The 254,459-nt window shown below is 36.7% G+C and overlaps 2 protein-coding genes across 2 annotated transcripts in view; both read right to left on the bottom strand.

Annotated features, from left to right (window-relative positions):
- The window catches only part of MINAR2 (membrane integral NOTCH2 associated receptor 2), a 9,251-nt gene extending 3,516 nt beyond the window's left edge, over positions 1 to 5,735 (bottom strand). The window contains exon 1 of the mRNA XM_054289412.1: positions 5,571 to 5,735. Coding sequence (XP_054145387.1) covers positions 5,571 to 5,735 — 165 coding nt within the window. The remainder of the gene's footprint in view (positions 1 to 5,570) is intronic.
- Positions 5,736 to 11,079: 5,344 nt separating this feature from the next.
- Positions 11,080 to 142,292, bottom strand: ADAMTS19 (ADAM metallopeptidase with thrombospondin type 1 motif 19). Its single transcript, XM_054285548.1, has 23 exons — positions 142,173 to 142,292; positions 140,593 to 141,203; positions 116,998 to 117,163; positions 110,184 to 110,356; positions 109,154 to 109,237; positions 108,161 to 108,318; positions 97,780 to 97,823; positions 75,253 to 75,358; positions 63,196 to 63,336; positions 62,460 to 62,610; positions 55,269 to 55,370; positions 52,420 to 52,550; positions 50,703 to 50,872; positions 47,620 to 47,747; positions 46,827 to 46,947; positions 44,812 to 44,892; positions 39,234 to 39,391; positions 38,371 to 38,524; positions 35,477 to 35,612; positions 32,988 to 33,192; positions 30,871 to 31,023; positions 14,761 to 14,938; positions 11,080 to 12,227 (listed from the first exon to the last, which is right to left on the bottom strand). The coding sequence occupies exons 1-23, from the start codon at positions 142,255 to 142,257 to the stop codon at positions 12,076 to 12,078; spliced, it is 3,588 nt and encodes a 1,195-aa protein (XP_054141523.1). The 5' UTR covers positions 142,258 to 142,292; the 3' UTR covers positions 11,080 to 12,075.
- Between the last annotated feature and the right edge of the window lie 112,167 nt (positions 142,293 to 254,459).

Raw genomic sequence — 254,459 nt, 5'->3', positions numbered from 1 at the left:
CAACCAGGTTTTATCATGAAAGCTGGACCAGAATTTGGGGTAAGATATAGTTGGCAGAAATTTTAAAGAACAGACATTGAAGTGACAAGCTAATTGGGAGAATGTACTTGAGTACAGCAGATGTTTGATTGCAAAATTTCTGTGGTAGATATGTACTATAGACTAGTTAGGGAAAAGTAAGGACAGAAGCTGGAATCGCACACAAACCCCAAAACTTTTAAGACTAAGATATCATACAAAGAAATATTCATTAATATTCTTATTAAACATTATGCATTCTAGAAATGCATATGTTTAATATGCATTAAACATATGCATTTCTAGAAGCAGAGAAACATAAGATTAGATAAATATGCTTGCTAGTATTAATTGTTGCAAAAGCTACCTTTTTACATTTTCTTTTAAGATTCAAAACACTTCCCAACCTTTGTCACAGACTCTGACTCATGCAGCAAATGTTCAAAGAAAGAGAAAAAAATAGTAAATTTAGGTATCAATATCCAATACAGAATTCATGCTACATACACTGAATATAGGAAGACAGTGTGAATGAGGTTGGACAGAACAAATCAAAGGCAATTTATCTTATTACTTACTAAATTGATGGAATGGATAGTGAATACTCAAAGAAGAAGTAGTTATGGAGAACACTGAAAATTGTAGGTGAAATAAGTTTGTGAAATACTTACTTAACAAGATGAAAAGCGCTCAACTCTGCAAACACATAACTGTGTTTGATCTACGTATAGCTCATGAGCAAGAACACTGTTATAAGTGGTTAATAACTCATTTTTCATTGAGAAGAGTATGTTCCTCTTTGACAGACCCAGAAAGCTGTCACATGCAAGTACTAGTACTCTGTGAAAAGCCCAGAGATCTATAGAGGGTTGATGTTAGTGCCATTACTGAGTCAACATGTGCCTACCCCATGTTTTTTTCTTGCTGATTATTTTATGCATACCTTACAATACACATAACTGAAATTATAATTTAGTCTTTATTACTAGGAAATAATTTTATTTCATTTTTATCTTGACTTTATCCTTCTGTTTCCACTTCTATTGTTGTTAATAGCACTGAACAACCCAAGAGCCAAACCATTATTTTCTCAGCCTGTGATATAAGGTATCACCCACAAAACCCAGGACATCAACAGTTAAGGCTAGACCTCGGTTTAAAGCCCATCCACCTGAAAGAAGACAACAAAGAGACAGAGAAAAAATCAAGGAAATATACTTCCTGGAACTCAAGCTTTTCTTTCCCTCCAGACAGAACCAGTTCCTCTGTTCCCATGGTCAGCCCCAGTTTCCACTTGATGTTGGCAATGATGCTCAGGGGAAGTGAGAAATGCTGTTGATGGGCTGCTACAACTAGAAGTTTTAACCAAGGCAGTCCTACAGAAACTTACAGCCACCAAATAGTACAGGATTTGTTTCATAACAGCCTTCTCAATCCTAATGACAAGGACTAGAAGGGTGGTCATTATATTTGACAGTAGTTTGTTTAATAATATAATCCTCTGCTGTGCAAAAACCTTGTAAGAGATTGTGGAGGACCCTCCCTGCATTCATAAGGACGTTTTTCTGATGTATAGATATATTTTGAAGGCAAACAACTTCTAGGGTGTAGCTAAGAATCCCTCTGGCAGGTGTATCAACTGTACAGGTATTGCTAGACATTTGGAAAATTACAAGCTCTTTCATTATGAAGAATATTAGCACTTGAGAGCTTTGTTCAACAAATCACATATCGTAGGAAATGCAATGGAAAAGCAGTTGGGAAGGTAAGGATTAACTAAAGCGGCATAAGGAGATAAGAAAGACAGTAGGGCAGACAGTCACATCAAGGGCTCCTAAGCCTGAGAAGATTCAGACGAGGCTGCAATGATCAGAGACTTGAAGCACCTCTCCTATTTGTGCAAGTTGGGGTTGTTCAGCCTGAGGAAGAGAAGGCTACAGACAGACCATGTAGCACCCTTCTACACCCATACAGATGTCTGACAAGAAAGCTGGAGAGAGAATTTTTACAGAAATAGGACAAGAGAAATGGCTTTAAACTGGAAGAAGACCGGTTTAGATTAGCTATAAGGATGACACATTCTTTGTGAGGATGGTGAGACACTTGAACAGGTTGCGCAGAGAAGTTGTGAATGCCCCATCCCTGAGTGTGTTCAAAGACAGCCTGACTGGGGCTTTGGAGACACCTGCTCAAGGGGAAGACGTCTCTCCATATGGCAGTGCAGTTGGCACCAGATGACCTGTGAGGTCCCTTCCAACTCAAATCTTTCTGTGATTCTAGATATGAAACTTTTCTCAAGGAAGGAAATAAAGGGGATCTGGATTCCTTGTCAGAGACATTAAGGCAGCCTCAGGTACTGCAGAACTGAAAAGCCACCAGACATGGGCAGGAAAGAGAGCAGTAGATGGTTACAAACACTTCGGCCAAAGTGACAGGAATATTTAGACAAAAGTGAATATTCATATGGACTATTTAAATTGTGCATTATTGAGACTACTACTTCTAAAGAATTGTTTAGTTTAAAAAGAGGTTTTATCTCTCATTGGCAATGCAGCTCTGCAGGGCTGTGAGAGCATTATATAAAAACTTTTGTACAGACCAAAGCTCCTGCAAACCATGCAGCTGGCTCTTATTGTGGCCAGTTGCAGATGTCTAGGGAAGAATAAGAGAGAGAGTGGAAATATGTAATGCACGTATGAGCCAGGGGACAAAGAAGTGATTCTAACCCGGCACCTAACTTACAGATTTTTAAAAACTCTCTTGTCCTTGTATACTGAGAAACAAGCAAGGACAGGACACAGGCATTAACTCATATGTAAGGCCAAAAACCATCATGCCAAGAAGTAACATGCTGCTAAGACTGAATGCTCTCTGTTGTCTTCCAAAAATAGGGGGGAGAAATGGGAAATATGAACAAGAAAGAGAAGTCAGAGAATTGCAGAAAACTACCAGGTTGACTACTGGAAGACATGCATGAGAAACAGATATGGAGGATTAATCATCTGGTGTGTGCTGGGCATTAAAACATATTGTGGGGCAGAGAGTCCAGCAGGACTGGAAATTGTCAGGATGAGCAGAATGCGGTCAGCAGTGATACATTTGCTGGAGAAAGTCTGTGCTTTTTATGCTGCTTTTCACAAGGAAGGGCCAAAATTCCAGGACTGCTTTATGGTTTGTTTTAGTCAAAGTAGATGATGAAAGTACATGCTAAATGGAGAAGCTGTTCAGTTTGCCTGATACCAAAGAGGAAAGTGAGGAGAAAGACCAGCAGTTTTCTGTCATTACATGAAGCTGCTTTTTATAATGGAAACAAATTTTAAAACCTAAAGGTGGAGAAAACACATAAGCACTTCAGTGCTTTTGAATTTAAGTGATGTCATAATAAACGTTTGGAAGAGACCACAAACGTACCACCGTGCAGTCCCTTTGCATAGGGAGACCTGAGTAGCATTCGTTTCTTTAGAGAATATTAACTTCCAAAGAGGGAATTTAGGCTACTCTCAAGGTTTAATGACTTCAGGAATCTTTAGATCATGCACATATTCTGAAATGAATTCTCTCTCTCCTCCTCCCATCCCCCCTTTTTCCATTTCTGAATTAACTAACCCTTAACCCTATTGTCTTTCTCATCTTAAAGTGAAATATGTTATTCCTGCACCATTAGTTCTCCACTGTGCCATCGTGTTTCTTCTAATGTCTGGAACTCATCAGTACTTTTTCCTTTATTTGATTGTCAGCAAAAGGAGAAAAAGAAGGCAAGCTCGTAAGGGAGAGAGAATGGCACAATTAATTTTATCGGAACAGTTTGAATTCTCTAATGACTACACTAAAAAGTTTAGATTGTATCCTAGGTTTAACACTTATAAAATAATACCACTTTGCAAACTCCATTTTTGGAGTCATGGTGAGTACAGACGTTTCCTTTGTAACAGCCATCCCGGGCTGGGACACAGAGTTCCAGGAAAACCTTCTCGCTGGTGGCAAAAAAGCAGAGCGCAAGTCAAAAAGCACGGGGCTCCCGACACATTTTTAATCCTCCCGCAGCTCTGCAGCCCTGGCTCGGTGACAGCGCGTCCTGATTGACAACAATGGGGAGAAGGATCCCTGCTGCTGCGGAGGCTCTGTGTGTGGCTGCCTCCCTCCTGCATAAAAGAGGGGCTTGGACGGGGGGAGGGGGTGAGGCCAGCATTGCACCATCCCCTATAGTTCGGGATCCTTCAGGCTCCGTCCCTCGGTCCGGGCTGTTTGCGTGGGACACTGCGGGCGGCCGCGCGTTCCCCGCCCCAGCTCTCCTTGGGGAGCCGCCAGCAGAGATTATACAACACGAACAGAGCGGCTGGAGGCGGTGGAGTAGGCACAGGGAAGGGTGTCTGGGGCAGGGGAGAAGCTAGGGGGAGTAAGGAGGGAGCATGGAAGTGGATATAATGGGGGGAGGATGGAAGCAGGTATCACGGGGGGAGGACTTTCGCAGTTGGAAGAAGACTGGAATGGACTCTGAGAGGGAGCAAAGGGGGTTTAGAGAGGTGATGGGGAGAAATGTCTGAAAAGGGAGAAGCGCAACAAGAAGTAGCTGTGGGAGACTTTCAGCATCGCTCTCCTCCCTTCCCCCAGGTTCAAGCTTTTTTGGCTCTTAGTCCTCATTTCCCTGGGGAATCAGATCCCCACACTAAGGATCCTGAGAATGTAGACCCTTCTGCATCACTCCCCTCACCCCCAACCACTTCTGTATGTCTCCATCCCTTGACAAGAACCAGACCTTGGAGCTTTTGCTCATGCTAGGGGTGGGGAAAGGCGAGGGGCTCCCTGGGCAGCAGGGAAGGAGCGCTCTGGAGCAGCAAGTGGGGCCCAGAGGGGTGTGAGCTGATGCAGCTGTACTGCTGCTGATCCAGACATGAACTTCTCCTCCGCCAGCTCCAGGGCCTCTGCTAGGCAGTGCACATTTACATTTTTACCCAGAAACTGCTGCTACCACTATATAATAACCTGGATTAATGCAGTCAGCATGTTTCCCACTTTCAACAGTTGTCTTTCAGTATACCAGGAAGGCAAAGTTCAATGAGGGGAAAAAAAATAAGGAAAATAAAAAGGAAGTTATTGTGAGCTATGTAGATATATACATTTGTAGCAAGTATCTCTAATGTCCCTGTAATGTGCCTTTTCATCAAGTTTAAGGGATATAACTTCACTTTCAGTTTTAATTCTGGGGCTTTTCTCACTTCGGAGAGCATATTTCACACACAACTTCAGTACAATTAAGTGGTATTTGACTTCAGTAGACTTTCTGGAAAATGCAATGAAAATGTTACAAAGAGCAGTAGAAATCCTAATACAGTGAAAAATGTCAGTGGACCCCCACTGAAGAAAGTTACCCTTCTCATGGAGCCTGATCCTTGCTGATGTCCACGGGAAAATACACAGGAATATTAACCATGGGGATTAAGAGATGCAGGAAGCTGAACTACAGCTGAACTGTCACCATCATGTAATTTTTCTCCTGCTCCTTAAAACAAGGTAGAAAAATCAGGAACATGTCAGCCTCTTTTAGACCTTACCTGTAAATAGATCCTGTTGTGCCACCGCTGCACTCCAGGTAAAGCTGCTTCTGGGAATTTTCCCCAGTTGGCTGGTAAAAAGGCAGAGTTTTTCACTAAAGATTTAACCTCCAGTTGCAGGAATTTATCAGGATGGTTGTTGTTTGGCAAAACGGAGAGGTCCATGTTTCTGTGCTGTAGACTAATAATGAAAACAGCCCCAGCTTCTGCTTCCTGGCTGTGCATGCTCTTTCTATTATTAATGACGTGAAGAAGGATACGACAGTTTCCTGAAACTGTATCTGACCCCTGCTTGGTATCAGGCTCACTTATATATCATCTACCAATGATAAAAGATTGTTTAGAAGTGGCAGAGAAGACAGGATAAGTTTGTCTTGCCTGGCTTAAGTATTTGGGTTCAAGGTCTATTTTGATAGACATATATGTGCTCATTAAAACTAACTGAGTACCAGTGAGTAGATGCATAAGACACTTAAATGCATACCAGCACTTCCTCAAGTTATCTGCCAAAAATGTCAAGCTTACAATACTTCAAAGTAACATTTTTTCCCCTGAGAAAATTAGAAGCAGCTTCCTGTCAAAGCAAGTCTTCCTTTTCTGCAGCAGTACCAAGAGGCTCCATTGTGGTGTGTGGGTTGGTACCATTTACCACAACAGCTATAACATGCACTTTTTTTAGGGTCAAGGATTTCTTTCACAGTAAATTCTTCTTGACCCTGGGAAATACTAGATTGTTTCAAGTAATTGATAACAGAAGTTTTCAGGGAATTGATTCTGCTCCCATTCAAATGCATGGAAAAATTTACCGTAACTGACTTGAATGGTGTGGCCTCAGTCCCATCACTTTTATTATTTTATTCTGAGATTTGATATTTTCATCATCATTTTAAGAGTCTTAAGTCCTTTCGACTTTCAGCTAATGAAATTCCCCTTCTCATTATGGCCTCTATGTATGACTAGCAAAAGTAGCCTCCTCATTCTTATTTTAACCTTTTCTTAAAATATGTATGTTTTTCCAGGATATGTTTCATTTGGATGAAATTGCTACAGAGGATAAGGTCATTGCTTGAAATCCAGGAAAACCTTTTTTGAATCAAATTTGTGCTGAGAACTAGGGCATCACAAAAAATTTACCTTTGCACTTAGACCACAGAATCAAAAAAATCCATTTACCACACAAAAAATAGCTGAAATATAGAAACAAAATAAAAATAGGAAAACATTTTTTAAATACTAAAGTAAAAATTTATAGTTGGATATACATGTAAGCAAAACCTGTTATTTACTTTAAAAGCTCATGATGTTTCCTTGCATGTAATTATTGGAGATTATTTTAAAGCATATCTGTTTAAAATTATTAATAGGGCACCTTTCAAGTAGGTGCTCAAATAAGTATCTGTGAGCAGCCACAAAAGAGACAGTAGTGACTGTGTTTCTGAGTGGATGTGCATGCTTTTGGGGAACCTGGTGCTACCTTTACAACTATGTCTCCCCAGTTTAATGAACCCCTGAAACACTAATACAGGTTTCCAGTGTACCCTAGGTATTACCATGAAGCTGCTGTTTTGGACTTACCATGGCACATAGTTCTCACTTTTTCCCTGTGCAGTAATAACAAAGAGAGTAATAATTTGTGTTCTAAAATACATGGGTATATGCAAGCAAGACTTTTAAAACATAGACTTTCCAACATCTCCAGAAACACAGGGCTTGTCTGTGCTACTGTTGCATAAGATGTGTGCGTCTGTGTGAGTTTACATACCAACAGTAATCCATTTGACATAAGAACATAAAGGTATCTTATTAAGTCAGACCTCTCCAATCCCAGGATCTATCACTTTTTTTGAAAAGGACAAGAACAAGATGCTGTTTAGGGGGTCAGTGTACACCCTGCTACTTTCTGCAGTTCATTCTTTTACTCCCTCAGAAACCACACTTTTTTTTTTTTTTGTGCTGAAGTACCTCTTTTCCAGGCTTTTTATTATCTATTTATAAAGTGTCAATAAAACTGCCTGGTTTTCAATTCTTCTGAGAGTACCTCCACCAGAAGCAAGATTCAGAACCTCATGACCATCTGCCTAAACTGCTTACTTTTATGTCTTTTAAATTAATTTCCATATTAGCCATATCAAGGACGCCCTTCTTGTAGTACTGCAGAGTTTTAAGAAGAACTCCCCATACAGCTTATGCATCACCTTCAGGATTGTTTAAACTATAGTTATTTCAGTCTCTTTCTTTTCAATCTGAATTATCAACATTTTAAATCTCATCTTGTAAGCCACCTAGTCTATCTCCTTGCGAATTTATTTCCAATGTGTTGCATTGTAATTCCACTACATTGTTCATTAGAGTACAGCAACCATAAATGAATACAATGCTCATGTTCTGGTTACATCAGCTCCAAAAATGGGAAAAATTATATCTTTCTTTCTGAAAACATCCATCAGTTACTGGTGCTTTTTTTCCCACTATTCTCATAGCAGTAGTAACTCTCACAGGGCTAGTAACTTCACTTCTGTGACTGCCAGTTGCAAATTCAGTGTCTCATAGGAATGGTTCAGGCTATTTTTATAGCTATAATACTTGACATATACCTATATCAAATTTTTTCAGTTTATGTCGTGACCAATCACTCAGTTTTTTGTTTCTTTACAACTGAGGCAGGAGTTAACCAGAAGAGCTTTATGGCACCTGCCTAGACAGAGAACTCAATTTTTACTCTTCCACATGCCACTGATGAAAATGTCAACACCCCTAACTCCTTAGGGAACCATACTGCTGACTTCTCTCCATCCTGAAAGATGATCATTTTGCTTCCAATCCTTTAATCACCTTTCAATCCGTAAAGATTGCTCCTTGCAACTTTTCATCTGGAAAAGTCAACACAAGTAACTCACTGAACTTCTCTTTCGCCACTTTATCACTCCTGAGTGTCCCTTTCACAGTTGTGTTATCAGATGGTCCCACTGTCTCCTTTTTCAGCTTCCTGCTTTGGATGTATTTCAAGTTCCCTTTCTATTGGCTTGCACATCTTTTTTACAAAATCTTTAAATTCTTTCTGAGTGCTTTCAATTTTCTTTTTATAATTGATCTGTTAGGTTTTTTAGGGCCTCTCTTGGTCTTATGACGCAGGCAAGCTTTCTATTTTTAGTGTATTTTTTGAATATACAAATGGCTGGTTTTCTGTCACTAAAGAAGATAATGAAAACTGAATGGAAAAAACCTGAAACAACCCAAAATGTAACCCACTTCCTCCAGAACAAAGCAGCAATTTCCTTCAGAATAAATGACAATGCTATTAAAATTCAGGTATTTCTTTAGGAGAGTTATGAGAAGTGGTAGCTGTTGTAACTTTTGGTCACTACTCTAGCTGACAAGTGGGAGCAGGAAGTAAACCTGCTGTGCACCAGACTAGCACAATCCCTATGTACCACTTAAGTCCCACTTAATCCGACAAAGTGGGGTTTAAGTGGTAATTAATTAGCAGAGAGGCCTGCTCTAGCCCTTAGGAGCCAAGAGTGAATTTCACCTTTACATGCCAGCTGAACTTGATTGATTTGACACTCATTTGTTGAAATGTTACATATTCATCAGGCTGGAAGGAAAACATATTGATGCAGAGGGATTGTCCTCGAAGAAGAAAGAACGAATCCAAAATAAAACAGAAAAGAGTAAACTCTGGACTGTCTATGTCTGCATAAGTCGATAAGGCTATGGCTTGCCTGAACACAGCTGGAAAGGGCTGCCTGCTGCCACCCAGGTCTATGGAAAACTGGCACATGCCTGCCCTCCCCATGGCATGCTGTGGCTCAAGCCATAGCCTGGGCACATTTTCAGAACATTCTTATAATTTTCTGACCAAAAGAGTATTTCAGTCTGTACTGCTCCTCTGAATGTTGATAGGATCTAAAGCAATAAAATGAACTTGCAGTAAAATGAACTTGCTTTCAAATTCAGAGGTATATTTGCTATTTAGACACAAAACTGCTTCAAAATGATTCACACACATTTAACTAGTATTTTTGTACTACAGTTGCTAAAGGAATCAGAACCAGACTTATCAGCACTATAACATCTTGATTTCACTATAACATCCTGATCAGAGTATAACATCTAATAATATCTGATCTTAATTTCACTCATTACATTTTTTTAAAAAAGTCATTTTAAACCACAACTTTCCATCCCTGCCTCTCAATGAAAAGTACTTCCTTTTTATGATCTTCTTATAGAGGTGATGGGAGGATGATTTCAGCAGAAGTCACTGATTTGTTTTTGACAGATAGAGCCAGAGTCAAAACACACTTCTTAAATTTTGTGATTAAGATGACAGTCTTGTTAATGAAATATTCAAAATCAGCAGAGGATAAACATTTAGAATTGTGAAGATGATACCACTGGCTGATAAAAATTTTCCTCTGGCTCCTAGTCTGGAGGCATCTTTTCTTTTGCTTGATTTTCAATTGTGATTCAAGTGAGTGCAGGAGTATTACCAAGATCTGTTGCTAAGTATGAGGAAAACTTAAAATAAAAATTGCTTCTTTTGCCTGCCAACTACAATAATTCTATTAGACTTTCAAATGCGCTTCTGTGACTTCAAGGAATTATGCCCCAAAGCAACTGAATTTTCTATGCATTGAAACTTTTTTGTTATACAAAATATAACATTCCATGATGTCAACATTATTTTTCTTTCTTTTTTTACTTTTCTAAACCAGAAGGTATTTTATTTAAAATCATACACTAGCACCTCATTAGAGTTGGAGTTTTCAAGTGCTGAGCAGTAAGATGCCAAACTAAAGATTTTGATAGTACAGCTATTTGAAACACAGATGTTGATTTCAATGGTAGCTAAGACTGCGTCTAAGTATTCTTCCTGGAGAGAATCACAGTCCTGACTGGGGGCCTCAGTTTATTGTCTGTGGGTATCTGTGGTTATCCATCTGTGGAAACTGTGTATCACATCTACACACCAGACTGTTTGCAGAGAAGGAAAAGCAACATTCACTTAAATAAAGCTGCATTTACTTTTTGCTTTGAGTAGAAAATATACCTTTTTGGCTTATTTCTCTGGGTGTCTTGCCTTCAGGACTTGCTCTCCTACATATTTTAAGAACATACATAAACACTTCCATCACAAAATGAGGGCAGAAGACCCACTGCTGTGCACTTGCCAAGTTCAGCAGTTGCAGGACTCACCTGAGATAAATACCTGCCTCTCCACAGAATGTTACCTTGTTATTCTCAACTTTCCACGGATATATGTTGAGGCTCACAGAGTGCCATGTCTGTCTGCAGCTGCAGAGTGGTGCCTAAGCCAAGAGGCAGAAGGCACTCGTACTGTAGCTGTACCTGCTGCGATGCGGGGCTCGATGGACTAATCTACCAGACCCAGACACACAAAAAAAGAAAAATTCAAATAGCAAAAGGAGCTTTACTTTTTATTGAAAATGTAAAAATCATGTGAATCATGTACAGTATTTTCTCATAAGGAAAATCTTAGCTGTTTCATAATGTTTTACAAAACTGTAAAACATTTAATTTTTATAAAGACTTTTTCATTAGTCAAAGATAAAAACTAAAGTAGTATTACAAAGCTATTTTCTAAATTATCAACAGAGAACTGAGAATGTTTAACAGATTAATCCATACAAGTGGCAGGAGAAAGGACTCTTCCATTTGTAAATCTGCAAAAGGACACACAAAGGTATAGAGGGACATGGGTATTTTGTTTCAAAACTTTAAAAAATTAAGTGACATGTTAAAACACTACAGACGTGGATTCATAGGATGGTACAAGTTCTAGGACTGCATTTCTCTACACTACCTCAAACAGTGCAACAGTGATTCAGTGTAAATCTCTACAGTGTTTCATTGATTTAATACTTGTGTTCAAGTATGTGTCCATGAGAATGATCAAAATCTCTACTTAGCTATTTTAATTTTCTTGTTTATAATATAAGTTACAGTAGAATATCCCCTTCAGTATGTTTCTAAATCAAATGAACTAATTTCACAATACATTCTGTAATAACCTGTTTAATAATGTTAGCTTGTTCACTTTGACATCTGTTGCAAAAAACACAAGCTCATTCTGACTTCAAATGCCAAAAATATAATAAAATTTAAAAGAACTTTATTTCCATATACAGCAAAACTATTCAGCTAAATTAAAATAAATTCAAGATAGCATGACTTTTTTTTTGCAACAGATGATCTTACTGAAAATAAACATTTAAAATACTAGTTACTATTTTTTAAAAATTCTGATAAATGTATCCAAAAGTGTTCATATAAAAATTAATTATGAAAATGTCAGAAGATAAAACATGTTGGCTGTTTAACCAAAACCATTAAGGATGACTGGCAGGCAAAAATAAATTAATTTGATTAAGTTATATGCCATCTGATAATTTTGGTCTGAAAAAGCCTGTGTGGGAGTGTGTGTGTGTGTTTATAAATAATAAGATTGCAAAGAGCTGAGAGCCAGCCAGCCTGACAGAGGTCAGCTCTTTTGTTGCATTTTTTGCGCATAAAAGTCCCTGCACGTCTCACAGCATCGCTGATACCACCTCATGTCTTGACAGAGGTTCTTCTCTCTTATCACTCTGCAGTACACAGGCCACTGGTCTCCTAGGCATTTGAATGTCAAAGCAGCTGAAAAAAAAGTGAAACAACAACAGCAAAATCAAATATACATTACTGTTGCCTTTACTAGTGAAGAATCGCATACCAAAAGAGACAAGGACATAAGTGTGTCTGGGGAAGAGATAGGGTTATAGATGTAGATATTTAACAAAAGAAGGAATTCCCCTTGTCCTCCTATTGTCAATATATTCAACATCAAAAAATTTTAAGGCCAGCTTTATTTACACATCGGATTAAGTTGCATTGAACTTAATTAATTTAATGTCATGCAACTACTTTCTCATGACTAAGTGGAGCTCATCTTTCTGCCTTGCTTCACTTATGAAAGCCTCCTTACACAGCTTATCACAGAAGGACCGTGTTACTGAAGTTGGAACTCTTCACATTTAGTTACATATATCAAGTACTTGCACATGTAGTATGTAGTACATACATGGAATTAAAATGGGAACCCAGTGAAAAATAGGGCTCAAGAATAAGATATTGTCCAAAACACATCACAAACACTGAATAAAGAACTAAATCTCAGATTTGAGTTAATCTCCTCTGCTAAAAGAAGATAAATTTGTAAAAGCTCTGGTGGCACAATCCCCATCAGCTTTCACTAGCCCTACCCCCCAGTTCTCTACTGCATGATATGAATGGAACTGGAGGCCAAAATTATCAGTATATTGAAGAGAAGAATTGCATTATGTATTTCAGAGATGTTAAGGTTTCTACTGGATTGGATTCTGACTCCATGCTGGATGACATTGACTTGTAGATTACTAGTATCAATCCTAAATAATCCATGCCATGAGGACAGTGTGGCCAGCAGGCCCATGGAGGTCATTCTTCCCCTGTACTTGTGAGGCCACATCCTGACTGCTGTGAAGGGCCCTCAGTTTGGGAAGGATGTTGAGATGCTTGAGCACATCCAGAGGAGGCAATGAGGCTGGTGAGGGGCTGGGAACACAAGGCCTGTGAGGAATGGCTGAGGGGGCTGGGGCTGTTTAGCCTGGAGAAAAGGAGACTCAGGGTGACCTTATCACTCTCTACAACTCCCTGAAAGGTGGCTGTGGTCAGGTGGGGGTCGGTCTCTTTCTCCAGGCAGCAGCTGACAGAACCAGAGGACACAGTCTCAAGCTGCATCAAGGGAAATATAGGTTGGGTATTAGGAAGAAATTTTGTACAGAAAGAGTGATAAATTACTGGAATGGCCTGCCTGGGGAGGTGGTAGAATGACCATCCCTGGATGTCTTCAAAAAAAGACTGAATATGGCACTTGGTGCCATGGTTTAGTTATGGTGTTTAGGGCATGGGTTGGACTTGATCATCTTGAAGGTCTCTTCCAACCTAGTCTTTCTGTGATTTTGTGTGACAACATAGCCCTTTTTATTTCACTTCACATTAAGTCAAATTTTAATTGACACTGTATTTTTTGTGTGACTCCGATTCACTTGACTCTGTGACACAAAGTTGCTTACATAACTTCATCAGAGGAAAATCATCAATGGTGGGGAGATAGCATCTAAATTCTGAGACACCAGCTGAACAAAGAAAGATAAAGTACAAAGGGGAGGAACATTCAAACAGTGAAATAGCAAGGAGAGGACCATAAGCAACATAACATTGCAACAATGACTACTGTGCAGAAATGTTCGAAGGTTAAAAACCTCAAAGAGAAATACACTTCACTGTCTTAAAAGAAGTATTGCGCACAGTCTGAAATGCCAGTCTTGTTTTCCATGCAGGAGAAATCTACTGGACAGGAGGCTTTATCTTAATAAGGGCTCTGGAAAATCAGCTGGAGAGGGTGTGCTGTCTTAAAGCAAGCTTTTGAATATTCCCATCATGTTCAAGATGCAGACAAATGATTAGGGGAACTAATGGTAATCATCATCAATGATGCACTAGGAAACAAAAACTACCAGAATTAACAGTTCTGTAGTTATATAATAACATAATTTTCTTAAGAACAGAAGATACCTAAGTTCTGCCAGGTACAGCAAATCTCTTCACTCAAAGTAATATTCCTTCATACATCCTAATACATTGGGCATAGATGTAGATTTGAACTAAAGACAAGCGGAAAGAGCTGTTTGTATTTAAGGGGCAAATAAGGGCCTCCTTGATCTCACAAATACCAAGAGATCATAGTTTGCAACATTTTTTAACAGAAAATAAGGTATTTTCTTACTTTAGAAAGATTTGATAACATTGAGTAAATATATAAATAATATCTATATTGAATATATACATACATATATGTATAAAAGCATATATGTTTAGAGTGTCTCTAATATAAATATATTTTCATAGGGGACATTTTGTTCCCTTAATATCAGAGTCTCATAATAAGGTCCTTCCATGGATAACAAAACTCTTCACCATTCTTAGTTACAGTCTCTGATGTACACACTCAAAACCTGAAGGAAGATCAGTGTCTGCGTAGAATTTAAATCTCCTGAATACCTCCTGACTTCTGTTTCTAAACTGGGATCATCATTAACTGTATGGAGAGAAAGATCTGAAAAGAGATTTGTCATCTTTGACTGCTTACCTAACCGGGGTGATGTTATTGTATTAACATTAATTTTCTCATTGCAGGGATGGAGATGACAGGGTCTGTAGGCTGCAGGCTTTTCTGAAGAAAAGCATTCATTGCCATGCCTTCCCGTGATCTTGTGCATGCACTGGATGACTCGAGACTGCATTCCTTTGCCACAGGTGACAGAGCACTGGAACACACAGGAGACACATTCATTGGAAAGGTATTTAGGCAGAAATCATGAAAAGAAATGCCAGTCCACGTGAAGTGAGTGGCTGCTTCTTCGGATGTCAGCATTCCAAGACTTCTGAACTGTATTCCATTAGCTAAATGAAAATCAATTTTAAAAGCACATATTAATTAACAGTATTAATTGAAGGACTCACTTCAGCATCCTATTGCTGTCCAAGTTTATTTTGTAGAGCCTGTGATGAAACTCAAATACAGCAATGTGCCTGGAGAAGCAAATATTACTGTCTTGTATCTACATACAAATTTACTCTTATTAGAGGTTAAAGTGATGGTAAAACCATTCACAGATACTAGCAGAGAGAAGAATTTTTAATAAAGCTAGTTAATTAACCACAGCAAAAGTGTTCTTTCTGTTGAGCATAGTTTATGCCTCCTCTCTTTGTATCACATCTTCATGTTTTCACGTGTCTCACAAATAGAACACGCAGAGTGAGACATGATGCCTGGCCTTTAATTAATTTTGACATCTTGCTGCCACAGAGAATGAGGTAAGAAAATAAAACAACTGAGCTCTTTAACAATGGTAAAATTTTAATTCTATCACAGTAACATAAGAGTAAAAACTTGGACAGGGCTGCACAGATGCTTACAAAACCTATTCCAAACAAACCAAAAAAAAACCTAAACCAAAATATGCTTTCATCTTTTCTGACTTTTTGTGAACAAAATTTCATAGGACATGAATTACTTTTCTGTCCATTTGACTCACATGCTATTGCTTTAACTACAAATCTATTAAAAATTACATATTGGAATTTTATCCTAGCCTTTAATGGTTTCTCAATGGTTTCTCTAATGGTAACTCAAGTACCCAGAAATTTCAAGTTTTACAGAAATTTTATGTATAGAACATCTTCAAATACTAATCAGTTTCTTGTAATGAATAATGTTAGAGCTCAGGCTACAATCCTGAAAATGTTTTTCTAAATAATTTTTATTACATAAATATTCAAAATATATTTCCTTGAGAGGCTTCAAAAAGCAGCTGAACAAAAAAAAAACGGAAATAAGAAAGACAAGAAAAAGATGTATAACAAAAAATATTTCCCAGCCATCCTGTCTCAAGATGGAGAAGTGTAGTTTTCTTCAAAGGATGAATAAACTTTGACTATATGAAACACTAAATAAGTTTTTACCTGTTGGTTTTGATACCTATGTGCGTTTAAGGGACAATTTAAACACTTATCCGGAAGAAAGATTGACATGTGCTAAATGGAAAATAGATATGTGTATCAAGAGAAGGGAGACGCCTGTCTTTTGGACTCATAAGACTCCAACAGAGGTACGAAAGACTAGGATATACACTAGGATGTTTTCACAAGGGACTGAACTTGTAACCACATGAAATCAAACAGTGACATTTTATAGAGGCAGCAAATGGACTTGATTTTGCTCCTGTCCTCAGTGAGCCAATACAGAACTGTATCTTGCTGAGTTAAACAGTTACAGCCTCCATGAATCAAGGCATGTAAAGACATTAAATTATGACTACACAGTTGTCTATTCAGTATCAACCACAGTTTAACACATGAACAAATATATGGTTTACAGAAGGGAAATCAGTTAGTACTGATTTATTTTCAAAGTATGCTAGCAAATCTAGTATACTGCTGTAAAATTGCATGAGAAAAGTCTCCCAACAGAACTCCCCTTCTTGAATTCTCTGCTTTTTCTCTGTGCAGCTAAAAATAATCTGAGTTCCTATAACAGCCAACATTATGCACATGGTCAACATGTAAAACCACATATACACACTGGCACAAATTTTATCCCCAATAGCAGATGGAACATACGTTTTAATTTTGCCCAAATTCTGACCGCTCCTTAAATTCCTCTCATCATAGTTTCAGAGATATTTATTTTTGGAATATTTTAATCAAATTAAAAGTGAGACAATGGAAAAGCAAAATTAAAAAAGGTGTAAAGAAAGACAAAACTAAGACTACAACACAAGGAGAAAACAAATGTGAGAGTAAAAGGAAAATGAAGGTGATATAATGAAGCCAATATGTTGAAGATCTCTAATAAGGAAAGATAATCTTTAAATGTTATCATGGTGATCTTAATTTAGAGTAATATTACAGTATTGCATTTTTTCCTTCAAAGATTAGTATGTTTATTAACCAAAGTTAGAGTATGTGTGAATGTGTGGTACTCCTTCAGTCAGCTGCAGAGGAGAAGGATATGGGCAGGTTGACGTGGTACATAAGATCACAAAAAATATTTTCTCTGCCCTTAGGTCATCCTAGAGTGAGTAGATGCAATCCAGCCACATGGAATACTGGAGGGGAGAATGGGATTTGAAAAACACTATTCTTTTGCTAACAAAATGGGTTCCAATGGTTTATCTGTTAATTGGCAATGCCAAACAATTCACGTGGGCAGGTGACTTAGTGAAGAGTGCTCTGGCAGCAGCAGATCTTCTCTACATCAAATGAGCTCTGGCTTGAAAGTTTGTTGTGACTGCAACTGACACAGCAAGCAACAAACAGACAAATCTCTCAGTTAATCAGTGTTTAAGTCTGAATTTCTATGCAGAATCTGGCAAGATTTTGGCATTAAAATCTCAACTGCTGAATTAATATCCTTTAAATAACTGAGCCTGCACTGGCCTTGGTGAGATGTAGTTTTCCATCCCGAGATGCAGAGATCTTGCAAACAGTTAGTCTTGTTTGACCTACTTATTAAAATCACAATTTTTGAAACTGTCATCAAAGGGTGATTAAATGAAATGTTTCAGTTCATATAGGAAATACGTGGCAAAGCAGGAAATAGAGAAATTTGTGATCTATGCTCTTTTACTTTCACAGAAATGTACTAAATTTTAACAGTGCATTTATTTTTATTTTTTTAAAAATGGGAACTTATTAAGTCTTGTAAGATGCTAGTGGAATATTGAGAAAAAGCAGGGCTACCCCAGTGATTTGCAATCCAAAATTTTTAAATCCAACCTAGTCAACATGCAAGTAAAGCAAGATTTTCCCAAACACCCCGGGTTTTAAAATCAGTGAGGGATCTGATAAGCATGCTGTGCTCTTCTATGTTCACATGGCAGTAGCAGGAGCAGCGGTGGTGTCTGACTTGGAAATTACGAATTCTATTGACTGGAAGCCAGAAAAAAAGTCTATTTACCATAAAAGCTGATATTAGCTATTAGCTATATTAGCTTATATTTAAAATAGTATGAAATAGGGAAAGCATCAGGCATTTAGCAGTGCACTTGCTAGCCACACAGACAAACCGTGAAGTTTCTGTGTTCATGATGTCCATGTCTTAACTGTGAGTTTGTCTTACAAACACACCAGCCAACTGCTGCTTTAACTGAGAGCAGACACTGAATATTAGAGAATAAAAGTAACTTGTATTTTTCTTCTTTATCCTGAAAAGATACAGACTTGTTCTGACTTCACTTGGAGACAACTCAACTTCTGCAGATCAGTTAGATGCCCCTTCAGAGCAACATCTCTGACCCTCATTTTGACACTCATTTTACTGTATATACATGTGTACATTCAAGCTGAAGCAGACTCTTCCAAAACTGCCTCCCAAACTTGCTTCACCTTTGGATTTCTCCCACTGCAAATATTCAATCTGAGGTAAATACGTTTCACTGCATATGCAGCTGTCACATTTTAGGTAGTGCTTATGGTACGTAGTTGAAGCTGTATAGGTTCTGTATATTTCTGGACTTAAAAGGTTTAAAACTCTAACAAAGTTTTTAATTTCAAAGAAATAAAAAATATTTTCGTTTTTACACATTAATCAGTGAATGTAATAAAAAATAAATTTAACTGTCAAAACTGTTTGTATTTTTTGTATGTTTGTGTGTGTATATATATATTTATACATATGATTTGCAGAAAATGCCCACTCCCAACCAATATATAGCATTTTCATTAATTCAGCAGGTTCAGGTTAATTTAAACCCACAGCTTCTATTATTGGTGAATGAAGAATACATTTCTATAGTTCTTCCCACCCACTCTATCTCCCCACATGTCAGTCTTGCACATGCAATACTTTATTTTTGTGGAGGTTAATTACATTTTACTCCTCACTATTCACATGACCTACAATTTGAGGCCATGCAGCTGATTAGCAAAAAATTCCTGTAGGAGAACCATATTTGTAGGTTTAGACTAAATGTTCTAGTACACAGCCAGAGGGTTTTTTTAATGTGGCTGTTAATCTGTGCATCTTGGACACAGTCCTAAAGGTACTGTAAAACCATTCAAGCAGCAAGACATGTAAAACATTCTTGTTAAAGATTACAAAAAATTCCTGTGTAAAGATAGGTAACAGCTATTTTTTAAAAATTCTTTCTTTCTTTAAAAAAAATCTTACCACCCTGTTTGAATTTGGTCCAACTTTTGAACTTCTTTTCGATATAATTTCAAGGACAGAAATCTAGGTGTTAAATATAACAATTCTTACACTTGGCATGCACACCCGCTACCCAAGATTCCTTCTTTCTGTTCCCTGCCAAAGATTTATATTCTGGAGAGAATACATATTCCCAAGGCCAACAGCTGAGGAAGTTGCTGTAATGTGTTAGCTGCTTCCAGCTGGCCTTCATGAGAAGTAGGAATTCCTAAATTAAGGGAAAAATTGTCACTGGCAGACAGTAACGGTCAAACTGTGTCTTTCTGCCAAGACAACAGGCAATCACTGAAGAGGCTGATACAATCCACAATGAAAAAGCCAATCTGTGACAGTATTAACAGAATTGACTTGGACAATTTATTTTTGAGAATAGGTGGACTGCTCAATAAAAGGTTTTACAAGTCTAAGTAGCATTCAAAGCAGGCTGACGTGCCTCTAAGGAAACTCAGTGATGAGCTTTACTGGAAATTATTAGCAGAGCATTCCTAATCATTTATGTATAGGTTCATCAGTTCCAGCTTTAAGCAGTTTCAACCTTTTCATGAAGTGAGTGTGAAACAAGAATAGCAAGCAATCAGACTTTAGCAGCAGGATTCGTATTTGCTAACACGCTTGCAAAATCTTCTGCTTTGTCTTTTATGAAGCCTGCATTTGAAGGCAGGTAGTAGATAATGTGGTGCATTTTTTTTTCAGCAAAGGCTTCATACTAAGTTTGGCAATATTCCTAAAGATTACCTAAATCAAGCAAATAATCTGAAGTTTATTTAAACCTTTTTTTTTTTTTTCTTTTTTTGTTACAAAGGCATTTCTGAATAGTGTAGCAAAAAGAGGGATTGACGGATACAAGCATAAGATGGAGTCTGAGTTCTCACATGCATCATTTCCAGGAAAGTCGTTCTGCCTCTCATTTCTGACACACCCAACACCTCAGTATGCCAAATTTAAAATTCAGAACTTGTGCTAAGTTTAGCTAAAATGTATCTGCTGTTGGTCTCTTCTAAGTTTAGCAAGTTTGAGTTGTGCCTATTTATTTTATAGCCTTCTTTTTCTTCTTCTTCTGCCCACTGCCCCTCCATTTTTTTCTTTATAGCTCTTCTTTCTAGGGTAAGAAGATATAAGATTCAAAAACAGATAAGATTTTAAATTAAGACAGAGAGAACTCCAGTTCCCTTGATAACCCTAGAGATAGGGTTCCCATGGAGGAAATCCTCATCACCTCATCTCAAGAATTTGAACCTTTCTTTTCTCTTTTTTTTTTTTTTCTTTTTTTTTTTTTCCCCTGAATCCTTTTTAAGGCCCCATGCAGAACAATCTGGTTGTTTGGCAGAGGAGGCAAAACTGCCTTTGGTATCAAGACAAGAAGCAACAGAAAGTTCAGAAGCTGATCACAAAAAGAAATTTATTTTTTCTAGGTCAGTATATATGTATCTTTTCTTCATTGCCTAACTACTCTGAATCAATAGTGGGGTTGGATAGGCTTAAATCTGAATGGGCTCTCCGGACTCAGCTTGGAAGTGGAAAATTCTTTGTCTCCATGTGAAACCCAGATTCCATTGCCCAATTTCTTTCTTGGGTGAATTAATGAAACACAATCATCCATTTAACAGTTTAAAAACTGGGATTATTCCAATGACACAAGTTTGTTCTATTAGAGACAACCTGGAGTCCAAATCCATAAAAAACCTGAGACTCAATTACAGCCTATCACTTCTCCCTGATATCAAAGAAGGTATCAGCATTTTTCTCTCATCATTAATGACCTATATCAAAGCATGGACAAATCCTGTAATACTGTAACAGATCCAGAAAGCCAAGTTCCTCTATGTGCTCCAGATGTACATACACACCATTTTAAATTTTGTAGTTATACTTTCTATAAATCTATATATAATAAAAACATATTCAACTTTTAAGGCAATTTACCTATACCTGAAATAGTTATTTATTCTTATTTAGGACTTTAGATACACTGCTAAATAGTATTTGACATCATAATACTGGTAGATTTTACAAATTTTAGCCTTGCTTGTGCACCTCTGCCTGGGCACTGCTGTAGGGATCCTCTGTTAGCAAGGAAGCAGAAATAAATTTTAGCTGTGGATTTGTGGTTGTCCCATATGCCTGCTTGTGCTGACTCACACATGGATACATTACTGCCACTAGTGCTTAGCAATGAGCAAGACATTATTACATTTCAAACTTTCATATCTGAGATATCATTGCCTGGTATTTTGGCAGGAGATGACCATCCATTCATTAGGGCTATCACACATCCAAACAAGAATCTGGAAACAGTTAGATTTCATGACATAATTACCTTTATCCTTCTGATTAAATTAGTTGAGTATGCTATTCTGGAATGATGAAAGCAAATTCTCAAAATTAACTTAAAATATTAGCCTTTGACTATATAATTATATTACCATACATGACAATGCTAGCCTGATGCTCAGTTGAAAACCTTGCACCGAAAAGCATTAGAACAGCACAAAGAAGTAATTAAAGGATTACAGTATTTCTAATGAAAAGACATGTCACAAAACCCACTAAAGACACAAAGGAAATTTCAAATCAGGGAAAATGAAACCTCCAAGAAAATCCTTTCTTTTAAAAATTTCTATTTTATCTATTTACTTTTCAGAAATCAAAGAAACATATGTCAAAAAGCTCTTCTGTTCAACATAGAATTAAGCACTGTCCTTTAAATATCATCACACCATGTACCACTTTAAAGTTTTTCCAGTAGGTTGAATAAATGAAAGAGTTCTTTTCTGATAATGACTTTACTTCCAATCACTCTATCTACCATATTTTAAATAATGAAGATCTGAAATAGCAGATCTATGGCTATGAAAGATATTAAAAAACCATAACATAAAAAACCCTATGAGTTTACAAGGAAACTGAACTCCTAGGACTTTTATTTAGCTGAAATACAAGAACAAAATCATAGAAGCAGTTAAACTGGAAAAGGTCTTTAAGATCATTGAGGCAAACCATTAACTCAGCACTGCCAAGTTCACTACTAAACCATGTCCCTAAGTAATTCAACTACATGGCAACTCCACTATTTGCCTGGGCAGTCTGTTCTAATGCTTGATAACCCTTTTGCTGAGGAACTTTTCCCAAATATCCAATCTGAGCCTCTGCTGGCTCATCTTGAGGCCATTTCTTCTCATTCCCTCACTTGTTACCTGGGAGAGGTGAAATTCATCTCACTACAAACGCAGAGGGAATTGTAGAGGGAGAAAAGGTCTACCCTGTGCCCCCTTTCCTCCGAGCCAAACAGCCCCAGCTCCCTCAGCCACCCTTCACAGGACTTGTACTCCAGACCCTTCACCTCTGTTGCCCTTCTCTAGACATACTCCAACACTTCAATATCTTTCTTACAGTGAAGGTCTCAAATCTCAACAGCCTCACCAGTTCCAAGTACAGAGGGGCAATCACTGCCCTGGCCCTGCTGGCCACACTATTGCTGCCAGAGGCCAGGATGCCATTGGCCTTCTTGGCCACCTGGGCACGGCTTGCTCATGTTTAGTCACTGCTGACCAGCACCCCCAGACTGCTTTTTTTTTTTTTTTTCCAGCCAGACTGCTTTCCAGTCACTCTGCCCGTGCCTGGAGCAGTGCCTGGGGTTCTTGTGATCCAAGTAAATGATCCACCACTTGGCCTTGTGGAAACTCTTACCACTGGCCTCAGCCCACAAATTCAGCATGTCCTGATCACTTTGCACAGCTTTTCTACCTTCAGCAAGTCAACATTCCTATGCAAACTGGTGCTGTCTGTGAACTTACTGAGGGTACACTTGATCCCCCTGCCCAAATCACCAATAAAGATGTCAAACAGGACTGGCCCAACATCCCAACATTAAGCCCCAGGGAGCACCTCTTAGTGGCCAATTGCCAACTGAATGTGACTGCATTCACCACTCCTCTCTGGGTCCAGCCATACGGATAGTTGTTAACTCAGCAAGGAGAGCACCTGTCTGAGCGATGGACTGCCAGCTTTTCCAGGAGAATGCTGTGGGAGACAATGTCAAAGGCTTAGGCCCAGGTAAACAACATCCACAGCTTCTTCATCATCCACTAGGTGGATAACCCTGTCTTAGAAGGAGATCAGGTTAGTCAAGGACTGCCTTTCATAAACCATATGCTGACTGGGCCTGATCAGGCAGGTTCAGCACATGCCACATGATGTCGCTCAGGATGACCAGCTCCTGACCTTCCCCAGCACTGAGGTCAAGCTGACAGGCCTGTAGCTCCCTGGATCCTTCTTCCAGCTTCCTCACTATACTCGTGTGGATCCCATCCACCTTCACAGAGCTGTCTGTTTCTAAGTGATAGACAAGGACCATTTTTCCTTTCCATTATGAGGGTTTGATTTTATTTCCCATCCCTGTCTTTCAGCTCAGGGGGCTGGGCACCTGCAGAACAACTGAACTTAATACTAAAGATTGAGGTAAAGAACATACAAAGCACCTCAGCTTTTTATTCATCCTTTGTCACTATGTTTTCTTTTGCATCCAATAAAGGATGGAGATTCTCCTTAGTCCTCCTTTTTCATTGGACATAATGCATTTTTTGTTGTCTTTTATGGCAGTAGGATGATTAAATTCTAGCTGGGCCTTGACCCTTCTAATTTTCTTCCCGCATAACCTCACAACATCCTTGTAGAGCTCCCAAATTATCTGCCCCTTCTTCCAAAGGCCATAAACCCTTTTTTTCCACCCAAGTTACAACCAAAGCGCTCTGTTCAAGCAAGGGAGTCAGCTCATCTTTCAGCACGAGGGGACAGGCAACTCTTGCACTTTTAAGATTTCTTTCTTGAAGAATGACTAGCCTTCCTGGACTTGTTTGTCATTCAGGACCGCATCTCAAAGGATTCAGTCAATCAGTCTTCTAAACAGGCCAAAGTCTGTCCTCTGGAAGTACAATGTGGCAGTTCTGTTGCCCCCTCTCCTTACTGCTTTGAAAACTGAAAACACTGTTGTTTCATGGTTGCTGTGCTCAAGACAGCCCCTGAAACAATTATTTCAAAAGAATTTTTCAAGATTCAGTTATCTCTTACATTTTTAAAGTATTTTCATCTTTTGCCTTATTATAAACTATCAGAAAACAGCAAAAAAGTGACAACTCCATAGAGTAGAACAAAATAATGGAAACCAAACAATAAATATTTTGAGATAAAATAAGAATTTCATAGAATAACAAGTTTATCACAAGAATAAATACAAGACGCAGTATGTTATTTAGCTGCATGAAATACAGGATAACAGCAACATGAAATAATAAAAAAATCCAACAAAAATGAGCTAGATCCCACAAGAAAAAATGGATTACATAAATTTTAACAGAATCCAAGTGAATCAGCTGTAAGAGTTATGCCTTTGCAGATGACAGAGTCAGAGATACTGAGGAAAAAATTAGAAAGAGAGAGATGGCCTTAGATATGGAGATACACCAGGCAAAAGAATGCCTAATTCACCAAGTCTGAGCACGAGACCATTTATTTATCTGCTGAAAATACACATCAGCCTTCCAGAAGATCCACTGTTCAAAGATCCCAGTGTCCTCAAAAAAAACCTGGCTGGCACTTCTAGGAAAAGTCATAGAATATAAAGGACTTCTCTTCAGCTTTTCCCAAGAATGGCTTCCTTCAATCTTGCTATATGCATATGTACGCATATGTAAATCCCCTGCAGCAGTAATGTGTGGCCTAGCACTGTAAAACTCAAAAGCAAAAATGTCAAAAACTCAAAAGCAAAAAAGGAAATTTGTATCTGCTTGGGTATAGACTGTACTACAATGACTTGGAAGACATTAGCAGTAAATAAGGTGATGAAAAGCTGCGAATGCTATTCTCCCTAACTTCTGCGTTTGTGGAATATTATATGTGGTGCATGACACAGATTTTCTCCTTCACCTGGCCTTCCAAGGGATCACTACACTCAGTCAATCATACTTATCAATTTCAAAGAGTGCCAATTCTGGTACAAGAGAGACCAGCTCCACTGTTTTGCTGATAGCAAAGATTTCAGTCTGTTGGTAGAACCACAGAATATTTGGCAGGAATCAGCATGCAGAAAATTTATAGAGCTGCCTAAAGATGCGAAGTCAATGACTGCATACTAATAGCAATAATACTTCATTCTGAAATACTGCTGGGCATAAGTAAACAAAAACAAAACTTATTTATAATGTTATTAATAATCCATTTTAGGAGCATTTTTATCATTTTACTTCTGCTATCAGGGAGTAAAAACCCTAGCTTTTTCAGGGATATTTCAGATCTCATTTATTTTGGAATTTCCTACACTTCCTCTAACTGTTCAGGTTTATGAAGGTGACTCAGAAGTCAATCTTTTCACTACAGATTTGTGTCTCTACAGAAGACATCTCAACCTGCTTCCCTGGAAACCACTTTTTAAAATCTTCAGAGTCCAAAACAATTTATTCAGTTGCTGAATGCATCAGTGTTACCCTTTTCTTTCTCTGTCCGGCAGTGTCAGAGACACAAGTGTGTCTCCCCAACAGAGGTTGTGTAAGTGAATCTCCTTCTTTCCCACACTGCTCCTTCAGGTGAGCACATTGTACATTGTGTGACAATTCTGTGGTTGTACAGACACATTTAAACACGGGTCTGCATTTGGCTCCACTACACACTGCCATCTTCCAGGCATCCTCTTCTAGCTATGAGGGTTGGTTTTCTGCACATGCACCCTTCTTTCTGCGCTATACCATCTTTTGTAATCCACGCTGAGGTCATTTTGGGAACAAACTAGCTCACCCTTGATGGAAATATAAAAGAAAATGTATAGTGGTGGTAACTTCTGCTTAAGACCCTCTCCTAGGATACATAAGGAAAAACAGAGTATGTATTATGAGGTGGATTTCTTTCTTTCTTTCTTTCTTTTTCTTTTCATTATTTATTTGATTATATAGTTCTCCCACTACCATGTCACTTATCAAGTATGGCAGCAAGCATCTTTCAGCAGGAGCTGTCCTCTTATTTTGTTCTTGTTCATTTGTGCTTTGTTTTCCTCTGAGCCTAGGAAGGTTCAGTCCTGATGGGAACTATTAAGATGTACCAAAACTTAATTGTTTTCTAATATAACCACACTTACAGATACTGCAACTTGAGAGACAACACTTGTAATTACATTTTGATTCCCCCAAACTTCTTACATTAAAGATGCTTGAAGCAGAAAACCAACAAAGATATCTTAGTAGATCTAAGTGTGAAACAGATACTAGAATTTCCCATTTACGAGTGATTTTCTCTGTGTGCAAAATAGGTGATATCTACTTTTAAAATCATTTCCAGTCTTATTAGTGGATTCTTCTGTTATGAAAGGTGGTCCCATTCTGTTTTTCAGGAAACTGACATGACATTATGTTTATTCCAGTCAAAATTCTGCAGTATATTGATCTAAAAAACCCTTTATATGAAAAAAAAGATGTTAATATTGTTAATATTATAGGACTGGTTAGAAACGCATAAAATCTCCCAATGCCACTTCCTTACATTGACAACTTCCACATTATCTGATCATGCTTCATTTCTGAAACAAAGACATACATCATTTGCTGCAAATTAACTACATTTAAGTCAATATGAAAGTTATTTACTTGATTACATAATTAATTTAACTTCTATTATTTCACATTGCATAATTGCTTTGTCCCTATATCTACTGATAGTGCAATATTACACTACTGCTACTGATAGTGTAATTTTGACTCATGGCCAGCACTATTCCATTCCAAGAATCTAAAAGAGATTAATAATTTTGGATGGGGATCTGAGGAAAAAAAACAAGGTGAATTCCCTTGTCAGTAAAATCATAACATTAATATCATCCTTTTTTTTTAATTGGAGGAGATCAGTTGAGTTTGTTTGCTGTGGAAATTTAGAGTCTGTTTAAATGCTGTGTTAAGCACACAAAATAAAGGCTGAACATCCTGTGCTCTTGAATAGTTAGTAAAAAAAGTTTGTGGGCATTTACCTCTCTCCATTTACATGTGTTGTTTGACTGGGGAAAAAGGCAAACAATCCTTATCACTGACATCAGCATTCTGTACCCCTCGGGAGATCTCTCTGTGAATCGGCCTCCTTAACAGCTGGAGACTTGACTTCTTCTGACTACACACACACACACATACACACACACTTTCTAGGGAGCACTGAAATACTCTCTGAACTAAATAATTTGGAATAGGACATGAATTCTGGGATTCATTGTTGTAAAAACTAAGCAGTTGGCTCAGATGCCCTTCCAGACTCAATGGAAAAATAGTAGGAGATTAACCTTTGCTTCATGTTTTTGCTTATTCAGGCTATAGACAAAGGGAACTGCATGCCCACCGTTGGGACCACTACCTCAGATGTCATATTTGACTCCTCAGCATCTCTGGTCTGACACATAGATACTATTTAGAAATTTTGCTGCTGCTCCATCTTTAGTTTCTACAGAATGCATCCTTTTACCAATCTTTATGCCACATTATCTTCTCTGATCTCCTATAGACATATACTGCATATCTCTTCATCTTACAAATTGCTGCTTCTAAATTCTAGTTTGTTGTCCAAACCTTTGTTTCTATTTTTCCTTGCTGAATGATATAATATTATATCAAAGTTTTAAATTACCATTTTCAATATCCCCTTTCCAAATTATTCTTTGTTCCAAAATTCATTCTGGTTCTCATGCTTCATTTATTCTGACAATGGTCTGAAAAGTGTGATAGTAGCAGACAAAAATATACACATTTTCCTACACAAAGTACTGTAGACATGCCCTTTGAGCACCGTATGTTGCTGAAATTTAAGTGGTTTTTTGGAGAATGACTTCTACAATGATGTGTTCTTTTGTATGTTTTGCAGATGTGTAAACATGCCGTTCACATGAATTTAATTTTACCTCTCCTCAGCCTAATTGTTTACACTTAGCTGATGAATGCCTCTGAGCATGATCCTGTCCTTGTATGGCTTTGAAATGGGTAGCCAGCGGGCAGCTTAGCAAGGGACACTGTTGCTAACAACACCTTGCCCTAGCTCGTGCTAGAATAGCTATGGTCTCTAAGCATTCCTCATTTGAAGGTAACTCGCACATTGTTAGGTAGGGTATGCCATGGATGGCATATGCTGGGAAAATACAATGTCATTGGCAATGCTGCTAGGTGCTGGCTCCAGAAGTTCAGTTTGAGCTTTTATTCTTTCCTTTCTCATCATACCTATATTCCTCACAAAGGTGCCACAGAGCCTAAGTGATGTTATGAACAGCAAGTTTTAGCATATTGACCCACTCTACTAACTTAAACACCATTACAGAGTTAAAGATTGCACACAGGCTGGGTTGTACAGACTTCTTTTAGACTGAGTTTTAGAAGGACTACTATCTCCATATTTGATGTATTGGAACTTTGAATTTTGGTCAAATTTTATTTGATCTTGGTATTGTTAAAACATAGAGGTCAAAAACTATTTGATCTTTACGTGACTATACCAATAAAACAAACAAATTATGTTACAGCGCTCCATAATTATTAATCATGTTATCTTTTCAGTAATAGTGCAATTTAAGCTTAATTAAAAATTCTGTCTTAGGAGTTCAAAGGAAGCAGTAAAGCAAGTAAAGATATTAGGCCTCTTGTTTCAATGTGTGAGAAGCATCATCTAAATTTTCAAGCCAAGTCTTGGCATTAGCTAGAGGGAACTTGGCTCTGCTCAAAGGAACAGACTTCTGTCAATGTCAAGAACAATCCTAGAGTAAAAACTGAACACAGAAGGCTGCATTGAACCACTGGATAAGAAACAAACAGAGCAAAGATTAACATTTACCCGAGCTTTTCATTTGTTCTCACCATTGCAGACATATCAACATGTAGACCATGACTTCATGTTGCTATGTAGTCCTTGAATGGAACAGAAGATTTACAGAGAAAAGAAATTCACATCCAAATATATTTTAAATTGAACTTGTGTCCCTGTAGAGAAATCAAGGTATCTATTTTTTAGTATAAATCTTGGAAAATCTCTGCTGCACAAGTCATAGTCAGACTGTATGTTAACTGTTCAAAAGATTTTGCCAACTCCATAATTCCTTGTGTCCTAATTTTAAAGTTCAAAGTGCAGTATGGGTGAGAGTATTACAGCTTTGACTCAAAAAGGAGAGCAGGAAATACAAAATTGCCAGTAAATTTTAAACAAGAAGATATAAGTTTTTGTACACTCATCTGTGACAAGGTTGTTTGTGAAAGGCACAGAGAGGATAAAGTTCTTCACTCCAGAGGGCACTGGGAACATGGTGTATCTGTCTCAGCATACCCACATAGCCTCAGCAACCCCAATTTGAATGGTTGCTTCAATTAAGAAAGCAGATGGTCATTTCTCCATGGTTTACTTCCTACTGGTGCTAGTGCTAAATGAGGCAGGTTTTCACTGTGGTTATGTAGTAGAGAAATGGAAATACTAAATATTATTGCCAAACATATCTTCTTGTAAAAGTAATATTGCTACTGAAAGTTAGTTGCTTCTGTTGTTTAAAAAAAATAATGGTTATACTATGTGCTTTTGAAGTAGCTAGTTACTCACAGAGTACTTGCAGCTAATTCTTGGAAGGCTGGCTAGCCATACACTGCTGGCTTTAGTCCTTGTTTCCAGCTCCTACATCACATGAAAGACAACTAAAAATACATTAAATACTTCTCCATACAAGCAAGTTTAAAAAATGCTGCAATAATGTTAGGTGCTGAAAGTAAAAGTGTGCGCAAAGTTATGAAGAGAAACAAAGGAAATAAAAAGAGATTACAATCTTTCTGCTGAAGTGTGGTCTGTGATACAGCAAGAGAAAACCTTGACAAGGTTCGATTTCAGAATTTCAGCATGTTTTGGGTTTTACAAAACTGTATCAGATATTGAAGGCTAATCACAGATCTAATATTGTTTGTTACTGTTTGGCCAATGCGTATCCACCTCTCAGAACACATATGCCAAGGAAATAGTGTAATGACAGTTATGTTGAGTGTCCATAATAATAAAAAAATAATAAAAGAAAAACAGTAATAGATGCTTCCCACATGCTAAATGGTTTATGTGGAAATTTAATAAGCTAAAGGTGCTAGTGTATAAGACTGGAGAGTGTACTTTACTGGAATCACAAATAAAATGTGGAAACACAAATTAACAAAATATGTGAATGGTAAGGTTGGAGCTGGCTGCAGTTTCTGAAGCTGTTTGCCTGCCTGACACAATAAGATAATACAAATTTGCATTATATTCTAGATTTATGTCACATTTACTTTATATTCCTGATTTTTATTTATACTGTAGGCTCACTGCGACTACCAGTTTAGGTGTTTTTTGTTTATAGCCTTATTGTTCCCTCAGCTGGGACATCTGTACACTTTTGATAAGAGTAATTCTTATTAAGAACTCAACTTGCAAAATGTGTGATGCTGGGAGGTACTAGTATCAAGGATTACTCACCTTAGACCAGTCTCCCATTCTCCAGACATAGCATTTGGAATAGTCCTCACAGTCCTCTGCTTCTTTAGGTCTTGTGGACAAAACACATTTCTTGCGTGGATTGGTGCACCTCACAGTCCGATGCCGTACTCCCTTACCACACTTCACAGAGCACTGTTGGAAAAAATGCTTTTCCAGATTTCTACAAAATTCACTTACCCCATTTCATCCCCTTCTATATGACTTCTGCCAGGTCAGCATAAATATTTCACAGCTTCAGTGATCTCCTAACTTCCAACCTTCAACAGCACAATACTAGATTTATTAAAAAAGAAAAACTGAACAAAAATTCTTTAGGGGACAAAATGATAATTGATTCATTTTTACCTAAAATTAGATAAAAAATTACTTGCTTAAGGACAAAATAGTGTTTGGAATAAGAAATGATCCAAGAAGTCATGATTAAATGAATGCAAAATTTTACACTAAAAACATAAGGCAATCTTTCTTCTTCCAATGAAATGAAATATAATGAAAGAAAATCAAAATAACATTGATAGGAATAAGATATGAAGCAACTTATATCTTGCTAACAGAGATATCTACTAACAGAGATATCTACTAACAGGGGAAAGCTCTGTTGGTGTCCAACAGCCTTTTTTGGGAGGAGGAAAAAAACGCAGAATGGAAAAGTAAATATTCCAAAATGATGCAAGAATCCAGACTGAACATGAAAATTCAAAGTCACTATATAGTCAGCATGTGAAAGCTCTTTTCAAGTTGCTTAGAAGGTCCTAATCTATGGGGTTTTTTCACCATTCCCCCTTACATAGCCAAAAATGATGCCATTTCCTTCTCAAAACATTATCACTGCTTTTGATCATCCCACTGCTTGCAGTTCAAAACTCTCCTGTGCCAAGCTGATTATCACCACAGGAAGCAGTAACGGCTAGCTTCCTACATAATGGTGATAGTAGGAATGGCAACGGGAAATACCTCTCTCCTCAAAAAATATTTATTGCTTCCAGCAAAAACATGCTCTCTCATTTCTCATCTCTCAAGTAAAATAAACTGACTGAACAATCTGTGATTCTGATTTCTTTTACTCATCTCTGTAAATGGATGCCTTTCTTCTCACAACCAGCTCTTGCATCATAAAACTGTGTACCTCACCAAAAACTGGTGTTACTTATATCTCCAATCTCTACCTTAGCATGTGCTTTCCATCTTTGAAAACATTCCCTATTTGTTAGCTCTTTCTTGCTTGGGGATCAAGGAGTTCTGCTGAGTAGAGCAATTGAAAGAAGGGACTGCACCCACATTCAGAAGCTGCTATTCATGTTTTGATCACAGAGGTATTCATCGCACAGCTTCTAGTCTGGGAGGCAATCAGAATTGCCTTTACTCTTTCAATGAAAGGAGAAGTTCCAAATAACCCTTTCATCTTGTCCAGACGGCAGTGAGAACAATACTCTTCTTCCTCCAGTTAATTTTAGAAGAAATCAAAGATGAAGAAAGCCAAATAGACAAGCACATTTAAAGACCTTAAATTAATAAAGCTTTTTGAACAATGATTATATTTTACAGCAATACTTCAGGATGCAGCATAAGTGAAATTGTGTTATTTACAAGCTCATTTGTCTATTGCTGTTGGTTTGGAAAAGAGCAGAAAAGAAAGAGGAAGGGAAGAAAATGTCCTTTTTTTGCCAAAGGCTCCCCTCAAAGCCCCCCTGAAGCAGGATGGCATCACTCATCTGCTGACCAACATCCCTTGGTACAAAAGTACATCCCAGATGTTTCCACTCTGAACCCAAGGTCCTGTAGCTGATAAGTGGCGCCTTAATTCTATTTCCCCCAAGTTACCCACTACTGCACACAGGACATACTTGATTATACGTGCTTGAGAACTGGCCAGAAGAGATCTGCACAACATTAACTAGGTAAGATGCAGTAGCTCTACACAGCTGGTTTTCCTAGCCCCTGAACCCTTTGCCAAAACACTGCGCAAGGACCATGAAAATCATTAGGCTGAGCTGTGCCACTTGATGCTGAAAAAAACCTTGTTTCCAAAAAATATCAAAGCACAAATAACGACTGTGGAGTATTTGGAGAATATGGAGTATAAATAAATGCATCACCTCAGACCAGACTCCTGCCTCCCACACTGTCATGCAGTCCTGGCCTTCACAGCGCTGTGCAGAAGCAGGCTTTGGTCCCAGACAATCCCTCTCCCTAGCTCTGATCAGGGTCCCATTTCTGAGCTGCTGTGTGCAAGCTACTTGTCTGTTCTGGGTTCCTTTTCCACATGTCCTTGAACATGGTGTCCATTCTGTCATCATCCATCTGCAAAAAAACACAGGCAGTGTACTAATACAAAATCAGGAGGGAAAAAATGCCTTCACATCTTATTCACTTATTCTAAGTGCATACACCCAAGACACACTTGCATCTTTTCAGCCTCCTTTTACTGTCATTTTGCTAATGGAGTATTTATGAATCCAACATATATTACATTTCATATGGTATTAATTAAACCCTAGCCTTTCCCCAGACCACTACCCCTATGTTTTCAAATTACTTTCCTCTAATTATAATCCCAATTAGAAAATGTCCAAAATATATATACATAAAGATGACAGATCCCTGATCAGCCTGCCTGCTATTCTCTGTATGTCTATCTATCTCAAGCATCTAAAGCCCAGCATTCCTTGAAAACACTGTGTTGCAAGAATCACTCAAGTGTGAAAGACTCATTGCCCTCGAAAAAGCACAAAATTCCAAAACTCTTCATGTTCTTCAGAGTAAAGCCTAACAGGTAGCATGGCTTAAATCACAATCGCAGGGAAGGCTGATGCAGTTTGGCACAGACCACATACCTAGAGAGCAATTGTTCTAGAACATAATTTTCCCCAGATGTTCTGTAGATCCAGATTATGGCCATGTGCCTTTAAAAAATTAAACAGCTCTGCCCCTGATGTTCTGTCTCCTGAAAACACAAAAGTTTTCAAGGAGACTTAGTTTGCAAGGAAAGTTTTTAGGAAACTGATATTTAATAACATTTTTTCAATCTTCTGTCATGCATTTGTCGCAAAAAAATGAAACATTTAACTGAGGAGTTTTTTTGTTATCTGTCTAGATATATAATTTACAAATCTTGACCTGTCAAGATGACGAAATACACTTCAAGATATTTCTTCATAGGCCCATAGCAAATAAGTATTTATGCAAGTGTATGCTTTGGTAACATTTCTGCCTGAAAGGTAATAAAATTTTGTAATCATCATTTAAAATGTTTAAAAAATTGGATTATTAAATCTTTCTTCATTTCTCAGAACAGCATCTCTGAGTATCAATTAGCAAAGTTTTTAAATTGTCACTTAAGCTGGAAAAAACACAGAATACTGAAAATTTATGGTAGACAATGCCTCAGAAAAAGATCAGATTATTCCATTTCTATCCATTAAGTGAACAGTGGTGCTAATAAAACAAAATAAACGTCTTCTCAAATATGCATACAATGAAGTTTAAATAATCCCTCCAAAGGGTAATGCCCTATTTTGTGGAAGACCAAATGTCAGTTGTTTTGTCTTACTTAAAATGTATCATACTTCATATTTTATCAATTTCAGTACTCATCCTTTCCAAGAAAGCTATGCCTCCTCGTTCACTTTACATACTTTCTTCAACAGTATTTGCATTTAATTTATTTTGCATTATTTTGTTTAAAAATGCCATCTACCTGTCCTCCAGATGACTGCAGCAGACTGATCCTAGTGCTTACTCCTGGGGATGCTAGCCAGCTCTTGCTAGCTGCTTTCCCCTCCCTTGAAAGGTGTGGACTTCCTCTAATTTGCTTTTAAAAAGTACACGCAATTCAGGAGGACCTCCTTAACAAATAATTTTTAGCTGCCAAGTGGTACGACTCTGAAATGGGCCCCTGTGCTGACCTGGTCAGCCAGGGCAAGGAGCAGGCTGCCAGCTCAGCTGCAGGAACACCAGTGGGTGGTGGGTGGGATTTGCTTGGCACAGGCTGCACACGGAGCTGCCTCCTGCCTCCTGCAATGCTCAACCACCAGAGTCCAGTTCAGTCTGTTTGTTGATCCACATACAAGGACTTCCCTCTCCTGGGGTGAGAGGAAAGACTGGAGTGAGGGGCAGGCTTGCTACACTTCAAGCTGCATTAACACAAAAAAAAGTGATAAACAGGGATTTATTTATTTATTTACTATTTAGGGTACCCAGGGTTTATCCAGAGCTTTAAAGACATGAAGCCTTGCTTAAAAAAAAAAATCCCACTGAAACATATCATTAATTAGGAATATGGGATTAAATCCCATATATGTCTTTATATAAACAGCATTTAAGTTTTGTAGCACAGATCAGTCTGTGAGAATACTTCCTGAGGAAAGGGATTAACTGCTTTACTGGATAAGAATTTATTCAGGCATGGTGCTTACGGACTCTCTTTCATTAAAACTCAGGAGAAACAATTTCCAGCATTTCTGTTTCCCTTTATTTTGCATTATAATATTTTGAATGAATGTATTTGCTGCCCATTCATTGCGAGAAGTAGTCCACTGCTTTTACATCTAGATATTATAGTTGAATTTAACCAAATCACTATTACCTTGTCTGGCAGGGTTGTTCATTGCACTTGCGGATCTGTGGCTCAGGTTTTGTTAAATATTTGCACTTCTTGTTGTCAACAAGACTGATATTCTTGTTCATAATCTTTGTGCAAGAGACTGTTGTCTTTCTTTCACCTAGAAAAAAAAAAGAAGCAGGGTTTTGAGAAAATCCAGAATATGCAAGTTAAGGACACAGATACAGCTATTTCATACACAGTTTGGCTAAAAGAACTGAAAAACCAGTGTAAGAAATTCAAAACTAGCAGGGAATCTGAAAGAAATCCTACAGTTTGTAGGGAACATTGTGAGTTTCTAATTTAGCCTTTGCACACCAGCATCAACAGTCTTTCTGCTTTACTCCTGCAACTAGTTATAGGCCAAACCCCCACTCTTACTGGAATAATCTTCTTTCTCAACCACTGCAACTCCATCACTGAGCAATGCTTGAAGAAAATTACAAATATGAGGAAAGAAATGACAAATTGTGGCTGGCATTCAGATAAAGGCAATCAGCACACGCGTCCTTCAGCTGGGAGCCTGCACTATTTCCCATGAACTAGAGGCCAGATGACCTGATCTGCAGGGTCAGAAAATCATTTAGGAAGCGGGGTACTGCTGCAGAGATTGAGTGCAGGCTGTGTACACAATCCTTGTCCAGATGGTGGCCTGGAGCCTGGTGCCTCTTGAACATGGAAACATTAGAAATTAGAATTTATTGTAATACTGATCACAAGCAGTAACTTGCAATTAGACTGGAGCCTTAATTTTAGAAAACTAGCAATCCTTGAATTCAGGATTTCAGTTAGAACCATTTTTTCTTGCAGTTACTTTTACTCTGTCAGGAAGTTTACTGGCAAAGGGGCTGTGTGGGAGCAGGGCAGGCTTAAGGATGAACATTCACCAGAGGTGAAAAATGAGCCCGTGGATGAAGCAGTTATGTTATAAATGCACACTATGTGCATGACCACTGCTGACATTTTTACATAGGGCTTGTGTACGTGAGAGCACAAGCAACTCATCTGTCATATCACAGGGTTTGAAATGTTTGATAATTCTTTCTGCACTTATATATACATCTATGTATTCAAATTCTCTCCCATGCAAAGAAAGCTTTTCTGCAACACAGGAGGTCACAGACCAGTTGCATGTGCAAATATACACAAAACCATATGTCTTCATCAATAGTTTTATCCTCACACATGCTTTGAGCAATTAAGCAAAACTATTGATAATTGTATTATTATTTATTCAGATTAATCAAAACATTGATGTCAAATTTTAATCAAAAATACTTAAAGAGGGTAAGAGCTGGTATTTTGATTTCATTGCTGCTTGATATTTAAGCCAGACAGTAAAAGAAAAAGGAAAATAGTTTTGTCCAGAGTAAGAAAAATATTTCAGTAGTATTTCAGAATATTTACCTTCTAGGGAACTTTGTAATAACTTAGCTATTTTAGACAATAACATAAAATGAAGACCAGTTACAACACAAAAAAAAAATATAAACATTAGAGTAAAACATTTAAATATTTATTTAAGCATTAATATAGAATAAATTACTGACATACTGCATTTTGAGATTTCTGCAGATGACAGAAATATTTAGAAATATCTGGGGCAATAATGACAGATTGTAGTAGCATTAAAATTATTCTAAAAATACATCAGGAAATTGTAAAAAGTGTGAATTCACAAGTAAACTGGGACGCACTATTAAGAATCAGAGGATGCTACTAGCACCATGAACAAAATGCCTTCTAGGGAAGAAGCTTTCCTACCAAACCACAAAAAGCATGTTTATGGAAACTAAGCAATCTTTCATGACACCAGGATTGTTCACACAGTCAGAGGAGCTAGAACACTGTGTTCTTTATGCTGATGTTATGAGAAGGAAAAGCATTTCCAGGCTTTCCTATTCAATCACAAGGTGCATGGCAGTTTTCAGAACTGTTGATGAGAGCAACCACGACCGTCAAAGCTGTCGGCATGAAAGACAGCTATCAAATACTACCCACTGACTAACTGCACAAAGTACAAACACATCACTGTACATGGCATTTATTTGAAAAAAATGCAATGTACAGAAATACACTGTACATGGCATTTATTTAAAAAAAAACCCTATCTGAAGTGGTTTGTAAGTGTAAGTAAGTATCGTTTTAAATAACATCTTCTAGAAAACAGTTTGAAAGACTTTTGTTACATCAATACTGCTCATATTCCAATATTTGTTTTCAGAATCATATTTTGTTCTTCCAAAATCACTTTTTTATGTTTAATAAACTCAGGAAAAATATCGTATCAGTACACTAATATCTGCTGTTGCAATATTTGTTCCATATGTTTTTGGATCATCCTCAACTCATGTTACTAACTGGACTTATTTGATCTGAGACTGGGATTCAGCTTTTCTGTGGTTTGAAATGTCTCTTACAGATCATTTATCTTCAGGAGTTCCAAATGCAGAGTGGAATGCACTTTCTATTCTTGTTCTAGCTCTTGCACTTGTATTTCTTCCTGGCAATTGTGTCCTGGATTTGCTTGTTAGTCTAGATTTTGCTCCATCATTACCATCTTTTGCTACTTTTTATATTTAGTTTTAATCTCATCCTAGAGCTATCACAGTATTTTTAATGCAGTCAGAAAGCATAAGACTGACATACGTCTACATTGTATGGAAACATACAAACCACAATGAGGATATTAATATAAAATATACAACACTGACCATCAGAATCCTAATTACGTATAAACATACAGTGTTTATACATATAGGTGTGTATTGCACACACACATTTGCAATACATATATACATGCATATTGCATGCACATAGTCGTTTTTCATGTGTGTGTGTGTGTTTCTGTGTGTTTGTACATTTTCCTTTTATTTTACCTCCTCCACATACAGCATCACAGTCTTCCCAGGTAGAATGCGTCCACATGAAAAGGGGCTCTGGTACTTTAGAGCTCTGATTTTCAGGGAGAGGATCCAATGGGATTGTGTATTCATAGTGTAAACCATAGCTCTGGTCGTGGAAGAGCAGCACCTGCAAGATACAAAGAACAAAAGCCTTCCTACATACAGTCACTATGGAAGACAAGCTCCAAGCTGCAAGTAGATCACCTTGAAAAGCACAACAGAATGACTTGATGCACTATTGCCTTTCAGCCCTCCTAATGGATTTGCTAGAATAAATTAATTAGAGCATCCAGATCAAGCCAATGGAAGAAAATATTTTGCTTTATTAAGAAAATTCCTTTAATTTAAAGGATTTGAATTTTATGAAGTCCTTTGCTGTCACCTCTTCCTTTTTCTTTATGGTGGCTATTAACTTTTCCTCTCCTATACCGAAATGCATCGAAATTCCACTTTTTTCACAGAGAATTTGGTGATTGCAATTCTGAAATGGTGATGCTGTGCTATAGTCTGCAAGAGGTTTCAGAAAAACACCTGAAAATAATTTGAATTTCTCTCCTTATTTGGCACATCAGCTTTTTATGACATTTGTAGGAATGCTGAGACCTTCAATGCTGCCTCAACAACATAAAGATTGCTCTTGGATTTAAATGCATTTTTTTACAACAAGGCTGACAGACCTCTCTCTCCTCACCCCCTCCTTCCCACATTCATAGATATATATGAAAACACAAAATCAGGTATATCTTACACAGATCTCATTCTCTTGAGGAGTCTTGAAAAAATATTAGTTACTATCCTATATCATAGAACCAAGTAAAAAAACTGAATTGTCATACCAGTAAATGTAAGGGTGATGTTGTGGGACCTTTGGCTGATATTTTCTCCCAGAGACCTCTCCGAACATAATGGACTGTGGTCCCAGCAATATTGAATGTTCCAGAATGTTCTATCTTCCAATCACTATTGATTGACTGTTTTCCAGCATCCCTAAGAGCTGCAAAACACATGCAAAAAACCCAATATAAAAGGTTCCTGTTCAGTAGTGATTTTCTTTTCCTCTCACTTTCTGTCCAGATAATTTAAAAAGTAGGTGAAATTCACCTAACTCTGATTGCAAAGATATTTATGGATCCTACTTATGTGTATTTAACATTACTTCAAATTAATACTTCAAATCAGCATTTTAATGCCTGAGAAGACGGACAGACTCTAGCATAACTCACAATTTAAACACTGAATTACTTTAAGGCAAAGGGAACTATATTTTCTGTTCCCAGGGGGGCCATTTCTATAATCCATAAAAGCACAGGAAACACAATTTTCACAAGGGATTCTTCAAGATTTGACCTAAGCTAAAACTTAAAAAAAAAAAAAATTCCAGTTCAAAATTCTTTTCTCTCTAATAACTACACTTGCCTTTTCTGCACCTTAGAATTTGATAAGGCTTTATACACTTTCACCATGTAATTGCATGCATCTAATTAATAGGAAAAGCTTCTTGTTTTTGGCTGAATCATTCTCACATTGATCTAATTTATATTTAAAAATATGATCAAACCAGACAATATATATTCCATACACTGAAAACAAAGAATTCTACATTAATAAAATTGACATTTTCTATAGTAAATGAAATAAATTCTTCAGTAAATTATTTGTAATTTTATTTTATTTTGGTCCATTTTATTTTGGTATAATATTTTATTTTGGTCTAATTTGTTTTGAATAATCATGTGAAGTAGACTTGAAGAAATCTTCTGTACAAGAAGTTTCACATGTCTGACTTCATTGAAATTGCATGTTTGGCATCAGATTGTTGTAAGAGAACGTCCACATGTTCCAAAATTTCCCTTTTTAAAGTTGTAAGTTAATGTGAGTCATTCCTGTAATCATGTCCTCTCCTATTCATATTTATACTGTTATGTTTTGTTTCTATGGGAAACAATGGCAACAGGCCTATGGGCTGGCAGGAATCCAATTGAATAAGACACCACTGAAGTGTACAACTGCAGCACTGTGTAATAGATGTTAAGACTACAAAATCCATTAACACTGTATAACAGTCTTGTACTAAAAAGAACCAGTGACTCTACAAGATTTAAAAACCAGTATTTTAAGTTAAAGCATTCAATTATTAACGGTAATTAAGTTCTATTCAGTGTTCAAACTGTTGGGGCTAATCCTCTTCTCAGTGGAGAAATTAAAGAAATACACTCAAACATGCCAAGGTCCAGCCGGGTCATGCTGCTCAGATGGAGCAGCATCCTCTCCCCAGAGAGCAACAGAAATCATTCTGTCTGGTCTTTAAAGTGAATGCGTGTGCCATAGCATGCAGACATGTGCAGGAAGCTGGAATCCCAGCTCAGAATACAGAAATATGCCAGATCTTGCATCTTCTGCTTTCAGATTCCTCATATGAGTCACTGGTCTTAGAAAAAGCCAGAAAGTGTGTCCTCAAGCCTTAAATGTGGATTTGGATTCAGACAGTGCAGCTTCTGTTCTTGACTCTGTAACACCCCATTTTGCAAGCAAGTTCACTGAGTTTTATTCCATACTGCACATATATTCCTATTCTACTTAACTTCTGACAGAGGAGTTTACTCTGTATAGGGTAACCCAAAATAGGAAGAACATTCAGAACACAAGATATCCTCTCTCAGGTAATTCAAGCAATAAACCTACACCTGAAAAGACCACCAAAGAACTCTTGGACTGGGAAAGCCTACCACAACTTTAATAATGTAACCACAACCACAATTTCAGTGCTAAACCAAGGGGACTAATTACAGCTGTATCTCTGTTGAGCATAAAACAGCCATCACAACAATGGCATTTAAGTGATGGTGATAAGTGCAATGTATTTTTTAATTACTGTGCCAAGACTATACACCTGTCTAATTTTAATGAGGTGTGAGAGGATACAAAGCCAGACAGATGCAACAAATCAGTCCATCTACTGTTTTCCCATTTCTCAGTGGGGAGAAGCAGTACCCTGGTTCTGGTCCTCTACTTGGTAAATCAGTACCTACTAATAATTTGGTTTTCTTTAATATGGACAAATCACTCTACTGTATTAACTTAATGAATCTTGTTTTCTGCTTTGTCCAAAATATATTCATATTTCAAGAAAAGTGTCAAAATGATGTCATTTTGACTGACCCTCACTTTTCTATAGAAAATGTAGAAATCATCTGAAATTCCATTCCAAATGAAAGTACAGTCACTGATATTTTTTGTCAATGAAGTAATTCCTTCACTTCCATTCAGGTTATCCGGTGCCCCTTCAATACATATTAAGAACATTAAGACTTGAAATTTAAGTAATTTTTGGAAATAGTAGGGCTAAGGCTGACTGACTGCTAGTTGCCAGTGTCCTCTTCATTATCCTATTCTCTTCAAAAATAATGCAATAGCCCTTGTTTTCAGCCAGTGGGCACTACAGCAGGCTGCCATGATTTTTCAAATATACTTGAGAGTGGCTTGATAACTACATTAGCCAGCACCCTCAGGACCATGGGATGCATCTCATTAGATCCCATATATTTGTGTATGTTCAGGTTCCTTGGGTGGTCTTCAAACTGATCCAGGATGCGAGGAACTTCATTCCACCATTCCCTGCCCTAGTATGGAGGGACTTGAAAGATGTGGAAAAAGCGTTTACCACCGAAGCTGAGGCAAAAAAACTGTGAAGCGCTGCAGCCTTCTCCACGCCCATCATCATTAGTTTTTCTTGTCGTATTTTTCAGTGTGTGTTGTGGGTGTGTTTTCTTTACTATCCCCTTTCTGACTAAAAAACCTGTAGAAACCCTTATGAATCTCCTCACTCCTTGCCAAAATCAGCACTATCTGTGCCCTAGTTTTCCTGAATGCATCCCCACATATATGAGCATCATCTCTATATAGTTCCCAGGATATATGTTCCTGGTTCCACTGCCTGTGCATTCCATTCTTACACTTTGTTTTTACCAGGAGGTCCATTCTCACCCATGCTATTCTCCTGTCTTCCTTGCTTGATTTCTTATATGTTGGCATGGTCAAGAGCTTTTGCAATCTAGGAAAAATTATTATCCTTAATTGTGCCTAAAAACTATTATCCTAAATCTTTAACAAGCTGCTATCCTAAATCTTTAATGAGCTCTGCTTTGCCCTGGTAGACCCAAGGGCAGTTTCCCAGGTGCTACCATCTACCAATTCCTTAGACAACTGAAAGTTTGCTCTCATAAAATCCTGGCTATAGTCTTCACCTGGCCCATATCCCTAAAAATCATGAGTTCCAGCAGGGCATGATCATTGCAGTCTAGGCTGCCACCAACTCTCGAAATAGTTCATCTGGGTGGGGAAGAAATCAACAAGGTCCAGGAACACCATTACTTGGGTCTATAGTTTTGATTAAAAAATTATCCTCAGTAGACTCCAAGAGTCTCCTGGACTGTTCACAGGTTGGTGTGCTGTTTTTCCAGCAGATATCAGGTTACTGAAATTGCTAAGCCAGATCAAAGACTGCAAGCATGATGATTCCTGTAGATGAAGTAAGAGCAATTCATCAACAGACTTCGCTTGGTTAGGCAGCCTGTTGTAACCTACCAACAAAGAAGTTTCCTTTCTTGGGCTGGTCTTTATTTTTTACCCCTAGGCTCTTAACCATTTCCTGATTTCCTCTATAAAGGAAAGTTTGAGACCAAACAGAAATCGTATTGGCCTGTATTGACTAATTTCAAGTACAGAACCAAGTATGGTGCCACATAAAATTAGCATAAAGAACTGTAAAATAGAAAACCAATCAGAAACATGAAAGACTTTAATATATTTTACCTTTCAAATTTTTAACCACAGCATTGTGAAGAATCTCGTTTCTAAGATTAAAGACTTAAGTTCTCACCCCAAAACTTTCATTATGCTATGCCTATTCAAAAACTATTCCTCTGCAATTCAAATTCTGATGCTTTCAAAATTAATTAAAAATGAAGAAAGATTAGATACCTTGTGCTAGCCAAAAAAAAAAAAAGGTGCAACAATACAAGTTTTAATTCAAGATATGGCAATTGACCTGTTACTGGGTCCCCAAAAAGGCTTAAAAAAAAATAAGGTGTAAGCTCAACAAAAGATATTGCACAGAAGTACTGGCAGAGCCTCATTCAGATATAAACTAGTAAAATTAGTGAAAACAAAATTAAAGTAACAAGAAAATAGAAGCTAACTGGCAACTTTCACAAACGAGCATAATGAGTGATATCATTTCATGGACATAAAAAAAAATTTCATTCTTTTTGCCTTTTGTGGGGCAAGGGTAAAACCAGTTTGCTGCTCATGAAGAAGGAATAAATTTCCCTAAACAAAATGCCAGCATTTATTTATTTATTTTTACATTATTCAAAAAATAGAAAATAATAGTATTTCTATTCCCCACATATGTAAATAGAAAGACAAACTTCAGTTATTGTTTTAACACTCTTACATATCCATGTCTGTGGTTCATTGGGGAACAATTAAATATTCCAGATCTCTAAATGTCCTGGGAAGGTGCAGGCCTCAAGGCAAACCAGCAGTCAACCACTGATAACCTAAACTATCATAATTAAGATTCACCATCTTCAACATTCTCTCAGTTGAAGTACTGACAATACTCACACACTTCATAAAATGTAAATATTTCTTATGAACATAACTAAGAACAGTGACCAAGCCAGGGAATTTTTCATATCATTGTCCTACTTCTCATTCTATGTCTCTCTCAATTTAAATTTAAGCACTGCACAAAACAATACCAATTATGAAATCTCATATTTTTGCTTAAACCCTGTAATAATAACGATAATAGAGCGTATTCTCTTACACAACTTCTTTAGACCTCATTAAAAGAGAAATACTTTTTTTAATCAATGAAAGACAATTTCACTTAAATGAAAAAGCTAAAAGAAAAAAATCACTGTGATTAAGTTTGTCTATTCGAAGATTCAGACAATTCAAAATAGTGAAAGAAATACTTTTCTGCTTTTTCAGTCCAACTTTAGAACTTCTGTTTGACTTTGTTAGTGAACTTCTTTATGATGCCCAGTGTCTTCTTTTCTGAGTACAAATTATTTTATGTTTGAGCACAAAATTCTTTTCAGTAGTTTTAACATACTTTCCATATAAAAAATTGAAAATGTGCAAAGATACATATATATACACATACTTTTTTTACATAATCTAAATACAGTGTTTGTAATATTCTCTAAAAAAGATGAGACAAAAGTCCAAAAGAAGAGGTATATGAAAAATGGTTCTGTAAAAATTTCTTCAGTTCCTTAGACAAGTTCTTCACAGATCTACTTTTCTATTCAGAGCTTTGTTGAATGACAAAGGCATGTTTAGCTTGCACTTTTCAGTGTTGAGCAAAACAGGACATTAACACTAAACATATATAACATTTACCTAAATAACTGTGAGCTGGTTTTTCTTCCACAACTTTGATTCTTCTTGCTCCTGCAGGTATCACCAAAGCTTCCACATAACCTAAACATGAGACCAGATGTCCCAAGTTAAGTAGAAAAACAGAAAAGCATAGAAAAGTACATCTTGTATGCTTTCTCATTTCTTCTCCCTAATTTTGCTCCCTAAGTGTAGCAAGTTATAACTTATATAGCAATACTTTGAAGATTCTTGCAAAATTGAAGAAAAGCTATGGAACTGTGTATTATATGTAACATATATATAATGCTACATAATTAAAAGAGTACGGCAGAGTAAAACATAACAAGAACTAGTGAGGCTTGGAGATTTGGGCTGGAGCCAGAGTACCTATTTCTAGATAAGTGGTTCAGTGTCATCATGACCACCAGATGACTGTAAAATAATTCCAACTTCACTCAGCATGTAAAGACAAATGGCACGATGCTAAAATCTAAGCATCCTCCCACTACCTGGTTTTTAGTTTGTTTTGTGTATCTCCTCTCCTTCTTCATTTAACATATTCAAGCCCTGTTATGATAGACTTTGATTTTGAAATCTACTTATTTGCTTCAAAATGAGATTGTCTCTTGCTAGTGTGGGACTAAGAGAGGACGTTGAACATTTTACTTCAAGTAAAACTCAGTGAAAAGGCAACAAAGGTGGAAACCACTACAGGCAGGAATGTCATTAATAAAAAAATCCCATATTTTAGATTATCCAGGTACATTTCACAAAGGGAAAAAATATTTTATCTTTTATTATGTGTAGCTATGTGATATCCTACAACAAAATACTTAACATTTACAATACTTTTTCAATAATCCTGAAACGTGAAAGTTAAAGCAGCATCTTTCACTTCTGTAAGAGATAATAACACTTTCTAAATATTGCTTACAGCTTCCTGAGAAGCAAAATAACTTACACAAGGGTTAAGATGGCAATACCACAATACTGAGGATTGACACAAACAAACTTGAAAGTGTGTGGACATTCACATTAGCCATTGAAGAGAGCTGACATAATGTGATTTTATTAGCATAAACTGTCTTTGCTGGTTTTTTATATCTTGTAGTCCTCCAGACTCATCTGGGGTTTGGGATGCTTGATTTGCCTTACATTCTGCTTCAGAGGGCCAGACATAAACATTTGAAGACTATGCGTAACTTTCCCCTTTTGCCTAAAGTACTATACTTGAGTCTAAAATCCACTGAAGTCCTTTATTTTTCTAAGATATGCTGTCTGCTTATAATTACAGTATTTTTGTTGTGATTTACTTGCCACCTCTAAATTCTATATATTTTTTACTCAGGAAACTGAAAGTGTAATGGTAAACAAATGATGATAGTTGGTCAAATGCTGTTTCAAAGAAAAGACTTGTATACACAGCCCAAGATGCACATTATTAGGATTTCAATTCTCTACTCTGTCCCCATTATTGTGCTGGAGCCAGTAAGCTATTCCCATTAACAGGACAGATCACAGCAGCATTTGGATATCTGATGTTCATTTTGCATTAGAAAATCTATTGGCTTGTTATGATACATTATTATCAAAATAAAATAATGAGTAATGAAGAGGTATTAGACTTCTTCATACATTTGGCTTTATGATTTTTCACTGCCTGGCTTAGTTTGGTAACATTGCTCTAAATAAAAAATCATAATTTGGATTTTTTCTTTGAAGAACACTAAATGAAGCTAAACATTAAAAGAATTTACAACACTCTATTTGCTAAAAGTATAAACCCAATTTCTCATACCCCTTAAAAATTTCCTTCATTTTGCAATTTAAATAATGTGAAATAACTTTGCAACAAATTTGAAAATACTTATGCACTCTTATCCTCAATGTCTTAGCATCTTTAAAAAGCTAGATCTAAAGTTCTTATGAGGAGCTGCATAATTTTAAGAAATATAGCTTTTTTAATTTCCCAATGCTCCAAGTAATCAAAAAGCCATTTGTTTCTTTAGAATTTGAAATAAACAAACAGACATTACCTGCTCCTCTGGTATGGTTAAAATCACCTTTAATAACTTTGCATGACTTTCCATTACCATTGCATATACCACAATGATCTTCACGAGCCAGAGACCCTAATATACCATCACAGCCAAATTTCTGTGGGAGAAGAAAATAAAAGCTATTGAGACACAGGCCAAGTTTTTCATAAAGTTGCTTTTAGTATCAGGTACCTCACCCTTCCTTAAGATGCCTAGCCAGCATGACCCAGCCTTGCTGAGAGTGAGGGTTGCACTAGCTCATGGCAGAGATCTGTCCCATAGAAAATTCCCCTGTGACTTTATGTAGAGCGCTGCATTCACTCTTCCTATGTGGTTGGCTAACTCTACCAGGTGCCCTCCAGGAGAAACTTGCAGAAACAACTGCAGCCTTATCTCCTGGTGGGACCTGTGGCACATCAGACCACACCGCACAGGCCTTACCACTAAGAGAACACAGTGTGCCTCTCCTGCTTTCTACTCAAAATTTGGATGGTTCTTTGCTATGCCCACAATGGTAAAGTGCCATTAATGTCAGGACTTATTCTGAACAGGGCATAAGCAGGTCTAGAATATGTAAATATAAATTATACCCACGTTTTGATCAAAAGCATTCAGTTTAACACAAATTAAGTTTGCTCAAGCATCTCCACATTACTGTTAGATACATTTCTATGAATTAATGTCAGGGGTAGCTTGACAACAGCCTAATATAAAGATGTCCTAAAGTCTTAACATATGTGTATGCTTGGTGTGTGCCTGTGTACCCAGGTTCAAAACAATTAACTCATACCTGGCATCTACCATCTGCACAGACATCTAGCCCATGCTGGCCACAGGACGTCCCATCCATCACCTTTTCTGTTAGAAGAACGGGTTGATCCTTTCCAGCGGGTGAACAGAATAAAGCACACGGCTTTTCTGTAGCAACAATGGGTGGAAAAACGTGCATTATTAGAAAAAGGGAACTTTAGAAATACAGAATTATCATCAATACGCTTGTTAAAACTGATAATTGCTTATGCATGGCATGCAGCTACATTAGCATAAGAAGTTATCTTACACACAGGGAAAACAAAAAAGATTTTGATCAATTTCTTAGCTGTTTAAAAAAACTTGGGGTTTTTTCTTCCTAGAGCATGCTGTTGCTATAAACTTGGCCTACACAGTACTCATGTCATGCTCATTGTTGCAATTAAGAATATACACATTACAGCTGTTGCAATATTTTGGTTGTAATCTATACTTTTATTCTCCTATATTTTTGTCAGATCATAAATATTGGTTAAAAAAGAAAGTTAACACTTTCCAGACTTCCTAACTCTGCAGGTCAAGGAGAAAAAAATGAAATAACTGACACACCATTGGAAGAAAAAGATATGAAGTTCACATTAAAAAAACAACAAAAAAATCCCCACAAAACCCCTGGAAACATCATTCCTAACATTTTTATGAAGTTCAAGCAATTTTCCAATAAATGCCTAAAACATTCTGTAAATAATTTCTAATTATGAAAGAGCATAAAAATGTAGTAATATCCTATGTATCCATGTATTCCTAATGGCCACATCATGAACAATGAAGTTTGTCTCACCATTGTGAAAGTAACAGCAAATAAAAGAAACTAAGTCTCTCCTCAGTGGTCAACCAAGTACAAAATGACAGGATTTTTTCATATCTTTGTTAGCAAATGTACTTACTCAGAACTTCTTCCTAAATCTGTTGCAGATTTTTAAAAGGATAAAAGTCAGTCCTGAGCCTGAAACTGATTTCACTTGGACACAATCTATGCCACTGTGACTTCATACTGACTTCTAGATTCCTGGAGTGCATTTTTATTAGTAAATTAAACAGTTCCAGGAAACATTCAGGGGCACTGGAATTCTACTGTCTATACAGCTGAACTGTAAAACAGTCTATGCCACATTTTTTTGCATTTGCTAACTAGCACCAGCTCAGTCTAGACTGGAAATTGCCATGTGCAAAGGACTGTTTTCAAAAAAAGTAGTTTTAGCATGCAAAGGAGCAGAAAAGTACAGACAGAGGAGTTTTGTGCCAGCTGACTTACACAACACAGAGTGGTCTGGGCACTTTTAAATTAGTAAAATTGACAGAGCCTCAGGGTATCACTAGAGGACCAGTACAAACAGATGTGATCTCTTCTGCCAACATGTGAAGCTAGTCAGACACAAGCCGTCTCCAGCTGAAAAGCAGCCTGAGTTTGTGCCCTCTGCATTCCAGTTATCCTCCTTAAACAGTAAACTCAAAGTTCCCTGGGGGCTTTAAGCAGGTATCAGCATTTTTTAAAGGAATACAAGATTGATGACCCAAACATTATTTTAAAGACACTGAACTCAAAGAGACAGCAACTAAACAGCACCAGACAACTTCAGCAGACTACAGGAGATCACATACAGCAACTATTTTGGACATGGTGCACAGTTAGTGTTAACTAAGAGAGCAAACAATTAAGGGTTTGAGAATAATGTAAACCGGGATACAGGCATTCTCTGGCTGGTCCACTTTTGTTTCTCCTGAGGGACACCTCAAGATAACAGGATCACTCAGAAAACAATTAGATCTGTACTCATTAACATGGCACACGACAGTGTCAAGATTTTTTCATTTGAATTAAATCATATTATTCAAAGCCAGATAAACATTTAGATCCTTTGGGATATAAAAAATGTGTTCCTGTGCTAAAACAAAATTTAGTAAAACAAACCAAATGAATTGACTTGATAAGCACCTTTGTAACTATTGGAGAGAGTTCTTTTTACAATGAAATGAGCTAACATACAAGCCTAATGAAAATAGTATCTAAAGTTTTCCTTTGGCACCTTGAGAGAAGGCTTAGAAGAAAAGAAAAACACTTCTTGAGTTAGACATATAATATGTTGATAGCAAAAACAGTTTTCAATGTTTTCTAATGTTTTCTGATAAATTGTTTCAAGAGTAAAAATAATTTACATAATGAACTCCTTAAAATTTGGTAACACACGCTTATAGTACTGCTGTGTCATTCTTGGGTTTTCTTTATTACAGCTTGTTATGATTTTGTGAAGTTCTCAAGTCAACTGTTTTCATAACTGAGGTGTTTTTGTTGTGCTTTTTTCTTTGTTTGCTTTTAATTTCAATAATTTAAAACACAAGAATTTACAGAAAATTCAGATGGGTGGAAATTACTGTTCAGTGTTCTAGTAAGAAGGAATTTCTTTTCTTAGTCACTGATGTTTTACACCAACATTATTGTTGCAGATAATGTAAGTCTGACCTCACTATACTCTCACCTCAGCATTTTCCTAATGATACAGTATTTAAGCAAGTCTGTTGCACAGAAGCATGCATACAGTATGCCAGGACTTCGTATAGGTACTAGGATTTATAGAAATCTAACCAAAGTTTACAGCATACATTATCTACACACTGCTGCCAAATACTCCCAATTTTAAGTTTTCTCCTTCCCCAAAAACAAAGGCTCACAACATCAACATTGTCTCTTTGGCTTTGTAGATAAAAAATACAACTGATATAGCCATGTTTAATAATGGAGCATTACTCCAGAAAGCTGTATTTCTGAGTCACTTCATACTACAATTCTAACTAAAAAGGAAAAAGTTGACTGGATTTTCATTTAAATGTAGTTATTACCTATTAAGCAGGACAAATTCAATGGGAATAAAAGATAAAATATTCTAGAGCATACAAAAGTATCGTGAGATCTTGTCTGTGAAATTAAAATAACTTACCAAAAATACTGTATTTGAGGTTTGTTTGTTTTAGTTTTAACTATATCTTTCTTGATTAACCACAATATCAACAAGCTGGAAGCCATTTAAACAGATTATAAGAACAAGGGAGATAGTTTACACTTACCATCATCAATGACAGCTTGCCACTGGTGCACATGCTTCTGATATGAAGATCTGACACTGAAAGCTTGGCACTGCCAGTCCCTAAAGGCAGGCACTCCAGCAGGACAAGAAGGATTTTCACATACCCTATACTGCATTGTGGGCCCATGACACTGTCCTTCAAGGCCTGAACTAGAAAAGATGGCATAAATACAACCCTTTACTGTTGGCAATATTTTGTCAAACTTACAGTATAGTTTACTTATGGTAGACACAAATTAATAATAGCAGGGTTTTTTGTTGACACTTAGCATTCAGAAATCACCCATGAAAAACTGAAGTCACAGAACAAAACATGTTTGCCTTCTATTTGTACTGGTTACATTGCATATAAGGAGTGACGGGTGCTAAGCCACAATTTACATTTAGCTGCAAGAAAGCATGAGGACTAGCAGGAGTTCAGTCAGGAGAGGCTAAGATACAGTTTTGATATAATTGAGATTTTTCAATATCTGGGCTGAGCCAAAGGGTCTACTGAAAGGAAGCAACACCTGCAGATTTGCTACCTCTCCTTTTCCTACAAGTGTGGTGTTACAGGGTTCAGACAAATGCTTTGTTTCTCTTTGGTCATCCAGCTGCGCTTGCAGGTGCGAATGAACAAATGCACAAGAGAAAACTGCAGAAACTGGAGCTCATTATGTGGAACCTCACCTGGAAAAATGAATTAATGAGCATGAAATTAAGACATCCAAAAATTCTAGAAAGAGCTTTAAGGTATACAGCTGAAAGTGGTGTTTAAATGGCATGAACTATGAAAGAATCCTGCATATCAAAATTTCTGTTAAATCCTCATGCTTTTGTATAGCCATATACAACTTTTCCTCAAAAATTTTTATGCAAATGTATCCTTTTTAAACCCCCTGCCTATTTTACACCAAAATCTGCTACACAGTTTTCCATATTTCATCATTTTTCCCCTTGTTTTATTCTTTTTTTTAAACAGTTGATTCGAGCCTTATCCACTCTGGACTAGTTTTCCCTATACTTGCCTTCATTACTCCACTCTGTTCCCACTCCTATGCCTATATTTTCTTTTCTTTTTCACTTGGTGCATAAATGACACCAAAAAAAATCAAACTGGTACCGAGCAATTAAAAGGAAAAGACCTTTTAGCTGGTCACTGTGATATAGTGAAACAAATTTCATTCAAGTGAAAAGTAAAAGCCCCCAAAGGTGGAAGGTTTTCATTTTCACATGATAAGGAATCTAAATTCTGTTTCCAGATAATCTATCTAAATGTCTGAGAAATGTCTATCCAAATGTCTGAGGGTAGAAAGATCTCTTCACCAAACTTTCAGTTCCTTGGTTTTGCAGATGAGAAGCAGAAGTCAATCTTCTCTAGTTGAAAAATTTAAAGACTGGGATTACACACTAACAATCTGCAAGTCAGAAATTTTAAATTTAAGTTTCTGTTGCTTCTTCAGGTGAAGCTTACAAAGAAAGTTTTATTCTTCTGTTAATATTATCCAGGGTCTTGACACAAGCAGAAAAGATGAAAAATAGCGTTGCCATGCAATAAAACACCTGAAATACACACACTCTTCTAAGTGTTTTTCAGTATTCATAAAGTATTAATTGCTTAGAAAAAGGCCAACTATATCTTCATGGGGTCCTGTTCTGATGTAAATTTTGTTCAGAAATTCTGATGAACAGCAATGGAAACCTGAACTTGTTTTTACCCAGGGCATTTGCGTTGTCGACTGCTGATTCCAGTGTTGCAAGTGCGGCTACAAGTGCTCCATGCGCTCCACTCCCCCTCCATGTGCTCCGTGAAAGAGGTCCGATTGATACAGTCTCCAGCCTTGCACCACTAGGTAAAAAAATCAGCTCTTAGGTTAATAAATCAAGGCGTATGCAAAACAATTCACTTCTCCACGAGCCCACAGGAAGCACAACACAAACATTTGGTTCAATACATCGTTTTCAGATATTTTCAGATGTATTTGAGTCAGATATATTTTTGCCTAGTACTCTCCAAAGCTTTTTTACCTGTCCTAGTTAATGCAACAGTCAGAGACCTTTCTCTGTTTCAGTGGCCAAGGAGCAGGTTCACTTCTTGTCCACAACCTCAAAAGTAAGTTCATTTCCAATGAAGGATACCTCCTTCATTGGAGGTGTCCATAATATGCTGTCTCCCTTCATTTTAGATTGGGCATTGCCTAAGAAAGCATTTTAGGGTCCAGCCCAAACCTGCTGCAGGGATCACTGTCCAGTTGAACTGTGCAGATGATCACAGCACAGTGTCCAGGGCCGTTTCAGGACTTGCTCGGCTCAGCATGACAGTTCCCACCAGCAGGAACTTCATCGTCTCTCATTATCCAGTGACAATTTCAACAGAAAGACATATTAGAAGTAATAGAGGAAATGAGATTTTATTCACCATTTGTATTCAAAAGATAAATCAGAAGCTTCCAAAAGCTGATGTTGAGAAAGTCTAGAGAATTTCTGGTGTTCATTAAAATAGTAATAAAAAAATCAATGATCTTGCATGCATATATAATTCTCTAGGAAAACTGCAATTTCTCACTCAAAAATTTTCCAGTCACTATTGTTATGCTTTGTAACCTATGTCCCTATCTCATACAAATCACCATAAACTCTGCAAAAATTAGTGCTTTATCAAATTATACCAACTTAATATCTGTCCCATGTATTAGGAAATAGAGGAATTCTCCAGCCTTAGAAATTTTATGATTCAATGATTCAGCAATTACAAAGCAAACAATCATCACTTAATGACATTAACATCAGTAATTTAACTAATTTCTTTTTACCTTCTGAACTCTTGGTAAACCACTGTTACCAATGGATAACAAACTTCCCAAACAAGCCTTGTATTTGTAGCAAAAGAAAAGATGTCACTAATGCAATCAAGAGACTTCTGTTTCTTTTAGAACACACTTCTGGTAAGTTTTAATGTCTATACTGAATCTTTACCTGGTAGCCTTTTCACCTACAGTTTGAGACTGGTCTTTACTGATCAACTGATGTTAATTTTCTCTCTCTAATCATCACATTACAATGAAGGCATAATTATTCCACTTTTAAAAAGTCTTCATGTAGGCGGTCTCAATCTTTATATTAGATTTACAACCAGAAAATATAAATTTTGTAATGCTCTTGGATGTTTTAAACCAGAAATGCTCATATACATTTAAAGTTATTGCTTCAGATAAAATACAAATTTTTCTATTGAGATAGCATCTGCTCTCTGTGCAACCTAAGGGATTTTTTTAAATTCTTGACTTAAACCCCAACCAAGTAGGACAAGCTATGCAAATGACATTTCCATCACTTTCTAAGACCTAAGAGGAGCACAAGACAACAATACTTATCTCCACAAGACCCATAAAAAAACCCCAAAGCCAGTGACCTGCGTAACCTAAACCTCATCCTGCGCAGATAATAAAGCAAATAAGAAGAATAGTTCTTATCCCCTGGCATGTTTTGGTGATGAATGCATTATTTTCTGCTGCTATACATAAATAAGTTATCTCCTTAGCCTGGCTCAATAAGCTGTTTTAATTACAATCAGTAATTGTGTGTAATTATCATAAGAGGTTCTGCTTTCTTATTCCATAGCATGGGCAGGCCAGTCTCAATATAAAAATTGTGATATCAAACAAAACTCATTTCTCTTACTTTCCAGGTATGGACTTCAGACAGTATCAACTACGAACTTTATCAGAATTAAAATATTGAAGCAATTGTCATTATTTTAGAGATATGAACAGAAACACAATCTGGTTTTCCTTTAGCATGCTATCTGAACATTTGATATTAATTGATTGATTTGATTTTAGGAGAATGATGAGAGTCTTGGTGAATGTAATATGACTCAAAGAGTAAATCACTCCTGTGGGAAATGGCTGTCAGCACAATATCTTGAAAATCCCAAGACATATGTATGCTCTTTCTCTGTTTTCTGTTTGAAGTTATTTATATTCATTTACAGATATATACAAAGATTACAAATAATTTTAACTGGAAAGCTCTTGAAGGACAATTCATCTAAGTCTGATTTAATGTGTCTCTGATGGCATGTTTTTAATAGAATTTGTGATTACACTCTTTTACACCATATTTCTTGATAACACTTATCCTGAAAGGTTTTAACAACTATCTATCCATTCCTTCAAAGAGACTACTTCTAAATCTTAAATCATAGCTCAGAACTCTATATCTTTGAAAGCTTAAGTTTTTATTTATAGTTGGAAGAGCAACAATTGCATTCTATTCATAAATATGACAAAAAATGTGAAAGAAGTTGAAATAAAACAGCGTAAATATTAAAACATCTGTCTCTTTGGCGAACCTTTGTTTAATTCACTGGTTTTAGGGAAATGTTCTTTTTTCATCTCTTTATTATAAAATATATCATATCTAGTACATTCAACTGTATATAGCTTATTTTTATGATAATTGAGGTAAGCAGGAACTTTAAAGAACAGCAAAGAACTATTCTGCTTGTTTCCTTGAATGCTAGATGTTTGGTATAATTAATATTGCTTTTCCACCAGAGGCATACCTTTCCAGTGTCACAGTCTGTCCCGTCCATTGGTGGATCCAGTTTAGTTTTGCATTCCTTCTCACTCTCCACCTTACACCACAACCCAGTGCAAATGACATGCTGAAAACCAAACAAAGAGCAAGCACAAAATTACTTTCTGCATGCAGTCCACTAATGTTGTCTAAATTTACTAGTTTGATGGTATTGAAATACATTTGAAGACATATTAAACATTAAAAAAAAACAAGTGGGGAGAGTCTGCTTAGACTTTCATTAAATGAGCTTCTCTAGGACTTCCAGATCCCTCTTGTTTATTCTGCCTCAATGACTGCCGCTGTCATGCTCTTCAATAATTCATAATTCCTCTAGAATTCACTTATCACTGTAGAAAAAAATTCCAAAAGCCATCAAACTTGATCTCCACAAAGAAGACAAAAGCTACCTGACAAATGAAATATTTTTGCTGGAAAGTAGAGAAGGGAGATGAGAGGGGTGCAAGTCAGCAATGAATTTTAGAGATGGAAAGAAAAGCCCTCTGAAGTATCAGAACAAAATACTTTTTACTTTACTCAAAAGAAAGCCAAGCCTTGCAGGGCGCTGGCTCACATTTCCCAAATTTCCCTGGCAGCTTTCCCTATTTCTTCCCTGAAAAGTCTTCCCTCTCCCATGGTTTTCAGTCAGGACTGCATTCTCCCTGCTGTCTGTTCCCCCTTAATAGTAAACCATGTGGAAGTGAAGAGAGGTCCTGTGAGGCTGAACTGTGTCCTGAGTATTACTGCACATGCACAGCGATCCTCCACAATGGATACTGCCCAAAGCGGGGCAAGAATGATCAGGAGAGGGGGAGGCGATGCAAGCAGGATAAAAGATAAAGAACAGCTGGGTTTTTTTAAAACAGGGCTGCCAGAAGACCTGCTTTTTCTGAGTGAAATGATTTGTTATATTGGTACACCCAGTAAGAGTCTCTTTGCCTTTTTACACTATGCATGAAAAACTTGTCATAAATCTTATGCTACCTTGAAAAAAGACTAAGAGCAGACAAAACACAATTCAACAAAGATTGTGTTTGAACCAAGGAACAGGGCAGTTCCATTGGGAGTCTTACATGTAAAAATGTCTGTAAAATCAGTTATCAAAAAAAGAAAAAAAATCAAATATTGTAGAGGTCTGAAGCATTTCACGGAAACAAGAGACAGGATAGCAGCGGTCGGACTCACTCTTGATTCACTCTGTAGCAGTTTTTTGCTGAAGCTGAGCTAACAACACAACAACCAGCTTATGTATGTCTCCGAAACACAGCTACAGAAGTCCTATCCTGCTCCCGGGTAATTTTAGCAAGCATTTTTCAAGTAACAAACTCTAATTTCTGTTCTTCTTCATTGTTTTTTAAACAATGTAGATGATACAATAGCAGATCAGATACAGTATCAGATGCTCATGACAAAGTAGGAAATGAAAGACATATCGTTGATAGCACTCCACAAAAATATATGTTAATTTAATTGTCCTAATTAATTTTTTCTATAAATATCTTTAAATCTTCAGTTATGAGCAAATACAATTGTAGAACAGCCATCCAGATTTATCCAAGTTTTCAAAAAATACAGTCAAATTTTCTCTTGTGACATCACATTTTTAAGTATATTTTTTTCCCCTAAACACTTTAAATGTATGCTTAATTTCACTTGAATATGATTGCAGAATGGCTTACAACAAACACTTCTTTACAAATCTAGAAATAATTCTTCTAAATATAGAGAGGCATTAAGTCAGATTTACAGGGTTTGGGGTATTTTGAGTACCTAAACACAGAGACATACTTGAACCATGTAAACTAAATCAAGAAAATCAAATCAACACTCTTTGCTTGCTAATGTACATTTTATACATCTCATATTTCTACAAATACTTGTAAACCACCTCCCTTTGAGCCATGACCTAACTTCCCCAAATAGAAACTACTTTGGGCTTTAAGTGAACTGCATTCTAAAACCACTCGCTTCTGCTAAAATAAGCACTCAGTATTAGACTTTAATATTCCCCAAACCCAGGAAAAAGGAGGTATGGAATTACTAAAATTGGTAGTTTACTTGCAAGTTGGTTTGCTTTTTTTTCCCCTAGGCTTTTCATTCCAGTCAAATCACAAATAGACTCTCTAGTTACTGTTCAGACTCTATTTCTGTTGCAGCGGTATGAGATATGGAGATTATTGTCAGTATCTCTATTTTGACATTTAAGGATTTCTGCATAAGGCCAGGGAAAGACTGTAACACACAATATGGGTTTTTCATTAGCAACCTGCAATGAAGCAGATCCAGACTGATTTGAAAGCAAACAGAAATATGGAGGAGACTTGTGAACTTTACAGCTACTTCAAAATCAGGGCACAGACTTCTACACTAGGATTTTACTCCTCTTAAAAGAAACTTTCTTCAGGCAAAATACAGATAGCTAAGGTAATATTCACAAAGGTTTACCAGTTATCTATGATAAGTATTGTTTAGCAGCCATCACAGCTTTCTAGTGAGCCAAGGGAAGGAACAGACATTGGAGATTAAAAACTTATAATTGTGACATTAGTCTATTCACAATCTGTAAGATATTTTTTGTGTGTACACTGGAAAACAAAATGTTGCCAAGCACACACAAAGGATTATTTTTTTCTTTTGAAAGAATGTGTTAGACATGAGTTTTTAACAGCAAAATCTTGTAAAACAGAACATGGAAGTCACAATGCATTACAGAGGTCACTTCAGTTTTGGAGTTTTGTGGAGGTTTTGTGTTTGTTTCTGTCTATTTAATTAAATTAGTAAGGCAAGTCTATGTGAATCAGAAGAATACATTTCCAATCATGTAAGCATATGGAAAGAAATTTCAGTTGAAAGGAATGACCAGAGACAAAAAGGGAATTTTAGAACAGTATTTGTGCAAAGTCAATATTGTTTAAAATGTGGTGGTTGAGATGAGGACAGATATTTCACCAGGACCATAGTATTTCCATTACTTTTCTACTTCTCATGTGATCTTTCCCTGAAATGCCTTAAAAACCCCCATGAAATATAACCAGTCTCCTACTTCTTTGCAAAGATCACAGCTGTGTTATGACAAGAACTGTTTTACTGGAACTGACCAGATAGCATTCACATCCTGGACTTTAATCTTAAAAGCCACTATTTAATAGTTCAACAATTGCATTAAATTGTCAAGTTTTACAATCCTGTTTAATCATCAAGAACTACTTCTGGACCATGATCTCACTATCCGCTACATGAAACAATGTTAGGATCTAATTGATTCTTGCATGAGACATCATGGGCATAAAAGCAAACTTGGCTCCCTTACAAGGTAAGCATGGAGACACAGTATAAATCTTGAACCTGAAGATCCACTCATTCTTTTCTAGGGTCTAAAAATTTTACCTAGGATATGAAAAAAAAATGTCTTTGAAATGAAAATGAAAAGAAAAAAATAAAGTCACCATTTATGAAAGGGGAGTAGGAGGGCCTCACTTAGGAAAATGCAGGAGTAGGACTGAGTAGCTCCTTCAGTTCTTTGTTTCATTCATTAAATTAAATAATAAAGAGGAATTCTTGATAGCAAGGGAACATCACTGGCACCAGCAGCATTTCTCAGAGGCTGCCATGTAATGCAACTGTGAAGTGCAGTCCTTAAGTACTACTTAGTAATAACTACTGTAGAAAATTGTATCTCAGCAGAAATGCACTATTGATTGTACCACTGATATTTGTAGAATAAAGATTATTTTTCATCAGTACTCAATTGTTTTCTTAGTTAAATAGCTGTTATATGTTTCTTAATGTAGAAGACTGTATGGGACTCTGTTCATTAAATAACAGCCTCAAAAAACTCAAGATTGTGACATAGTTCATAATTTATCTTTTACACGGTTTTACTGAAGTGCATGAACTGTTCAGCAAGTAGAACATGCCCAAAAAATCCTGGGCTATAAATTGTTGGATTTACTGACATTTAAATGAACCTTAGAGGAGTGTGTTTCTCTCATTTCCTGGCTTGCGGACAACAACTATAACCATAATAAACTTCCAGTTACTGGCAGAGTAGGACAGACTGTACAGAGATTAAAGGAAGTAGTCTGGATATCATGGAATATTCAGTGATTACCTATGCATAATTAAATAATTATTGTAATAAATTAATACAGTTCTTATGTAATATGTAATGAAATACTGCATTCAACTTAGAAAGATATTCTAAATATTGATTTCTCCAATGGCAGCCACAATAACTTGTACAGTCAATACAGTGAAATTTGAGTCATCTTCATATTAAGTAAAATGCAATTAATATTGCAAGGTTAGACTCAACATATTTGTTACTTATATCTAACATGCTTTTATTTCTGAAGAAGACAAAATTAGCAACCAAGTAACTGTGCTTCACCAATAGATGATGTTGGTGTTGCACAGTCCATGTGCTAGAACTCATGAAAGATTTCTGGGAAGTTTAAATGGTCTGCTTCTACCTAAATTCCAACAGTAACTTTTTTTTTCTTTTCACACATATGAAAAAACCATGTAGAAGAAGGACAACTTTCTTATCCTCTGGGCTGTACTCTATCCATTGGTCTGAGTTTCCCCTTCACCACAGAAATGTTATTTCTATTATTTAGAAATTCTGTGTCTAACTGGAGCAGCAGTAAACTTCCCTAATAGAAGAGATAAATTAAAGACCAACAGTAGGGAACAAAAGAAGAAGATTTGAATATAGTGCCTAAGCTTTCTGCAGTAGCTCTTCATGTCTAGAAACTAAGCCTCAAGTTTCTTGGACTTTTTTTTTTGTTGGGAGGAAGTTAGGAGTGTAAATTTTGCTTAGATAGAAGAATACAGAAGAAAATCAACAAGGTGACTTTACCGAGGTCGGGAAGGAAGGTTTAGAAAAATTCTTTTCTACTCTCACCACGTTTTCTCAATTTTGTCCTTAGTGTCACTTATTCATTTCTAATAGATCCACGGTTCTTAAAAATTCATTACAGTAATTTCTTACTTCAATATTTCAATATACAATTTTCAGTTTAGGGTTACCAGTTTTGTAGAAGATTTTGGGAAAACTGCAGAAGATTCTTCCCATTGCTGTCTTCTCCGCAGTTGATACTGAGCTCTCTTTTTCTAACTGTTAAGACCATAAGGTCATCAGGTAACAAACACATTTGGTTTTATTATGAGAGCTAAAATTAAATTGCAGCTATCAGGAAAAAAGCATAGTTGAAAAAACATAGGCCTTTTGTATTGTCTTACATCATTACTATATTCTTTCTTCACAGCAAACTTGGATATAAATTACAGTGTGTCATTTAATACAAATATTTAATAATATTAAACAGTATATTAATACTAATATTTAATATTACAGTAAAATTGTCAGAAAGTTCTGTTGATTTTACTATAAATATAAATATTCAATATAAATATAAAGCAATGATCCCATAAGTAGGAAAAAGCAGACATATTTACTTAGCTGAAAATAATTTTTTTAGCTGAAAGGCATCTTATATGCAGAATGTCAGAAGAGGGGAATATGACTGAAGATGACTAGAAATGGACAGTTAGCTATGAGCACCTAGAACTTAAATAATCTCCGTGCAAACAGCTGAACTCTACCCTGGTAATATTCACTGAATTTAATTTCCTAATATTTCTAAAACAATAATGTAAACCAAAGAAGCCTCAGAGTTAGGATATTGAAGGGCGAATATTTACTGAATCAAACACAACAAGCATAGGACAACTTGACTATCTGAATTTAAATATATGAATAAGAACAAAACATAAAGGTAACAGGAAGGGAATTTATCCAGACAAATGAAAAGCATATAAAGATTTCTGTGATCCAACAGAAAATCTTGACGTTTCTCTCTTTCTTCAATTACTTTTGAGAATCTTTAACTGTTAAAGAAGATCCACAAGAAATACTAAAGACACTACCATTTCCTTGTTCAAAATAGGCTTCTAGAGAATGAAAACCAGAAATTACATCCTTCCATTGAAAGCAATGTACTGAAAATCAAGACACAGGTTGAAATTCATAAAAAAGCACTTGGAAGTAATGAAGAATATCTGCAGAATTGTGACATTGAGATTTACTGCTCATATCCAGAGGGAAAATGTTTTCAATAAGACAGCTAGAAAAAAATCCATTAAACTATGACTGCTTTTTCCTTTTCTCTTCAACTATACCACTCTCAGCATGCCTTAGAAGTACATGCACTGCAATGTTTCCTTTGAGAATCTTTTAGATAAAGATTAGTTTAAGTGAAAGTCTCTGAAAAAACAGTACTATGTCCAAACTGAAAATGGGAAGAGAACTGAAGAACTAAAGGAGAAAGGAATTGTGTTTTCCTGTTTAGGAAACCTTTCCTAACCTTTTCAGGCTATCTGCCCACTGAATCCTTATGAAATTTTATTTCACAGTTCCTCTAGTGTTTGCTTTATCAATCCATACTCCATGCTCTTTACATATTTGTATATTGTCTTCCCATCTTGTCTTGGCCAGTGTCTTAAGGGCATCAAGTATGTTTAGTCTCTCCTGTTGATGCTAAAAAAAGTTGACTTTTCTCTGTAAAAATTATTTTTAAACTGCTTCTTCAATCAGATGAAGCTCATAAAATTATGAAGACCTGTTCAATTTTGCTGACCTGTCTTTTTAAGGCTAATACAGTGACACTGCTTCACACTGGCATGAAGCAAGGTCAGCAAACGGACTCACGTACTGGAACTCCTCTTGTCATGGCACTGTACAGCTCTGCCTGAGCTCAGAGGTGCAGAGAGCCCAGTTAACATCACTGTTATGCTCCCAATTTGCACAGGCACAGCATAATCTTCTGAAGGTCAGAAATGGATGTCTAGTATCCAAGCCATAATAAAATGGAACCCAAATAATAAATTGCAAATATTCCACTTGCTGCAACAAGGTATCTTAACACTACGACATCTTATGTTTCTAATGTACAAGGGAAGTATCAGTAAAACATGCTTCAAGATATTCAGAAACCTAAAGCAAGATTTACAAGATAAACCAATGAATATGTGCATATTAATTTTTGGGAAGGCAGTGTAAAATTCTAACTTCAAAGATATCATATTCTCTTTCTATCAAACACATGCACAAAAGCTACTCTCACACAAATATTAGATGGTAGATGCATTTTCTGAAGTGCAGACACAGCCTTACCTGCATTTCTTGGCAAAAGGAAGCAGTTGGTCCAAAAAGAATCTGACACTGCTCATCTGCAGTGTACGTCATTCCTGGGAGCTTAGAGGGAATAATCACAGAATTGAGGCTCTGAGGATTCGTCTGTACCAGACAGTTACTGGCCTTTGACCTGGTGATATGCAGAGATTCATACGCTGAGAAATCCGAGGGTCTGACTGCCATGCCAACTTAAACTTGCATACAACATTCAAAATACATGGACAATTATAATTTTAATTATAATAGTCAGCACTGGACTACTGCTCGTGTTTAAAATTACATGGCCTGTTTGTTATAAGTTAATCTGTTCCGTTATTCTACATTTGCAGAAAGACAATATAAATGATCAACATTTCAGAAAAGTGCTGGACAACATTTTAGCATAAAACTTACTTAATGGGTAAAGGTTTTCGTGGCCAAACATTTCAGTACACAGCATATTAATATATAGCAAACACAGTGACACATAAAAAATTTTTATATAAGTATATAAAATTATAATCATACCCCTGAAAATATAAAAATCCATGCCATTGTTGAAAACAGATATTAGTAAATCTAATATTAGATTGTGATGATTTAAAATATTTTGACAAATTTTGTAAAACAAATCTCCCAGAGGAGTAAAAAACATTGAAAACTAATTATTTCAGTATATTTATTGCATCTATTTCTAAATGACATACAGCAAGAGTTCTTTTCTTGAATTATATACCTGAGAAATCTTTCCAGATCTTCTCTGCTGCACTGAGACCATGAAACATCCCCAAGATTCTGTCCTTTAATCCATTCTCCAGACATGATATGAACACCATCTGCACAGGATGGGTGGTCATTGTCGTGGTTTATCCCCATGCTGAATTTTGAAGTTATTAAAAATAAAACAAAGTGAAACAAAGTAACAGGTTGTTTTCACAACTTTTTAAAGTTAAAACTCTTGCAAAGGGCTGAAAATAGCTCATATATATTACATGTAGGAAACCACTTTTGATTATTTTTTCCATGGTATCTTTCATAGAAGTGCACGTAATCATGTATAGACGACTATTTTATAATTAAAGATGGAAGTGGAGCTGCATTTATTTGATGAGAAATATTGCATTCTAATCAGTTCAATACATATTTTGGATAACTTTTTGAATTTTCAGAACTGCACAATTGCAAATTTAATGAATACTATTTCTCTTTTAAATGGGCAACATACTCTTATTTTTTAAGATCAGTGAATATTTTGGCAGTCATTCTACCTTCAATCTGTATGGAACAGATTGGTTGAAATTTTATGGAATATTAAAATGATCACTACTTTGATGGGCAATTATTGTGTCCAAAGATAAAAACACCTAAATGATTTTTCGATCTCTTGTTAACAATAACACTTATGAAGAAATTAAATTGATTTTGATTATAAAGACACATCCCAGAGAGTTCTCACATTCAATGCATTGCAATGAAAAATTTCACTGAATATCTGCATGAAACTCCTGTTTTAACTGAAGACTCACTGTCATTCTCATTCAGAATTAGCAAACAGAGAGGAAGAAGAGGCACCTAAATAAAACTAAGATTTTCAGAATTAGCTAAGTGGATCATGCTTGACTAATATTACAAGAAATAAATACACTCTACTGTCTTTGGAGATTTACAAAAGGGTGTGAGACTACACTCCAGAGTATTGGATTTAAAATAGTGCTGGAATTTTGCAGCATTACTATGCCCTGCAGAAAAGCAAAACTTCAGGTTTAACAAAACTCTATGCCTTGTATTGATTCTTTCACTTACAGACTGCAAAGACAGAGTAAATTTTCTGTGTCTACAAAAACTGGAGTACATTGTGGTTCTCCTTATTTCACCACCCCACAGTGGCAAATGGCAAAAAAGACCTGTCTCCCTACACTTTTCTTCTCCACTCTATCCCAAAATCCATTCATGACTCAAACCATACATAAATTTGCAATTTGCTTTACCTTTTGTTTACTAATGAAATTAATGGAAATATCATGTAGGACTTTACCTTGCCTATAGAAGTGCTCTATCTCTTACACTGATGTGTACACCCCACACTCTGAAGTACTGGAACAGTGCTTTCTGCAAAAATTAGATAATTTTGCTATCTCTAAACCATGTAACAGAACTGAGGCAAGCAAATGCGTCTAACTCTGATCTTAGCCTCTGTCTTTTCCTGACCTGCCTGAATGGCACAAAACAACTATGCAGAAGTGCCTCTGCACTTGCCTTACATTCTTACTGCATGCCTCACATGCAGAATTTGAGACGTGTCTATCCCCAGAATTATTTACACCCATTGGAACTGGGCAGGAAGACACAGGAAAGCTGGGGATATGTAACCTAGTGGACTACATAAGAAAAAATTTTGCTCATAGCTCTTTGCGTTTTATGCTTCCTTAATGCAAAAGTAGTAATTTAAAAATACTCATTTGTCAGCATCAGATACACTGTAGGATTTTAACTAAAACATTTACAACACAAAATCTTGACCAAATGTATTATAAAATTCATGGCTCCAATTTATGCAGAGTGGAATTAACACATTTATATGTTATTTAAAATACTTTTAAGGTGAAAATTACAAAACCCCTGTAATTTCTAATTATGATCAATTCCCTTCACTCCGAAAAACAATTCTTGAAGCTTGACTTTGTCACAAAATATTCTGTATAGTCAGCCAAAGAAATTTGTGCTGAGCTGAACCATTATCTTGATTATTTCAAAAAACACAAGCCACCATTACAAAAATATATAAGCGCATCCCCCTTTTTCCAATCTACTATTACAGAAGCATTTTATGAAGTTTATTAGCACAAGAATTCCCAGGAAAACATTGTATTTTAAAACAGGAAGTGGTTAAAACTGTTGTAATTATAACAGCTGTGAAAATTACCTACATTAAGCACTAATAAAAAACCTAATTCCAATAATCTTCCAGTACTTCAGCTGTCCATACTTTCATAACACTTCTATCCTGCTTTGACATTCAATTGTAGTTCAAAATAGCTGTACTAAGCCAATGGAATTCATCCCTCAATTCTCTTCCCCCTCCAAATTAAGTACATGTAAAAAATCCAGAAAACAAGAAACACAAGTACTGAACCCTTTGCCTACCTGAACGAATAGGCATTCAAAAATGCCTATTCAAAAGACAAATACACATTTTAAGTTAACATCAATTAACTAAATTTCAGGACAATATCTCAGAAGTAAGCTAAATAAGCAGCAGTTTTCTTCAGTGAGTGTTTTTGATTCCTTCTGTAGCACGTTAACGGCTGCATATTTTTATCTGACCTTGTATCAATTACAAGACCAAATAAAAGTCAGTGTGCAGCAGGACTGATTTCTGATTTCATTCCTCACATCACATTGTTTGTGGTGAAAAAAAGAAGCTGAACAGTCATTGCTTCTTTTTCAACACGAGAGTAATTGGTGTAAGCATGTATACCTACTCCTCCATTAACAATCAAGAACATAATATTACTCAGCTTGCAATGGTGGTTGTGATATTTTCTAGCCCCTCTTGCTACACATGAAAGACATAACTACATCCTTTCACTGATACAAAGGCACCACATAAACTGCGCCTGTGTAAGGTGCTGCTCTGTCTCTTCCTATAGAATGAGTGCATTATGGTAGCACTCAGCACAGTGCTCCCAATCCTCTCTCCCACAGCTGTGGTCATCCAACCTCATACAGGAGTAAAGCAACACTATGTGCACGTGGGAGGAAGACAAAGGAATGTGGGATTATAAAATAACTCTGTAACAGCCTCAAAAAACCACAATTAACAAAGAAGACAGTGTAGTACTTTAATAAGTAGTACTACATGTCTATATACAGAAACAAATTATATTTTTAAGAAAAGAAATGGTATTTTTTCTGTGTTGCATAAAAATGTTTTACCGATTCTGGTTAAAGGCTACATAGAGCAGATAAAATATGCAAGTGGGAAGTATTCGATAAAATGCCTTCCCTAAATAAAATATTAGCAATATTTAAATTCACACTACGCAAATTAACTATATTTTAATAATCTCAGTTTTAAAATATTTTGACAAACAGATTTAGTCCAATAAACTCCACTAACAGATAATTCAAGTCAACTGAAAAAAAAGGTTTTATCTAAAAACCCTCTAAAACTTTTTTAAAGGAGTTTTTATTTGATACCATGTATAAAAGTGGAATCATTTTTGCTAAATCTTTAATATGCAAGTAGAAATAATACAAAGAAACAACATCACTAAATTCTGTGTATTTAGAATTAATAATATTAGCTCAATATTTCAGTAAAAAGGCAATTCTTTTACAATTAACTACAGCTGCAATTATACGTGTACAGCTGGAATAAAAAAGGCAATAGCATCTCTCCTGTCACTTTAGAGAACAGCTTATATTCTTGCATTCAAAATGTATTCCAGTGTCAACATACTGAACAAGCACCAATTAGTACTATTTTACTTCACCTAATCACAGTGGAGTATTACAAAATCAAAGCTCTTTTAAGCCTCAAAAGAGGATCCTCAGACATTATTCTATATTTAAATATGCTACATAAGGTTATGCACACACCTTGAAATAATTAGGTCTGCACTATTTTAAATTACTTCTTACCATAGGACATCAAAATTCTTTGACATGTGCTACTTTCATGACAATATGCATTTGCTCAGTGACCCCACATGCTTCCAGATAAAAGCTTTTTATTATTTATTCATTATTTTGTTTGTGTTTTGCAAATGGTAGATGATTGTTGTCACCACTCTATCACACTTAAAATGCAAACAGCGCACCTGAACAAGAATGATGTTGTTAAACCAGAAACAGGCAGAGAAGGGACAAAGATTAAATAGTATCAAAAAATTATTATATGAGCAATTAATTGGGTTAGTTCAGATAGATGTGGAGAATTACTTTAAGCTTATCTGTAAACAAAAACTGAGAAATTAAAAAAAAATTAAAGGGAACAACTAAAGCTCAGATTTTCATAGTCATTAACAGTGAGACAGATTAGGAATAAGAGGTAGATTAAGAAAAGTGCAAGAGCAAGTGCTGGATCAAGGAACCAGCGGTGTTCAGTACAATAAACAGAATGTTCAATATGATAAATAGATTCCCAAATAAAGGACCTATTTATTCCAAGTGATATATAGAACAAAAGAACAATGAGTGCAAACTGCAGATCAAGTATAATACTACTAGTATGAGCTCAGGAAAGACTGAAAATTACTAGAAAACTTTCCCCTTGTGAAGGAGAAAATAAATCTCTGAATGCAGTTGCCAGTTTATACCTGTGATGTATGATGGGATCACATTCCATTTGATTTGTTTAAAATTCATATTGGTATAAGTGATTACTATACAGTATTTGTAAATTCTCTGCAACCATTATCCTAGATAATTTTATATTTTGTGAAATAAATCACTAATATAATAAATTCTGTACCTTAAAAATAAAAATAACTTTAAAAAGTATTATTAATAATGAAGTATTATCTTCCTTATTATTTCCATTGCTTTTGTTATTTTATCATTTTGTGCAATAGTACAGTAGAATGATGGAAACGTTTTAAACTATGGACCCCAAATTTACAAGGCTTAACAGCTTATATGCAGTTTTATAGCACAATGATTTACATACCAGTTTGTCTGATCTCCAATTCTGCAGTATCATGAGGATGTATTTGATAAGTGAATATAATACCCCTTATGTGATTATCACAGACAGAAAGACAGCAGCTACACTACCTTCTTAGTACTTTTATTGCACTTTTTCAACAAAATTATTTATCACACTGCTATCTTTATAGAGAAATATATATAAAAAAGGCCAGACTAGTAGAAGGATTTTATAAGCTCTTTTATGTTGGCTTGTTGGTTATTTTTATGTCCTAGTTAGTGAAGTATTAAGTGCTGTATGATTTTTATATGTCCTTTAAAACAAATGAGATGATTTCTCAGATGATTGAATAAATGGAGTAAGAAATCTTTCAACCGGTAAATTAATTATTTAGCTAAAAGTGAAAGGCGGTTGACCAACTACAGAAAAATTATGATGGTAAAAGGTAAAACATGATTTCTTTTGAAAAGAATTTATATTCAAAGGAAAATCTACCAAACAAGGAAATCTCCATCTTCTTGTTAAAAATTATATGATCAGAAAAAGTAAAAATCAATAACTCTATGCAACTGTTATTTCCCTTTTGTAAATCATTGCTCATTCTCCACAATGCTGGAAATTCAGATTGCATTTTCAGTCTTAAAACAACTGGGTAAAAGTAAAACATGCACATTAGTATAGGGATTTTAACATATGCTGGATGCTGCTGTCTAGCTGACTTGGCAGCTTTTGCAGAACAGCTTTCTTGTCTAACTCCAGTACTTCCACCACCATGCTTCCTGCTGCTGGATCCAGACAAACTACTGAGCCACAGTCCTTTGACTGAAGTATACAAATAATTTAAAGGTTTTCTGTGACAGGTATATTTAGCATCATAACATTAAAATATACATTGCTCTTCCTGAAGGCTTTTTTACAGAAATGATATAATACCGAAGAAATATTGGCTTCTGGTAAATATGACACCCCTGCCACATTGCTGAGCTATCACAAAATCAGTGAACAGCTATAAAAAAACAGGTTTTGTATTAACAAAAACATTGACATTGTTATGATCTTTTGCCAGTTTTTTCACATGTATTCTAAATGTATCAGATTATCAATTAAGCTTTTGCATCCTGTAGGATGTTTTTCAGTTACTAATTGTTTTTTTTACAAATGTTATCCTAAGGAAAATTTAAGATAAATCCATCCAGGAACAGTATAGCCTGGCAGAAACACAACCCTTAACACCTTCTAGAGAGAGAATTGAATAATCTTAACTTCATGTAAAAAAATCATATCTTTTCATGTTACTAAAATGCTGATGCAGTGCTTCTTCCCTGTCTCTGTGCTTCATTTCTTCCTGAGCTGTTTCTTCAACTGTCTTGCCACTAGCAAAAGGTTGGATTATTTCTGCCTGGTATTGCAGCGATGTGATGCATGAACGTGATTAGAACTGGACCAACAAAACTAATTTTTTTCATGGTTTTTAATACCAGAAACATTTTGAGTACAAGTAAACATAAATGTGAAGTATGTTAACAGACTTCATTATTTTCTGTCATCTGTAATCTTAAATGTGTTTTGTTGTACAATTTTCAGGCCACTGAAGTTTGGAAATATACACCCATGTGCCCAGTAAGATCCTAAGCTGATTTAAGTCAGCAAAAGTATATGACTGTGGAACAAAGATGTCGACTTTGATGTGGATGCAGGCAAAAAAGAGACTATCAATTTTTAAAGAACTTACCCACTAAAGCATGAAAATGAATGTAAGGTAATCTCAAGGACTTGCATAGTTGAACATCTAATATATATATACTTCTAACTTCATTAAAGTAGTTTTAAAAAAAGAAAAGAAAATCCTTTCAAGACCATTCAGTGCAGTGTTAGTTTAACTGCAAGAGTTTAGAATAGTTATCTTATGAATACTTTTCCTGACCTATCAGGGAAAAAAAGTGATGAAACTACTAGGGTGGTTTTGTACAAATCATGTTTGAAATAGAGAATATGTAATGCTGAAATGCAATACAAAGCTAAAGTCTCCTGCTAATTTTTATCAACTAAATAAGTTTCAAGGAAAAAGGAAAGCACATTACCTTTCTTTTTAAGAGTAATTTTAAAAAGCAGTTTCTTATTAAACAAGTACTATGCTTTATAGATAAATACTCCTATAAAGTTTCCAATTTTTAAACAAGAAGGATAGAAAATTTCACAGACAGTAAAAAATACAAAAATAATATAAAAATAAGAGAACCATATAATCATATAATGGTTTGGGTTGGAAGGGACATTTAAGATCATCTAGTTCCAAACCCACTGCCACAGACAGGGCAACTTCCACTAGACCAGGTTGTGGTCAAAATTCCACCCTGTCTGGTCTTGATCAACTCAACATGGGGAGTGCACAACCACTATGGACAACCTGTTCAGTGCCTCACCACCCTCACAGCAAAAAATCCTAATATCGAATCCAAACCTACTCTCATTCAGTTTAAAGCCATTCCCCCTTGTCCTGATACCATGTGCCTTTGTAAAAGCTCTCCAGGCTCTACTGCAGGTCTCCTTTAGGTCTGAAAGGTGCCATGGGCTTCCCCCAGAGCCTCCTCTTCTCCAGGCATGTCCACATTGTATGCAGCTATGCACAAAAAGAAGGGAATTATAACAATTTCTGTGTAAATCTGTAATGACACAAATATGTGTATGGGAAAGATGATTGCCTATAGCTGTTGTGCATGTATTTTAAAAATCACTACAAAGCTCAATTTTCCAAACAGTAGCTGTACTTTTCAAACTATTTTACTCAAATTAGGCTCCTGTCTCTACACTTCAGTTGACTTTGATTTGAACAGAAAACTCAGTGGTGATGAAAACCAGCCAAAACAGTCAAAGTTCAACATCTCTGATAGTACCCACAGATAAATTAATATCCTTATCTCTTGGATATTTCCTTCTTGGTCTGGAAAACCCAGCTTTAGACCATTAGCCAAAAAGAACAGAAAAAATTAAGAAAGAAACAACTAGAGGGAAATTAAAGACTTTGCAGTTGGAATAAAGCCACAATGACATGAATTTTCCCTATCCAATACCCTAATAGCCCATGGTGTTGTATGGGAGAGAGACAGAAGCAAGATTATTTGGGGACAGCTTATCAGCACATTCTCCACCGACACTGTGGGACCCTTGATAAACTGAGTGAGGATTTCATACAACTTTTTAATACATTCACAAAGAATATATGCTTTCTGCTTATTAACTACTAAATAGGTGATTCAGAAATTCCACAGACTCCCTGTTCATCACTAAAAAATATGTGGCAGAATATCCTGAATTTTAGTAACAGTTACCTCTCATATTCCAAAAATGCTTGTCAGAAAAAGAATGCAGAGGTATAAAATTAATTCTGAAGAATTACACCAGTTTCTCTTTTAAGTGGCTAAAACAACTTCTAAACTACACTTAGAGCACTTAATAATTGTAAATTAACATATTTTGAGATGCAGAAATTTACATCCGTTCTGTATTTCTCCATCCTTCAAAAGGAATCCTAGCCCTTAGAGGGCCATCATTCAAGTAAAATCACATGTAGCTTGTTAACCTCAACACCAGCAATTGTCACTCTTATCTCTGTCCTCCACACAATGTCTTTTAATTAACTGTTATTAGTTTTTACTTTGTAATGTGACCTCATTATGTAATTACCTAATTGCTTAGTAAATTTATTTTAAAAATTAGAATATGTTTAATAAAACCAAGTCCATTAATGTGATACAGTTTTTAATGACCAATTACACACAATTCAAAAATCAACTGTTGACTTACATAATTTCTCAATGTCATTAAAATCTCTACATCCAGATACACAAGGCTAGAACAAAGACATTTCACATTGCAAAGGAAGGTTTAGCCTGCTATTGTATTTCATTGAGAATATTTCTCTTCCAATTGGAAAAACAAAAGTAAACCAACACCACAACGCTTAATAAACATCCATGTATCAGAATGTATTTAATATAAGGGCGTCTTCTTCCATACAACTGGCTACAGGACAAGGACATGGCCTCAAGCTGTGCCAGGGGACGTTCAGTTTGGATATCAGGAAAAATTTCTTCAATGAAAGGAACGCATTAGAACTTTATATTTGTCAATACAATGACAACTGGTAATGTCTTTGTCTGTATATGCTCTCAGGAAATGAAAATCAACAGCATCTATATTGCTTAAGTTTTGAATCTATTTGTACAATAATTTATGAGCAAGAATATCTGTTGTACAAAACGGAAAAAAATTGTTTCTCCTTTATCCTTCAAGAAGCAAAGTCTTTGAGAAAGCTTTTGGTTCTACGCTGCTGAACTAGAGTCTTCACAAGAGCGACTAGAATGGCTAAAGATATTACATACAAAAAAGCCAAGGTAGTAGTTAAATGACCTCAAGACTCAGAAAAAGTTAGTGAAAATTTTCTAGAAAAGATGATGTATTGTAGGAGCCATTTATGACTAGTCTGTATGGTGAGCATTTAATCTCTGCTTCTGAGGCAGTTAAGAACAAGCAAGACAAATCTCTGTAAGAGATACTCTAGATATATTTGAAGCTGCTCAAGTCCTTTCCAATAGGATCTACATTCAAATGTTTGTCTTCAAACATTTTTATATTGTCTCTTCACAAAGCTTCAACTACTTCTAGCATCTTCGTTGCAATTGCAAGGGCCTGGCTGGCAGAGACACCCATGCAGAAAAAACCAAATCTCTCTAAAATGTCACCCTACACTCCTCGGTGCAAGACTGCTGTGTTTCAGATTGTGACAGCTAAGGACTCTGAATCCATCATGAAGCAGGAATCTCTCCTCTACACCTCTTCATCTTTGGCACTGGGGGGTGCTCTTTTTTTTTCTTTTCTTTTTTTTTTTTTCTTTTCTATACACTATGTGGTCTGTTATAAACCTTCATTAGTTTGGACTTCTTGAAGAAATGTCTGGTTCAATCAACATCTTGTCCTTTAGATTAACACAAGATTTTATTTATTCTTTATTTCCACTTTCTAAAAGTATCTTTATTACATCACCCACAGAGAATTGTCAGGATATCTCCAACAACACCCAAATGCAATTACAATCATTACCAGTGAGAATATGATGGCTGGGATACCATCATGATTTGTTTTTCCACATTCATTTGAATTAGTATGAAAGGATTTGAAAGCTCTAAAATTTCATATGTAGCCTTGTAACACTTTTATTTCCCTGGGATTTATATATCAGCAATATAAGTTTTATGTTCCTGTAGGAAGACTGTGTAAATTCCTTCTTTTTCACAGTCCAACTGCAATGCAAATCCATGAAGATATTCCAAGTTCACAAAAAAATGTAAGGTAGGTTATAGAGTCTGACCTGTGCTGCAGTCTTGGAAGAACTGCTAGCAGCAAGAGTGAGCTTTTCTGTCTACCTTGTTTTATGTACGGACTGCTGTTAGGAGGCGTTAGGAAGTCAAAGATAGGTTTGATTGTCTTCTGCAAGACAAAAACCTTACCAGTATGTAAGCATATAAACTTCTTAAGATCCATATCCCACATTCGGAAATTTGCTATTGCACAACCAACACACCACCCGTAACTTTGCAAGAACATTACCTATCACCATTTTTCAGTGAGCATATGATGTTGTACTTTTTGTTGATTGAGATGTCTCTTTTTTCAAATACAGTAATTTTTCAGCAGAGGCTTTTATTCTCTAAAAACACTTTTATTGTGTTGGTCATAAAGCAGTGTATCTGTTATTATCATACTTGCAGTAAACAATTATCTAATTTACTCTACCAGTGAACTTATCTGCAGATCATAATCAGTGATTGTTTAATTCCCCTTATTTTTAGTTTACTGCCATCAGAATAAGTTTACAGAAAATAAATCTTCTTCTACCCATTCCCTCTTCCAATGCCAGCAAACACTACAGCAAAAAATAGAAATAGAATGATGTTTAGCTACAAAACATGAATACATATTTCTTTTTAGGTCTTTCCTTATCACAACTATCATGCAAGCAGGCTGGCTTACATTAACCAGGAGATTTTTTTCTGCAGTTATGAAAATACAAAAAAAAAAGAAAAGAAAGAAACATAAAATGTCAATTTCATGCAGCAACTCATACTTCTGTCAATCTTTAAATAATTGCTCTGTATTTGCTTATTTTGTATCCAGAAAAAAAATCAATACAAATATTTTAATTTCCAGTGTCTTCTTATAATTAACTTCATTTTTCAACATTAGATGTTAGGATCTCCATTCTCAGGAAGCTTGACCAAATTTAAACCAAGTCACTTTCAATTCAAAGTATTTGTCCTAAGATACCTAACTACACACCTAGCAAAACATCCCTCTCTGTCGTCACTCTGAAACTGACATTATAATACAAATACACAAATACCTGGCACAGACACTGCATAAAAAAATGATAGAGTAATACATACTCCCTTTTTATTTCAGTTTAAATTAAGACATTTTTTATTTCCTTTTTTTTTTCAAGTAATGAAGGCAAGAATGAAGTTGAAATCTTATTAACAGATTTTATTATTGCAAAATATTAATTTTTCACTTTGGGCTAAAATATTTGACACTGAATGAGTAAAAGCATCCAGCCCAGCTGTGAAGGACAGCTAACTTCACCTTCATTTTGCCATCCTTTTCTTCTTCTAAGACGAAAAACATTAATGTTGCAATGACCAATGACTGTTCTACACTATAACAGGATCTATCCTGAGAAAGCCAAATTAAATAAGGGCTCTTCCAACTTATGATCTCATTAAAATGCTTGCTGGCAGCAATTGTTAGAGTTGGACCTGTTACACAATACCACAGTCAGCACAGAACAAACATCTTGGGGCACCTGATTTTCCCCAGACAATAGCAGTCTTTCCAGTTAATTTATTTATTTTGTAGCTATAAAGATTTTTGTATTACTTCAAGTCATAAACAATTTGTTAAGCTACATACCATATATTGATACATATTATTAATATTATTATTAACAGAAACACTATTTTCTGAATTTTTCATTTAAATCCCCTCCTTAGAGAAAGAAAGGAAAAACTGAAGTACACAATCAAATTAGACAAATCGCAGTAGTATTACATGCAAGTGAATAAAAGGCTTTAACATTCACATACTTACTTGTGACCCATTTCATGGGCAATTGTAAAAGCCAGATTCAGACCATTGTCCTCTGCAATAATACATTTTCGTTTTTCACTGCACATTCCACTCAGGTATGCTATACCTAGGAAACACAACCACCACAGTCAAATATTTTGTGTTATTACTAATTTTATAAATTACAGCTTAATTAGACCCAAACAAGACTGAAACCTTGTTGTGGTCAGAACCATCCAAGTATATAAACAGGTACCTGACAACGGTTTACTTACTCAATTTGCAACCAGTGGTAAAATTACCTCACAGTAATGATTACACGGACTGCAATGTACAGAAAATGCATCCTTTAAAAGCATTACTCGGTACCTTAATGAATTGTGATAGAACATGCGTATGAATGTCAATACGGCTGTAAAGGAAAATAAATGTCTACAGCAATAGGACACAAGTTTGAACAGGTATTTCCTCTGACAGAAGAATCAAGTGCACAGAGTTGTCCCTCTACATTTATCACTACTAATTATTCATAAAGCGTTCAGCATGTTAGTGGTTTTAAAAACATTTAGAAGAGTCAGATGTGCCAGAAGAGTTCATAGGAGACTGCAGCCTGTCAAACATATTTAGTGTAGAAGCTATAATGCCTTTACTACATAATACCTTAGTTTTCAAAAAACGCAACGAAGCCTTAATGGTGGGGGTTTGAGTTCAAGCTCAGCTTCTTAAAAGTAGAGCGTCTGTAACTGTAAAAGCTTGAGGAACATGAAACTTAATTTGGGTAATGGTAAATTTTTCAGACCACAAACACATTTAGTGGGGATGATTGTCGTCGTTCCTTGTTTGAAAATCTGGAGTAAGCAATCAAAACACTGTTTCAAGCGTTTGGCCTTCTTCCCAGGAACTTCCTTTCAATGGAATGGTGCCCTCCAGTTCAGCATGTTTGCTGGATTATTTGCATGTAAAGGTCAAGTTTGAAATGGTTGACAGTATTTGAAATTCAGTCATAATTATCATTCCAATTTAATAAGATAAGCCTTTCTTCTTACAGTCCAAATATCTGTCAGTCTGTGAGCACAACACTTCGCCCACAAGTAGTAGTAAGCCCATCACTATTCTGCCAACTCTTGAGTATTGCCCTCAAAAGAACTGGCTGAAAGCTTTTGGACACAGAACTTTTGACAAAAAATGGTGTCCAGGACTGAACAAAACAATGACAAATAAAATTTGAATAAGGCAGAGTATTTAGACTTTTACTATTTGTTTCCAAAATAGGGAATAGCCATCTGGGATACGAAAGAAAAAGCAAAATCTCATCAGGAAAAACAAATTTAGTCTTTCAAATGAGACCTCATTGATATCTAAACATAGATATCACTCATACTAACTTCAATAAAAAACAGAGAAGAAATGCTCTGAAATGCAATGTTTTATTTCAAAAATGTTTTGTTGTAATGCCTCAACTATAACCAAGAATATTTCTAAAATTTTGTGCCTTGTAGTTCCACAAATATATGCATCCTCTTTTACAATTTGATCACCAAACTGAAAAAGACAGAAAGACTTTTAATGCTGGAGCTTGAAGTAGTACAGCTGGTAACAGTACCAGAAGAAGCAATCAGGGTCCTGATTTTAGCCATCATCAGTGAACTTAAAAACTGGTCCAATAAAATAGAAAAATCACTCTTGCCATAGACAAAACCCAGTACTGCATTTTGAAGTACTGGGAGTGATCCTTTATTATAAGGCAAAACATTTAGAAATACTTTTCTTGCTCGTTTTGGCTGTGATAGAGGTAATTACACAGTAGCTGGTAAGGACCTATGTTTTGGGTTTGTGTTAGAAAAGTGAGGGTAACACAGGGAGGTGCTACTTGTTGCTGAGCAGTGGTTACCCAGATTGAAGGCCTCTCCTCCTCCTCCTCCTCGCACCACTTGGGCAGACACTGGCAGGGGGTGGCAGGGGGCACAGGCAGCACAGATGGCCCCAGCTGAGCAGGATATCCCACACCCTGTAGGGCTGTGCTCAGCAAAAAGAGGAGGCCGGAGGCTGCCAAGGGGCTGAGGCTCAGGGACTATCCAGCCTTCGGTTGGTTGGTGGTAAGCGGTTGTTTTCAGCTGCATCATCTTGCTTGGCATTTACTTATCTCTGTTATTTTCCTTCTCATTATTGCTATCATTCTTACTGTTATTTTTACTTCAATTAGGAAACTATTTTTATCTGAACCCATTGCTTTTTTCACTCTTACCCTTGCAATTCTCTCTTCCCATTTCACTGTGTGGGGAAAGAGCAAGCAGCTCTGTGGTGTTTAGTTGCCATCTGGAGCTCAGTCATGACAGTGTTGATGGCTATTCTCAGTTGGATAAAACTTAATTGCTGGGATCTACAGAAAGAGAATTCCCAAACCTCCCTCTTCCTGATGATGCTCAGTACTAACAGAAAACTGTAGGATAATCTCTAGCTTTCTCAAGGGAAAAGGAATCCCCTAACCTTCTTCTAACCTCTAAAATGAAAAAACAAACAAACAAAAAACCACACCAAAAAAATCAAAACCAAACCATTAAGTATCAATGTCATGCAGCAATTTATACTTGTGTCCCTCTAAAATGGCAGGTTTTCCCTCTAAACCTCTAAACTGGCAGGTTTTCCATACAACAACATGAGTACTACCAGTTGCTGTCCACTATTCTGACTGCCCCCTCCATTTACTCGCAAAGAATTACAAATGTTTCCATTTCATACCTATTCTGCAAAAGAAGCAGTCAGCATTATTAAGAATTTTCAATAATACTCATATATTGATCATATAATATTCATAATAATACTCAAGTAATGCTCATATATATCCTCACATACGACCAAAAATGTTTTCATACTTGGAATTCTTTGAAGAAAATTGATTATGTTTGAATTTTATAAGTTTGGCAGACAAAACATAAGATTTAAATTTCACTGAGATTAAATTAGATTGCTGATTCTAGAAATGTCTGAAAGCATCAAAAGCAATTAATGCTTTATGACTTCTCCCCTATTAACTAAATTCAACCTCCTATGTGCAAGCCAGATTCAATAGCAACTGCTGAGTGTATATCAGCCAACTACCAGCTGTGAACTAGTTTCATGTCTTGTTTTTGATTATGAATTTCACATGTAGTGAAAAAGAAACTGACTTCAGTAAGCAGCTGCTCTTGCTTAGTTGTCTATGTATTAGGTAAGAGACCAAATTTTTTATAATATATTTATGTTGAGTGAAGCTTCCTGAAGTTTATTAACACAGCTGGAACTGCTCCAAGGTTAAATCCACACTTAAAAAAAAAAAAACAAAAACCAAAAGAATAAAAGGTCAATGAACAATTGCTCCCTTGTTATGATTAAGATATTCCTAGTGAAACCCATTAGCCTCAACACACTGTTTCAAATTAAAACACTTAGTATCTGAAAAGCTAGAAATCTTTAACTTTATCTCACTGACAATATAAGGAAGGATCTGATTATTTATCTATAAAAAGCTATGGCTTGAAACAAAAAAAAAAAACTTGATTGAATACATGAATCAAATGTAATATATTCTAATTACTTCTCTCTGTGGATAACTTTTCCTCAAGTTAATTCAGAAGAAAATACATGTCACATCAATTAGAAGAGTAAAGCTGTAGCTTTGTGCCTAAGAAGAAGCACATAGGGACTACATTTTCTTATCAAACACGTAAATATCCAAATGAAATAAATGCTGCTTCAAAAAAGTGGAACTTTTCCCCAAGTCATAGCAGTAGTTTATTACTCCTGTTATTAGTGCTACCCTTAGACGCCGGTATTTCATTCTACAAACTATGACAAATTTTCTTGTTTGTTAATGAACATATTCATCAAATCACCAACATACTTATTCTTTGAAATTAGGTGCACATCTACACCACTTCTGTTGAAAAGTGCTAATTCATCTGACAGGGATGTTACACTTAACACCTCACCAGCTAAAGTATCTGAACAAGTCTGTTAGCTTTACCTATTCATTCAGGGCCAGCTGCCTGTAACATAAATCCCCTACCTATGTTAAAAAGGCAATTGTCAGCATTGCCCCCAGGAACAAAAACTCCATAGTAAACAAACCCCAAACAGAATCACAGCAAGAGACAAGCAATCAAGCTTACAAACACTGTCTTCCTTACAGTGACCACAAACCATGTAGGTATGACTGCATTACTGCATTCTAAAAGGCTAGAAAATGGTTCTTTTCCTTTTACAGTGAGCACTGTAAAAATAGTTAATATTCTGGAACTCGAACCACCCAAATTACTTACTCATCCCACTTACATTTCTTTTCCTCTGAACTTCCTTGGTTTCACAAGATATTAAAGATTTTTTTGTCATGGTATTAGCCATGCATTTATTCAGAACTTCCAACAGCATGATCTTCATTTGAATTATCAGTGGTGCACAAAACTCACAAGCCACTACAACAGAAGCATAATTTAAAGTCCAAGTACATCTGGCTTTTGATTCACAAAAAAATATGTCACAGTAAAATATTTAAAATATATTTTAAATGAACTGGAAAATCAATGGGCTTTTAAGCATAAAAATCATTATTTAACTGCACTTGATTACTAATCTAACAAATTATTTTTTTAGCAGACCTGCTAAAAAAGCAGACCTTTTTTTTAAAAAAGCAGGAAAAAAAAGTTTTCCACCAAGAGGACACTTCAAAGTCTAATTAGCACAAGCTGTTCTGAAGAGAGTCACAGATGACTTCCAGGAAAAACAAGTTTTGTCAGTTGTCTGTGAATCAGCAGCTCTTAACCATAGCAGTAATCAAAACAAGACAGTTAACAACCAGAAGTCTCAAATACAAAATCCAAAGCCCAGGAACATTTAATTTTTGTCTTTTTAAGTGAGCGATATAACAGCGAGGGCAAATATATCTATACGTGTGTGTGGGGTATCTTCACAAACACACATCACAGCAAGACATCAGAAAAAATAATGGGATACAATCAAATCAGCTTCTGTTGCATTATTCAAAAATGCAATTTAATTTTTATTCATGTTTTTTGTTATTTTATGATTTATGTACATCTTGGAAGATCCATGCTTTCAGCAGAACATCAATAACTACACTAATTTATATGTACTAATATGTGTGAGATTTTATGTTTCAGAATAGACTATTAAGCTTACTCCTGCACCTTGAAAGAAACTGATGCACTTTAATCCTTATTTTCCCCTGAGCAGGGGAAACGACTAAAAATGGAGAGCATGCATGCATGCCATAATTGCAAAAATAAATTTTGAATGTGTATTTACACAGTTTTAGGTTTTTAGTTCTTGCAACATCTGAAGGGTCCACAGGCCTCCAAGATACTGTTAGAGGGAGGGGATGGGATGGCAAAAGTGCTGAAAGATAGTAATTTTCTTCTAACGTGCTGCGCACATGAAAACATTTCTGCCAAGATGAATACACAGAGGAGACAATAGGTAAATCTTCCCCACTGCCCATTCCTGGCCTTTGCTGACAAGGGACGTAGGGATGCCCTGAGCTAAAGGCTGGCTGCATCGGTACAGTCAACTTTTACAGCCAGCAAAGTACTTATTCTCTGAATTTGGGTATTCTTTTTACATGCATCTACCTGGGTCTATAACTTGTCATGGCAAATAACTCTAGAGTGTAGTTGCTTCAACAGTACATATTTCTCCTTTTATGAAGACTGCAGAGAGGGTGTTCTAATTCAAATACAAAGCTCTATTCATCTATTAAAAGTAATTTATGCCCTCCTATACCTCTGTCAGCAACTGCAGTGATCAACTGAGAAGATCTAGTGAATTTAGCAACTCCTCTGGCAGAGGCCATTTACGTGTATTTGACATCTTATGTCCCACTGCATACCTTACTTACTCTTGTACTACTACAGTCTTTCAGACAAAAGTGGTTATAGTTAAAATGACTATTTTACCATGGGATAATAGAAGACCAACATAATGATTTTTCTGTGCTTTTCTATTCTTTCCTGCTCAGTCCTAACATTCAGTTTACTCAGCTGATCATGAGGACCAATGGTATCCTGGGCACACTGGGAAGAGCACTGCAGCAGGCTGAGTGAGGTAATCCTGCCCTCTACTCAGCTCAAGCGAGGCCACACCTGAGTGCCATGTGCAGTTCTGGGCCCGAGACCAAGAGCTACTGCAGAGGGTCCAGTGGAGGAAACAGAGGTGATCTGTGATCTGGAGCACCTCTCTTCTGAGGAGAGACTGCAGGAGCTGGGCCTGTTTAGTCCAGAGAAGAGAAAACTGAGAGGGGATCTTACTAGCGAATATAAATATGCCAAAGGCAGGTGCCAAGAGGATGGTGCCAGACTCTTTTCCATGGTGCCCATGACAGGACAAGTAGCAATGGCCATAACCAAAACACAAGAAATTCCACCTCAACATGAGGAAAAATTTCTTTACATTGAGGAAGTCAGAGCACAGGAACAGGCTGCCCAGGGAGGTCATGGAGTCTCTCTCTTGCAAGACATTCAAACCTACCTGGACATTTCTTTTTTTCACCAGCTCTAGGTGAACTTGCTTTTGCAGGGGGATTGGACTGGATGATCTCCAGAAGTCCCTTGCAACTCTAACAATTCTGAAATTTTCAGAGAACCGGCCCTTACCATTCTCTGATCTCTTTCTTCAGTGGCAGCAATGCCCATGACTTCACACATACAGGCTGAAGACTAGTACTTTTCTTAATATGCATTACCATGTCTATACTTCATCTTCTTTTTCACTTCCTTTTCAGTATCTTGATGTCTATAAACAATTCTTTTTGTCAGTTTTTTTAACTGAACTATCCAGAATGCTTCAAACCATATAAAAGCATATGCAGGTTACCATTTCCAAACAGTTTATGAAGCAAAGCATCTCTGAACTCAAGGATACTTTCTTCTAGTGTAAAAACTGACAAGTAATTCCCATGTCATCTTTTTTTTTAATGTATAAGCCACATATAAAAATTTCTTAAAAATTTAAAGGAAAATATTTAACGCCATAACACACTGTCACTGAGTACAGTCAGTGACAGTGTGTTATGGCGTTAAATTTTACGCCATAAATTTTTATTTTAATACTTTTAAAATATTTTAATTGCCTCCCCCCCTTTTTTTTAAAGGCAACATCATCAAGTGGAAAACTTGTCCATGAAAGTATGCATGAACAGGAAAAGACACAGATGGAAAAGAAAACTGCATAGTGTTAAAAGAAAAGCTGAAAGTCATAAATTTGAGAAAGTCACAACTTCCTTATCTCGTCGTTTCACCTTCTTTCTGTAATTTAGAAAGAGAAAAAACCCCAACTTGAATAGATTGTATATAATTAGTATTAAAGAGGTCCTAAATGATTCTACTCAGAAGAAAATATGAAAAATTGGATATGAAGTTTTATGCAATAAAAATTTTCTTTGCTTCTTATTTTGTCATACTATGAACATGAAAGAAAAACCAAATGTAACCTTTCTAAGAAGTAACTCAATCTTCTAAGAAATTGAAACAGTTTACTTTAACTTTCTCATTGCATAATTTTCATGAGCAACTTCTCTAGGTGTTTGTTTTACATGGCATAGAAAATTAATAAGAATCTTGATCTAAATTTATAAATTAAGCATTTGGACAGAAGTAGAAATGTCTATTTTAGAACTTACACAATAAAGACTTTCAGTTCCTAAAGTACCGGGGTAAATTATAAGAGCGCCTTATGAAACCTTCATGGAATTGCTGTATACAATCAAATAAGATGTGACTTTGAAGACACCCCACTTAATTTGGCAACAAAACTGAATGAGGCTCACCTAGTAAAGGGAAAGTTTGTTACTTAAAGAGCCAGCAACAGGTTGCAAGCTTAGCACAAGAACAGCTCTCACCAAACACATGCATAAATAAATTAATCTTGAGGATATGGTTGTCACTGATGCATTGGATAGGGATGACAGATACACAGCTTACTTTGAATGATTATCACATGCCCCAGATAATGAGTTTGGGCCTGCTTCCTACCATAAAACTGTTTATGTACACCGACAAAAGCCTTTGTTACTCTGCGAAATGGTGAGATGGATGACAGTGAACACTGCAGTATACCACAGGAAGTAATTTTAACAATTCAAACTTGCTTTCTGTTTTACAACTTGTTCTACAATTACATCTTCTTTAAAGGTGGGCAACGTGACAGTGTTGCTTGGCAGTCTTTCAGGCTTTCCCACACAGACCCTAAGGAAAGACTGCTATAAACGGACCACCATGACCAGGAAATACACAAACCAAATAATACACTTCCTTTTTCTTCTTTACCTTTGTGACTGCATGCACCACTAATCCAGACCGACACCTACACTTGTGTAGTGCTACAAGATGCACATGCTGTGAAGGCTGTATCTTATTCATTTGACCATCTCTAAGCTTCTGAGCACATACATATATTCACTTTTCTTTTTCTTCTCTTTTGGTCTTTATTTAGTTTATCTTTCATTTTTCTTTTTCAAAACTGTTTTTCTTGAATAAACCTGTTTATTAAAAAAATAAAATTACCTTTTGATTTCTGGTCAGGAAACCACTAAAAGAGGTGTGGTGGCAAGGGTGATGTACTTACGAAGCTGAGCAAAGAATGCAGGGAATGACTGATCACAGCTGCTGCAAAGAAAACTGAACCCAAGAGGGACTGGAGAACTAGTTTTAGATAAATGCCTATATCAGTTCAGTGGATTAACTGTTTGTGAAAATGTTTACGCCTGAGTTAATCAAAAGAGTGTGAATGGCTTCTTGAGTTAGCCAGCCCAGCAAGGGGTAAGTGCATGTGTAGCTCAGCTCAAAAGAGAGTATAAAAACTGAATAACTGACAAAATGAACTTTGAACAGAGCAGTGGGCTTGAGCAGGCTTTTATACACATATTCCTTCCCAGCCCCAGAGGATGCTCAGCATCATGACAGTGAGCATATGAGGGCCAATAGTGAGAATGAGATTTGTACTGTGATCCCACAGTACAATGGCTTGCATTGATTTCAGTATACTGCCATATCATTTTCTGCTAAATCAAAATCCTAAACAATATCAAATGTCTTCAGGTAAGTACATTTAGTTTTAAACATTAAACCCTCCTCATGTGGAATATCTAATGGAACCTGGTCATAGAATTCTGACCCTCATGATTTCAGGATACCCACAGAGGGTATTCTTTCAAAGATAAAAGAAAAATTAATACTGTTCTATACAGCATCCATACAGAACTAGCCTTTTCTAAAACATATTCTCTTCCTTGCTGTTTTCAGCTTGAGTCACGTTCTGTTCAGTTGCTGGAAACTAATCTTAGAGCATGTAGTAGCTCTTGAAACTATCAGAAAGCAAGTGGAACCACTGTGAACATCTGGAATATGTAAGTGCCTATCTGTGTTTAATAGTGCCACACAGAAACTTGATAGAGGAGGTCTTGAAAGTGAAAATTCTCTCTGAAGATCTTTTAAGAGACAAATTATTCCTCAGATCATTTAAAAATAAATTTCCCATGTTAAAAACAGATAACAGAAAAAAAGTATTACGAAACCCACATTTTTCTTTCTAGAACACTTTTTTACAAATAAAACACCTAATACACAGGAGCAAATCCTTCATTCTTAAACAGCCTGATTAGTGTTGGATGATTAATATTTGGTATTTGTCCATTCAAAAATAGAAGGCACATATTTACTTGGACAAGTATTTAAAAAGAGTTAACTTAAAGAAAAAGAGAGAACAAGTTCATTTTCTAGCCCAGCATAATTGTACTTTGGAGTACAATTATAGTCCAATATTTTGGAGGCTTGTAAACTGAAGTTTCTCCCAGGATATGACTGTAAAAGGGGAAGTAGGAACAAAAGTTTCTAGCGTGAATTCAAAGGAACATAACTGTGCCAAAAAGACAAGTGAAATTTTTGTCTACATTATCACAGTATAGGAAATCACAGTATGAATACCTGCTACTAGTAAGAAAGAGAAACAGATCTCATTTGATGAAGACAACTCTTCCTAATAATTTGTTACAGCTTTTGTCTCAGATGCTTTCTTGCTGCTGCCAGTTTTTAAGTTACCTTTTTTTTTTAATTTAATCACTATTTAAACATATTTTTTATAAAAATAACACACAGGAAGGCTTGGTCAATTAAAAAATATATTAAATGTCTGGAATACATGAAAACACCCCAACATTTTCTTTTAAAATATATTTTTTTAAGGCCTTATCATTTGATGTCATGGGCCCTGGCTTAAGGAAATAAGAAGCACAGCACACAGAAACAGCGTGTTGATTAAATGCTGATGTAAGTGTAAGTTTTAGAATTCCAGGGAAGAATGCAGGGGCTTTAAAAGCTACCCTAGTTTCCAAGATCAGTTCTGAGGCAGGCTTTATTTTTCATTTGACATAATTTCTGCAACCTTAAAAGAATTGTGCTGGCCTTAAAACTTGAGTGCATATGTCATTTCAAGATTCAATGTCCTCTTTTATTTGTAAATAGGAAAAAAAAAGGCAGAAAATACTTATTGCATTATTATTTTAATGAAAATGCTGTATGTTTACAACTCTCTCTTATCTCTGATTCTGCATCTGAAAAAATTTGCCTCTTCCTGTAAAAAATGTGATGATTAAATGTATTCCTGGAACACCAGATGGTACAATTAGTTTTCAGAACTGCTTCCACTGCTGTGCAGTGTGAGTTCACTTTAACATATTTTAGACCATTATGAGTCTACAAGTTGATACACTTGGGTCAAATTATATCAGCATCACAGAGTAAAATGCATACTGGAATAAATTAAGAATTATGTCACTCTATCAAAGTAGTGAAAATATTCACCCAAGCGATTATCTCTCCTCTTGTCTTCCTGATATCTGGATTTCAGTTCTGAGATTCATAAAGTGTGCAGCTGCTAAAGCTGCCCCCACGTTCTGTACTCTACACACAATGCAACACCTTTGAATTCACCTCCTGTCTCATTCCATCAAATATTTTTTTCTCCTGAATATGTTCCCCAGGCTTCTGTAATATCAATACCCCATACCAGCTTGATCTACTCAAATATATCACTGATCTTTTTCCTGGTCATAAAGGAATTATAGCCTTGATACCCTATTTAGCTGACTCTCCTGTAACTTATTTTTGGGTGCCTTCTTCCTGGAAGTTGGCTGGTACCACCCACTATGCAACAGACCAGTGAGAAATTGCTCACATAATTTTCACCCTATAATACATTATTTAGATTTATTTTTGTTCCTGCAACAAACTAAGGGAAATGAGACTGTCTTGCTTTCTTTTGTAATTTATTTTATTATACCAATGTTATGAAAATGACCTCTGTTACAGAAATATAAAATTATTCCTTGACACAGAGGGCTTTAGCACAGTAAAACATTTCCTCATTTTCTGCAACCAGAGTCATTCCTATAAAACACTTCTCATGTTTTTAGGATACACTCAACTTAGGTGATACAAAGTGATTCTTTTTCTGTTACTGAGATCACACTTAAAGAAAATAGTCAGGATTTTTGTTCCCATTTTTAATGGGGTGCTCTCTTTTATGTGAGACAAGGGGCAGCTAGTGGGATTGAAAAAGGTATTAGTCTGGTTTTTCTTTGACTTTTAGTATAATGTACTATTCTATGGCCAAAGCTTTTGCAGTTTATGCTATTTAAGACTTTTGTGTGAAACTGTACTTTGTTTCACTGAGAGATGCACTATAAGAAAGTGACTGCTCTTGGGGCTGTTTATAGCATAAAGTACTAGCATATATTCTAGAAAATATGAATTGAATAGCCAATTGTTCCTTTATAAAGAAAACAAGGACCAGATATATATGCATAGCTTAGTTAGTACCTTTAGTTCAATGAGAACAAAGGAAAAGCTACCTTGAGAAGGGTCTTCCACCACACCTCTTTTCAGCTAAAATAATTTGATTTAAAATTACTATTGTTATCTGCAGATATTCAACCAGTATTTTGTCTACACTGATATAACTAATGCTATGTTGTTTCATGCTGTACTATCACACATGATGACAGCATTTATGCTGCCCCAGTAAGAATCAATGTTAACTGATTGATGGCACGATCTGATCAGTTTCTTCAAGTCCACGTCTCAATGCTCTTGCAAACTGTTTTCACTTCATAAATTCCTGGCGTTTGTTGGGATGATTCTCAGAAAGTTTGATTTCAATGAAAGCAAGCTGAGTAGACTGAGTGTCTACCCAGGTCATTCTTCTCCCAGGGTACCCATTATAAACCAAAATAACCTTTGCAAAGTCTGCAACATGCAAGGTAATTGAGAACTAGAATGCAGCATTAGCCCCTGCTTGAGCAATCAGAGTAAAAGGAAGACTTACTTGATGTTTTATTCAGTGTAGGGTAAAATCACCCTGGTAAAAATCTTCAGTATAGACTAAAAAACTTCAGTATAGACTCCTCAAAACAAGCTACAAAAACAAAACAAAACAAAACCAAAAAAATAACCAAAAAACTTGTTGCCACTTAAATGCTACAAAAGGGAGCTATGAAACAGATTCAAACTGAAAGTCTTCCCAAAGACATTCAAATGAGGAGAGAGACTCGGCCGCTTCCCTCTGTTCTATTCTGCTGACGTTTGTGGAGCACTTTTCCTTGTGTTTTGACAAGCTAGATGCAGTTGAATAGATCATCTGCAGTACTCTCCACAAATATGGAGCTCTTTTTGTCTCCTCCTCAGTTAAAGGACTCATGTACCACTGACTTCCAATCTCACTCTTCAAACAGATGTGGTTTTTACAATCTAACTCCATTACATTGCTTTTTTCCTCACCATTATACAGTTACAGGATGCAGAAACTGATGCATTAGTTGCAAGGAGTTACTTGCCACTCTGAAAACACTGTTCTGAAAACATTTCCACTAAAAAACACTGGGATTCCCTAGTGCACAACACTATATAAAGCTCACTATTCATGCATTACTTTGCAAATGCTTCTTTTAAAGGGATAAAGAAACTATACACAAGCATATCTATGGAGAGCTGAACACAAAACTAATATGAGCAAAATGGATGCTAGCTGGAAAACAACTATATATTTTACAACCATAGATTCTGAATCCCTTTAATTTGTAATGTGTGACAGAACATTTCATTTTTTTTATTTTTTTAATTTAATTGTATGCATGATACATTAAGTGAAGAACTGTTCTTTATAAAGACTAATACAGAGTATATACTGGTATTATAGCATACAGAGTAACTTATTATTGATGCACAATTGTTTACAGCTCCATCCACATGATTTTATAATTTTCATATTAAAAAAAGCCCATAAAAGATGAGTAGTGAAGCTGTAAAGTTCAGGAGACAATGAAAGATATTTTTAAGTGCTCACAGCTGCTTGGACCTGATTCAGTTTTTCAACAATTTCAGAGAATAGAGTGACACAAAATATAATTCACTCTTTAATGCATTGAGAGGGTCTCTAAATCATGCATGTTTTTATCTTTTGCAATCTGATTAGCAAAAAATGGTAAATTTTCTCCTGGTGAAAGAATTGTGTAATCCTAAGTAAGCCATGCCCACTTCTGTCCTCTCCTTTGTGTCTCACTGCCCATGCCCCTTGGCATGAGCATCTCTTGTGTACCACGGCAGTATTGCTCAGAGGGTCCACTCATTTTTCACTTCTGCATCTGGCACACCTCAGGAAGGATCCCCACATGAAATTAGAAAGTACACACTGTTCAGAAGACAGACACAAATTACTGTGATAATTACCTTGAAATTTCCTTCTCTTTTCTTTAACACATAGTAAATATCCACCATATAATCCATGGGATTCCTTTGTCCTTACTTTGCAGTGCCATTTTCTGATGGACACAGGAATTTTGTCTATGGACAAAATTCTGAACTGAAGTTCCAGGTTGAAACATAAATATTTTGAATCCTATTTAGTGTAATGTTAAAATTCTTACATATAGTACATCTCTCTATATTTCAAGTTCCTTTGAAAAAGGATTTTACATACCTCAGACAAATTGAAACTAAACAGAAAACAAAATAAAATAAAAAATCATACCTAGAGATGAACTAGCATAATCTGTAGAAAATGAAAAAGTTTTAATGCATTTTCACAGAAAGAATATGAAACTACAAAGGCCTATGGATGGTACTGAGGCATACTACACCACTCCTTACTCCAGAGCCAAATTCAGAGCTTGATCTAGCTAAATCCACTCAGATTTAAATATATGTGAAGAACAATGATCCCATGTTAACTAAATGAGAAAGAGCACAACTAAATCTGAACTGGAATGTGCAACAGGAATTACATATAGGTCTAACGTAATAGTTATTATTTCAATATAGGAAAAAAAATCATGTCTAACCTCAGAGATATTTCAAGACAGACACTATCGGGAAAAGTTTATTTCTTTAGTGACTGAGGAATGATTGCACCTTTAATACTATCTTAACAACAGTGCATTTATTTTTTATTTAGAACTATTACACAAATAAACAGCTATTATACAAATAAATAGTACCAAAGGCAACCATCCACACCAACACTATCAACAAATACACAATTTTATCCTGCACATCAAATGAACAACACGTTTAAGCCTCAACTACACCTTTAAATAGAACATCCAGAGGCTAATGGAAGTTCCATACAGAATGTCATAGATTTTCTCAGCTCTAACATTTAAACAGACTTCATTTTAAAGATCTGAAACTATTTGTAGAGATGAAAATTAACCTTCCCATCCTCCTAAACACACTCAAAGGCCCTACTGCTTCCTAAGCCAGACTGTTAACACATACTTAGCAAGAAAGCAGTAAGTGACCTCTGTACTATAATCTGAAAAGCAAAACAGAAAATACCTTTTTCCTATTACTTTCAGCTCTCTAAATACATTGGTTAACTGCTTCAAAGTAAAATAACATAAGAGAAAGAAAACAAAGGAGTTGCCTGCATCAAGTCCTTGATCAATCGTTTAATGAAGAAAAGACTTTTTTTTAAGTACTGTAAGGGTCACCAATTAAAAGCTCAGTGATTATGAAATTGCAATCAAGAGTCCATTCAGACAGATTCATTCTCTGTCACCCTACTGCTGTTGAGATTAATTAAGCTTTAAACACTTTAAATAAAGCACTGGAAAATGAAACAAGCTGATGTGCTGTAACCCAGTAATTTTGTGTCTGAAGTTACAACATTGCTTGAAAACAAAAGTTTTCATATCCTTAAGTGAAAACCCATCTCTCTGGTCTCACTGGAGTCTTGTCATATTCTGACTCAGTAAGACAAAAGGCAAGGTAAGATAGAACAAGCATCTAAAGAGTTTTGCTGAAAACATGAAGTTTAATAATTTTTAGAACTGAATTTAATATAAAAAGAATGAAGTTGAGGATTGTAACAGCAACGTCTGGATATAATGACTGAGCACATGTATATATGCATGCACCAAGCATGATGCATAATTCATTTGATGTTTTATGACATATGAGGTAAATTCTATCTACTTATTTTGCTTCGATTTTTCACATTCTTTATTGGAATTCAGAATAAATTAGACCTGTTTTTCCATACTTACAGACATGTAACTCACCAACAAAACCAAATTTTATTCTGTAGGCTGTAGAAGTCAATTATTTTTTTAAAATCTTGTGTATTAAAGGTACTTATATACTAGATACACTGGACTATCGTATGGATATTGCTTCCTAGGGAACTTATGCATTTCTACAGAAGAAAATCAGTGTTCAGAAGTCACATGTGAATAATGAAGCTACTGAGGCATCTGCAGGTACTGACTACACATCTGAGCTATGGTGCTTTTCTTTTAGAAGAAACAGAAGTCCAGGAATTAAAATTGAGTGAGATCTCTTCGTCTAGCTTTTCTATAAAAGCACTTATAAGATGCCCCTGCTCTCACTATATGAGGTGCTCCTCTCTATGTAAATATGTGAGCTATTATTATCATGATTTTGCTAGAAAAGAGAATGCTGCATGAATGCAAAACCGTATGCATTGTAAAGGTTATGTGAACCTTAAGATTAGATTAGACATTGGAAATCTCTACAGGAAATCTTCTGCAGATTAAATTGTGAGCCCAGTTCTCTGAATGTCAGCTATCTTACTGAAAAAAAAACCTTTCCTTTACATAAGATACATTCTTAGAGTATCTATTGTTCAGTGGGACAAATCAATTTGAAGAGCAAAACTCAGAGCTTAAAATGCTTTTGCTGTTTTTGCAAATTTTGTCTAGCATCAAAGAGATATGTCAGAGAACATTTAAGACCTAGGAAATTTAACAGACTGCAGTTATGCCTTTGCTGGGAGAAACTTGCTGTAATTGTTTCTCATCATCCAATCTGTCATTCAACTGCCCTCCTCCCACTCTGAATTCCCCATGGCACCACGAACAGTAACAAGCATAACAAAACCAAGCAAATTAATTACACTGGTGATGAATATCTGAAAAAACTGCTGGTGTACATCTCTATGTACAGGTAACCTTAGTCAACAGAATTTTAAAATGGTATATACTCATAGAATATTCAGTTACTTAAAACGTAACACCTTTCACAAGTATCCAACTAGACTGTGAGCAACGCTGAAATGTTAAAAAACCTAGATGTTGCAAAAATATTACAAGCCTCGTTTTTCTATCCTTAACTGATTTCATCCTCTAAACATTCTTCCTGCACTTCTATCTGCAAGACTGACTGTACTCTGCTATGTACAGAACAGTACCTATACATACGTTCTATATTACATCCTACATGGTAGTACTCGTGGCCCACATCCCAGTCTCAGCATTACCTGTCTTGTGGAAACATCTGTTTCCAAAAATGCACATCAACTTTAGGACATACCATAAATGGGAGGCCCTGGGATTTTTGGATTCCTATTTGCCTTGACTGATTAGAAACCTTCCTATACACCACAAGTGACAACACCTGAATAACCCACAATATTGCTTTGGAACTGCTGCCAGAGTGTTTCCTCGATAACTGACTCAACAAAAGAGAAGTAACAAGCAAAAAACAAAGAGTAACAAAGACTAACCTTGCAAGCATGGTTTATGTCACAAGGGCTCCTATTCTGCAGCCCACAGGTACTTGAACTAGGTCTGAATTAGCAGCATTGAGTGCCCAGGGGAGTCCAGCACACAGCTCAGCATGAGGAGGTTCACTGCAATTCCCAACAAACTGCTACCAGCTAGTTAGGCTGAGGGCAGCTGCGCCAGACTATAACAGAGCAGAAGTCTGGATAAGAGGAGGGAAGCCAGATGAATGGATTCAGATGAGGAAGTACAGGGAAACAGACTTCTTCAGTTTACTTCGGCTGGGCTGCTGCCTGTGTTCTCTGCAACTTCTTTGGCTGCTCGTTCATTGGTAACCAGCCCTACGCATTCATCTTCAGTATTTCCAGCATTAACCACTGGACATTGATAGTCTGCCCAATTCCCTATTTCTATCATATCTCTTAATGCATAGGGCTGGTCTAAACCTTTGTCCCTAGGGTAAAAGTTTGGAGGAAAACTCCAAGCTCTTCATATTAAAGATCGATAGCTTTCATATTAGGAAAGAAAAGTAAATAAATCTATCTTTGGTACTTTTCTAAGTTGGATGGAAAATATGTTCTTTCACTTCATTTTGGTTTAGGTCTTTATTGTGTAGATGTTTGTCTGATTCCTTATCAATTATGATTTGTACCCACACCATTGAGTTCCTCTGCTCCAGAACAAAAACCTGATGGTGCCTTAATTTTCTGCCTTTTTTTTTAATCTACAATACTACATGTTACCAAACTTACAAAATTTTAATATGTTGTATTTATGCCCAAAAACAATCTGACAAGTTTTTAGAGGAACGCTGTTTAGAGATTACATTTTATTGGAAAAATCCTTTTTAACAAACAGTTTAGATAGAATCACATTTTTATAGCTGTTGCTTTAACTGAAAATGTCTAAAAAAATAAATGATCAAAAATGAAGAAATCACTGCCTGAGTTTCAGCAGATTAACAGGGCCCCAAACTGATGCCAATACAAGACAAGCATCATTTTAGAGTATTTCCATGCCTGTGACACTGCATTCAAAGAACATTCTAGTACAGTGTTTCCACAGAAGACATTAGGTAGCAGCAAACAACAAATCTAATCCAAAAGAAATATGACTCACAGAGTCACTGTCTTGGTTGCTGAAGTGGAAATGTAGACAAGAGGAAGGGAAATTAAAATGTGCTTACACTTGCTTCAAGAAATAGTCTTTCTGTGTTTACTTGTAAGCCTACTTGTTGAGAAAACATCTGTTGAGATATCTGTTTTCAGTGAGAAAATATCCCTTTACTTTCCTCTTAAAGGGAGGAAATACCACTTTATTTTCCTCTCTTTTGCAATATCCCAATAACAATTTTCCCAATGAATAATTGCTCATCTGAATTACTTCAATAAGGTAATACCAGAAGTGTCACACACAAGAACAGTATAGCATGTGCAATCTCCAGTTTGCATTCTGTGCTGATTCTATTGCAATGCACTTCTCTGGAAACCAACAATTAAATTACCTAAAATTTTTTAGAAATTCACTGGGATGTCTACACTAATAATTTTACCTGTCATCAGCCCAAGAAAAAGAACAACATTCCAAATCACCAGAAATTCAAAAGGTAGCTTCCTCTAACTAAGTTAACAAAACTTGCTTGTAGGAGAAACATGCTATGATCCCAAACCCCAGTTGTCTTCTGGGGGAAAAGAACCTTGGACAATCACATATCTAACACAATCTTTTCATTAGCTAAATTTAATTTCATTTTTATAAAAACATCTTGATATTTTCCACCCTCAGAGAAATCCTCTGTTGTAATCATAGGATGCTCCTGGTGATCATACTGAAAAATAAGGTCAGAAACCTCTCTTTAAACTATAGAAAAATTGTGAGAATCAAGGGAGCAGTATGATATGAACACCTCTGTGCAGGAATAAGGGAGAGAAACGAACCAGAGATAAGGGAGACAAATGAGCAGAACAGGAGGGGCAAAAAAAATAAAAAATGCTGCAGCCAACCAACCAATCAGAGGAAACCCAAAAACACTTGGATCTGGTCAATTTTCAGCCTAAAACAATTGCTTTGTGGTTCTCCACCCAGAATGAATTTCACAGTGGCTGCAACAATTGGCAGTGCTGAAATCCGAATAGCTTTGCAGAAATCAATTGACCTGGGCTGACTGATACCACATGAGAGTCTAGCTTAATGTTACACAGAAACATGGGAGTAGGTAAGGACGGCAATTATCTCAGTTACTCTGGATTTACACTACGAAGTAAGAAAGTAGATCCTCAACTTCCTGGCTACAGCAGAGACTTCCAAACATTTCTAGCAATAGGGAAATACTTAATATTGAAATAAATACATTCTACTTCCTAAATTTCAAGACACTTCAGGGAAATCAAATTCCTGAAATCATTCCTCTCTTTCTGTCTACTTTGCAAAACTATAAAATATGAAGTATTAATGAGTTTTGGAATCATAAAATGGTTGAACAGGACCTTAGAGATCATCTAGTTCCACTGCCCCTGCCGTGAGCAGGGAAACCTTTCACTAGATCAAGTTGTTCAGGGGTGCATCCAACCTGGCCTTGAACTCCCACAACTTCTCTGGGCAACGTATTCCAGGGCTTCACCACCCTCTGAGTAAAGAATTTCTTACATATACCTAATTCACACCTGACTTCTTTCAGTTTAAAACCATTTCCCCTTGTCCTGACACTATCTGTCTGCATAAAAAACCCTTCTTCCTTCTTTTTATAAGTCCCCTTCAGGCACTGGAGGGCCACAATGAGGTCTCCCCAAAGCCTTCTCTCCTCCATGATGCTTGGTCTGCAACATAGACAGATTTCTTTTCCCTAAGAATGCAATATTTTGACAACCAATGCAAATAATGTTTTTCATTTCTATTATCTATAGAAAAAAAATCTTGTATTTTTCCACTTAAAATGGTTTTATGAAGGAATATTTAGAAGATTATCACCACACATTTTATTCAAAATCATTAATGAAATATATTTCAGTTTATTTCTAGGGAGGTCATATGGTTTTGATTATGAGTAAACATTTTTTTCTGTTTAACAGAAAAATTATATCTTTAAACCATAAATCTTCACATAAATCACTGTTTATGATGATGACAGAGACAATGAAAAAGTACTTTTTGAAGAGTACATAAGTTCTTTACTTTCTGTAGAACAAGACCAGAAGTATAAAAAAGTGCGCTATTTGCCACCTGAATACATAAGAATTCTGTCTATATAACAGAATACTGGTCTTTTCCCTCTCTGGCCTAAGAGGATACTCATGTCCAGTCTGAAAACTCCGAGTCTAGGCATGAAGCGACTAAACAATTAATCCAGTATTTGTCCGCTTAGAGATCACTGCAAAGAACTATTATCCAACATGACGTCCCTTTCCAATAGTGAGGTCTGTCCTGCACATGCTCCCTTCTCACAACTTTCACTTCTGAATTGCCTAATGTGCAATCAAGATCACAAAAGATCACCTACAAAGATCACCTTGATTGCCTCACATTCCTGTGAGGAATATTGTATTAATATTTCAGAGATAATTGCTTTATTCGTCTTTTTATGGTAAAGAAGAGCCTGTAGTGTGCATTCTTCTGAACTTCTTGAGAGGGGGGAAGGTGAGGCAAGGTCTCATTGGGAAATTGTATAGCACATTAGCATTTCTCATTTACTGTCTTTAGCAAATTCTGTAATTTACAGCATGTGATACATCCCTGGAATGTATTATCTCTTTTTGCCTATAAACTGTCTCTTTTTGTCTATAAACTGAATATAGGAAGATCAAACTGCCCTTCAATTCCTTTCAACAAACACTTTTACTCATTATACAATCTAAAATCTTCTGGTTTTCCTAGGGGAAGAAAAAAGTCAGGGTAGATACCAAAATGAAACAACCTTCCACATGTACTTTCAAAAATTTGGCACTATAACCCTGTTAGCCTTAAAATAATTTACGTAATATATCCCTGGCATTAACTTTAAAAATTCTCTTCAAGAGGAATGTGCAAAGTTTTTCAACCCTCTTCCTTAGATGAGCTCCAGAATGATGGTAGACAAGACCCTCAGAAAATTATCTTCTAAACAGTGAGCATGAACCCACAGTACTGTAACTGTTTATGGAAGAAATGAAGCCCTACATTTATGGCAAGGCACTATATTCATCAGGGGAAATAATGACTGAAATTTAAAAAATAAATGATGAAACATAGGGAAAACAATTACCTTTGCTTTTGCTGCACAATTGTACCTATATGGAAAGGACTATACATACAAACTGTGGTTCAGTTCCTGAAGAAACCACCAAACAATAACCCAGAGAATGGGACATTCCACAATAGCCAATCCACAATATGCCAGATCATTCAGTCAACATCTACTTCATTTTGTTTATCAATATTAAGACAATATTTAGTTAAAATTCTTTACTTCCTGTGCTCTTAACAATTAATAGACTGCCACATTTTCAAGTTTCATCCCAGCTTGTTCACCACAGACCTGTCAATTACTGATACTTGAGTGAGTTTAATTTTATCCAATTTAAAATTCTATGGACAAATTCAGAGACAAATAGCTCTCCTACTACCTCCAAGCTTCAGCCAAAGAAAAAACATTGTTCAGGAAAAATCCTTGAATATATTCACTTCAATTCTGAAATTCAGGAAGCAGCCTATCCTGATTTAGATACACTGGAAGTACTCCAGATTTAAATTTCAGTTAAAATCAACATAAAATGATGAAGACTTCTTGTCACATTGCTTCCTCTTTCAGTTAGAAGCAAACATTTTTGCACAAATAAGTCAAAAATAAATGCCTCCAAACAAGAAACACTCATACAGAATTCATCTAAGACCAAAACACCAATTAGTGAAAGAACACTATGAACTCTTAATCATTTACTGCTGTGAAAGACATTACATTCTTATTTATACGGCTTTTTTCTTGGTAGCCATCCCACAGATAATCTCACATACACTTGGGAGACAGCAGTAAAAGAAAAAAGAACAGCAAGTGGTGAGGTAACATAGTTTACATAAGAATTCTCCTCAAACCTTTGCAACTGAAATGAAACAGGAAAAAAAATCATAAACACAAAAAAATTATAAAAATATTCAAACCAAAGATAAATCCATTCCATAAAAAAGAATCATAAACACAATTTCTTAGCTTCATATTCAAAATTAAAAATCTTTAATAATAAAACAATTTTCTATCAGTCAGTGAAACGAAAAAGAAAAAAGTTTTGAAGTTTGACCTATAAAAGAGATGGAAATATTGTACTAAAACACTTATTGTGCCAGAAGCATACACCAATCTGACAGTATTATTAGCATTTAAGATGTACTTTGAATTTTAGCTAGTTACTTATTTCTATCACTGATTTTGCTGTCATCTTTTAGCTTCACATTTCTACCTACATAAAACTAATTTTATTATGTAGTTTATACACAGTCTCTTGTGTTTATTTACTTACCAACAGTATCACATGGTTCATCCTTATGTACACAGAAATCCTTCCTAGAATTGGGGGTGAAAGAAAAAATGTTAAGCAAGTCAAGCTGTTAGTCGTTAACAACGGTGTAACCTATTTAGAAACGTTTTTTACGGCTCAATGAATAAATACAGAACACCATTATCTCAACAAAGCACAAGGGGAAGCAAAGGCCGGGATTACACAGAGCACTTAAACTCCAGCTTATTCTCAGAGCACATTTAAGAATAGTCAGGTGACAAAACATGTACTGTATATTCAAATTGCATTGCACCTAATTTCTATGTTCTTCTGGGTTTTTGGGGTTTTTTTTTTTCTTTTTCTGTTAAGTATCTTGAAAAGTAACAAGTCTAAAGCTAGTCTTCCTATCATTCAAATAAAGATACTTCCAGTGATTCACATAAGATACAAAAGCAGCATTTAGATCCGTAATAGATTCAGAAATTTTTTATTCTATCAAGTCAATGGTTAAAATCACTAACAGGAATATGCCAGGAAGCCTTTCTGCTCGAGCATCCCCTTATAGTAGTGGAAAATTTATAAAAATGAACTACCCTATCTCCAACATGCATTTTAGTCCATCATAGGTCTCTAAATAAGACTGTTCTACTGAATAAAGGAGAATAAATATTTCAACTGTGTCTTAAACATCTGCTTGGGATTCATTTGGATTTCACACGTATTTTACTTCATAGAGACATGCAACATGTTATTAAAAGAGCAAAGGGAAAACTGCTTTTTACTGGAGTATTTATAATGTTAATTTGTTATTTTACTTTAAAAAATGGCTTCTGAGGTACGCATGAATGGGAAGTTGGGAGGGAACCAATAGGCAAAAAAAACCAACGAAAGCACCTCAGATATAGCAACCCCACAAACAAAGAAGTTCTGGTTTTCTGCTGTGCCACAGAGTAAGGGTCTCTGTTTTTAGGGTGAGACCATATGAATCAGAGGAATTTAGTTCTTATATTCTGTCTATGAAGGCACACAGATAAGACAAACAGATTGATAATGATAAAAATATACATACAAAGAAACACATTTTCCGGGAACAAAATACAGGAATTGTTTGGTGCTTGAAATGAAAGATACTGACACTTATTTTTTTACAAAGCGTAAGTACTCCAAGGGCTGTTTCTTTGTTGCGCCCAGACTATTTCTACATAGGGATTTAGACCCAAAAGCAATTTCTGGAGGTTGGAAAATTTCTGCCAGTTGTTAAGGGCCACACAGATAGATGCATGGGGTTAAATAGCTTTTAATTAACCAGTCACCACTACCAGATAATTCCACAGAGGAGAAGCAGAATGGCAGTGCCATAAATTGATAAAGTTGTGAGCAAAGTGATCAGGACAATCTGGGAATACACTCAAAAGGGCCCTGGAAATTGAACCAAAGGTGGTGAACAAGAAACTATAATTAGACACAGAAGAAAGTTATTTTATTTTTTCAAACCTGCAAGAAATTGCATTAATGCACTGGGTTGTAACACAATTCTTTGTTTTGTGCTATGTGACACAAGGAACTTATTGTCTTCTTAAGCAACATGACAGAATGATTAGAAATATGGGACTTGAGGTGAAGCAAGAGAATATGTGTAAAGACAATCTAAGGACATTGACTGCCTTCCATGCACACCCACCCAATCACCATAAAACACCATAAAATTGATTGATGTAATAGTAAGTAAAAAAAAACAAAAAGAAAAAGAAAATAATTATGTCATACCTCCAACTGTAAAAGAATGCTACGTTATGTTTGAAAACTGCCAATATCCAAGAGGTTTCTGCTCATGTAATAGCTTTCTTCTCATATACTTACTGAGCTGTTTTTCTTTTGTTTTCACTTCTTGGCTGAATCAGACTATGATTATGTTGTGCATTCAGGGTTTCATTATGGGACTTGGGAAAAATGGTACTGCTATGATTTGGCAAGAGGGAAATACAGTAAACCATTATTAGTTCCCGACTTACATCAAAGGAATGTAATGCCTCCTTTAATATCCAGGAATATGAATGCATTACATATATAGGCTCTGTAGTAAAGATTTACAATTCTAGCTATCAGTGACTCTCACAAAAATAAAACACACTACTAAGACCTCAGACAGATTATTTGCCTTCCTCCTTCTCATCCCTTCTCTCAGCAAAGCAGAGCCAAAATATTAAAATTACTGTTACCACATATAGAAGATTTAGGGGCACAGTTGTTGAGTCTGTCAATGAAAGCAAGAAATAGTAAAAGCCCACCTACTCCAAGCAATACCCAGGACATAATGTCCACTACTCTAAATGGTTATCTTCATATACATGGAAGAGAAAACAGGTCCTTACTCAAGTGAAGGAAAGGAGGAGCTTTCACACTATTTACGCCTGAATTCTGCACTTGAATGAACTGGCTAACCCCAGAAAAGAATTCTAAGCAAGGACAGACAACCACTACTGCATTGTTTCAGAAAATTATGTTTAGTTAGTAGATTTTAGTTCATTAAATATAGCATTAGGAAAGACTTTCACAGCACACAAAGGGTATTTAATTTCTAAATACAAAGTATCTCAGTACACTGTCTTTGTTAAAAAAAATCCTGATGTGTAGGTGGTATGTACAGCAGAAGACAAAAAGAACAATAAAGGCAGACTAAATTAAGAGCCAGACTTATTTTTTGTAAATAATTCCCAGTAATTTATCATTTTAGATAAATTTAATACTTGTTTTTGGCAAGTCAAAATATTCAAAAGATTTATTTTCTACTCAGCCAGGTGTATCATATCATATGTTAGATTGGAGAAAAGAAGAAAAAGGACAGTTAACAGATTTTACCTGTCTACGAGATCTTCATTCTGGATGCACCCTACTCCAATTTCTCTAATGTTTGTAATTTTGAAACATATAGGTAGCTTGAATAACAGCAGAAGTTAGACTGGTTGAAACTTCAGTCTAACTTCTGCTGTTATTGATTCCAGGGCTTACAACATTTTTGAGGCTTATTGCTGAAGTAGTGAGTTTCATCGAGTCATAAGATTTCATAAGAAATAGTTGCAATTAATGGTATTTGTGGCAAGTGACATTACCATCAAATTGCAAATGCCTTCACTTGCATTGTGCAAAGTGAATAACTACAACGCTGAAAATGTTCTTGTCTCTTCACATAACAGGACATTCTGAAATAATTCTCACATATAAACCAAGCACACATGTACTAATTAACAAATGCACTTTTAATGACAGCAATTAAATCTAAAATTATTTGGGTGTTAATGAACCACAAGAAAAATTACTTATTTACTATTTACTTGGGAATTCAAATAAATGGAAAATTGTAAATAGTATTTCAGACACTGTTTATTATTTTGAGGGTAAATCTCAAAGGCATCAGTATGTACTGGCCAATGTATTTTAGGAAAAACAGGAAATTATATATTTAATTATTTCAAATGGTTAACACATCACTTAGGCACTGTAAAGCTGAATTGAGATTTAAAAAGGTGATATAAATAATCATATTATTATTATATTATAAAGCTCATATTTCAGTCAGAATGAAAAACAACAGTTTGGAAGTGTGATAAGTAAACAGCTGAATTGAATGTATCATTAACATATTGAAACAGATACAGAGTAGTTAGGAATCCAAGAAAGGTGCTTTTGAGTGAAGTATAACGGAACCTAGACGTAGCATTAGCATTAAACAATGATGCAGAAGAAAATACAGAAGCATTTCTGGCAAAATTTAAAAATTAAATGAGTTCTGATAGATACACATAGGAATCAATACACATCAAATTTTAAAGATAACTCATCTGAGTAAATTTTCTTCTAGTGTAGCCAAAAGTGGCCTCCCAACTTGATTAGACAAAACAACAACAAATAATGAGTATTTGGAACCAGGCAGTAGAAAGGAACAGCATCCTTGGATAAAGATACAGGAAAATATCAAAATGACACCACTATTCCGTTCACACAATATAGTGGCCAGTTTTGGCGTTTATGCTTGAAAAAAAAATTTGTAAAGCACAAACAGTCTGGAAAGAAGTGAGAGAACAATTACATAGAGTAACCTCTGTAAATTACTCTGAGACAAAGAGTTGTGACTTCAGCACAGCCCACCAGTATTTTCACAGGGAGTTTTCCAACAGATTTCAGCAACAAAGGGTACAAAGGGTATGGCTGAAAGCTGAAGTAAGAAAAATTAGAAATACATCCAACTGCCTATTCAGAAAGTACATAACTGTAAATAATCAACTGCTAAACAGTTAATCTTCCTTTCTTTCAAATTTTTTGTCTAAGACTTGCCTACCTTTCTTAATCACCAGAAAATTAAAATGTAAAAATAACTGTATAAATTTTATGTCTGGGTTTCACACTAGATATTCAGAGATTTTACATTCAGTTTAAGTCCATGTATTTCTATGGAACAGACCTGTACTAGTGAGTGGAACATACATAGCCTAATTATTAGAGCTTGAAAGAGTAAGCTGACAGCAAAAGGTAAATTCATGCAAATTTTTCCCACACCCATTATTACAAGCATTATCACTTCACAGACTCAAACATATTAAAAATTAAAAAAACAAAAGAGCATAAGATGACTTAAAATTAGTGAGATTTTTTTAAAATACACAAGGTAAAATTACAGGACCTCAATCTTACAGGAGATTCACTTTTTATTTAAATATGCCCTCTTCAGGTTTCCCTGCTTTCTTCTGCACCTGCAATCCTATTAATTAAATAATCAACTAATTAATTATCAGAAAGGCCACGTGAGATTCTCATGAAATTCCCTGATGCCTCCTGGTAGTGTCAAATAAACCAAATAATCAAGAGATTGACAAATTGAGTACAAAATGGTCAAGAGAGTTGGCAGTACTGAAATTATAGTGATGAAGACAAAATTAAGAATAATCTCATCTCTCACCATGCATTTGCAAGAATTCAGCTTTCCAAAGCTGAAATTCACTAGGAGTTTGAGCACAGCAGTAGCAGTTTAATAACCCAATCTCTATCTCAATATGTTTCAGCCATTTTGACTGCCAAACACTCCAGGCTTTTGCAGTGACCCTGTGGTATCAGTTCCATTTATGCAGGGATCTTTCACAGTCTTCCTCCTCTAACTTTCTTGAGGATTTATTTTTGGTTCAGAAAGGTAATAAAAATCAAAGTCAGAAAAATAACTGGATTTCATCTGTTCATTGGAAGGTAATAGCAACACTAAAAAAAATCTTGTCCAAACTTTGGGGAGAGTTCTGGATGGCTGAAACTATTGGAAATGAAACAATATTTATGAAATCTAAGTGCTGTTTATGCCATTAGATACTTCATACAACAAGGTACTTTCTTACAGCGAAAGGAGCTAACAGCACTGTTTCAATTATGTGTAACCCAGGGCAAGGAGACCTCAGATTCTGACGATCAGAAAGAATAAACGGCTGATGCACATCAACATGGAATATCACTACCTGATGAATATGAGGAGAATCAGAAGTCTATTTTCTGTCCTTGTGAAAATATCAGTTCTGAGAAGGAGAATAAAGAACTTGGTCTTTTTCTGTATTATTCTTCTCATATTTTTTTCTACAAACCACTGTGACACAACAGGTTGACCAATGCGCTGGAAAAGCAGCAAAATGCATAAGTTTTAAGCGAAGGTAAATTCTGCCTTATTCTTGTAAGCACATGTTTACACACTTCAAAGCTTTCATTACCTAATTTGTAATAGAGGCTATATAGGAACTTAAGCACCATCACGAAACAACTGGGAATTCCACAGGGCTTTTCCTGCCATATTTTCAGTTACCTCATTCAGGTCAAGCACCCTGTGCAGATAGGAACTGATAATGTCATCTCAGGGGCCACCAATATCTGGGCTTGTCTCTGCACATTCAGACCCTGTACCTTAAAAGGCAAGGAGGATGTTGATGCAACCTGCTGCATTTTTTCCTCAGAGAAATTATCCATCTTTTTATAGCTAGATACAGTTTATAGATAGACAGTATCTATATCAGACAGATATACTATCTATAAAGTAACTGTGCTAATTTACAACTGTGAATACAGTAAAACTTACCTGATAAAACAGGTAGTTTTATCAAGACAGTCCTTAAAACACTTTTTACCTTAATTATCGCATATATCCATCATCCCTAGTAATCTTCTAAATAGATTACAATACCTTTCTGCCTTTCTTCTGCTTCATGGCACCATACTTTAAAGAGGATATCAGTTCATCAAAATAAGCCAATTTGAAGGGAAACTAAACAAAAACTGACATCATGAAATAGGGCCAAAGTAAATTGAAATGAATTGGTAGCAGATATGCATCATTACAGTCTAGCTGGGCAGCAGAGAAAGCTGTGGGGAGAAGTTGGTTTTGCTTTCCTCCTTACAGAACAAATGCAAAAATAAGCTTTGAAAAGTACCTTTTTCCTGAAAATGGCCCTTTGGCTGCTGAATACCAATCTCTACAACATCCACATCACACTCTTTGTATTTAGGCATTAAAAATTAGCTCTGCAGAACACTCAATACTTCATTTCTAACTCTTTTGGTTACTACACAAAACTGGCATGTGAAAGCACACAGGAAAGCTTTTACAACGAACTCTTGCTGTTCTATTATCATGCAAGACAAAAGAGGAGATGTGGCAACTTTTAGGAGGGCTGCCACAGAATGTGCTGGATACCCAAAACTTTACACATTTACTCAAAAAACACCAAGCAGTTGGTGTTCATCTGTATAAACAAAATCATTTCTCTCAATAAGCAGACCTGCTGTCCAAATGGAAGTTGTGACAATGGAGATTGTTCCCTGCTTGCAAAACAGAATGAGACTCTGAATTAACAAAAACACACGTGTAGAGCCATACATGGTGTTAGCTGTACCATAAACCTGGTGATGTGTAGAGGTAGCCTGGATTAGCAAAACATTCCCAGTCAGAAAATTGCTCTGGTATGATTTATTAGCAGCTAAAGCAGCTCTCAGGTGGGAGGCAGTACAGTCTAGAGAATAATACCACTGCAAAATAAAAACATCAGAAGAACAGATCTTTAATTTATGGCTCCAACAATAACCTATTATCTGACATCTAACCAATCATTTTCCTTCTCTGTACTTCAAATTCCATAAAATTGATCACAGACTTAATCCAAAAAATTGTATTTAAAATGGCAGGTAAAAAATTGTAGACAACCCTGGAGCAACTTCAGACAAGAGGCATGAAAACAATCAGAGGGCTGGAGTGCTGCTCTTATGAAGACAGGCTAAGAGATATTGGGTAGACCAGTCTGGAGAAGAGAGGAGCTCTTTATACAACCATCCAGCACCTAAAGACGACTTACAAGAAGACTGAGAGGAACTTTTTACAGGGGCATGTAGCGACAGGACAAAGGGGAATAGCATTAAACTGAAATTGACAAGATTAATATTAGATTTTAGGAAGAAATTCTTTGCTGTTAAGGCATGACATTGGTCCATGTTACCCAGTGAAGCTGTGAATGCCCCATTCCTGGAAATTCTAAAGGCCAGGTTGGATGGGGCTTTGACCAATGCGCTCTAATACAAAATATCCCTGCCCATGTGATTGGGGGTTTGGAACTGGATGATCTTTAAAGTCCATTCCAACCCAAACAATTCTATTATTCTATGAAATCAAAGTATCATTATTATAAAGCAGAAAAGCATCTTAACATAAGATCAGATCTTTGCAAAGCTTTTTTACTATTAGAATCATAGAATGCCAGAATTTTTAGTGTAGGAAGGGACTTCTGGAGATCATCCAGTCCAATCCTACTGTCAAGGCAGGGTCACCTGGAGCAGGTGATACAGGAACATGTCCCAGTGGGGTGTAAATGTCTCCAGAGAGGGACATTCCATGACCTCCCTGTGCAGCGTGTTCCAGTGCTCTGAAAACCTCCATGTAAAGAAGTTTTTCCTCATGTTGTGGTGGAATTTCCTGTGTTTTGGTTATGGCCATTGCTCCTTGTCCTGTCATGGGCACCATGGAAAAGAGTCTGGCACCATCCTCTTGGCATCTGCCTTTGACCTCATTAGTGAATATATATATTAGTGAATATTTATATTCACTAATGAGATCCCCTCTAAGTCTTCTCTGGACTAAACAGGCCCAGCTCCTGCAGTCTCTCCTCAGAAGAGAGATGCTCCAGATCACAAATCATCTCTGTGGCCTCTGCTGGACCCTCTGCAGTAGCACCGTGTCTTTCTTACACCGAGGAACCCAGAGTTGAACACAATGCCATGGATGTGGGCAAAGAGCGCGGCAGGAACACCTTCCCCAACCTGTTGGCCATATTCTTCCCAAGGCATCCCAGAATCCCCTTGCCACAAGTCCTCCTGGCCACAAGGGTACACTAGCAGCTCATGGTCAATTTGTCATTCCAGAAATGCTGCATCAAATCCAAAAAGCTGTGGGGCCAAAAGCACTGACAGTTGAAGACATTTCCAGACCACTGACTCTCATCAACTTAACTAATGCCTCACTTGCACCAGTTCAGAATGCCTCTGCCTCTTCCCACAAAGGCTCATTAAGCTGAAGAAACAATGACAGCAAAAAGGTGTCACATGCTCTATTTATTGTACAGCATCTTACTACTCATGAGAGGCACCTTATAAGTTAAAGAATGCAGCCCTGTGTTCACTCTCTTGGCCCATACAGGCTTGAAGCATTTGATACTTGCTCTAACTGCTGCTGCTATTGTAGATACTGCTGGCTGCCTCAGCTGTCTCAAATAAGAGAGCCCAAGGTTTCTAGCAAACAAGCAGAATGCTGTTGCTCACTATCCTTGAACAGTCACAAGGAACAGCTAGATGTAAGGAAGCCTATTCCCCTTCAGCCATCCTGATTAACCCAACGCCATCTATGATACTCAGGCATCCTTTATGCCTTAGCCCAAGTTTACTCTTTCCTACTGCTTGCTTCTTTTCTTTCCCCTTCTATCTTTCCAGACCTTCCTCCCCTACCCTGCCCCAGCCCCACAATGCACTCACTACTATTAAAATCAGTTTGGGGTCTTAATCTACAAAATTGACTTCTAGTCTGTTACTCCAAGTATGTTTCCTGATGAGCTTAAGCAAAGTTGCTGCAGAGAACATTATTTCTTGCATCTTCCACTAGACTTGAAAGGAGCTTGTGAGAACTACAGCTTACCTCATGTATAAATGTGTAACAAAGAACAATCTGCCCCCACAAAGCCCCAATAATCCATAAAACTGATACACACATCAAATAGAGGAGGATGACACAGAGTAAGAAGTGTGGGCTTTTCTCAGAAAAGAAAAGGGATTGAACAGCAAAAGTAGCAACAAAGCTCTTACCACAGACAGTTTGGACTTCTAAATTTCCTGCTTCGCCTAAGTGACTGGCTCTCCAAAGCAGGAAAATTTAGGGAAACATTTTTCTGCTTCAAAAGATTGAAATACACTATAGACATTGGAGTAATCAGAATAAAACTAATTTTAAGAAGAATGCATTATTTTTATTTTCTATAGGTTCTCAGTGAGAGTGCTGTGAATAAATAGCAAAAGATGGCACGCAGGTGTAAAGATTACAGATGGTTTTAGAATACCATATCACTGACCAGCATGGGACTGCACAGCAGTATTCCACTATAGCCAATCACAGGAATTTTCTTTGGAAGGGAGCTCTGAAGGTTACCCAGTCCAAGCCCCACCTCAATAATCGCACTAAGTCCAACCCTAGGCTGGTTGAATCCAGCCTCTGGATCATGTCTCTGGATCAGACAAAACTATGAAAGTCCCTGCTTGGAAGGAAAGAGGTGAACTGGAGGCCTATTTCCTTCTCAATGTGTGAAATGCCTGCCACTTCAGAACTACAAGGAACTGCAGATCTGGAATCATACCCTAGTGCTGCAGGACACATCCTGAAGATGTACATGATGTACCTTCAGCACAGAGTGAATCACACCAGTTCTAGATCAGTTAGGAGGGAAGCATAACTCAGTAATGTGCCTAATGCTGGTCTAGCTCTGAATGGTTTAAATATGCTTTTGTGTTTTGTCTGAAAGCATCTACAGGTTTGGGGCGCTGCCTCTTTTAAATGAAGGTGCATGGATGAAGGATTCCAACCTTTGCTATACAGATAAGGTCTTAGCTATATAGCCAAAGAAGAAACAAGAGTAACCTGTTCATCACTTCAAATATTTACCATCTGGGAAATACTGCTTTCCGCACCATCTTTAGCAACACTTTATCACCAACTTTGAGATCCAGATGCCTCAAAATGCTCCCTTCCTCACTGCAAACTAAATTCTTACTATATTGGCCATCTACTTTGATCTATGTTCACACTAGCCTTCTGTCTATTTTTAATGCTCATCTTTCACTACTTTACCTTGTTATCAATATAGCTGCATCAACTGAAGTCATGTCTTCTCCCCAGCTTGTTGACATTTCTAAGTGTATATCATTCTTCTTGCCAAATTCCTCATGTTGCCATTTACAAAAGCTTTCCAGCATTTTTTCACCATGATGTCCAATATACATATCTGCCTGGAAATGAAAAACAATTAATGTTATTAAAATTAGGATCCTATATGTAGAATGTGGAACCTTTTTTGACTGAGCTAGCAAAAATATTCTGCTTTTTATGGCATAATATGTCCATGGCAAAACAACTCAAACTTCAGGTGCCAACACCACCTTCCTTACATGTTAAAGATACAAATGAAGATAGTGCATTAAGAGTGTACATGTGTACTAGAGTTCACTCAAACTCTAGTCTTATTTATTTCCTGACTTCTCATCCATGGTGAGGAAAGTATAATGGTGTTATACTGGTGTTAAGATGCAGAATGTGAACATAAAATGAGATTACTCCAACTGCTGAGAGGAACTGCAGAAATAAATTATTTATTCACTGGAAAATTATAGTATTTTAGATTAGAACTATTGGTAAGGGAATTCCACTTCCTTATAAGCTAAGTGCTACATCAGCTCTTGTTTTTCTAGGGATTAGACAACAAAGAACATCAGTCCTCCTTCTGCAACCCAATGGATTTAAAGGAAATTATTTTTCTATTGAGATATATGACTGCACAAAAAGCAGAGCAGAAGCAGATTTTGCTAAGATCTGCCTGATTTCCACATGGAAACTCTGACTGACTTTTAATTGAAGGAACAGATAAATCTCAAAACATGCAGTGCATAAATTAGAAGATTAATCCTCACTGGGGCTGCTTGTCAGTGGAAATCACTACATAATATACGAAAGCTAAGAAGGAAATTTTTTAGCCATTAAAGTTCATAAATATTGCAAGCTTTTGCAGAGCCACAAGCTAAGTAGCATTATCCTCTACATGCTAAGACAAATGTCATAAATACCTACTGGAGTCTCATGAAGAAGGACAAGTTTAGTCACCCGAAGATTTACTTGTAATCCTAGACTCTTGTGTTGGAAAAGATTAAAAACCTAAAAGAGAAAAAAAAAATCCAAAAAATAAGAATATGAATTTGTATTGCACGTACACTAAAAATAACACAACCCCAAAGAACCTCAAAAACTCTCATATTCTACTGTGACTGCTTTTATTTTCTGTAATCTGAACAGAACATTAAGATAATGTACTGTGTTGGTCTTGTGAAGTGAAAACAGAGCTTAGGCAATATTCATTCTGGGAACATAAAAAAAGACCTTTTCCTCTCAATGGCCACAATCACTTTATAAACTGTGGCCTTTTTCTCCAAATATTTACATACATATTTAATACTATTCACATGAAAATTTCTATTCATTTAAATCCAAGATCTTGGACCAAGTGGTCTCAGCCAACATCTAACTCTCTAATTCTTCCTATCATTCAGAATAGTTAAAGCTCATATTAATTTTTCAGCTTATTTTTTCGGCTTATGCTCCTTCCTTAGAACAATCTTTCCTTGTATATTACATATGCTATTTTTCACTGCTTTATGCACCAAATGCTTTATACACTACAGCTCCAGATAGAACTGGAAGGGAATGTAATTGTCCAAATTCATTAATCTTTCTTTTTTTTCTCACCACCACTGACCACACAATGCTTTCCCATAACAATGTCATGTCTTCATATTAAGCACAGGTCACCAGAAACTACCCAATATCCCAACCTTTCCAACAGCATGGGCTTCTAACCAAAAAGTCATCTTGTTCTCTCACTCCCAGGCTTCCCCAAGATGTATGACCAGACAGTACAGACAAGCCTGCAGCACTACAATTTTCTGCTGCAGAACATATGGACGAAGTCTGTACAGCCTGCTGATGGTCCTGTTTTGACTGTGCCTTACAGGTGTTCAGTCAGAATCACTAGAAGGAGCAATGAAATCAGCCTGCAGTGCATTTCTGGTTGGCAAAACATCAAAAATAGTTTTAAATTTCCTACCATGTTTAAGATGGTTAGAATAAATCTTCTGGCAGCATCTGTTCCATGATACGAAACCATAGCTGGATCTGCCACCACAACAGTTTCTATGTTGTACTCTTGAGGCAACTTGTAAGAGTATCGCTTTCCTCTTCCACTTTCAGACACTTTTTGAGTCTTGGATTTCCTTTTATCTGTAAACCAAAACAGTGCTTGAGAAACTCATCCTTCAAACTACCCCTGCAGTACTTTTCAGGATTTGTTACCCTTGGTTATATTATAACTCTCATCATGTGGAAACTAATAGCTATGGACTTTAATATGTTGTGCTTATTTGCTACTGCCAATGCTAATGCTCATACTGAAGGTCTCCACTATGTATAAATATTACCTCATACCAAGAAAACAGAAATTTTATCCATATTTTCAAATAAAGTCAGAAAGATTATTTGCAGCCTTTCAACTAATGTATTTATAAAAAGAATATGTGTCTCTTACTTTGGTTTGTGGGAGAAAACTCAACTCATGTTGGGTCTGAAGGAAAAACAGTGTCACTGACATTGCATAATTTTTGTCTGACCATCTTCATAAATCACAGAGAAAATATCTTGATGTCTTGATATCTTAGCATGCAAGACAACAAATACAGTTGCGCCACAAAGTCCTGTATTCAGTAAATACATGCAACAATTCTGTGATTTGCAAAGAGGAAATAATATTTCAGATGAATGACAGAGAATGACATCGGTTTGTTACAAATAAAAAAGTGAATTTTTACTGACATGACTTCAAAATCTGTGTTCCCATCATTATAAGCAGCTGAAGCAAATAAAACCAAACCCCCTGGAAACAGGCCTCCAAATCTACTGAAAGCTAAAATCTAAAAACATGTCATGCTTATTGTAAGGTTGAAGTTATTAATGGTGTTAATTTTCAGTTTCCCCTCCAAAAACCCAACAAAACTGCCCTTACTACTACGATACATAGTAGTATGTAGTAGGATACATAATAGTATCGTAGCACTTCACAATACAGGACCCAGAAGGTGGTCAGATTTACATACAACAGTTAGCAATGCCATTTTAAATAATCTAATTTAAAACAAAATGAAAAATTAAACTTATTGTAATAGCCAAATATTGTTAGATCCTCTTGAGAGGATGTAAAACTTCTGGGACTGATCTCATTGAAACCAAGTGAAGTTTCTTGAAGCATCTAAAATGGAATATCAGGCTCTCTGTGATGAAAAAAAGTAATGTTTAAGATGACAATTATGTTCTGGAAACAATCAAATATTCAAAAATTTTGAGACAATGTTTTGTAATTCAACCAATCGCATCTCTAATTGGAAAGTTCCTGCAGTATATTTTATAATACATGACCACTCTCCAAAACATAAGTCACTCTTCAGGACAATGCTAAAAATGAACTCCTAAAGTCAATTAACTAACAAATTAAATTTAAAATATAAAATACCAGTGGAAGAGGGGTCTGTGATTTAAATATATGTGTAATATAGATTTTATATAAATATAATGCAGATACGTATTTTTCAATGTAACACATCTAAATTACGCACACTTAAAAAAGGTTTCTATCCTTTTCTGAATCATTCATAAAAGATTACACATTTGAATGATTCAGTCCATCCCAGTACATCTGAGAAGGTCTTACTGATCCTTCTAGAACTGGTGGCAGTGTAAGACCTACTAACACATTTACTAAAAGAAATAAGTATGTATCCTCCAGAAATAAATGTTTGGTGTTCAACGACCTAGAAGTAGAAACAGCTATAAATTCAAGCTATCTTAAATTAAAGTGTCTTATTTTGATCCTTCAGACACTTGCTTAGCATTATAACTTCTGCTATAATCTAGCCTAACTCACGTTTGCTAACTGTGGATCTGCAGCCTAGTTTATAAAATATTGTGTTGTTTTCCTCACTTTTTTGAGAATAATTTCTAATGAAACCTCAGTGTTAGTATTTGTGCCAAAAAAACCACCTCCTATAAGCTATACAACTATGGCTTAACATAAGAACATCTAATGCTGTAAGTGTAAGCTATAGGCCTAAGTTTAAACAGTAAACTCATGTGGGTTAAAAAATATCTCTTATGACCCACCTGGTCAATCTGCCTTCTTCCTAGGCACAGTGCAGTTTCCAGCAACAGTTTATTCTCTGTTCATTTCTTTGTAAAAGACAGCAGCTAGTGATTGAAAACTTTAAATTTAATCTTAGCATGTACAGAGAATTCTCTTAACACATTTCTCCAGAAGTTATAACTAGTAGTGCATTTCTGTTCAGAACTGACAGTCCACAATAAAATATGTCATTGTGCTAAACACTAAGAACACTGTGGTCCCATAAGCTGTTGAAACCTCTGTCTTTTGGGATTGCAGTGAATGAGAAGACTACACAGCTCTCTAGACAAGCTGTCTGCCCATCATTTGTCTGCCTTAGATATCTCTCCCATTAACAAACCAATGGGCAATCTGTTCTTGGCCAGCCAACCTTTTCCAAATTGCTGGCAGAAATCCCCATCACGAGATCTCATTTATCTGAAACTTGTAGCTCTTTTCTAAGAACTTTAAATAAATGGAATTAGTAATTTTGCTACTACTGGTATTCAAATAACTGCCACAACTGCTGCCAGATAATAAGGGAAACAGGCTTTAGGCAAAAACTCATGTTTCTTTACATATTCATAAATCAGTAAAAATTACAAAGAACTGGTCATTATTGAAGGCAAAGTCTGTCAGAGATAACTGCTGCAAAAAACCCAGATACATAATAATTCATGTACTAACAAGATAAAAGACAGACTAAAGATGCATAAATTCATCTTAAAAATTTAATTACACTGCCAAAATAAAAGATAAATTCTACAGGAGAGTTCTGTGCAATAAGACTTCTGTTTGTGCAACTAGGTAGAACAAGGTGATTCCATATCTGTAGACTACTTAAAACTCAGTTGACTGAAAGATAGGAATACTGCATTACTTCAGCAAGAAGGGTAAAAATACTGCAGCAAACTAATTTGACATAAAATAGGCAATTAAGAGAAAACAAGCAGAAATGTTAACAAAACAATTATCCTACATTAAAAAAATTTAGAGCCATCTACTATAATCAGAGGTTACACAAAGTATCTAAGCCAACATTAAGAAGAGGCTGTGACTACAAGACTTCTGGACACCTTCAAGTCCTCAGGCACAAAAGCATTTCCTGAGTATATGCACATGCAGCCCAGACTAGAGAGGAATCACCATCACTCCCCAGGGGGTAACCTAGTCCTACGGAAATTGCAGTGTTCTGCCTACACAGGGAATATTGAGGAGCTTAAGAAGCCATGAGCTATACTGCCACTATAATTTGAATAGGGATTTAAATACTTCCCTACAGAGCAACAACTTTTTCTACCCAAGGGATAGAAATTATTATCTCAAGTAGCACCAGTCGCCATCTTTTGCAATCTCTTAGATCCATGATTAAGATTGTTTGCACATTTTATTGCATATTTTATCACATATAAACAGGCTGTAGAGCAGGAATCAACACAGCTTTCCCAGCTGATCGCCCAGTCTACATGCCATAAAGTAAGACTTCTGCTTTTGATTCAGTGAAACGTAGCAGGCTTTTCCAGCGATATTCCACCATTCTAAGAGGAAAAGCACACTGGTGTCTCAGGACAGGATATTGTATACTGCCAGAACTAAGAAGTAGAAGACGAGTCTTCCAAATTCAGAAGGGATTCAAATTCGCATTAACCATATCCTGGGTAAGAGATTTCTTTTTTCCCAATATGCCCCATGCCTTCACCAGGAGTTCAGTTTACTATATAAACAACTTCAGTTTGGAACAAGTGCTTCAGAGCAGATAGAAGAAAAAAACCTTAGCTTCCCAACATGGCCCTTTGCTCTAATTACAACCGCCTCTCTCACATTTTTTCTGTAACATAGTTCTGTACTGGTTCTTTTAAAGGTGTGGAGTGTAAGGTCTGTGTATGTGCAACTGGCTCACATACGTAAATAAATCATACGCATGTTCAACAAAAGGATATATGTGCACACTGTCAACAATCAAAAAAGCAACTGCTTCTGTCAGTTTGATTCTCTCCCTCGCCTAATTAATAAGAAAATTACTCCATTCACAAAAACAAGTTCTTTGTTCTCTCCAAACAAGTTTGGCTGCGTAGCAACTTTCAATCCAGCCCTCAATGGTAACGGACAACAAACAATACCTTCTTTGATTGCATCTGCTAGCTCTCCATGAAAAGCTATTATTCCCAATAGTGATCCTTCAACACCTCCAGCACAGACATTCATTCCTTCTGATAATTACAATTCATCACTGGCAATACATATTTGCTTGATAGGTAGCCAGCTTTTGAGATCAATTTGGATCAAAACCAGCAGGAGAAATACCTGTTTCTATCCTGACACACAAACACTGCAGAAGCAAGAGACGTGGTTGTAAGACAGGACCATATTGCTGAAAAGTTAGTGTGTTACCAAGGTTGCAGCTGCAATATGTCACAAAGTTACATCTCTACCATAAAGGTAGCAGAGACTATCTCAGAGCCCCACATAATCATCTGCTTTATTTTTATTTAATTTATCTACTTAGCTTATTTTTTTACTTAGGATTCTGAAATACTTATGTAAAGGCTTATTTTTGATGCTTTTATTCACTTTAAGCTGTACCATGTGTGCAAACATGCATGTATGTAGCATGTGTCTGTAGCATGAGTATTTTCGTGATATTAACTAAATTCACGTCACACTAACAAATTGCTCTTAGCATAGATAGAGCTTTTAAGCATATAACTTACTGCAGTCCCTCTTAGTAAAATAATCTGTAGCAGGAGAGTGAGGGACTGGTCTTCTAGAACAACATCCATTAGAAAGTGCAGCTATTTATACTCCCTAACATAATAACATTGTGTCAGAAGATGCTACTCAGTTATGCACAGCTTGCACTATTTTGAAATTTTAAACCTGATGGTAGATATAATGAAACCTCCTTCAAGCAGATATTTCATTATCTGTTGACAGATTTATAAGAAATCAGAGCTTGGAGTGTAAGATTATTACAAAAGATTAATCCCATTTTAGAGTGTAACAGAAAGTGAAAGGATATTTGATAATGAACATCACAGAAGAATCATGTCCTTATGGACAAAGTTTGCATCCTTACTCATTTTCATACCCATCACAGTTTGCTACTTTGTCAGATACTCCTCCCCCCTTTTTGCAGTGCATACACCATGCATACTTTTCATTTTTTCTTTCTCATTCCCATACACATGCAGGCATGCATATTCTAACTCACTTTTCTCTAATAGGGAGGAATAAATAGCTTTACTTAATGTGAAAAATTTGTGATAATATAGAAAGTTTAACTTTCAGATAAGCAGTGTCAATGTAATACAAAGCTTAGAACATAAAGCCAAACTGGAGGAAGTTGTATGTAATTTATTTCATCCCACTGCCAAAAGAGCCTTGCTTTGCAAATTTATCTTTGATTTCAAACTCTGGATGGATGCCTAACTATAAAAACAATACTTCCAAAGTAGAGGGGGAAAAAAACACCACAAAACCTGTCGCATTTATTCTCTAACTATATAAAATAGACAGAGCAGTACAAATGTTCAGAAAGGATCAGACAGCTATGGAAAAGTTTAGGCTGAAAATTATCTCCAGAGGGCAGCTAGTCCAACCTGCTGCTCAAGTCAGGCCAAGTGTCAGGGTATGATCAGCCCTTTTAGAGCCATTTCTACACATGCTTTATAAATACTTGAGGATGTGGATTTGACAGACTCTCTAGACAACCTGTTCCCGTGCTAAGCATTCTTGTAGAGATTTTATTTTCCTTATGGAAATTGAAATTTCCTTAAACACAAGTTACAACTGTTGTCTGTCACAGCATACCACTAAGGAATGTCTGGCTTCACCTTTTCTCTGCAGACCCTTAGGCACCAGACAACTGCAGCTACATCCTTCCTTTACCTTTCCTTACCTGCCTGAAATAACTTAATTCCTTCTGCTTCATCCCAAATATCGTATAATCCAGTCTCCTAACCATTTCAGTGCACTTCTGCCATTTTCTTTGCATTTTGCCCGGATTTCACTCACACATGAAAAATAAGCCTAAAAATGTGCACTCATTCTGGTTTATTTCCAAGGAGAAAAATAACTTCTCACAACATCACTAGAAATACCCTCAGCTCATGCTGAGGTCAAAGGACAGAGATGTCCTCCATCCTTTGAAGAATGTCAGCTGATGATGAAGCAGAAAAAACAAAACACCGTCTTTCACAAAAGCCATTTTTCTCTTCCCCAGTGAAAACTATGAAGTCATCACTATGTGCCAAACTTCTGTTGAAACCCTTCTGCTTCAACAACTTGCTCTACCTGCCATTGAGGAAGATGCATTAGCATTGTTTCATACACATCTAAGTGTCATTCACAGAACAAGAACACGCATAAAAATCACAGAAAACAGAAAATAACGTGCAAGCATTGCACATGGTGAGTGATTAAGCAGCTCTGATGACAGAGACAGACAAGAAATAGATTTAAATATTAAGTTGAAACTAAGACATGCCCTAAAGATTTCTACTTTCAAATAGAAATGCACATTAAGAAGCAGAGTCTATTCCTAATGGACAACTCCTTCTCCCAACAAGTGACATGCCACCTCAGAGTCCACTGTAGGGTACTGCTACAAGAATAATCAGTTCTGCTTCTGTCAAGGTTCTGATGTAACTACTATCTACTTTTCTTGAAAATATATTTGCTACATTACCGCTTTGCAGTGTGATTTTTATATTACCTGTAACAACACCACAGTAATGATTCTGAGAAGGAGGCTTTTCAGAAATTTTCTCCTCTACGGACCTTTTTCGTCTGTACACCCTGTGTGCATGTCCTGTCACAGCCAAAGTGCGATTGAGTGGCTCAATAAATATGAAGTCCTCATTAATCTGTATAAACCCCATCTGTAAAGGAAAACAAAAGGAACATGTAAGGTAAGAGCTTAAGTTGTGCACAGTCCTGCAGGAGAAAAAAAACCCACAACATTCCATTTAAGGAAACACTTTGTTTTAGTAACCCTATGAGCAAAGTGAGTACCTTTGTATTTTACAAGTTTTCTACTTAAATGAACTAGAATAAATTTCATTTATTTCAGCTAAATCTGGGTGGGTGGGTGGCTACATGCCAGTAGCATATGCACAGTAAAAGATACAGAATGCTAAAAGTTTACTTTGGGAGACCCAGGAGGTCATTTATATATGTACAGTATGTACAAAAAAGTCTATACACTGACTTTATTATTTATTATTGTCACATTTTTAGATTACTATATTTAATGAAATAACAGGAACTATGTAAGGCATATGAATACATGCTGAACAAATGTGAGGATGGAAAAGAAATATTGTGGCACTCTTTTTACTCTTTTTTGAACTAAAAGAACCCAAAACTATTTTTAAAAGGCAGAAATCCCTTTTTGGTTTCCAGCAGTAACACCAGAAAAATATTTGAATAAAGCCATTTAGTTGGTAATTCTTCCCCTGTCTCAATGTATTTATACACACTAACACACAGGAAAAGTTAACACACCAAATGCACATCTAATATTACAAGGGCATAGCCAATGCTGAAAAAAAATACTATAAAACATACTTATATAAATACCACACAAATAAAAACTCAGCACAAACTGTTAAGCTTCCAATACACAAAAGTTTCCTATCAAGAGTAAAGCTGGAGACACCAACGTTTGTGGGGTTTCTCCCCCACATTACCAAGACTGACAGTTAATTTCCTCACTCTCTAAGCTTAAAAAACATATTGTACTGTTTTGCTACAGAAACAAAACTATGTGATATATCTGGCTAAGAGAAGCAGATAGTTCTTCTGTATATTTTTATGTAGCGTCAATGGGGAAAAATAGAAAACAATTTTGTTTCTTTTGGAATCATGTGAGTGCCATTATCACATTGGATATCCTGTCTGACATACAAATAAACCACCCCAAAATATTCTGACCCAAGGAAAAAAACAAAATCAAAATTTTTGAGTGGTACAAAACACAATTTCATTCAAACACAACATCTCGAAAAGAAAAAATCCAACAATCTTTCTGCACAATCACATGAAATTAATGTGAATACACACACTTAATTTTTCATTAAGTTACAATAGCTAAGGAATGCTGAACAGATGTCAAAAGGTCATCACTAACACTGCACACAAACACAAATGTATCTGGGGATTTGGCTGTTCCTTCTCATTTTACACTTACCTTTTAGGTTCAGTTCAGCAGGAGCTTTAAATGTCACATACTAGAAAATTAGCCAGCTACGTATTGCTAAGTACTTTCTGTACACCTACAAGATAACACTTCTTGAAAAGTTATCTTTAAAAAGGCTACTTTTACATAACAATTAACTTGTCCTATATAAACTTCAAATTACGTGAAATAAATTTACTTAAAAGCATAGTTCTCAAATACTAGTAAAAGGCATAAAACACTTTTCATTCGATTTTTATGTCAAATGCTGAATTTCACTCAGGCACAGATCATTTTACTTTTTTAAAGAATTATTTTGTATATGAAAGATGTTGATTAAATATAGAACAAGAATAGCAGCTCACTAGTGGTGCTGCAAGTATCCCCTGTACACCAACCAAAAACAAAGCCTTATTCCCTCCTGAACAGAGTCAATCATAGAACATTTGTCACATTTCTTCCATCTCCATTCTCTTTGTTGCAAAATGAAACCAGGGCTTTAAGATGATGCTCTTCCGGTTGTCACCATTCATCAGACATTCTGAAAAGCTGTGCTAGGACTGACATTTAATGTTCTCTTCCAGCTCCTTGTAGAAGGATAGTGATAGTGAAGTTCAATTCATTGGTGGAGAAAACCAAAATATATTGCCTGTTTCCTGAGTCAGAACTTAAAGAACCGAACAGTTATAGATATGTATAACTTTACTATAGATATAGTAAAGTTATAGATATGCAAATGGATGATTCTCAGACAAATATGGATAACCAAATAATCTTTGATGCCATTTTGACTGCTTTTGGGGAAAAAACCAAACCAAACCACAAAACATTATTTCTCTAACTTTCGCATAATTTCACAGGAGAAAGTGGTAGGTGAAACTGTAGCTTTGTCAACCATGCTCTTATATTTTCATAATCATTAAAAATGGAGTTAAGAAGATCTTTTTATGAAGTAAACACAGAAAGCAGAGAAGTCAAAGCATGCATTCAAGCATTTCAGTTTCAACACATTTTCAGATATTGAATGCCAAGGCAAATTACAGCCTTTAGACAGTTGAAATGGCAAAACTTCCATGTTATGAGAATGTGCATCAGAACAAGGATTAAAAAGATGGAAAAGCAAAACACTAATATCCATCTGGGATAGAACTGTGAGCTCGGACAAACTGATACATCTTCCACCAGTTTCGTTTGAAAAAATACTACTGCTCACAGATGCAATTGAAAAGCCCCCCAGGATGCAGGATATATCTCATGTAAAGGTAACATAGCATGCCACTCTTTCCCCCTGTAGCACACATATTTCAGTAGATTTCAAGCCCAGCGCAATCTAATTTGGCAAAAAAAAATCTTCAAATTTTGTAACTATTGATAAACTCGGTACTTGCTCCATATTTTATTTATTTATGAAATAAAGAGATTCCTTAAGTTTAGGGCAAACTTCAGCTGATGGGCAAGTAAAACTTCACTTGCAGAAAACTAACTTTTTGCCGAATTTGGATAGTGGGAAACCAAGACAAATGAAAACAACACCTTTCCCCAGCATCTTGAGTGGCACAGGTCAGGTGGGGAACAGTGGGTTACAATTTCTCCCTGCTGCAGCGACCTCTCCACTGTCTTGTGAAGCAAATGCACACAGCGAGTAAGGATGGGCTGTATGAGACACTACTCCTTCCTGCTCCCAGCATACTTCCCAAGGCAAATACCAAGGGGAACAATGCACTCCTATCAGATGCAGAAAAATGCATCCTATTCAGATGCATAAAATGTTTATGTTATTTAGTACACATGTTGCATACATCAGAACCACAGTATTAATGTCACATTTGCAGTATAAAAATGAAAGGTTCCCCTCACTGCACCATACGAAAAACCAAATTGTCTTTATAAGGTCATTATTTACTTGTTTTGAAACATAATTTCATAACAGGCTTTGTGCTATTTGTCAAATGTCCCAAAACTGAGCATTAATTTCTGAGTAAACAGGCAAAATCTTTTTTTTTACATTTCAGTATCCCACTCTGAAGGTTTTTCTCCATGATTTTAACAATCCAGGTTTAATCTGGTGACTTGATTCTAAGAATTCTATCAGAACCTGACCTGAGCTGAAACACAACAAAAAGTCTCCAGCTCTTACTAATGACTTTCCATCTATAAGAACCTTCATTGCTGAAGGCTGAGGAAATATAAGTGCCTTCAGTTCATAACTGCCTTCTGTCTTCAATTCACGGTGTTTCACAGCTGTGCACATCATTTGCACTGCCCTTTTCCTGTAGGTTTTCTCTACCTGTCTGTTCACTCCAATCTGCTGCACAGAGTTAGGAGACATCACAGAGGGAAGAGTCAGTATTATCACAGTTGACTGGCTTTCAGCTGCTGACATAGTGATCAATCCAATCCTTTCTGGGATTGTTTTTAATCCTAGGGTTGTGCCTTACTGAAATCCACAAACATGCACAATGCTATACCTCATAGCCTCAATAGAGGAAAAAAAACATTTAGACTGTTATGCAGAGATCACTGCATTCAATGCATGTATTCAGGTACTAGCCCCCAGATTTGAGGTCTGTGGAAACCATTTTTGCATGGCTTTTAAATCCTTCCAAATCCTCTATATTCCTATACAGTCTGGTTTAAGATACACACTGCTCTGAATTCTTAAGAAAATCATTCTCTATATGAGAGGATGCTGCTCTCACGTTTAAGACAATGGCTACTTTTTTCAAAACAACCTGATGTTGCACAAAGATGCAGGAAAACATTTATGTTGTTACTCTGCAGCACTCCCTATGCTACTAACAATTAAACAGGTATTCACAACACTAAGCCATAGACTGGACTTGATGATCTCAAAAGTCTTTTCCAACTTAATTGATTCTATGATACACACAAAATGTAACTGCAAACAAAATACATAAAATTTATCAATTCTAAATGCTCTAATTTTTTAAGTGTCTTTTTTAGTAAAAGCACAAATGTACTTCCTAAATTTACGGTGGTATTTTAAAGTCAGATATTCGGTCGCTGCTATCAGCAGTGAAACTCATGAATCAGACAGGGGTCCCTCCAAATGCCAGAGCTATCTGCGCAATTCAACAAGCTGGTCATCAGGTTCAAGTGACCACTACTTCTACATGCCAGCTTCTCTCTGTTCTTCTTGTTACAACTCTCAGCCTCCTGGAGACTGTAGACTTCTGGAACTTACACTGTCACAAAGTTCCCTGGTTCAGCTTGTGACCACTATTTTCAGAAAAGTCAGTGCAGTCTGAACTACTGCATACTTGCCTTTTGACCATCAGAAGAATTTAGTAGAACTAGCAAACCAATCATAAAATGCTGACATTATGTGCTCCATCCCCCTTTCTCTTCCCTTGTCCAGGAAGCTCTTGCCCACTTTCTGGTTGACTAATCTGTGGCTTAAAATACACATAAACTTAAGAAACACCTGTGACAAAGGAAGGCACAGGCACAGCCCAACACATGAAAAGACTGAAAGACCTATGAAAAGAATAAAAATCTAGCAGAAAAGACCACTTGCTATCAGTCTTCCAGAGCTCTCCAATACTGATCGTAACACCCAGTATTAACGCAGCTCATGCACATTATTCAGAATAAAGGACACTGTCTTGAGGGAAACACCAGCTCAGAGAACAATTGGCTAATTCCTCTAGCAACTTACCTGGCACAATGGAATTTCAGCTTTCCCTCAAAGTCATAAAAAGCCATTTAATCTTCTTATTCTAGCCAGAAAATCAAACATATTAAAATATATTTATACATCATTCATGAGTTGCAGCTTTGCTTATAGATTTCACTTGACTGTTGAAACAAACTCAGCTAAATTCAACACACTAAGTCAAACTATATTTTCTTTTTGCATCATATTCATCATGCATTATTTCATTATTTTCATTATACAACTTAAATTTTCACTGCTTAGGTCCTGTAGTACTAGGAAAATAATGAATAAGACACAATGCAAATTACCTCTGCATTTTAATGTCTTAGATCCACACATCAATTCCAGTCTCCTATGCATTTGAGATTTTGTAAAATAGAGATTATCTTATCTAGATATTCTTATAACACAAATCCTTTGCCAGACTACAATTCTTTTCACATTTCCTTGCTGCTACTGTTAAATGAAATAGTTTCAATAGAACTGCTGCCCTGTTATTTCACTATCCTTATTTGAAATGTTTCACATTTTTATCTTTTAACATTTGGAAATCATTCCAATGTTACAACTTTATTGATTCATGGCCATTATTTTAGATCCATCTGATCCAGGGTCAACATTGCTTTCCTTCTGGGCCACCTCTCCAGGCTGGCTTTCCAAGGTCCCTTGATACTCACTTCACAGTTTTTATGAAAGGGAATCATAGAGTATTGCAGTTCCTACTGTGAGATGACACATACATCAGCCTTTGACTATTGCTTGATGAAAGAGGCTTACTATAACTCTGAGATTAATGTTATGAATTTGAACGAGGCCAAACTTCCTCCAGAGAAAGAGGTTCTCATTTATTAAAATAGCTGCAAGGAACGGAGTGCCCAGGATAAGCCCAGGCACCCACACAGCAAGCCAAAAACGAAACAGTGCGCTCACCCCAAGTGCACTGGGTTCTCCCAAACAAAAAGTACCCCAAAAGAAGAAGAACCCTGACCCAACCGAAGTCCCCACATTTATAGTCCCCCTCGAGTCCAGGATTGGTGCATTTTGGATCCTCATGATGATTGGTCCATTTCCAGGCTTCTCATTGGTCTTTACCCCGTTCATTCTGGACCAATTGTTTCTGCAGGGCTTCGAATGATTGGTCAGATCTTTCATCCAATCTCTCTTCGACCTTGCCTTGCCCCTGTTTCACCAAACCCTGGACCCTTCTAGCACATTCTAATAAGCCCCCCCCCTTAAAATAATACAAATAATATAACATAATTAATACAATATAATTGAACTATATCCTATTTTAACTTAACTTTTACCTATAACATTAGCTCAGCTGGTTAGAGTCAGGTGCTAATAGCACCAAGGTTTGTGGATTCAATCCCTATATGGGCCACCCACTTAAAAGTTGAACTTGATCCTTGTGGGTCCTTTCCAAGTAGGAATATTCTGATTATGTAATTATCCTTGTAACCACAAATTAATTCCTCTCTCTAAACATTAGCAAACAGAACTGCAACTCAACTGCAACCACATTTCAGCTATCACTACACTGCAAATTTGTGAAAGGAGAATAAAGTTTTTACATCTTCACTTAATGTCCTCCATCAAGTTCATACGCTTGATGGCTCATAACAATACACATACCTTTTTTTCCTCCTGTCACTGTCAGCTAATTCACTAGGCTACAAAGTAAATCTATAAATGTATAAAACTGGTAAGTCACAAACAAAAGCAACTTACCTTTGGTCAGGCTACAGCCTTGGTCTGTTTAATTCTTCTGTGCCTCCCAGCTCTGAATGTGCCACTAAAGGAGAGCCAAGCCCCCAGGGATTGTTACTGACTTTACCTCTGGATCATATAAACTTCCAAACTAGGTTTTTCATGACTACATCTCAAAGGGACTGACCCTTCCAGCCACAGAGGGGTTCACTTCTTTTGAAAATATTTCATCATCTAAAACATTGCCTTCTCTCCACATTAATATGAACAAAAGTCATGCTGAAAACCAAGCAAAGTTTACTGGAACTCTTTCTCTCACTCTGCCAGTTAAATTTGTGAGAGTTGGACTTCAAAGTAATCATAGGATGTAACACCAAAGTTACATCTTCCACTGAAAGCCAGACAACTTCACATGAAGAATGAAGTCTTCAAGAAGTGGGAAAGCACAGAACAACAGACAAAAATATAAGATGACTACAGGTAACACAGTTCCTACACTTTCCAATTTCCAATTTATTATTTATGGTTATGGTTATACCTGACATTCAGTTTCTATAAAAATACCTTTTTGTATCTTAACTTTCTAGCTCTGCCTAGTTTTATCTGTTTGTCTTTGGAGCGACTTACTTTTCCTAAGGCATAAGGCGAGTAACATGATATGCTTGTGAAAATGGTTTCACCAAAGCAATGTGCCCACAAGTTCATTACAACATCATGTATGCTTTCACAGGTTTTCCTTAACAGAAAAAAAAGACAAATTTTAAGAAGTTTACTGAAACTAAACATATGTTGCTGTTTTCACAGATTTATTGCTTCAATAGCACATTGTAAATGGACTCCACTGTACACTATTATTTTGGCAGCAGTTATTCTGAAGTGTAGTTTAGCTGTAGTTTGTTTCAATCAAATTAGTTGTGTAAAAACACTGGAATGGCCTCAATATTTTAAAACACAGAATTCATTTCAAACCCTTTAGAATCTTGCAATGAGAAGGCACAGAATAGTTTAAGCACACATAAAAATTTTCAAAATCACTAAGGCACCATAACTCAAATTTCACAAAACTAAATGAAGATAAATAGACATTGATGTTGAGGGAAACCCTATATTTCTTACGATGACTCGTTTTGGAATAACTATAGGAACCTTATAAACAATTACTACCCTACATAGAGTGTCCCATCAACTGTATTTGAGTGTGCTGTTCTTGCTCTCCCTAGATACAAGACTTCTCTTCTCCAGTTTGAGGTAACTGAAGTATCTTTAATAACACTTCATTGAAAACTACTTCCACAAGGCAATTCTAAGTTCCATTTTCAAATGCTTAGAACAGAAAAGTAACAAATATGAAACACAAACTCCTATAGCTAAATGTACCATTACTGTTGTATAGCCTATTTTTCTAAAAAAATGGATGGCAAACAAACCAACTGCATCTAGCTGCAGATAACTTTATCACAAAGTGTCACAGGAATATAATACTGTTATGCATGATAGGCACATACACGATATGTAATAGTAACCTCCAGAACATTTAAAATTTTGGGGCTTGAACAGGTATGACCAGGCAAAGAATGTCATCTATGAGCCAGGTAAAAGCCCAGAAAACAGCAAAAGCCAGCAAGAATCCTAGTATCTTTATTAAAACCATGGAATGACATAAATGTGGGACTCATGGAGATATCAATAATTCACATAACCTCATTTTAGTGTCACCAAAAAAAAAAGTATAAGTATGTATTTATGGAGAGTTATCAGAAGGAACATCATGAAATTCATCTAGGATGAATGCCAAGCCTAGGTCCAGTCCCTGGGACAGATCCGCATCTGGCACTAGTACAGACTTCACATTACATGGATGGATGGTGAGAAGATATTCTAAAATGGTCCTGGTAGTCCTTGAGGGCAGTAGGTATACAATATAGAATCATAATTGTCTGTGATGTTGTTTTACTCAGTTGTTTATCAGCGGTTGTGATCTCTAAATTCTAGTCCAATTCTTTAGTTTCATTCTGTCTTTGCTATAAGTTTTGAATTCTCATCTTGTTCTCTCATTGACTTGTAATCTACATTTTGCCAAGATACTGATGTATTCTTAACTAGCATTCAGTTTGGGTATGATATATGTATATGCTGAATACTGAAAATCTGAGACATTCAGAACTGGTGCCTATATTGTAAAAATTTTACATAAATCACCATTTAAGCCTACTTTTCAATTGCAACATCTACAAAACAAATAACTGCAGTTACATGGTAACATGCACAAATATTTGAAAAATATTTGACAGAAGCACTCTAAATGCATTTTTCCTGTTACCATGTTGCACAGCTAAAATTACTGGGTAACTAAATATTTATTTTTTACTAAATTGCAGATATCAAGATTCTTGATACACAGCTATAGAATAGCTTTACATATACCCATCTATTAGTGTGTTTAGGTTCTACAGCCTTTCAAAGAGAAGGAAAAAGGAAAGGGGAGAGAGACTACGGAATATAGACATGGTCTGGAAATTTGAGTTTCCTGAACCAATTTTCCTTCACCTAAAGAGTTTCATGTTCACTCAAGAAAACTATTCCACAATTATAACTTTAAAATCATAAATTCAAAATTATTAATACCTGAAGATTTATACTTAGCAACTACAAACCAGGAAGTGCAGACTAAACACAGGCATGTTCTTCTTTGTTTCTTTTTTTTTTTTGTATGCAGCATTCTGGAAGTTTATGATGTATAGAAAGCCTACTACCCCCAGCACAGGTAACTTAATTAGAAAGAACAGCATATGCAACTGTTTTAAAGCCAAATTAGCATTTTTGATCCAAGTGCTACAAGGTACCGTTGAAATGAAATTGAGTATACATGACAGTCAATTTAAAAACTGTTTTCGAGACACATAGGATCAATGAGACACTGAAAATACCCTTGATTTTTAAAATAACTTAAATTGAAAAACTATTTCATTCATTTGCTACAGGCAACTATAAAAGGATTGACTAATACTATTAAAAGAGACAGCTATGGGCAAGTCAGACTTCATCAACGATGCAGCTATTTAATGTTCAGAATATCCATACTTGCACACAAGGCACACTGTAATCCTTAAGAAAATAAACACAATACTTTCATCCTTAGATGCCTAAAACAATGCAGATTTTATGGCAACCATGACTTTGACACAAAAGACAACAACATGTAATATGCCAATTCACCATGTTATATGTTAATGGTCTCTTTCTGATCATTTCTCCCTTCACTCAGTAGCTTCTACCCTTTATCTTAGGAGGTTGAACTAACTAGATCTAAAACCAACTAGATCTTGGAATTATTCCTCTCTCTCATGTAGTTTTGTCTTCTATTACAGAAGAAACAGAAACTACAAGGAAGGGCTAGAAAGCCTTAAAGGCTGACTGTTAGTTCAGTAACATAAGATGAATTTCTAAAATCATAGAATGATTTGGGTTGGGAAGGACATTGAAGATCCTCTCATTCCAAGCCCCATGTCATGGGCAGCAACACCTGGCACTAGACCAGGTTGCTCAAAGCCCACCCCGACTGGCCTTGAACATTGCCAGGTATGGGGCATCCCCAGCTTCTCTGGGCAATCTGTTTCTGCACCTTCTGAGGAAAGAATTTTGTTGTAATTTCTAATCTAAACATTTATTCAGTTTTTAAGGTATTTCCCTTATCCTATCACCCCAAGACCTTGCAAAAAGTCCCTCTCCAGCTCTTTTCTAAACTTACAATCAGATCAGAAGAGACTTTCTCAATTACAGAATGTTAAAAGGCAAGACAAATGAGGCTGTTGTTCTGGCCACGATGATAACTCTCAAATAGCTCTGGGCAATATATGCTTAATAAAGCAAGATAACAGTATTCCATCCTAGCTGTCTAAACACTAAGATTTAGATCTGATTTCATACTGATTTAGATCAATGGTAGTGTTTTTTTAATAAATATAAAGTTATTTTACAAAATTAAGGATTCCGAATTTATGCTACGTAGCAAAAATCCATTGCCCATAGCTTTATGTTACAAAATTAATTCATTTAACAATAATATTTAATGCATGGAGCTAGAGCTACTAAAGAGAAGACAACTAGAAAGCAATGTCTGCGCAAAAATAAAAATTGGCCACCTTATTCCTCTTCACTTGCATTAAAAAAATCACTATTACTGACTCAAAAATAATTAAAATTCTACTAAAAGAACATGGAAAATTTCTATACTCACAGCTCTAAATGACGATCTACGGACAGAAACATTTATTTTTTTTAAAAAAAGTCCTTTCAGTGGTCTCCCAGCATCTTGGTTTTCAGGTTTCAAATTTTGATCTGTCCTTATGAGGGCTACAGAATTAGTTTTTCATTTTTCTCAGTTCTCATTTTCATGTAGGCATATGATCCAAGAAGCTGGAAGTAATAAAAGGGCCATGTCTTCAGTTTGGTTCATTAAAAACACAATGATCAGAGCTGACTGTGGTTCAAGCACAGTTTCCACATATTTTCATTTTGCCCCCTATACAATCCTGTATTAAATATATGTTTTATGTGGTTGCATGACTTCAGCTCCATTGCTGGTGCATGCACCAACTGACAAATGAATAAAAATGCTTCCAATCTGTTGCCTGAAATGTTCAAAAAAGCCTTACTTTATTTTGCTTCAGGAAGTATGCTGGGGCATAATGTTCAACCAACCACAGATGACTAATATAGGCCAATAAAATAAACTACAACCAAAATGAAAATCAAAGTACTATTATATTTGAACAAGCCTGACACAGCTCTTTACTTGCAGAATTCAAAGGAGAACTAGCATAAAACTCCATTTTTAAAACAGCCACCTAACCTGCAAATTGTGTCTATCATGTTGTCCTAACTAAGGCATGATGTTAACAATGATTTGGTTTTGTTCACCAAGTATATGCTATATAAAATGGAACACAACCACTCACTTACTGTTAAAAAAATAAAACTCAGAAACCCAGCCATAACTCCTTTCCAGAATAAATACAAGAGCTTCTATAAAGTGAGTCAGGATTAAAAAAATTTTATTCCATAAAACTTAAACTAAAAACTCTTTACAATGAGATGGTTTAGTGATATTTAAGATCACTTATCTCACAACAACGTTTGAGTAGTTATCAATACATTCCAAGAAAGACTGTTTGCACAGCTAAACATGACTAGCTATGAAAAAAGCAACACCTATGGAAACATATCACCTAAGGAAAAAATCCTTGCAATTAAAGACTCAGAGCTCATAAAGATGTTCCTTTAGAACATTTTGGTGTAATATGAGTAACTTCAGCAATCCTTGTGGTAAGACTACAAACCACTCTTTTGGAGTATGAATCAAAGGGCTGTACCTTTAGCTAATGAAACCGCATTAAATCTATTTCTTTTTAGAGCAAGCCTGGATTTTATCCCATCAGAATTTGAAATGGTATTTTATAGAGGAAAAGTATAACAACACACAAAGGATAAGCACTAAGCATTCTACACCTAGTCCCATGCAGGAAGTTAAACAGGAAATACCAACAACTCTGATCTGCATTAGATAAAACACCTAGACTAGTACCAAGATGACCAACACAAGAGATCCAAATTTAAATTGATTCATCCATGTAAAACACTTAAATAGTGCATACCAATGAGCTAGCATTGTTCAAACCCATGCGCTTTCATAGTAGCCACAGAAGGATGTGGCACAGTTCCAAAACCCACCCATGATTGTCCATAGAGAAATTTAATCTCTGCTAATCCTTACTGAAATATCAATCCTTGACTCCATTATCTTGGGTTTTTTCTGACAGAGAGGCTGAACTGCTCCTATTATTCCTATTATTAAACATTATTTAATTCAAGGCAACATCCCATGAAACTCAGTTTCATTCAAATCTGCAATCTGCCAAAATTACTAAATGCAGAAAACAGTAATTCAGGAAAGGAAAATAAAATATATTTATAGATATAGAACTACAATTAAACAAATAAAGTTAGTTCTTCTATAAAATAAAGTTATGCTTAGGGTTTTTATATCTCTATGTAGAATTATATTAATCCAAACCAGACAGCTTTAAGAGAAATAAACAAGACTCCCACAACATTGTTTTAAAAAGTTGAAAATATATAGAAGTTATATTCTTCTATGACTCCTGACTGAATTTTTTTTCCTAATCTATGCAGTTTTTGGGTTTTAACTTTTAAACCTAGACCCTACTTTCACTTTTTGAGGAAAAAAAATCAATTTCTTTTCTTGTGCTAAGAAACTAAAGCCCTGCTACCCTTAGAAAGAAGGAACAGTTATCTAATTATTCTTCAAGAATTTTTATTTAAATTAAAAGAAGAAATATAAATTTGGATTAAGGTTTTTCTTTTCTTCTAAGTTAAAGAGCTTGATTTTATGTGCATAAGAACACAAATGGTGATCCGAGTGGAGTTTTGACATTAGCATCTCTTGAACGAAGCACCATCAGTCTGACTGGTCACTTCCAAATAAAGTTGCTTCTATGAAATAGGCAAACGATTTATTACCCAACACGAAATACAAACGAAAGGAATTATTTCATTCCATTATTTCCCATGTAAATGATTTAGTATGGGAAATTAAAAAAAAAAAAAAACAAACTAACTAAAGAGACACCCAAGAAATGTGTTGTTATTATTGTGCTTCCTTAGATAGGTTACTACAGAAGAAACAGGTAATTGGACAGAAAAAGTGAACCGTGATAGGACTATCAGCCAGAAACTGGAAAACAAAGCTTTTATATGCCAAATTGCATCCATTTTACTCTATAAATCCTCTTCCACTTTAAACTCACTCACTACCCTCATGTATTTCTAAATAAATATTTAAGGTGAGGTCCATTGAGGTCACAAAGAGACAAAAGAGACTGGCAATCTCTTATTTAGACATAAAATCACCTAAGCAACTTCCTGTCTCCTAACTTACAAGATTGTCAATTCTCAGGTTTCAAAAGTTGCGCAAATTAGAATCGTTTCACACACAGCTTACAGCAGAAACTCATACAGACAGCTTCATGTTTAGGAGCATTTTTCAAAAGAAAATTAAGTAAGACCACAATTAAATATTAAAACAATATGAGTCCCTTATGATGTCCCTTTTATGTCCTGTGTCCCAGTTCCAGAAGAAAACTAAAGTACTTCATACATGCCTTGAATCAGAGTTACATCTGAGTTTTCAGGGTTATAATCCAAATGCCAGGCTAATCAGACAAAAACAAAAAAAACCAAACCAACCAACCAAAAAGAAAGCAAAAAAAAAGGCAAAAAAAAAAGCAAAAAAAAAAGATCATTCCAAATTGTAAGCACATCTGAAGCATAGTTTAACATTTTATATAAAAGATGGCATAACTGTAATGGTTGTAGCTATCACTTGGGCACTTCCACCCAGCATCCCCTGAAGCCCAGAGGGACAGAGCAGGACATCTACTTTGCACTGCAGCATAAAAAGTTGTCCCCAGATGCACATGCAGAAATATCTGTATTTTCCTTAACTTGCTACTATCTAAATAAGCTTGCCCTGACTTGACCCAGTTAAACTTCCGACATCTAATGAGAACTTAAGGTAGCACAGCTGAGATCATAAAACAAGCATATGCAATTGTTGGAAGATAATCACACAGAAACCAAATCACTTCACAAGTCAGTTTTGGGGCACATTTCTACATTTTTGGATGCAAAACTCATTCAGAAAATAATTCTGACTGAAGTACTGGTAGACCGAAGAAAAACATTCAACAGCACAGGCTTCCAAAAAAATTTTACTTCTATTCACTTACATGCAGATGTATGCATTATTAGCAGCTAATGTTAGGAGACTGATTTCTCATTCTAATTCAACTGTTCTAAAATTAACACTAGAAATATTCTTCATTCTTTCACTTCCAAATAAAACTTATTGCTCATTTATGATGGCATATTAGAAGCAATAAAATAAAAAACTAATAAGAAGACCAGATTGTCCAGGCAATGACATGTTAACAACAAAAGGTTAACTGAGCTGCTAATGCACTGCAGATGGACATCTGATCTTAAAACTAATATAGATGTTTTGCGCTATTGGTTTATAAAAATTTGACCAACTACTGTCTGGATCTGCAACACAAGACAGATGCTCATGCTTAGTATATTTCATGCTATTTCCACAACTTCTCTGCAAGGAGAAACCAACCAGCCCTCCCGCTATATCCCTGAAGTCACCTGAGAGATCTGAGTAAACCAAGGAAAGACACACACCACAGAAAAACGTCTGCAAACACCTCATTCTCCCACAAATCCAAATCACTCTGGACACTCCCTTCTATTGAGGTACTTCTCCTCATCAGACAGCAAAGAGGTATGTTCACCATTTGAATACTACCTCTACATGAGCATTGGTTTTCACAGACTCCTCCTGAATATTCCCACCTTCCATCAATCTTACAGCTCAAACACCTAATGCTTTCTCTTGGGTTTTTTTTCCTATTTCCCAGCTCCCCCTATTTTTATCTTATTTAGCATGGAGATCATGAATGCTGCTTTTTTTCCCCTGTCACATCCAACATCATTAACAACCAAAATAATCTCCACTCCCGCAAGAAAACATTTTGAAAAGAAAGACAAAGAACAGTCCTTTTAACATAATATTACGAGAGTTGCAACATGGAGAACATTTGGTTCTTTTAAAAATCCTGGTTCATTTGCTAGCGAAGAAACAATTGGCAGATACATGAGATATATAAGCCAGGGATACATGTTCTTAAAAAAATGTTCATTTCACTAACGCTACCATTTGTAGCTGGAAGTGCTCTGCCTTTTCTTTTTAAAGCAGTTAACATCAAATAAGGAGGCCAAAATGTCACTAATTTACTAATTTAATTAATGGAATTACCCAGATTTTCTGATTTACCATCTCACTTCTCTATCTTGAAAAGTAACCTTGATAATTTTATACGTTCATGACAATAGGCAGAGATTCCAGGTGATGCATAGCAATCTCTTTTTTTTTTCCTTAAATGAAGCCACTCTGGAGACAGCGTATTTCTAATTTCTAATTATCACTCAGAAATATATTGCAAAGGAAGTACTTGTACTCAAACCAGGCCCTTTAGGAAGATAGCAGGCTTTTATAAGCAGGATTGGAATCACAAATCAAACCTGTCTAAGGATAGAGCACCTGCATCATTGTGGGATGAAGCTCTTCGAAGAAAGGAATCATTACCACATGGTCTGAGGCATGGTGGCCCAAAATCTCACACACCATGTGACAGTGTTTAATATTAAAGGAAACAGAGATTGTTACAGTTCAAACGTAGTCTTGGCCTAAGTCAAACCTGATTTTCTAAGTCTTTCAGCTTTACATTAACAATACTGTTTGTATGTTTAGAAGACTTATCTTTCTTATGAATTAGGATGAGGTCTCAGATACACAAAACAAAAATCTAACCAAAAGATGTTTCATCCAGAAAGATAAAGAAGAATAGCAACAGACTGCAGCAGCAGAACCCAGGAGGAAAAACAAACAAAGAGGGCTTATTCCTTTATCTTTACGCAGATCTTTGTTGGTTTATGGCACTTGATGACAGTAATGAAATTTTAAAGGGATACATCTCCAGTACTAAGAAGGGAAGGGAAGGGAAGTTCCGGGAAGGGAAGGGAAGTTCCGGGAAGGGAAGGGAAGGGAAGGGAAGGGAAGGGAAGGGAAGGGAAGGGGAGGGGAGGGGAGGGGGGGAGGAAGGGAGGGGGGGAGGGAGGAAGGGAAGGAAGGAAGGAAGGAAGGAAGGAAGGAAGGAAGGAAGGAAGGAAGGAAGGAAGGAAGGAAGGAAACAAAACAACCCTCCCCCCCCCCACAACCTAGATCTAATAGTTCTGTTTGCAATTAACTTCCTGTTCAGCAAGTTTGTTAATTGTGATTTCTTGTGCATATATGCTAGTTATTTCAGCTGGCCACAATCACCTACTCCATCTCACTTTTCTTAGGCTTCTCTACTGTGTGCTGAGCTCTGCTTCATTAGATTTTCCAGGTGATATTTTAATAAAGAGATTTAAATAGAGCGATTACAAACACAGCAGCTAAACTTTAGCTGGAGGCAAAAGTGCCTCTGCCTAACCATGCCGCAGTAACCTCAAGTAAACAACTTGTTTTGTCCTGTTGGCAACCAGACTTCCTACAGGGCTGGCTGCCCTCCTTTTTCACACCTTCCACTGTCATGTAAATCCAGGAGGAAAAAGCCAGATGAGTTTCAACACCGACACTGAAAGACTTCATTCATCCAGGAGCACTACCGCATCTCATTGGTTCTCCAGCCTTATGCGGAGGTAGAAAGCACTAATTTCTTGTCCAACGCTTTATCTTCCCGGGATGTTTGGTTTTTGGGTTTTTTTTGTTCTGAGGGAAAAAAGACTTAAAACCCTTTCACAACAGAGCAAAGCTGCTTTCAGTTCTAACACTACCACTCATGTCCTACCTTGCTCACCAATTTATAGCGATCACAAATTTTATATTGCCCATTTAAGCGTGTTTAAAACACAAATAAGGCATATTTTAAAGTCAACAAAGCAAATCTTGTTGAAGCTGTGAATTCTCAGTATGGGATACTCATTGAGTACCTTCATTCACATATTTATTTCTGTCCTTCTCAGTAAAGTTTCTTTTCTCTAACAAACTCACAATGAAACAGTAGGCAGACTGCTTCTATTTGTTCTCCCTTCGTTTAAGGATCCCAGGAAGCCGGGTGAATAGGAGAGAGTTTGTACTTAATTTCATCCTGGCAGCCTGTAAGTATAATCCTATTGAATTTTATAATCCTCCTTCTGCAATGTCAAACTCTAGCATGTATGTATCATATGGACCAAAAAGACTGCTAGCATTCTCTTTTCTTTACCCTTTTATGAAAAATTGTTGGTGATCTCTGTTTTCTAATGCTTACCACCAGCATAAAAGAAGCTGTAATTGTCTCAAATTTCTTTTGGAAAGCATCTGGTGTGGAAGTTACTCAATACGGATGTGTAACTGCAAGGGTCACTGAGGTGGGGAGGAAGGGGCACTACATTTGGTTGACAAAAGGCTGGGTATTTAACCCATTTCAGCTTGCATGTGGGTACTGTATGATTCAGGATCTGTAATGGGGTAGTTGCATTCCAGCCTGATCGAAGCAAGAAGTCTATTTAAGTCTCAGAGCATTACAGGGAGAGCTCACATTCTGTAATAGCACATCTTCCCAGGGCAATGCATGAAGCCCAAACGTATGAGTTGTTCTGACCACCTGCTCACAGAGGCGGACAAAAGCAGAGATACTCACAAAAGCAAGACTTTAGCTTGCATGTCCACCACACAGCAAACAGACTCATTACTCACACCACAGGCAAACAGCCTATTCATCCTCAATGCATCAGATCCCATGCCAGGAAAGGAACTTTCCAGCAGGTTAAATATTGCACTGCCACTGAAAGCTGTGCAACCAAAAGGAAGAGAAGTTCAGGATAGCTTTACAAAACTTTTTGACCTGTCCAAAAATTCAAGTATACTTGCCATGTCAGGCACTACTCTCATTACAGGAATCACAAGGAAGTGTAACAATATATTCATGGGGATTTTTCCCATATAAAAATGTTGAAACTCTAGGGTTAAAATCCCTGTCTAGGAAGAAAGATGTCAAAACACAGATTCAGCTTTTTCTTAGGCTGAATCCTATCCCCAAAAGTGATTGTGTGCAGAATTGTAGGAAAACATAAACTTCTTAATAGATTTTATTACTATTACTCATTCCAATTTCATTGTGCTTGTTCTGAGACAAGCTTCAAAGTTAGACTGTCTTCAATGGAGACGTACAAAATAATAATTCCAGTTTTTTAGAAGCTCTAGTGTCCTGAATGTAAGGGACATGTGAAATTAGAGTATCCTAAGAAGTCTAAATATTTTTAATGCATCATTTGCCATTCAATTACTAGTAGTTAATAACACTAATCTTCAAAACTAATCTTCACAAACTTTGTATCAGAAGTAAAAAAAGATATGCATTTCCTGTAGAGCTGCTTCAGGTTTTTTTCAAATCTTACTGAAGTGCTATACAACCTTCCATTGGCCAGTAAAAGGCACATACATTTTTCACATCCTTATTTACTTGTTTTATTGTAAAAGTAGGACATTACAATTAGAAATATTCATTGAAACGCTGCCCTCCAATGATACTTGGCACATTTCTGCATGGCACAGAACAATTGTCATCCATTCTTTTGATTATCCTGGCAGCATTGCTTTGGATAGGGCTATTTAAGTGAAGTACTTGTCTATATAGTTTTAAAACCTGCTTGTCACTGGCAGTGAGGCAGTGAGGCCTAATAAAAGCACCACACACTTCTGTAGACAGCTCTTCCCTGGACTGGAGATATGCTAAGACTTGTTCCAACTCAAGTCACTGTGAGAATGCACATTACTTTTAATAGCAAATTGTATTTTACACAGATTCATCCGAACTATAAATATGCTGTTGCTTGATTCCAATGTCAACCCAAATGTCAATGTTGTCTTCTTAGGTGGAGCTCCAGAGACTTCTTAGACAACTTACAAGAAGATGAACAGCACAGCAGCAAGGAGCTGCATTGTTCTGTCCATTCCCTGTGTCTACATTTGCTCCTGTTTACATGCTCCATTACTATAGAAATAAAAAGCCATTCAGATCCTTTCTCGGCCCAAACAGAAATAGCTGTTCTCTATCTATTGCAGACTGCTTCAGTGAAAAGAAGAAGAAATGTTGGGGAAATCCCTGCCTGTCAGTAGAGTACTACTGAAGGAATTAATTACTGAGAAAAAACTGTAGTCATACCTCTCTTTTTGAAATGAAATGAGTAGGGGATAAAGCACATATATGCCACATTTACAGAACTCTGTGGTAAAAGCAGTGAGACTACTTCAACTTTCATTCTAGAAGTAGATACAGGACCAGCAGTCTGATTTCTTAATTCTAAGTGCACAGTAAATTTCTCCTACAGCATGCTATACAAAATTACCATATATATATATATATATATATATATATATATATATATCTCACCAGCCACAAATAAAACTGTCCAATAACCTTTGACACAATTTTCTTCTTTTTTCAAATATTATGTCAGAACACAAGCAAACAGAAGAAACAACCATTTAAATAATTAATGGTCCAGCTCTTCAATTCATCACTTACAGAAGAACAGTCTCAGTGGCATCAGCAGGACTGTTTACATCCTGGTATTTGGCTAGCCATGAACAAGAAGTAGGCAGTCAGCATGCAGATGGGAGAATCCTTGGAAACCTCTCCTTAATCATCACCACAGCACCAGTGCAGAATCCCAAAATGTACTCAGAGTAAATCTCACTGAGCTTCAAAGAGATGTAAGCCTCCACAAGTGTTTTACCAAGGAGTTGGAGAGGACTGTCACCACTGATCATGCGAGCTCTGAGACTGCTCAGGTCACCATGATGAAGTTTCTAGATAGTCCGTGCATATCTCCAACCTTTAGATTCATTACAAAATAACCACTTAGTTAAGTTTTGTTTGTTAAGATTAAGCAGCTTAATAAAGACACTTCTGAATGCTTGCAGTCAGAATTTGGTTAGTAATTATCCATGAGTACAGCGTTCATTTCTCACTTGTATTTTGGCATGATTTTTATAAGGCATTAGGAGCCCCATTAATATTACCCCTCCATAATGGTTCTTGATAAGCAGCTTAAAAAAAAAAAAACAAACACTACTGAAGCTCTCAAGAACTGTGAAATAATATAGGGAAGCTTTAATGCTGTCCTTTATGTGAGATGCTTTACACAAATGCAACCAGTGAAATATTCAAAAAGCATCTAAATTTCAGCTTCAGAGGGTAAGGTCTTTAACATCTGCAGCAATATTCTTCTTTCTATGTACATAAGTGGATTACTACACAGACCTTTTTCCCCCCCTATTTCCTGAATATCACTGGCACATGAGGTCACTGTGCCTTGAGAAACTGGACTGATAGCAGTATCCTATGTGGATGGTACAATAATTTGACCTAAGGCCTCTCTTTAATTTATTGAAGATGCAGTATCTTTTGACAAAACTAGTCCTACAGCAATAGCCACACATCTGTACTGCCAGGTATGACCTTTCCCTGCATATGATGGCCAAACCACTACACTCCTCCACCCTTTTTCCTGCAAAGAATAATCACTGTTGTCTGTCAGACTACAGCTAATCTTTTTGGTCAGTAAAAAGACTCACTGAAAGGCTATTTCTGAAGAGCAGAATGGTATAATCTAAGCTGCATACCAGCCCACATTTGACTTTCCAAAGTGTATGCAGCTTACTAAACCTAACCCAAGGTTTGCAAGGCTTTGAAATGAGAGTGCATCTAAGACACTCGTATTTTCTCTGAAATGTCTTTATATTTAAAATGAAAAAATAAATTTTAATTCCAGTAACTAAAATAAAATATTTTTGGGGACAAGTTCCAATGTTATTTTACATGTTAAAAAAAGAAAATGTAGTTTGAAATACAGCTTGGCTCTATTTGCAGGTTCAGGCCTAGATGAAACATGGTGGAATATCCAACGCATGTTAGGATGTTTTTTCAATACTCTTGGAAACTCAGCAACTTACATATGTAATAGAGCCCAAGCAATGACTGAATAAAGAATGACAAATAGCTTAGGATTTGTTATGACAACTTTGACATAATAGCACTGTGCAATTTTTTTTAACTAAGCCTGACACAGCAACACTCTCAGGAAGAACAGCTGCTTAACTATTTCGCCACAAACAGGACAGTGCAGTTGAGGATCATGACAACACCAGTCAACATCAGCAACAGTTGACAATTTTATTTGAGATACACAGAACACTTTATGTTTCAGCTGCAGTTTTCTATATGGAGAGCATGATTTGGGCACATGCACACTTAGATGGCCAAAGGCTTTGGAGTAAGCTGGTACTCCTAGTAAAGTCTAACAGTATCAATAATTACTAACAGGGCTCTCTAAAAACTGGGATCTATCCAAAAAGTGAATCAATTTTTATAATAAATCAGAGGTGTTACAGACGTGCAATGATGTACATGGCTTTTGAATAGACACAATAAAAAGGTGATAATTATTTCTACCAATTTCTTTACAAAGATTTTCTCACCTAATTTTACCCAAACACAATGTAGAAGGAAGCAAAACTCTCAAAATAAGAAGGAGCATAGAAGTCAAATGCTTTTCATGAACACAAAACTCTTTTACCCAATTGTTTTCAAACCACCATCAATTGACTTTCAATATTTTTCTCCACAATTAATTCTACTACTTTGCTTCAGAAAATCTGACAAAATATCAATAATTAGATGCCAACCACTTAGAGTTGTGTGAAACTTGGCAGTTTCACTTTGCAGGAGTGCAGGCAAATATTTTATTTGGTGTCAATCCACCATTTTCAGTTTGTGTTGATTTTTGAATAAGTTCAAATAGGCAAATGAATAAGCAGTCAAAATTTCCATATTTTACCTGGTTTCTCTTCATGGCCATACAAATAAAAAGGCATATCTTCATGAATCAGCAATGGAGCAAGTCAGATGTTCAAATTCAGAAAGAAATACAAGGAAAAATCTATCATGCAGTTATGGTGATCTATACCCAAATCCCAGAATTATGGAGGATATTAACCCTCTCCAGCACCACTACTCTTTCTATTCTAAATTCTGTTAAGCGCTCCAAGAATGTGCATTTATTATGCTACATAAAGGCCCCAAATGATAGTAGCCCCAAAATAATAGTAGCAATAATTGGGGTTTTTTAAGGTCCTGCCAGTATTCTATACCATCACAGGTAAACTTTGTTTCATTCTACACTTTCCACCCACCTGCAAGTACCTTAGGATGACTGCTCTTTGGATCATCACTGCTGTTGTCAGTGTACCCAATTCTGCTCTCTATCTAGCAAAACTCACGATTGATGCAACAGAAATAATAGCAGGGGGAGCTTGTTTTAAATAAACGAATATGCCACAGAAGTAATAACAATTGAAAAGGTCTGACTGTACTAAGGTTTCTGCTGAGAACTTACTCATTGCATTCTTCTGTGGAGGAGTTAAAAGGAAAGTCCCAAATTCAAGTAACTACAGGCAACACATGTGAGAAGCTGTGAGGCAGAGAAAAAAGGCCAAAGAGGTGAAAGTAAAGGAGTAATGAAAAGGAGAAAGGAGACATTGGTAAAATACTGCTAGAAATAAAAAAGACAGAACAGTTTGAAAACTGAGCTGCAGAAGGAAGATAATTCAAATGAGGGAAATAACTTTAGAATACAGGATGAGAATGAAGAACAAATGGATTACAGATGGACTACAGGAGAGATGATGAGACAGAGAAAATAAAGGAGACAGAGCATGGAGGTATCTAATTACAGAACTCATTGAAGGCAAGATAAAATTACACATGGAGATGAGAAAAGTTTAAGAAAGGATGGCGTAAGAAATGGAAATCCAGAACCAGAAAGGTCCCTATCTGGAAACAGGATAAATAATATCACCATTGTACAGGCTAAAGGCAGAATGAGGAATTGAGAGCTGTTATGAGAAGTGTATGAATAGGAAAACTGTTAAAAAATTAAGTTAGGTACAGAGGTAGGACCCAAGATGCTACCAAGAAAGAAAGAAGACCTTAGGAAATGAATGGGAATGAAAAGAAATAGATGAAGCAGGGACTTGTATGCAGGCCTAGGTGCATGCAAGGTCATCTTACCAGTCCACCACAGGTACTGAAGGAGGCGAAGGAGCCCGGGTAGCGGAGGACAGCACCACTGTAGTAACAAGCTCTCTCAGGTTGCAACTGTGTGGCACTGGGTGGAGTTTTGCCCTCACCCCCAAGCCGCTCTTCCACAGCAAAGCCAGGAGCCAGGAAGCGGCTGTCCCTCTTGAGCAGCAGGTATAGTTCCCGAGCAAAAGCTGGGATCCTCAGCAGCACTTCATCTCCATCCTCTGCTGAAGGTGGTGGTGGGGGGGATGGTGGTGGTGGCAACTGAGAGGCAGCACCAGACCCCTGGGGCAGAGGGGACCAGTGGTAAAACTCCTGAGACTCATACTCATCCTCTGTGTCCTCTTCCTCTGCTGCCTCCCCTACAGCCTGTGCCTGCCCATCCACCGAGGAGGAGACTGAACGCACCTCTCGGGAGCTGCCAGCTGCTGGGCTGGGTGTGACTGGGCCACTGAAAGTGCTGCTTCGGTTCCCACTACTGGGATCAATGTTGCAACCCCCACCACCACCACTGCCACCCGCTGGCTCCTGCTGGCCCGGGCTCCACAGTGCAGGGAAGACGATCTCCCACTCCTCAGTCTCTTCTGAAGCATGGAGACCTGTGAGAAATGCAGCAGATGCTTTAAATGAGTGAAGCACTGAACAGCATCCAGTGCCTGCTAAAAACATTCCCCTTTGCCCACCATAAGATGGTCCTTCTGATTCCAAGACCAACAAGCATGCCAGAAAAAACAGTGGGGTTCATTTGCTTCTTTCATCTTGTCCTTATGCAGAGCAGGGGGGCCAGTTGTTGGATGCGTCTGTTCTGTTGATGTGTCTGGAACACACAAGGTTCTGCAGAACATAGAGAAAGCTGGACCTCAAGCTGGGCAGAAGCTGTGTTTGTACCAGTAGCTGGGGATGTCTTTCCTTTAGATCACCACCTCCATGCGAGGAAAGTTGCATAAACCCTTCATCATTTAGACAAAGCAACAACTGTTTCATATAGCTAAAATAAAATTGCTGGGGAAAACCTGAACAAATTTGAAAATTTCAACCTTCGTCTCAGCATGCTGTGCAAGATCCATTATGCCTCCCAAAGTCTGGCCAAATACACACATACACACACACCATGGCTGCACATACAAGTAGCAGTTGCATGCACATGATGTATGATGATCATTCTTATAACGAAACTGAATTAGAATCACTTACTACTGATACTTGCACATCCCAAACACTCTACATCACAATACAACCAAAGTCCAGCATGCCAGCATTATGTTTACAAAGATCTGAGCACACACAACCTACACTAGCCTGAGACAGGAAACAGTTTTATTTACACATTCATCGCACACTCTAGGAACAGCACAGCCAGGAGAGATGACAGGGCTGCTTGTGGAAATCAGGTCTCGTACAGAGCAGCGCTGCGCAGTGCACTCCCACAGCCAAGGCGCACACTATCTGATCTCCCATCGCTTACGGGGGGCGGGCGCGGTTAACAATGGCCAGGTACCGCCACCGGCAGCCGCGGGGCGCGGAGGCCGCCCCGGGCTCGGCCCGTCCCGCGAAAGGCGCGCACTTACCTGCGCCGAGCCCGCTTGACAGCACGCACAGCTGGTAGAACACGCAGCAGACGCGGCTCAGGCGCATCCTTCCTCCCAGCGCCATCGGCTCCGCGCCCGCGGGACGCCGGCTGGCAGGACACGCAGGGCCGTGCCGAGTCGTGCCGGGCCGAGCGGGGAGTGCCGTGGGGCGCAGCCACCTGGGCGCCCGCGGAGAAACTCGGGAGAGCGCGAGCGGCGCGTCCCGGCGGGGCGGGCAGGCAGCACCGGCGGCGCGGGATGCGCAGCGCACGGCGGCCGGGCGCGTGTGTGTGCGTGTGTGTGCGTGTCTCTGTCCGTCTGTCCGTCTGCGTGTGCGTGTCCGTGTGTGTGCGCGTCTGCGTGGGCGCGGGCGCGGGCAGGCAGGAGCGCGGCCCGTGCGCGCACACAGCGCCCGGCGGCGGGCGGGCAGCTGCGCCCCGGCGGCAGCGACCGCGCTGCCCCCGCCCGCCGCTCGCCCCCACGGGGCGGGACGCGCCGGGCCCCGTCCCGTCCGGCCCCGCCCCGCCCCGCCCGGGCGGGCACCCGCCGCGGCCCCCCTTCCCTCGCCCCGCCGCAACCCCGCCGCCGGGCCGCGGGCAGGCGCCCGGGCGGGTCCGCGGGCAGCCGAGCCCCGGCCGCGGTGCCGGAGACGGCGCTTCGCAGCCTGCCGCCCCTCCCGTCTGCGAGGGGCGCGCACCGGTGCGCCCCGGCCGCGGGAAGGGTTCCCCTCATCCCCGTCGCCAGCAAGGCGCTCAGGGGAGCCTTTGCCTAAATTCAGGGAGCAGCAGACACTGACTGCTTTTGCCTAGTTTTGTGTAATTTGATTCTAAACTCCTTTTGCCCCCACCACGCAGCTCTCCCTGGAAACCCATCACTTTCCACCCCGGCCCTTGTCAGCAGAGGAACGAGTAAATGAGGAGCTGAGCAAAAAGCTTTAGCTGCACATCTAGCATCAGCATGAACTGCAAAAGCAGCAGGTAAACACGTCCCTCTAAAAGTCGGATTTTGTCATAACTTCTGCTGCTTTACCTACTGTTCTTAATGTCAAAGGTGATTGTTGTGCCTTAGGGGAAGGCAGAGCAATCCCGTGCGGCGAGGAAAGCCATCTGTGCCGTTAAGGGGAAGCAAAGAAGTTGCAAGAATTCTTTCTAGAAGTTGGTTGTGTAAAATGAAAAACAAAACATACAAACAAACAAAAATCACGTGTTACAGCTCCAAATAAAAAACACGTTTAGACTCCACAGAAGCCAAATGCAGCTGGCTTTTGGTCTCTGCTCTGCTCGATAGCTGCTTGAAACGTATGCTGCAATGCTGCATGGATAGGTATTCTCAGCTGGCTCCAAATAGTCTTTTTTTATTAGTTGTTTCATTTTATAGGGGAAAAAGGTTATCAATCATACGCTGGTCTTTTTGTCTTTGTCTTTTTTTTTTTTTTTTTTTTTTGCATTTGAGCCAACTAACACTGAGCAAAATCAGAGGGACTCAGTGAAAACAAGATTAATTGATTAGGAAGAGGGGAGCTTTTCAGGGCTGGTATTTGCCTGATAATTAGGTGACCTTAAAATGCATTTCAATGGAAGCTTTGTTTTCCAAATAAATAAAACATATGTACTAATTTACAGTGGAATTAGTTAATAGGCCAAATTCTGCAGCCATTTCATAGCCACAACTATCCTTACAACTGATCAGGAAATGCTGCAAAATGCGGTTTATAAGCTTCTGTGAAAGTATTAGAAACAAATTCTGGTTTTATTTTTGTTATAACAAATCAGAATGTACAGGCAAGATGCAAAAATGCACAGAGAGGACCTTTGCTCTGCATTCAGTTACATCACAAAATACATTAATAGATAACAAGGGGGAATAAGGTAAAAAAGATATGGCATGTGAATGTGCTTACTTTAAAACTGTGAATTGCAGTGACTGTTTCCAATCTGCTAAAGTTGTTGATCCCTTTGGACAAGATTCTGCTTCTCTTGTTCACATGTATAATCTTACTAAAAAGACACAAAACACTGGTTTTGACAATAAGGTAAGAAGAATTTGGCCTTTTCAACACAAACTGCAAAAGATAAAGACATTTTAAAAAATGCCAGTTGAGAAAGACTTTCATGTGTTTGACTTCATCACCAGCCAAAGAAAAAAGTACATTTCCAATAATTCTCCACATATGAATACAGGGCAAGCTAAAATCAACATGGAGCTGCAACAAATTTCTTTAGTTCATTTTATGTTTTGTTTTTATCGTTTCAATAGTTAAAGTAAAAATATAGGGGGAAGTTCTCTATGTTTACATTTGGGGAAAGTGCACTATAAAATAGAGCCCCTACTGGTGTTCATTAGTTTTAACAGAGAGTCTGGTCATAGGTTAATGCTGGTAGATGATATTGTAGACCACCACATGCTAACTGTAGTCACTGTGAGACTGGTGCAGGGAAGCCTGTCTCAAAGACAATTAGAATTAAGGGAACAAAACAATTATTTCATACCGCAGTAAGTTTGCAGAGAGAATAATATTGTATCCATGCGTACTCTACAAAACACTATTTTCTAAGTCACAAAGCCATTCCAACTCTGCAAAATAGTTTTTACTTTACCAAAGATGTGGTACAGGAGGTATTATTAACTATGCATTTGTAAAATTGGAAGAAATAGTATCTTCAAACTTGGTACAAAAGGAAATGCAAAGAAAAATTGTCTGCTCCACTAAATTCTTAAAACTGAATCACCCATCTGAAAGGTCGAAGCATTTGGCATTTCACGAGATTTGTGCAGAATCACAAATGTAAAGCATGTGTTAATTTGTAAAATACAACAATTATTCAGACCATCTCACTGATATGAGAAAAAAAACCACAGAAAATTAAGTAAAGAATATGTCCTTGTCAGTCCTTCCTGACTGGGATTAATCAACCCAATTTTGTTGAAATCAATATAAATTTGGCAATTTCCTTTTGTTTAGTTCTCCCTGATGTTAAATTTACGAAACTGTACCATCACTCCCTTAAGGACTGTCAGATCAAGGATTCTACCAGTCTCCTCCACAGGCTGACTTTCCATTTCTTCAGTATGCCAAGATCATTCATGATCACTGATAATACAATATAGACATCTCAAGCCATATTTTGAAGATATCAGTATGATTCTTCAGCTTTCACACCCTTCACTCCATGGTTTTATCTAAATCTGTGCTGCAGTTTCTGTCTTACCTTTCAAAAGCAAGGGCCGAATCTCTGTTTCCCCTGGACCCTCATTTCATTTACTATCTGTTAGAAGTGATTTATTTCTGAGGATTAAGGTAAGTATTGACAGATCATTCTATAGAATTCAAAATATCAGCTTCTAGCAATATAAACACCACCATCAGTCAGAGACTTTCATTGGTTTGTTTTTTCTCCTTACTTACTTAATCATTTAACTGTAAAAGCTCATACAAATTTATGCATAAGAAAGGGTTTTAAGATTACCTGAGCTTTTCATTACATATAAGATTTCCTCCAGTAATTGTTATCAAAAATCCACAAACCGTTAATCCTCTTCATAAGGATATAGTTATTAATTATTTTTGTATATGCTTTATATGTAACTATTGAACTAGGATACCATTGATTTTTAAAAAATCCTTAAGCATATTTGTTTCAGATTTTTACAACTTAAGAAAATATTCTGGATGGATGGAAGAAATCAATTCTGATTTGAATGGTGCTTACTACATTAAGGCCACATATCATATGTCCACTGAGATTAGAAACAGAAACTCACATCTTCCTGTTTCTGGGGTGCTTTACAAATATTATCTCAGTCTAAATAAACTTGTTTCAAAGAAGATTGAACAAAATATCTTCTGATGCAAAAGATCCATGCGAACCAATGCTGCAAATTTTCTCTATCTAAGCATGAATGAAAAGAAGTTTTTTTCCCTTTTAGAAAATGCTGTATTCCCTATCTCTTCAACTGAACAGTGAATTTCCACTGTCCCCTAACTCACAAACTCTGAACATTTAGTCTGTAATTCTATACCTTTATTTACAAGCTCAACATGAAAGTTTATTTAAAAGGCATGTATTTAAGATCGCTTCAAAAAACTTCTTTTGCAGCTCTTACTGCAGAGCAAATCTTAGGGTTACATCTGAACTCAGTAGTACAATCAGATGACCTGCTGAGTAAGATATGTGTCAAACTGTTGTGAGCTTAATACCTCCACTTTAAAGTGCATCAACTTTGAAAGGGCAAAATTAAGCCCATAGCAACTCAATGTCACTATGCCATACCACTACTTCTTATGATTCAGTTGAATTTAGTAAATTCAATTGAAGCAAAATTTACTCCCAAGTTGTTGCCTTGTGAGTTACTTCTCAAAGTCATATTGATCAATTTGGGCATAGTATTAGCTAAAAATATGCTGCCAACACAATATTCACCCTATTTATTTAGAATGCTTCACCAAGTCACCACTTAATTAGAATAGTCTTTCACAACTCTTTTATTATATCCTTTTAATTTAGTGATTTCTTTAAAAAAAAAAAAAAAAGATGCTTGGCAATTGTTTACATTTTGACAGAAAGCTGTACAATGGCAGGTAGTAAAGCACTCTAGTCAAGCTGAAACCACTTTAAAGACAGCCAGGCACTCTGTGTGAACCTGAGTTCCACACAGCTTTCCAAGCTAAAGTTTTCTCTCAAAGTGGAGCTTCTTCAGATTCCTTAACTGAATCATCTAACAGGCAAATATGTCACCTGATCAATTATGGCAAACAGGCTACTTCAGAATGATCAACAAATAGTTCCCATTTTTTGGAACATCTTAAAGGGGCAAGGCTTCAAATTTGAAACCTGCAACTCATCTCTTGGAGAAAAAAAAAATTTAATTTCTAAGAATCGCAGTATCATTTAGGTTGAAAAAGACCTCTGAGATAATCAAACCTTTGCCTTTAGAGAGTATAGAAAAGAAGCTATAACAGAGGTTATTTATGGAGAATAATTCACATTGTTGATTAACATTGTATGTTTCTTCTTGACAATTACATTTGAAAATAATACAGTAATACTCTTTTGGAATGCATCTACAAAATAAAATTAGTTTTGAACTGTAGCATAATTTATAAATGTATATGAGCATATGGAAATGGTAACTACTGAAAAAAAGTAATTCTGGAAAGTACCCTTAAAAAGGGCTTAATGGACACAAATTTTCAGAGTGGAGGCGTCTTTCCCCAAAACAAAGATTATGAAACTTAGCTCCTCTTCCAAACTGTAGGAATAGTTTAGAAGAACAAAGACATTTTTCATCCATCACTAGAAATGGTGAAAATGGTTCCTGTAGGAAAATTATCTCATTTGTAGCATTAGTATTTTAAAAAAAAACCAAACCAAAAAAACCACAAAGCACCTAAAACTTCTTCTAATTCAAATCAGAAGCAAAATCAGAAAATTTGACAAGGTGACTTCATGATCTCTCTGCCCACACATCCCCCTACATTTAAAGGAGGTGGAGACAACAGGCAGAAATACAAATCTTATAAGTAAAAATTTTTGGTAGGAACTGCAAACATCTGGGACTGAGTACAAAACTGAGCATTATAATAAAAGCAGAATTATTGCCAACTACATTAGTTTATTAGTGAATGCTAGGTCTGCTATGTTTAAAGTAGTAAGTTTAAAATATTTGATAAGCCAGTTATCCCAACCCTACTAATGTGTTATATCTGTTAATCAGTTATCCCAACCTCACTAGTCTGTTTCAGAATTTATTCAGGTTTTATTCAGAAAAACAGACCAATCATTTCAAGTGAGTTAAAAATACTGTCCATTGCTTCCGTAAACAATTTAGATGCTAAGTGGTACTACCATCATAATCTTTTTACAGGATTTTCTCTTCTGAAAAGAAAGGTCAAACCCCCTACTTTTTCAGTCAAGGAATTAATATAACACAGAAGCCTATAAACTTGAAAAATGAATGAAGAATACAGAACTGGGAATGATAATATAAAAGGCACTGCAGGCAAATACGGTATGACGTGAAATAAGGCTCCAAGAGATTTTTAAAAAACTGAGTAATTTCTAGAGTTTCAGACAGTTAAACTGCAGTTTATCAGTATAGATGCATTATCATTTTTATTATGTAACAATATCTTTATTATGCTGCTAACTCACACTGAGAAAAAGAAGACAACAGGGAGGAGAATGGATCCAGGATCAGGAGAAGCAAATGTAGAGGTGATTGAAAACTGATTAAGGAAATGAAACCAAGTAAAACAAGGGGGAATACAGAGAAGATCATGGGATTCCACTTCAAAAGCTGTAAGTAAATCAAAGGAAGCAGTCCATGCAGCAAGGTGATTTCCTCACTGTTTTGCAAGGTGAGGCATACAAATAACCTTTCTTTCTGAAACACATATTTCTTTCTGTGTAGGTTTAAAGAAAGCATTCAATGACAGCTAAACAAAGAAAATCACCGATTTCTAGATATCAGCCTTCAGCTTCTCACCTATCTGCAAGCACTGAAGATGTCATAAAACCTTAGAAATGAAGGTAACTAGTCCCCCAGTCATTATTCATTTAGATGACAGTGTGAATATCCTATTTGCACTTTCCCTTGCCACAGAAGAGAAAGACTTCATTATAGCTACCAGATAAAAAGCAAACATTGTAGAAATGATTTATTTTCTCCTATCTAAAGGATTTATTCATAAGAACTGCTGTGTGGCAGCCTGCAGAACAGGCTGCCTTGCTCTTTTAGCCTCTGTAACTGGGAAACCCATTAAGACCACATGAGTTGTCAAAGTATATGGTATGTTACATACTGTATGAGTACTGTCCACAGGCACTCACTTTGAAGGCAGGCCAATGGCAAACAGTGGCACCAGGAGACCAGCTAAAATATAGAGAAATGAAGGCGACAGCACATAAAACACAAGTTGTGCAAGACCTCTGTTAAACAGGCAAAAAGCCAAGAACGCATGGCTAAAGGGTTTCCAAGCTACTCTCTACTAGGAGTCTTTTGCTTGAACAGAGGTGGAGAAAAAATACTGGCATCATATGAGATGTTCTAAGTTTTGCTTAATAATTCTTAATCTCTGCTTCACTCTCTTCCCCATTAGGTGAGACAGATAATAATCAAAGTGCAAAAATTGGTGGTTTTAAGCAAGGTCAGGCTGTAGAAATAAACAAATGGACAAGCCACACAATGGTGATCGTGTCCCTGGCCTAAACCAGGAAGTGTCAGTCAACAGAGAGCTCAAAAATCTCCATAGTGGAAGAGACATCAGTTTCTGTTTCCAGAGCTCCCTGAATATTAAATGTGCTGTCTATCATTACTATCTAAAAAATTCAGTTAATCCAATAAAATGCCAGAAATCTTTGTCAGAAAACTTTGGGATTACTTATAAATGCTTTTTCTGAACCAGATGGTGTAAATCTGAACCATGATTGCTCCTGATATTTTTTCCAGTGTAAAACCTTGACCAAGGATTTTACCTCCATGTCTAAATAGCCATGTAAACCTAACTCATGTCCAATATGAATGAAACAGGTTTCTGTATATTCAAACTAAATATTACTGCAGGACACCTGAGATTGATACTATATCACTGAAAAAAACAGAAGGAATGGTTATCCTGCCAAAAAAAAGACTAGCAGTCATTCTGATAATAAGAAATAAGTGAAATTTCCTATGCCTAGAAATATTTCAAATAGAACATCAAAGTAATTGTTTATTGCTAATCCACTTATGTTGTACATAACCCTACTTTTAAAGGTCCTACTGTCATAGCCTTATATGACCAAAAGATACAAAAGCATGTTTTCATGTTAATTTTTGGTGTAAAAAGCACATAGACACAAGCTATTGTACTGTTGAGAGCTACACAAGTTGAGTTTAAAGTTACATTCATGATTCTATGATCTCTCACTTCCAAGTCGGTGTCCTAGATAGCAGAACCAGTTATTTTAATATTTATGGTAGGTAAGACAATATCAACCCAGGATACTATAAATTCAGCAATTTCATAAACAAGTAAAATCATAAGCACATTTCCCCTCCCATTTCTTACCTTAATTTTGATGTGAAGGAAAGGAGAGGAGCAGGGTCTAGAAGCTTATTTTTAGGGATGGCTGATTTAACAAGATCAGTGTCAGTGTGACAGTTTTTCAGAGAAAATTAAGCTGGTGTAATTTTTTGCACAAACCTTTTATACAATTTTTTCATAAATACAGTAAGAAGATGGGCTTGAAAGGGAAAACGGCATATTCTAAACAAAGCTTCTCTGGCTTTTTTTGCCAAAAGAAAAAAAAGAATATACTTTAACACATAACCGTTACCCGGAAAAGGTAAATGCTTGCAGAATACAGATCAGAGAATGTTGATGGGTTGTTTTTTGCTTCAGGAAACCTGTGTTTGGTATTTGCACATTGGTGCCAAAGCAGCACCTCCTGTTTCATTCTAAATGTAGCAGGATTTCTTTGTACTTTGCTTATCCCCTCATTCATCAGTCTGCACATATTAGAAGAAAGTCTTCCTTTGATCTTTGGAAATAAAGACATCTCTTCTAGAAAACTATTTCAAAAGCAAAAAGGAGCCAAAGAAATAATTTTTGCAAAGCAGTGAAGAAACCTGGATGTGGGCAGAGAGATGGAGACTTTAAAATAAAAACCGCAAGGTACCAAATTCAAAGAGTGGGGTCTCTTGCCTGGTTAAATAGCTACCTGCTTTGTAACCAGGTGTTCTAGCACAGAAAGCCTCTTACTTATTCAGGCTGGGGGATGTGAAGGCCAAAACTTACACAGGTAGAACTCTTCACACTGAAATCAAAATCCTAAATTTAGCTTTAAACCATTGGCTGCTCAGAGAAAAACTGAGCATTCAGATTTAGCTTAATTCTGAGAAGGAAGATAAGTATAGTTGTTTATACTGCATTTACCCCCAACAGCTATAGCTTGTATTTCACCATCTATATAAAAGCATCGTTGTTATTGGCTATTTTCCACTTGCTATTTATAAAAAGGTAGATCCACTTTGATTCCTTTGTGACTTGAGATCATGAAGGTTAGAGTGCCTTAAGGAACATACGTAGTTTCACAAGCTAGGAGGACCATATAATCTATATTCTGTTTTAATGTGACATCTGGAGAACAAGAGATGAAGGCACAGCAAAAGCAAATAAGGATATAGTTTGATTGGAAGCAATTATGTGGAAACTGGCCAAATAACAAGCTCTGCCTGTAACTGTCCCTCCTGACCTATGAAATGGCTACCCACTATCAGTAGTGGAAATGCCCTCAATCAACAAGTTGCTCCTCCTCTTCTCCATTTTGGCCAATGAAAGAGCTAATGACAATGACTACTGCTTCATTCAGAAAAGGGAATTACTTAGAGGGCAAAATCTTCCCCTACTTTTAGGCACTGCAGAACATATTGCACTAAACTTTTAAGTACTTAGTCCACCGAGGGTCAGGTGCATTTGTTGAACAAGCAAAGCACAAATTTGCAGTTCAGATGTGGCTGGCAATGGAGTGTCATCTTGCCCATCTTAATATATCATAATTTTTCCCATCTTACTCTTCTTTTTAAAAATACTTTCCACTATACAAAATCAAGTGGCTATTCTGATAAGAAGTGTGATTCACAAATACAAGCAAAAGTGATAAATGAATGAGGAGACAATTAAAAATATAAGGAAAGAGGGGAAAATGAAGGGAAAAAAAGAAAAAAGTGAGACACATCCTTTTCCTTTTAAAAGTTAGGAGTACTGCAAGGTTTCTGTGGTGACTCTCTAGCATACCAGCCTTCAGCTTGAGGACTGCTGAAGTTTTGCTCCTGCTTTAGTAAACTGCAGAGCTTTGCAAATGGCATACTATTTTAAGGCATTTTGGACAATATGTCAAACTTCTGCATGTCCTTTTCTAAAGTAAAGTTTCTCTTTAGAGAAACTATTCTCACTTCCAACTTCCAAATTATTAATTCAAAATTCCTAACATCAATCAGTAGGTTGCATTGTTTATATTCCTAATATCCATCAGTAGTTTGTCTAATTTAAGAATAATAATTGCTAATTTAAGAATAAAAATTGCTCAAATTTAAGAATAATAATTGTTTCTAGACAAATACATATGCCCATCATAGATCTGCAGTAGATAATAAAGTTCTAGATGTCTTGGAGCTTGACATTGAAAAAAATTATCTCCTTTTGTTTTACTGAGGATTCAGATATAAGTTGTGAGTTTTAATAGCTCAGTGGAGACAGTCATATATTAAAAAAAGAGATTGCTCAGTTTCTGTTCCTCAAAGCTTCAGGGTCACATTGGTTGAAAGCCATCTTGATAACTTTTATTATCCTGTTAATTTTTTCTTGATCTTTTTCTATGTCTTCAAGAAAATATTTCATTAGGTATTTACGTAATTTATTTGGTTAAGAAAAATAAGTAAAACAGCAAGCAAATGGTGATTGTAAGAAAATATGCTGCATCATATAAAGTATATTTTAATCAGTACAAATCATGAAGGGAATATGTATAATGAAGATAAGTAGAAAACTCCCTTTAAGAAAGGAAATGCCATCAGTTAAGGAGTGTTACAGTCAAGTTTCCCAATGAAATAAATGCATTTTCAATTCAGTAAAAAGAGAAAATTCAATTAAATATATTTTGAAATCTAAACTTTCATAGAAATACTGAATTCAGTTATCTTAAGTTGAGACACCTTCCCAATTTATCAATTGCAAAATTATTAAGAAGCATTTCCAATTTTATATACAGTGAAAAAGAATGAGCTGTCTTTTTTGGTGGTAACATAGTTGTCTCTTAAAAGCACACTTGATGTGTTCAAAGAAGGGTACAAGTGACTGCGTATTTCAAAGTCGTTTTCAGGTATCTTTTCAAGATAAGAGTATTTTTTCTTAACCTTTTTGTCTGGAATGAAAATAATGTTCCTGCATTGTATACATCACTTTAAAAATATTTGCAGAATATCTAGACTTAACTTCAAAAAAAAACATGTGTGTGAAGCAATGCGTTTTAAGAAAACAGGGAGAAAAGCAGTCATAGAACCACTTCAGAGGACAAGCTGGATAAAATGTCTGAGAACAACTGAACTCTGCTAGAGGGAGCTCTGCAGCTACATATTTACTCAAGTGAACTTTAAAAGAATTTGCAGTCTACCTGCTGTTGTAGACAAAGTTAGTCGAAACTTGGAGCTAGCAGCTTAAACAATAGTAATAGCTAGAGCAGACAGAGCCTGTAGATCGTGGCATATGATCCACAGCAAGCAGATTTCAACATGCCAAACATGTTGCTACCCGCAGGAGCAGCCAAAGCAGACTTAACACGATGTGGCATCTTATAAGAAGATGACCACTTAACAACCTCTTAGTAAAAAAAGCCCCAAAAACCAACACAACAACAACAACAACAAATCAAACCAGTAGAAAACCAAGGAGATCCTAATATTATTATGGGTCCAACCTATCTCTTGAGGATGGGACAGGGAGCTCAGATGCTAAGAGCATAATTGCCCAGCAATTTCTTTGTTTCAAGTCTGTCATCAAAAGCACCGAGGTCAAGCTTCAACAACTCAACTTGTTAATAAAAACAACTTTCAGCTTATTGATTCAGTGGAAAGCTGGTGTTGAACCTTGTTATGGTAGCTAGCATGTGTAATTCCCGTAACACTACACAGAATTATGATAATTTAACTTGAACTTGAAATAGCATCACATGTTGCATGTTGTCCTGACCACAACATATAGGTTGCTAATGATCCATAAAACATTAGGTTTTGCTTTGAAAATTATTTTTTCAATCAAATTAAAGTCTGGTCTTAACAGTTGTATCTTAAAATGGTAGTTCTGTTACAGACTCAATAATGAAGATAATGTTTTATAAAAATATACAAAATTTCTTTTGTGTTTTCAAGCCTAAATATAAATAGAGAACATGCTTTTGCATAAGAAGTACAGTGAAAAGCCTGATATCATGTTAGGTAAAACATTCATTGCTTTTGGGATAGAACCAGACAAAGCATTTGAGCTCTGATAAAGTTGTGATTTTTAATCATGTGGTTTAAGCTGGTCAAGAATTCAACTCCTTTTCTCATTTAGGCCCATAAATTAGAGTCAAACTGTCTTGGTGCATTTCTTCTGTTCATTCCTTGGAAAGTCTACTTCTTATCCACTGTTCAGTTTGCTGCCTCCATACAGCTGTACTGCTGCAACCTCTCAGCGTCTGCTTTGCATTAGCAGGCCCTGGCTTTGCTAGCACTCAAGGCAGCACTAAATTCTCTTGTGTGAAGCAGCCTCACTGCAAAACCTGTGTGAGGCAAGAAAATGTTCTGACATTTTACCATGCTAAATGTTCTAGCCACTAAACTGTCCAGCTAGAAGAGCCAGTTAAGGTTTGTTTCAAAGGACTGTATGCTGCACTGCAGTGCTGTGCACAGAGGTGGCCCCTAAATGAAAGAGTGTAAAAACTAAATAAGTGTCTTCTCACAGAGAGAAAAAAAGTTTCCTTATTAGTGCTTTTGCTTTTGGTTTATTTCATTACTAACTACTGCCTGAATCTCCTTCCCATATTAGTGAGGAGAAGATAGAACTAAGTGTTAAAAATCAGAGGAAAAACCCTGACTATTACAATATATTAGTGACAGGCTTCAGCTTCCTACACTGTAGTTACAAGTAAACTTTACTGTAAAACTTCATTGACTGCAACATATCAAATTGTTCCAGGAAGAGCTTATTCCAATGAATAAGAGAGCATATAAGCAGTTAAGGGTAAATGAAAGGACAGCATGATTGAATTTTTCCCCCCCTTAAAAATGAGAAAATACAGATGTTCTAATTTAGAAATTATTTAAATAGAGTATGTTTGCAAAGAATTTGTTGTTAAAAATATCACAGAAAAAGATCAAAAATAACCAGCTGAAACAATGGCCTCTTGAGTCTAAGCATCTTACCAGATGGTTTCTATTAAACTTCCATTGCTTCTTCAAGAAGAACAGCTTTAATGTCTACTACAGTTTTATTATTATTATTATTATTTTGAGAACGTACCTACAGTATTTTAGAGATATAATTTAAGGTCAATACTATGCCAAAAATCTGACAGAAGCATTTCTTACGCCTTAATGTCTATGCTTTTTTCTGCTGCTGATTCAGGTCACTTTTTCATTTACTTTCTACTACCGTTGGACTTGATGAATGATTTTGTTCAACAGGAGTTGAACAGCCACAGTTCAGTTTCTTTTCAGTGTTTTCTCATGCTTTTCTTCAACAGCACATTCAAAGGAAAATTGTTCTAAAATATTTTGTTTCCTTGGATTTTAAAAAGCACAAGTATTTAGGATGTACAAGAAGGCATCCAGCAACCCTTATGGAAACTTGTTGACGTAGAGTTTGGTCCTGATCCCAGACAAGAAAACTCTCATGACTTTAAATCCTTTGTAAGCATAAGAAATACCTATGTAATGTACTTATCTTGTATTATTTCATAGGAAATATGTTCCAAAATGACTAAGTGTTGTAAGTCAGTATTGGTACATTGTATTCCAGGACAATATACCATTTCTTCTTCTAGAATAAACACTATACAAAAGAAAAGATACACAGAAATATGGTAGATTTTAATATATTCAAAAGACCAGTGAATATATGGTCTTGGCAGTGAGGAGAAGAAATGTAGCACACAGAGACCTCTTTGATTTTCCCTATTTTGCTACTGCAGTCAAATTAAGAGCCATAACTAGGGCTTTGTAGTGTCTCTGAGTGATTCTAGGTATTAGCTGGAATTAATTGTACATAAACTTCCATAATTTGCATTTGGGAGTGTTCTCTGCCTCTATAAGATTTCCTGTGGTTTTCAGGTTCAGCATTAGGAAGCATTATGATGAATCTCCTCAGCAGATTCTGTAGTCATAAATGACTACAAAATGAGTGATGGCTTTCCACATGAGCTTTCTATTGACCTGTGAGATCTTGAAGTCCTGATTGCTCCAAAGGACCTTCAATTTCAATTGTTCACAGAAATGGTAGGTACTCTATCTTTAGTAAATGTCTCTCTGTTTAATAGGCAACAAATAAACAGAATGAATTTCGAGAAAGATGAGACCATAGACTAAAACTTTAATAAAAAGAGCATAATAGTTCCACCGAGAGAGCACAAAATATAGTACAAAAAAAATTATTCACCTATTTCTCTAGTGATCTCACCTTATCTAGTCTAACTGCTGGCAATTATAATGATCTCACCAAATATCCACCTGCAAAAAATATCACAATTACTACTAGCATTACCTTTTTTAGCAATAGTTAATGACATTCATGTGAAAGGAACTCAAAATTAATTTCAAGGGCATCTATTATTCTGTTTTAGCAATAGTTAATGACACTCCTGTGAAAGGAACTCAAACTGAATTTCATTGGCATCTATTATTCTGGTTTTCCCAGCCTCAGGATTATGCAATCAAGAATAGGAAAGAAATGTGCCAACAGAGTACAGGCATATTTTCATGAGCCACAGTCTGGAGGGAAGTGAAATGTTTACTGGAGGGGTCAGCTTCTCAGGATCTCTAGGGTGGTTATAAAACTTATCATCATCACCATCCTTTTGTTCTCTTACACATTTATATTTTCCTCTATGTCCTTCTAATTTTCTGTCTCTTCCCCTCATGGGGAAAGGGACTGGTCTCAGCCATGGCTTTGTTAGGCTACTGAGCAGTTTCATTTCTCCTTTGCACTTCTCCTTAGAAACTACTCAGAAAAACCTTCATGCTCTCCATTTCAGCATCCATCACCAAAGGGACTAAAGTAAGCATTTAAAACAGAATTAGGTATTGCTGTCCTTTAATCTCTTTGGTTCATGGGTAGAGCTGCAGTCTCCACAGCACAGGGATACATTGTGGGTGTGTATTCAATAGCAAAAATAAATTGTGTAGTTTCAAACTTACAGCTGTATATGAAAGTAAAAGTGCTCGACAGTCAGAAACAAGTCACTGTTATTGTGGTAGATATATTTCTGAATTAAGTGAATGGGAACATGACATCGAATGATAACAGAGTAAGATCACAGTAACTGTCTCCTACTCTCCAAAATATGGACAAGTACAACAGTCTGGAGGAAAGAAAAAATAAATACAATAATAAAATAAGAAAAAATACAGAAGATGCCACAATATGACATCAAAACTCCTAATTAGAGTCACTCAGCTCCACATGGGAGTTTCTAAAAAATACAGAGAGAGAATGCATAATGTTAAGCATAGAAACAAAATAGCCAAAGGGTATCTTAAAAAACTATGGAAAATCAATGTATCAGAAAAAAACAATAGAGGATTTGTTCTTTTGGGGACAATGCAATTTATGGAACTTATGGAAGCTGTCAAGTCTAATGGAATTTGTAAAGATTAAACCACAGCAAAAACATGAAGGCAAACCCAAAATCAAAACAAATTTAAGAGTCTGGAAGCCATGGAACTAAAATAGAAAATTAGATTCTTAGTAATGGCTAGAAATAAAATAGCAGATAGAATGAAAACTGTTACTAGCCCTCTGGTATTAAAGACTACTTCATGCAGATGGTAGACTTTTTCATTATCTTCAATAGCTGTGGAGCTGTGGGATCAAGCACTGATTTTCACTATCCAAAAGCCCAGACTATTCATGGTACAAAAATTAGGAAAGTGGTTCTGATTGAATGAGGGGGAAGAAAAAGTTTGATTAAACAAACAAAATAACAAAGAGGTCTGAGACTGAGTCTCTGAACAAAACTGGTTTTGTGCCCATATTGCAGTTCCAAACTTTTATGTACTTGGACAACTAGGAAGACTGCTAGTGTCTTCTGAGCCATTTATTTATTTATTTGCTTTTTCATATACAGTGGGTCAAACATAGTCAAACCTGGTCTAGTCTCTGTCTGTCACAGCAAGCAGTGTTCAAAGTGCCCCGACCTTCCTGTAGAAGCGTCTTGAAAAAGGCACCTTGGGGGCACAGGCGATTTCAGCTCTTCTGTGATCCAGGCGACGCAGAAGGAGAGACAGGGTCTTCCTGTGGGGTTCCAAGGAGAGCTTTATTGAGCTTCTTCCTCAAAGTGGTCCAGGAACAAAGAGCCGCTCTCAGGCAGGGAAAGTTGTTTTTATATGTATTTTGAGGGGTGGGGCAGAACACCAGGGCCAATGGGATGAGGGCACAGGGGTGGAGCAAGGGGAAAGGGCCAGTGGGATACATTGGATCTGCACGGCACAGCAAGGCATGCTGGGAGAAGTCTTTTTCCTTACTCTAAGGAGGTGCTTGTGCCTTGAGGGGTTTTTCCTCCAGGAGAGTGCTGTGAATTCTTTCCCTGTTGGCCCACCAGCATCCACACCTTTCCATGGCAGGGAGTTGAAAATAGATGATTGTAAGGTCACTTCCAACCCATCCCATTCTGTGGTTTTATGACTATGATTCTATGACATTATGGTTTTATGAAACAGACTTTATATGTTATCTCAGTGATGAAACAATTAATTGCATTTCTATTCTGGAAAACCTTCTATATCCCTTCACTTGAAGGTATCATTCTTTTCATTCACTGCTATCACCTGGAAGCTAATACCGCATCATATTTCTCGACAGTTTTCTGAAATTAAAAGTTTAGTTTTACAATAACAAGTGACAAGAATGGGTTACACCTAGATCAGCCATTTTCATACACCAATTTGTACCATATACCTGAATTCTGTCACTTGCTGGTATCTTTACAAAACTGATTCACGTGGGAGAAAGTTGGATTTGAAATTATTTTATCTTGGCGATCTATAATCTTGATTTTCCATGCCGAAGTTGTTTTACTTCATGAAGTGGTTGTACTTTCTGTTTGGTGACAAAGTTCATGTTTTTCAACTTCAGGTGGCAAGAGGATGTGTTTAGAAAGATTCGGTTTTCATTCAGTCAAGAATACCGAATCTGTAGTAAGCATAATGTGTTTGTCCTTAGTCTGAGAAGAGGCATACAAAAAAAATTTGGTTTTTTCTCAGTACAAACAGAGATTTCCAGCTCTGAGGTCCCAGGAACAATCTAGAGGTATGTCTTAATTGCACAGAAAGATAATTGCCTGAATTGCCATTTTTCCCTCCAAGCATAACAAGTTGAATTTGTGCCATGAAAGTTAGAGTGAACTCAATGTCCAGTTTTGTTCTGGACATGTATTTGAAGCTTGTGTTAGATCATGTTCAACAAAAACAAGGAGACCAGGAAAAAATTTAAAATCCACTGAGAACATGAGTATTTTCCCTCAGGCACACCCCCAAATAAAATACTTCTGGTAGGTCTTAGTGAGTGATTGTGAACGGCATCTGCACTAGACAGACACATAAAGGAAAACAGGATCTAGCTTTTCACTCCAGAGGAAGAAACAGGATCTTTATCTTTGAATGGGTAGGGAAATTTGTCTACCTGGACATGATGGGAAGTGAATATGGGAACAGAAAGAAAAACAAAGAAACAGTCATTAAAGTGAAAAACAAAGAGAAAAATTGCAGTAATGGCTGAGGCAAGAGGATCTAATAGTACAAGTGTCAAATAAATGAAAGTTGAGTAAAACACACTGGAACAACAGAATTTGCTCCAAAACCAGGTCTGTACAATTGGTAAATATACTTAGTCAGAAACATGCTCATGCAGCAGTAGGTTTGCATGCAGGTAGTCCTGTAAACTCCCTACAAAAAGGACAGGAAAGTCCTCCAGTATTAAAATTGAAAATTTTGTCAAAAAACTAGGCTCTTTGGTTTCATTATAGCATAACAAAAACAGGATATTGATCATTTGTAACCTGAATACAAGGCATGTCAGAGATCAGAGAGAAGGAAATATGTCAGTCTTCATTAGTTCTGCCAGGATTGTCCTAGTAATGATTACATTTTAGCACAATCAAATTGGAGACCCTTTTGTGAAAAAGATACATTTCTCAAGTATTCCATATATACTGATAAGCATAGTCACAAAAGACTACAACAGACTCATCTGGGATCTTAAACTTTGGAGAACCTTTCATTAAAAAGGGCCTTGGTTCCATTTCTCATGAATAAGCAGTCAATTCTAAGTGGAATGCTGAAGATATTCTTACCTACCATGGTAGCTGTCTTCAGAGGGTAGCTGTCTTTGAGTCACACAGGACCCAATGAAATTAAGGAGATAAAAGTTAAAACCAAAACAACAAAATTAAAATGGAAACAGAACCTTTGTATTACATAGGGAAATTAAATGAAAGCTGAACATTACAGACGTTCCTTTCTGAGAAACTTTTCCTAAAAATCCATATAATCCTCTCAGTTGAAAGCTCTGGGTCAGAATCCCCAGGTACAACTCCCTAATAGAATAGAAGATAGGACAAAGCCATTAGCTCTTTTGATGAGTTTTGCAAGGCTAATTCTTCTTATTTTTGTTCCCACAAACTTGTTTGCAGACATGCCCTTAGCAAAAGAGACAAGCTGACGATTTTTGTCTTACCTAGTAAATTACAATACAAAGCTGAGTAATACATACAGACACCACTAGTTTATTGCCATCACAAACTGTCTTGAAAGCAGGGCCCAGGAGATTGTTCTTAGTCTATAAATAATTTAAATAAATTAATCCAAGTTAGATTTATCTTTGCATGTTAGACTATGTCACTTTTGTTCAATTAGAATCAATGGCTAGAGTCTGCACTCTATTCCCATTTATTGCAAGGTAGCAAGCAGTCATTGGCATAGGCACAGCATTCTGCCACAAAACATAAAACATAAGAAAAAAAAATTCTATATTTTTTTGTTCTGAATTCTATGTGTTGTCATCAAAGGAATGTTTGATAGCAAGTTGGTAAACAAAAAATTTGTCAGTGCACAAAGAATTGAGAACAAATTAAGTGATATCTTGCTTTGTCCCTGTAATTTCATTGATCAAAAGCAACTTGTGTGTTTGGCTTATTTATCAGTTTGAAACTCCCCTAGTGCTTCTAGAGTCTCACCAAGGGATACTGTTGACCAGAACTTAAGCCAAAAAAACATTTGTCCTTTCTGAATCCAGCTTTTAGTTTGCAAGCCAAAAGTCAATTCTGAGTTTTAGTGTGTTTTTCCAAGGATAACAAAAACCCTTCATCATGAAACACTCAAACAGCCCCAAGAGTAGACAATTACTTGGAACTAGTCAGTGACTGAGATGCTACAGATGTCATGGAAAAGAAAACTAATGTAATTTTTCTTGAGCAGTCAGGGCATTGGACAGTCTTTACCAGCATCTTTGTCTCTGACACTAGTGTTATCTCTGGTGATACTTCAGGATATTATTATGCTAAGTCTTGGAAAGGATTATTTGCACCTACAACTGTGATAACAGTGGCTTACCAGTCTCTTAATAGGCAGCAAAACAAAATTTTTTACAGAGCTTTTTATAGGCAGTCTGGATCAGGAAGTGTTGCAGAAAATAATGAGGAAATTTTTTACCATTATGTATTTTGGAGATTTCTAGTTGGAGTTTATATATAATATGGATTCTTTATACTACACTGGTGTTATCCCCAGTCCCGTATGAAAAGCAAGATCCAGAAAAGGGCATGATAAAAAGCATGGTCCATAACAACCATAATTATTACCTTCATTGCTACTTACAGAAAATACTATATTTTTAAGCTGTTCAGGGGATTTGCTGTTCATATAGGTGCTACAATTTCCCAGGGCAATAAGTTTATTCACATTTCATCCGTTCAAGTAGAAGTATTTTACCCAGCTGAATGAAATTATTTAGGTATTTAATTTCTATGTTAACTTAAGTACGAAATGGAGAAGTTCTAAAATAAATATATCCAGTAACCTACTGGACTGAGGGAAGTCCATCTGTCATTTCATTTCACTGGGATTCCAGCCTGGGTAGATACCATGAATGGAGGTGAGTTGCATCATAAATCAACAGAAGAATGGTATCAAGATCCTCAGAAGGCCTGAGGATATCTCATGGTTAATAATTTAATTAAGGTCTGTAATTCACTAGTGAGATTAGTGCACTTATAATGTACCACTTGTTAAGAAGTGATGTCTGTGTCTAATATTAAAGTAAATGTTAATGGTCATAACAGTACCTGAAAATTTGTTACATTACACCACAGCTTCCAGCTAATCCAACACCCTAATGTCGAATAAGTATGTGCAGAGTTGAACCAGATTTAATAGATGCTGTTGGGCCTAGCAGTTCAGGCTTGGCACCAGAAGTGCTAGAAAAGCCCAGCAGATAAAGAAGCCACAGGAGCAGCAGCTGCTGAAAAGGTGGTGGAGATTGTTATACAACTTATGTTTAATAAATCCTGATGCAGCCTGATAAGCAGGTGAAGGTGACCCAGCTGGACATTAAGAAGTTCTAATTTTAATTTTGTTTTTGTAAGAGTACAACTGAGGTACCTTACTTCTGCCATGTCTATGCAAAAAATAAGTCGGTGCTCATTTTGGCCAGGATAGAGTTTTTCTTTTTCATGAATGAAAGTCATGAATTTTCTTCATGATGTCTGGTATGGAGCTTGTTTTGGATTTATACTGAACACAGGGTTAATAATGGAGAGATTTTTTTATTAATGCTGAGCAGGGCTTGTACAGAGCCAACGCCTTTTCTGCTTTCTGCACTGCCATGCTGGCAAGGACATTGGGGGTGCATGGAAGGCTGTGAGGAACTAGGACAGGTGACCCCCAGCTGACCAAAGGGATATTCCTGACCATATGACATCATGCTCTGTTATAAAATGGGGGGAAGGAGAAAGAGGGGTGTTGTTTGGAGTGATGCTGTTTGTCTTTCCAAGTTACCTGCATATGATGGGGCCCTGCTCTCCTCAGGAAGGCTGAACACCTGCCTGGTCATGGGAAGGGGTGATTAATTCCTTGTTTTGCTTTGCTTCTATACATGTCTTTTGCTTTTCTTATTAAACTTGTGAGAGAGAGAGCAAGTGGCTGTGAGAGGCTTCCTTGATGGATGAGGATAAACTGTGATGATGTCGCACTGCAATAATCACAGGAGCTACAGAATACCTACAGAATGTACAACCTTCTCTTGGATTTTGTTGTCAAGCTCACATAACCTAAATGAAATTACACAAGAAATTAATTCTTCATTGCATGAAGAAGGTGAGAATTTCTAACCATACTGTAAACATTGATTAGGCTTGCATGTAAATGATTCACTCATGGATTATAAAAGTTCTTTAGACTTCAAGAGAAATTGCTTGTGAGTTCTGCCTGCAGGGTTGGAGCCTCAGAATTTCACAGACAAATGCTGATGCATCTTTTTTTTAAAGCTGGAAACCATCCCAAAATAGGTTTCAATACACAAAATGTCATCACCTATATTAATTTACGCTTTTATCACTATGTCTTAAAAAGATTTTTTTTAATTAAAACTACAAGTTTGAGAGAATCTATGGACAGACTCAACTGGCAGGGGGTGGAGTGGAGTTAATTTTCTTTATATAGTTATTTTGGTGATGTTTTGGATTTGTGATGAAAACAGCATTGATGACACTCAGATTCTTTAGTTATTGCTGAACAGTGCTCATTCAGTGTAAAGTCACTTTTGCCCCTCATACTGCCCTGCCAGCAAGTAGGCTGGGGTGCACAAGAGTTTTCAGGGGTACTCCATTGGGAAAACTGGCTCCAGTTGATCAAAGGGGTGTCCTATGCTGCCAACAGGTTAAACCACAACACAGGACCAGGAAAGATGCAAGCATCTGAAGATATCCCTAAATATACAGGTTTTAGGGATATGCTAGTACAAGTGTGCTGTTCAAGATTGCTGTACCTCCAGGGAAAAATATTAGCACCAGAAAAAATGTAGTTCAAACATGGTTGGTAGTTCTTCCTTCATGTTTTTTCTCTACCATTGATGAAAGCATTCCTTTTGTGTCCACTACTAACGTCCCTTAAAAAACAGCCAATTACATTAGGCATCACATTAAAAAAACAAACAAACAAACAAAACAACCCAAACAAACAAAAAACCACAACTGATAACATAATGCCAGTTAGAAGTAATTTTCACAGTGAGAGTGAGACTTTTTGTAAGAAGCGTCCAATGCTTGTGCTAGGAGAATGGCTAGACATGAATTTCACACAAACTCATGAAAAGCTGTTGAAGTGAAAGAAAGACCATATTATCTTCAGTAACTGAATTTTAATAACAGTTAATTTGAAGCAGGCACACAAGGTAAGACAGCCTTAAAGCAAAAGACATAGAGATGATAGGGATGGAAATCTGAATGCTGAGTTTTCTGTGGATTTGTTCTTGGAGCAGTAATAGTCATGCTACTTTTGGGCATTTCATATCTCAAGAAAGTCTGATGTTATATCCACTGATCAATTCTAACAATATAAAAAAAAATCCTCCAAAAAATTGAAGAGCTTACATAACTTGTAATAATATCTTGGTACTGTTCTCTTACGTGTATGTAACATCTTCTCTTGTATGGACTGTGAACAACTAGAGCATTGTAATTAATGCTTAGCCTACATTTTAACAGTTGAAGTGACATTGAAATACATTTTCAATCACTTCTGATATATTTTAAAATCTATTTGGAAATATTATATATAGATTTAGCAGAACAATTACATTTGTTTATTCAATTTTACAAATTTATTCATGAATTCCTCTCTACAGGTCTGAAAATTGTAATTAATTTGCCAACTTTTCCAAGCTCTCATGCATACATTTTGGATGAAAACTACTTCATTTAACTTTAACAACTTGATTGTTTCTGCTTAGTATTCTTCGTTATAAAGTAATTACTTTAAGATGATATGGAATAAGTAAAATTTATTCCAAATAAAAAATAATTCTAGCACCCTTTTTTATGTACTCTTTAGCCACAGATTCCTTTTCCACTTTATAGTTTTTCTTTTATTGTCAAGTACCTATGATTGAAACTTATTCTTTAGAATTCCCTCTAGAGACTCATCCTGGAGACAAGACTACTAGTAGGATGACAATGCCTTCTGGGAAAACAAAAGCAGTAGACAATCTGGTACTTTCTTGAACAGTTTTCCTTTCAATGCTGATAGCAATTTAAATCAAGTCCAAATCACAGCATTTGGCCCAGTATATCTTTCTAGTTTCCTATATTCATATTTTCAATAGAGAGTGAGACTGGAAGCTGGGGATTCACATGTCCTGCATACGCTGCACTTCTATACAGGTATAGGATTTTGAAGGAATATTGATGGGTTCTTTACACTGCCCAGGAAAGATAATACTCCCAGGCCAACCTTGAGGAGAAGGTAAGAATTCATACAGTAGGGAAAAGCTGGCAATAGGCATGATCTAATAGAAGAGTTCATTGTGTCAGCTCAGGCAGTTGTTTTCTCAACCAAACCCCTTTTTCAGCTTGGACACAAGCAGTAATGGATATCTGCTAAGTTAACTGTGAGCATCTAAAGCTGTGTGGGCTAAAGTACAGCTTACAAAGTTTGTCAATGCCAAGGTTAGCAGACGCTCCCAAAAAAAGTAAATGAAGTTTTGAGTTTGGTTCCCAATAGATTTACAAGGTTATAAAGGGAGTTTTGTATTGCCCGTTTTTTCGCCCACCTTAGAAGAGAATGAACTCTTCAAAGAAAAAAATCTGTTTATTCCCATTGGCAACCAATAACCCAAATGAAACTGATATGTGTGTTTCACTGGGATTTATACCATTTGCTCTAGCGTTTATATTACTGGCTTGTACAAAGGAAAGAAATAGTAGTTTGAGCTCATAATATGTTGGGCAAAATATCAAGAAGATTAGGCCACATGGTAGAGCAAGGTCTGATGAAAAACATACATTTACTGCAGAGAAATTTTTATGCCAAAATCTAAGAAATCCTACTGCAAAACAGTGTCTGCCTTGTATCATAGTCTTTTATCCACTCTCCCGCCATAAGATTTTCTTAGGAACAAACTAGCCCTTAGCAAAAAGGATCTGAATAGCAGATTATTTCTAAAAGATTAGGAGAATTAATGTAGGCATGGAGAAAATAAAATATAGAAACTGAGAAAATCTAGATAATTTTTTTTATTAGCAAAAATATTAATCTTTTCCTGTTCCATAAAGTGATAACTGCCACAAATACTACAGATGTTAAAACCACAGATGTTGAAGGAGACCATCAAATGCACTTTAAGATGTTTCTAATATTTATTATATGACCTCATTTGAGATTCATTCTACTACTAATTATGCACTGCAGCTGGTAGTCCACTATTTCCCTAGGGAATAAAATGCTTCCAGTGCATCACATCCATGAAAAATAAGCTACATGTTAGAAAACTCTTCCTTCACACATTTCAAGGCTGCAACCTTTCTCTCCACTGCTCAGCAAGGAGTTATAAGCCAGAACACAGTTGCTGTCTACAAAAATGAACAGTCTGACATCTGACTCCTTCTGACTAGCCAGAACAATGTTGATGGCACCTCTTTTTTCACAGTTGTTGCCCCAGGCAGCATGCTGCCAAGAAGGCTGAATAGATGTCAGGGCACAGCCTTTACTTTCAACCTTTTCTAAGCTGAGCTCAGTACTTCCATGCTGCAGAACTCACCCTCACAAGCACTGCTTTATCCAATGCACTCTGTTCTTCTCAAATACATTTTGGCACTATTGAGTAATATTCTGTTTCCTACTGACACAGAAGAAGCATACTGGGGACAGTTAATTCTGTCAAATCTGTATGAATTGAACACTTTGATTCTTATTATTTGAATCCTTCGGCTCCAATAGTAGCATTTGGTTATGATTCTTTCACTGACTTGCTTTCCATTTTTGTTGTTCCATCATGTAGACAAAAGTGCCAGAACTATATTGATGGCATCCCTTTTTTCACAGTTGGTTGTATCTCATGAAAGAGCCCCACAGATGAGAAAAAACTGTTAAGAGGGAGGTAAAATAAGATTTCTTAATAAATAAGTTCCCATTCTAGGAGTAGGCATGTCTCAGGAGGGAAAAACATGAGGATATTTCCCCAGCTGTGAGGGAAGATGAACACAGAACAAACTATTTTACTCTAGCAATAACAAGAAAGAGCATATCAAACCCCTGTTGCAGCATAATGGGATTTTCAAAGTCATATTTTTATGAGGCACAACACTACTGTTGCAGAAAAGCTATAAGGTGAGAAACTGCATTTACCAGCAGTTTATGAGGATTGTTATGGACACAGCTCTTTTGGTAATACTGTGCTGATTTAGTAGAGTTTCAGGCTCTGCTAAGCACAAATAATATGACATATTAGGTGTAGTTAAGGCAAGTACTCTGTGTGAAAGCTGAGTGCTCCATAAAATGTACCAGATACTTTTGACATATATGTGATGTCCCAGTGACCTGGATGTATTGCATATATGTATTCCCCCTCAGGCACAGACATTACTTTTGCTAAAGATGTTTATTGGATCTCTTTTCTTTGATAGGGGTTCTAGTTCTAGTGTTATCACTTTAGATATTCTTGTACAAGTTGGCAGGTTCAAATCACCTCTTCTCTTCATTTTTGCAGGGTGAAACTTGGAAGAAGGAATTGGGTCTCTCTCTGTCCAATTCGAAATTTCCCTCTGTTTGTGTCCACCAAATTTTCAGGACTGCAATAGAAGCTGTTACTGTTGTTTTCCTGTGCTAGATATATAGTACATTTTTTCTGAATGGGAAAACACTTCAGATACTGTACCGTATAAATTTTTCTGTTTGTCATTGTTTGCTTTTTTGTACTTCTGTAATGCCTTTTTTCCTCTGGAATCAGTTTTTAAAATTACAGGCTCACTGCATTCAGGTTTCTATTAAGTATGACAGCTTGGTTCTTGGCTGATGCCAAAATATAATTTGATTGAGCGAAGTATAAATGACACCACATGATTTCTTTGCTACTAAGGAAGTTTTCCTTTTGGACTAAGATGAGTGATTATATATCTCACCCTAGACTTCAGTACTTGAAGTCACTGTCATTTTTCTGTGCATTACATAGAGCTGCTATGTTAGATATATAATGTCTTGAAAAATAAAGTTTCAAATCATCTGTCTTCAAGCAAACTTACATTTGGAAAATCAGGTTTCAGAGCTCTTGGAGCAGTTGTGGAGTCTGTACCTGTATTGTGGTGTTGACTGTCAAATTGCTCAGGATATGGTCCCACTTGTCCTCAGTCAATATACCAGTTTTCGCCTGCTTAGCTTTGGAGATTGAAACCTTTTTTTAGACTACAAAACATTATTGATTTGGGGGGCAAAGGGGATGTCCCTTTATTTATGGCATATGCAGAAAAATATGACAGAGATTTCTAAATATTTTACCAAATATTATTTGTAGTTCTAGAACTCGCTCTCTGCTCCTCTTTTTCACAGTCTTACAAAGGTCCAGTACAGGCCAAAATTACAGTCTGAATTGCAGGTGAAGAATCAGATTCCTGCAAAATTTTACTTGCCTTGTATTTTAAACAATTTTTTCCTTTCCTTTAGAAAGTAGTCCTAGCTCACAATGTGCGTACCAAGCTATTGCTTTCTGTTTCATTTACTAAACACAATAAATGTTTAAGTCCAAGACACTTTTTTAAAATAAAGCTATTGTCTGAAAATCTTAGTTTGTACTAGTATCCACTTATTTCTTAAGTACAGAATAAGGGACTCTCCATAGAACCTGATTTTGCAGTTCTGCATCCTCCAGCATCTCAGCTCCTGTCACTTTGCATCTACATATGAGATGGCTCCACAGCAATGATATCATCCTCAAAAGTGTGTGTCTTGGTTTGAAAAGACAGGTGTCTGCTAAGGAAGGCAGGAGCACCTCTTGAAATAGAAAATGTAAACTCCTTCCCTCTGAACTGTTATAATTTTGAAATTAAGGGGCTCTCAGGCAAAGATATGGGTGTAGGAATAGCAGTTCTTTGCTAGGGAAAATAAAAATGCAGTAATACAAAACAACACTGGCAGAGTCAGAATACAACCTGGCACCCCGTGGGTCAGAGTGTTGGTAGCAGTCTGATTGAACGGTGGCTGCAATCCTGCTGCAGTGACAGGGGTGGTTCTGTTGGAGCAGGGATCCTGTAGAAGGGCATGATCTTCCTCTGAAGGTCCAGTGGTAGTGTAGATGGGCCTGGTCTTCCTCTGGGAATCCAGTGGAGAAGAAAGCTGCTCCTCTGGGGATCTAGTGGGAAGAGGCTGCCTGTGATGTTTCACATCTCAGATTATATCCAGGTAGGAACGTTTGGCTCCTCCCCCTGGGGCGGAGCATCTCACAGTGGGATGATGTGATTTTATCCGTCATGCAGTGACACTCAATGGCCCATTAACAGAAGATGTCTTCTGAAGGGAGGATTGGTCATGGAAGAGATAAAGAAAACTGCCTGGCCTCTAACAGATGGCAGTAGAATACACACCCCAGGCCACATCTTGCATGTGCAACCTCAAACTTTTAACAGTCTTTTAACAGCCATAATAACGTCTCTGACAATAAGATGTATTTTCTAAAAACATAGATATGTAGTGCTGTGTCCAGTTCTGGGCTCCTCAGAGAGACGGAGCTCCTGGACCAGGCGCTGCAGAGGATAGCATAGATGATTAAAGGATTGGAGTATCTCTCTTATGAGGAAAGGCTGAGGAAGCTGGGCCTTTTCAGGCTTCAGAAGAGACAAGTGAGAGGGGACCTCAGCAATGTGTATAAATATCCAAATGGACAGTGTCAGAGGATGGAGCCAGGCTCTTCTTGGTGAAAGTAATAAGACAAGAGGCAATGGGCAGAAATGGCTGCGCAGGAGGTTCCACTGAATATTGTCCAGAGAAGTGGTGCAGTCTCCCCCACCGGAGATACTCAAGAACCATCTGGATGCAATCCTGTGCTGTGTATGCTAGGATGCTCCTTCTTCATTGAGCAGGGGGGTTGAACCAGATGACACACTGCGGTCTCTTCAAACAAATTTGTTCCATGATTCTGTATTATCCATTAATGGCAACTCCATCTTAAAACACATAATTCTAGCAAAGTAGCAATTTTTTTTAATTTTGTGTGGATCTCAATTATTTCCAAAGAGAGAGAAAGAGTAGTTAAACCTCTTTGCAATCTCACTTCTGTACAGTTCCCAACATTACATTTAATAGTAACTAAAAAGCAATGAAATTGGAATTTCATGTTATTAATTATTAATCATTAATTATTAATTATTACATAGCAGATATCATAACTTCTGTATGAAAACACAGTAACTCCTCTTGTTCTTAGCTGGGGCTTTGGCTTTTCTTATATAAAGTATTCAGTTTAGAAACACACAACTGAAATGCCAGAGCAACTTAATCTCTATGCTGAAATGTGACAATGTCTGTGTAGGTTTTAGCTGGCAAATAATCTTGTTTGTTTACACTGTCAACCAGTACAATCCATGCTACTTTAGCATGGCATCATTCCTAAAGCCATGCTTCAGGCCAAGGCTTATTAGCTTGGACTCTGTGATACTCTAATTGCAGTTAAATGGCTTAGGTTCTCAGAGAAGCACATTCATGCCTGTTGTAGCATGCCATTTAGTATTACCTCAGGAAGTGAACGTCTTAATTAATAATCCCACTATAACTAGTGCGTACTTTTGCAATTGCAATTGTTGTTTCTGGAGCTCCTGTTGCTGCCTCTGAGACTGGCTTCCCTGTGGACCCAAACTGAAATGGTCCAGTATGTTTAATTCTGCACTGAAGGAGTGTATATAACATTGATTATGTTACAGTAGGTGGAAAGCCTGCAGAACTCAGCAACTACTTAAACAGTAATCAATGCATCTTCATTACGCTAGTGGCTCTTAAGCCTTTCTGAGCTGTATTGCTATCAAATTTGTAAGTTTCTTTCAAATTGTTTTTTAGGACTATCAGAAAATCTTATGCTTCTGTTCATCAGTTTTCAATTTTATCTCTTTTTTCAGTCTTCAGTATTATAAAAAATAAATCTTTGTTTCGGTATGTTTGGCATTGCCTTTTCACATCACATGATATTATCCAGAAATTGTGGTAGTCCATACCAAAAAGGGGCGAAAAAAAGAGCAATTTTCCATGTTATGTTTTTACATGGAAAAAAGACTGGCCTATTTCCCCATTAGTAATTCTAAAATGATGAAATGGTAATTATAGATTAAACTCTCCTGCATCCAAAGAACCTTATCCTTTTTTTGCTCTAACAGATGAGTTTAAATGACACAAAATATGGTTAGCCAGGTCTCTGTACTGGCATTTAATGGAAATGTATACAGAAATTATATAAAAATCTCCAGAGAAATTACAAATATCTAATACCTTTCTTCAAGATAGATTGTGCCCAGTTTTCTGACTTCTATTTGGAATAACAAAAGAAGTCATGAATAGCCAAGTACTGACAGTCTGCCAAATGTTGATTTGAATATAAGAAGTTGCAGTGACCTAGCCATTATATTGAAAGAAAACACAAAGTTATTTAATCTGTCAACCAACTAGAGTTGAAGATTGTCCACCAGATAGATAGTCAGGACTCATATTCTAATTATAAACTATGTTTCCAGGAATCTATTCCTCCATGCCTCTATCACACCCATCTGTCATTTGTTCAGTCTCTGAAATATTCCAGACTTGACCTTGTCCCTGTTTTCTGTTTCTGTTTCTCCCTACCACTCTTCTACTGGCAGCTTTCATACACCATGTGATGCTTTGTACTGCATTGAGAAGTCAGGGTGTTTCATAAATACAGGTTTCTGGATTGTAGCATCCTTATTACTTTAAATTAGGTCTTACAGATCTGTTCTTCAAGGTTAAACAAAAGAAACCAAAAAAAAAAAAAAATCCTTCAATTAGCCTGTTAAAAGGAAGGATTCTCCTGTAGTGCAATTACTTCCTACTTCAGTTTGCAAATCAACATTTAAAAAAAAGGAAAGAATTCAGAGCTGCTTACATGCTATAGATTGGCCTGATTGTGACAGGGATGATAATTAATTTTTTTAAAAAATCTATACTTTAATTTTTATACTTTTTATATTCTACCGAAGGAAGCCCCCAATATACATTTGCCTAAAAGTGGGTATTGGGATAAATTTAAGGTTTCCTGTCTGATGAGCAGTATGAGATGGTTTTGACTGTCATATATCTGTTTTTTCTGACAGCAAATGCAACATCTCCAGAGTCTTACAAATGTTAGATGCTCTTATGAACAGCAAAATTGTCTTCACTCACCTTGGAGGGGACTTAGTCACAAAGTCCTCTCTACTAGAAAAATCTAATGTGAATTTTATTTGATTTCTGTATTTAATTTTTTTCACCTTCTGTAAAGCATTTCTCACAACTTTTATAATGCTTCATGCCAGAGCTTTTTCATCAATTTCATTTCATATCTTGATTTAAAGATTTTAAAAAATAATTTAAAAAATCAAGTATTACTTTGCTTAAATATTTGGTTAAGCAGAATGGTTTATAAAATTAAAAACTTTAAAATTCTTCATGTAGCTATAGATTTTATCTTTTTACTTATGTATATTTAATGCACACCCCCTTTTTAATTTAAGGTATTAAAAGGAACAAATATTGTGAAGAAACTCATGTAAAGAAAAGCTGCACTGAAGTTGCATGTCAGTTTAAGTCATCCAGTATAAAATGAAATAGACTTTAAAGTCATCAAATATTAAATGGACAAAACCTACAGAATTACATGGCATTATCTTCTTGTTTTATTCCGCAGGACCTTATTGGCAAATTCTGAAACACACTACTGTATAAAACAATATCATACATGGATTTACACAAAATCAATCAATTTGCCTGAAGAGAGAGATTGAAATGTGAGATTGAAATTTGCTTTGTCACAGAGATACCACAAAGACAGGGAATTTCATTTGGCTCAAATGAGACGTTAGTAATCTGCTCAAATGGTGGTGCAGACACAGAGAAGGTATCAAGAGGAAAGAGTAAAGTTAGATATAGCTGGACAACAAGTTAATGTAGTGAATTAGAATAATCTATCAACATTTTGAAATACATCTATATGAAGTTTATTAGAAGATCAGTTTAAGTAGTGATGTAGTGATATTTACTGGGTAGGAAGGACCCTATACCTATGATACTCAGTCTTGCTGAAGCTGAGATAATAAGGATTTATAAGGACTGTGAAGAAGGAATAGTAATAGTTCAGATAAGAAGTGATTCATGACTGATTGACTTTGTTTTAGCAAAAGAAAGGTCTTCATAAGACAATGCAGACAATATTCTGCATACAATAAAAAAAAGGATTCAAGAAAAAGGGGAAAAAAGTTTCTTGACAGACCAAAATTATTCACAAGACTTTCTAAATATGAAAACTAAGAAGAATAAAAAGGGTCAGGTATCTTTGGACTAAGTCATTTAAGCAGGACAGTTTGAAAGAAAGTCTTTATGGAATATTCAAGTTTATCCTGTGATGGAGCAAATTTTTCTCTGCTTTTATGAGTGCTATCTCATAGCAAACATTTATTAAGTTTTCCTTAATGAGCAGCATCATGTCAGATTGTTCATGCATAAAATCTCCAACACGAGAAAATAGTTCCTTTTACACTACTATTCTCTTGAGGTGTTTGAAGGACATAATATGCAGCACTCTGTAATTGTGACAGACAAGATTATACAATATGCAGAAACGCTTACCATTAATCTGAAAATCAATATTCAAAAATTTAATGTTTGACTGCTTTACCAATTTTAGATTTTCTTTAGAAAATACAAACAAATATTCTGTCAGCCTCATATGTACCTATGTAACAAACTACTAAAGAAGAAATAGCCTTAGTTAGATCAAATTCCATTTACAGAATTACTTGTACTTCTTTGAAATTGTACAAAAATGAGAGGAGTGATTTAAAAATGCTGAAAGGCCATATTTTTTCTGATGAATAAACAAATTTATGCAGGCCTAATTAGCCCATCAAGCAAAATAAAAACAAATAAACCAACCAACTCCCACCCCCAAGTAAATAACAATCAAAACTCTGTAATCTTCAGAGTGTTTAATAATAAGGTAAAGATTAATGGCTAACAGCTGATTAGCTATACAGCTGATACCTTGTTTCAATAAGGCTTTAGAAGGAAAATTTTCCAGTGCAGAGAGGTGAAATTAGAAATAAAGTAGAAAACATTTAACAAGATCTAAATACAGAATGATAACAAATCAGCAAAACCAAGTTATTTAGGAAAAAAGAAAAGCAACCACAAACAGAAAAATATTATATAAATAGTTGAAATAAGTAATTGTAGGACTACTTTTAAATTTTTATTTTATCAGACAGATGTCCAAACCTACAATCTGATGTAGGTCAATATTCTTGCCAGTCAGTTTGTATGGATTTTTTAAATAAATACTAATACTACTCACAGACTGCATGCCTTAATTATTTTTTTCAGAATTGCATTTGATATGGATGGAAGCTTTTCTTGCAATTTTCCAGAATCTTAGTCAATGGGCAAACAGAAAATATATTCAATGCTGGTACATATGTACCCATGTACAGTCACATACAGCAGTTAGCAAGAACAGGTCTGCATGACTGTAAGTCCTTTGGGCATATAATTTCTTTTCCTATGCTTGTTGGCAGCATATAACCAGTAGCACCATTAACAGCAAAAGGAATGGAGAGGAAAGATTATAGCTTCCTCGTGTAATTTCATTATTTTTCTCTTTAATCTACCATTTGGTATTTCATTGCAATTATCATGATTCTATTTAGAGAGTAATAAGATTTCTGGAGTAGTGTATCTTTCTAAAAGTGAAGATGCAGGATCTAAAGTTCTGCTGGTGGGACCCCATGCAAGCCACACTGGGTGAGCTTTGGTTGAGCTGCTGCTGAAAGGAAGCTAGGCAGAGTTTTCTGAATGTGGCCCTTAACAGAAGACCCCTGAGCACTCAGAGTTGTATAGCATGTTTTGAATCCTAACTAATCAATTTTATTTTATTTTCTCTCTTTCCTCTCTTTTTTTTTTTTTATGAATTAATTATGTGGTGGAAAAGAAACAAAATTCAAAATGCAAGTTGGTGGCAAGCTGTAACTACTCCTTCTGTAATTCCATCCAGCCATTTTTGGCATCATTTTTTAAATACCAGTATTAACACTGCATATCAATTCTTGTATAAACCACCATATGAACTCTGAAAATATGTGCTTTATCTTTCCTTGGTATTTCAATTGGCAGTGTCATTCAGCTACCATGTTCAATTAGGTTAAATTTGTCTTTGACACTAATCCTAAACACAAAGAGTACTATATATTTAATATTTGTAAACAAGAGAAAAAATCCAGAAGTTATCATATTACATGGAACCCTTTGTTTGCTGTCACATGATTGTCCTTCAATCAGATGAATTAACTGACACTGTTCAGGGAGAGATATATCCCAGAAACCTCAGTTCAAGGTATGATAGCCTACCATACTACAGTGAAAACAGAATGCAGTATTTAGTAGCCTTTCTGTAAGGATTATACCAATGGTAGAAACAAATCAGATTAAGACATCCTTATCATTGTACATAAACCAGGCGGACGTTAAAACAAATATTTATTCATCATGTGAATTCAGAATTATTTTCACGGGGCTGTGAGTGAAGATTACAGCAAGAGGTGTTTTCAGCATCCTGAGCAGTCCCACGCCAATCATGGAGCCAGTTCCTCTGATCCTGGCTGCATGTTGAAGAAAGGACTGCACACCCCCTGATCGACACCAATCAGTACAATTTCACCTGTGAGTGAATTCAGTGAGGCTGTTCAGCTGTGGAGTCCTTGCAGAACATGATCCCACATCTGTTTAAAACAGCATGGTTTCAATCAAAACATGATGACAACTGTCCAGGGAGTTTTTGCTTCAACAAGCTGACTGGCTAGTTAAAGCAGAAGTTTCCAGTACAAAAGATACTACATTTTAGTTCATGAACAAAACCAGGGGAACGGGCAATTTTTAAAAAGTACAGGTGAAGCTCCCTCTTCTCTTTCCTCTCCTTTCTGCCATCCTTTCCATGTCACTGTCATTAGTCTAGCATATGCCCAGCTGTTTTTAATGCCATGGGATAAATATGAAAAGAAGTTTGGGCTCTACCCAGTCCCTCTTGGCTCATGATCACACAAAATCTCCATGAAGGGGGAAAAAATTACTTCCAAAGATTAGTGTTACCATTTTACAGACACTCTGAGCAAAACCTTGAGCCAGGACCACAGGCCACTGAAGGCATTGCAAAGTCAAAATTCAGGTGATTGTCTTCTGAGTGATTTTAAGTAAAACACTAATTTCCTCTGACATGTCGCTGAGCTGAGTTTTGTTTACATATGATTCTTTGAAATGCTCCTTGCTACCCTCTTTATTTTTTTAATCTTAGTCTAGTTTCAGCTTTGTTCATTAAAAACCCATCAGTGAACTATTATGTTTGAATTCTGACTTAAACAGGCCACTTGGGGGTACTGTGCTGTAAAGCCAAGAGAGCAAGCAACATAAAAAGGCAGACATAATCTCATTCACAGCCTAAATTTGCAGAAGAACACCTGGAATATAAATGTATCTGGATAGGACCGGGGTTTTTGTGATTAATTGCCAGCTGTTGTCCACAGAAGATAGAACTGTGCTGTGAAACCAAGCTAAAGTGTTCCTTGGGGTTTCTACTGCTTTCCTTCAGATGTATGGGGTGGGAAGGAGCACAGTGAAACTCACAAGAAGAAATAGATCTTTTCAGAGTTAAAAAGAGCCAAATATTGACACACTATTTCTCTGTTGCCTTGTTAAGGCTATACCAAATTAAGGGTTTATGCAAGCTTGCAACCTGCTTAATTACCCGTGTTTTCCCACAGTCTCCTCGTAGAAAACACACTTGGCCTAACCATTAATTCAATTAATAATCAAGATGTGCTATTTAAGCATATAAATATGGCAAATGTCTGCTGAGCTGCAACTTATGGAATATTGTCTGGAAAAAAACCCCAAAAGGTTAAAATTTCACTTCAAAACTAGCCTAAAAAATGAAAGTAACCAGAAATGTTAAAGTAGCAACAAATTTTGATATGTTGACTTGATTAATTGAAGAAATACAGAAATAGCATAATTGCCCAGAATTTCAGAGATTTGTAGTGCTCTTCATTCAAATGCAGCAGTTTTATATCGTGGCAAAATAGATTGCTGGTATTTCAGAATTTTCCAATTTAATTAGACATATTAAAATAAGCTGAAACATTGTATCAAGTCATATGCTGAATCATAAACCCCAGAATGTCTTTATAATTTCCTGTTATCCTTTATTAATTTTTTAAATTTGTTTCTCTAATCATGCACTTAGAGCAGCTAATGATACAGATTTCTAAAGCAGCTAGATGATTTAAGAAAACAAATTCCATTTCTAGTAGTGTCTTACTTGTCTAAGAGAGTGGAATGTAAGCCACTAAGTAGCAATTCCTTGAAAATTGGCATTTAACTTTGATGCTTCTGAGTATTTTAGACACTAGATCCAACTATGTAATGTGCTGAGTACTATTCCTCTCAAAATCAAACTCAGACTCCCTTGGGTTAAGGATTTAACACTGTTCTTGTGTGGAGCTTCAGCAACTGCCTAATAATATTCATGCACTCCAATAGCTTGCAGTTTTATCTAATGTGACATAAGAACATAAAACTAGAAAGACCCTCTTGGAATATTAAGTCTAGACCCTTTTTATTGCAAATAATCTTCTTCTTTCTTGTCCTCCATAAGTATGTAAACTAACCGTTTAAAATAACTTGCTCCTTTTTTTCCCTGTAGGAAAATTCCTCCAAAATCCTATTCCTTGAATTCTTGGTAGTATATTTTCCAGTCTGTATTTACTCAAAGAAAGTTTGCACTCATTTGTTTTTCCTGCTTATATAAATTCTCCTCATTGGTCTTTCTGGTATGTTCAAAAAGGTCAAAATCTGGAGTTTTTAAAGTCACATTAGATGTGTGAAAAATATTTTAGAAATATCTTCAGAATTATGTTAACATTCAGGAAGATTTCTAAAGGTCAGCTATTGCAGATACTGAAGCTCTGAAAACTTAGTTTAGTTTCAGCTGTACGAACCTTACCTAATTAGGATCAATATTACTGTGGAAGTGCAGGCAAAAAAAGATGAGACTTCTCTGCTCAGTCACTGAATAGATCATTCATTAATCCCTTTAATCTAATAAATTTAAAAAGGCAAGGTTTTCTCAATGGTTTTCAATTAGTAGTCTTTTGTTTAGTTTAACAGTTATTGGTAGATTTTGTGATTTAGAGCAAATCTGTCTTCAATGAATTACTTCTTCTTTAACATGTTGCCTACAAATATATGTGTACTCTGGATTCTACACTATTTTCTGTACACAAAGCCAGAATTTCTCACACAGCTCCTTTACTGTTTTCATTTCATCATTAATTTTTACTTTATTTTTACTCTCAGATCATGAATACATTAAAATCTTATTTTTTCTCTTTTTGCAGAATATGTTTTGTCCTCTATCATCCCAGAAATATAAATTTTTTTTGTTTCACTCAGTGATTGCTCAGACAAATGACTTCGAACAGTCTCAAGGGGAAAATCCCAGGTCTACAGAGTATCTCAGAATTAATTGTCCTTCTTATTTTCTGAATCCTGGGAACGCACAGGTAGACAAAATTTTTAATTGGTTGGTTGGTTGGTTGGTTGATTGGTTGGTTGGTTTGTTTATTTGTTTTTGTGGGTTTTTTCCCCCCCCTTTTCACATGAAAGCCTTTTTTTGTCTTCTTTTCTTCTAAAAAGATGAACCCATCCTTTCTGTCAATAATATAGGTTATGGCTATGCCATGTCAATTCAGGAACCCTCTCTATCTGAATTAGAAGTGTTTCAAGAATCATCACGATAACTTGTGTATCTCACAGTCTCACATAGCCTGAGGGAAAAGAAACAGACTGAGTTGTCCAGACCAAATTCATCACTGAAGTTTTAAAATCTAATTGCAAAAAAGAAGGCTTATAACTTAGTGATTTCGTTGATTGTCATTAATATTTACAGACAGTAGATGTTGTGGAAAAAAAAACTCTTACAAAAGTACTGCTTATTCAGGTCATGAATCTGAGTGAAAACATGACTTTGTTATGCTTCTTTGGAAATCAATTAATGCACCTAAAAGGAAACAAAAACAACCACCTGTTCTCTTCTCCATCTGCAAAATGTTATATATGATACAGTATTGTTAAATACTTGATTTTCTAGGCATTTCATGGGGACAGATGAAGAAAGTGGAGTTTTCAACAGAAACTGGTAAATCTGACTAAAGTTATATAAAACTAATGGGCCAGAAGACTGAGCAGGGTTGACATATTGGCAGTTATGCAAATTATTGTACTGAGAGGTTTATGATTATGAAAACAAACAAATATTTTAGGGCTTTTTTACCAAGCAGAAATAAACCTTGGATCTATGCTCTGAGTCACTCTTGTTCTGAAGTCATAGATAACAGAGTGGCCTTGTGTTGTACAGGAGTAATAGCCATAAAAGTATTAGACATAATACTTTTACGTTTCAGGGAAAGCTTGTTAATGGCCTCTCTTTTCTCTGCAGTGAGCAAAACTGTCTTTAACAGGAAAGCAAGAAATTATTTTGAAAGCAGACTGATTTATTATTTAGTTATTTTATTATTATTTTATTATTTTAATTGTATCCCATGAAAAGTGGGTGGTGTAGAAAGGGGAAGAGTAGAAGAAGGACTTAAAAGTAGAGTAGAGAAAGACTGAATTTTGTGAGACTTCTAGGGAATTTTGGTGGGAAAGACAGATATTTAATAGATTAAAAGTTAGAGATGGGTAAAATATATGCAAGAAATGGACAAATACACATGCTTTAATTTTTTTTAACCTATCATATTTCTGTGGACATTTTCTACATATAATTTATTCATTATTTTTCCCAAAAAGCAAGTTTTTATACATATACATTACATGCATAAGGTCTGAAAAGAGAAAGGAAAATATTTTGATGATTTGACATAAGCTTTCTAAATTAGCAAATCTAACATGCAGGGCCAGAGCTCTGCAATAAAGTCTCCATTTGTAGCTAACATAAATTCTTGCTCTTACTTCACACCTCGCATTTCCCCCTACTCAACAAAGCAGAATGTTTGCAGGATTGTGCTTAACTAGTATTAGAGAGGGTGGAGACCTTTTATGGCTCGAAAGATCCCTCTAGGAACCCAAATGCCAGCTCTCCTGAGGACTTGAAGGCTAATTAGGAGCCCAAGTCTGTGCTCTGTCCTGCAATTTAGAATGTGTTTCCCACTCCTGAGCCAAACGTAATGCACACACACAAAGTTTGTCCCTCAAACTCATTTTTAGGGTGCAGAGAGGGAAGGTATTTGAGTAAATTGTGCCACATCGTTTTTTTTTATTTTACAGACTGTGTTTTGCAGCTGTCTATTTAGGAAACAGTGCATTTCTGTAAGTTTCTTGTAGTCTATACAGAATATAATGGTTTGTTTGCACTCGGCGTTTTTCAGAGTCAATGTGATGTTCTGAATAGTAAACATAGTACATTTCTACATTTCTATAACTTTACAGTAAATTTGTACAACTTCATGTCATCTTGTCCAAAGGCAGGACAAGATGTCCCTAGGAACAACTTCTCTATTTTCTACTGTATTGCGCCAGGAATACAGCGGGCGCAGGGATATAAAACAAACTTTGAAAAATTCTGAGCAGCAGTTGCTACAGTTGCATCTTTGTTACATATAGACACTTCTCTAATTAAAATCACATGTCCTGGTTTGAACCCCAACACAATTGAAGAATTCTTAGCTCTAATGGAGAGAATGTGTTAATTCATCTTTTCTTTCTCGGTTTATAGTTCTGTTTCCTCCTTTAGGTATTTGGTCAGTTCTCAGGCAGTTTGAAGACTTATATCTATTTACATTTATTCTTTTACTCTTCCTATCTCCATATATAATATTTGATTCAAAATGAAGAAACACATCCAATTTTGGTGGTTCCACAGAACCACCAAAAATAGGTTCACAGTGTTTGCAGTCATACATAGACTTCTTAAGAATTCTTAAGTTGCTACAGTTTAGCAGGCCATTTAAGGTAAATTTCTTCACTTATCTTCTTCAGAAATTTTCAAATGTCTGCTAAAAATTGATTTAAACATTGAAACTAAGATATGGAAAATGCCTTACAGCCTTCTCTCTCCCACCCCTAAAAAGATCTGGTGATCTCTGATGTCAGTTTGATCATTAGGTAATGAGTACTGTTTGATCATTAGGTAATGTAAACTGAATCTGGAGTAGATGTATTTTGAATTAATTAAGTGGAGGGTATAACTAGGTGTTTACATAGCATTTGCCATAAAATTTTCAGCATTGGCCCTGGTTGCTTGTGTTCATTCTCTTCTAGCATGGTGGTGGTGAGGCCTTACACAGTACTTGTCTGTGATGCGGAGTCTGTCACCATCAGTATGGTCACCCTCCTGATTTGTCAATTTGTCATGGTTTTCACTGGCTGATCTGGGGAAAGACTTTGTTTTTAACATCAGTCATTTTGCTGTCAGTAAAGCTTAAATAAAATTACAAATTGCTATATCAAGATGGGTAGCAGAGGACTGTGCCACAGATAACAGAGTTTGAGGGAAATGTCAGGTTAAAGAAACTTTTCCGCGGACATCAGTGTTTAAGTTCTACCTCAGTACATAAACTAGTCAACAAGATATTTCAGCTAGGAAAAGAAATGGCAGGATTATTTGAAAGCATTCAGTCACTGTCATGTTGTACTAGCATCTCACTGTGATTCAGAGGGCAATTTCTGTCATTCAGAAGGCCGTGTCATCCTGTTAAATGTAGATGGCGCACCTGCAGAAGAGTGCAACAAGGTTTTATGGACATGGCTTTCCTTATCCATACCAGAACAACCAGTTTGATGTATCATGGTGTATCCTTATGTCATCTTTTCTGGCCACTGTTGTTTCCTGTGTAAACACAGGAAAACGTAATTCGCCATTGCATTTTGACCGAATCATTGTGTTACAGTGAACACTTTACCACCATGTATGTACATTGCAATTTCAGTAGGTACAAGGTAGAGAGCTTCTCCTAGTGCAAATAGCAAGAAGCTAGAATGTTCCTGATGCTGAATCTCTCACTGCCACCATAGTTATTCTTGCTAATTTACACCTTCTTCAAGTTTACCTGTCACACTTCAAACAGAAGTTCATTTAATTTATTTGCAATCCTGTCCCACAGAGAATTGGAGAGGTACAAAGACTTGGTATACTGGGACAGAGAATCAGAAGCCTTTTGGAGGCTAGGGAAGGAGAAGGCTACACCTTGTTCAACTTTGTTCCCTGAAGAAAGTAGCAATGGATTTGTGTGCCAAGTGCTTCCATAAAATTGCAAACAAAATAAATTCTGACCAAAAAAAAATTAACTCTCCATCTAAATAGTGAAGTTTGAGTGTAAGGAACATCTTGATCTAGTTTGCAGAGTAAAGCAGCATGTAATTTAAATTACTGATCTCAATGACAGAAATTTAGTCTGAATATCAGATTAATGCTACTAATGTACAGTCAAGGCTGTAGAGCATTGGGAATTATCCCCTTAATTCTTATTAATTATTAAATATCAGTGGAAGTTATTTTTACTTTACTTTTTAGCTGTGCTAAGGGACGTGAAGGACAGCCAGCATGGCTTTGCCAAGGGCGAGTCCTGCCTGACCAACCCAGTGGCCTTGAATGATGGAGTGGGCAGGGGAAGGGCCACAGGCTGTGCCTCTCTGCTCTGCTCTGGTGAGACCTCACTTTCAGTGCTGCATCCAGCTCTAGGGTCCTCAGCACAGGAAGGACATGGACCTCTTCGAGTGAGTTCAGAGGAGGGACACAGAGCTGTCACAGAGAAGTGGTTCTCACAACCCACAGAGGGTTGGAGAACCACTCCTAGGAGGAAAGGCTGAGAGAATTTGGTTTGTTCAGCCTGGAAAATTAAAGTCTTCAGGTTGTCCCAGCTGTTTTTAAGTTCCATTTTGAAAATATGAGAACTGTGAGAAGAAATCTTGAATCTGATTGTAATAAGACTGACAGTAACCTCTAGTTTTTCCCTTCTTTTAATCTTTTTTGTTTATGATTAAGGTAGTTTAAAAGTTTCATGTATGATATCTGTTTTCTTTTCTTTACACTTGAAATAACAAGATTGAATGTCCACAGACTTGATGTTTATATAGCCTTTTACAATTTTAAAGTCTATGTAACATATATGTTATTTGGTTTAGGCATACTATTTTAGTAAAGATTATACAACAGCTATGCTGAATGGGGACAAATATCCTAGGAAAGTGGCAAAGCTATTAGAGATAATTCTAAATGTCAAACACTAGGATTTAACTAGATGACAAATAAGACATGAAACAGAACAGTCTTTGCACACAACTTGACATTACTTTGTAATGGAAGGAGGATTGCAGACGTGAATTGAGTTCAAAGTCTTCTAATGGATGCAGGGTGGGAGAGACTCCATAGTCAATGTCTGTGTGGTTTCTGATTTAACCCTTCTGATTTAAGCAAAAATTTGCATAAATAAAATAAAATAATTTTAAAACCCCAAAACACCAATAACAAAAATTTTAAAAACAAAAAAAAAAACCTAAACCCCCCCCAGAAATAATAAAAAAATAAATTAAAAATTTTTCAAAAAATAAATTAAAAAAAATTAAAAAAAAAACCAAACAGAAAACATATGGAACTGGACATTTAGCTTCTTTTAATGATGGTTTATCCAGCTCCATTGCCTAAAATATTTATACCAGTACCTTTCCACAATGTGATGCTCTTTGTAAGCTAAATACAAATTTGAAAACCTCCAAACTCACAGCTTGAAATAATCATCTTTAGAAGAGGAGATTGCATGCCCTTTGGATCAGAACAACAATACAACCACCACCTAGTGCAACTGAGTGTGAAGTTAAATTTTATTTATTCTATGGTCTCTATATTGAATTTGTAACCCCCAGTACTTTAATTAGCATGAAACCAGCTGCACTGAGCTCAAAATGAGATAATTATTAGAAAGCTAGACTTCCACTATGTTTTTCACCCAGAGAAAACACAGCTATAAAATTTCGTGTCTCAGGAGGTTTTTGTGTTGATATTTTAGTACTGACTCTTCAAGGATGAAAAAGAGTTATCATTTTTCATCTCCTATTTCTAGATTGACAAGAATTTAAGTACAATTCCCAGTGGCTCAAGGGCAAGTATTACTTATTATGAAAAACAAATAATCTAATTCTGCTACTGAACTCAGTATGTAGAAGCATGGCAATATAGAGAAGCTATTGGAATTATAAATACTGGCATTATCATTTTACTGACAGGAAATAAATTACATTAAAATGGTAAAAAAAAAAAGGCATTTTAACTTCTTTGGGAGAAAAATAATTTCTAATTTGTTTTCTTCTTGACTCAGAACTAAAAAAAGTGGAAAAAAGCTGGTGTTTAACCAATTTTGATTTTCTTACCCTTGCAAGCATCCTAAATGAGATTAATTAACAGCTGGAAAATGGCTGAAAAAGGGAAGTCACCCAATTTAACTGGATTTTGCACATTATCATATAGATGTTATTATGGAGGATCACAGAGTGGTTGAGGCTGGAAGAGACCTGCAGAGATCCAATTCCCCTGCTCAAAACAGAGGTAGCTGGAAAAATTTTTCGAGGCTGTGTTCAGACAGGCTTTGGATATCTCTAAGGTGGAGATATGTGTCTCAGCTGATTCAAGAGCCTGTTAGGCTGACATTGTGAATTATCTTTCACCTATATACTTTTATGTACAGTAAGCCACGTCACAGGGACTCCTGTTATTGAATACCTGATATCCAGCTGAGCAGACAGCTGCTGCTCTTTGGCATCTATAATAGCCTTGTAATCTTCACTTTTAAAAAGTCATGTTTTTATGAATATAGTATAAAACTCTTCTAACTTTGACTAAAGAGACACACACGCATTCCAGACAAATTTCAGAATACAACACCTATGGATGGCAAGAAAACACGCATACCTTTGGGGCATTTTCTGTTAATGACAGTAATCTTCCAAAATAAATAGTTACTCCAAAGAAATCTTACTACATTGCAAGCATACTGACAGCTCATGCAACCCTGCCTTGCCACAGAGTGCTGTAGGCAAAGTGTTATTGCTAAACTCTCTGTAGGCATTAGCTAAAGTTCCATTTGGCAGCTTCAAGATTGAAATAATCAAATGAGACAATTAAGTGTTGGAGGGAGCTCCCAGTGAGAGTGTCCTCTTGTGAGACTTTTGCTAAGCTCTTGCAGAGCATGATGATGATCCATGCCAGAGATAATGAATACACTTCAGAGAAAATTTTCCACTTTTGGAACAATAGGAGGTGTGAAGTATTTTCTTATAGTCTCCAGAGTGAGTATGTGGGTATACCACAGGAAACCCAAGACCTTTAACTGTTCCTCTTTATCTCAACCACCTCTTTCTTGCTTGGAGTCAGAAGAGTTGTAACATATGCATAGCTCTGGACTGCGAGGCTGCAAGGGCAAAATGGAAATGTCACATCCATTCAAATGAAGTACATATCACCCACACAAGGAACAGCTCTTCTGAGTCATATGGAGAAGAAAACAAGATTATGATCTTTTTTCCCATCTGTTTCTCACTCCTATTTTGTGTAGGCTGGTGCACTGTCGTCAGCAACCTTCCGCTCCAAGTAGAAGGGTGATGACTTCTTCCATCTTCTTCCCTAAGTACTTTCAGGTTAAAACCTGAACTCATACTTTTAAATTTAGGCCAGAGTAGGGAAAGGAAAGCATAAAGTGAGAAAAACAAGATTTCTTCCATAAAAAGTCACAGTAGAAATTCACCATGTTTACTTTATACAGGAAAAAAAATTAAAGGAACTCTTAATCTTCTCCCTAAATTTTAGACCTGAATACCTTGTAGTAGTAATAAATATTCTTTTCTTGACATTAAATACAGTAATTTGATTGAGAAAAGGTAGTTTGGAAAAATCTGCAACTTCAAATTACAGTCCCCTTACCCTATTAAAAAGAAAAGCTGGACTTCAGATTTTTAAAACTCTTTATTACCCGTGGTATTATCTTAACCTCTTTGCAAGAGAAGAAATTCTTATGAGACAAGTGACAGACAATTACTGCATGGGTAACAGGTGGTGTCAAAGGTCCAGTCATCACAGTTATGTAGTCCTTCTGAGTTGTCCTTTTAATTTAACAAACCTTAAAAAGAGGGAGGGAATGGGGGAGATGTTAAAGCTCTTAATATTAAGGCAGTGAGTGTTGTAGTATTGACCTCAGTGGAAGAAATTTCTAAGAAGGTTTTTAATAATCATCATCATCATGACCGCAATTATCATCTTGTGTTCTTTGTATTTATTAAACAGCATTCTGTTTCTGATTTGAGATTTTATTGAATACTTATTAGCATTTACATTTGCTATCCTAAACCCTCTTTAATGATAATTTAAGTTGTGTTATAAATTTCATTGGACATTGTCATAATTCCAAGGTGGTAATTTTATTTAGCTTAACAATAGATATAATCATGAATGAAAAGAAAATTCCTTAGATCTGAGAAAGCAAGAAGTGTCTAACCTCTCTAATATCTTCTGAGATGAAAGTTCCCCTTAGCAAAAATTTTTAAACTTGACCTAGCTGGTTTGCCAAAGAAAACCAAGCAACCCCACATTGAGTTAGACCAGAACATTTCAGATATTTCAAAGATAGACTGTTATAGGATAAATAAGCTTCACAGAATGTATAATGATGCCCTACTACTATTAATCTTTGTGACCACTTATTAAATTCCTCCCCCTTCATCAAACTGTGTCAGGCAGACTTACTCATTGCAAGATAGGTGTCAGGTAGTGAAATATATTCATATAAAGCCCAAAGCACTAAAATCTGGAGAAAATTAGTTGAGAAAAAATTCGTTTTCATGGGAAGTCTTCAAATAATACAGATATATTACTGACATTTAATACACAGGTAACAGACTTACATAGAAGTGTGCCGTTTATCCATCTCCCAAACTGAATGAAAAATAAATCTCCTTCACCTCCATTTCTATAATTTTGCTGAAGAGGTCAGAGTTTATCACACCTGAAGTTTTAAATATCCTTGTCAAATGCCAGACAGAAACCAATGACACTTGGGGAATCTAGTTATTCATGTATTGTCATTACTTGGCAAGATTTTGCTCTGATCATGAGGTTTTGATTAAAACCTTTTATACTTTCATACTAAAAACCTTTTTACTTATAGCCCAAATTTCCATCTTACCTGTTATGAAATACTTAGGAAATAAACCATAAATAAAAGTCCCATTACAAGGAACACAGTTGGAGTTAAAAGTCTACTATTACTTGACTATAGAGTCAGGCTCTCAGAGTTCAACTGGGTTTACACCTGCAACTAAAGAAATCTGGAAAAAAAATGACTGTGGTACAAAGTAGTAAGGATTTGAAGAATAGGCAGTGGACAGAATGAACAATAATATAAAGGGTTAAAAATGAAGGACAGTCAAATTCACAGATCTTTTCCTATTTACTTCACAAAAAATAAGTATGGTTCAAATATTCATTTCAAAATCAATTTTGTCTGGAAAAATATTTAGAAATTACCCAAATGGCTTTTGTATGGGGAAACACTTACAACTTCCAGTAATTAACATTGGTGTTGTTGCCCTGGTGTTTTGTGTACCAGTTTCAATTAAAAATCCATTTTCCGTGGATAGAAGCCCTGAAAACAATTATTTGCCATGGAAATATTGACACAATGCAAAACACAAATAGGACCAGTTCTGCCTCTAGACACAAGTGATTCATACAGCATTGAATCACTGTTCCACACAGGCAACTTGATTTCCTGGCTCAATCACTCCTCCCTTTATATCCTAAAACATTATGCTAGAATGTTGGCCATGATATTAACTTACACAACTACTTTATTAATAAAAACTACCAAATTATCTACAGAGCTACACAAATTGTTCTTCTGTGTCATGGAATTAGATAGCAATGCCATGCTTCATCTAAAGCCTCCCATTCTGTACCTTTGAAGATTAGGTCAGTATGCCATATGGTTAACCTCAAGTTCCCTCAAGGAAAACACTTCTTTATAGTCAACATATCTAAGAAGTTGTAATTACTTGGCCTTAATTCTTTGGGATTATTTCAGCTGGACTTGTGCTTATTTGTTATTTCTTATGGTTTACTGAGAGCTAGTTGTTTGCTTGATGCTGTGCAGGCATAAAGACTCTGAGTAATGCACTTTTTTATTTCTAATGGGGTTTTTTCCCTTCTTTTTTTGTGCAATACAGTATTGTCATTTTGAGGTTTCACATAACACTTCTAACTCAAATCTGAGCTTGGAATACAATTTTCCAGGATGAATGCATCATATACATGCAGATATACAAAAGACATTTATTTCATGTATAGAAATAGTTTGTACTTTCATGAGCTTAAAGTCATATAACCAAAATACAAAGCATTTAAATTCCACAATCCCATGTTGTCCTGTTGTTGCAAAGAAAGATAGTTTGTAACAAAACTCCACTTCCAATTTAGAGGGTTTAGAAAATTTTGATTCACATTTTGAGACTATGATCCTTTCCTAGCCTGTTATCCAAATCCTTCCTGATTTTAAGCCAAAATTCAACAGAGTTAAATAAAGGTGAGATCTGGCCAAATAATTTTTAGTGCAAAATGAATCTTGTAAAAACATTTTGGACTAGCACAATGCTAACCAGTGCTTTATGTAATCAAACTAAATATCTGTTTGTTTGCTGATATGTTGCTGCCTTTTGATCAGGGCTTTCTAGGTGCAGCAGCAAGAAGTTAGCATTTCTTCAAGCTCATGACTGGGCATCTTTCTGAAAAAGGAAAACCACAAACATGTGATGGAAAGACAGCCATGCCTCGCTAGGAAATATGAAGCATGGCAGTCATAGCTGTTCATTTCTTCCTGCTCAGCATTGCAACAGTAGGAAAAACCTGATGGGAAGAGAAGTTGCCACGTGGTGAATTATCTGTTCCGTGAAATCCTGAAATAAATGAATTATACTTTTCCTAGCAGTTAGACTATTCCTTAAGAAAAGAAAAAAAAAAAGAAATATCAGACACAGCCAAATGCGTCAGGCAGATGTGGCTGGAGAAGCTACCTGAGGTGCCAGCTGGATTTATTTTAGCATTCTTGGAGAGACTGAAGACACGAATGGCTGCTTTGAATTTAATCTATGTTATTTCCTGACTGCTGGCATTACTTACAGGACATTTGCTGTCCACTCTGTTATGCCCTTCAAATGTTAGGTTTGAGTTTTTTCCTTCAATTTTCCTTCAATTTTATTAATTTTTAATGCACATTTTTCATTAAAAGATACAAAAATATTAAATTGGTGCCTTAATAATTTGGCTCCAATCTCTTTGTTCTTAACCAAAGACAGACAGCAATTCATGGTAAAGAGCAAAGGCAAATGTTTAACACATTTTGAAATAGATTTTTGGCAATAAAATAAATTTGTGAAATAGTTTCTGAATTTTTTCTGAAATAAAGCTGCTTTCTAGAACTACTAGAAAGTTTCTGTGATACCATTGCCCTTGTGAAGCTTAATTAATATGGTAATTATGTAATATGAGCCCTGCTAGTGACATAGTTTATTCAGAATTTTTATTTAGAAAAACTGAACCAGTGAACTTGATTAAAATTTGTAGATTTGACCCTAATCTTTCTGGACAAATACTGTGCTCCACCATCTAGTAGTGTAGCAACTAAATGTTCTGAGGCCAAAATGTGCTGGAAATACCAAGGGCACAGAATTTAAAGGTTTTTATATGGACTATGTCCATCAGCTCATGAAGGTGTAAGGATTAGTGCATTTGTATGCAAGTATGCATAGATATATCTACATGCAGATGTTCACATGCATTCTGGATGGGCATCTCTGTTTCTGTAGCTTTCAGACACTGAGTGCTTCTTAACAGATGTGTTAAGCACATATTTGGATGGTGGCAAGTCTTGAACCCTGTGTGTAGTTTCATAATTTCTGTAGTTTTGTGACAAATAAAATTCTAGAGGTCTTTTTATTGTGTTTCTTTGGGGTTTTGGGCTTCTTTCTTAGTATTTATTTTATAGAGTGGTTAAAATCCCAGTGCTTTACACTTCTCTGCAGCTATGTCCATATTCCTGCATGAGCCTGCCCACAACCTGTCAGGTCCCTATCAATGTTTTCTTGACCAAAAATCATCAACAAGTATCATGCACTGTGGCTTTTGAAAATGCAGCTGTGCCAACTGACCAGCAGCTCTCTGTGAGCTTACTGCCTGGCTAGTTGCCATTTCTCGGCTGCTGGGTGAGCCTAAACAGAACAACTCAACTCTGATGGATCAAACAAACAGCTCTGGAGCCTGAATGAGGCCTCAGGGCAATATTTTGTACAGGCTGGTTGAAAGAGCTTAATATTTTGAAAACTCCATGTCTGTAAATTTTTTTTTAAACTGTCCAAGGCACTCCAGGGCATCAGTGAGAGAAAGACAGACACACAGACAGCATGACTACCTAAGCCTTGTTTCCTCAGGAAACCAGGCTAAAAATGTGCCTAGAGATATTTTTAATATCACAAACTGTTAAGCAGTCCTCAAGATGAGGAAAAGAAATACCTACACTACATAATATTTGAAGGAAGATTTCAAATGAGTGTGCAAAATGAGAAGAAGAGTAAAAATCCATTCAGTGTTGTATAAACTGATAATTTTGGGGTGAAAAAGAGTGTCTTTGCTTTCCACAATTTATACTTAAACAACTACAGTAATACTAAATACTTTTTCTTTATATATGCTCATGAAACCATTCATGGCAATAGCATGTCTCTTGTTAAAGCAAGGTTAATTTTATTGGACCTGCTCAGAATGTTGTCCCATACAAATTCTTTGTTGCATGTTGTGGTTTTTTTCTCTTCTAGAAATATTTACAGATGCCTTCCTTTTCCACAAAAATATCTTTACAGCACTCACTGCTTATCTGATCTAATATTTTGTGAGTTTTGCTCATGACTTTCAGATCACATCCTATGTTCCTGATCAAAAAGAAGGCTCATGTATCTTGAATATGGAATACAAATTAACAAGCTTGGATGAAAGAATATTCTTTTCCTTTTTATGAGATTGACTATCCAGACATACACTGTCAAGAACCTGTAATGCAAATATGGACCTGTCCTAGGTACAGAGACAGGGGAGTGGAGCTTTTAGTGCTGCCTATTCAGTACCACACATGTCACAGCTGGGGAAGAAAGATTTCCATGGAAAAAAACCCCAGGCCTGGAAATGGAAAGTTGGCCATTTTTGCCTGGCTCTCTGTAGGAAAAGGCACTGGGTCACCCTGTGCAGGCCTAGCCCCCCTCCATGACTGGTAGCTCCTTTTCCTGTTCCTCTGAACCACGGCCTTTGTGGATTCATGTTGAAAGACAGCAACAGTGAGTCTTGGTGGCCAAGAAGGCCAAGGCCATCCTGGCCTGTATCAGGATCAGTGTGGCCAGCAGGAGCAGGGAGGTCATTCTGCCCCTGTACTGGCACTGGTGAGGCCACACCTTGAGTGCTGTGTCCAGCTCTGGGCCCTCAGTTTGTGAAGGACCTTGAGACACTTAAGCTTGTCCAGAGGAAGCAACAAGGCTGGTGAGGAATGGAACACAAGGCCTGTGAGGAATGGCTGAGGGAGCTGGGGCTGTTTAGCCTGGAGAAAAGGAGACTCAGGGTGACCTTATCACTCTCTACAACTCCCTGAAAGGTGGCTGTGGTCAGGTGGGGGTTGGTCTCTTTCTCCAGGCAGCAGCTGACAGAACCAGAGGACACAGTCTCAAGCTACGCGAAGGGAAATATAGGTTGGGTATTAGGAAGACGTTTTGTACAGAAAGGATGATAAATGGTGTGCCCAGGGAGGTAGTGGAGTCACCATCCCTGGATGTATTTAAAAAACCGCTGGATGTGGCACTCAGTGCCATGGTTCTGTTGTTAGGGCATGTTACGGCATGGGTTGGACTCAATGATCTTTAAGGTCTCTTCAACCTAGTGATACTGTGGATTCTGTGAGATGTCACTTGAGAAAAAGAAGAGAAAGTGGTGGTGGCACAGGAGCAAGCTGTGTGGAGCCGAAGCCCCAGCACAGCCAAGTGGAGTGGTGCCGGTGCTGGAGGCAGCTGTGCAGATTTGAACCAATGGAGTGGATTCATCTGAGGACAGCACGTGGGCAAGAGGGATGATCTAGCTTCCAGGGGGTTTGTTTGATGTAGCTCTCATTGCTTTCTTGCATTGAAGGGGTGTGAAGGGGGGTGGATGCGAGTGTTATGCCACAAAAACTCTCGTTTTTTCAGTGGTGAATACCCTTTGGTGGATAAAACACCCTCTCTCTTTTGTACACTCTTTGTTATTACAATTGCTGTGATTATTGTGATTTTAATTAAACTGTGATTCCAATTTATATTCTCTTTTAGTCCTTTATTGAAAGGGGGAGAGGGGAAAGGGAGCATCCTGAGCAGGTTTAGTTTTCCAGCTCTGTTTAAAATAGTACAGCACCTGCTACCAAAGTACAACTGATAATGTCAAAAGCTGCTGAGAACAGAGAGACATATATACTGAAGATACTGGGTAGTATCTTCATAACTTTGAGAATGCAAATAGTCCCATTAATGTTAATGAAATTTTCTACAAATTTGAAGTTACAGACCTGCTAAAGAAATAGAACTGAGGCCTATTTTATCAGATTTACCCAGGAAAATATTCCTAACATAAACTGGTGACTAGATAACTCCTTCTAGAATTGACATATAAGGTTTAAAAGTTTATTCAAATCTGATTTACCACTGGAAAATATTTTACACTCTTTCATTATATATCTGCATTTCATTAGGCACAAATTGCTTTTCTTTCTAACAAGGTCATCATTCAGATTAAGGTCCAAACAACTCTTAATCAACTCATTACAAACTCATATCCTGCCCTTTCCAAGGGCCAGCCTTGAGTGAGTCCTGTACCAGGACCTCACGATCTTTTGAGGATCCCAAGGGCAAAAAGAAGGGTGTGAGTACTAACACAGAGAGAGTGTGAGTTTTCCCCATTGCTTGCCTGCCTGAACTGCCTTTTCATTAGGATATTTCCTGGCTCTGTTTTGTCTGAGACCAGCTTGTGCTTTCCAAAATGTAATTTGGAGCATAGCAAACTTCAGAAACTATTCTAAATGAGAAGACTCTAGTGTGACTGTCCCGTTTCAGGGGATTTACCTGCAGACAGGAAAAGCTGAGATGTGTGTAGTCAACCCAGATTTTGCTACTTGGCTTTGGAGCCAGGATGTGGGCCCTGGTCTCTCTTATTTAGCAATCCAGATTGGGCCTTGGTGCCTACACCTGGGTGCTTAATAGTGATGTAGCAAAAAGAAGTATTTCTTCAGGGATAGACAATTTCAAGTATTGTAGGATTTACAGGGCAGGATAAGAGTTTGCAGAATAACCCAGTAATTCACCTGGGCCCCAAAAGTGTTTTACCCCTTTCCACATACCCCATGGACAGATCACAACAGTGTGCCGCAGGCACTGAATCTGTAAATACAGATTAGAGGATAAAATCTGGACCTCTTATTTTGGAGCCGGTAGCTATGCCTTTGGCAGTTTCACAACTCTGCTTGGGAAAAGAGACAGGAGTTCACTCAAAGTTGCAGGGAAAACTGTATTACCTTACATGACTAGGAGAGGTGGTAGAAATGGAAATTTTGACCTATCCCAAGTTGCTTGTAAGGAAATTAAGGAAATTTTTCTTTCCTTTAATATGTTACAGTTCTAACATTTGATGAGAAGACTCACTTTCACAAATTATTTAATTTTATTTCAAAATGCATTTACTTAGATATAAGTTCTGTGATATGATTTCTCATGCGCATCCATAAGGATACATAAGAAAAGAGGTGAAAATATTAAATTGTTTAGTTAGCTGGTCTGTTAGGATATAGAATCAGTCATTTCTCTGAGACTCCACTGTGCCTTTTTTGGGTACACTTGAGCTACATTTAAGCTTTCTCCTGTGTATTTTTTATCTACTGCTTTATGTTAGATATCCATAGTCCTATTCCCATGTGATTTTAACATAAACATTTTCTCTGGATTACTAGGACACTATATTCATAATGCACCATTTCAATAATTCTTTCAGATCAATTCTATACACAAAGAAAAAACCCAGGTTTTTTTTTCTTTTTTTACCACAAGTGTCCCTATTTTCATACAGCTGAAATCAGTTATTTGAAAATACACCGGTGCAGAAATATACAATTCTATGGAATTCAGAAAACATTGGCCAGCAGTGCTTCCCTACCATGTCCAAATCAACTTCATTTGTACCCGCAAGTCTTGAAAAGTGTGAATAAAAACAAATAAGAAAAAATAATAGCTATTTTTCAGACAGAAGTTATCTATAAACGTTTTACTGTGATTTTTATTTTGCATAAAGCACTGCTGGATTTTATTTTTTGCATTTGACAACATAAATAGACCACAATTCATGTGTAAATTCTTAAGTTTAAAAGTGTTCAAAAAGTGTTTTTAAAAGGGTATGATCCACAGCATCACAAAAACAACTGGGCTGTAAAAGACCTTTGAGATCATCCAGTCCATACTATGAGCTAGCACCACTGTGTCAACCAGATCATGGCCCTGAGTGCTGCATCCACTCTTTCCTTAAACATCTCCAGAGGCAGTGATTCCATCACCTCCCTGAGCAGCCCATTCCAATCTCCAGTCACTATTCCTGTGAAGAAATTCTTAAAGTCCAGCCTAAACTTCCCATGGCACAGAATGCTAGTGGGAAGGCTGTGGCCTCTTGTCCTGTCACTGATTATCTGGAAGAAGAGATCAACTTCACCCAGCTACGCCCTCTTCTCAGGCAGTTCAGGAGAGTGAAAAAGGTCACCCCTGAGCCTCCTCTTCTCCAGGTTAAACACCCCCAGCTCCCTCAGACACTCCTCATAGGACTTGTGTTCTAAGCCCTTCACCAGCCTTGTCCTTCTCTGGACATGCTCCAGCATCTCAACATCCTTCCTGAATTGGGGGGCCCAGAACTGGACGCAGAACTTGAGGAGCAGTCTCACCAGTGCTGAGTACATGGGGACAATCCCTGCCCTGCTCCTGCTGGCCACACTATTGCTGCTACAGGCCAGGATGCCACTGGCCTTCTTGGCCAGCTGGGCACATTCCTGGCTCATGTTCACCTGCTGTCAGCCCCCCAAAGTCCCTTTCTGCCTGGCTACTGTCCAGCACCAATGCCCAAAGCTCAGTGTTCTTATTCCCTGTTTATCTGTTATTTCAGTTTGAATAATTGAAACTAAAAAGAAATATGTAAATTTCTTGGGTACTCAGTAACTACACTTTCAGAGAATACGTTTGTAAGACCAGTCCTTTGAAGTAGCACCCTATTTATCAAATCAATAACTCCCACACTGAATACTTCCCTGGTACTTCTCATTCAGACCTCTTTTGTAGGTAAAATGAGTATAAGTAAAAGCAGCCCTGTTTTGCAATGGTTTTTAACTTGAGAAAATAAACAGTGTTTTATAGCTGGTCATGGGTATCTACCACTTCTTGTTTGTTTTCTTCTCTTCTTCTTGCTGTGGCTGGCATCTCTTTCTCATCCCCATCTGTTTGTTCAGCGGTGCAGCTGCAGCAGAGAGTGCATTAATAAATTGAACTGGGCCCATGTGCCTCTGGCCCAAGTGCCTGGGGTTGTTTCTGTATTGAGCTCCTGCTGAGGAGCTCAGTGCAACAGGAACACTGAAGTTACTTGAAGGCAGGACATACTTTCTTGAACTCCCCAACCTACCTAATATTGACAGGGTTAACTGCTGCCTTACCTACCTGGAAAGGTGCATAAAGTTTTATATTTCTGTTCCTTCAAAGTATTTTTTTCTGGTTTTGTCTTCAGGCATTAAACCTTCTATTAAGTATAATTTTGAAGCTAATTGAGTACTTTTGTTCTAATATGTACAATATCTAAAATATATGTAGGTGTACAAGATGTATATGTACAGTATCTATTTTAGTCAAATATAGAATGAGTAATGAATGTTTTTAAATATATGTTTAAGCCAAACCATTTAAAATTATTTCCTTCTTTATTTAAATATCAAAATCTAAAAGGCTGTTTGGTGTTTTTTGTTCTGCTGGTTATTGCTTGATTTTTTTGTGGTTTGGTTTTGATGGCATCCCTAACATGCAAAGCAAATACAAAGAGCAAATTTGTACTGCTGCTTTGGTTGTTTGTGGTGTCTTCTGTAATAAAAGAAGATAATTGCTCTGACCTCATTTTGGCTGATTAAAAAGTTGTTTACAATGTTTTTTCTTCTTGCTTTAATTGTGCAGAGAAGACATAGCTATTAGAAACATATTTTTATTTCCATTTGTTTGTTATGACTACCAGTTCAGGGTTTGCCTAGTTATTTACAAAGTAATTTTTCCTTGACAAAGAATTATTTCTGAAGATAGTAAATTTCACCTGGTTTTTATATGTATTAATGATACTGCAATTTACAGTTCCTTTCACAACAAAAGGGGAATTTTTCTCAAGTAAGTTGTGAGATACTAGCAGTAGGAATCAGATAACAAGCAGCTGCATTTATATTTAAGATTTTTAATCCATAGAAATTATTTTATAGTAATAGTTCTTGGTAGCAGAAAAATATTATTAACAGTAATTTCTTGAGGACATTTTCTAAGAGCAATACTGAGTACTTACTGATAGTCTTTGCAGAATTTCAATGATACTGGAAGTTACCCAAGTCACAATGAATCTAGTTAAAAGATCTAAGAACTGTTAGTTATAAATCAGCAGTACTATATAATGTACTTTACTGAGTCAGAGATGGAAGACACAGATTTCCTTTGAAATCTCAAATCGTTAAGCGTACAGTGCCTTTGATAGTGAGATCTCTTTTTTCTTAACACCAACCTATTAAATTCAAGAAGGGCAGTATACAACTAATGAAGTTTTTTTCAGACTTGTTAAAAGACTGATTTAAAAATTACAGTTTGTGTGGGTAAATAATTTGAGATTGATTAGATGCATCATGAAAGAAACAGTGAAAATAGCTTACTGGCTTTTTTTGTCCATCCAGTTCCTGTGAAATTATCCACAAGTAAATAGAATAATAAGACAGGATTGTTTTTTTCAGCATTACATTTCAGTATCACAAAATTCTTAAATGTGCACATACACTATTATGTCACTAAGAGCATTGTTACACACACAGTCAAGTACATGAAGAACTTGGGCTTCCAAGAGCACATAGACATATGACAATATAATGGGAGACTTCTTGACAGTAAAGCAAATATATAATATAGAAACACAGTGTGAGATTTCTCATTTCAAAACAGTGTTCCATAAACAGAAGGGTAAGTTGCCAAGTTTCTTTTCCTTCATAAAGAAAAGTAATCCCAGAACCTTTCCAGTTTGTCAGAGTCTCAAGAAAAACTAAAACTGAATAGCTAATAAGAAAAAAAATCAGAAAAAGGGGGACAGAACTTGATTGCATTTTAGTCTGGTTCATTGCTAATCTTTCACTCATGAGTACAAAACTGCATGAGTGCGAAGTTTACCAGAGTAAAGACTTAAGACAGGGACATAAAAGAGCTGGAGTACTAAGGAATGCTATTAGCACAAAATTGATAAACATGACTGATCTTCTACACTAAAACTCTTATGTAAACTTGATTAATCATTGTCATGGATGTTAGTATGTACATACTTTTAGAAGAGTAAATTAATTTGTCAAAAAATATAACATTTGTATATTCTTTGAAGAATAATTTTACTCCAAATACATGTTCTTCAATTGGTTTTAGAGCCATCTGTTACAAAACAATTTAACACAAGATTAAAAAAATGTATGCTCAGAATTCCAGATGAAATGGTATTCAACAAAGAAACTGTTTGTTCCCTCCATTGCTTTATTGAAGGAATAATGAATGATGCATATAAAAATCTGAAAAACGTGGATAATGGAAATATAAGATATGTTTACTGTTAAGAAGGATCCGTAAATGTTAATCCAAGATATGTATTGCTATGTGTTTTACATCATTATAGTCACATACTTGGAATAAATGTGGACCTGGAACAAAAATTGTGCTTGTCCTCATACAAACTTTGTGTCTTAAGTAGAAAAATAGATCATTTCTTTAAAAGTAAGAATAACAACCAGGAAAATATAAGCTAGTTTTCTCACAGTGTTAAAACTTAAAGACAAATAAACTTTAATTGTTTAATGATGTTTTTTAAATATTAAATAAGTTTAACAAATAAATGTTTTACTCTCTACTCTTGGAACTTAAAGAACATTAAAATTTTAGGTCCATTTTCATTCTACTATATGGGATAGTATATCTATTATTTTATTGTCTAGATTTCCAGTAACAGGGATAATTAGAAAGAGGCATGTCTTGGAAAACCAGCTGCTTTTGATTTATAAACTTTATCTCAAGAAACCTTTTTATTGGCTATAAGCCTGTCTTGATGGTTTATGTCATTGTATCCAAATGTTTATTAAAGAACTAAGTCATTAGGTCACCAAGTTAATTCACTCTCTAGAAGTTAAATTGCGGGCAAAGATAGAGATTTTAGGAGATGATGAGGAGTGTCTCAGTCAAGTGTTACACTGAAATGTATGTGCTTAATTCCTTGAGGACATATTCCTCATAACAGTTTAAATATAAAGGTCATCTTTAAAACTCTTGCCAGGACTTACAACTGAACTCAACAGAATCAAACAGCTCTAAATAGAAGAGATGGAAAATGCTGAAAATCGTTGTAGTATGTTAGAGTTTGGCCCCAATGGGCTGACTGAATGAAGTTCAAGAAGAGAGAGAAGATGATCGATGTTTACACAGGAGAAAAGCCTCTTCTTTCCCCTGCGTTGCTGTAATTCTGTGAAAATTCTATCAAGTCTATACCAGAATTCATCTCAAAACGGTTATATCAGACTTGAATGTACACCATGTGAAGTATTTCAAAATTTTAATTTCATGCAAGGTGATGCCGTCAGCTTCTAAATCCCTCTGGAGTAAAAATACCCTTTCTTAATAACTGAATGAGAAATTCACTCTTTTCTCCACCGAGAAAATTATTAGAGAAATTAGAGACATTATGGGTTACATTCGAATGAGCTCCTTCAGTCTACATATTTTCTTCCATCTGCACCAAACAAAATTATTATACAGTTCACTCTCATTCTACCTGCCCTTAAGACAAAATAAAAAGGAAAAATGTCAAGTCCTGATCTTCCTAAATGAGAGAAGTAAAAAAAAATTTTGGAAGTTTCATTAGCTTCCTAAACAAAGCCCAAAGTCTCTCTCATTTACAAGTAACCTCTAAAAATATTAGTGTTTACTTTGCATATGCACAGGAGCATTCACAGACTCTAATCAAAGAAATCTAGATGATAACATTGATTCATTTTTACATCTTATTTTCACTAGTACATGCTTCACCACTATATTACATCTCCAATTTTGAAAGGAACTGACATCACAAATAGTTATTCCTTCAGGCTGGATCTTTTCTGAAAGAAATAGAAATATTTTACTCTTTTGTGAGTTTCAGTCAGTTATAATTCAAGCCTATAAGGGAAAAAAAACAAGTATAAAAAATACATATGAAATTTCTTAGTCATGTAATTAATTGATCCTACTGCTTCACTTTACCACTCCAATAAGTCATTAAAATAAACCCCAAACTCTAAATTGTGTTTGACAAGAGAGACAGATTTTAAGGGTCCAGAATAACAGAAAATCAGATCAGAAAATGGATAAGAATCTCCATCTTTAGCACTATGTATAAAGATTCATATATATATATATATACACAAAATACCTCATCAGAAAATGTATCTGAAATATTTTTCTATGTAGAATAGTCTGGTATTAGCAAAGTAGACCATGTCCTGAAAGATGTCAAGCTTGTTTTAAGAAATACAGCCTTTCAAATTACAAGAAAGACTTCATTTGACCTCTGCAAAGCCCATGGAGAGCAAATCTCCAGCTGCCACATAATGAACAAAACAAGATCACAATGATAAACTGACATTAGCAGCTGCATAGCATGTATGAATAAACAACTATTTAATAAAACAAATCTCTTTATTGTTATAAATGACAGAACATGTATTTCATGCTGGTATGACCTATTGAAAAAAGTGTATTTACCATTTGTTTCAGCCATATGTTCTCATTCACAGTATTGCTTACAGAACTAAAAAATATTTATCTTATGGATTAGAATGCAGGTTTCTAGAAGATTCCACAGCTTTACATGATGCTAATGAGAGGAATTCATAGCACCAAATATCAGAGCCTCTTTACTAAACTCTATTCAGCCCTAGAACTAATTTTTTTTTTACTATTTACCTAGAGTTTTCTGATCACAGTAATACATTTCTCACTTTTGAAAAGGGGTCAGAGAGAGAGAGAGTAAAAGGATGACACACAAAGAAAGCAAAGAATAAAAAGAAAAGGAATTGGGTGTGTTTTTTCTCTCTCACATAACTTTTTACTGTTTTCATTTTCCCTAGCCTCATGGTTAACCAGTATTTTGGGGAATAGCAAAGCCCTGTTCTGAAGCCTAAAGGGTCATGTTAGAAGTGGCAGCTGATTTCTATCCTCTTCTAGGAACAAACCACTCACTTCACAGAGATTTTAAGGTTATTACTAAATTACAGTTAGCTGAAGAGCTGAAAGGAAATAGCAAACTTGTTAGCAACTTAGGTGAAGAAGTTCATTGTTCTCTTCCAAAATATTTTTCTTCTTAGATATAAGGAGAGAAAGAAATTTATCAAGAGGAATTCTGCCAGAAAGAAAAAAAGGAAAAAAAAATTTAGCCAAAAAATGCAACCAACTTTGAACTAACAACACATAAGGGTAAAAATTTTCATTCTATTGAACATTCAAGAATCATTCTGGGATGCGACAAGACAATTTCTAAAGTAATTTGGCATTCAACATTTAAATTCAACCAACTGTTCCAAAGGTGTCAAAACACCTTCATCCCTTCCTTCCCTCTCCCCAAAGAAAAGATACAGAAACAAAATTAAGCCTTACATTTTCCAGTTTATTACCACTTCCAAAACTTGATTGGCAAACACCAGGTGCGTAGTCAGTAAATCCTGGAGATCAAAGAGCTTCTCTTATCTGATAGAAAAACATAAAGAAACTGTCCACAAATTAAAAGAGAGAATAAGAAGAAAGAAAATAAAAACAACTATGTATATTAGAAATAATTCCTTTGAAATTTGAAGTACAGACTCATACCAAGGCATTTCTAAATTATCAAAGGTGGCCTTGATGTTCTAGAGTGCACTCTATGTTTTTCTGCAGATTTACTGTCAATATACCCTTTGAAGATCGTAAGTTCTGCACCTGCAGCTGCAATAGTGAAGGAATTAGGAGATTGAAAGAAAAAAATTCCTCTAAAGCCTGTGATTTTAGTGAAAGAAGCTATGGAGTGAAGCACTATATGGAGTACAGTTATTATGCAAACTCTGAATCTGAAGGAACTCCAATTATTTTCCCAGTCCACATCAAATAAGCGCTTATGAAAATATTAAAAGGATTTATTAAACATTATAAATTAAATTGAATAAAATTGCAGTTGCTAAAATTATCGGTTTTCTTGGTTCATTATGTAAAATATCATTATGATGACTTGTTTTTCACTTAGTCTTCTACCAGTGTTAAAATGCTGAACTGATAGTACTGATAGAATCATTTACACTCCTCTCTGATTTGAGTCCTTCATCGTTTCATGGAATAACCATCAACTAGAGTAAGTACACATGGGCAATGTACACATATTTTTTTTCAGTGTTAGATTTAAAATCTAAGATTATAAAAATGTTCATGAAAAAGGTCTAAATATGCAAACTAAAATAAATAATATTTTGCTATCAGCTAATGCAGACTTTTGCAAAGTGGCTCCTAAATTACTATTTTCTTATTATACTGTACAGAATTTCAAACTTTGGAGTGAATTCTAGGAAGCCGGGTAGAAAACAGATGGCTAGTGGTAAAATGGAGGTTAGAAATTAATATTCTGAGTTGAAATTTTCATTCAATTACAGGTATTCTGTAATTAGGAATTCAGGAAACATGAACAAATGCTGCAATGTAAGGATCATGTGAGCCGGTAGCTCTGTCATCAGGAGCAGCTGTCACCTCTTTCTGCTATGTCAAACCCCTCCTTAGGGCCCTACTCAGAAATAAACCAGCTGAGAAAGTGCTCAGCAGTATGAAATAAAAATAAAAATTATATCAAAAAAGACCGGTGGAAAACCAATAAAAATCATGAACAAACTCAACTCCTATAAAGCTCAGCTATGAGACTAGCCCTGCCTGTCTTACATTGGATGAAATTCTAATTATTTTTTTTAAATCATTTTTGGAGTGAATTTCTTCTTCAAAGAAATTGTTACACAATTTTAGTGATTTAATACTTATAACTGCATTGCCAGTATGTAGAAGAACGGATAGGATAAAATGTGTCTTTTTTCTTATTACTTAAAGAATCAGCTTCCAGCTAAAGTCAAAAAGCCCTCAGCACAGTGCCATATGCCATATACTCTATATGCACCATATGTGTGCATCCATTAGAGAGGAAATATCAACAGCATGCAAAAGTTGTAAAATAAATGCATGACATTAAAAATTAGATCCTTATATACATTTAATGTACTTTCTTGCATTGACTGTACCAAACAGTAAAAATAAGCAAGTTTTCAGCTATTATGTCACAACTAATTTTTTCTTCAAATGTGGATGTTGTAAACATAAAGATGGACTAGCAGAAAGGAAAGAAGGGAGGAACACAGAAAGCAATTTGACCAAAATCCCTAAATGCAAAGCATCACCCATTAGGAGGCTGTGACACGCTAAGAGCTTGTCCTGCAAAAACAGTACTAACTCTACATCAATAAAACTGTCTGCATGAATACTCACAGCTGGGTGATAAAAAGGGAAGACGAGAAGAGCCAGAGAGCAGCTCAGCCTTTCTTCAGTTGTTTATGAACCTCGTGCAGCAGCTGGGGGCCATTGATCTGGTACGTTCCGTACCGGTGCGGGATGTCAGGCTGCTCTCCTGGCAAGGGGCACTGCCCCCCAAACAGCTGGCTTTGCTATCGAGCTCATGTGCTTCATTGACCCCATTTCTGAGTCTCCTTCCCACAGAGCTCAATATTTGGGGGATGAAAGATATGACCACAATCTTTGTACAAGGTAGTTAATAAATGAATGTGTAGTTGTTAAGCCACAGCTGGTTTTTCGCATATGGTATCTGAGAATCTTTTACAAGGCATCACAATATCACTGCTTTTCTCCACTTTTTTCCAGAAAATCAAAGCAACTAATCAACGATTTTTTTAAAAATCTTAGCAATGACAACAGTAACTAGAATGAAAATTAGCTTCACCTAATAATCCTTGCAGGCACTAAATGTGTTTAAGCAATATTAATTTAAGATTGTTTTCTTTACTTCACTTAGTACCAGAGAACTTTGTACCAGAGAACTTTCTCATAGCCTTACACATGCTTTGTCCTCTGCCAGATTGCATAGATGACCCCCATGTTAAAGTATTCAGTATATTTCTTCACTCAATACACAATTTGTGCACACCTTTAAGGAAATTTAGATGTACCCTGTCTAACCAGGAGATGGAAAATTGGTTGTACTACACCAATCAAAAGACAAGGTCTTTGCCTTTTGGGTTCAGGCATGAGGAATACTGCATAAAGGAGCCAGGAAGAATTAAACAGAGAGAAAATAGTGTATCACTTACAGAAGCAGAGGAATATGATCAGTTAAAAAGACTGTGCATGCATGTACAACTATGCACATTGGACAGGAGGGTCAAATCTAGACGCAGCAAATCAAGAACCAAAACTTAGAAGAGGTTCTCTCCTGTCAAGAGAATCTGAGGTTTTCTGGATTCCCAGTCTGTATCTGTATTGCCCTGGAAGCCCACTTTCAGGCATCGGGCATCCTTTTTGAAATCTAGCAATATCAGTGCAGGAAATTAGAGCCTTCCACTCCTCTCTGAGCCTTCACCTAAGACAGCACACTCTTTTTCAACCGGTGGTAAGGATGTTCATCTGGTATGCCTTACCCTTTTTATCAGTTAAAATAAGTGGATTCAGGGCAGTACTTAGTAAGTTTGAAGTTGCAGAGTAGATTTCATCTGAAGTGCATTAAATAGTTGTTATGCAAGGAGCTTGGATCGCAGCTTTAAGAAAATGGCACCCTCTAGTATGAATGCAGTGATGAACATACTTTTCTTTTTCACAATAGGAAGAAAAGAGAGGGGGGATGTGAACATTGTTTTGTAATTCTTCCAGGAATAAGAGTGATTTAAAAATCTTTACAGTAAAATTGTTTAAATGACAGCAGGAGTAATTAAAAATAAATATTAAAAATCCAAATTAAAGCAAAAAATACATACAAAAAAAGAAGAAAACAAGAAATCATAATCTCCTTGAGATGTTTCCAGAATGTAAGTGGGCACAAGTTACAAAAGCAGGCTTCATGATTCTACAGTGACATAAGAAGTAAAGGCTGGAAAGAGAACAGTCTTAATCTAATCATAAGCAGCTACAAAAATGCTGTGTCCCAGCTGTGATCTCAGGAGAACCATATTAACATAGGGATGTTGCTAAATCTATGTGTCCCAAATAGTTGCAACCCATGGAGACCAGCTTTAGATAATGAGCAAAAAGAAGGCTAGCAATTGCTGAATACAAGCAGAAAGTAGCAGAGCTCTACATGTATCTATCCCCATACCACCTATAAAACTTGAAGTGCATTGAGCATAACGTTTAACTTTGGCTGAACTTGATAAACAACTTGAACAGGGCAAGAAATGCGTTAGTAACCCCTCCTGCTTTCTGTGCTAACCCACTAATAATTCAAACATATTTAGGCAGCTTCAACTGCAAGACATTCCTAGTATATCCTTAACCATTCCAGTGCTAAATACTGCATCTCAGCTCCACAACGGTGTTTATGCACACAAATCCTGCTGGAGTCAATACTGTACTTCTCTGAGTGTTTAGCTATCTAGATGCTTGTGTAAACTTTTAGAAAATATTTTCTTTTTAGAATAATTTTTTGCTCAAAAGAGGAAGTGAGTGTAATACCATGGTAAAATCACAAAAATGTCACTGTAGTTTGCTTTTTGGTTAATGATACATGAATATATAAATATATATATATATATATAAAGGCTGTTTCATCTTAGACCTTATCTCTTCACTCATCCATCTATCATTTTGTCTGATCCTTCACATCTGTATATTTTGCCATGGGGAAGTTCATTATCTTCTCAAAAAAAGAAAGAATTTGAGGCAATAGCTGTGATCTTTGCAGTGAGTGAGGGGAAGGAGTGAATGAGGGCAGAGCCCTATGCAGAACTGTGTGCCAGATCTAAGGAGATTTATGCACTGCTGAAGTGGGTCTATTTTTCCCAGGAGATAGAACAACAGGGGTATGTCTCCAAATTTTCAATTCAGATTTGTTAATAAATTTCTTGTTCATATTATTCTGACTTGCTATTATTCTGACTAACATATGTCTAAGCCCTTTCACAGAAGTACTGTTAGTGTCTGGGATGAAATAAAGGACAGTAAAAGAAAAGCATAGGATAGCTGCTCCTAACCCACTTTTTCAAGTATTTCTAACTTTTAATACTTCTGGTTCTTTCTTGTCAGGCAGATGAGATTAAGCAGCTTTAAGATACTTTGTTTGGCTTTGTCCTATAAAGTGGAAAAGGAGATAAGCGCAGATAGAAAGTCATTTCACTTGGTGCCAGGTGGCCTCTGCACTAGCGGCAAGCAGGCAATGTGCAGCTAAAATTCATGCCCAAACTCTATTTGCAACAGCTGATTAAAGTGAGTGACCTTGATTTTTCCCCCAAAGAACAACTGCAAGGGCAGTCTTATCTGTCTTCCCATACAGTAAAGTGGCACATTTTTTTCCCCTAGACCTGAGCTCTCAATAGGGATGTGAAAAATTACTGTAACTTGTAGACACTTTAAAAAATATCCAACAGATCTACCTTGGCCAGAAGTCCACGATGCATTTTCAGTAAACTGAAAAAACATGAAATTATTTTTTAATAAATAGTTACCTTAGTTGCATCATTCTTTAAAATAATAATGAAGTTTAGTCTCACAAAGTAAGAGCAGCTTCCTTCATAGTTGCAGCAGTTCCTGGAATACAGGTGTACATAAATTCAGTGACACAGTGGCACGAAACTTTAGGTTGGTAGTAGATTTTTTTTTCATGTTATCACTGAGAAGAACGGAAAAGAATTTACAAAACAAAATAAGGAGCCCATTTTAACCCCATAACTAGAACCTTTATGCCAGATCGCTCATGCCAGATGCTCTCTTGCAGCATTAGAAACATTTGTCTAAGTGTTTTCTTGCCATTATTTCTCATTGTTGCATACTTCTGCACTTGTGTAAGGAGACCTTAGTGACAGCTGAAACACAAAAAGCTGTGAACTGCAATAAATATGTATATCAAAGTTTTCCAGTGGGAAGAGAAGTGCCAACAAGTGAGGTAAACTGTAGTGATAAGCAAAATACCCTTAAAATACAGCAATTCTAAGATATAAAAATATATTATTTTAAGAAAATTATTCTTATAAGAAAATCATGTGGATGTTTAAAATACATTACAAAAATGCTTCTGTTCACAACCCAAGCTCCTAAGTCATGACCCTTAGAAGAGATTTCTTCAGCATAAACTGAACTTAATGGTTTAATTTGTTTTGATCTAGCAAAAAGACAAGAATTTAAATCCTTGAGAGGTGCAAATCAGTATTATGGATTTATTTATTAAACACTGTCATTTTGCTTTCTTTTCTTAGAATTCCTTACAGAGCACCATAATATTTTTATTTTTCTTCATATCTAAAAGAGTTTATCAGTTTTTACCCATGAAAAATGGTTGAAATTATCCACTCACATTTAAAAATTTTGAAGTGAAAGGATGCCCTTCCCCACTACATGCCATTTTTTTCCCCCACTGATTTTATGTGCTATTCTGGATGGGTAACATTTATTTTTTTGTGAGACCAGTTTTCCATAACAGAGCACACACTGCAAGATGTTATGCACACATGGTAGTATGTTTTAGAAAAGTTATGTATTACAAATACCCAACACTTGGCTTTCTTTCTCAGAAAAATCCTTTTAAGAAGGTTCAGTTGCATAATTAGCAATAATTAATGAATACAATTGGTGTTCACAGTTGACCAAAGTCACTTTTTTACAAGTTTATTTCAATAATTTAAGTTTTTCTTCTACAAAGAAAATTTAGCCAACTGTGATTACTGAAATATTCAAGCTTGACTGCAGATTGGACAACTTGTGAGTCATGGTGATGACAGTAACAGTGAAACAGAAGGCTGAACTGGTGGTTCAAGGACTGGGCAAGGTTGTAGGAAATGCACATTCTGCTCTTTTTCTGCCCCAAACTTCTTCTGTGGTCTTTGGCGCGGCATTCTAGCACTTTATACTAGTGACCCCACTTGTAAAATGTAATTTAGCCTTCGGACCACCCACATGCCTTGTGACAGAGATGTGACTTTCACAAGCAACCAAAATGAAAAAGGAGTACCTGGACCAGAAGAGTTGTTTTTCAGGCCATCTGTAAGGACAAAAGTCACATAATTTTTGGATCCCAATCCCATTATTAGACCCATGTGAATAAAACTGAGCTTTATAGAGTTCTACTGTCATCTTATTTTATTTATCTTCAAAGTAACTACCTACAAGCTTGGGACTCCATTTGTGCTTTTCCAGACTGAGAATCAGGATCATCAATGTACTTTTCTTTTTCTTTTTCTTCCAATGTGAACAGCTAAGACAGGGACTAAACTACATTGACTGAGAAAATAACCTTTGGCAGTCTAACAAGACTATTGCAGAAGGCCCACCAAGAAAACTGTTAGCAGCAAGACAGAACCAAAAACTGCAATGCTGGTGATAAAAGGAAGATAGTAGTGGTGAACAACTTCACCTCAGATAGGAGGAGGAGGTTAAGTGTAGTGCTGCAAGATGGATGCAGAAATACCAGTGAATTGGACAGAATAACACAGAGAAATCCAGACAGTTATTGTCTGTTCTATGGCTCACTGGTTAAATCCAAATTCTGCAGTGGCCATTCTCCCAAAAAGAACTTTTTTCTGAAATAACAGTCCTTTTTTGTTTATGTGAAATCTGGATGCAAAGATGGCAAAAATCATGATGCAATAATAAGCTAATTTTACTGAATAAAGTTACATACACACACACAGAGCCCTGTATTTTATACAGGTGTAATTACTGTGTTTGCATCTTGTTCCAACATGCAGGCCATTTGCTGAAATGAAACACCTAGGGGAAGGATGGCAATTGTTTTCATTGCTTAGTTTTTATTATTTCTTTCTGCATCCATATCTCAAGCTGGAGCCTACAAATCAGACTGAAGAGATACTTAAACTCTTAAATAACATCTCTTATTTTTTGTTATCTTAAAATTCTTGGCAAAATTATCAGTATGTTAGCAAGAGGAGTTCTTTTTTGTGTATTGTACTCTTTTTTTTTTTTTTTATGGTGAAAATAGCAGCCTTTAAATGCAGCGAAAAAGAACAACAAATAGGATTCCCATATGCATAAGCATATCAGGTGTTGTGCAGTCAATTCTTTCAACACATTGTACAATTTGCACATTTCACATTCAAATCTCAATGTTGCTCATTAAATGCTGGGTCTTACAGGTATTAATAGGTTTGGCATGTCCTTATACTTGATTCAAAATTCAACTTTCTAGTGCCTCAGTAACAGAAGTATTATAAACAGTAGGATGTGATAATGCCAGAACAGGGTTTCCTTCCACCAAAGTATTAGAAATCAAATGGTATGTTGTATTTTCCTCTCTCTTCAGTTTCTGTTCTTTTTCTGCACCTGTGTAGTTTTTCCTAGATATAAACATGGATTTAGGTTTTCTTGTAAAGAGTTTACAAACAAGTACAAGAAGTCGCTCAAGTAGAAATATTTCCTTATTAAAAATATGACCCCTCAGAAGTATTGCGGGGAAAAAAATCCAAAAATCCAAAGGACAGAAACTGGAAAAATACAGACATCTTTCTGATGAGACCTGAGACAATTTTCTCAAAAGCTGATTTTCCCAATATTTTCTCTTACATATGGCTAGATTTTAATCAGTATCAGAATAAAGGACTTTGAAATAGTATTAACTGTACTACTGACTTGAAATTGTGTTTACTTCTGGAAAGCTAGAAAATTTTTAAATAGTATGCTTTTATCTAGGAAAAAATAGTGAATTTTCTTGAACTAACTTCTACGTTCACTCTCAAAATTCACTGGTCATTCTGTTTTTTTAGCATTTACCTGAGAGAGGTTATGTAGTACTTCAAAATTAATAGTGAAAGAAAACTTTTCTTTTATGTTCAAAAAGAGTAACTCATGGACTCCAAAATGTTATACTTTATCATTGAAAGATTTATTTATGTCACGGTGCACATCATAACTGTGAAACCAAACAGCTGGAAGCCAGACAAGTGTATATGTTACACTCCCTATGCTATTACTACCACCTCTGTTAAAAATGTGCACTCTTTAACTAAATCCTTCTTGTCAAAGTGATATTTCTTTAGTCTTTGACATGATGTGATTAATGTTCTGCCACCAAAAAAAACCACAAATGCTGAGGGTTTGGGAGATAGTGGCTAGAGAGTAATTTTTCAAGGAGTATTAATCCAAGTTATCTACTTTATAGTTGATAATTTTTATCATTTTATCTTAGAAAAGCCTCACAGTCATTTGCACTAATAATAGAATAACACAATATATGTTTAAAATAGCCCTGCAGTGTACCCCAGGAAATAAATTGTATACAATTTTCCCCTTTAATTTTCTAATTGCATCATTTTAGGCAGGTTGAGGATGACCATACACATTGTTTCAACTAGTTATATAGCCAGCAACTAATACTACTTTTAGGTGGAGCAAACAGAAATGAATTCTTATAAAAAACTCAGAGGTTTACATTGACTTCAGATACCTACCTAGAAAGCAAAAACCTGTAGAAAGTCAGCCAGTATAATGCACCTCTAGAGTCTGCAAGGACTCACTTCTGGATGGGGCAAAAGCTGCTTGTCAGTTTTTTGAGGAAATTTAGATAAGCCAAGATTGCAGGGCAATGAAAAGAGATGTCCAAGATGACTGACCTGCCTCTAATTTTGAATGCCTTGTTCATTTACTGTCAACATTGAGACAATAATATTTCAATGAGAAATTCTTCTTAACAGGATTACATTTTAGCAGAATTCACAGAATCTGTGAATGAGGTTGGAAGAGACCTTAAAGATCATCAAGTCTAACCCATGCCCTGACAACTCAACTAAACCATGGCACCAAGTGCCACGTCCAGTCTTTTTTTAAACACATCCAGGGATGGACCGCGACCACTGCCTCCCTAGGCAGACCATTCCAAAAATTTATCACTCTTTCTGTAATAAACTTCCTAACACCCAACCTATATTTCCCTGGGTGCAGTTTGAGACTGTGTCCTCTGGTTCTGTCCGTTGCTGTCTGGAGAAAGAGACCAACCCCCACCTGACTGCAACCACCTTTCAGGGAGTTGTAGAGAGTGGTAAGGTCACCCTGCGTCTCCTTTTCAGATGAAATAACCCTAGCTCCCTCAGCCATTCCTCATAGGCCTGTTCCCAGCCCCACACCAGCCTTGTTGCTTCCTCTGGACACACTCAAGTGTCTCAAGGTCCTTCCCAAACTGAGGGCCCAGAGCTGGACACAGCACTCGAGGTGCGGCCTCACAAGTGCCAGTACAGGGGCAGAATGACCTCCCTGCTCCTGCTGGCCACACTATTCCTGACACAGGCCAGGAGCCACTGGCCTTCTTGGCCCCCAGGTCACACTGCTGGCTCATGTCCAGCCGGCTGTGGACCAGCACCCCCAGGTCCCTTTCTGCCTGGGCCCTGTCCGGCCACACCATCCCCAGCCTATAATGCTGCAGGGGGTTATTGTGGCCAAAGTGAAGGACTCGGCACTTGGCCTTATTGAACTTCATGTTATTGGACTCTGCCCATCCATCCAACTGTTCCAGGTCTCTCTGCAAAGCCCTCCTACCTTCCAACAGATCAACACACACTCCCAACTCAGTGTCATCTGCAAATTTGCTAATGAAAGACTCAACACCCTCATCCATGTCATCAATAAAAATATTGAACAGAACTGGCCCCAGCACAGACCGCTGAGGGACACCCCTGGTGACTGGCCCCAGCTGGATGCAGCAGCATTCACCAGCACTCTCTGGGCCCGGCCATGCAGCCAGTTCCCAATCCAGCAAGGAGTGCTCCTGTCCAAGCCCTGGGCTGCCAGCTTTCCCAGGAGTGTGCTGTGGTATTTTGAGGTTGGATTTTTTTTACAATTATGTAAATATTTATTTATATATTACATATTATATATTTATTTGTTTGTTTTTAATATGTTTTATATCTGTGTATAATAAAAATATAAAAAATTTAAATGGTGATTGCTTATTCCTCTAATCCTACTGACTCAATCCTATTAAAAATGTAGCAATAAAAAGGAAGAGGACTGGAGATGTTTCCTGTTCCTCGATCCTTTTATTTCATTTCAGTTTGCATTATTTGCGGGTTTTATATATGTGTGCTTCAATGCTACTAAATTTTACAGCCTTGTCAGTCAGTGTCAGCCTTTTTTTTCTGAAAGAGTAATTCCTGACCTACTGACCTGAATCTCCAGCCACAGCATGTTTGCTTGAAAGCTGCTAGTCTTGTACGAACACAGCTCATTAGAAGACTACCATATTCATGCTTTCTTCCTCACTTCATCAGAAGTAACAGTAACAGAATAACACACCACAGTTCATTAAATAAATGTGAAAAAATAGATTAACTTCTTGTATTGTGATCTAAGGCTTAGACTATTTTACATGGTTCACATCCAGGTAAATGACAAGCTAAATTCTGAACACAGTAAATACAAAACATTGCAGCTGTTTTCATGTTGTCTGGCTACACCTATCTGACAGAGCAACGCAATTAATGGCCATGGAGAGAAATTTGAGCTAGAAAGTGCACATAACTTCAAATTCCAGATACCAAGATCAAAGTAGAAGTCCACTTTAGACAACTGTCATTACAGGAGTAGTTTAGATTATAACCTGGTATGAGTTTAATTTAAAAAAAAATTAGGAAAAAAGTTTACTATTTTCAGTACATAAGGATGCTGCTAATATTATTTACAGATTCAGTGGCAACAGGTTTTATTTCTCTATTAAATTTTAGTCTTGCTGTGTTTGCAATTCCTTATCCTTGAAGAAGGGATTATTTCTCTGCTTAAGGATTTCTACATAAAAATAGGAGCTGAACAGTATTCATGTTGAGTCATAATTTATTTAGCAAGTTTGAATTAGTTTGTAGGCTCCCACATTCTCAGCGCAGTTCAGTTACAGCTTTTTCCTATGTATTTTCACCTCACTACATGATCAAGGGTGTTGTAGGGAAGATCTGTGTATGGGATTGATATGGTTATATTAAAAAAATGCTTAATTCAACATTGACAACTTCACCACATGAGGTCAAGAAGTGCTGACATAATATCCCCACAGGGTTTTTGGAAATAATTAAGGCGAAGACAAGAGAATGGAAACAGTATGTAAGACAGATAGACTGAACAAAAAGAACAAGAGACTGTTTTGTAGAAATTATTTCCAGGGTTCAAAGAATTACTGCACATCTAACTAAAATTCAATTGTTCTCATCCATGGTCTTTAGAGCATTTCTGCTTCTCAACAAAAGTTACACAGAATATTTTTGTTTTCTGTTTTATAATATTTTAAATCAAAAACATATGAATGAGGTTTATGCAATAGCATATGGAAGTCATTAATGTTGCTTTCGTTCTCAACTAAGTACTCAGTTCTGTACTCCTTAAGTAAGAAAAACACTTACTGAAGTCACTGTGAGTTTTTCTTGCATAAAAGGAAAAAAAACTGAGTAATAAATGTAATGATCTGTAGGCTACTAAAATTGCTCAGTGACCCCTATGTCAGTCCCTTTTAATAATGTATACTTTTTTGCTGGATCTAAATTCTCACTATACAGTGAGTGATTGTTTTCTATTCAACCGGGGACCAATTTGGTTTCCACAAAATCAAATGCAAAACTCCAACCGACCTCTGCAGGAAGAAGGATTAAGACTTTTACATAGTTTCTTTATAAGAAATCTTCTGTTTCAACGGCCTGCCACCTTCTCAGTTAACTACAGGTATGTGTGGTCTGCTGTATCAGTGTCAGTCACACATTTCTTGACAAAGAGAGTGTAGAAAACCTTATCTGAATATTGCAAGCAGAAAATTGCAAAAATTTTCCTTAGCCTCTATATATTGTCTAAAGAAAGACCCTATTTGCCATTTAAAGAGATTAATTAACACAAAAAAATCAGCTACCTTGTTTTTCAATTAACAAATGCTTTGAAGTACTGTTCATCTTGATCTCAGATCAAGCTCATGGCAACCAATAGCAAAAGAAACCTCTCACAGCAGTAAATGGAGTAGATTCAGAAATACTTTTGCCTTTGTGAAGTAAAATGTATAGATAAGAAATTTCATTAGTATTTCAAAATAAAGATAGAAATATTGTTATGTGAAGTCTCAGAATTCAATTCTGCTCACATTCCTTGTTGTTCTGACTTTTTATACTTGTGTGTTATTCTTCCATAAATTGTTCACATTGGTCATCTCTTCAAGCCATAACATCTTTGTCACTGGAAAATAAAGGAGAAAACTGAAGATGGGAAATAATTTTCAGTGAAAATATATTACACAGAAATATAAAATGGTCTGACCTTTATGTAATCCCTGACCTGTTGAATAAGTATGTGTATGTATCTCTGATATAACGCTCTATTTCTGAAAATATATGTTCAAAGAACAAATTCATATAGACTTACATAGTCTCCATAGTACATTGGAGCAAAATCTGTTCTTAGAAATTTGAAAGGGGAATTCAGATAACACTGCAGTACAACAATTACTTGTTCCAATGTTTTTCTTGGAACTGGCTGATTATTCAAATCTCTGTACATTCATTATCAGTTCTCTTGTTCCTCAGAAATTCATTGCAAGATTTGATGTAAAGCAAGAGAGAGAAAAGAAAGGAGAGGAGAGGAGAGGAGAGGAGAGGAGAGGAGAGGAGAGGAGAGGAGAGGAGAGGAGAGGAGAGGAGACTTCCTTCTAGGTGTCTTTTATAATGTGCAACAGGAATTCAATCTGGTGTCTTACTGAATATCACTCACACTATAAGTGTTGCCAAAGGCAAGCTTATAAAAATTTCTCTAGAACTTAATATATAATCTGGCTGGCAGTGAAAGAAAACCATTGAGGCTGGTGCAAAGTTTTATTCTATGTGAAAGGTAATGAATCATCATCAAAGTTGAAATGTGTTTTGACTTAATGGAATGTGATTTTGTAGGTTGCTTCACAATATGCTGATTTGATTCTTCGTAAAAGAAGTGTGAAGTGTCAGCATTTCATGGACAACAAAATTTTCTGTATTCACTGGTACAGATGTACTCCACAAATTAGAGGAATTCCAATGTGCATTTCCTTTGACATTTTCTTTTACTGTATTCCTCGTAGTTGTTTCTCTCACATGTCATTCAGTGCAGTGTTCTTCAATTTGTACTTGTTTTATGAGGATCAGATTTCTTTTTGAAGATTTCTGAGAACTGGAATGGGTTGTCTTCTCTTCTTTGCCCCCTCAAATAACTCTCAACTGCAAAAAGGAAAGGCTATCAAAGTCTCAAAATACTTAAGTATTTAAAAGTCAGATTTTAACATAATTCTATGCTGTTGTGATTACATATTTACTTAGATGTGGATTACACAAAAATCAGTGGACAGGAAAAAGCCAACTCAAACAATTTTCCAGCAACCTTTCCAAGTTAAATCAAAGGAAATGTTCAGGCAACAAAGAGTTCTTTACTTTAGCAACCAATGCTTAACTACCTTAGGGACTACTACCTTAGGGACTACTGACTTAGATTCCTGTTTCCTGGTAGGTTTCTCATAGATGTTGGAAAGATGTTTCTGGAAGGTCAGGAGGATAACCATTAATTTGTATGTACAAATTTTTTTCACATGAAATGTCTGTTACTCCTATCCTCTTTCTACTTCAATGAAAAGTTTGGTTGCATGTTTGTTTTAGGAACTTGACTAATTAGAAATTTAGTTACCAATTAACTTATTAATAGTCAGCAGCATGTAAGCATCTCATTTGCAACTAAAAGTGATAGGAAAAAAATCTGTCTTTTCTGATACTGTCATTGCAAAACTCATGGAGATAACATTTCCTTTAGTTTCATTTTACTAGATGGTGAAAAACAGAAGAGGGTATCCCGTCTCAGTGGATAGAGCAGGCAACCTCAGCTGATTGAAGTGGTGCCAGAATTTTACCCATGAGGTTCAATCAGAAGGACAAGGATTGCTTCATGTATGCACTCCTGGCCACATTTCTTAAGAAAATGCTATTTCCCAAAGTTTATTTTTGCTTTACTGAAGATGTTCTAATACACTGGAACATTAAGCTATGCTGAAAGTATATAGAAGGTACAAAAATTATTATTTCTATGCCACTAATGTTTTACCTCACATTTAAAACTGTTTCATGAAAAGTAGGCAAGAATAAACATTAAAGAAAAAGTCTAGAGGTATCAGAGTGGAAGTCCTGTTGTAGCTAAGGAAAAGAAGCAGCGCTGCTACTTAAAACAGGATGAGGTTTATCGCATCATTCATTCTCTTGTACCTCTAAAACTGTTGCAGATGAACCTTATTACCCCATCGTGGAAACAAAATTAATTCCCATGGTGGTTATCCAGATGCAGCCGGAGAATCCCTATGTGATTCAACTAAAAGTCAAAACACCTCAGAGGCAGGTGGCCCTCTGCTTCAGTCCCTAACTATCACTACATATATATGTGCAAAAATGTGTGTCATACACTCATACCTGTACACATAGGCATATCTGCACACACACATACTCCCTGAAGTCCTAAGAACCTAAATTGCTCCTTTTAATAATTTGGCACTTTTTCCCACATTTCCAGGACAAAGAACATAATTGTGGTTTGTTCTCCTAGAAACTAGAGTGCTGAGATCAGGTTTCCATTGCCCACTTAAGAAGAGTATTAGAACAATTTAGGACCCAGAAAGTGTATAACTATCATTGTATCCCATACTTCATGTCTCTTCCTTCAACTTTTTCAATTAGCTTGTCCAATGTCATTCATCAGACTTCTTTTTCCTAGAAAAAGAAAGAATCACACTCCTAGTGATACTAGCTTGTACTACAAACATGGGGAAAATCCTACTTCTCACAATTAAAGAAGAATTTTTAATGAGCTTTATAGAATAAAAATTATAACAGCTAAAGACAGCATGTCATATAAACTAGCAAGGACACAAGATCAATATTTGAAGATACAATCAGAGAAAGCCATTATATTTTGTGACGCATTCTGCTGAATTTCCATGGACAGGTATCATAGGAATACACACATATATATATTATATACATAGAACTACAGATAATTTGTTATGGCTATTGGGATGCATGACACACACATGAAATGATGGATTAATCAATAGATAAATGTTGTTTCCAGTTCTCATAGGGTGAGCTGAGTTTATTTGTCCAACTCAGCTAGAGATGTGTCATTGTGGTAGCTTATCCCAAGACAAGGCAGTTCTGTGTGATACACAGAAGTAAAGAACTGAAAGAAACTTTCTTTGACTTTCATTAAATACAAAAATATGCTTAAGACCATTCTTTAGCATCCTGAACATAAGCATCTGTGCTGTAGCAAAGAACCTACATAGATTATGGCAGACAGTTTATGAGACATATGTTTTAAATTGCTTTCAATTCTTAATGTAAATGACTGGAATTATTCTGTATGAATTAAATATAATGTAATACAGATGTTGGAAGTGTTAAAATTACTGGTTTAGGGACAGCAGTTTCTGAACACATTCTGTCGATGAACCTAATTCACACTCAAGAGTTTCTACTGCTTGTCGAAAGTAATGGCATCAAATATAACATAGCTGAATGTGTAACTGGTCAACATTTTACACCTAGATCAGTCCTTTTTGAAAAGTTTAGGCTTAAAAATAGGATATAGTTTAGGCTTAACATTCTTCTTTGCCAATAACACTGATATAAAATATGCTTTCCATCAGAATTTTTTGTTTGTTGAATTAATCTGTTCAACATTTTCTTAGCTACACCTTTCCCTATAAGTAATACAAGCTACTATACTTATTTCTGATCCTTAGATCCACTGAAGGTTTCCTCTTCTGCATTTCAGCACCCTTCCTTTCAATCAAGCCTTATCATGGGCTGTATCTGGGAGGCATTATCTGCCAAGTAACTGCAGAATTGAGCAATAAGCCTCCATTAAATATCTATAAAGGAAGAAAGGCAGTTAAACAAGCTGAACAAAAAGATTTACACTCTTATATTTAAATAGGAAGTCAATTAGGAAATATATGCTTCTGTAAAGAACTGAAAGATCCTGACGCTATTTCTGGAATTAGCATTGTGAAAATTTTATTTTTCAGCTTTACTTAGCATAAAACCATGGTACTATGAAAAAAAATTCACATTTTACCCCAGTTCTAGGGCAAGCCATCAAGAATGCACATTTTACTAAGTCTTGAATAATAATCACACTAAGTAAAAATTCTCTAAGCCTAAAGAAATCCACTTCTTCATATTATGGCCAATATTCAAAAAATCAAAGACAAAGTTTATTAAATTCCCTCTATTAAATTAAGCTCCAGAAAGGCAAATAGCCCAATTATGAACTTAATTTCCACTCACCTTAGCCCTGTGTCACATCAACCTATTGTTAATTTGGAGTTTGTTTGCTTTGTCATAGAAGTATTCATTCACAGTTTTCTCCCCTACTGAGTGATCCTATTAAAGATAATCTCATTTATTTAATCTCCTTTCTGAACAACTATTTTATCCATAGCTCTCTCTGCCATGGTCCTGGTCTCTTAGCCTTGCAGTGTAGGTCAGGGATTTCCAGGTGTGCTGCTGCTAGGAAAAATGAGATTAGCTGTTCTTTCCTCTTTTCCTCTGTTCTTCCCTGAGGGAGCCCATTGGTAGGAAATAACAATTTTCCTGGACATAGAAGAAAATAGTATTTTATTTTCATAGACCTGGTTACCTTTGCCCTTATTTTGACATTGTCATGAGAAACAACTAAACCATGAAGAATTTTAAATGAATTTAATAATTGAAAAATACAGGATCAATGCTGCACATGCCAATTCAAAAATTACATCATCAAAGGAAAAGATCACCTGCTCTCAAGGTCATATCTTGTTAAAATCTCAGATCCACTTAAATTTGTGGATATATGTTCAACAGTCTAAAGGTACATCCCAACATTGATAAATACTGGCAAAAGAAACCATTGGAATTCCTACAAATTATTCAGTGAAATCCTACACCCTTGTACTGTAGCAGAGAAAACTTCTGAAATAATTGATGTCTGCTGGCAAGTGCAGCCAGATGCCTCCCCACCACGAAAGAGGAAGCCTGTTTTCCTGGTGGTGGGAGCCCTTGGTAGGTTATTACAGTACCCCGGCCTGCTCGCTCTCTCCTCTTCTGGGAGCCGTGATCTATGAGCTGTGAAACTAATAATCTTTGCTATTCATTATGTTTCCCCCAAAGCTGTGAAAAATTAACGGGCCATACAGCAAAAATCGCACGTTCTCCATCTAAGACTCTGATCCTTGCAAGTGAATCTTTGCTGCATGGTTGGCTTTGTGCCTCCCTGAGCCCTCATGGTATCAGTGGAGTTCTGCACGGGTCCAACACACCAAGTTCACAAACAGAACCCAGCCTGAAGCAGCCTCTCTCTAACATGAGTCTCGCTGTGACACCATAAGAGGTCCACATACTCAGAAAGATGTCTTGCAAGTGTAACTCTTGGGTCAAAGCCTTTTTTTAAACTAATACTTGTATTCCTTAGGCTAAAACAAATATTTCTGAAAGACTTTGATTATCTTCCAAAACAAAAGGCTTTTAGGTAGTATTTTAGTTTACTTTGAGATTTTTATGGCACAAAGTAGTGAATATAGATCATTCCTATATAATTTTTACATTCAAGGAACTTTAGAAGCTAGAGACTCTAGAAGTAATCTAACTCTAGAATTCTTCTAGCCTAGAAGACTATTTATTGTCTTAATTATTTTTAAATATCTATAGATAAAGAATAAATAATCAAATACACAAAATAAAATGGAAATACCACTGTCAGACAGACTACAGTTTCAGAGATACCACTATCCATTTGTCTGAATTCTCCTATAATTACTAGGCAGTTATTTTTTTATCCATTGTAAAGGCAATGCAAGACCCAGTTTCAGGACACGAATTCAGACATTGTGATAGGAGTGGGAACATCACACAGACAATGTACCAATGAAGACTGCAGCACAGTAATATTTTTCATATCTCTCCAATGGACTGAGCTTTCAAATCTCTCAAAGCAATTCAATAAAGCATGTTAAATACCTAAATACTTCAGTGTCATAATTCAGTATACCAGGTCAAAGAGCTTTCAGCAAAAACAAGGAAATGAGCAGCAAAGGTGCTACGGGGATTTAACATATGTTTCATAATGAGCAAAGGGTACCATAAACTGGCCAAAGATATACAGGAATAATTCCTTTGAAATCATTGAAGTGTGTCCCTTTTGCACTGAGATTTACTTTACTCCTAAATTCACAGCTGCTTTTACAAGCAGAGCATTAGCATGGTCATTCTGAGATGACACAATAGCTCAAATGATTTTTGCTTTGGTGTGGTATGCCATTCATATCATTAGAACAGAATAGCTCTTACATATCCTTATTTAATTACAGCAAAACAGATTGGGTAATCCATTTATGATTAATTAGAAAATTAAATACTGCATTTTATTTATCATTAAAGTACCTTTAGCTGTCACATGAAGGTAATAGGGTAGTGCCATAAAAATCAAGCATTTCTGACATCTTAATTAGCAAATAATTTGTTAAGACAAAACCTGGCATTACAATATTTTCACCTCTCAAATATCAACAATTCATTATTTTAAAGAAAATTAATTTTTTCTGCATTTCAGTTAATATTCTAGGCTAATTACCTGATAATGATTTTGTTACTGAAAGCTGAATCTTTTAAATCTCTGTGAAATGTACAGGTAAGGCAGAAAAAGAACCATTTTACATAGTTTGGAGGCTAAATTTTTTTCTCAGCACAGGTTTTTTTCATAGAAATCTTTATGACAGCTTTAGAGTTATGTTTACTATCACCTATAAAGAAAATATCAGAAATTATTTCTTTAATAAACATTCCTTCTAGTTTTCCTAATATTTATTTTGCTTTCCCTACATAAACAACTTCATCTCTTACCAGATGCATAAATTGTGATAACATCTCCTACATAAGCCAATTTTGAAGTTTTAAAATTAATCACATAAGAAGTTGACCATTCCCTGGAACCTAATTGTGTTTTGCCAAGACTTTCTGGTGGGACCACTCTGATTAATCATCTACTTCTGTTCTCCAGTTCTGCCAGACCTTCTTGCTGCCTAAAAGTAAAATTTATAGCAATAGAAAAAAAAAAAAAAATCTGAATGCTAGTTTCTGGGTTTTTCAACATGTCAAATTTGACCAGCTGTGCTTTCTGCACACATCTGTGGGGAAGATGCAGAGCCACAAGAACTTTTTAGTTATTGATCTCATCTGAAAAGCAGAAGACTAAATGATGCTGGGACTCTGCAGGGAGTTTAAGATCATCACCTCTATATTGATATGAAGATCCCATTTCTGTTCTGGGTCAGGTACAATAAACCAAATTACTCCTTGTATGTACTGCATTACTTTAATCAAGAGTGTTGTCCCAGACTCGTCTGTGGTGGTGTTTGAGGGTCCCTAGAATGAGGGAAGAGATGAGAATCTTGACTCCATGTTTCAGAAGGCTGATTTATTATTTTATGATATATATTATATTAAAAGAAAATTATATACTAAAACTATACTAAAGAATAGAAGAAAGGAGACATCAGAAGGCTGGAAAAGAATGAATAATAAAATCTTGTGACTGACCAGAGTCCCTACACAGCTGGACCTGTAATTGGTCATCAAGTAAAAACAATTCACATGCTGGGTAAACAATTCTCCAAATCACATTCCAAAGTAGCAAAACATGGAGAAGCTGAAGCTTCCCAGCTTCTCAGGAGAAAAGATCCTGGCAAAGGTATTTTTCAGAAAATATGTCAGTGACACTCATCTTTCAAGGGACTGTACGTTTAAGCCTTCAACTCTGCAACACCTGTAATCAAATGGGCCTGTTACTTCAGTGCAGTGGTCACTTCGAGGGGGCCCAAGGGTCATGTTGCAATTGCCTTTCTCTCATTTAGACTGTTATATTTCAGTAAAATAAACACCTCAGGCAGTGCAGAGCAAGCAGTGTCTGACCTCCAGGGCTGCATTGGAAATTAAATGTTTTTATGTTAGCACTTTTAAGAGTGATACCACTGAACTCCCTTCTAGGTAATTCAAAGTCAAGGACTGGTAATCTTATTACCTTCAGAAAACCTTATTTCTGCAAGCAAGAAAGGAGCTTTATAGGGCAAATTATTCTCAGAGTTTTACCATATTTAAGTATACTTATCTACAAATAGATTTTTAAAATGGATGTTGACATTATGTCAGTCTTTTACACTCTCAAGTTACATAATGATACTATTTCCATTTTAGCTATTACATCTTTTTCTTAATATTTATGCATGTTGTCTTTAATACAAGCTGAATGGAATGTGTCTGTCTGTAACACTACATATGTGAATGCTAATGCCATAGAAAAAGCAAGACATTATGCTGCATTCCTGTATTTCAAATAATCTAATTAAAGCAGTTACATTCATCTAACACTTCCTGACATAACTGGTACATAAACAATGCTCAGCATTTCCTAATTTTTGCAACCAGCATGTATTGAACTCCTATAAGTTCAATAAAAGGCAACCAGTCCAGAGCTAGCAAAAATCAGGGAGGGGTACCCAGCACCTGAAACAATATGAACATTTTACAGGCAATATTTTTTTTCAAAGACAACTTTCATTCCTTAATCTTGGAACTACATGGGGGATTTCCACTGACACAAACAAAATTCCATGCTGAAGGCAAAGGGAAGGTATCATCATGGCTATCTACTCCAAGTAAAGTAATTAATAGCTTCTTTTATTATTGCCTCACATTTAAGAAAATGTAAGTATACAGTATGATTGATAAAGGACAAGTGGTGTGAATACAGTTGTGTTTGGATTTGCATCTGAACTTTCTCATATCTGGAAAGTTACTTTGAATGCTGTTTATTCAATGATATCAAATAATTTTACAGGTATCAGTATTATACTCTGAAAAGTAGTTCAAAGTTGTGGCAAGAAAGTGATTTACCTGGAATAATGCAATAAATAATTTCAAGAGCCAGGGACAAATGTTATCAATCTCAATTGTTAGCCATGTACTCTACCCAGGAAAAGATACTTTCAACAGAAAAAAAAAGGCGTTCTTATAACAAGTCCAACAGTTATGCTTTTATGATTAAATGAATCAGCTTACTGAAGTAACCAATGGTCTTCAAGTTTATAGCTGAAAGGATCTTGTTTGTTGTCTACATACAGAAGGTGAGGAGCTAAGGGGTCACTTTCCAGACGAGAAAAGCAAATACCATTAGTATTTTTGAAATCTATCCAAGCTAGAAGTGGTTATAGAGTAGTTGGTATACTGTAATAGTTGGCCTGCTGCTGAACTGAACAGGATACCTGGTCTAGACATTTAGGCACAGATGACAGAATCCTAAATTATACTCTGCTTGAACGTACATTGCATATTTCATACACTTGAACTGCCTAAGTAGACTTCAGTGAGCAAAAACGCTAGGACAATTCATGTATTTTTTCAAGGAAATCAGTTTTTATAGCACTTTCTTTTTAAATTTAATTCTAAAATTACTTTATTCCGTGCAATTTTTGAAGGATAAGGTTTAATGCCACAGCAATAAACTTCAGAAGGCAAATTGTTTTTATTTTCTACTAGCATCTTGTGATCTCTGCTAAGTTCAGTTCTTCCTTCTCTCAGCACAAAACATCTGATATTCAGCTGAAAATTTTCACTGAAGTCAGGGAGCCTTAACTACTAATCTCACCTCTCCAGCAGAGACAGAGGAGAAAGAACAACCTGGGATGCCTTTCCTCTCAGGGAATTTCATTTGTGCATTATAGGGGATTATAACACTCTTGCAGTTAGTTTGATAATACCAAATATTTTGTTAAATATTCAATATAAACAGCTTCAGAGTAGTTGTTGTTCACGGCATTTATTCATGATTGGATATCCAAAACTATCTAATGAAGATAGAATTAGCAACAAAAAATCCTATTTAGAAACATCCTATGGCTTGATGATCAGAACACCATTCCTGAGGACTTATGACAAACCTTATTTTCTATGTAAACAGGAGGAAAAGGTGTTGCCCTCTATGTACTCCACTGTACACTGTAACCACAATTGAAGTACTTGGCAGCAGGTAGATAAAACAGTGGAGTTGCTGGCAGCAGCAGTAGCACCAGTTTGAAGATTCTAAATTTGATTCTAACATGTTTTATTTCAGCTAAAATTATGACCTAAAGTTAACTCAGATTCATTATTTTAACTCAGATTTTCACATCTGTCAAAACTCCAATTGCAAATTAAATATGGAAAATAAAAACAGGAATGAAAAGGAGCAGGTAGACGTTGGTATCTCATACAGATTTTGTTTGCCTGGCAAAGAAAGAGATCATTCTCATTCACCTTATTTTTGCCAAGTAAATATTTCCCACAAGGGGCTTAATAATTGCAAAGGGGATGGGTTTCCTAAGGATATTGTGGCGTCTCCTTCCTTAGAGATACTAAAAAACTGTCAGGATTCCACAGCAACTGATTGTGGCCTCTCTGAGTTAGGGAGAGGCCTTGATGAGTTGTTGAGGGTGCCTTGCTGCATTGGGTGAATTAGGAGGCTTGGATCAGTTGCCCTCCAGAGATATGTACACAGCCCTGAGTTTAATGTCCATGAGGCCAAAGGGAAGAGTGAGTAAACATGAAGCAAGTAAATGGCTGTCAACTCTTCAAATAAAGCAAAAGGAGAAGAAGCCAAATTGCAAATTCCATCAAAAACTAAATCATGCCAAAGCAATCTCTTTTCTTTCTCAAACACATTAATGGCCCCCAGAGCAAAGGAAAGCACTAATCACGTGTATTGGGTTTGTAAAAAAAAGTCTTTTGATAAAGTTCCATGTAACATTACACGCACCTACAGAAGCATGAGCCAGAGGAAAACAGTACTGGGTAATGCCAAAATGCCAGTTGTCATTACTAGCACACTGTCAACATAGCTGCTTGAGCACAGTTTAACATATGGTTTTTAAAACTTTATTCCACCGTTACTCAGATTTTGAGGGGGAAAAATTGGGGAAAACCCCGTATGTGTTTATTAGATATAAACCAAAATGAAAGAGAGAATAAACACGCTAGATGACAGTATCTGAAAATAAATTTATAAATTTCGAGTCAAAGTCTGAAAGGTACTACTTAGTTATATGAGACTATCACCCTCGTAAACTCACAATTTCTTACAGGTAGAAGAGTTTCATATGTGTTTAGATAGAGATATATTTATTTGTGTGTATATAGATATCCATATGTGTGTAAATAGATATTTATATACTGTGTTTATTTGCGTATGTGTACTTAAACGTCAGCTAAGGCAGGTGAAAAATAACATCATGGACAAGATCCCCCCCTCCAGGGAGGAACAGAAATTATTCCATTCAATGGGATCTTGTGAACAGGAGTCAAATCAAGGCTTTAGGAAGTTTTGACAATCTGCAAGGTCCTTTAATAGAGTTATTAGCAATGTCTCATTGGAAGTGGAAAAGCTATGATAGATCTGGTAGGCATTTGACCTTTCTGCTGAACAGATCATTACTATCAAGTAAGATTAAGAGTGGTTTCCTGTTCTAGTCTGACTTGAAGCTTAACCACACTGGGGAAGAGCATATGCTGCAGGAATTGATTTACTGTTGGAAACAAAAACATACTGGAAACATTAATGTAGAACAAAATTGAATCCCCCAGCCCTCCACCCAAAAGAAAAGAACAGAAAGAAACACTTGTGAACATGCCTGCAGCATTTTCATAGCCATAAACTAACTAAATAAAAATAATTTTTAAAATAGTATACTGAAATAGTTTGTCATCTACATGCACAGATATTTTAAAATAATTTTTCCTAATTTTCATTCTAATGAAAATCTTATAAGCCCAGTAATCCTTCCATACCATTGTTTTGCAACAAGTACAAAGACATTCCCTAGACTTAATCTCTGACAGAAAAAAACCACAAACATCAAAACTAAATAAAAAAATAAGGGAGTCAACCAAAGTATTGCTACACCAAAATATAGTATGTATTCCTCAATTCTTGTTTGTAGAATTTTGTTTATCAATATTATCCATTGCTTTGGAATTACCAGTTACATTCTTCAACAGAGAAAAGTGTGTGCATTTCCAAATGTCAACAGTAAGCATCAGCAGATGTATGGAAAAACAGGGCAAGCTTACTAACAGATTTCTGCTGATTTGTACTTCATGTTGCAGTCACTGCAAGTAATCTAACCAAGACAGTGGAGAGGTTATCCAGAATGACACAGTTAAATTACTGCACAAGTTTTTGCCAATTTAGACATGTAAATCTTATTTAGATGGTGATACCAGCAAAAGGAAGTGAAGTAACAGGTCGTGATAGCACAGAGCCTGAGGTACAGTGTGGGTGGTTATTGGAGAGGAGATTGATCCTTTTCCAGAGTTCTCAGTTTCGAACTCTGGAAAGTAAATAAGCAACTTGTGAGATTCATTTTAAAAGTGTTTCAACGGTTTCAGTTTTACTCAGTGATTTGTACTGTCCTCAGTTATGAAATCTATGAAATCATTTTTATGGCTTATTCATCTACAAATCAATAAACCAAATGACATGCACAGACTGCACCACCTGCAGCATCTGATAATCTTACTTAGGCTGTCTGTAAACATGACATCCATTCCTTAAAACAAGTCCAGGTGCTACATCACAGAAGCCAGGCACTTGATTATTCACAGCTTGTTTTTCTTAGGATAATCAGTGCCTGGTGAGAAGTCAGGTCAGTTGGACAAACACTGCAATTTTTTCAAGTTACTGTGTGTCCTTGGATTCCTTTCCTATGGAGCAATACAATAAGCAGGTCATGTTATCTTCCTTGAATCTTAGCATCTTGATATCCCATCCACCCAGGAGGGTAATCATCTGTTATATACATGAAAATCAGTAAAAAAAAAAAGAAAGGAAGATTATTTTTCAATATTCAAAATGACAAGTGAGTCTGAACTTTTACCTTAGTAAGACAGCTATCATATGGACTAAATGGTTTGGCAATACCTGGTTTATTTACTGCAGAGAAATTCACTCAGCCTTTCAGGAAGAAGAAGCTATGGCAGGAATGTAATAGAAACAAGATGGTCTTATTGTGCTCGAGAGGGAATGTCAGTATGGCCTGGCTAACTTTGCTTAGTCACTGTAGAACACGCTGCTGGGAGGAATGCTTGCAGTGGGGGCTGCTGATAGGTAAAAAAATGTAGGAAGGGATTAAGTATTTTCACAGAAGTATAGAAATATAGTGAATTAGCCAAACATTTAAGACAGCTGTTGTAAATGTCTGTCCTCTGGGAAGAAGTTTTCTCAACAATACCTAAAGTACAACACTGTTACACGAGATGAAAACAAGAGTGCTCGGAATTGCTTACCGGTTGGCTGTGTACCAAATTTATGAGTCCATATGAGGCACAACTGAAACAGATAGTAAACCATCATGTTCTAGTACTGAAGGCTTCCAGTCATTTACATGATTCTTTCAGCAAATTGAATGTGAAAATTATTTATTAATTGTGTAATACATTACTTCTTATATAGTTAATATCAGGTAATGTCAGCAAGTTAAAGAGTTTAATGAAGGAAGTATTGATATGAAAGACACCTATAAATTATTAAAGAATTCTAGCTGAAATACATGGAAATGAAAAACCACATGTCAAAGCCTACTTCTCATTCCAGAAATTTACAACCTGAAAACCAAAAAGCATCAAATAACTAAACATTTCAAGTAATAAACATGAAAAAGTCCACTTGAGGACTATATTCAGAAACTTAAAAATACAGTCTATAAAAAAATTTGTGCTTCTTTTTGCACTTGTGTGGAAAAGCCACTGAAATGCATCAGACATGGTGTGCTGATGCAACCCTGTAACTTTTAGGCAACTGTATTGCACCCACCTACTGAGGAAAAATCAGCAAAGGTTTTCTTGTCTACGTGCCACAGAATTCTTAACAAGTTAGCACAGGTAACACAGGGTAATTTATGAATGACTTAGTTCAGCAACTGCCTACATTTGCAAGTCAAAGGACAGCCCATGAACTTTTATGTGAAAGCAAATATTAAACTAAATTCTACCCTAATTATAAGTTTTTGTTTTTCTCTTTTCAAGCAACTGCATTTTTCTATTAGTGGGTACAAGACAGTAAAAGAAGTTTCAGTGACACCACTCATAACTAAATTCATGCAAGAAAAAGAAAACATTATTGGCAACACACATCCAGGCAGTTTCTTGAATCAAAAAGAAATGATTACAAAGCATTTATCAAAGAGAAATAGAAAACAACACAATCTGAAGAAATAAAACATTTTACCAACAGTATTTGGTAGAGAAGAAATTACCAACAGTAAATGGTAGGAAGAAGTTGGGTTCCCAAAAATGTGCTTAACCCTGCCAAGATGAGCAGCTCTTAGCAGCTATATCAAGTTTATACATTGCAACTACCTCTGAAGCACCAAGGACACAAGATCTCTGTTTCTTTTCTTAAGAGGTGTAGCATGTCAAGGCACTGAGAGAAGCTACAAATCCCTGGATGGGAACTGTAATATTCTGCTGTACCAACAAAGCTTTCTGACAGCTACGATACTAAACGTACATTATATGTGCATACTGTTCTGGAATACTTTAAGTATCTCCCTAAAATCAAGTGAGGAATTCATTTTAATGCCAGAATAACTGCAGATGGTTTATCATGAGGTATTCTGTATGCAATGTCTGTGCAGAGCAGCTGTATCAATGTTGTTGAAGCAGAGCCTATTTGTATAAATAAGAGAATATACTGCACAGATATAACTCAGTAACTGATAAAAGAGGTCACTAGGTACATCACTACAGATCAAATGACCTCAGCCAAATCCTGAAGGGCCAACTCTGTCCTGGGGTGCATCAGGCCCAGCACCACCAGCCAGGCAAGGGAGGGAATTGTCCCACTCTGCTCTGCACTGGGGCAGCCTCACCTCCAGTGCTGGGGGTGGTTTTGGTGGCACAATATTAAAAAAAACCATTAATTTATAGGGCAGCATCCAAAGGAGGGCCATGAAAAAGGTGGAGGACCTTGAGGGGATGCCATATGAAGAGTGGCTGAGATCACTGATCTATTCAGGCTGGACAAGAGGAGACTGAGAGGAGACCTCATTGCAGTTACAACCTCCTTGTGAAGGGAAGAGGGGCAGGCACTGATCTCTTCTCTGTGGTGACCAGTGACAGGACCTGAGGGCATAGCCTGAACTTGTGTCGGAGGAGGTTTAGGTTGGATATTAGAAAATAGTTGGGTACCCAGAAAAACCACCAGGGACCGGAACAAGATCTCCCAGGGAAGTGATCACAGCACAGTCTAACACAGTTCAAGGCACATGCTATGATTCTTGGGGATGGTCCTGTGCAAGGCTGAGAGGTGACTTCTGTGATCCTTGAGGGTTCTTCCAAGGTAGGATTTTCTGTGATTCTCTGATTGTTTCAAGGCCCTTTTGTCTGCTGACCTATTGCAGTAGTCTACCATGGCTGTGTTTAGATGGTATGTTATGATTAAATCATTCTGTGTTTCAAACTTGTGACTCAGATACATGTTTTCTTCTTTCTTACTGCTTAACTCTCTTCTTTTTTTCCTCTCCTCTAAAATCAGAGGGTGTACAGAGTACAAAATAGGTTACTGGAACTATTTTACAGTATAAGTTGCTTTCCATTTCTGTCATAATTATGTCCTATCAATCATGCTTTCCCTTCTCATTTTATGATATTTTGGGTTGCCTATTATGGAGAAGAGCAATGAATGTGCCCTAAATACAAAAGACAAGACCTGATATATCATTCATGCCTGGTATATTTTACTTCTTGTTAATACTTGCATGAATGTGGCCAGCTGCTGAAAGGCCCTAAAGTATCACCTGAATGCATTAATTGTAACCACTTAAAGCTGAGGTCTGGGGGATATGCTTCTTTTCCCTCTACTGATCAGTTGACTATATGCATCAGTAATTTCAACACAACCATGCTGTTCTTATTGATTTTCTAGTATGGATCAAAAGTTCTTATTTAATAAGGGTTGCTTTCTCAAGAAGAGGTACCTTGCAACATTGTTGATATCACAAAATTTTCATTGACAAGCACCTGCCTCAAGTATTTTTAAGAAAATTTTCAGGCATTGCTAGAGACTTCATGTGTCAAGACCCAAAATGATCCTATTATAGAAAAGTCCTCCTGTAATAAAAATATTTGGGGTGTGTTACAACAACCAGAGTTCTCATACTGCTTGAAATTATTTATGTTAAAAAACAAAAGGAATTGCAAAGACATGATTGCAGGGGGTGCATTTCTTCCACTCACTTTAATGACTGTAATAATAGAAGCCAAACAAAATAAAAGGATAAAGCTGAAATGTACTGGAATTGGAGAGAATATAAAACTAAAAATACAACCTCTGATGTGAATACTGTGAAAACCTTTCTATGTTTTACATATGCAGAGGAAATGGCAGTGAAACGAGTGAAGCTGAAATACTAGTCTAATCCTCCATCTCCTGCCAAAAAACCCAAACCAAACCAGAAAAAGCCAAAACAACAAAACCACACAAGAAAACAAAAACCAGAGAACTCCCCCTACAACCTGTAAGTCTCATCTATTACTCTGCACATGAAATAGTCTTTGAAATGTTTTAAAGATGTCAACTAAATGTCCATACCTCATCAATAAAGATGGAAAAACCTTGCCATGAACTTGCAGAGGCATTGATTGTGTGGTCTTTACTCTAAAATATTTTTTCTATGTATTAGTAACTTGCACGATTTATAGACCAGTTCTAGACATCTTAAACACTGCTACCACCTGCTGGCTAGTTTACATTTGAATGCACTAGCTTGCCAGCAAAGTAAGAAAGGAGAAAAAGAGGAAAAGCATATTCTGAAATGCTTTTCAAAAATAATTTTGCTTTGTTATTCCATCAACTTTATATAATTCATCTCCTTCTGTTATCATAGATGAAAAATTTTAGCGTCATAGCGTCACTATAAGTGACTCTTTCTTATTTACAGAACGAGTCACTTATAGTGAGTGGCCTGTGATATTGCTTTCCTCCATTTTCACTTTTATTTCCTATAATACACCTTGTAACTGGGTCACTGTTGTCTGCTATGTAGACTTCCATGTTAGAAGAAAAATATATCAGTACTCCATACTACTCTTTTACCAGTGTTGAAGTCATTGTTATGGTGTCTATAGATCAGAAAAGAAAAATAAAAACATCTCTTGAAAAAGTTGAAAAAATCGTCAGCGGTGTTTACTTTGTATTAAAAAGACAGAAACACAGTAGTTATCATGACAACTGAACTTTGCAGGGTTATGCCAGAAAAAGTTCTTATCTCTTGATGTTAATTAAATTAAATTATAGCAATATAATTCCATGTTTTAAAACTTACTGTATCTGCCTTAAAAATTAGAAATTCGTACAGAAAGAAAACACTACAAGTGAAAAGTATACTGTTTCACTAGAAAAATGTTGAAAATCTTGCCTAAAATGATTTCTAATAAAGTTGTGTATCAAGAACTTCCATTAAATATCCAAATAAAGAGGAATACAAGTCCCTGTTTAACTATCTGCTTGGAAAAAACCCAGCTAGTACTATCCAGCAGTGAAATCCACAGGCAAAAGAGCAATAAGGAGCCTAAGACAAGATACTTGGATCAGGATCTACACTTCTTCACATTTCTTTTATTTTCAAAGCTGTGATTATGGTCCAACCCAGATTACAGGTTCAGATCAGAATATCTCTAGATTTCAGGTACTCTTTGCTGTCTCTAGCCCTTCTTAAAGGAGGTATTTGGTCAAAAACTGGGAAAATGATGGCCAGAGATGGTGATGCATGTTTCTCTAGTTCATCACTGAAGAACTGTATTCCTGCATATAATAATTTCTTGGTAACACTAATTTTTTCTGTAACTTTTTCTAAAATTCTATAAAAATTTCAAGATTTTGGTATTTTCCTCAGGTTGGAATGAGTCGTTAGGCCAGTTCTCAAGTAGAGTTTGGGTTTTTTAGTTTTATTCCCCATGTTTTATAATCTTAGTGTTCAGCACAAAATACAAAAAAGTGTCTGTGCAAGATTCTAAATTGTTTAATGCTTGTGTATGATACAAGTGAAAATTCACTGATTAACACTAGCCAAGTTTTTGCTGTAGTATAATCAAGAACAGCATCCGAGCCTCCAGTTTTAGATCAAAGGGGGAACTTTTGCCATTATATTCTTTCTTGATTTATCACCCCATTAAAAAACCCCAGACCTGAGCTTACAGAAAAAGGTGCATTTAAACCTTACATTTTCAAAACATTTAAGTGCCTCTTTCATTTTACCTCTTTAAATATTAGTTTTGGTGAGAAGAGAAGCAATCGGACAAAAGTAAAAGAAAAAAAATATGATTTCTCCTGTCATCCTGACAGCTGGGTTGAAACCAAGATATGCTAGCAATATCATAAAAATATCTCACTGGATTTTTAAGATTTCTAGGCCATTTTGTATACCAGATAGCTCTGATCAATCATCCCTTTTTTAATGCTTATGTTAACAAAACTTTTGTTGTTAACAAAACTTCGGTTGTAAACAAAATTTTCATTATATTAGTCAGTATTATGCCGTGCTGTTTGGATAGCGGCTGAAATTGAATATACTTTTCCTAGGTTTCCTAAAATCACCAAATCTTTAAAGTGATGAAGTAACAAAATGCTTTTAGCCATTGAATATTCCTGGCTAACCAGTCTGGAGAGTAATTGAATTTAAATGGACTACCAAATAGAGAGAAAAAAAGAGGAATAACAAGGTGGAAGGCATAATATGAGGTATAAATTCTGCTGCAAAGCATGTTAAGGATAGTGTTGCCAGCATTGGCTTATTTTGCTCCTGTTGACGTCAGAGGGGCAAAGATTCTATCCTAAGGGTTCATAAACACTTATAACATGGTGACCAGGCCTTTTCTTTCCTCTTTCATCAATGTTAGTTCCAGAGGAACAGAAACAAGAAACTAGTTAGTGTATGCAGTTACCATGTTAAAAATATTTTTGTTATTTGATGCTATGTGGCAGTGGCTGAACCTAAAACTGGAAGTTTTCTTTCTTACATCCACATATATGTCCTACTGTGGGATCTAGCAACATGTGGTTTACACGGGAACACCGGTTGCTCTGTCATTTTGTGTGCTGAACAGAACAAGTTCCAAGAAGTGAGCCGTTAAAAGTTTGGAAATGTTGTTCCACTGCATCAGTTGTTCCACATTTGGCTCTTTCCAAATATTTCCTGAGGTTGCTACTATGCATACTAACTAACCAACTTCTCAGCTGAGCCTGTTCAGGGTGGTTTTCATATTCTATAGCTGCATAAGAACCCAAGCCCCAGCACTTTAACAGGAGTTGGATTGTTTAGACTCGAGTATCAAAGTGACTTTAAAAATAAACTCAGCATATAAATGATTCTATTTCATTTCTAACAACATCTCAACATCTGATTCATTCTTCAAATAAATTTCTTTTGGCACAATTTGCACGTATCTGAAAACCACCATGTAATTTGGCACAAGGCTACACATTTGGCAGCCTCTGCTCAAGAAAGGTCCAGAACAAGAACCATGAGGGATATCACAAGCCAGCACAGAGGTGCATTAGGCAAGTTGCGTGGAGAGGATTTCAGAATGATTGCTTTCACCATGTCCAATCAAATCCAATGCTATTGTTTTCTTGCTTTCAAAAGCATTAAAGCCATGTAGAAAAAATACATGCGTGTATCCAAGACTTTCTCACTCCATTCAGAGTGCCCCTCCCTATCTCAAGCTCACTTAAGATCTAGAATTTTCCATTTTCCAGAAGACATTTTCAGAGTGGCAACCTCAGGATATAGAAGTGTAAAAGTATTTTTATTTATAAGTAGTCAATACAAACATTTTGGAAATTCAGACATTTGACATTTTGTTCGGGCATCCATCACAGACTATACATACACTGCATAAAGTCCTATCTCATAGTCATTTCATAGTCATCATGAAAAGTTTGTATGATGTAAAATAAATTCCACTTCAACTGGGGAAAAAAATAATTGCTTCTGCGTATTTATTGCCTTAGTGTGCAGAAGGGAAAAGTAACAAAAACAAAAACAAAACAAAATCCAAAACAAATCCCAAAACAAAAACAAATAAAACCCTAAAACCAAAAACAACCCCCCAAAATACAAACAACCAAACAAAACAACTAAAACCTAAAACCAACAACCTGGCAAGAATTTAAATTCCATAGATGTTTAAAAGTTCCATCATTACAACTAATTAACTTCATATTCCCATATGAGGAAGGAGTAATATTGTGATCCAGCTAGTTGGCTCTAACCTCCTTATTCCCAAGGAAAGCACAAAAAGAAGTTGGTAGAAGTGACACAGACCCAACACCAGCTCCAGACCACCATGTATGGCCAATGCCTGGTGACACAGAGGCATTAACCCAGCTTTGGCTCACGCAGAAAGCAGCACCTCAATTGCAGCAAAAGGACTTTTATTCCACAAATTGAAGTCTAAGTGATGAATGGAGTTTGCTGAAGTTCAGTTCTTAATAAGATGTTACTCAACAGTTTTACAATAATCGGGGGGGGAAGGATAATATTTCATGTGTTTTTTAAAACAAATTAATTTCATATTAGTTTGTTGGTATTTTTTAAAATTCTTCTTAGGCTCCTTGTAATCTGATTATACTTTTTAATGAGACCCCTGAATCTTCACCCTGATTCTCTGGCCAATGGCAACATTACAGAGACTGAACACCTTTTAGAAGAGATGGGATTTTGAAAAGGCTAGGTGAAGGACATGGAAATAAAGCCTTCTGTCTGTGGTTCTGGCTGCTGAGGATGTGAGAAAAGGAGGGGAGGTGGCCCTCCAAGCACCTGAACATATGACTGGAACATCCCTCCCACGTACTGTGGTTGGTGCTTCAATTTCAACCTTGTGACATTTTCATTTCCAGTTCTGTTTCTTTGAAAGAGGAAAAAGGAGAATTCCCCTGAGGGCCAATTGGATGAGCTTGAAAGTGCATTGTTCACCTGGAAAATTTGCATGAAAATGACCACATTAACTATGTTCTATATTCTCCACTAATACTGTCTGCTATCATTTCAGTGGAGAGACCACAACTAGACCACACTAAGCCATGCACAATTAGGGATCTGTATCTCTCCTGAACCTTTGTAAATTCTATTTCCCTTAGAAAATGTTACACACAGAAGTACAGATCTGTCAAGATAGTCCTGTGTTTCCTCCAGAAAATAAATCTTGCCAATTATAAACCTCTGAGGAGGGAATGATACTCAGTGAGAAAGATGAAGCGCAACATGGAGGCCTATTCCTGCACCTTCTGCTTATTCTTGAGAAGGTACTTGATATTTCATGGGCTTTCTCACAAGGTGGAATTTCTATTTCATTGTCTGTACAGGCTTCATAGGAAAACATTTCTTACCTTTCTCAAGAAATCAGTGTAAAGTGAAAATATGAGCTTCTTAAATGCTCCTAGAGAAGCTGGTTACCTTTGTTAATTAGTGAGTGGTTCCTTATCAGTGCAGGGATGGGAAAGCAGCTTATATTAATCCAACTCAATAACTTCAGGGGAACATTTTTTCTTAAGATAAAGCAGTCTCTAAAGGAAAATCACAATAAATAAAAATTGCAATTCCTACACATTCCACCCTTACAAAACTGTTTTGAAAGATTTCTCACATTTACCTGGTCAAAACAAGATTGTTTATTAAGGTATGTTAATTTTTTAATCACTTATGCTCTTAAATAGCAAATCATATCTCATCCTGTTTTTTCTAACTCAAATCCTACCAGCTACCTTCAAAAGAGGGGTTTTTTCCTTAGACTAAGTTCTGAATCTTTTAATCAGATCTAAAAGCTTTCTGTCCCTACTTCTGGACTTCTCTCCAAGGTGCTATGTTTGAAAAGGTGTTCATTTTACTCCTGCCATTACTCCACCACCACCTTCAATGATGTGGCTTTGTTTCTTAATTCTTTGATATTGGGCATATCCCCCATTTCTGGAATACCATAGAGATGTTTTTTTCAACCAAATACTTACATCAGAACCTGTCACTGAAACAGGACTTGTTATTAAGTTGCTTCATAAGGCACTTTATTTCAAAAAGCCATCTTCCAGATAATATTTTCATCTTGGGGACCAACATATATGGGGATGTGTTCTAGTTGGGATTTTTTAAACACATATGAAATATAAATTCTTATTTCACGAACTATGTCCTTCTCCAAGTTCTAAAAACCCTTCAGCTCTGTGTTTTCCATCTTTAGTAAGAAGAGCAAATCAGTAAAGGTGTACAACAAAATGTGTTTTTTCATGGGATCTTTCTATAGTAAAGAAAACTGCTTTTAGGGAAAAACTATATAATACTATAGTAAATTCACGCAAAAAAGCAAGTAGCATGGAATATGTGAATAAAATGACCTGAAAAGACATGTAAGGTAACAGCTTACTAAATATACTTTAAAAATTGATAATTACAAGGGCCAAGGGGAGAATGGCAGAAACACCTGACTAAATCCATTGAGTGGGAAACAAAACACAGGGTGAATGAAAGACAGTGTCTTTCATTCAGAAACGGAGAAACACAAGGTGGTGTATACTGGCAGGAAGAATCCCAACTCTCCTTACAAAAAGGGACATGAAGGCAAGTGCCTATTGCCACTCCTGAAGCAGGATTTTAGGGCTGCAAATCTCATAAAAGCATTATCTTTTCCTTTTTTAAGCCTTTAAAGTACTAAAGGGCCACAATGAAGAAAAGACTCCCTCAAACATTTTCTTATCCGGGGTGAACAACCCCAGCTCTCAGCCTTTCTTCAGGAGAGGTGCTCCAGCCCTCTGGTCATCTTCAATGATGTCCTTTGGACCTGCTCTAACAGGCCTACATCTTTCTTGTGCTGAGGACCCCAGAGCCAGATGCAGAACTCCAGGTGAGGTCTGTATCTGTGGGGTAGAGTAGAAGGAGAGAATAACCTCCCTCAACATAATGATCACTTCTCTTTTTATGTAGCCCAGGGTATCATTAACATTCTGGGCTGGGAATGCACACTGATGGCTCATGTCCAGCTTTTCACCCGTGACAACCCAGAAGTCCTCCACAGGGCTGCTTCTGTGACTTCTCCCCATCTGTATTTATATCTGGGATTGTGCCAACTCAGGTGCAGCACCTGGCATGTGGATTTCTTGAACTTCATTAAGTTCTCTTGGGCACAATTCTCAAGTTTATCCAGGCCCCTCTGGAACACATCCCATCCCATCAGTTGCGCTGCTCAGCTTTGTGTCATCTCCAAACCTGCTGGGGATGCCCTCAATCCCACTGTCTGTGCCATTGGTGAGGACACTGCAGAGCACCAGTCCCAGCCCTGACGGACATCACTTGTCACGGCTTCCACCTGGACAGAGAGCACAACGCTCTGGTGGCATCCATCCTGCCAATTCCTCATCCACCGAATCAAATACATGATCAAATCCATCTATTAAGTCTGTGTCTCTCCAATTTGGAGATGAGAATGTGATGTGGGACCATATCAAAAGCCTTACAGAATTCTAGATAGATGACATCTGTTGGCCTTTCCATGTTGACTGTTGCTGTCACTCCATTGTAGAAAGTCACCAGATTGGTCAGGCACAATTTGCCCTTAGTGAAGTCATGCAGGCTGCCTCAGAACACTTCCTTGTCCTTTATGTGCCATAGTGTATCTTCTAGGATGCTCCGTGATCTTCCCAGACACAGAGAAGAGGCTCACTGTCTGTAGTGTAGTTCCACAGATCTTCCCTTCTCCTCTTTTCAAAAATTGGAGTGATATTTCCCTTTTCCAGTAACCAAGGACTTTGCTTACCACCATGACTTTTCAAATATGATGGAGAGTGGCTTGGAAACAATAGCAGTCAGTTCCCTCAGGACCTTGGGATGTATCTAATCAGGTTTCATCAACAGGTGGCTCTTCAGGTTCAAGCGGTCCTGAACCTGCTCTTCTTACTGTGGGAAGGACTACACTTCCCCACAACTGTGTCTATAGAGAAAAAGCTTGTGTAGCCAAAGCTCAACTGGAGTTGAAGCTGGCCATAACTTTGGGGGACAAAAAATAGAGCTTTTTCCAAAAGTATTAATGGCAAAAGGCAGTGTAGCAATTACAACAACCAGTTACAGGATGAGGATGGTCATCGCACAAACAGGGACATGGACAAGGCAGAGTGTTTAATGCAGTCTTTGTCTCTATTTTCAACACAGATGAGAGACCGGGGGTCTCAGTGCCCTGAGCTGGAGGACCATGACTGCAAGAAAGATCAATTTCCTGTTGACCCTGAACTTGTGCAGGATCTGCTGGGTAATTTTGTCCCAGTTTTTCAGAAGGGCAAGAAGGAGGTCCTACAGGCCTGTAAGTCCCACTTAAGTGCCTAGCAAAATCATGGATTTTTATTATTTATTATTCTGGGAACTACTGAAAATTGCCTGGACAACAATGCGATCATTGCACCCAGCACAGCTTCATGAGAGGAAAGTCTTGCTTGTCAAATGTAATTTTCTTCTACGACAGGGAAACCCATCCAGTTGATGTGATCTTTTTGGATTACAGCAAAGCTTTTGTTACTGTCTCTCTCAGGACCCTCCTGCAGAAAATGTCCAGCCCACAGCTGCATAAACACATCATGTGGTGGGTGAGCAGCTGGCTCATGGGTCAGGCACAAAGGGGTGCAGTGAATGGGGTGACATCAGACTGGTGTGACCTGTCACTAGTGGGGTTCCACGGGGCTTCACAGGGTTCTGTCCTTGGCCCACTTCTCTTTAACATCTCCATAAATTACCTGGATGTGGGACTGGAAGGAATAGCAAGTCAGTTTGCTGACACTAAATTGGGAGTTGCTGTCAATTCCCATGAGGGCACAGAGGCCCTGCAGAGAGACCTGGATAAATTACAGGCCTGGGAAATCACCGGGTTTAGGTAGGATGTCAAGAAAAGGGTAATGGAACAGGCTCCTCAAAGAAGCTGTTACAGCACCAAGCCTGACAGATTTCCTGAAGCATTTGGACAATGCTCTCAGGGACATAGTGTGATTCTTGGGGTGTCCTGTGCAGGGCCAGGAGTGGAACTTGATGATCCTGATGGATTCCTTCCAACTCAGGACATTCTATAATTCTACAATTTTAAGCTGAAAAGTAGCAGAACTCAAGATAATTTTCTGAAATACCTCGAAGATCTCCCACTCCTTTAACTGTATTTACTAGAGGATGCTTGAAACCTCCTTGAAACGTGGCATTCTTATTTCAGTGTAAATATAGCCTTTTTCTGAATGCTAAAAAATAACCACCTGCTAGATATGTTTCTCCTGAAACAAAATAAGTGTCAGACCTTCATTGGATTAGTATGTGTCAAGTTAAAATAACAAAGTCATGGGAATTTTTTGTAGTTTGAGCCAAGTAATCCTTAATAGTTACCACTAGAAAACTATTAATAATACAAAGCAACAGCCATTGATGCCTAAATATTTCTGTGTTCGGTTACCTCACATTAGCAAAACCTCACTTCTAACGTAGAGATTCCATTCTTTAGCCATAGAAGACCGTGTGATCGGTACCTGTCCCTCACAACGCCACCTATTTGTCGCATGCGCCTTTGGTTTAAGCAGATCACCAGAACTCTCTTGCTGAAAACATTCAGATGTTTCACTGATACTGTGTCAAGTAGTTATCTCAGATAAGGGGCAAGACAAAGCTCTTACTTCATGTAGCGAGATATTTCTGAGTGAAAGAGCTTCTCAGCAAAAAGAGGTCTGAAAATGCAAGACTCAAGAGTACTCATTGTCCCCACCAAACAGGGCAATAACTTAAGCCTCTTTATTTTTTTTTCAGTGAGGTTTGCAGCCAAGATTATACTTCAAATAACCTTTTAACCACAGCTGTTAGATGGAGGCTGACAACATTCCCTTCTGAGCAACTTTCAGAGATAACATACCCCAGGCTCCTTATTGCATCCTTTCCCTTTCTCTGATAGAAAATCCTTCTTGGGCTCCTATCTATCTTATCCACATCACCATGAAAGTAAGGAAAAAGTTTTAGTTCATTTTTTCTAGACAAAATTAAAGTAGGGATTGTTATTGCAATGTCGATGGCCTGACCCTTGTCAGCGATTACAAATGAAATAGGTGCTCTGGGACCTGATGTCCAAAAGTCAGATCTCTGGCAGACAGGTGGCTGGTAGTACAATTTACTCAGTCAGGTCTCTCATTCAGCAGAGACCAGATACATAAATGCACACTGCACAACTCATAATGAACGTGTCATGCCTTAAAGGATCTGTCCTGATTTTTTCCCACATACCTTTATTGTTCTCTCAGGAAACCAAGCATAATTGCCATCAGTGTATCAATTTGGTCACTATTCAAATGGAAAAGCTTTCCTTTAGACACCTTTGACACACATTTTAAAATAGGGAGGAAGTAAACATCAGGACAGTTGTATAAGGCTCACTTATTTTTAAATGTAGCTTTTTCTTTAGAAAATGTCTCCACAGGGTTATAAGTCATGGTATACAAATAGATATTTAAATCATTTTGTGGCCTCTGAAATGCATAAAGCAGTTAAGGTGCTTCATATTTCTCCAGTCTGTGTTTACTGACTGCATCTTGGCAATGAATATTTTGTTTTCCATTGACATTTCTTTGCTAGGTCACAAGTTAAAAACTTCTTGGGTCTATTTCCTTGTAACAAATTTTCTAGGAAGAATCTCATCAATTTTCTAGTGAAAGCCAAGCATGGTGACAACAAAAACTAGACTTTTCCTAGATTTTTAATTTCCAATTTATCTTCCAGTCAGAAAACCAGTATGTTTTTATTTAAAAAAAAAACAACTAACCAAACAAACAAAAACTCCAAAAAACAGGCAGAAAACCAAATCAGCACAAGATAACAGAGAGAGGTCATAAGGAACTTAAAAGTAAGATTTTCTCCAAAGGTTAATAATGCCTTATTTCTTTGAACTACTATGTACTATCAGATTCTACATCTTTTCCCAGGAAAAGAAAAAGTGTAAAAGAAAACTAATATTAGGGGAGAATTTAAGCACTGGTCTTCTCTATGCGAAGTTCACTGTTTTCAGAAATCATATTACTGCATCAAACACACATGTTTTTCACTGTACCTCACATCAGAGCTATGAATCTGGCCTTTATAGCTGAACCTGGCAGGTTCAGCTATAAAGATGCACAAACTAAGGCCCCAGATGAAAACACCTACAAATCACACTAGTTCATCTGTAAATACAGATGTTTTGCAAGCCTGGGCTGGTTATATCTCCAAGGATTAAATTTACCTTTTAAAAGCATTGTCCTCTGAGTAGAAGTTTACCTGAGAAGAATTGCCCAATTGTACTTTGCTCTATCTCTTCACCTTTTCAATGTTTAATGCCTTCCAAAGTACTGCATGTGCTGGTTTCCAGAGTTTCCTGCTCACATGGCTACTGATTAATCTATGAGTGCCCTTAAAAGATTATCCTGAGACCACATGCCTTCAAGGCCCTTGTGGCTTTTATTAACAGAATGTGGTTTGCCTTTGAATATCATAATCCAGCTATGGTTGATTATGCAGCTCTGAGCATATTTTTTAAATTTCTGGACAGGTGTGAAAAATAGCTAATTGTCCACTCTATATATAGATTTCATGTATTACATCAACAATTGGTTGATGTAACTTCTGTTATCTTATCTTTAAGCAAAAAAACCCCTTGCTTTTTAGATGTGTAGCCTAGATCTCCATTATGAAAAGAACATCAAGTGTTCATTAAATTTTAAGCTCAAAATCTGTGCATTACAGACTGAGCATGTACAATCCTTTACTTATTAAAATGTTCTTTAAATTGTTGTTTATGTCCACTCAGCCTGAATTTGAAAACATAATATTGTTTTGCATCTTGCTGGGTATCTATTAATAGGTGGTTTTAAAATCCACAAAAGCACCACCAAATATATTGACAAAAAGAAATATTACTCTTAAATTCAAGAAATTATGGTGACTTGCCACAAGTAAGTGGAAGAAAAACATAGCTCTTTGATAAGTAGTTCAAGAGACTGCTTACAAAGCAACAAGCAGAATAACAACATTGTGATCATGAGTCTCCTCTCCATTATCATATTTATTTGTATTTTGTGAAGTGGTAACCCCATGGATACTGGTCTGCTAAACGTCAATTAGAACAGGTCTGTCTCTCCCATATTAACTCCTCACACGGTGCCTCTGGCTGGTTGCCGAGTTTCCGTTACAGTAGGCAGGGGAAACTGGCAATGGAGGCAACCATGCAGTCCTTGGTTTGCTTCTGCCATTTAATACCCTTCCCCATCACGTTTTCTTCAGGGTCAGCCTCAAAGCAGACCTCATGCAGCCTGATGTAGATCTACCTGTGCCTTCTATATCTGTCAGATCTGCTAGGCATCCCCCTTTTAAGTGTCTCCCCTGTACGGCTGCTTAGCGAACAGAGTCAGAAAGAACTATCGCCCACAGTCCCACCATGTGGACCCACATTTCCTGTGCTGTTACCTTTTCCCATCAGCTGTGCAACTGATTGTAAAGGAAGCAGAAAATAGCGTTACCATCTGCAAGATGACAGAAGAGGTATTAACACGGGGGCTGCACACTGAAGTGTCCTAGTGATACATGTGTAATGCCACATTGCAGTGGAATCAATATGGCACAAAACTGAACAGCATGTGGAAAGCAGAATATTTAAACACTAGGATTTATAATGGCCATTAAGTTTTTTTAAAGTACTTAAGGCCTTATCACTAAGTTAAGCTGCTAAGAAATAATTGTTACCACTGTCAAGGCACTGTCATTGGAAGCTAACCAATGGTAATGGGATCATCATGCAAGTTAAGAGTGAACTGCACCAGAGAATTGCAGCATTAAGTTTTTATGAAAAAATCTATGAAGATAAATGAATAATCACAGAATCTGAGGACAGTTTAAACTGTACTTTCAAAAATCATGTCCCAACCTCTTGCCATGGATCTATGACCCATAATCTGCAGGGAGGGACACTGTCTTCTGAAGCTGAGACATTCTAGAAGTACAGAAATGCTATGAAGTGTCACCAAAACCCCCCAGTTAAGACATATGAGTATGTTTGTATGTGCTTGGATGCATGCTGGGGGAATTTAAAAATAGAAAACACAGTAACTTTAGCCTTGAACATTCAGAGTTTTCAATTCAGGCCTCCTACAGTAAATATGCTTTTCCTACGCCAAGTATTCAGGCCAGTTAGGAATGATCGTAAAGAATAAATTAAATTTACATTTCTCTGTGGGATAAACTACACTTGTAATGAGATGTTCCAAAGAAACACTAGTACTTACTTGAAATGTTCAGCAGCACATGTAATTTTGAAATATTGAAAATTTTGAAAAAAAAAAAAAAGGCAGGCTGTAAAGCAGTATACCTGAAGTTTAATTGGCTTATTTTAGTAATAGGTTTATTTTATACAACTGAAGTCCATTCTGCTTAAATTTTTTTTTTATCTAAGATCTCAAAATGTGACACTTTGTTTTAATGATGCCATATAAGATGCTTCCATTTACATATGGAAAATTTAAATATTAACAATCCTTCAAAAAATACCCTTGAAGCAGGATTATTGTAATGTCATGGAAAAGAACATATACCACAAAAGTAATTTTTATTCTTGTGGAAATACGTGTTTACTTTCAAAGATAATACTGTAAGTATTAAGTATTAATTAAAAATTTTCATTACAAAGTCAGCATGAAATAAGCAAGCAATCTCTATCTTCCTTTTATCTCAGGTACTTAGAAAGCAGAAGAAAAATTGAAGGGAACAGAACTGATTTCTGTTTTCTTTCATAGGACTAGAGGTACCAATGGGACTAATTTTGTCAAATGCCATCTTGTTTTAATGGGTTTTAAGTCTTTTATTAACCTTGCCTACTCAACCTAGATTTTCCAGTTTATAAGTCATGCAGACAATTTTTCCCCAGATTGAATATTTATTAACTATCATTCTCTTCTTCTCAGACAATAGTAAATGATGCCAGGAGAGTCAATTCTCAAAAAGCAGCAATGAGACAGTATTGAGGAACTAATGGCAGACTTACTAGAGCTGGTAACCCTGGAAAAAATGAAAGCATTGCCTCCTTCTTTTGTCACCCTTACTTGCTTTCTTTCTGGCAAGCAAAGATGAAAGCCTTCAATGTAACAAGTCAGTTCCCTGTACTGCTATGTGGGTGTTCAGAGGCATGTGAGTTGAAAGATAAAAGTCATCAAATTTTTGTTGGTACTTGCTTTCTTTATGTATGGAACAATTACTGAACTGATTTTGTTAGGCGACACAACAAAGCTTGTATGCACACCCACCAAAGAGCACAGGGTGAAAACAGCAGGAGGGGGACGCCCCAGATAGAATGATGTCCTGGCTGCACCCACCCATCAGAGCCCATAGCACAAGCCTAGTTGGGAGCCCAGTAGCAGGATGGCAGGCAGGAACCCAAAACAAGGCTTTCTGAAAAAGAAACCGCCTTGCCACGGCCCTCCCAGGACTGTCACAGGACCTGTTACACTCCTGTCCACATCCAGCAGGAAACCCATCACTAGCCATCAGGAGCACCTCCAAGCCATGCTTCTCACTCTCTCTTACAGATTGGTGTGACTGAGGGAATTTTGGCTGTTTTGATCATGAAATAGTTCCTATGGCACCAGGCCTGATACAGACAGGGGGTATTCACCTGTATGAAAGTGGGGAAAGGATTCTAGCTCATGAGCTGGCAGCGCTGACTGAGCAGGTTTAAAGGGGGAAAGGGACTAGATCAAGCAAGCTAGAGATGAACCTGGAGTGACACAACTGTGTTGGGGTGGCATGGACAGCCCAGCTGAAGTGCATCTGCACCAATGCACCCAGCGTGGGTAACAAACAATGGAAGCCATTGGCAGCAGGCAGCTGTGGCGTGGTTATCACCATGGGAATGTGGTGGGATCACTGGAGTGCTGCAGGGGATGGCTACAAGCTCCTCAGAGGGACAGGTGAGGAAGGAGGGGCTGTGGGGTGGCTCCGTGCACTGGGGAGGGTTTTGGCTGTACAGAGCTCAGGGACAGCAGGGATAAGGCTGAGTGCCTGTGGGTGACAGTCAGAGGGATGGCCCACAAGGCAGAGATCCTGCTGGGAGTCTGTCACAGACCACCCAGCCAGGATGAAGTGAAATATTCCTTCAGTGGATGTTTCATGGTCACTGGCCCTTGTTCTTGTGGGAGACTTTAACTTGACAAATGTCTGCTGGAAACTCAGCACAGTGGAGAGGAGGTTCCTGGAGAGAGTGGAAGGTAACCAGACACAGCCTATGAGGCAGCCTACCAGGGCAGGCCCAGCCAGACCTGCTGCTCACAAACAGGGAAAGGCTGTGGGACATGTGGTGCTCAGAGACCACCTTGGGCACATTGGCCATGGAATCAGTCATAGAGTTTTGGATTCTTGGAGAAGTAAGGAAGAGAATCAGCAAAATACTTGGACCATGGACTTCCAGAGGATGGACCTTGGCCTGTTCAGGGCACTGAACATGTTCAGAGAGTCCCCTGGGAAAGAGCATTTAATAACAAAGGGGTCCAGGAAGGCTGGGCATACTTTAAGAAGGAAATATTAAAGATGCAGAATCAGGCCATCCCCATGTGCCAACAGATGAGCTGGCAGGGAAGCAGACCAGGCTGGCTGAAGAGAGAGCTTTAGCAGTAACATGGGGGAAAAGAATCTATGAGCACTGCATGTAGAGGCAGACAGCTCAGGGACAGTACAAGGATGGTTTCTACGTCATGTAGAGAGATAATTAGAAAGGGAAAAGCTGAGCTAGAACTTAATCTGGCCACTGCTGTGAAAAACAAAAAAAAACTGTGTTTATAAATACATTCACAACAAAAAGAGTGCCAAGGAAAGCACCATCCTTTATTGGACTCCGGTGGAACATTGTGACCAAGCATAAGGAAAAGGCCTAATACCTTCTTAGCCTTAGGCCAAGCACCTGCAAAGTCTTTAGCAGTAAGACCAGTTATCCTCAGGGCAACGAGCCCTCTGAGCTGGTCACAGGGGCAGGGAGCAGGACAGACCCCATGGAATCCAGGGGGAAATCATGAGTGACCTCCTGTGGCACTTAGCCCTCACAATCCTGTGGGACTGCATGGATTCCTCCAAGGGAACTGAGGGAGCTGGCAGAAGAGCACACCAAGACACTCCACCAAGAGAGGCTGAGGGAGCTGGGGTCTTTAGTTTGGAGAAAAGGAGGCTCAAGGAAGATTTTTGCACTCTTTAAAACTACTTAAAAGGAGATTGTAGCCAGGTGGGAGTCAGTCTCTTCTTCTAATCAAGTAGCTATTGCATAAGATGTCATGGACTCAAGTTGCACTGGGTGAAGTTCAGGTTGCACATCAGGAAGAATTTATTCACTGAAAGGGTAGTTAAATGTTGGAATATACTTAAGCATCAGATGCCCAGTATGGGGACAAAGGGTAGATATAGGTCCAATTGTGTCAGGAACCCACGTCTTAAGAAAGGAACCCACTTGCCGCAGCAAAACGTCCAGATATGGACAACACTGGACAAACCAGACCAGTGAAGAGCCTTTTTTATTATTTGCACATCAGTCTCAAGACAATGGAGACAGGATGTTAACAGCTCACTGATCCACAGGGAATGTCCCAGAAGGTGGGGTGATACAGAATGACATAAAACCATCTCGGTCTAGATTTCAGCCAATCATACATAGAACAACACATATTGACAAGCATTCTATCCAATCTTATAAAACACACGTAATGGTGGTTAAAACAAAGACTGGTTCATAAGAGACAAAGAACAGAGCTCTATTCATGCTAACCTTCCAAAGATATACATTAAATAACCTTGTTGCCATCCTAAAGCCAATTCTACAGAGGCCTATTGTTATTTGTCACATATGCTCTACTGCTTGGGAAACTTTTCTGCTTGCTTGGGAAACTTTTCTGCTGTATCTGCAATGCTAACAAAACTTCAGTCTGAGGCCTATACTTTTTTAACCATTTCCTAAAACCCCTCTAACTTTATGGATTCCAACACCCAGGGCATGGTGGTGTCACCATTCCTGAAAGTGTTCAAGAAACTACTAGATGTGGCACTTAGTGCATTGGTCTAGTTAACACGGAGGTCAAAGTTCAAAGGTTTGGTCAAATGTTGGACTCAATGACTGTGAAGGTCTTTTCCAGCTTTAATGATTCTATCATTCCATGATTCTGACTGGGCCTGCTGCAAAGGGTTTGGAACACATTTTTCACGCAAGAGAAGAGCAGCTTGGTGCTCCATATGATTTACTACAAGATGTTTGGGAAAGGATCAGAGGTTGAGGTGATTTGGGGAAGACCAGGAAGAGGAAAATGAGGAGAGAGGAGGCAAAAAGGGCTGATGATAGGTGAGTAGTTGGCCAGTGAGTGTGCTTGTCAGCCATGCCCCGTTCCTAGGTAATGCAGCCTGTCCAGCGGCTCACCCAGAGGCCTTCCTTTCTTTGTCACACTCACAACTCTATGTTTACATATGGGAGTGAGGGTGGTTGTGTATGCGTGTGTGTGTGTGTGTGTGTGTTGCGCATGTGCACATGTACGTGCATACATATGGTGTCTGAATGCAGCAGCTGGAGTCAGGGGGTAAACAGACACCTACATCCGTGGTGCGGCAGCCATAGTGGGAGTGGGTGTGCAAGGACCAGCAAGGATCATGTTGGATGACAAGCTTGGCTGGTGAAGTGGACAGGAGTAAGTGGGTGTGGGGTCCTCCAAGGGCAAGAGCACAAGGGGTTTGGCTACGGGGACAGAGAAGTCCCAGCTAGCTGCCATTTCCACTGGAGGAATATTTATAAAATATATTCTTCTGATGATTTGCAATTGTCTTTAATTTCATGTTTGAAGCCACTCCTGGCTGATGTCTTTGTCTTTTGTGACTATAACTCTTAAAGTTCTGAGGCTTTCTTTTTTTGCTGGGATTTATCCCAGTATGCTCTTCTAGAGAGCAAGTATTGCCTTTCACCCCACTAGTTTAAAAATGTTAACCATTTAAAAATTACGTTGACACTGAATATTTGGCTGGTGCCTGGGACAACTAAATTTTTACAACATCCAAAATAAGACACAGCCAGACACCAGTCTCTCATTTTGTAAATAATGGCTAACAAATGGAAAACAGTGAGGAAGAGCTATCCAAGCTGTCTGTTAACTGTAGCCAACTGAGGTCTCCATTTTAATACAGCTGGATCTAGCCAGACTGGTCCTTTAACTATATTGCTGAATATAGGAAGCAAATAATGCCTGCCTAGCAACTTTCTGGGCTCCCTTTTCACTGATCCTTGAATGCTATTGATTTTTTTTTCAAGGATGCAATGTGGTAATGCAGATGTGACCTTTCTGTCTTATAGATCACTAATAGGTAACACTGTACAGAAGAAACCTACTCCATTAGGTTTTAAGAAGACTAGAAGAATAACTGAGTCTTTGCAAGGTTGCACATAACAATAAAAAGAACATAACTAGAATTTTCAGAAAAAAAATGCTTTGGGTATTAATAACAATTGCTAAATAATAATAATTAATCTGAGAGAATTTAATTGCTTCTGTTTATTCCACACATTATTTGGGAAAGTAAAGATTAATTACTTTCCCTGGGAAAAAATGAATTTAACTGTGGAAACAGTGAAAGATCTTCAGGATTTGTAATAACCAGTAACAAAGAGTATTCTAGTTTGTTTAAAGGAACACATGGTGAAACCATTGCATTTCATTAAATGGCTAATCTCTTTCCAACCAAGGGGATTAGTCACGAGTTAATCAAATCATTAACCAAAATAAACTGGTATCATAATCTGGATTCCAGAATGAAATCCTTAACTCAAATAAACTGGTGTCATAATCTGGATTTCAGAATTAAATCCTCAGAGAAACAGGAGTATCAGGAGAGTGATGTCCAGCAATTTCAGCAGAAGATGAGTGGCCAGTGGGGAGACATCTCATGTCTCTCTTGGCTACAGAACAAAAGATGACATGAAAAAAAGTCTGCTTGAATAATATATATATATAGTATAAACATATACTTGTGAAAGGGGAAAAATTTTGTAAACCTTTACTTGTGTGTGTATATGCAGATAATAGACTCAAAATACTGATCACCTAGAAGGATCAGCATCACATTGCAGCTGACCTGAAGCTGCCCCCCAAACTCAACCAGCCTAGAAGTAAAAACAAGTCCCTGGGTGAACAAGGATACCTTGGATTCAAATCTACACAGGGACCCTCAGGCAGTGTCATTCAGCCCTAAATGCAGAGGTATCAGGGGCCAGAGAGCTGGATGGTGCTAAGACCTCAACCAATCACTTGTGTAAGGGAGGGAAATTTGAAGCTCCTATAAAAGGAGCTGCAAGAATAAACTCAAGGCTGTTTGTCAAAAGGACCTTTGAGAGGAAAAACAACCCCATCGTAACAGATCAGTCCAAAATTGAGTAGTTTGAAATATCCCACATTTTTAAAACAAATGAAATTTCTAAAGAACCTAAGTAAAATTATTTCCCTTATCTGCAAAGTGAAGGTTTTCAATACATTCTAGTATGTATTTGAACTCAAGTTACATTTGAAAATACTATTCTAATTGTTTTCTACCACATTTTTTCTATTGGTATTCAGAAACAGGTTGTGGTATGAGACAAGCAATAGAATACTGCCCCATAATTTACCTGAATGCCTGCAAAAACCCTGATAGGAAGAATTAGTCTCTGCACAGACGTGTTTTGTTTCCACTTTTTATGCACTCAGAAATTTTTCTTTGTTGGCTTTTATTCCAGTAAGGAATGATCTCTTACTTTTCCTTACAGATACAAGAAAAAAAGAATATTCATTTGAAGTATTTATGGGAGCAGAAGGTTGTATCAGGCATCAACAATAGTGGAGTTTTTCTAAGAACCTTATTTTGTGTGAATGTCACTATAAAGCCACATTTACTTCCTATTTTTTTCCTCACTTCACATCAATTTCTTTCTGTGGACAAATTAGGTGTGTAAGTGCTGCCTTCCAGTGCTAAAGACTGTAAGACACCACTCCCACTTGGATTTGAATTCTATTATTCTTCTCTGTTTGATGCATACTTGCATATCCTGGATGTCCAACATTCAATGACAAAATTCCCTATAAGATTTAAAATGTGAAACAAGTCTATGATAGCAAAAATTCTTACCGTTCCTGTGCCAGTGTTAAGGTTTGGCTACAGTGATTTCCTCTTCTATATATCACAGAAGTTTTGAAGGATCATATTAAATCAGCATATCACAAAAAGAGTCTGGTGCTGTGCCCAAATTTGTGTCCAAATTCCACTTTGCCACCAGGTTCTTTTTGGGAATTAATGTGTTTTCTTCAAATCTATAATGTCAGGAGGTAAGCAATGTATTGAACAGTGATCTCCTATGTATTAGCTTAGGAGAACAGACAAGAAGAACTTTCAGAACTACAAGAGACAGGAATTCAGCCCTCAAAAATCTTTTTCCGAAGGCATTTAATTCAGAAGGTCTGATTGCTGTCTCTGCTCAGTCATCAGAATAACAAGTGTTTCAAAAGTTCTTTCAAAAGGTGTTCAGATGTCGTATCTTGGTCCACTTTATGTGGCATCTGTCACAGACACACTTTTGCATCATCAGCTGGACTAGAGCTGCCTCAGTTTCCTGGTGCAGCTGTGCAGCACTGGCGCAGGATCACCAAGGGAATGGTGATCTGTCTGAACCTATGTCAAATCAGGATGGCCTCTGGGACTCTTGTTCGTATGGCAGTGTAGAGGCATAATTAAGGCATATGTTGAGAAAAGTTGAAGTTTCTATTCAATACTGGTGATGTTAAAAACATGGTCTAAACTCTTCTTGGAGCACAAGTTAAAAATTATGCAGAAATTATTTCCCATGTAATGAAAACTACTGATAATGAGCAGTAGATATCTATATAGATTATCTACATTAACTAACCTATCTAGCAGAAAAAAAGAGTAACATTCAAACAATTTTAACCACCTTTACATTGCTGTCCTTCATTGCTATAGACAAATGCATTTCCCTGCATTTCTCTGCAAGGTGCAGTGCCCTTTATTGCTATACACAAAAGCATTTCCCTGCAAGGTGCAGTGTTTTGTTACACATCCTAAACTTCTCCTATCACAATGCATTACAACAAATATTTTCAGCTATTACTCTTTGCAAGCTCAGAACAGGTTTTTCATGGAGGAAATTACTTCAGCACAGCACTTCAGCATTTGTTAGTCAGTTTTCCACAGAGAATGCATAGAATTCAGGTAATTAATAACATGGAATGCAGATATTGCTGCTCTTCTTTCCATATGCGGAATATGAAACACAGACGTTTTTTTAACATGAAAACATATTTCTGTAAGGAGATCACATTAGCTATTCCCATCAGAAAATACACTATGTAAATTTGCTATATGCTAGCCAGTTGTTTTAAACTAAGGGTGATATGAACATAATTTTTAATATTCGTAAAATATACTAAAATATGCCATCTGGAATGAACTTATGACACTTTTTATAGGAGAAACCATGTTTCACAGATACATGATTAGAGGAAAGCATTTCATATAATACAATACATAATAAAATATAATAATATAATATAATATAATATAATATAATATAATCCACCAATCACGACTTTTCAGGAAAATTTTCTAACCTCATCTCACTTTACAGACTGGACATTGGTAGATCTTCAGTATTTGGGGACTTTTATCTGTCATTCACTGCTGGGCTCAACCCCTCAGACTGAGTATCCTCCTGAGTACTCATTAAAATAAAATAACTGTCTAAAACAATAAAATTTATGTTCTTTAGCTTTTCCGTTTTAGTCTTCTGCTTGACCTTCAGATAATTATGAGATGTTATCACCGAGAAGAGTGGTTCCACAGCAGACTTTAGCCTCTCCTCCCTTAAATGTGATCCCAGGAGAGAGATGAAAAGCATTCAACTACTTCTACGTCCTAGGAAGAAATTTGCTATTTTGCTCTCACAGGCTTCCTGCAATGTTTCCCTGGAGTGACTGTTACCATGCTTTGCAAAGGTCTGTCTCCTGGAGAAGGCAAAGGCTGCTCTGAGACTTTGGATGGTCCTGGCATTGATGTTTCTTGTCACCTGTCACCCATGCATCAAGCAGCTCACTGTTATCAGCACCAACAGAGCTGGCTGCTGCTAGCAAACAACACAGTAATCAATACATTCCTTGGAAAAAAGAATTTTTACTAGGAACATCCAGCAGGGTTATTCAATGTGACCAAGATTTTCAGTGCCTGAGTAGAAATGTAAGAAAACTGAACTATGCCACCATGCACATACACACGCAAACAGAAGATATATAATGGCTGAAATTCCTCTAAGTTTGTGGGTCTTAAGCTATCCAGAGACCTAAAGTGGAAACACTGATGCCACAAGTTGACTAAATGCTTTGCTGAACAGTTAGCTTATTCTCATTAGCAAAGACTCCTACTTTTATGAAGTCTTCCCTGTCTGCAGTACCTCAATTCATGTCCCTTTGAAATTATTAACATACCAAATTAAATCCTTACATTCTGAATCAAAAACTGAAGGTCAGAATGCCATATAGCACAGGTAATACTTGTCTTGGGAACATCAGTGCCAAGTATATGGTGATCTTCAGTCTTTCCCCAAAGCCTTCTCCTTCATTTGATAGCAGAATATTTGCCCTTCCAGGTGGCAATTTTTGTGCTACTTACAGCCAAAATATGCTTAGCAGTCTGCTTTTTGGACAGTTATAATGAAAACAAGGTAAAATCAGTACAGGAAGAAAATGAAGGGCACAGTAAGATAGAGGCAATAACTGCTGTGACCTACTCAGTTTTCTCAGTTTTTGAAAATCAAGGTATGTAACTCTGTATTAGCAATGTTCCAGCTTCCTAACACCCCGACGCAAAAAAAAAAGAAGCAAACGAGTAATAATTAGAAAACTTTTTCCTTCCCATTTTGCCTTTGCACTTCACCATCTATTCTCTATTAACTGCTCTCTTCATTTGTTTGCTCAATCTTCTCTCTTGAGCAGATAAAAAGGTTTCATTAAAGTAAAGCCTAATGCTGTCAGTGGCAGGAGAGCTGCCAACCCTGGCGGTTTTCATAAGTCCATTAAGCTGACCTAAGCATGCTAATACTTAATAAATTCCCTCCATTCACAGCAGTCCTTTGCAAATATCCTTTTATCTCATATGGAAAACTAGGTTAGGCAATGCAAATGAGTAATAAAGGACCAGACCCCACATTTTGGGGTGTATTTATGTATACACACATTTGCACCTAAGAGGGGAAGCACATACAATCAATTGCAATCTCTGCTGTACCAGAAGTACTAATTGAGATTACAGAAAGAGCTAACAACAACTTGATATGAGTATTCAAATTACTAAGATGAAAATGGCACTGGACAAACAAAACACATCTTTTTTCATGGATTTCCTTCACTAGTTCATTTGCTGAGCAGATTTTCTAAAGCTTTTTCAAGGACATCTGCTATACCTATTCAGTACATTTTATCTCTAGTTTATCCAGCAAGCAAAATAACCCCAAACCCCAGATTTGGTTCACTGGATGGATCACTGCCATCTTCTGCCATTACCAGTTAAAGTGGAAAAAAACCACTTGGAAGAACAAGTGGACTGCAAAGCACCACCAGTCAGCATCATCCCTTAACAAAGCAAAAGTGCTGAACATCATTTGTCACTATCCAGGGGTCCAGGAATAACTTTTTCATTCAAACAAAGCTTTTAAAGCAACAAAGTATCTAGCCTTCATCTCTTCCTTAAGAGAAAAACAGTCTGCAGCAGTAGAAAATGACTGATTGGAATACTCTCTTGAAAGGCTAATGTAATTGTTCAGATAAAGTAATAAATATGGGGGCACGGTGTGGAGCGGAAAGAGAGCTTCCTATGTCTAATAAGAAATGTACTCAATAAGCAGCAGGATTTAAGTAAACATGTGCCTGATTGCTACTAACAGGCAAGCGCAAAAATGATGGTGAAACAGTCCAACACCATAATTTCTTCAACCATAATAGAAAACGTTAACTCACAACAGCTGATATTTTATTCATTCTCTGTTTTCAGGTTTTGCAAAGGTTACTGGAAACCCTACTCAGTTTAGTTCATACAAAATTATAATGCACATGGAAACATAATAAAAGGACCATAGTTCTGTGAATAAACAGGATCACATTTTAAACACAAAACCTAAACTGTCCTAATAAGAATAAAATGCTCATCTTTGTAAGGATCTAGCAAATTAAAACTAATCACACATATATCTTGCTATACTTAATGCAGCATTTATATCAGCTACTGCAGTGAGGTAAACAATGTATTAGCAACCTTGCACAGGACCAGAACTCCTACAAGGGAAAATAAACCACCCTTCTCCATCAAGAAGTGTCTTTCTCCTTCCCCAAGAAAAGAGAAATGATGCTGAAGCCACCTAGAGCAGGTGACAATTGTACTCCTTAGTCATAGCTGTGGTGAAGTTTTCAAATAAAGAA

This window comes from Melozone crissalis, unplaced genomic scaffold (genome assembly GCF_028551555.1).
Source record: "Melozone crissalis strain CALT ecotype California unplaced genomic scaffold, PUWL_Pcris_2 ptg000005l_1, whole genome shotgun sequence".
NCBI classification, from domain to species: domain Eukaryota; kingdom Metazoa; phylum Chordata; class Aves; order Passeriformes; family Passerellidae; genus Melozone; species Melozone crissalis.
This window is presented reverse-complemented; position numbering and strand designations above follow the sequence as displayed.

Coding starts and splice junctions, on each gene's coding strand:
- ADAMTS19 (XM_054285548.1), bottom strand. CDS start 142,257: ATGGCGCTGGGAGGAAGGATGCGCCTGAGCCGCGTCTGCTGCGTGTTC. Junction 110,357..116,997: donor TTACTGTGGTGTTGTTACAG/GTAATATAAAAA, acceptor TTTGGTTTACAG/ATAAAAGGAAATCCAAGACT. Junction 47,748..50,702: donor GCAAGCTGTCATTGATGATG/GTAAGTGTAAAC, acceptor TTGTTGCTACAG/AAAAGCCGTGTGCTTTATTC.